This window comes from Typha latifolia, chromosome 9 (genome assembly GCF_019914945.1).
Source record: "Typha latifolia isolate L0001 chromosome 9, TyphaL0001v2, whole genome shotgun sequence".
NCBI lineage: Eukaryota > Viridiplantae > Streptophyta > Magnoliopsida > Poales > Typhaceae > Typha > Typha latifolia.
Window position 1 is genome coordinate 11,170,365 of NC_133094.1, and position 276,804 is coordinate 11,447,168.

The 276,804-nt window shown below is 37.4% G+C and overlaps 37 protein-coding genes, 2 long non-coding RNA genes and 2 other non-coding genes across 69 annotated transcripts; 23 read left to right on the forward strand and 18 right to left on the reverse strand.

The window, feature by feature from the left end:
• Positions 1-10,157: 10,157 nt before the first annotated feature.
• Positions 10,158-12,004, forward strand: LOC140794900 (U-box domain-containing protein 27-like). Its single transcript, XM_073147170.1, has one exon. The coding sequence runs from the start codon at positions 10,600-10,602 to the stop codon at positions 11,842-11,844; it is 1,245 nt and encodes a 414-aa protein (XP_073003271.1). The 5' UTR covers positions 10,158-10,599; the 3' UTR covers positions 11,845-12,004.
• A 4,711-nt stretch (positions 12,005-16,715) lies between these two features.
• LOC140795000 (uncharacterized) lies at positions 16,716-18,583 on the forward strand. The gene has a single exon (XM_073147357.1). The coding sequence runs from the start codon at positions 16,746-16,748 to the stop codon at positions 18,372-18,374; it is 1,629 nt and encodes a 542-aa protein (XP_073003458.1). The 5' UTR covers positions 16,716-16,745; the 3' UTR covers positions 18,375-18,583.
• Positions 18,584-20,334: 1,751 nt separating this feature from the next.
• Positions 20,335-24,891, reverse strand: LOC140795001 (uncharacterized). The gene is made up of 2 exons (XM_073147358.1): positions 23,385-24,891; positions 20,335-20,598 (listed from the first exon to the last, which is right to left on the reverse strand). Exon 1 carries the CDS (start codon positions 24,832-24,834, stop codon positions 23,500-23,502), a length of 1,335 nt encoding a protein of 444 aa, XP_073003459.1. The 5' UTR covers positions 24,835-24,891; the 3' UTR covers positions 20,335-20,598; positions 23,385-23,499.
• An 882-nt stretch (positions 24,892-25,773) lies between these two features.
• Positions 25,774-49,710, reverse strand: LOC140795544 (serine/threonine-protein kinase STY8-like). Of its 3 annotated transcripts, XM_073148179.1 has the most exons (15): positions 49,308-49,710; positions 48,449-48,563; positions 47,325-47,407; positions 44,868-44,940; positions 43,305-43,415; positions 41,622-41,672; positions 39,240-39,373; positions 39,021-39,128; positions 38,752-38,825; positions 31,468-31,643; positions 30,743-30,838; positions 27,577-27,657; positions 27,416-27,466; positions 26,377-26,517; positions 25,774-26,233 (listed from the first exon to the last, which is right to left on the reverse strand). In XM_073148179.1, exons 1-15 carry the CDS (start codon positions 49,505-49,507, stop codon positions 26,192-26,194), a joined length of 1,536 nt encoding a protein of 511 aa, XP_073004280.1. In that variant the 5' UTR covers positions 49,508-49,710; the 3' UTR covers positions 25,774-26,191. The 3 variants fall into 3 exon arrangements, with proteins under 3 accessions (XP_073004280.1, XP_073004281.1, XP_073004282.1); XM_073148181.1 differs by lacking the exon at positions 25,774-26,233 and having other exon boundaries at positions 26,398-26,517; positions 27,341-27,466; XM_073148180.1 differs by lacking the exons at positions 27,416-27,466; positions 27,577-27,657.
• Positions 49,711-53,824: 4,114 nt separating this feature from the next.
• Positions 53,825-56,293, reverse strand: LOC140795569 (transcription factor VIP1-like). The gene is made up of 4 exons (XM_073148234.1): positions 55,681-56,293; positions 55,345-55,477; positions 54,307-54,391; positions 53,825-54,219 (listed from the first exon to the last, which is right to left on the reverse strand). The coding sequence occupies exons 1-4, from the start codon at positions 56,178-56,180 to the stop codon at positions 53,972-53,974; spliced, it is 966 nt and encodes a 321-aa protein (XP_073004335.1). The 5' UTR covers positions 56,181-56,293; the 3' UTR covers positions 53,825-53,971.
• A 6,983-nt stretch (positions 56,294-63,276) lies between these two features.
• On the reverse strand, positions 63,277-67,322 carry LOC140795641 (cytochrome b-c1 complex subunit 6-1, mitochondrial-like). Of its 3 annotated transcripts, XR_012110328.1 has the most exons (7): positions 67,184-67,299; positions 67,069-67,105; positions 66,151-66,235; positions 65,399-65,488; positions 65,185-65,238; positions 64,061-64,194; positions 63,277-63,350 (listed from the first exon to the last, which is right to left on the reverse strand). XR_012110328.1 is itself a non-coding variant. In XM_073148327.1 (6 exons), coding segments are annotated over exons 2-5 (210 nt in total). In that variant the 5' UTR covers positions 67,071-67,105; positions 67,184-67,299; the 3' UTR covers positions 63,875-64,194; positions 65,185-65,205. The 3 variants fall into 3 exon arrangements, 2 of the variants coding, with proteins under 2 accessions (XP_073004428.1, XP_073004427.1); XM_073148327.1 differs by lacking the exon at positions 63,277-63,350 and having other exon boundaries at positions 63,875-64,194; XM_073148326.1 differs by lacking the exons at positions 63,277-63,350; positions 64,061-64,194 and having other exon boundaries at positions 64,857-65,238; positions 67,184-67,322.
• Positions 67,323-67,574: 252 nt separating this feature from the next.
• LOC140795225 (histone H3.2) lies at positions 67,575-68,186 on the forward strand. Its single transcript, XM_073147672.1, has one exon. The coding sequence runs from the start codon at positions 67,662-67,664 to the stop codon at positions 68,070-68,072; it is 411 nt and encodes a 136-aa protein (XP_073003773.1). The 5' UTR covers positions 67,575-67,661; the 3' UTR covers positions 68,073-68,186.
• A 237-nt stretch (positions 68,187-68,423) lies between these two features.
• On the reverse strand, positions 68,424-73,048 carry LOC140795224 (protein FAR1-RELATED SEQUENCE 5-like). 2 transcript variants are annotated; one of them, XM_073147671.1, is made up of 8 exons: positions 72,934-73,048; positions 72,806-72,847; positions 72,488-72,569; positions 69,732-71,944; positions 69,450-69,518; positions 69,280-69,366; positions 69,138-69,194; positions 68,424-68,937 (listed from the first exon to the last, which is right to left on the reverse strand). In XM_073147671.1, the coding sequence occupies exons 3-8, from the start codon at positions 72,492-72,494 to the stop codon at positions 68,932-68,934; spliced, it is 2,439 nt and encodes an 812-aa protein (XP_073003772.1). In that variant the 5' UTR covers positions 72,495-72,569; positions 72,806-72,847; positions 72,934-73,048; the 3' UTR covers positions 68,424-68,931. The 2 variants fall into 2 exon arrangements, with proteins under 2 accessions (XP_073003772.1, XP_073003771.1); XM_073147670.1 differs by having other exon boundaries at positions 68,801-68,937; positions 69,026-69,194.
• Positions 73,049-73,483: 435 nt separating this feature from the next.
• LOC140794613 (fibrillin protein 5 homolog) lies at positions 73,484-75,740 on the forward strand. 2 transcript variants are annotated; one of them, XM_073146714.1, is made up of 7 exons: positions 73,484-73,875; positions 73,972-74,090; positions 74,202-74,324; positions 74,994-75,092; positions 75,180-75,224; positions 75,296-75,369; positions 75,500-75,740. In XM_073146714.1, exons 1-7 carry the CDS (start codon positions 73,614-73,616, stop codon positions 75,582-75,584), a joined length of 807 nt encoding a protein of 268 aa, XP_073002815.1. In that variant the 5' UTR covers positions 73,484-73,613; the 3' UTR covers positions 75,585-75,740. The 2 variants fall into 2 exon arrangements, with proteins under 2 accessions (XP_073002815.1, XP_073002814.1); XM_073146713.1 differs by lacking the exon at positions 75,500-75,740 and having other exon boundaries at positions 75,296-75,493.
• Positions 75,741-78,578: 2,838 nt separating this feature from the next.
• On the forward strand, positions 78,579-80,963 carry LOC140795811 (uncharacterized). Its single transcript, XM_073148599.1, has 2 exons — positions 78,579-78,734; positions 79,290-80,963. The coding sequence occupies exon 2, from the start codon at positions 79,305-79,307 to the stop codon at positions 80,586-80,588; it is 1,284 nt and encodes a 427-aa protein (XP_073004700.1). The 5' UTR covers positions 78,579-78,734; positions 79,290-79,304; the 3' UTR covers positions 80,589-80,963.
• A 5,265-nt stretch (positions 80,964-86,228) lies between these two features.
• Positions 86,229-89,441, forward strand: LOC140795782 (uncharacterized). Its single transcript, XM_073148554.1, has 2 exons — positions 86,229-86,521; positions 88,645-89,441. The coding sequence occupies exons 1-2, from the start codon at positions 86,333-86,335 to the stop codon at positions 89,179-89,181; spliced, it is 726 nt and encodes a 241-aa protein (XP_073004655.1). The 5' UTR covers positions 86,229-86,332; the 3' UTR covers positions 89,182-89,441.
• A 508-nt stretch (positions 89,442-89,949) lies between these two features.
• LOC140795390 (WAT1-related protein At1g68170-like) lies at positions 89,950-92,352 on the forward strand. The gene is made up of 7 exons (XM_073147924.1): positions 89,950-90,286; positions 90,409-90,471; positions 90,785-90,901; positions 91,004-91,262; positions 91,344-91,502; positions 91,790-91,941; positions 92,026-92,352. Exons 1-7 carry the CDS (start codon positions 90,084-90,086, stop codon positions 92,243-92,245), a joined length of 1,173 nt encoding a protein of 390 aa, XP_073004025.1. The 5' UTR covers positions 89,950-90,083; the 3' UTR covers positions 92,246-92,352.
• Positions 92,353-93,864: 1,512 nt separating this feature from the next.
• LOC140794840 (polyadenylate-binding protein-interacting protein 3-like) lies at positions 93,865-102,510 on the forward strand. Of its 2 annotated transcripts, none has more exons than XM_073147091.1 (15): positions 93,865-94,196; positions 95,843-95,994; positions 96,060-96,221; positions 96,415-96,545; positions 96,729-96,916; positions 97,995-98,172; positions 98,252-98,488; positions 99,348-99,475; positions 100,380-100,449; positions 100,575-100,608; positions 100,867-101,159; positions 101,303-101,446; positions 101,757-101,852; positions 102,008-102,070; positions 102,183-102,510. In XM_073147091.1, the coding sequence occupies exons 2-15, from the start codon at positions 95,856-95,858 to the stop codon at positions 102,210-102,212; spliced, it is 1,893 nt and encodes a 630-aa protein (XP_073003192.1). In that variant the 5' UTR covers positions 93,865-94,196; positions 95,843-95,855; the 3' UTR covers positions 102,213-102,510. The 2 variants fall into 2 exon arrangements, with proteins under 2 accessions (XP_073003192.1, XP_073003193.1); XM_073147092.1 differs by having other exon boundaries at positions 93,929-94,196; positions 100,969-101,159.
• Positions 102,511-102,731: 221 nt separating this feature from the next.
• On the reverse strand, positions 102,732-115,254 carry LOC140794839 (uncharacterized). 3 transcript variants are annotated; one of them, XM_073147089.1, is made up of 15 exons: positions 114,703-115,254; positions 114,513-114,598; positions 109,847-110,001; positions 109,699-109,763; positions 109,396-109,590; positions 109,252-109,306; positions 108,075-108,335; positions 107,808-107,941; positions 107,303-107,492; positions 107,084-107,143; positions 106,752-106,997; positions 105,478-105,736; positions 105,179-105,384; positions 104,303-104,350; positions 102,732-103,340 (listed from the first exon to the last, which is right to left on the reverse strand). In XM_073147089.1, exons 1-15 carry the CDS (start codon positions 114,870-114,872, stop codon positions 103,050-103,052), a joined length of 2,421 nt encoding a protein of 806 aa, XP_073003190.1. In that variant the 5' UTR covers positions 114,873-115,254; the 3' UTR covers positions 102,732-103,049. The 3 variants fall into 3 exon arrangements, with proteins under 3 accessions (XP_073003190.1, XP_073003189.1, XP_073003191.1); XM_073147088.1 differs by having other exon boundaries at positions 104,303-104,353; XM_073147090.1 differs by lacking the exons at positions 114,513-114,598; positions 114,703-115,254 and having other exon boundaries at positions 104,303-104,353; positions 109,699-109,768; positions 109,847-109,989.
• Positions 115,255-116,243: 989 nt separating this feature from the next.
• LOC140795658 (uncharacterized) lies at positions 116,244-121,057 on the forward strand. Of its 2 annotated transcripts, none has more exons than XM_073148348.1 (3): positions 116,244-116,698; positions 117,071-118,586; positions 118,993-121,057. In XM_073148348.1, exons 1-3 carry the CDS (start codon positions 116,281-116,283, stop codon positions 120,272-120,274), a joined length of 3,216 nt encoding a protein of 1,071 aa, XP_073004449.1. In that variant the 5' UTR covers positions 116,244-116,280; the 3' UTR covers positions 120,275-121,057. The 2 variants fall into 2 exon arrangements, with proteins under 2 accessions (XP_073004449.1, XP_073004450.1); XM_073148349.1 differs by having other exon boundaries at positions 116,423-116,702.
• Positions 121,058-123,323: 2,266 nt separating this feature from the next.
• Positions 123,324-124,990, reverse strand: LOC140795273 (early nodulin-like protein 13). Its single transcript, XM_073147758.1, has 4 exons — positions 124,746-124,990; positions 124,541-124,656; positions 123,786-124,154; positions 123,324-123,569 (listed from the first exon to the last, which is right to left on the reverse strand). The coding sequence occupies exons 1-4, from the start codon at positions 124,897-124,899 to the stop codon at positions 123,486-123,488; spliced, it is 723 nt and encodes a 240-aa protein (XP_073003859.1). The 5' UTR covers positions 124,900-124,990; the 3' UTR covers positions 123,324-123,485.
• Positions 124,991-130,960: 5,970 nt separating this feature from the next.
• On the forward strand, positions 130,961-133,453 carry LOC140794869 (probable mediator of RNA polymerase II transcription subunit 26c). Of its 3 annotated transcripts, XM_073147134.1 has the most exons (10): positions 131,244-131,384; positions 131,467-131,868; positions 131,953-132,021; positions 132,111-132,188; positions 132,308-132,386; positions 132,507-132,562; positions 132,666-132,699; positions 132,785-132,900; positions 132,986-133,079; positions 133,249-133,453. In XM_073147134.1, exons 2-10 carry the CDS (start codon positions 131,500-131,502, stop codon positions 133,347-133,349), a joined length of 996 nt encoding a protein of 331 aa, XP_073003235.1. In that variant the 5' UTR covers positions 131,244-131,384; positions 131,467-131,499; the 3' UTR covers positions 133,350-133,453. The 3 variants fall into 3 exon arrangements, with proteins under 3 accessions (XP_073003233.1, XP_073003232.1, XP_073003235.1); XM_073147132.1 differs by having other exon boundaries at positions 130,961-131,868; positions 132,111-132,193; positions 132,313-132,386; XM_073147131.1 differs by having other exon boundaries at positions 131,020-131,868.
• Positions 133,454-137,910: 4,457 nt separating this feature from the next.
• Positions 137,911-153,433, reverse strand: LOC140795278 (protein SET DOMAIN GROUP 41). 12 transcript variants are annotated; one of them, XM_073147765.1, is made up of 10 exons: positions 153,314-153,417; positions 152,409-152,524; positions 152,209-152,302; positions 150,554-151,701; positions 150,352-150,385; positions 150,160-150,260; positions 149,342-149,440; positions 140,700-141,696; positions 140,118-140,311; positions 137,911-138,351 (listed from the first exon to the last, which is right to left on the reverse strand). In XM_073147765.1, exons 4-8 carry the CDS (start codon positions 151,364-151,366, stop codon positions 140,758-140,760), a joined length of 1,986 nt encoding a protein of 661 aa, XP_073003866.1. In that variant the 5' UTR covers positions 151,367-151,701; positions 152,209-152,302; positions 152,409-152,524; positions 153,314-153,417; the 3' UTR covers positions 137,911-138,351; positions 140,118-140,311; positions 140,700-140,757. The 12 variants fall into 12 exon arrangements, with proteins under 12 accessions (XP_073003866.1, XP_073003868.1, XP_073003873.1 ...); XM_073147767.1 differs by having other exon boundaries at positions 152,360-152,524; XM_073147772.1 differs by lacking the exons at positions 152,209-152,302; positions 152,409-152,524 and having other exon boundaries at positions 140,700-141,024; positions 141,115-141,696; positions 153,314-153,433.
• Positions 153,434-153,661: 228 nt separating this feature from the next.
• On the forward strand, positions 153,662-154,886 carry LOC140795428 (uncharacterized). Its single transcript, XM_073147972.1, has one exon. It carries the CDS (start codon positions 153,665-153,667, stop codon positions 154,607-154,609), a length of 945 nt encoding a protein of 314 aa, XP_073004073.1. The 5' UTR covers positions 153,662-153,664; the 3' UTR covers positions 154,610-154,886.
• Positions 154,887-155,698: 812 nt separating this feature from the next.
• LOC140795096 (uncharacterized) lies at positions 155,699-159,071 on the forward strand. The gene is made up of 9 exons (XM_073147474.1): positions 155,699-156,106; positions 156,205-156,307; positions 156,751-156,858; positions 156,954-157,063; positions 157,167-157,274; positions 157,362-157,407; positions 157,615-157,746; positions 158,518-158,614; positions 158,762-159,071. Exons 1-8 carry the CDS (start codon positions 155,886-155,888, stop codon positions 158,599-158,601), a joined length of 912 nt encoding a protein of 303 aa, XP_073003575.1. The 5' UTR covers positions 155,699-155,885; the 3' UTR covers positions 158,602-158,614; positions 158,762-159,071.
• Positions 159,072-159,496: 425 nt separating this feature from the next.
• Positions 159,497-162,590, reverse strand: LOC140795097 (COP9 signalosome complex subunit 8). Its single transcript, XM_073147475.1, has 5 exons — positions 162,417-162,590; positions 162,255-162,334; positions 161,976-162,157; positions 160,828-160,935; positions 159,497-159,842 (listed from the first exon to the last, which is right to left on the reverse strand). Exons 1-5 carry the CDS (start codon positions 162,498-162,500, stop codon positions 159,703-159,705), a joined length of 594 nt encoding a protein of 197 aa, XP_073003576.1. The 5' UTR covers positions 162,501-162,590; the 3' UTR covers positions 159,497-159,702.
• A 778-nt stretch (positions 162,591-163,368) lies between these two features.
• On the reverse strand, positions 163,369-169,983 carry LOC140794782 (uncharacterized). Of its 2 annotated transcripts, XM_073146960.1 has the most exons (9): positions 169,810-169,983; positions 169,545-169,667; positions 167,089-167,169; positions 166,876-166,964; positions 166,733-166,807; positions 165,939-165,997; positions 165,786-165,845; positions 163,965-164,198; positions 163,369-163,752 (listed from the first exon to the last, which is right to left on the reverse strand). In XM_073146960.1, exons 2-9 carry the CDS (start codon positions 169,665-169,667, stop codon positions 163,691-163,693), a joined length of 783 nt encoding a protein of 260 aa, XP_073003061.1. In that variant the 5' UTR covers positions 169,810-169,983; the 3' UTR covers positions 163,369-163,690. The 2 variants fall into 2 exon arrangements, with proteins under 2 accessions (XP_073003061.1, XP_073003062.1); XM_073146961.1 differs by lacking the exon at positions 165,786-165,845 and having other exon boundaries at positions 169,810-169,936.
• Positions 169,984-170,773: 790 nt separating this feature from the next.
• LOC140794783 (uncharacterized) lies at positions 170,774-175,108 on the reverse strand. 2 transcript variants are annotated; one of them, XM_073146963.1, is made up of 9 exons: positions 174,953-175,108; positions 173,715-173,843; positions 173,517-173,591; positions 173,372-173,419; positions 173,251-173,297; positions 172,369-172,435; positions 172,242-172,285; positions 171,147-171,204; positions 170,774-171,012 (listed from the first exon to the last, which is right to left on the reverse strand). In XM_073146963.1, the coding sequence occupies exons 3-9, from the start codon at positions 173,583-173,585 to the stop codon at positions 170,962-170,964; spliced, it is 384 nt and encodes a 127-aa protein (XP_073003064.1). In that variant the 5' UTR covers positions 173,586-173,591; positions 173,715-173,843; positions 174,953-175,108; the 3' UTR covers positions 170,774-170,961. The 2 variants fall into 2 exon arrangements, with proteins under 2 accessions (XP_073003064.1, XP_073003063.1); XM_073146962.1 differs by having other exon boundaries at positions 174,957-175,106.
• Positions 175,109-176,971: 1,863 nt separating this feature from the next.
• TRNAS-GCU (transfer RNA serine (anticodon GCU)) lies at positions 176,972-177,053 on the forward strand. The gene has a single exon. It is a non-coding gene; the product is annotated as a tRNA-Ser (tRNA).
• A 252-nt stretch (positions 177,054-177,305) lies between these two features.
• LOC140794870 (histone-lysine N-methyltransferase ASHH1) lies at positions 177,306-185,309 on the forward strand. Of its 2 annotated transcripts, none has more exons than XM_073147135.1 (11): positions 177,306-177,394; positions 178,128-178,191; positions 178,516-178,580; positions 179,516-179,672; positions 180,745-180,831; positions 180,962-181,046; positions 181,118-181,211; positions 181,399-181,597; positions 182,120-182,154; positions 182,981-183,455; positions 184,670-185,309. In XM_073147135.1, exons 2-11 carry the CDS (start codon positions 178,189-178,191, stop codon positions 184,934-184,936), a joined length of 1,467 nt encoding a protein of 488 aa, XP_073003236.1. In that variant the 5' UTR covers positions 177,306-177,394; positions 178,128-178,188; the 3' UTR covers positions 184,937-185,309. The 2 variants fall into 2 exon arrangements, with proteins under 2 accessions (XP_073003236.1, XP_073003237.1); XM_073147136.1 differs by having other exon boundaries at positions 177,358-177,813.
• Positions 185,310-186,894: 1,585 nt separating this feature from the next.
• LOC140794704 (uncharacterized) lies at positions 186,895-191,750 on the reverse strand. Its single transcript, XM_073146838.1, has 4 exons — positions 191,491-191,750; positions 191,254-191,399; positions 188,613-188,731; positions 186,895-187,392 (listed from the first exon to the last, which is right to left on the reverse strand). Exons 1-4 carry the CDS (start codon positions 191,703-191,705, stop codon positions 187,291-187,293), a joined length of 582 nt encoding a protein of 193 aa, XP_073002939.1. The 5' UTR covers positions 191,706-191,750; the 3' UTR covers positions 186,895-187,290.
• Positions 191,751-193,722: 1,972 nt separating this feature from the next.
• On the reverse strand, positions 193,723-195,777 carry LOC140795744 (U-box domain-containing protein 26-like). The gene has a single exon (XM_073148496.1). The coding sequence runs from the start codon at positions 195,453-195,455 to the stop codon at positions 194,223-194,225; it is 1,233 nt and encodes a 410-aa protein (XP_073004597.1). The 5' UTR covers positions 195,456-195,777; the 3' UTR covers positions 193,723-194,222.
• A 6,451-nt stretch (positions 195,778-202,228) lies between these two features.
• On the forward strand, positions 202,229-213,294 carry LOC140795030 (nicotinate phosphoribosyltransferase 2-like). Its single transcript, XM_073147387.1, has 15 exons — positions 202,229-202,525; positions 203,706-203,850; positions 204,846-204,965; positions 205,148-205,282; positions 205,367-205,428; positions 206,402-206,477; positions 206,973-207,074; positions 207,337-207,453; positions 208,665-208,723; positions 210,347-210,521; positions 211,458-211,592; positions 211,674-211,772; positions 212,055-212,163; positions 212,598-212,710; positions 212,802-213,294. Exons 1-15 carry the CDS (start codon positions 202,368-202,370, stop codon positions 212,877-212,879), a joined length of 1,683 nt encoding a protein of 560 aa, XP_073003488.1. The 5' UTR covers positions 202,229-202,367; the 3' UTR covers positions 212,880-213,294.
• A 3,619-nt stretch (positions 213,295-216,913) lies between these two features.
• LOC140795329 (probable serine/threonine-protein kinase At1g01540) lies at positions 216,914-220,705 on the forward strand. The gene is made up of 7 exons (XM_073147830.1): positions 216,914-218,395; positions 218,530-218,634; positions 218,732-218,854; positions 218,946-219,116; positions 219,216-219,345; positions 219,433-219,642; positions 220,299-220,705. Exons 1-7 carry the CDS (start codon positions 217,728-217,730, stop codon positions 220,434-220,436), a joined length of 1,545 nt encoding a protein of 514 aa, XP_073003931.1. The 5' UTR covers positions 216,914-217,727; the 3' UTR covers positions 220,437-220,705.
• A 1,331-nt stretch (positions 220,706-222,036) lies between these two features.
• Positions 222,037-226,591, forward strand: LOC140795151 (small ribosomal subunit protein eS10z). The gene is made up of 5 exons (XM_073147557.1): positions 222,037-222,135; positions 222,214-222,262; positions 222,333-222,615; positions 223,060-223,195; positions 226,350-226,591. The coding sequence occupies exons 1-5, from the start codon at positions 222,133-222,135 to the stop codon at positions 226,425-226,427; spliced, it is 549 nt and encodes a 182-aa protein (XP_073003658.1). The 5' UTR covers positions 222,037-222,132; the 3' UTR covers positions 226,428-226,591.
• Positions 226,592-227,601: 1,010 nt separating this feature from the next.
• LOC140795826 (U2 spliceosomal RNA) lies at positions 227,602-227,800 on the forward strand. Its single transcript, XR_012110359.1, has one exon. It is a non-coding gene; the product is annotated as a U2 spliceosomal RNA (small nuclear RNA).
• A 1,079-nt stretch (positions 227,801-228,879) lies between these two features.
• LOC140795665 (probable receptor-like protein kinase At1g49730) lies at positions 228,880-234,785 on the forward strand. The gene is made up of 9 exons (XM_073148358.1): positions 228,880-229,066; positions 229,743-230,294; positions 231,686-231,979; positions 232,556-232,817; positions 232,903-232,955; positions 233,047-233,114; positions 233,414-233,503; positions 233,575-233,659; positions 234,032-234,785. The coding sequence occupies exons 1-9, from the start codon at positions 228,985-228,987 to the stop codon at positions 234,568-234,570; spliced, it is 2,025 nt and encodes a 674-aa protein (XP_073004459.1). The 5' UTR covers positions 228,880-228,984; the 3' UTR covers positions 234,571-234,785.
• Positions 234,786-236,229: 1,444 nt separating this feature from the next.
• Positions 236,230-238,889, forward strand: LOC140795283 (subtilisin-like protease SBT3). Its single transcript, XM_073147780.1, has one exon. The coding sequence runs from the start codon at positions 236,340-236,342 to the stop codon at positions 238,656-238,658; it is 2,319 nt and encodes a 772-aa protein (XP_073003881.1). The 5' UTR covers positions 236,230-236,339; the 3' UTR covers positions 238,659-238,889.
• Positions 238,890-244,260: 5,371 nt separating this feature from the next.
• On the forward strand, positions 244,261-246,661 carry LOC140795181 (uncharacterized). Its single transcript, XR_012110257.1, has 2 exons — positions 244,261-244,822; positions 244,924-246,661. It is a non-coding gene; the product is annotated as an uncharacterized lncRNA (long non-coding RNA).
• Positions 246,662-248,003: 1,342 nt separating this feature from the next.
• LOC140795293 (uncharacterized) lies at positions 248,004-249,245 on the forward strand. The gene is made up of 2 exons (XR_012110282.1): positions 248,004-248,074; positions 248,269-249,245. It is a non-coding gene; the product is annotated as an uncharacterized lncRNA (long non-coding RNA).
• A 2,507-nt stretch (positions 249,246-251,752) lies between these two features.
• On the reverse strand, positions 251,753-256,933 carry LOC140794596 (putative pentatricopeptide repeat-containing protein At5g37570). 3 transcript variants are annotated; one of them, XM_073146688.1, is made up of 4 exons: positions 254,739-256,933; positions 254,398-254,474; positions 254,243-254,329; positions 252,303-252,887 (listed from the first exon to the last, which is right to left on the reverse strand). In XM_073146688.1, exon 1 carries the CDS (start codon positions 256,713-256,715, stop codon positions 255,066-255,068), a length of 1,650 nt encoding a protein of 549 aa, XP_073002789.1. In that variant the 5' UTR covers positions 256,716-256,933; the 3' UTR covers positions 252,303-252,887; positions 254,243-254,329; positions 254,398-254,474; positions 254,739-255,065. The 3 variants fall into 3 exon arrangements, with proteins under 3 accessions (XP_073002790.1, XP_073002789.1, XP_073002788.1); XM_073146689.1 differs by lacking the exons at positions 252,303-252,887; positions 254,398-254,474 and adding an exon at positions 251,753-252,200; XM_073146687.1 differs by lacking the exon at positions 254,398-254,474.
• Positions 256,869-258,680, forward strand: LOC140794597 (small RNA-binding protein 11, chloroplastic-like). Its single transcript, XM_073146690.1, has 4 exons — positions 256,869-257,087; positions 257,971-258,039; positions 258,124-258,230; positions 258,342-258,680. The coding sequence occupies exons 1-4, from the start codon at positions 256,940-256,942 to the stop codon at positions 258,447-258,449; spliced, it is 432 nt and encodes a 143-aa protein (XP_073002791.1). The 5' UTR covers positions 256,869-256,939; the 3' UTR covers positions 258,450-258,680.
• Positions 258,681-259,966: 1,286 nt separating this feature from the next.
• On the reverse strand, positions 259,967-261,194 carry LOC140795588 (probable F-box protein At2g36090). The gene has a single exon (XM_073148260.1). It carries the CDS (start codon positions 261,135-261,137, stop codon positions 260,217-260,219), a length of 921 nt encoding a protein of 306 aa, XP_073004361.1. The 5' UTR covers positions 261,138-261,194; the 3' UTR covers positions 259,967-260,216.
• A 2,734-nt stretch (positions 261,195-263,928) lies between these two features.
• Positions 263,929-265,553, reverse strand: LOC140795300 (B3 domain-containing protein Os11g0156000-like). The gene is made up of 3 exons (XM_073147798.1): positions 264,949-265,553; positions 264,578-264,713; positions 263,929-264,500 (listed from the first exon to the last, which is right to left on the reverse strand). Exons 1-3 carry the CDS (start codon positions 265,466-265,468, stop codon positions 264,488-264,490), a joined length of 669 nt encoding a protein of 222 aa, XP_073003899.1. The 5' UTR covers positions 265,469-265,553; the 3' UTR covers positions 263,929-264,487.
• A 1,830-nt stretch (positions 265,554-267,383) lies between these two features.
• On the reverse strand, positions 267,384-269,969 carry LOC140795302 (uncharacterized). Its single transcript, XM_073147800.1, has 10 exons — positions 269,585-269,969; positions 269,247-269,430; positions 269,038-269,171; positions 268,835-268,947; positions 268,625-268,742; positions 268,380-268,535; positions 268,039-268,191; positions 267,865-267,944; positions 267,724-267,773; positions 267,384-267,643 (listed from the first exon to the last, which is right to left on the reverse strand). Exons 1-10 carry the CDS (start codon positions 269,963-269,965, stop codon positions 267,537-267,539), a joined length of 1,476 nt encoding a protein of 491 aa, XP_073003901.1. The 5' UTR covers positions 269,966-269,969; the 3' UTR covers positions 267,384-267,536.
• Positions 269,970-270,783: 814 nt separating this feature from the next.
• LOC140795642 (mitochondrial fission protein ELM1) lies at positions 270,784-276,755 on the reverse strand. Its single transcript, XM_073148328.1, has 10 exons — positions 276,251-276,755; positions 275,659-275,897; positions 274,228-274,324; positions 273,989-274,138; positions 273,728-273,854; positions 272,263-272,375; positions 272,119-272,182; positions 271,942-272,035; positions 271,744-271,852; positions 270,784-271,129 (listed from the first exon to the last, which is right to left on the reverse strand). Exons 1-10 carry the CDS (start codon positions 276,428-276,430, stop codon positions 271,028-271,030), a joined length of 1,275 nt encoding a protein of 424 aa, XP_073004429.1. The 5' UTR covers positions 276,431-276,755; the 3' UTR covers positions 270,784-271,027.
• Positions 276,756-276,804: the final 49 nt, after the last annotated feature.

Below are 276,804 nucleotides of genomic sequence, written 5' to 3' on the forward strand. Positions count from 1 at the left end.
TGTGACAATTGACACCCACCGTGGGCCCGCCCTTATAATGTGACCATGCCCAAGAGACAAGAGACCAACCACACGGTTTGAAAACCACGCGTTGGGTCAAACCGGTGGGTACAACATCCGGGCTAATTATAAGATATAGACATAAATAAAAAGTTTGATATTTTATAAAACATACTCTATATTTTACCTATTTTTCACGATTTTATAACTATCTTCTTATTTTTCTCTAGAATTCTCGTTTAACACCTTAACGTTATTTTAACTGACAGATATCAACTAAATTATTAAAATATCATCACCATTATTTTTCTTCCTTTCTGCCCCCTCCTTCAAAGAAAGCATAGATAATTTAAATATATTGTTTAAATTAACAAAAAATATTAAAAGAGAATTATAAGAAAAAAATAAGAACACAAAATAGATAAAATATAAAATATAATTTATAAAATTATCTAAAAAAAAACCAGCTACTCAATACCATCTGATAATTTTAAAACTACTAAACAATAATATTAATAATGAAAACCAAAAAAGAAGAAGCAACAATTATTAAGATGTCTCCAATATAGATCAATAAGGGGGAGGGGGGGGTTAAGAGGGACTTTAAGACATCTTAGAAACCTGAATCTAGTATGACAAGTTACCATCTCACCTAAAAACTCAAACTGATGGTCACAAATTACCGACAATTTCCAATTCTCTATCCCTATATATCCTTTGGAGTTTCCTCCTATTCCTAGAGCTTAGCTCTCTCTTTCATAGAGAAAATGAGAAGAGCTTACTTTCCTCGCAAGAGATTGCTCTCTTTTTCATAGAGAAAATGAGAATCTCATTTCCTCACAAGAGGTCGGCAGTTACTGATCTTTGCTCTTTAACTACCACTGTCCCTCCTCTCACTACATTCTACTGTCTTAATATAATTAGGTTCTACTCTTTCTTCTATGAAAGAAAGTAAAAAATTAAAAAAGAAGGAAGAAGCAAAGTACCAACAATTTATATCTTCAAGAGAAATATTTGAGAAAAATAACATATAATTTATATCTCCAAGAGAAATCAAATTCTACTCCCAAATAATAAAGAGATCTCATACATATATATATATATATATATATGGAATTGACCATATTTTTTGCAAAACAAAAGGATGTGTATGAATTGGTTCTCTTGAAGTAATTTTCTATACTCTTCAGTAGAATAAAGGAAAAAAACAAGAGTAGAGAATGAAATGAATAAGAACAAAATTAATATACAATCTTTTATACTGTAGACTTTGTCAACTTTTTATCTGCGCTACCCCAGAAGTTTGGCAGGTAGTCCTCCTAAGATCAGTCAACTCTCTCTCTCTCTCTCTCTCTCTCTGTGAGTCAGGGAAGACAATCACTTCTCGTGATCAAAGAGGTATCATAAATATTTATATATAATTATATATATATATATATATATATATATATATATATATGATAAAATGATTCCATCACTATAGATTTCAGCAAGAGAAAAAAGAGAGTCATGTAAAAGTCTGCACCAAGTGATCAACAAAAAGAGAAGCAAAAGAGACATCCTACACGAAAAGGAATCTATAATGTACATTGGCCCCTCAATACATTCATCTCTTCAAGGTGAATTGTGACTCTGAAATCCAATGGAATTATGCTGCTTCGAAGGACCAGAAGGTGGTATAGGTGCCCCTCTCGGCAAGAACCCAAAGAAGTAGCCAGAACTCCTCCTCTCAAATGGCTTCTCCTTGAAGGCTTGCGTGCTTCTAGACCCATGGCAAGATGAAACCAATAGAAGAATTAGAAGACACCATATGAGAATTGAGCCCCTTGTGAGGTGACCCATATGGCCTTTTAGCACAAGAAGAAGTTGGCAGGAGTGAGTTGTGAGCTAGAGAAGGTGTGGTGGGGAAGGAGAGTTTAGATTGTAAGCAAATGGCAATGACAAAATATTGAGAGAGTTATGAAATGTTTGCACATAAAGTATATATACATGGATATATTCAATAAACAAGAGAAAAGTATCTTATATAGAGAGAGAGAGGGTCCTTAGGAGTTGCCAAGAGATGGGTGTGGAATTAATGAAATGAAGACATGGGGGTTGGTCTAGCTACTAGCTTGTAGTAGAACTAGTAGTGGTCATGGTGTGAAGTGGTAGGGTTGGGGTGTTTGGAAGAAACAAGTTATATGAATTCTTATAAACTTGAAATCAAGGGACTAATGAAGAAGAGGGAAGAGGAGGCAAAAGGGGAAAGCAAATGTTAATTAAAAAAGTAGGGTTGTGTCGACTGGTTAGGTGGGTGACTGGGGCCACACCAAATTTAATGGCCGACTAAGGAAAATGCAACTGTTCTTTCAACCCCTCCAAACAGGAATTCCTGTCCCTTGGCTTCTGCTCATGTGCACTCTTGATGTGATTGTGCCTCTCTCTCTCTCTCTCTCTCTCTCTTAAAAAGTATGGCATAAAATTTTACATTAATGTCATAAAACTTATGTCCTAGTTAAATTCCTCTATACAAGTACCACCGATATAAGATCACTGTTACTATAGCTCGGTGGTGTTTGAGTTTTACTATTACATAATAGATTTAATTATTCTAATAAACATTAGAGTTAGTATTTAATATATATATATATATATATATATATATATTGAAAAAGACTATTTCTTATAATTAGTCTGAACTCGTGCTTATAAAAAAAAATTCCTAAGATCTTATACAGGTATTACAAGATAATGCATGATGTGTAATCTGCGACTATTGGCATAGTAAAGATGATGAGATTCATGTGTAGGACGGTTGCCACCCATGGGCTACATTACCCTAAGGGGGTCGCCATGGCTCCCACTTCGTCAATTATAAATTTTTTAAACTAATAATACTGTACTATAATTAAATGTAATTTATTTTAACTAATATCACTATTTGGCTCATATCCGTTTTAATAGCTCAAAAGTGTATAAATAAAGTGCACGTTTTAATTAAACTATTACTAAATAATACTATATTGTCTCCTGCCCCCCCCAATTCAGAAATATGACGCAATGGGTCTTTTAATGCTGCAGTGTGATATTCTCTGCATTCCTTTGAATGTAAATGGTGGTATTGAATGGCTTCCGTCTCCATGCCAATTTATAGCATTTGTTTCATGACATGCTTCAGGATGTATGTGTTTTGTTTCAGTAGTGCATTTCACTGTCCTCTACATCAGGTGAGTACTATTTTAGACCCATAATTGATACCCTATTCAAGGAAATAGGCAAATGCAATGGTTAAAAAACAGTAATCTGGGACAAAATGTGACGTGCGGATGTTTTACTTTGAGTACTCTTAAAATTGAAGAGAACCGACTAGTCTACCATGAGCAACCATGGTAGGTAACTCTCCTATTGATGGAGGAGGCCGTAAAGTCAGACTCTAACTCAAATAATTTTATGAACAAAATTACTCAAGATATCTGTTTAATTCGAGACAATAGCTTGATAAAGTTTGCCATGCTAATTGGTCTACAACACTAGGAAGGTCTCATGCATCTTAACACCTAACCCTTAAGATGGTTACGTAATACTGAATTGCTTTTGGATGGCGGCTTCATTTAATTTGATCAACTAACCAACCTAGACTCTTGATAAGCCACTACAATCATGCAAATGTCATTCTTATATTAATTCCGGGCGCAAAGATGCAAGCTCTTGAATGAAGGGCATGCAAACATATCAATCCCATGTGAGCTGGCTTCTACTTTTGAGTTCATGAAGGAAGAATACTTGAAGAGATAAAATGAGTAGATTTGCTTACCTGCCTGGTTTCCAGACCTTTATTTGAGGAAGTAGAACATGCAAGCTGACGAGAGGAACTCCACATTGCTATTATACATTTGCATGCTTGGCCAAATGTTTGGGTCAAAGAAAGGAGAAGATGTTGCTCATGTCTGCTATCATGGTCCATGTTCCCCTGACTCGTGTCATATATAGTTATGAAGCCATGACCCACCACCATAAGCATCTTCCTTGTCCCCGTATAGATGTCTTCAACTCACAGGTGTCAAATTTATTATAACACTCTCATGGTGGGCTCTTCAGTGTCTGCAAGGAAAAGAAGTCCAGAAATACAAAAAGTGTGAGAAAGAAACTTAACCTGGTACTGAATTTTTCCAGCGTAGTGGTGCTTTACAAGGCCCTACATTCTTATAAATACTAGAGCTAATTAGCTTTCATGATGCATGATTGTGTGAAAAGTTATCAGATGTAGCCAATAAGAGATGACCAAGATCATAAAAAAGGTGGTATGTTTAATAGAACTGGACTAGCAATTAGTCCAGAAGAATTCTTGCAACAGAATAGTTTTCAGTCCCATGGTGGCAGCTGTAAAAGCATGACTGTAGTACATGATGCAAACTTGTGCTGCAATTGCGGTCCAACTTGGTATGTCTAATTAAGCTGCATCTATACTTTTTCAAATAATAATTGGAAAGAGAAAAGCAAGCCTGGAATCCTGGAAAAGTCATATCGGTACTCTGTTCCATAAACAATATACATTAAATCTAGAGGATTAAGAAAAGATTTCTATCGTCTAAATACTATTAAACAACAACAAATTTTGCTAAGAGCTTAAGCTGGTATGGTGTATTTACTCCATTACTCCCATCACTCTCCCCGATGTCTGTCTGATGTCAAGACTCAAGACCATTCAATTGGCCCAAAATGCTAAATTTGAATAGGAGTAGATTGTACTTTGTTTTGATTATAGACAAGATGTTGCAGGATTCTACCTCAATTAGGCAAGCTATTTATGTGAAGACTTAGGCTCAGAAAGATTATATGCATAATCTTTTATATCAAATAGCTAACTAGCTTGATATGTGAAAATAGGTGATCCAATGCAAGATATCTATAAACATGATTTGGCATGTTGAGAGATGCACAAATTTTCATTTTCTCAGAGTCATTAAAGGTAGTCCTTAGATGTTCTCATAGGTAGAAAATTAAACATACAGTGTCCCAAGATTTATTTATTTTTTTTGTCAAAAAAGAAAAAGAAAGCAGTTTAATGGGCCGCGGCCCATTCTAAGCCCAAAGGACAATGCCTAGAATGTAATGAACACAGCCCAATAGCTTTCAACTGCACTGCCTAGTGGGTTTTCTTCTAGGGACTAGATGATTGAACACAATCAAGGCAGGACATTAGTCATTAGAATATCTTCAGTTTAGAAAAGTATTGCTATACATCAACTTCTTTAAGACTAAACTTACAAGAGTCATGCATCATGATTTGCAAATACTGCTTGAATAGAGATAAACATGGATTAAGAAAAAAAAAAAAAAAAACCAATGTCTTTTACTACCATTCATGGAGTTGTGTCAACTGTAAAGACCCCGGAAACTACTTTTGTAGGAAAATTAAGCACATCAAAGTTGAATAAAACCACTTGCAAATAACCTAGTTTTGCAAATCATGAGCTCGTTTCAATTGCTAACCATCTGAGAAACAATAGCTATTGCATCTTGTGAATAATACATTTCAACTCATAAATGTTTTAAATTATCTTTAGTGTGAAAAGATCCTAAAATAAGAATCAACCTTAGGATGCTTGTGAAACATCTGCATTTAAAGATGACTAACATGCCAATCCATATAAAACTTTGACAAGTTGGCAAATGGCTTTGACCAACTTTAGAAACATTGAACATCAGAAAGGAAATATCATGTTGGTACCAATGTCGCAAAATGATGGATCACTATTATTCTGTCATTCAACCCTTGCACGTTGCCTTTTTTACTCTTCTATTAAATCTATGTAGATACATAATCTACAAGTAGGATCCAACTGTTACGTTTTAAGCATAACTTTTATGTTGAAAAAGGAAAAAAAGCCACATATACAGTGGCCACCATCTAAAGGAGGAAAAGTACCTTCAAACAATCTTCTCTCGTTCCCCCACTATACCTCCCCTCCAATGAAAAGGTCAAAGGCCATGTGAAGATATCCACACCTAAAATTCTCACCTGAAAAATATTAGAAAACCACAGTTACTTCGATGTGGTAATACTTTTAATAAATTCACACAGATAAAGGTGAAAAAGATATGATTCTTAGAAATGAAGAGTTCTATAATCACGTGGATTCTAATGTATATGTTCTTATGTGTTGGTATCTTTAGCACCACGACGGCACTCTTCTTTAGAAAATCAATCAACCTTCAATGGAAGCTCTTGATTTCTTCATCACGATAAAGTAGGTTCTTCATAGATTGCCATGAAATTTAATGAATATATGCAAATAGAACATATACACATGAAAGAAACAGGCTCTAGGTTTCGAAATGTACAAATGGAATCCATATATCTTAGTAAATAAGTATAATAGTCAATGCTAACTAATGCAAGAAGATACCTTTTCTGAAGCTCCATCCCTTGGATCATGAATCACTTGAAGATCAGGAATGCAATTGCTTGCATCCAGGAATTGAGTTATAGTTAATAAAATGTTAAAAAGGAGACTCCTGGCCTTACAGTACTCTGCCACATGTATCAGATTAAAAGACCTACTCTTATGACATGATGAATCTAACTCCTCATGTGTATGCCAATTGCAGCGCTAGGTTGAATCACAATAATACCAAACGCCTTTGATAATGAAAATGGTACTGCTGCTGGTTTATCATGAACAATCTCAGTCGTAATATGTTTATGTGCAATTCAACATGTATATTTATGTGCATGCCATTTGAAAAATGCTGCTCCAAATCTCTCTCTCTTTTTATGAGAAGAATGAGATAGTATTACATAATGTTCCCAATGGAGAGATATTAAAAGGTATGCATTCACCCACCAAGTGCCTTCTATCTCTCTGAAATCCGACCTTCGGTCAAGTTACTTTCAGAGCATCCAGCTAAGATTGTTGGATTCAATCATAATCGAAAATTTAAGCCAGGGTCATAGATGTTAAGTTTCTCCCAGGTTAAACTGGTAAGTTTATTTGATAGGTATGATTAGTTTAACTAAGTACTAAGGTTTGGTGTGGTCCTATTTCAACATTTTCAAGAAAATGAACTCCAGAATTATAAGCTTAAGTTATTAGATGTGCCTTGTGAAAATGGTAATAGCAATGTGGAATATTTAATGCATGCACGTAAAGCAAAGTGCTTCCCTTATTGGACACCACAACCACCTTGTATAAATATTTCTCTAGTGGAGCCCTAGTCAAAGTCTAGACTTCCGTGTTCTTTGATTGGATACTTTAATGTACTAAAGGCCTAATAGACTCCTCCCTAACCACACGTCTTCCAGCATCAGCCAAACAAAACAATTACATTAGGAAAATATTGTGGGGTCTCTTTTCGCAACCATGCATTACGAATAAATTGTGGGGTCTCTTTTCGCAAAATGGCTATAGTTCTATTCATATCTGACTTGTATTTTGTGGAATGCATTAAAGTAAACCCTTTGGTAATGGCAGTTGGGTTTGGTTCTTTGCCTTGGTTGTCAAATGTCAAGGTTGGCACTAAAACAAATCCTTATGAGCTTGAGCTAGGCTGTCTTCTTTAAAGCAGTTGAACCAAACATGTGGGTATGTGGAGTTCTTCAACCAAAGTGGCTCTCTTTGAATAATAAACTGGTACTTTACACAACTAAATGCTACCTTCCGTCCAAATTGACTTGTTGAATATAGTAGACAAGATTAGGAAAATATTGCATACTAACGTAAGGCTAGAACTAAGCAACGCATTGTTGAAGATTCAACACATTTAATGCTTTATGAGATGAAGAAATAGTCAAAGAAAGGAAGAGTAAAAGTGGCAACTATAGGTGAAAAATATGGATCGGATATCAGATATATTCCATATTTATTTTTTGAATCTATAAGAACTTATGATATGACTGGAATCTATAAACACAATTAATATATTTATGAAAAGTAGATTCACAGTTCATGTAAAACTGTAAAATTGTCTTTTATATCACTTTTTCCGTAACATTTAAAACTATATGCATATAAAGATACATGCATAGACTATCTAGATAGAAAAGTCTTGATTTATATCCAACAAAATTTGGATATAGAACCAGGATCATATTGGATTTTATCTGATCCATTGTCACCCCTAGTTGCAACAGATCGTTCAATAACATAAACAATAGTTAAGTTTTCACAGATACAAATGCAAATATAGAAACGAAATATTTGTATAATAAAGCTATTTCCTGTCTTAGGATGTAGGACCACATTGGATGGTAATAAAATATACAGTGGCATGCTGATGCAAATAGTCCTCTCTAAATAATTAAACACCGACTTCTCTACACGCATCAACACCTAGTCATAACTTGAATCCAACTTCCATTCCAACATAACTAATACCTTAAAGATTCTTCTCAAATTTTAACAGCAACTATATCTAAGTGGTCCAAAGTTCCTGTAACCCGGGATATTGGGATAAATTGAATGGTTGTCTGCTAGGAATGGAGAAACTGGAAGAGCAAGTAAACGGAAGATTTTTTTTTAAAAAAAAAATCCAGTGAATTAATCACGAACAAGACAACCAGTAGTGGAATTGAAAAGACAAACACAAAACGTACAAACCGGGGCAGGAATAGGATTAGAAGATCTACGAGCACTTGACTTTGTTGGTCTTCGAAGTCAATAAGTGTGCTCCGACGCAAAATCGATGGTTCGACCCCGTGGACTTTTCGAGGTCGGAAGAGGGGGCCACTGATTAGCTACTAGTTTAGGTTTGAACAGAATCTTAATTATATTTTTGCATGCTAAGATGGTCAAAGACGTGGGAGGGGAGAACTAGTTGGATTGGACCAATTACTTGGATTCCCCTGGCTTAGTTGTATACGCTCTACCATTAGTAAATTTCCCACTGTAACAAACATTAGGTTAGACTCACGAAAAGAGTGTTTAGCTAATTTAGGTAGGTGTCAAAGTTCATTAACCTAAAATGTGGCTAGCATGACTGCAATTAGCTGGCAGATTAAATTAAGGCCGAAATACTTGACTATAAAATTGTAATGAGAAATATATATATTTTACTCTGCTCATAGTTTGGCTGAAATTTTTTTGAAGTGTCCCCTGACATTTAAAATTAACCCCTGGTAGTTTTAATAGTGATTTTCTATCAAGATTGTCAACATTTTAGTTGAGGATTATTCAATTTATTATTGTAAATCATAAAGTGAATCAAAATAATTTATATTAAAAATATTTGTTCATGCATAAGGATACTTATTAATAGATTATATCTTCTTTGAATATATTTTACAATCAAATATTTACTTATGTAGTATAAGGTAATTATTAATTGTGTATAAAATCTTATCACAAGTGAGAAAGTACGATAAAGTCATATATATATTCTAATTAGCAGAAAATGATCAAAATACTCTCCTCTAAATCTAATTTTTTTTTTTTTTACTTTTAAAATTCTTCTTCCACTAACTTACAGAAATTTAAGAACTTAAAGAATAATTTTCTCTCCATAGCATTATAATTCAACTTTTTACCAGTTCAATGTCATCTACAGATATATCAGGTATAGGTTAAAACGACGCTAGCATTTTGTACCTCAATATCAACTCTATCAAGAAAAAAAATTACAGTCTATAATATATTTTGTGGCATATTAATTAGTGGAAAGGCAGTAATTAATGACTTTAAGCACTGACCAGAACTGCAGGCATTTGGAAGAAGCCCAAGCGTGCGGTGGCCGTTCGAATCCGTGCCAGTGGGCACGTACACGCCACGTGTCAATCCCTACCCTCCGTTGCTTCCGATGGTCCGATCTCCGACCCCACCACCTTCGCATTCATTGCTTTCCACACTCTTCTTCTTTTATCTTTTTTTTTTAAAATTTTAAATAATATTAAAAGTCTTCTTCTTCCTTCTATTCCTCTGCATACGATAAATTAATTTATCATCATTACTACTTAACAAGAAAACTTTAAGAAGCACGCATTTATTCTCACCCAGAGGAGCACCCGGAAGATCGCGGCCACAAGATGGGCGCTTTATGATCTGCGTATCACGATTACTGTGGCTTACCGCGTGTGCAGGATATCCTCCGCTGTTAGCCCACGAAATCTGCTCACCATCCGCACGCACTTTGACCGTCGACCAGAATAAACAACTCTTCCAATCGATTGCGACTGGGGACTGGGGACTGGGGACTGGGGACTGGGGACTGGGGACCGGGGAGGAGACTTCGCATTTAACACCCTGCTTCTTTCTGAAATAACCTTGCATTCTCACTTTGACCGTCGTGCTTCTTTTCGCAAAAGAAAGATTAAATGAAACTATAGGAAGTTAAACGTAATTTTAATTATGCAGGGTGTTATATGTAAATATGGGAAAGCAAAGAAGGGAAAGAAAGCGATCTCTCTCACCCGATCAGACGTCATCCTCTTTCTTTCTTTGACTCCTCCCCAATAAAACCCACTCCCCTCCATACCTTTCCCTTTCCATTCTCACCTCCACCCTCCTCCCTCCTCCCTCCTCCTTCTCCTCTTCCTCCCATCTATACTTCGTGCCGATAGTTTATCCGACGTCAGAAGAATAAGAAGGCGGATAAGAGTTAAGAGTAGGGATAAGTTGTGCCATGATGGGTAGGAAGGAGGATAGGCTATCCCAGCCACTGGAAGTGAAGGTCCCGAGCTTCTTCCGGTGCCCCATCTCACTGGACGTGATGAAGTCGCCTGTGAGCCTATGCACGGGGGTGACGTACGACCGCTCCTCCATCCAGCGCTGGCTCGAATCAGGAAACACCACGTGTCCCGCCACCATGCAGCCCCTCCCTTCCACCGACCTCGTCCCCAACCTCACCCTCCGTAGCCTCATCCACCTCTGGTCTTCCGCGATAACCCTACCCCACCCCTCCTCCGGCGGAGGACCAGACCTCCTAGCCAAGATTCGCGCCGCGGCGGATCCGGCGGATCAGCTGCGCCGTCTCGCCGCGTTCTTCCTCTCTGACGACGTCGACGAGTTTGAGAAGAATAACCTCGTCAATGCCGGCGGCTGCGCCGCCGCGATCGCGCCCCTTCTGAAGAGACCGGATCTGGAGACGGCCGAGGCGACGGTTAGGGTTTTTGTTGCCGTGCTTACCTCCGATTGCATCGAGATTGGCAACAGGAAGATCGCGGCAGCGGCCATCTCGTCCGATCTCGCCTCCTCCGTCTCCGCCCTAGTGCGGATTTTGGAGCACGGGAGCGGGCTGGAGCCGCGGATCGACGCTGCTATTCTGCTCGAAAAGGTGATCTCGATGTCGGATCGGAAGGCGAGGAGCTCGATCGCCGACTCGGCGGAGCTGATCCGCGAAGTGATCCGGCTGGCCGGTGAGACGGATCCGCGCGCGGTCGAGCCAGCGACTGCGATCCTGGCATTGATCTCCGGCGTGCGGCGGGCGCGGGAGGAGATGGTGAAGCTCGGCGTGGTGGCTGCGGCGACGTCGGTGCTCGCCTCCCCGGCGACATCGCCGGCCGCGGCGGAAAAGGCGATGCGAGTGATGGAAGCCGCGGCGGGGTGCGCGGAGGGCCGCGCGGCGATCTGCGAGGAGGAGAAGGCGATCAAGACGGTGGTGAGGAGGATGAACAAGGCCGGGAAGGAGGGGGCCGAGGCGGCGGTGGCGGTGCTCTGGAATGTGTGCCACCGGCACAGGGACAGGAGGGCGGCCGATGCCGCGGCGGCGGCGGAGGGAGGCTTGACGAGGCTGCTCCTCCTGATGCAGAGCGGATGCTCGCCGGCGGCGAGGCAGATGGCGGCGGACTTGTTGAGGATCTTTAAGGTGAACGCCAAGAGCTGCCTTGGTGGGTATGATACCAAAACTACTCATATCATGCCCTTTTGAATTCGAATTTTGATTTCTTTTCCAAAAGAATGAAAGAGGAGGGAAATTGGAGCCTCTTCTTGTAAATGGATAGAGATTTTTGACAGAGGAAGAACAAAAAAAAAAAAAAAAAAAAAAAAAAAAAAAAAAAAATCGAAGTAAAGGAGAAATTGGCATCTAATTTTTGATGTGTTTATAGATTATTGTATGCTTCTGAGTTCTGATTGAAGACCTCGCGGTTTGTTCCCGGCGAAGATATCTTTCTCTGATCCACCGAGATGTGAAATTTAGGAAAATGAGAGCTAAAAAGTTTGAAATCATGATAAATTAAACGAGAGAAGCAACAAAATTCTGGAGATTTTAATCTACGGAGCTATTGATTAAGCGGTGATAAACTACTAGTTAAAACCACTAATCGACGGATTCAAAAGGGTTCATCATGTTTGCCTCTTTCTCTGGCTCCTTTATACAACAATTATATTTGTTTGGCATTGTTGGTTATTTTGTTATCTTGTTAGATTGATTGCTTGTGGTGTTTCAACATTATTGGAGTTGAATCCTTGAACATTTTCCTTAGGCTTTAGTTCTTGTTTGGTTTGAGACTAAATTTCGAACTCGATTTATTTATCTTATTTCTTAGTTTTAATATTTAGTTACTGAGTCTTCGAACTCGATTTATTTATCTCATTTCTTAGTTTTAATATTTAGTTACTGAGTCAGTTTATGAGTTCCTAAATCAAAACCGAGTCTATGAACCTGAATCAAAGTTAGGGCTTGTTTCTAAGATCTGAGATTGTCGCCTTTTCTCGTCTTTCTAGTTCCGGTTAGATTTGAATAAAATTGTTAAAATAATATTATTTTCTCGGTATCAATTTTCAACAAAATAATTCTTGTTCAACGCTTAATAGATTTTAATTCCAACTTGAAATTTTATGACTGTGTAGTGTGAGTGCCAACAAAACACACAAAAACAAAAGTATGTTTGCCCACCATTAATTAATGTAGTAAATGTTGTAGTATTAGTAATTTGATATCCATATCAGCCCAAGAAATTTGCTTGGAACCATCATTCAAAGACTTGACCAAGCGAAAGAAAAGAAGGCCATAATTGCCAATTAGGTTGCCGACCTCTCTTCTCTCATTAAAGAAAATTAAAAATCTCTTAACCTTAAAATCAAGCAAATTAATTAGCGATTTAGGTTTAATAAAGACGGACGTTAGTTGACAAAGACTCAATCATGGCAGTGGGGTTGCAAAGATGAGGAAAGAAAGAAGAAAAAACAAAAGAGTAATAAAGGAGTGGAAGATGATTGTATTCTGTACATGGAATCCAGAAGAGTTGCTTGGCTTTTTTGACCACTACTACTTCAATCCCAATGCCTTTAATAATGGTTATTAAATGGTAGATAGAAATGTGAGCCCAATCTGCAAAGCTTTTTGCATAACTGGGTGGGGGGCAAACTAATAAATGGAAGAAGCGTAGATGCTGGCGGATAAAAAGGAAACAGAGGCATATGATATGATGATGACTCTTTTTGCAAACATGGGATAGATAATAATAGCTTTTTCACTTTAATTTTTCAAATTTAACATATAAAAACTCAGCTTGATAGTTATTTAGCTCATGGTTGATATCTAATTGTAAGCTAAACTCAAACTCCGCTAGAATTAACCTGCATTATTACTAAGTTCAGCTGGGAATGTGCTAATTAAGTGATAGAAAAGACCCAAAGAATAAACTATTTGGATAAATTATTATTTGAGTTAATAATATAGATTTAAATTTTTAACCAGCAAGTAAAAGAATCTTCACGATGGCTATTGTGATTAATAACCCTACCTTTCTCTACCTTATACTTTTTTTTTAATCTCCTTTATTGTTCTTTTTAATGGTCTTAAATCTTTTGACAGAGAACGAAAAAAGAAAAAAGAAAAAAGAAAAAGAAAAAATGCAAAGCAAAAGGGGATTCGTGCCACACAATTTGACTTCTTCTGCTCGATCAAAAGGAGAGAATTATTTTTAGAAGGGAAGGAAGAAAGAAAAGGAGAAAAAGAAAACAAGGTCGTTTTCTAATTCCAACGCGGAGATGATTCACAAGTCAACCATGGTGAAATCGAAGTGACCACGTAAACCGAGAAATCTAGGCTCAAGCGTTGACTAGGGTTGTTTGTTTCAGACCTTGGGATTGGTGATGGATAGAGTTATGCTATCCAGGTAGCGTTGGAGTTTTAAATGAAAAATTTATGATGATGATGATGATATTGAGGGAGTTGGGATTAGGAGTTCATGTGCATGATTTTATATAAAGTCTATGAATTTTGATGATAGAAAGAGAGTGGAGAAGTAGAAAGATGGTGATAAGAGAAAATGGACAAGATGAATACTATTATATTTATGGTGTTAGGAAGAGAAGTATATATATTATATATATTATATATATATATCAAAGAAAGGGAAGGTGATTGAGAAATAATTTACGTTTTGATTTTATTGCCTCAAAAAATGAAGAATATCTCGTACATTCAAACCTAAATTGCCCCTAGTTATTTATCAAAAGTAAGTAGGGCATGTTAATCTATATAGAAGTATTATTGTAATTTAACTCTGTCTATATAGTAATTCTTTGTTAACTAGACTTAACGTTGGGGTTGTTTTGGGACAATAAAAACAAACAAAATTTAGGTGTCAAAAGGTAAATAAAAGACATTAATCTAATGGTTGAGAGGTCATTCTATGGATTCACTTATACTAGAGGGCAAAATTTAGTGATATTTTATTATGGTTTAAAATTGTTGTGCTTATTATTTTTTTTAAATGACTGACTATATTGTCTACACGCTCACTGTATATCAAAAAAAGACTTAATTATATTTTGCGTCTATGTACTTTAACTTAGTATCACTTTAGCTCCTCTTAGACTTTTCAAAACATACAAACCCTTACACACGCCATTAATGGATATCATAAAATTACCTCTCTATTCCTCTATAATTGGAGGGACCACCTCCACCTCCACTCTAAACCCTCCTCCGTGACCATCACCCACCACTAACACCACCTATCCCTCCATCCACCACCTCCAACACCATCACCTAAAAACTGCCGGTCCACTACAACGATCAGGTCCACATAAAAAGGTTACGAGAAATTAAAAGCCGAGGTTTATATATGCAAGTGTAAACTAGAACTAGAAGAATATATATATATATATATATATATATTATAAAAAAAGAAAGCATAATTTTGATCATTTAAATTTTGGGAAAGGATAGTTAGAGTTGGAGTTTTTAACATCATGCCGATATCCGACGTAGAGGTTTCAAGGCAAAAATGAAGCCTAGGATAACCCAATAACCCAACGGCCGATCTCCAGAAGAGGACTAATTCTCCTGAAATTTTGCTCTGGACATTGGCCCATCATTTTGCCCTGCATGTAATTCTTTTCAATGTGTTACACAGCTGCAATATAAAGCATACAATTTCAAGAAGGGAACTCAAATTTATGGAGCAATCTTTTTAAAACAACAAGATTACCCTCATATCATTTGATTTGATGGAGTGAATCTGAAAGATGGAGAATACCTGGCAACAGTAATCCTTGCTTGATATATAATATATCAAAATTTGTACTTATTTAAGAGCTTTAGGAGCGAAAAGGATATCAAATAATAGATTGAACCATTACGCAGAGCCAATATTCCAAGCCATTCAATCAAAAGCCCAAATTATTTCTCCAAGCTAATAGATCAGTTCCCTCAGATGTTCTAAAAGCGTCCTAAAAGGCAATTAACTAAAACAATCAGTGTAATAATATAATCCAATCCATACTATGATCCTCAATTTCTTCAAAGGTGGTGGGTAAGAGATATTCCCTAAGACATGAGGAAAGAAGGAAACATAAATAAACAAATATTACACACTACACAAATTCGTGTAAAAGTGGAGAGGGTGTTTTGAGAGGATGAGGACATCGATAGATTTTCCAACCGTGTGTGAATCTTAGTGAAATGTCGGCCCCACATCCCATAATCGACAGGATTCAACGACGACTTTTTTAACCCCTCCATCACGAGGTGGTTGGTCACGATCCGGTTGAGTGGGTAGAGGGTGGAGCAGATTTAAATTTCTAAAACCTAATAGACAAAATTATCAGGTGGTAATAATCAACATTACTGAAGTAGAATGAGGATTCAAAAAATAATAAAAATAATAATAATAATAATGCCACTAGTACTTATAGATAATGGGATCATGCTCAGTTTGTTAAATGAGCTCATATTGCACTGAGGGTTTCCGACTTTGAATCCCAACGGCACCAACTTAATTGAGACACTATTAAGTTGGCACTTCTCAAAATATATAATAATACCACTAATAATAACAGAAAAGGATAGAAATCAACAGATCATCTTAGGCTAGTTGGTCCAACTATTGTCTTCATGCTTGTGGCATCATTAGTTAAGATTGGAAACCTATAGCATAGTTAAGCCACAGATTGCATGCATCTATCTAGCAAATACCAATTTCAACAAGGATTTGTTTGCAACTGAGGAGAAGATCTGGTCCCTTCTATATAAATCTGTGTACTATTCATTCATTCCAAGCCCGTGAAGTCAGTCCTCCTCACGGATGAGGTAACAATCCACTGATCCTGAATAATGGAACACTTTGCATTTTACCAACAAACATATGGGACCAAATTTATTGGCTATTTGTGGTCTCCAAGAAGTCCAAAACTATACTATGGTACGAAATCTCTGATTGGTCTCACCCAATTCTCTTCTAACTAAATAGAAAATAGAGATGAGGTAATACCCAGGTCTGCTTTCCTTTTCTCCCCCCTACATCTTAGGCCTATATAAAGGGAGAAAAGGATGGCATTTGAGAAAAACCCATCCAAATCTCCTCTTCACCTTATAGAATGGGTGCAAATAGGGGCTTGAGGGCCATTGCCCTATGCTTGGCTTTCATGGCAATGTTCTCATCCTCCTCTTGCACTGCCTCATCACCCTACAACACCTATCCAAAGCCAACCTCATCAACAAACCCTCCAATTGCAGCCCCTCCGCTCCCCATCCACCACCACGGCCACCACCATCACCAACCAAAACACCCCAGTCTCACCATACCGCCAGCCCAACCACCATCCTACCACTCACCACCCCACCAACATATAGCACCTCCATCTTATCACTTGACACCACCACCTCACGGCTACTCTCAGTACCCTCCCCCAGCACATATGTCATCTCCATATCCAGGACAACCATCTCCACCTCACCATGCAAACTCGTCACCTCCCCCCCCTAGTCACAATACATACACTCCACCTCACCGTGCAAACTCATCGCCACCTCCGCCGCCTCCGCCGCCTAGTCACAATAACTACACTCCACCTCACCGTGCAAACTCATCGCCGCCTCCACCGCCTAGTCATAATAACTACACTCCACCTCACCGTGCAAACTCATCGCCGCCTCCGCCGCCTAGTCATAATAACTACACTCCACCTCACCGTGCAAACTCATCACCGCCACCGCCGCCTAGTCATAATAACCACACTCCACCTCACCGTGCAAGCTCGCCGCCTCCGCCGCCTAGTCATAATAACAACACTCCACCTCACCGTGCAAACTCATTGCCGCCTCCGCCGCTTAGTCATAATAACTACACTCCACCTCACCGTGCAAACTCGCCGCCTCCGCCGCCTAGTCATAATAACTACACTCCACCTCACCGTGCAAACTCATCACCGCCACCGCCGCCTAGTCATAATAACCACACTCCACCTCACCGTGCAAGCTCGCCGCCTCCGCCGCCTAGTCATAATAACAACACTCCACCTCACCGTGCAAACTCATTGCCGCCTCCGCCGCCTAGTCATAATAACTACACTCCACCTCACCGTGCAAACTCGCCGCCTCCGCCGCCTAGTCATAATAACTACACTCCACCTCACCGTGCAAACTCATCACCGCCACCGTCGCCTAGTCATAATAACAACACTCCACCTCACCATGCAAACTCATCACCGCCACCGCCGCCTAGTCATAATAACCACACTCCACCTCACCGTGCAAACTCACCGCCTCCGCCACCTAGTCATAATAACAACACTCCACCTCACCATGCAAACTCATCACCGCCACCGCCGCCTAGTCATAATAACCACACTCCACCTCACCATGCAAACTCACCGCCTCCGCCACCTAGTCATAATAACCACACTCCACCTCACCATGCAAACTCGCCGCCGCCACCTAGTCATAATAACTACACTCCACCTCACCCTGCAAATTCATCACCACCACCGCCGCCGTGTCACAATACCTACACACCACCGCCACCAATTCAGCACTCGAAGCATCCACCACCACCTCCTCCGCCAATTAAAAAGCCGCCACCCCCAACCACATACCATAATAAACCTCCCCCACCCCCTCATGACCACAAGGCTTCTCCACCACCACAACCAGTTTATGTAGTGCCGCCAGAAATCCCACACTCTCACTCACCACATCATCTCCTCCCGCCTCCACCCTACAGCTGATGCCCTGCATACAAGAAGAATAGTAGTTTGTAAGTAGAGTCCTTGTTGTTGTCTATTGATGGTTTTACTCTATGAACAAGAATTAGGCCTGAATAGGTGAGTCTTGAATGTGAGAGGTTGAACGCTGTAGCCTTCAAATGAGAGTGTCATTATCCATCACATTGTTATCCTACTTCTGTAATAAAAGACATTTAGTAATTCACCATAAATGATATGTTTATCATTAAACAAATAAGTAGAGGCAATATTTGCATATATTATTAGTAGAGAATTATAGATAACATAGGAAGGAAAATACATGGAAGAAACAATTGAGGATCTCAGATTATATAATAGGGAAAGTAGCTACCATCAAAGCAATCTTTATGTAATAAATATCTTGGTACAAATCTATCTTTGGCAAAACATTATGATAACACCCAAAAAAGGAACCTATTTCCGAGATGGAAGTCTTGTGGACTATCAATTAAAGAAATCAAATACATTAAAGGAAGAGAGATATAGTAGTTTTAAATTAAATTAGATGCCAATGTTGGGAAGTAATCTACCTCAGGTTAAGAGCTAATAGGCACCACACTGTTGTACTTCGGTATTCCACCTTCATACTGCTGTACATATGGTTTAATCAGACACCAGAGCACAAATTGTTACTGATAAAATTGGGAACCCCTTTTCAAATCCTGACTGTTAACTGAGCTCAGTTCAATTGGCTTTTGGTATTAGAAATTTTCCAATCACTTAATCTAACTGTTTGTCAACTGACAACTTTTCCACTGTAAGATAGTGTACAATTGAATACAATCACAAGAAATTTCCAAAACAATCACAGTAGAACATCAAGGGAAAAGATTGAGAAACTCTTACCAGAATATATGGCATGATATTAGCATAACCATTGTATGAAGTTCATCCTCTCCACCGTGCTGAAGTCTAAAATCTCTAGATCATTTGTAGCTTCAAGCAGAAAAACCTATTCTCCTTTTGAATAGTCAGCAAAACTTGGTTAAGTTCTGTTCAAACAGCAACCTTCACTTTTGTCCTGAGCCAGAAAAGTAACAAACAATTTAGAACTGGAATGAGAAAAGAATAAAAGGCAGTTCTGCTTAAGGTTTTACCACTCTCATGACAAGTCTCTTAACTCTCTATCTTGCCATAACTGAAATCCTGGATATGAGAAGGATAAAAACAATAGCGGTAATCTGTTTGGCCTGAAGTGAATTGATTCAAGAGATGGAGAATATGCCCATCCATTTCTGAAGGCAAGAAACTTTTGGTAGAAGATCTTTCAAATGTCATCTAGCTAAATTTGTTGCAGATCAATCCCATCTTTTATTAGAAACAGCATAAGAGTGGACTTTTTCCCAGAATAAGTACAGACATCTTTTCCAATGATTTTTTTTGCCTTACTGATAAAACTGTTGCCAACTCCGGTGCTTAAGGTTGCTCAACTAACACCTCTTTCCTTTATGTGATAAAAGACTAAAAGAAGTTGAGTTATTTCGAGGAAAGAAAATATTATTTTGTATCACAAACTAGCTATCTGATTTCATATCTAGATCCAACACTAGCATCAGTGAAGCATCATCTTACAAGTAAAGTGCAATTTTACTGATAAATCCCTGCTCTTGGAACTAATTAATCTCATTTATAAACAACTTACTGCGAGATAGTCCACAGTACAATTGAGCAAACCAATATATATCTGTTACTTACTCCAAATTCCAAATATAGTGGAGAATTTCGTACATTAATTTCTACGCTTCGCATCCAGTAGGCATAGAAAACTTCCATCAGCATAAAAATAATTCCAATGGTTGGAAGACCAACAGAACAGTGTGAATGACTATCAGATTTTCTCTTGCTATTTGTAAAAGAATTGATGCACCTAGCTCAAACTAAAGTATGCTAAAGTAACATGGCGGTGCCAGAACCAATGATTAAAAAGAAGAAAACGATCAAATGGTGTTCAATACCCAGCAACCTTTCAACCAACTAGTAAAAGTAGAATTGTGGATGTAACATCAAAGTTTAAAAGGACTCTATCATTAAGTAATCACATGTAAGAATTCTCGGTTAAGTCCCCTCATATTTTTCGAGAGCCTCTAGCTCATAAAATAAAACACAGAAGATCCAAACAAGTAATACCACTATTTCTGGATCTGGAACAATCAATCTTGAATCCATTCACTCCTTGCTCTCTGAAAAAATGTTTTTGCCAGACATCCTGCAAAGGAAGAGGAAAGAATAAAATAATAATAATAATAATTATTATTATTATTATAATAAAACTATCAGATTGCGAAGCAAATGAAGATATATTGCCAGAAAAATTTGAACTAAATAAAATAAACAAAGCCAACCTGAATAGACCAGGCACAGTGAATAAAGCCAGAAAATCAAGATAACTAAAGGTTAAAAGAGGAAACAATGCTGCTGTTAAAGAAGAAGAGGATCTTACAAACATCTATAATCTGCAAAAAAACCATAAGTTAATAAGACTGGAAAAACTGTAGCACATGATATTTCGCTATTGGAGGTGTGTGAGTACTTGACAATCAAAATCAACAGAACACTTCTCCTTTTGAAGAACTGCCGGTATATTGAACTCAACCAACTAATGCTGCTATGCTACCAACCTACCAATGAGGCAATGTTTAAAAGATTTTAGTTGACTTTCCACAAATTCTTTTTTGAGGAAGTGGACCACCTCTGAAGAACTTTAAACATCTTTCTAAACAGGAAGATGAATATTAAGTGACTCCAATATCATATCTGTCGAAGTTATATCTGTAAACACTTAGGTATGACATATCTCACTAAGTCATTTAATCCTCAGATACTTGTTCAGCAATGAACATGACCATCAACTCTTTTTTCAGGATGAGAGCGGTATTTGTTTACTTCACTATTAACATCATACCATTAAACAACTTCAGCGTATTATGTGGAAATGATATCCGAGAAGGAGGTGGTGGGCATTATTCAGCAAACAACACAATAATGTCAATTGAAATTGAAGATTCATGACCATCTGCCATTCCCAATCTGAGTGTAAAAAGAGGCGGAGAAAATGCCTAGAAAGGCATCATTTTATTTCGCACCAACGTTTTAACTCAATAAAAATAGTAGGTCATAAAAAGTGTGCAGGATTTGCCAAAAAGGGCATTACAGTGTAATAATGCATGATGACACCACCAAGGTGGAGTCTTGGAAGGAAAAAATGTATGCAACCTTTAGCTTGTTGGAGTTTGTTTTGTTATTTTAACATACATCACAAAGTGCACTGTAAATAGCTCAACATTCTGAACAACAATTTTAGCACAGAGGAGGTCAAAAGTTTGTGTAGTTCATATACAGTATGCAGTACATGTGTAGGTACCAATGTTTTGAAAGGCGGCTACGGATGATGGGCGGTCACCCAACCGCCTAGCGCCAAGGCGGAAGGCGGGCGACAAGGCAGGTGACAAAGTGGTCTAGTATTTTTTATATAAAAAAATTACAAAAATTATATATGGCATATTTATAATTTTTAAAACTAATATAAATCAGTGATTTACAGATCAAAGCATGCTTGCCGTGATTCACAAACTAACACAGAAAATTTACCAGTGATTTACCTATTGCTATTAGTAATTAACACTTAACACTGTTAATTACTAATTAATAATTAGATAAGGAACCTACTGTTACTGTAGCAGTGAAGAAAGCCAACAGTGAAACGGAGAAAGAGAAGGAGAAAACAGGGAGTAACTTACTGTTATGACGGCAACCTTTCACATCGACGGCCAAACCAAGAGGTGGCCACCGAGAGTGAAAAGGAAAGAAATCAAGAAAAGAAAAAAGAAAGTGAAGAAGAGAAGAGTTTGAGGGGTACCTCACTCGCCGCCATCGACTTCTCGCCACCGTCGACTTCTTACCGCCATCGATTTTGCGCTACCGCTTGGAGAAGATCGAGAGAAGGAGACGACCAAGAGGAAGAATTTTTAGGGCTCAGATCGAGAGAGTGAGGGAGAGAACGATTGGGGATTTTTTTTTAAATGATTAATGAGTTATGCGGTTAACGAATAGTGAAGATCTGATCCGAAAAACCGAAACTTACCTCTACTACGGGCTGACCCGCAATCTCATTTAGCAGGCCACTCAACCCGCCACACAACTTGCCAGTCTGCCAAGCGCGCCCTAGTGGCCAGGTCTCCAGGGGTTGGCCGCCTTCCCTATTGGCGGGGCGGCCGGCGTGCTGCCCCGCCATGGCGGCCACCACGAATGCTTTTCAAAACAATGGCAGGTACATATAGATGAACAATTAGGGGAGAGCAAGAAATAGAGGAAAGCATCGCCTATCGGAACTCAATTTAAATATAGGAATATATGAACAAAGAAGAAAGCAAAAGAGCAGTTGCCCAACAATATGCGGGCAAAAAATGCAGCATATCGGAACTCAATTTAAATATAGGAATATATGAACAAAGAAGAAAGCAAAAGAGCAGTTGCCCAACAATATGCTGGCAAAAAATGCAGCATATCCAGAATCTAAATTAATAAAGTGTTATATTATCAAAAATGAAAGAACATGGGAGCAGCAGATGGCTAAGGATAAGTTTTATAAGAATTGGGCAATGAAGAATAAGGTTAATATGACAAAATGCAAAGATTTCCTATTTAAAAAGCAACCGTGCTTAAATGATACTAGTTACAATGGAGATGATCAGATTTCAAGATAGAAGGGAGAATTTCTTCTATCATTTTTCCAACTAAGTTCAATATAATGAACTAATCTGAATGTCTGACATTCCGTTTAATTGACTTATGGTATGACAAAAGGTTCAATTCTCTCCTCTTAATATGAGCAATATTTTCATCTCCAAAATTAGCATAAGAAAAATCATTCTCACTCTCAGATAGTTACAACAACTCAAGTCTGATAGTTTTATATCATATGAAAGCATAGTAACAGGAATCATAGTACTAAATGAGATGCACCATAACAGTACAGATTTCAATCTTCCCTACCTTTCCCTTCCCGATCCGAACCTTGGTAATCTTCTCCCAAATGAAGAATAGAACAAGGAAGCTGTAGTGAAGTGACCAGCATGAAGAGCTTTCAGTGACCCAACATCTCATCTAACTACACAGGACAAGGCATGTTGTCATTTGTATCAACCATTCCTTTTACAGTCGGGTTCCTCTTGCTGTATTTCTTCAAATATCGATCAGGTGGACTGCTCTGTTTATCCAATTTAGAGGCTCGCTGTCTCACATGCCCTACACACTCCAGTGCAAGAACGATTCCATTTGGATCACCAAACTTTTCAGAATTGAACTGAAGTCTCCTCCTTCGCTCCACCTTCGGAGGCGGCATAACCATAGGAGGTCTACCCATCTCCTTCCTCAGCTCATCTTTCTTCCCACTAGAACAAGAATGAGAATACGGATCCTTCCCAAAGTCACTCTCTTCAACGGTGTCAAACGAGGACTTATTCTCAACACAAATCTCAACTTTTTCGCAAACCTTACGAGCTTTTTTATGGTCCCCTGGACCGGGAGAGCCCAAACTCCTCGAAATCCTCTGCGACCCATTCATCGCCAGATGCAACTGAAGCGCCAATTCCTCATCAGCAACCACGGGATCAACCTCTTGACCCCGCTCTGTCGACAAAGCCCCCTCCTCTCCCACAACTACCGCGCCCAGTGCACCCCTCGCCCGCTCAGTTGCAGACCTCGCCACCACCGCCTTCTTCATTGCATTCTCCCTTGCCGTCGCAGCCAACTCTGCCTTCTTCTCTGCGGCGGAGCTCGCCTCCCTCACCAACTCCTCCAGTGAATTGTTCTTAGCCAAGAAATTGGGGATAGGGCAGCAGTCAATGCAGGTGAAGGAATTGGGATCGATCTGCGACGGCAAGAGATAACGCTGCTCGCGGGGGACGCAGCGAAGGTGGACGCGGCGGGAGCAGCGGAGGCAGCGGGCGGAAGAGGCGGTGGGATCGGATTCGAGACAGTAGGAGCAGAGCTTAGCGGATCGAATCTTGGAGAGGCAATCTTTGCAGAGGAGAAGGATGCGCCATAGGGAATTGAGGGCGCGGACTCGATTCTTCTCGGGGCGGAGGCCGCAGCAGTGGCAGATGGAGAGGTCGGGGAGGTCGCGGGTCTTCTTTGTGAGGGGAAGAGATGTGGGAGAGGTGGGGATTCGTTTCCCATGGGATATAATAGGAGGTGGTGGTGGAGGAGGAGGAGGAGAGATTGGGAGTTTGGCTCTCGCTTCTCCTTCCTCCACTACCTTGATCTCTTCCACCATGAAGAGGGATGTGTTGGGATTAGGGTTTGGGTTTGGGTTTTTGTTTTTGAGAAGATTCGTCACCCTTCTCTCCGGAATGGAGAGGGAGAGGAGTCTAGGGTTAGGGTTAGGGTTACAGGAGGACGATCTGAATAAAAGAAGAAAAGTTAATATCTCTTCTTTTTTCATTTTATCCTTCAATAGGGAGTTGGTAAGTTTCAGGGTGGTTGGTTCATCTTGGTATGTAAAATTTGTAGAAACTGCTTTTGATCCTGTCAGTAAATTTTGTGCTGTATTTGTCTGTTTGTTGCCGGTTTTGGAAAGTAAGTCTTGAACCAATAATGATGAAGATTAGTTTCTCTCAAAAAAAAAAGAAAAAAAGATCAAGATTAGAACAAAGAAAGGGGAGTATTTGGAAAACATCTCTAATAAACCATATATTGTCAAACCGTAATTATCATTTAGAAATTTATAAGTTGTAATGCTTGCTATGTTGTCTCCACCTCTAGAGGGCTTGGAGACTTAAGGAGAATGGTGGAATTTACCTAGATTTATTCTTCACAAAAATCAAAAGGACAGAAAGAGGTGTTCCAACTCTATTGAGAGCTTCCATTTATACAAACATGTTGATGAACTCCTTGTGAGAAATTGTCTTGAAACAAACATTTTGAAGAGTAATCCTAGTCAGGATGATTTTTTCAGAAATCTTAGTCATGACATCAAAAGTATTTGTAGAATGTTTGTAAGTTATCTAAGTATTGACATAAAATCAGTTTCATATGGAGTTAAGGCAGCGAATTCATCAGATAAAGCATAGAGAATTCAGGCATCAGATTAACCACAATGTGATAATAAAACAGATCAACAACATTTACAGGCCTTTTGCAGTGCCACCAAATGATGTTCAATGAAACTAGATCAAAACCAGTGTTAACACGATCAGTATATAAATGAAGCATTTACACTTTAGTGATAAAGGAGGGAAAACGCAAGGCGTCAGATTCAGTTCAATTAATATGCGATCTTGCTCTACTTCTGAAAGACAACATCGAATAACACTAGAAAGGAAAATTTCAGCATAACCTGGCAAATTTCCACAAACTCCAGATCAACCTATTAGACTTACAATTGGAAAAGTATTCACGGATATTAAAGTAAATCAATTAGCATATTAGTTTATATACAGTCTATTTGTACAGCAAGCGTGGCTCTTTTGAGAAAAAAGAAAAAGAAAAGAAAGGGTTAAAAAAAATACAATCCCCGACTGATGAGAGATGCAAAGAATATTGGCAGCAGCCACCAGCAAAAGACGGCTTAGGCCCAGTCAAGAACCAGTGGCTAGGCTGAATGTTGATTTCTTCTGTGTTTGAAAAAAAGGGGGAAAAAGCAGAAGGAATTGCATACAAGTACACCAGAAGAGGAAAAATTGGAAGAAACGAGAAGGCACTACAGTAGCATATTCTACCCGCTGGAGGCATCTGACTCAAAACTTTGTTTCTGTATCACAGCAAATGTATACTCACAATAGTCGTTTCTTTAACCCCTTTCACAGGTCGTCCTCTTTCCGTTGGCTTGTTTCCTCAAATCCCTGTAATAAATGACAAAAGGTCACAAACCAGTTCTGAAGAACATCTTTTAGTTCAAAACTTCAGTGATAACTGAATATCAGAATTACAACACAAGTAAATGCTGATTATAGTGGTCCTAAGAAAGATATTATCAGTGTACTACCTGAGCTTGCTTCAAAAGTTCCTCCAGTTCAACTGTTATCTCTGAGAAGGAAGGGCGCATAGCAGGAATTGTATCCCAGCATCTCTGCATCAATTCTAGTAACTTTGGATCTGTATCCTCCGGCAGTTCTGGACGCATTCCCTAGTAAACAGAATTAATAAAAATGAGACATAGTTAAGCACATTCAGACATGTTCCATTTTGTTAGACCTTTTTCTGTGAATGACTAGAACCAAAGACATTCTTTCCATATCGGCATTTTAAAGGAGAAATAAAATTGGCATTATAGTAGGTAGAATGCATGAGTTTTGATACACATTGTCATCTCCTAATCAAATGTGGAAACTGATGTTTTAGATACCATCAACAGATCAAAGGACTCACAGCACATTTAATGTACATGGTAATTCAATAAGCAATTATTGAATGGTTGATGGTTCTGCTGAAATGTTTAAAGCTCAGATAACTGAGAACATATTTAATTGAGGAAGAGCACAAATGAAAGGTTGCAATTATAAGGGCAATAGTAAATGCCAAGAGGTTTAGGAACCAAGATGCCCTAGATTTTTTTCTTCAATGATTGTTCCAAATACTTACCTATGTCTTCACAATAATGATAGAAGTTACAATCAGAATTGGTTTTGTGCCTTTGTAGTTTAATAATTCCAGGTCCCAGTAAAATCACTTTCATGTAGCAGCAAGTAAATCCTAGTGACTACTAAAATCCAGGTTGTTCAAGCATGATGATATCGAACGAAGGCAATGGCAATGGCAATGGCAATGGCAATGGCAATGAAAATGAAAGGGAGAATTCTTTGTATCCCCAAGCTTCTCTGCCTTCTTCTGGAAGAGAGCTTGTGCATACACTCAAATTTAGAGCTCAAAAAGTGGATTTGGAATAGCAAAATTCCATAATTCTAACCAATACTCTGCTTCATTCTTCTTATAAAGACACTGCAACTCACTAGCAGAAAACATTGTCAACTGCTATCCACTCAATTGTAAATGGAAAAGGTTTTCTTTTTATATGATGCAAACACCTGTCTCACTCTATAGGCCGCTTGCAGGGGTGTCATAGTATTATATGGGATCTGCATTACACCAACACGAAGAGTTAATAGTCAAATAATATTACTGCTAAATCATGAGATGTTTTGAATATTTCATCATTATGTTAGACCTCAGCACAGCATAAGAGTACCTTGGCTGTTACAAGCTCCCAAAGTACAATAGCAAAACTGAATACATCGGCCTTATGATCATAAGGTTGATGATTTAGAACCTAAAAGGAAGTAGAAGAATAAGCACATTCACCAGAAGTTTGGCATGGAATAGCAAGAAGTCAGTCAAACTCAATGTTGAATAATGAAAAAGAAATGAAGGCAGAGTACCAATCTCATACTAATTTAAAATTTAACAAGAAATTGCGGCAGGTAAGATATATGTATATAGAGGTGCATTCAAAAGTGTCTTTATAAACAGCAGTTATAATGTCTAATGTCAACCGAGAAGGACTTCTCCAATATAAATGTTGCAAATCTGCAAGTTTTTTTTCCTATTTGCCTCTCTCTGCCTAGATAGAGTCAAGTACTTGAATCACTTGACCAACAAAAGGAAAGAAACACATGAAGTGCTTGACCCAAGAGAAAAGACAGACTAATGCTTTATGCTTAAGCAATCTCCAAAATATTGTCTTGCATGGTGCATCCATTTAAAAAATATAAGAGGTAATTCTGGTCATCATTTTTCACATATATTCTTTGAACTTTTTTTTTGGGTTTAGAGGTCCTATAATTTTTTTTTCTTCAAGGAGATATATGTGGATATTTTTCTTAATTTAATAGATGTATGTAGGTAATAGAAAAGTTCAGAAAATGTATATGAAAAACAATAATAGTTTAGAGGTTTTAAATGGAATTATCTCAAAATATAATGTCTATCACGTAGTTCTGATTAATGTAATGATTTCAATTAAATCCTATCCTTAACTGGAAAACAAAAAGCAATAGGAAAATGGTATTTGCTAGTTACATCCATCAAATAGAAACCAAATTAAGGTGGTTATCAAACAAGATTGAGAGCAACTTGTTGCACCTAAATAGTAATATCAGAACCTTACCAATGTCAAGAGGACATGGCACAGGAAAACACATTTGAGTTTGGATTTGCATATATATAAGTATATGCTCTTCAATGTTAGAGTCTCTATCAGTTAATCATATATACTTTTACCTCTTTCCTACTCCCCCTCTACTGTAAACATATAAAAGATCTATAGTATAGTTCTTGTAGTTACAGATTGTCATGCAAGAGGCAACAAGTGTTGGTCTTGGCTCAACATTGCATGTATCGCGGCATGTGTAATACCAAGCTGGTGTGTTGCTACTTGCTAGCAGCCTATAGCATATTGGATGGCCTCAATATGCCCAAAAACCAATCATTTATACTTTTTGAGGGACTTAGAGAAGGTTTTACAAACTAAATTGAAGCTTTGGCACTGGTGTAATGCAAGCAATTTCTCACAGAAAGTGGTAGATCTGCTTGGATCATAGACTAATTAGTTTCTAATTTTATGACTCACTCCAAAATATTTTGGTGCAAATACTTGGGGAAAACCAAAATTTTCTTTTGATTGCTAAAATCTGAATTATATATAGATCAACGATTAAAAGGCAAAGGATATCAAAAGGGATGAAAGACCCCAAAATCAGGTGTCTTTGAAGTAAGATATACTCAATACTGAATTACTTTGATCGATACGGGTGGGATGAGGGACTATCGAGTTACTCCCTAATATCAGTGTCATCATTGGCATACACATATTGACCCATCTTGACGTTCCGACTAGCAGGATAAAATGCTTGCACTTTCAATTTACACCAAATGGAAAATCTGTGGCATTTATCAATGTCCTGTTTTCTCTCTCTAGTAAAGTGCATAAAATAGTCCACTGGTTCTTACACTTTGAATTTTCCCTACTTCTTAAACCCAATTTTCACCAATCAAAAAATTGGTGCTATATGGCAACATCCAGTTGTGGATATTTGCAACTAAAGTCACTAAACTAACTGTAGGAATTAGAAATTATTCTATCTTATTCATGGTTTGTCATGTTGATTGGCATGACCCATGCAGGTTCAGCACTCAGCATGCTGCCAGCTAGGTAAAGATGGTACAAGGGGGTGCCATCAGCATCCCACTTTTATGCTCTTTAGTGATCCACTTAAGCAGATTGTCCTTTCCGGCAGGGTCAGCTAGGATTTCACTTCTCTTCAACGAGGACGGCCAACCATTCTCAGTTCAGGTGACAAGGAAATCTTTATATTATATGTTGGATATTTGATACGATTAGATCACGATAGTCGAGTCAGTTAGGTTGAGTCTAATTAGTTGATTTCACTTATTGATTTTAAGTTTAAAATAAAGCAGATCATCCACATATGTATGTACAGTAGGTCGAGTTAGATCCGACTTGCTATATCTCTATTCTTATGAATATAAGTGATCATTATTTATTTGAATTATGATAAAATTAGGAAATAATTATTTATTTAGGTTAATTTTGTTATCTCATTTTTTCCTTTAATTTTCTAGGAGTAGATCTAATCTAGAAACTCTAATTCTATCTTTAAACCCTAGCTACCATCTACTTCCACGAGTCACCAACTCATACAACCAATCTCCACTACCTCAGTGTCGTCCACTACCCGTCAACGATCGCCGCGATGTCGTTATTTTTATCTCTGTCCAGTTTCGACCTATCTCCACTGTTTCCTTCATAACTTTTCACCCCGGCCTCAAAATCACTTCACTTCAAAACCGTTAGATCTGAGACTGATGAGGCAAGTACCATAAAAATTTTAAATTTTTTCTACAAACAGATCGGTCCAAATATGGTCTGTAATAATATTGCTCATACAAATAAGAGTGCGACAGAGGAGTTTGCATGCATCAGTGTGAAAAGTATCAATGATTTTGAGTGTGTTAATGTGGGTGGGGGGAAAGGGGGGTGGATAAAAATTGAAAAGAACATGGATACTTTTCCTTGAAAAGAACGAGGATGAGTATAGATTTTGGGAAATATGAGGTATGCCTCAGCACAATATATCAATCCCGTTATGAAGAATATATACCTCAACTCAATATGCCCCATGTGCCAGCGGGACACTAATGTTGTGATGAAATTAATCTATAGTCAAGAGTCATTATGCTACATGGAAGAATGACATAAAGCTAATAAATAAAACGATCTTCATAGGACTATAGACCCTTATTAAATGAGTACAACATGAACTTACTTCTTTTATATAGATTACCTACAGTATCTATGATTGAAAATTTATTAGTAGTATAGTAAGAAGCAACACCTCAGGAGCCATCCATCTGTATGTTCCTGTTTCTGCTGTCATAACTCCTCCTTGATCTTGAAACCGAGCGACACCAAAGTCTGCCACTTTAACAACCTAAAATAGACAAGAAAAGCATAATGCATTTGTCATTTCAAATTTCAATAGGGGGTTGAAACAGAAGGTTCTCGAATAATGCTTTCTTGTATCATCTATCATACATAAAACTATAAGCTCTCAAGAACATGTTTACTGTTTTATCATATGATTGCTTGAAGTATGTGCTAGGATCTCTTTCAATATATCCAATCGCGGAGAAATTGCATGATTGTCTTGAATCCATCAATCCATTTTAAATTGTAGTTTCACAGTAACATTATCATCCTCTAAGCTTCTACTCAACAAAATGGTTGTGAGGAGATATCCTGGATAGTCCGCTAGGTAATAGTTGCCAAATGAGAAAGATTAACAATTTGACAAATGATCCCATCTTCCTCCCAAGGCACAAAAGTGAAAAGTCCCACCTCATATATGACTTTACTCTTTAGTGTCTAATCTTAATGCTCGATGAGCTTGCTCTAAATATTGGTCCCAGATGGTCTCCAAGTCCTGTACCGCAATTATAGATATCTCATGCTACTAAAAAATATCAAGTAAATTTACGCATACTATCATCATGTCAAGATTATATATTTTAGCGTATAGCAGAATTAATCATCCAAGATTCCAAATAGCAATGGACATACATGATCCTCATTCATCAGCAGGTTAGCGGTCTTTAAATCCCTATGGATAATGTTGTTTTGATGCAAATAGTCCATCCCTCTGCTGATATCAAGTGAAAATTTCAGCAAAAGAGGAAGCTCCAACCCATTATGTCTCCTGTGCAAGAAATTGTAGAGGCTTCCTCTAGCCATGTACTCTGCAAGAAATTCCAATAAGTTACCAAGTCAACAGCAGCAATTACTTCACCATAATAACCAGCCATGATCTGATAAAAGCACAGAAAAGCATAGGAAAGCAAAATTTATCATCACAGAAACTTTCCAGGTAATTATCTTGCATGAAAAAAAAAATTCCAACCATGGCTTGTTTCATTTTGGACAGAATCAGCGACAGAAATCTTCTAATACAGGGAAAATGAATTCCCCCCTTAAATAGAGAGAAAAAAGACGAAGAGAAGGAAAATGATGAGAATGAGTTGAGAAGCAATGAAGAAGCATATTATCAGAGCAACACCTTTCTTTCCTCTATGGAGAAACCATGTTAGCTTTCATATGGAAATGAAAATAATTATAATACAAAAAAATTAATTGCATCTACACCCCTTGAACAATACCTAATTTTCACGGGGACACCCCAAAACTTTTTAACGTTACAATGTCCCCCATAAATTTTAGGGCAAAGTGAAACGCCTAAAGCAGTGAAAGAATATCTAATGACAATTATATCCCTAATAAGTAAACGAGCTTATCCATTTAGTTAGCAAAATTAAATGAAATTAGAAAATTATAATTAGACCCCATTGTTCCTCCTCTCGAACCCACTCAAACCAAAACCCCCTTCACACCACCAGAGAAGGCCTATGCCCCAACATGCCGCCGAATTCTGCTAGGTGCCTCCCTGTGGCCTCGAGCCGCTGGTCCAGTCTGTCTTTCCCCATCTTCGGTTCAAGTTCTACCACTTCGACCCGAACCGGGTCTGAGACCTCATCTCTATCTCGATTCAATTGGTTGCCGTGCTTCTTCAATATGGGGGTGATGATGGTGACCATTCGGGTACATCCATTGGATCGAGCGGTGGATGGAGATCCAGAAAGCTGACCATATCTACTAGATAGGCTCACTGCCGCTGTTCCTGCTCGTGTTCCCCGGACATGTGGCACCTATCGAGCATAGGTGGAACTGACATGGCGAAGATGGCCTACGATGCTGCCGCCCTCCGATTCCGCGGCCACCGAGCTAAAACCAACTTCTCTATCTCCCCTTACTTTGTAGTTGCCCTATCACTCGACCTCAAGCTCCGCCACAGGGCGACAAAAGGATATGGCTGCTAGATCGGAGAAGTAGACGGCCGATCACCACCGCCAGCTGGGGATGGATCAGCCTATGAGGTTACCATCATGGCCAGTCCCGTTGGAGCCACACCATCCTCCTTAGCTGCTGCAGACGGAAGCTCCTCCTTAAGGCCGACAAAGGGATCCGCCGCGACTACCCCCTCGAGATCGGCACAACTGTCGATGCTGCTAATGGTGAGGCCAGGAAAGGAGATAGGGAATGTGGGGGAGAAGTTAGTGATAGTGAAGGGGAGGAAATAGTGATGGTGAGCAACGATTGAAGATGATAATAAAAAAATTAAAATGATATTAATATATATAAAGGGTCAAATAAAATTAAAGCTCCCTCCAATGAGGGCATCTAGGTTATTTTGGATTTATTATGTTTGATATCACTGCCACGTAAGCTAACTCACCCAATTTTTTTAACGGCACTTTAACAGAAGAGTGACATTAAAATTTTCTCAAAGTTTAGAGAAAAAGTTTAAGGGGTCCCTATGAAAATCAGGTATAGTTCAGGGGGTGTAGATGTAATTAATCTTAATGAATTGCAAGGTAAGTACTTTAATACTCATTGTCAAGTCCCATGCATCTTCCGATTCAATTTTATATTTAGAATGTATCATACTTTAATTAAAATAACATCCACTTTCACCACCAGACACAACATCCAAAAAAGATGAAAAGCTAACCATTATAATGATGACACAATTAGTCGAGGAGATTTTATCTTTTCTTAGTATATAAAGTCATGTTGCGGTTTGTGATTATGATACAGATTGGACTTGACTAACCTGACCCGAACTAGACCGTTTTTGTTTTTAAAAAATAGACTTCTGGCTGGGGCATTCGAATGCCTTCATAGCGTTCGCACTTATAAAAACACTGTTGGCCATTCAAACAGCTTTGCAAGGCCATTCAAACTCCTGACGGTGGGCCTTGTCAACCAGCCCGGTTTGAAGACGACGACGACGACGACGACGATGATGATGATGATGATGATGATGATGATGATGATGATGACGACGATCCCTAGATTGAGAGAGATGATGAGGATGCTCAAGGAGCCAAAAGAGGACATACGAGGAATCATCTATGGCCAAAGGAGAACCCACCTCCGATTATGGTTGGAGCAAGATTCGACCCCAACTGCGGTACCAACATCCGTGAGTGCACGATTCGGTTAGAGTTTCCTAAATTTCGAGGTGGAGATCCGGTTGATTGACTATATCGTACCAAACAATTCTTCGTCTTCCGAGGCACGGATAAGAACCAAAAGGTTCTCCTCACATCATTTCACCTCGAGGATGCAGCGTTATGGTGGTTTCGGTCAGCTACCACTCAAAGCTTGATCGAAACGTGGGCGGAGTTTCATCATTTGGTCTACAAACGGTTTGGATTGTCAGTCTATGAAGACTTCCATGTCATTTTGATGACAACGGTCCAGAAGACAACGGTGAGCTTATCAAGAGAAATTTGAGCAAGTGTCTAGTCGATGCACACCACCATGGTGAGATATTCAGCTTAAATCCACCTTTATTATCAGCTTGCGGGAGGACATTCAAACCGATTTTCGAGCATAACGACCTATAGATTTGAGGCAAGCCATAGAGGATACTCTACTCATAGAGAATAAATATTGAGCACTTAGAGGGCACTCAAGGCAACCATGGAGCAACAAGACACAACTAAAGCAGACGCATGCACCTGGCGGCTCGAGTTAACCGCCGCGGGCTCATATGGGTGCAGCGGGACAACAACCCCCACTTCGTACTTTCACTGATGTGAAGACAGCTCCTAGGTGGAGCAAAGGGTCAAAGGGTTGTGCTTCAAGTGCGACAAGAAGTTCACCTCGAGGCACCGCTACGTGCAACAAACCGATTCGGTGATATGCTTATCGATGGCGAGGCTGAGGAGGATGTATATGAGGACGAGGTCGATGTTGGTGATGAGCATGAGGATGACTCTAAAGAGACACATAAGCCAGGTATAGCTGATGATTTGGCTCATATCTTACTAGAGTTTTCGGTCCTCTTTGAGGAGCTGAAAGGATTACAACCAGCGCGTCAGGAGGACCACCGCATACAAATCATGACGGGCGCCAGACTAGCGAACGTGAGGCCTTACCACTACCCTCACGTTCAGAAGGAGATCTCTAGAGTGGTGACCGAGATGATGAACCAGGGGATCATATAGCCTAGTCGGAGTACATATTCATCATTTGTGCTGCTGGTGAGGAAAAATGATAGGAGTTGGCGATTCTGTGTGGACTACTGAACGTTGAACCCCATCACTATCAAGGATCGGTACCCCATTTCAGTCATTGAGGAGTTTTGGGCGAGTTGGCGAGCGCCTCCTTCAGCAAACTAGATTTAAGAGTCGGATACCACCAGATCCAAGTGCATCCCAATGACGTACACAAAACGACATTTCAAACTCATGGCGACCACTATGAGTTTTTAATTGTGTCGTATGCACCGACGACGTTTCAAGGCTTGATAAACGATATCTTACGTGCCTTGCTTCGTCGATATATGCTATGATATTCTTATCTATAGCAAATCTTGGGATGATCACTTGCAGCACTTGAGAGAGGTATTGAATTTGCTGAAGAAACTTGAGCTCAAGGTCAAGAAATCAAAGTGTTTATGGGGAGAGAAACAGGTGGAGTATTTGAAACATGTGATTTTAGTAAATGGCATGGCCGCTGACCTCAAGAAGCACTTCCATGATCTCTAGTAGCGGGCTACGAAAGGGTGTTGAGTACTTACAAGTGGCTTTCTTAAAGATATACCTAGATAGGAATGGAGGCGAATGTAAAGCGCTACGTCAAGGAGTGCCAAATCTGCCAACAAACGAAGACGGAGTCTCTCAAGCCAGCTGGACTACTCTATCCATTACCAATTCTGAAGCAGATCTAGTAGGCTGCTCGAGGTATGGGGGTGCTTAGTGGTTTTGGTGGTTGTCCACAAGTTGAGCAAATATGCTCACTTTCAACTCTGATAGGGACCACATTTTCATTAGTGATTTTTGGGCGGGGTTCTTCAAATTGCAAGGGACACGCTTGACACTCAGTTCGGCCTAGCATCCACAAACAAACGACCAAACCGAGGTAGTCAACTGATGCATTGAGCAGTACTTGAGATGCTTCGTGGTAGACCGACCGAGAGAGTGGTCGCAATATTTGCCTTCGGCAAAGTAGTCTTCTAATACCACCTACCACCACAACATTCAGATGACTCCATTTGAGGCAGTATATGATAGACAACCTCTGTGCTACATGCATATGATCGGTTGATAGTTGTAGAGAGGTCGGAGGCAAACTTAGAGCTGATGGATCGAAATAAGACATTGAGACGATTTGGTTTTTATGCAGGTACAACCATATCGCCAAGTGACCTTGCAGTTTGTGCAAAACTAAAAGTTGTCTTATCAGTTCTTCGGCCCATACAAGGTGTTGGAGCATATTAGACCCATAGCTTGTCGCTTAGAGCTACCTGAAGGGACACGAGTATATCCAGTTTCTATGTCTCAGTTCTGAAAGCTCGGATTAGACCCGATCTAGCCATAGGAACCGACTTTCCGCCTACTGAGGAGCATGAGATGGACAAGACAGTACAAGTCCTAGCAAGCAATCACGTTGACATGATAGGCGCTTGGGGACGGAGAGTCTGGTGGAGTGGCAAGGACGACCCACGGATGAGGCGACATAGGAGATGGAGGACTTAATGGACCATTTTTTCCACTTTGCACTTTGAGGACAAGGTGAGGAAAGCATGGTAGGTTGTTGCGGTTCGTGATTATGATACGGATTGGACATGACGAATCCTCCTCGAACTGGACCATTTTTGTTTTTGAAGAATAAGGATTCCTAGTTAGGCATTCGAATGCCAGGAAGGGCCATTCGAACGAGGCGTTCGACTGTCTATATAACGTTCGCAAATATAGAGGCACTGTTTTGCCTGTTCGAACGCCCAATGACTAAGATATTTTGAATTAGGGTTTACTTATTATTTTTCGACATATAGCTAGCCTCTAAATGTGTAGAATGGCAGTCATTTTGGGATTATTGGATATTTAGGTTTTGTTTTGCATCTAGACTTGGGCCAAACTTTTCCCTCCATCTTTCTCTCCCTCAGTACCCACTCGAGATTCCATCCACGACGGAGGTTACAACTCCGTCGCTTCTCTTTCCTCACTCCGCCAACCAATTCGACTTGGAGGCCCTCTTCTCCTCCCTCAACTTGCTCAAGGCACTATCCTATCTACCACAGTCATTTCCACTTCTATAACCTTTACCTTAACCATATCATCATTTTCCATGATCCACGTTCATCTTGCCACCCCTGACCCTTGATCAATATTCTCCCATATCTTTTGGTCTACCCATGCGATCAATGAAATTCCGGCTGGTTGGATTCATGACTTCCAGAGGAACAATATAGCGAAATTCCAGGTCATTTCAACGGTTATATCGATCCCTATTATCTTTTAAAGTTCCATATTCAGTTTTCTTCAAAGCTTCAACTCGGATCGCAATCATCTTCCTCGAAGGCGATTGTAACAGACATGTGGAGCCCATCAATCATCAATTAACTACTAGTCAAGTTGGATCTTATCGACCGATTACTAGTCATCAAGTTAGATTATTTTCACGATCAATTGATCCCTTGGAAGGCTTAGATAAATTGATGATGATGAAGATGAGACATTGCTTCCCTACTACAGAATTATTTCAGAGAGATTATTTTTACGGAGGAGAAAAACTTTACACATGCCATATCCAAGATCAAGGCCATGGGGCCAGACTAAGACAACCAAAAGGCAGAATTTATCAGAGGCTAGGAAAAAGGAAATGGACCATCACAAGCTCAATATGATTATAGCCAGATGAGAGACGGACTTAAGTCTATAAGTAGCAAGATTTCAGGAGAGGTGCGCCCATAGGATAATATGAGTTCATCATCATTACCATCATATCAATCATAACTACTAGTCACAACGTCTTTATTATACTGCATATCCACAATTTGCATATGTTAATGGTGCGCTTGTGCTGATGTCAGTACTAGTCGTTCCCGTGCATATTCAGTATCTAAATCATCTTATAAGATAATTGCAAAATTTCTATTTGTATGAAACTATATTAGACATTAAAACAAGCAATACTATCAGTTAATGAGTTTTAAAGATTATCAATAGGATTTAATACAATCTTCTCATGTTATTCTTGTGCCGATAAATGAAGAATTTGATCCTCCCCGCCATTCTATGTTCAACTAGATATTAGTTTTAATTATTGAACTATCATCAATTAATATTATGTGTTAAATGTTATTATGTGTTTAATTATATTATTGAGTATTTAATCAATAATATTAATTTTAATGAACGCAATTAATTATATTATGTGTTAAATAATATTTACATCTAACTATTGCTCTATCTTTAATAAAATAGGTCATTTACAAAAATAATCTAAAGATAAAGTATTGAAATATAGGTTTTAATATATATTTTTAAACTAAAAGTAAAAGATTGATATACCGAAGATCCAAAAATATCTCTAAATATCCTAATTTATTAAAAATATTATAAATATGTGTGCCACTGGCACACCGGAGCATGTTGTTCTGCATGCCCCGTGCCGACCAGCACATGCTATGCCGATAATGGCACGGCACCATCGTTGCACACAACTTTATAGGACTCCACTCAGAAAATAAAAGAGACAGTGACACACTTATAAAGTGTAAACACTAAATCTCAAACGATGCACAACACTTGTACAAAAAACATTATTATTATTATAAAAAAATAACAATACAGCTGCCAACGTGGCAAATCAATTTTAAGTCAAAACTGTCCTAAACTATTTTAATTCAAAGACATCAATTTTGCTCTGTTGTACACTGATGAAAGCTTCTTTTTTATTTTCCTTTCTTAGCATGAAATTCACTAATAGAAAAGTTACCTGTAACAATGAAAATTTCAGGTGGTTTTGTGCATGCACCAATGAATCGGATAATGTTACTATGGCGAACTTGTCTGAAAAAAAGGGACAGTAGAAATGGTAAGCACTATGAGTAATATAAACTGCATTGTTTGAGTTCTTGCAAGGAAGTAAATAAGCTAGGAAGAAAATAATGTTGTCTAGTGAATCAATAAACAGATCTCCTTGGGATCTATCAGATTAGAAATATGATAAGCTAGGTTGATTGTACCCAATGAAAAGTTAGTTACCTTAATATTCGTACTTCTTGAGCAAATTCTGCACTGAGGTTTTCACTTGGATGCTCAGGTCTGAGAAATTTAATGGCAACATCTTCACCAAGGTAAGTCCCACGGTACCTTTACACAAACATCAGATTGAGACTCAAAGTCAAAGTACAACATAAATCTAAAAATAGAGAATGGCAAGAATAGTCCATAGGGCAAGGTATATCTTAATTATTCACTCACAAATCTCCACAAGATCCAGAAGCAATCTGTTCTCCCATTTCCAATAATCTTTTGTCAATTTCCCACTCATCAACATTTGATTGCATTAGCATTTGCTCTGAGGCTGAAGGATGAGATAAGCCAGTCCACAATCCCTACATTTCTCTCAAGAGAGCATAACTTATCAGTACACAATCTATCAATTCGAACCACCTCATGTCATTGTGCCTCAGCTCTTAGCTTATGAGCATTGACAATAGGACAAAATACAGAAATCACAAGCATGTTAAAATTTACAGCATGTTACTATGTTAGAATCGCATCCAAAGGACTAGCAGTAGGTTTCAGGGTTAGAACTTATAAGCAAGAGGTCAAGACTTCATTCAAAGGACAGGCAAGTAGGTTTCAGCAGATACCAATGCTCTTTGGACTACCAACCAAAATTCAATCGTGTAAACAGTGGATCTAATACTTCATCTATCATTTTCCCTTATGAAGACCATGGCAGGCACTGATAGAATTAATTCCGAAAAACGAGATGTAGAAATGAGCAAAAGATAGTAATGCACATCGTGCCCAGATTTGACAGGTATAATTTGAGGGTTCTCGCATCCTAACAAAGGAATATGACCAAAGAAACTAGTCTAGAAGGACTAGGAGAACATGTCCAACAGCACTCTGAATGAGTCATTTACTTAAATGTTATGATCCGACCATAGGAGTCGAGTCGAGTCGAGTCGAGTCAAATCTAGTTGGTTATATTTATTTATTATCAATAATTTTGAATTAAAGTGGATAAATCCGTATGTGGATCTAATCCGCTATGACTCTACTCCTATAGATATGATTGGTCATGGTTCATTTGAGATTATTGAATGTTGTTAGCCATTTCTTGTATCGTTATTTACCTTTTAATCTTAGATGTTCATTTCCTTAGGAGTAAATCTAATTAGAAAATCCTATTCCACCTTCAAATCCTAGCCATCATTTTCCTCCACGAGCCATCCTACCCTAGGACCGACTTCCACTATCCCATAGCCATCCACCACCCTCCAACGACTGCTATAACATCAGATAACTCGTTCAACCCCGATCATAACCTTTCCTCACTCTTTTCGCCATAACTTCTTGCCTCGAACTCCAAATTCACTCAAACTAGAGCCCAAAAAACCCTAACACGTGACCCAAAGCTAATCAAGAGGCGATTGTAGCCATGGAGGACCAAGAACTTGTCTCCATTCCTATGGAGGTTTTCTTAGTGCCACCAATCACCGATGTTGACGAACCACCTTTGTGGGCGATGACGATACTCGAATTCATGGCAAAATCTACAAGAGCCGCCAAGGAGAACATCGAGAGGCTTGAAAAGGCGATCCAAGCCTTGACGGCAATCCTCCTGACCCAGCACCACCCATCTATGTTGCCATAGCGGAACTGACCCTCCCACAACCATTTTCTTCAACTCACGAGGGAGGGGAAAGGCCGGCTCAAATGACGACCAAAGCACCATCTCCAGGCCTTGGTGGAGTCCTTGCCACCTCTGTAGACCCAGACCGCCGCAGCCGCCAGCAACGATTCCCGACTTGTCTTCCTCAGCCGCGATGAAAGCTAGGCCTTGAAACCTTAGTTTTCCATTGGCGGCAATTCAAGCCCTCTCCCCCCGACGACCCAAGCCGCCAACCCTTGGTTTCCTCGCTGGGACCTCCACACCCAAGCCAACCAGACTGCAGACGCGGGAGATGGCCGGCGGACCACCCGCAACGACCCTCCCAGCTGCAACAAACCTAAGCATCGTGGCCTCAAGGTCGACATTCCAGCGACCACCGTTAGCCTCCACTAGCCGTCGGCGAGCGTCGGATGGCCGGAAGCGATGCCCTTCTTCACTGCAGCCTTTGTCGAGCCTTATCTTGCTAGAACGTCGCCTACTGTCCATCCCACCACCAGAACTCTACAAGCCACCCTACTCCACAACTGACCTCCACCATCCCACAGCTGTCCGCCACCATCCAATGACCGCTACAACGTCAGATAACCCATTTAGCCCCGATCTTAATCTTCCACTCAAATCAAAACCCAAAGAACTCTGACACGTGAGGCTACCACCTCATAAAAAAATTTCTAATTTTCTTACATATAAATCGTTCCAAATCTGGTCCGTAACTTTAAATTAGAACACTCCTCAAGAGGAAAGGGAGATAAACCTATTGTGGAAGGAGTAAATAATAAGAATGTGATATTCTTTGATTTGGTGCAAACCTTTGCAGTAAATAGAGATGAATGGAGGAAAAGGAATCCATTAAGCTTAGCTGAACTCAAACTTGTTCGTGAGAGTTGTCTATATGAATTGTTTTCTTCCAAATAAGTAGAAGGTCTGCACATGTCATAAACTGAGAAGAGAGCTACCTTACTTCTGGCAATTGATGCCTTCAACTTCACATGCAGACCATTAGTATCCTGCAGGTATCAAGTGAAAAGTCAGCAATACTTGGACATGCCAAAAGTACCTGTTATAAAGAAATAGAATCATGTCACCCCTTGACAATACAGAAAGGCTGAAATAGTGGCATTGTTGGTCGTCTTGACCAAATATATTTACTTGGACCATTCGTCTAAAATAAGTAAAAACCTAGCCCTCAAAAGTTGCTGGTACCAACAAAATAAATGATATTACTCACCACTGATCACACAAAACACATTCATGTGCGAACGTTAAAACTTAAAAATTTAATTTTTATAACTACATTCCCCCCACTTCCGTATTTGATTTCCTGTATCTGTAGCATAACAAAATTCGTTTTTAAATTTAAAAGCTACATCTTCTCAAACTTTATATTTCTGTCACATGTTACCAATCAATTTTAGTTAGGCATCATTTTCATTTCAATTTTGTCACTCAAGGCTTTCCCTCTGTTTCCTATGTCTGCACATGTTGAATTCATATTCAATACTTAAAGCTATATCTTCTTGAAGTTCAGAAGTTCTAAACAAGGCCTTGTGAACCAGAGGTAGCCACTATTCAAACAATAGCTACAGTTGCAACTATCTTCTTGTTATAGGTTATAGCTTAAACTATGGTCCTGACTATATTCAATGATGTAGCACGCAGCAGTAGAAATGAGATCACTTATATGGCATGGTATTTAGCTATATTGGTTTGATTTCCTTGGCCATACAACTTTTTTAAGTATGCAAACAAGAATTCAGATTCATTATGCTACCACTGTTTGTTAACATCATTATTATTCCAATAAAGAAAAACATAAATATCTATCCATGATATAACAGCTGCTCCAAACGTGCTTTTTCTGTATATCAATATTTCATGCAAATAACAGAAGAAATCTATAATAGACTAATAATATAAAGAGAAGATACCAATGGATGGCTACAATTGAATGGAGATAAGATGGAGGAATGAAGATCATTCTAGGTGCACTTTAGAATTTGTGATAGCTATAAATGAAAATTTGAATTGACAATTTGTTAGAAATGTTGTCATTTACACTTAGGTTCCTGCATAAATACAGGATATTAGATGACTAGTTCCTACATTGCATATGCTTTACTTTATTTAGTAAACCTGATTAGATGTTTGATGTCAGGTCAACTCTGTGACTTCAAAAGTTATAGCCACAATTTTCTTTAGTATGTGACAATTGGCAACAAAATTTTAACCAAAAGATTAAGAAAAGATTTCTCATTCATACCTCCAGGATTACAAAAGGCACTTCCTCTAGTATTACAAGGAGAATAATTTCTGTAAATTATGATATTAGAATCATCCTATTTCTACCTATCACTCTTACGAAATTTTTGACTTCATTTATAAAAGTTTGTTTGGTGTCAGGGTTAAATCCCTTGACCTCAAAAGTTCTTGCAATAGTATTTCCATTAATGAAGCAATTGGACAAAGAAAATGGAACAAAAAAATAAATTAAAACACCACGCGATCAAAAGATTTTGAATTCATAACCCTAGGATAAGGAAGGGTTCATCATCAATGTTTAAATGCCTCTAGAAACAAAAATAAGACAAATCAGGTGGTGCTTATGAAAGCAATATCATGCACATCAATAATTTAATTACCTCATTGTCCCATCCATCAACGACAAATATATCCAAAGAATAGCCATCTGTTGTTGAAAATACATGAGCTTCCCTGATGTTCAGTCCAATTTCTGATAGCAAAGTTGATAGCTAGGAGAATACATTAAAGTTAGAACACCAAATAACCAGTTCAAACTTCAAACACACTGAACGAATAAGAGTATGCAACTTAGAATTATAAGATCAAATATCATAAAGATATATAACAGTATAGGGAAAAGGAATACATAGAATAGAGTGCAATATTGTCAAAATCAGAATATTCAAGAAATAAATAATTACCACAACATCCACTTCATAGGAAATTCTGAATTGCCAATCAAATTAACGGATAGAAGAATAATGGAGCAAGATTATAACTCCCAGGGACCAAAAGAGTAGAATGAGATGGTTAGAGGTGTATAAGATCAAGAGCTTATCAAGGTCAACAATTTAGAGTGAACTATAAAATATAGAGCTTACAGTTAACAAAGAAATTGTAGTCATTTCCATCTGGACGTCTCATCACATGGCTATTAGTGTAAGCAATAGGAACCTGTCATAAGAAGAGGCTCATCTCCATCAGAACGTTTGAGACTATCTTCAGGAGAAGTTGATCTTGTCATTGTTGGGTCAAACTCTTGGAGATTTAGTAACAAGTTCAGATGAGAGTCCCAACTAATAATCACTTTAGGTTGATAAGTAGGAGGAATTGGAGTTCTTCTTATGAAGTCAAAAAATTAATGATTTACAACCGCTTTTATTAAAACTAATGGGAATAGAATGATACAAAGTCCCTTTGGCATGTACTAACTACATGCACTACAAAATGAAGAATAACCATATATTCATTGAGAAACATGTAGTATAATAACCTAATGAATAGACCTGAACATCAACAGGTATGCCATTTTTAAGAATACAAGAACATATATGTACATTAACAAGATCTGTGTAGGTCATTATGCTATTCCATGCTTCCATAATTTGGACAGAGGCTTTTGAGTGATTTTTCATAGCCAACTTTGCAGCCGACATTCGCTCACTCTTCTCTCTCCTTTGCCAGCACTGCCAGAGATGCCAACCTATGCTGCCGCACACTTAATTAAAATGGAAGCATAAAAAAAAGTTAAATACAATTACAAAGACTTCTATCTACCATCAGTCTAGTATGTAAAATTATGAAGAGGATCCAGACTCAAAACAACATGGGTCAGGATACTTCCAGAAAAGTTGTTGGTCAAAAGCTGGACCAACACGATAACAAGCAACTGCTTCCAATGTATATATGGCGATCAAATAAATTTCATATTCAATGACAAAATCAAAGGCCCTCCATTTTCTAAGTCATGTTTCTTAGGACTATTACTTGTAGAAATATTAGACATCAACATGAATGAAGATGCATACAATAGGTGGCCTACATAAAGAACTGCAATAATGTTTAAAAGCAACAAATACTTGCCCGTCTATCAAAGCATTAAACATGAAAAGAAATGAAGTAGAAATGTCTTATCAAGATTCTATGAATAAATGTACATAAAGAAGTATTATCCTACCAACCTGACTAAGGAGCTTTGGTTTGTCAATAGTTGAAAATATGATCTCATGAACCGGGATGTACGTCACATTACGCCTATGTTTGGACAGGAGGGAAAACAATTTCTCAATCAGTAGTTCAATAAGCCTTCCAAGCATGAGCAAAAGTCATTTAAAATAAATCCACTTTGTTTGACTTTTCTAATCATTTGTCTCCAAATAGCAACTTCTAGAAAGCCACATGCTGGAAAAATATGTTTGAATTTGTTATGCAGAACAGCAGATTGGTTGTTCTCTCAGGATGAGTAGAACTTCACAGAATTAGATATTTCTACTACAACCCGGGAAGACAATGCATTGATCAGTCCACAGTGTGAACAGGTCATAACTCATAACTAACTACAAACAATTGAATTCACGAGAGTTCATGCAAGAGTACAAAATAATAGCTTAGTAGATGGCCGGAATAAAACTTGAAATATTAGCAAGTCAACAATTTGTAACAGAGAGAACAGTTTATATAACAGCTCAGACAAACAGGTCTGGTCCAAATTGTATCAGATCAGAAAAAGCTGTTTCAATTGGAGTTGCAGCCCATAATATAATTGCTGTCGATGCAACTCAATTAGTCTACTGGAATCTATTTCTAAAGAATCATGGAGGAAAGACCTCTGCTCACATCAGCAGCAACCAGATTGCACAGGCATTGCATTTTCAAATTTCAAGGACTCAATGCCTTTTGACTCATTAAACTTTTAATTACTGTCATTAGAAACAAGGTACCATTATTTTGGTTCAAGATGCATAAGTTTATAATCAAACCAAATGTAGCAACCAAGACTGTAGAGATATAACATTTCTCACCCATTTCTCCTTTAGTATTATTTTTGTGGGCATTGCTAAAGGTCGGCACAGATCCATGACTTTGAAGTAGATTTCAATGACATTGAAGGTCCTTTGTATTTTGTAACTTGTTCCTCTTCATTTCTTTGGGTACTAAAAGAAAAATAGAAACATTTGTAACGAACGCTCATCCTCGGGTGAAGCCATTGTTGGGGTTGGCTCACCAAACCACATCCTAACCCCATGATTACTGCGAGTCCAAATCTGAAAGAGGAATTAGATTCCGACTCCCAAGCAAAAAGATAGGGTTACCGTGGATCTCCAAAGTTAAGAGGCAACTCAAGATTAAATGGTTAGATGGTCGAGTGCTTTTGGGTTTGAGATGAATTTGGAATGGAGACCGAATCTATCGGGATAGATCATGGAAAAGGGAACCCAATGAGGCATGGTGGTGATCGACCTAGAGTTATGATAAGGTGGTAAAGATGGTAATGGCAGAAATCGATGTAATTGGTTGAGAAATGACAGAGAAGAAGTAGGGTCGTTCCTTAAGGTCAAGAGGATGCGGCCAGACGAGGAATTAGGCAGCAGTGCTGGCCCAAGGTGATGGCTAGGGCTTCCACGGCTTAGAGGTAATTGAACGAGGAAGAAGACAATCTTGCGAAAATAATTCAATAATCCGAGATGACTAACTAGGTGCACACCATATCTATTTATAGGTGGCTCCCTGACTTGACTAGACTTCGCAACAGGATCAAACATGCTCGAGTCTTATTGCCTAACATAAGCAAAAAAATATTTAATTAAAACACTTAGACTTGGTCTCCTCGCCGTCAGACGTTTGAACGGCCTTGAGAGCGATGGAACGCCTAATCAATCTCTTGTCTCTCAGATAAATACATCCGAACAGCCTTGAGGGCGTTCGAACGCCTAATTAATCTTCTGGCTCTCGGGTAAATGCATTTGAATGTTCGAACACTTGATTAATCTTCTGACTCTCGGATAAATGCGTTCGAACAGCCTCAAGGCCGTTCGAATGCCCCATACGGAGACTTGCTCCTTTGACTAACTGGAACCATTTTTCTTCTACAAGCAACTATTGGCTAGACGTTACAATTTTCTATTCTTTTTTCCCAAGAATTTATCTCTTCTCCTCTTCCTCTCTCTCCCCACATATACTAGCTTTCCAGTATCTGAATATATTTTTATTCAACTTTGTCATTCAGATTCCCTCTTTTGCCATCTACCACTGTTGAATTCTTTGGTTTATTGATCTTTACTACTGAATGGAAGAGTAACTTTACTGATCTAGAAACAGTACAAGCTATCTTACCCATTAATTTTGAGCTCTTCTATTGATGCTTGAAAGTTTAAGAAAATTAGATCTAAAGAAATAGTTGATCCGATATTCTGGATGCCTCTCTGGTGCAGTCTTTCCAACAGAACTGCACTAATACACTTATTGGAAATATTGCAAAACTGAGAACTGATTGCAATAATCTACCATACAGTGATTGTTTTGGTTCAATGAAAATTAGGGAATGAAAATGACACCAAATGGTACTTAAAATTAAAATGTTAGTCAATTGATAGCATGTTTTATGGTTCCCATAGTAATGAAGTCCAAGAATAGAATACCTTGCTGAGAGCGCATCTGCTACCTCGGTCACATCTTCAATTTCCACGGACTTGTCTCTCACATCCAATTTTTTCTCTTCAAGCTTTGGGCAAGGTTCAAAGTCAATCCCACAATCCCGATTCTACTCAAATGAGTACTAAAGAAATAAGCAAGAACAAAGTATGTCATCCATGAACATGTTTAGAGTCTCTTGACTTGCATAAAGCAAAGTCTAACAGTAATTTGGTGTATTAGTGATATCTTAAATTTAAGTGGTCGCCCAAATAGGACATCCGAAGGGAAATGATATATGTTGTACCTGAAGGATGGGGGACGATAAATTAGATTTTCTTTTTTAACTTCATTTTGACAGTAAATTTTAGGATTGATGCAAATCCCTCACAAGACCATGCAGCACCATAACAGAGGACAGTTAATCAAGAATTTGTGTCAGCGATTGTCAGGGCCAAGTAGAAAGAAAAAGTAAATATCTGACACTTTGTCATCATGGGCAGGAAAATCTGCTTTGCGTATACTAATTGGTTAGAGAATCAGATGGGAAAAAAATGTTGACCTGACAACAAAGGAATAAAAGATAGCATTGTAGTGTACAATACAGTGATACACAATTATGTGTCACAAGATCTGCACCCGGCAACCACAAATATGGAAACCTACAACTTTAACCCAATATGAATTATTAATTAGTTCAACAGCAGCAATTGAGCTAATTATGTAGGTGCTGCGAAAGAGGAAAGCTTCATATATATGTAAGACGTATCTTCGTCTTAATGTCCCTTTGAGCTAATTGATGATCAAACTGTTCATATTATTCTACATATGCAAACTAAAACACGTGAATACCAAATCTGATGCCATTTAAAAAGCTACGAAATAAATAAAAGAGACTGTTTTTCCTATTGTAGAAATGCCGTTTGTTCAGTTCTCAAATTAGTCATAACTAAGATGTCTGCTGTTTCCAAAATTTTTGAATCTTGCATGTAATATAGGCACAAGATACAAACATGTAGGAAAGAACGATATAGACTACTGAACATTGATTCGACATAGAAATAATATAATATATATTATTATACCAACAACCAACAGTAAGCAGCGACATAAATCAGTAGTTGAACTGTACCCTCAAGAAATGGACGTGGAAGGCTGGACGCTTCTCAGGATCTCTGGCTTCTGTTAGAACCTTCTGGTGTATTAAAACAACTTCGGCTCTGTCAAAGTTCACATCTACCTGATAACTGCACAAGAAACAACCGAAAATTATTTTATCGTACCAACTAGAATTACGTGTACCACACTCTGGAACAAAAGAAAAGAAAAGTTGGAGCATGAAGGATAAAGGTCAGACAGAGCATGGCAAATTTTTTTCCATAGAAACACAGACATTTCCGAATTAGACACCTAAAAGTTGAACAAACAGAAGGCACAAGAAGCACGGGGTAAACCGAATTCATGACAAAAAATTGCCCCCCTCTGCCGACCTTGCACCATGACAAAAAATTCCAAAAGAAAAATCAATCAAGAAATATCAGAATAGTCAACTGGATAGTGATATCATAATGTAAAAAGGAAGAAGTGAAGAAGAAGAATGAAACAGTACTAACCGATTGTGTGATCATTCACAAAACAGAACGATCAAGATTCGAGAAATCCAAAACAGAGCATATACAAGAAACAAAAGGACAATTCTCCAACTCCAACCCAAAGAAATGGATAACAGAAACGTATACCAAGAAATACTAGTTTCATGCACAATCGAAGGCCAACTCCACCGTGTGACAATAAAACCGAGCAAACAGAAGATCGTGAAACCATCAAGGTTCAAAGAAATCCAATGAAGAACAGAGAGAATCCATAATCAAATGGATAATTCTCAAGCTACTATCAAACTTTCTCCCATTACAAGAACTCAAACCTAGTAGATTCGCTTCAAGAAAAATCAGAACCCGACACATAATCAAGAACGCAAGGCTTGCCGTCACCTCGGCGGCAACCGGGCGAAATGGGCGTCGAGATGCTCCTTGAAGTCGGGATCCGAGACGGCCTCCTCGTTCCCCACACCCAGGAGCCTCTCGAACACATCTCTCTTGATGTCGTTCGATCCCATCCCTCTCAGCGGCGAAGGGCTCTCCCCGACCCCTTCCTCGACGTCCTCGATCGCTTCTACAACTCCTCTTTCCATGTTCCGATCAATCTAACCGCATGAACTCCGAGAGCTAGGTTTCCTTCGAGCTGCAAGAAATGGCGGGCGGGCGCAAGAGAGAGAAGAGAGAAGAGAGAGGAATCTTTTAGCAGTGAGTGAGGAGGGTCTCCGTATCAGAGTCCCGAATATATAAGGACGGTAAATAAGCGGCACTGGCGGGGGCAGAATCGTCTTTCAAAAAGTATGCTCTTGGCATCGTGGAATGTCTCGGAGAGGGGAGGGAGAGCGGCACTGGAAATAAAATAAAATAATATAAAATAAAAGGAATGGAACTTTTCATATAAGACCCTAGTTACTACCTGCAGAGTGCAAACACTGGTCCCCCCGCCTTTTGCTCGTTTCACTGGAAATTTGCAAATCACTTTCTAAGTTTAAGGTTTTAAATGTAAACTTCCTAGGAAAGAGAACTGGATATGGTTTGAACAAAACCGGATTTGTCGGGCTGATCAGATAGTCCCCAGCGTCAGCGGGATGATGTGTATTAGCTCCAGGTGCTGCCACGTGTGTGCTTTTCATGGGTCCTTCGCTTCGGGTTGTACGGGTCTGGATTAGGAACACTCAGTGTGTATATTTGGATAGGTCTACGTTTTACTATTCGGTGATTTTATAATTTATAATTCCGTGACTAAATTATTAAAATACTTTCACTTTTACTTTTTTATAATTTATAAATTATAACTTGATATTTTTTTTGTTAATACTGCTTAGATAACCGAGGTTATTAAATAAAAATTATAAATAAAAAAAGTAGAGGATCGAATTATAAAAATTTTAAAAATAAATATAAATTACAGAATAGATAAAATATAGAGTGCGATTTATAAAATTCTCATCCGGATAAAAGAAGTGGACAGTGGATAATAGCAGAAGTATCAACAAATAATAATCTAATCTGACAATATTATTAACTAATTTAATCTGCTTGATTAGATCATCTGCCATGACATTTCTACGTAGTTCTTAAGAAACAGAAAAAAATACTTGACCACTTGGGACAGACATGCCAACAAACGATGCACAAGGTACCGATGTGAAAAGACCAAAATGCCCTTGAGAAAAATGAGAGGTGCGGGCCTTGGAATCCAATTAAAAAGAAAGGCAAGGATGATTCTTTTGACTTAGATTCTCCAACCAAATATCCCCTCTTTAAAAAGAGAAAATTGACTATTTTAATAATAATATTTTTTAGATATTAAATAAGCAGGAGACTTTTGGACTAAACTAGCCTTATTCTAATTTATTTTTACCGAAGTAGAGCACCCCCTCAACCTTATTATCAAATGGGGTCTAATTTATTATAGCCATAATAAAAATGCTGAACTAATCAGTATTTTATCTCTAAGTAAAAATGTTGATTAGCTAAGTAAAAATGATTAGTATTTTTAAAATATTAGTGCTACAGTAAATTAGGCCTCGTTTGGTAATATGTTTAAGAGATAGTCTATTTCGATAAGAAAAAATTAAAATATATATATATACCAAATTGGTCAAAAACTCTAAGTAGGGCACACCTATCACTTGTATTAGAATAAAGAGTTTAATTAGGCCAAGGCTTGATGATGTTAATAGAACCGTTTGAATGATGCCTCACCCAGAATGAGCCCCTATTTGTTCTACTACCAAGGTGTTTTAGCCATATTCCATTTCAAATTATTTTTTTAACAATTTTTTCTGAAATTAAAACTTTGGATTCGTTAATCTTATAATATTTGGTGTGTGAAATACAATCATTTGTATTATTGTGACATGATTCTTCTTACCCAAAAAAAAATAAAATAAAAATTAGTTTTATTTTTAATATGGTTAACATATATATAGTATTCATAATTTACTCTCTCTTTTTTTTTTTTTTTTTTGCAAAAAAATTCTCAATTAGTGGATCATTTTTACAACAACTGTGATACAATGAGGTGACGCAAATGATGGCGATTATAGAGTCAAACTAATAGGATCCTAATTTATACAAGAAACCATCCTCGTTATGATATAAACCATCATTAAATAAACTTTATAAAGATTATTTAAACACTAATATCTTCTTAGCCAGCTCATCAACAGCAACGCCTAATATAGAAAGACTAAGATTACTGATTAGCCTTTGGATGCCAAATAATTAATAAACAATAAGTGAGGCATCCCAATGCATGGGAAAACTTGGTATATTAATAGAATATTCTCACAGCATAAACTTTTGAAATAAGAGTAATTGCCGAAAGTTATAGCTGAATTTGGTGGCTTTGATCGATGGGAAAATTTGTATATAACATCTTGTCTTTGAATAAAATTATAATTTACGCCCTATATTTTTACTATTTATAAATCGAGTCCTATGATTTAGTAAATATATGCAGAATATACCCTATCGTTAGATTAGTTAGTTAAATTTAACTAAACCTCTGGGTTAAGTTAACTATACTAAAAAAATTATGAAAATAATCTCAACTAAGTCACACTAAGGACATTTTAGTTATTTTAGAAATAAAATATTTATACTTAATGAAATATTTTCGCAGTATTAGTCTAAATCTAGTTCGGAGTATTTTCTACACATATTCACTAAATTATAAAGCTCGATTTGTAAATAGTAAGAATATAGGATGTAAACCGTAGTTATGTTAAAAAAATATAGTATTATATACAAATTTTCCTAAATTATAAGAACTTATTTATTATTGGGCAGGGTTTGGACTTAATTACAACTATAATGATCTGACCCGAGTCAGCATATTTAATAAATTTTGTATTTTTAATATTTATAACTATAATGATTCGATTCAACCTGGCATATTAATAATTAAAGTCATTATAATTTTTTTTTAATGTTGTAGTTGATCGATTCAGTAATTGAATTGGGCTGGGCTAAAGTCATATTGATTTAAGATTCATGATTAAGACTAGATAAGTGGGCTTATTTATCTAAGCTTGTAGAAATTTTAAGAAATCTTGCAAGCACTCCATGGAATAGCATTAAGCCCAACATAATTCTACAACAAATAGTTTTTCTTCTTTCTTGATTAATTTTGCAACAATAGTTGAGATTAGAACTTTGCAATTAAATTCTTAGTACAGATGCTTATCAGATTAATGGCAGGTGGTAATAACAACAACTGAGCATAATACAACATTAAATTTGGATAAAAAATTTAATAATTAAAAAGGCATTCTCTGAGTTTTTTTTTACCAAAGTAGCCCTCTTTTTTATTTTCTTTTACCAAAATAGACTATCTTTTAAATTTATTATCAAATATGGTCTAATTTAATGTAGCCCTAACAAAAATACTAATCAGTTTAATTTTTTTCTTTCACTTCACACTGCTGAAAGATTAAGTTAAAAGAATTTATATATATAAAATACTAAACCAAACAGCGTTTTAAGACAAAACAAAATTACAAAACTAATTAGTGTTTTTACTTAGAAATAAAATACTGATTAGTTCAGTATTTTTATTAGGATTATAATAAATTAAACCCTATTTGGTAACAAGTTTGAGTATAGTTTAGTTCGATAAAAATAAATTGAAATAGGGCTAGTTTGGTAAAAAAACTCGCGTTCTCTTGCACACGTGTTCAAATTCTAAAGAGAAACTATATATATATATATATATATATATATATATATATATCTTGAATTTTGTGGAGTGTTTGTAAGCCTAGGAATAGTAGTACTCTGTCTTATTTATTATTATTTATCACTGACAATGTTTGATAGGGAGGGTGATGTAATTACACTATATAATAAAGTCATGAAAAGATGACTCCCCAGAGATGCCAAAATGAATGAAAAGAGAGATTTAGTGGCGTTTAATATTGTCATTCGGCTAATCATCTCTACCATTAAACTCAATTAATTGTTATTTAACAAGTTAAGCATTTACTCATCTGTCATTTTAGATTAAGAAGGCCATCATGTGGCCAAAGAATTAAGAGATCCACTTGTCCAATTCCCAATCACTTGAATGGATTAGTAGAAGCATTAGGGCCTCTCAATCCTACTAGAGTAGCAAAAGAAAAGAGCACCAGTATCTATAACAGATGACACTTGACCTTCTTCCTTTTTTGGAGTAAGCATAAAGTCTCCTCAATGTAGTCACTGATAGCATTGCAAGGGCCCCAGAGCAAAGACTAAAGAACTCAAAGTTTCTCCAAATTGGACTAGTTGCAAAAAATGCTACCTACTGAAGGGACAAGTGTTACCCTTGGGATGAGCAGTCCAATTCATATCTCAAAGAGGATTAGATAACTCTCTACAATCTCTATGATTAATTACAGATAGGCACATACACATTAAAAAAACAGTTTGTCAAATGTCTTGGGGTACAAAATATTATTATAATTACTGATACAACAAGATAACATCAACTTTTTCCAAGAGGTATGTCACATGCATATGCTATACATGAGCTATCATCTCTACCTAAATTTCCATTTGGTATGCCATGAGAGTTACAGATCCATGGAGTCATTCAGGGACTGACTGCTTACTGGTTGCCCATTTGAAGAGGTCTGTGACTGAGTTGGGTGGATATGCTGAGTCAATTGACCACCAAGATGAGGTAATTGCTGCTGTTGAGAGAAGAAGGATGACATAGGCTGCTGAATTCCTCCACTATAAGAAAGCCCATTCATATTGGGAATTTGTCCGGTAGCGATCTTAAGCCGCTGTACTTCTTCTCTCAAAGCCTCATTCAGAGCTGTAAAATATCAAGAGATCAGCATGATCATCTGGAGTTTAACTAAAATCAGCAAAATGAAATCCCTAAATGCATCAAAACTGATACCGTCACGAAGTTGAGCCTGCTGTTCCATGGCCTGCAATCGCAACTTGAGTTCTCTATTCTCAGAAGTTAAACCAGTAGTGTCTCTCTGTATAAGAGAAATGAGATATTACTTCATTATAGTCAACTATGACGGAATATTAAAAGCAATGTTCCAACATTTAAAATGTCAACTGCTTCGAAGCAACGAAACGAGTTCAATTTTTTCTAGAAGAACCTGACGAACAAAAAGATTGGAGACAATGAGTTGGAAGGTAATAAAAACAAGATCTTGTAAATGGAACTATATGGATTTAAGCTGAATCTAAGATCCTGTAAGTGAAACACATGATCAAGTGAATGTCAGCTGAATCTGCATGCTAATTGGCAATTAGAGCCATTGCAGAATCCCAGTTGGTGAGAAAAAAAGAAAGAAAATAATACACTCCCAAGTCCCAACTGATCAGAACTAATGCGTATGCACTTGATCGCACCACCAAATCCAACTCTATAATCTTAAACTAGTGTCAGAATTATCACTTCGAAGATCCTATTACCAATGCACCTACTAAGCTATTGCAAATAAGCAAATTGGTAGTGGTCTCTGGACAGCAGAAGGAATATGCAGAGCTTTTCATCAATTATCACACAAGATATCAGGTGTTCTTCCTCTGTATATTATAACCATGAAAAAAAAACTTACTAAAAGAGAAGGCAAAATTTTTTACAAAGCTCTGTCGCTAGAGAGGTAGAAGAGATATTTCTCACTTTAGTAGCTCACTTTTAGATCTCAAATTCCCAAACCTTAGTGTGAACAAGGACAGGAAATGTCATGAAATATATGAATATTATAGGCATGATTTCTGTTCCAGGCACCAAGGAAATTAAATTTCGGAAAGGCATCAAAGACACCAAAAAATACTAGATTTACACTAACACAAGAATCTTCCGGACAGCTAAGTCACGCCAATGCTTAGATTGATTGAAACAAACATTCTAGATATCAAATCCCATCAAGTATACGAGAGCAAAAACTGCTTAATCCTAGAATACAATTCCTACCTGCAGAAGTGTAACTTGAGCTGAGAGAGTGGTCGCTTCTGTCTGAAGTGTTTGCACCTTGCGTTCGAGCTCGCTTGTGTACCGAATCTTCCTCTCCTTTGATCGAGCAGCAGATTGCCTATTCGCGAGAATCCTATAGCAACAAAAAGAGGGGAAAAGAACAAGATAAGAAAGGTGTACTTTTTTATAACGAGAAGTGCTACTTTCTTACATTAATTAGAAAGGAATAGAAAACCCAACACAAGGAAAACTAAACGAAACCGAAATCGAGCCCAAAAAAATCAAACTTAGATCGAAAAGGAAACAGAAGCCCAAAAAAGTAGATAAAAGTCACGCCTTTTCGCTCTCTTGGGATCGAGCAAAGCCAACTCGGCGAGCTTCTCGGCGGCCATCGCCTTCTTCGCGTAATCGGGCAACGAATCCCCCTCAAACGACGAGGAGCTCACCCCATCCATCGATCCACTCCTCCTATGATGCGGCTTCTTCTCCACTCCCCCACCGCTATTCCCCTCCTGCAACACCAAGCCCTCGAAGAACGCCGCATCGAAGGAGAGGCTCCTCATGTGCGCCGTCCCACCTCCCCCTCCAGCGCCGCCGCCGGTAGCTTCACCGGCGACGGCGAGGGCGGCGGAGGAGGATGGCGTGGTCTCGTCGGAGAGGGAGGGGAAATCGAGGTCGGAAATGGAGAAGTCGGGGTCGGAGTCGAGCAGGAGGTCGTCGGGGAGGCGGAGGAAGGTCTCGGAGTGGGCACGACGGTGGCCGGCCACGGCGTTGGGCTTGGGGAGCGAAGGGGGTGGGATTTGGGCGGTGGCGAACCGGGCGGTGACGGGATCCATGATTGGATTTGGAAAGAGTGGAGAAGAGAGTGGTGGGAGGTGGTGACTGGTGGTGTAATAATTTGGAACGGAGAAAAAGGAGTTTAGGAGTTGGTGTGGAGATAATTAGTTAATTACACTAATAAAACACTCCTCTACGGATAATTACACTAGAATACTCCTAATGCTATTCTCATTTCTATATAATTTCTTTTTTGTGTGTTAAACCAAAAATGTAATTATTACCGCGATTTGCACTAAAAATTAATATAATTTCTTTTTTACCGCTACTCATTTTAGTTTACTATTACAAATTTACCTTATTTAAAAAAAAAAAAATACTAAGATTACTCTTATACTACAAAAGAAAATATCTCTTAGTACTAAATGCAATATATTTCTTAGAGGCATGAGATAGAAACAAGATGATTAGTCACATCTAAAAATTTTAAATAGCTATCAAGAAGTTAGAAAACATTCTTTTCCTACCCATCTTCTTTATTTTGTTGAAACTACATACTTCTCCTTGTTGAAGGTCTGCTCGAATCAAGAAAATCGTTTGAAAAAGTTGATAATGTTCAAATGGATATTTTTTGTGTGTATATTGCTGGAGTTTTGGTTTTCTGTTTCGGCATTCGAACAATATTACCTCCGTTTGAACGAGATGGAGGTATTCAAATAGCGTTCAGACTATTCGATAAACCGAGATTTGGAAGGGGTCAGTGTTCGAAGTCCGTTCGAACGGGGTTCCAATGGTGCATGGGGGTTTGAACATATCTACTCGTTCGAACAGTTTACGGAATGTGTTTGCAGTGATACATGGGCGTTCAAATGTCGTATGCCCATTCAAACGGTATACGCAATGGGTTTGCAGCGGTGCACAGGCATTTGAACAGTCGTCGACCCGTTCAAACGACTTGCTGATTCTTATTCTCCAAGTCATGCTTATAAATACTTTTGTTAGGTTTTAGGACGAAATAAGAAAAAAAAATATGAGAGAGGATCTATTATATTTGGAAGATATTTGAGGCTTGAAAACTCTTTGTATTTGTATCTCTACTAGATTAAAGGCTTTGAAAATATTTTATTTGTATTTCTACTAGTGAAATGAAGATTTACAGTGCTCGTAGATATAGGCACATAGCCGAACTATGTAAATCTCATCTCTTATTTTTTTCTATTTTGTGGTTTGCATATACTTAAAGTTCTTATTTTTTATTTGCTTGAGTATTTAAAGTTCTCTAAATTTAGCATCTTAATTATAAAATTTTCAGTTGGTCTTGATATTAGCTTTACTAATATTTAATTTACATTAACCTATTATTATTCCTTTTAGATTTATTTGTAGGCATTGAAAATTACTTTCGCTATCTTCCACCCATTTTGCGTTTAGCACATCACTCAACTTCTTGACCTAATTGTCCTCTCCCTCTTTCAAACTTTCGTTTTATCCCATCTCTAGATTATCTCCTCCCTCGTCCTAACTAACATTCTCATTTATTCTCTAGCAATCTATTCACTTCTTTCCTCTAACAATAATAGGTTAATTTACATTAACCTATTATTATTCTTTTTAGATTTATTTGTGGGCATTAGAAATCACTTCTGCTATCTTCCACCCATTCGGCATTTAGCACAACATTGCCTTCTTGACCTAGTTGTCCTCTTCTTCTTTCAAACTTTCATTTTATCCCTTCTCTAAATTATCTCCTCCCTCGTCCTAACAAACATTCTCATTTATGCTCTAACATTCCATTCACTCCTTTCCCTCTATTTAAAAAATTCTCCTCACCTAATTCAAGAATCTCTCAACTTTTGAGTGAGATAATATATATATAATATATATATATATATATATATATATATATATATATATATATATATATATATGAGTAAGAAACAAAATCAACTATTAATGTTACAATAAAGGTGTTGATAATTTTACATTCTAATAAAAAAAGAATCAGGGGGATAAGATCATTTTCATACATAGATGTAAAATCTCAGTCAGTAAATCAAAATATGTGGGTGCAAAAAGAAAAAATATATTACTTTTTTTGCCGCAAATCACCCAATTAGTTTATTCTCTATTTTCTCCTTTTTTTTATTTATAAAATAAGGGTAAACAAATTAAGAGCCTAAAAATTAATTATGTGACACTCAGAAAAAAAAAATCTAGATTTCAAAGATTTTCAATACTTATCTAATAAAATAGAGTAGGAAATGCTTTTGAATTGTGTCTTGGTATGTGATATGGGCTAATAGTATTTGGGCCTAATTTGAGTCTAGCCCAATTATGATCTTAATTGGGCTTTACACTTGGGCCTAGCTTAGACCTGATTAGGACAATATCCAATTTAATTGTGTCACTGAGAACATAATGAATATGGGAAAAATACATTTACCTTCTTGTAATATGGCTAAAATTCAAATGTGTCCCTAACCACTTGATAATTTTAACCTATGTGTTGTTAATTTTCCATCCAAAAAACAATGATGAGGGGATTCTTTATTAAGATCATCAAACTTTTGACAATAAGTCTGTGTAAGCTTTTAATTTCATAAAAAGATCATTTTTTTTTTCAATTTTATTGCCACAGTTGTAAATAGGTCAGTATCACAAGTGTGTTAAGTATCATAAATAAAAGTTCATGAATTTTCCCAAATTATAATGAGGTAAAATATTTAGTCTTGTCCTCTGATAAATGTTATATATTTGGATTCTGATTCCTATTGCATTTGTAGTATGATATCACACGTTTTAGATGATTTTTGTACAAGGGCAAACTGAAACTTTCTCATTATTGATTAATTAAGTTTAAAAATGACATTTAAGTGATGCCGATGGCGATTATGATATTCATAATTGTGATATTTGAAGTGTTTTTAGTTGCAGTTATGTTAAAAAAGAAAGCCTTATTCATTGAATTATTCCTGGAAGAGGTGTTTAACTCAACTCTTCTGCAACAATGAAATCATATAGATAGTAATGTGAAACCATGGGATCCTTAGAGTTCTAAGGTCTGAATGTGGCTGAAAAGAGAGAATTTCACATCTAAAACTCACAGTGGAGATAAAATAATCTTAAATTTTTTATTTATTATTAATCTTAATATGAAAAAAAAAAGATTAGATATATATATATAGAGAGAGACCTTACAATGACAATACAATAAGACCCTAAATAACTATAATAAATAGATTAAAAAAAAAACTCAGGACTAAGTCCTATATGTCTGATGTATATCTTCTGTACCAATGAACTTAGTTGTGCTAAATACTAGTAGATTGCACTGCTCTAAACTTAAGCCAAATTCTCTCTCTCTCTCTCTCTCAAATGATTTCAAAGTATCTAACCTACAAAAGCCTACAAGTATCTTCATCCACCATGATCCACTAGCAAAAAAAGGGCAGCCTACCTGTATAAAAAGGACCCAAAAGTACCACTAAAGATCTAATCATCTCTATCCACACTCAAATATCTACCACCATAATTAAATGGATCAAGGAGGAGGCACAAATTCAGCACCTTAACTCCACATTCCTTTCAGATAATTTTCTTTAAGTCATTCAAAGTGATACCTTTCTGTCTGATGACTAGTACTTGGCTGCTGGTTTTGTGCCTTCAAATCAATTGGCTTCTGACTGCCTCTTGTTTTTTATTTTTATTTTTATTATTTTTAATGCAATTTATGGATGTTTACACTACTAGTTCTTGGAGTATATCCACTCTTTCCCTTTCTAGTCACTGACCACCATGCCAGAATTGGAATCCATTATCCAAGGGATAGAAATTATATACTTGGACTATTAAAGGTATTTCCAACTTAGGCAATCTGCAATATCTGCAATATTCAAAGCATAAGATATGAATCATATGATACCATGGATGAAACTAAGACTAGTAAGTTGAGCTCGGTTTGATTCAGTTTTCTTTCTTTCTTTCCTTTTTTGAACTGAATTTAAACAAAACAGGACATAAAAGTACCTTCAGTATCGCGACCATATCCGGACAGGGTATGTCTATATGGTATAACTAGAAGATCAACAGAGGCAGAGAGAGAGAGAGATTAGATAGATGAGAAACTTTAAGACATTCTAGTTTGACTAACCAGTCGGCAACATGATTAGCTTCTCTTTAATATTAAATATCAGACAAAAATGTAAAGAAGAAAAGAGATTGAAAATATCAGAGAAAAGATACTTAAATTTCCACATAACAACAAACTTGTGGTTAAGATTGTTAATAAGAACTTCACAGTCTGACTCCACAATGAGGTTGAAGAGTCAGTGATCACAATCATACAAGAGGGGTATTTAGTTTGGCAACTTTGGCCCCTAAAATCATGTGAATTTTCTATAATATAATTTTCTACTTCAAACCCTAAATCATGTGTTTAGTATAGCTTAGTGGGGTCTTTACACCCTATACTTTTAATAAAATACCTGATAAAAACACCTGAACCACCTTTCTATTGGTCTAATTTAAAAGAAACCCTGATTAGAGTGAAAAGATAGGTGTAGATTGAAATGAACACATAACATAGGGGTGTGAAATTAAAAAATCCCATGTAAATATCTCAGTTGAGACCTTTATATCTTCACACTGTTTGAGATCTTTTGCTCTTCCTTTTTACTTGTCCTTTTGGGCTAAGATCAAGCTAATATCTTTGCCCTTTTTCTTTTGAAAATGATGGAACTCTAGTTGCCACTTATATATAGGAGATCAAAGGGCCCACATTGTTTAAATTGTTCATAAGATAATATCAATTTGTAACTCTTTATGTTAGTATAAAGAAACACTTATTAATGAGTATGGAATTTGGATAAGGTTCTTAAAATGCCTCACACGTCGATACCTTTCTAATGCTCTGGATAGGATGAAATGAGATGAATTGAATCCAAGTGTTGTTGTATTCGGCCAAGCATGCGAATTTAAAATATATATCATTTTAGCTCATACACTTAATTTCTACGAAAATTCTATTCTCTATAGATAAATTTTATCAGAAAAACATCATATATTATGTCTTTATTATCATTCGCATTCTATAATATCGATATTTATCATTCACGAGCATTCTATTCTCTATAGAATGCCATGAAGGCATCTCTCGGATTGCAGCATTTGAACGAGCTCAAACGAGTTTGAGATCATAATCTTCTGACTACTGTAAACAACTAATTCTATATAAGCAGGTTCAACTTAGCAAAAATCAATATGCCCCTTGAGATGACCCCATTGAGCTCGGATCCCTAATAATTGATGTTAGGTAGAGACTAACTCAAAAAAAATTTAAAGCATCTAAAGTAAAATATAAATTCGATTTCGAACGATAAATATCTATATGGCAGAATACTCACCGTCTTTATAAATATTCAAAAAATAAAAAACAAAAAAAGTTGATCCAATTCAAAATAATATACTTTAAAACCTACGTTGACGGATAAGAATTCAATACATAATTTTACTCATATTAGCATGCTGAGAAATATATTCGAAAAATACACATGGTTTTCACATTGGAGAGAGAGAGAGAGAGAGAGAGAGAGAGAGAGAGAGAGAGAGAGAGAGAGAGAGAGAGAGAGAGAGAGAGATGGAATGACACTTCGGCCAACTTGTTCCATGAGACTGATCTGGAACCTGCCACGTAAGACTTTAACAGCAGTGGGGGCCGCCTAGCAATTCCAGTATGACACGTCAGCAGATGGTGCGCCACGTGGCCATCCTTCCAGCGGTAAATAATGTGCATGAAGGGGAGAAGGAAGAAAAAGGAAAAAGGCAATAGGGACCAGAGAAGATGATGGGCTTGAAGTGGTGGCTATAAAATTATGAGATAATTTTGAGTGCGCTAAGAATATATATATATAGTTATATATAGTTATATATATACGTTATATAGTTTAGAAAAGGTTGATGACTCCTTTGAATATTTTAGGAGGTCGTTATCTCGTGATTACTAGCTTATTCCAAGGTACGTTGTCCCTAAGCTATGTCATTAGACAGACTAATCCTAGACTATAAATTCTAAATCCTAAAAGTAGATTTATTGTAACCTATATAGCACTTCCATCACATTTATACTAGTATAGACCCACCAAAGTAGATTTCAAATTTGGCTTAGTTGCAGCTGAAGGCACAACTTATCCCTAGCAAATAAGCCCACCACTCTATATAAACCCATAACAACCAACACCACCTGGAATTCTGATTCAAACTACTACTCTTACATTCTACAACCATGCCTTCTATTACTTCCACTTTGCACTCCCTGAGTGTGAACTACTACTATAGAAGAGCTCTACTCCACACTCCACTCTATAGGCAACCTTCAGAACCTAGGCAGCCAGCCACCGGAATTCCAGTCTCCGATGCAGATGGCGGTACATCGACTAACGGGTTTGATGCCAACGTCGTCATGATCCTGGCCGTCCTCCTATGTGCCCTAATTTGCGCCCTAGGGCTCAATTCAATAGTCCGGTGCGCCCTGCGGTGCTCGAACCGGATGGTGAATAGACCCGAGCCTAACCATGCGACCCGGTTAGCCCAAACCGGTTTACGAAAGAAGGCCCTGCGAGCCATGCCGGCCCAACCCTATTCCGTAGGTCTAAAGCTGCATGCGACTAACCCGGAATGTGCGATTTGCCTCTCGGATTTTGAACCCGGAGAGCGCGTTCGGGTCCTGCCCAAATGTAACCACGGGTTCCACGTCAGGTGCATCGACCGGTGGCTTCTGGCTCACTCGTCATGCCCGACCTGCCGGCGAGGCATGTTCGGCATGCACCAGAAGAGCTCCGATTGCTCTGCGATGGACCGACCTCGTCCAGACCCGGTTCAAGCAATCCTGGTACCATTAGAACCTGAAGGTTTCAATACTCCTTACAACAATCTTTAGTGCTCATTACAGAGCTCCTTTTGTCAGACTCAAATCTGTACATAGTTCACAATTGATAAAAGTTATGACAAAGAGTGGGTACTTCATGAAATTTTGTAAGAATATCATTATAATACTTAAAGTGTTCTTGGGAAGAATATTTAAGTTGACAAAGGCATGAAGGCCACATTAAGTGGGTGAAGAATCAGTAAAGAATTATACTTACTCTTTACATACCTCAGTGCTGACACCATATTAAACACTTCCAATCACATAACATCTCCACTTGCCAGATGCCACGTGTACTTGAGAAGCTCTATAAACATCAACAGCCAAAAAGGTCAGGATTAGTTGAGGTAGTGGAGGACGATGTCAATGGCATATGAAGCTGAAACCACTATAAAATATATATATATAGTCCTAAGTTAGCACATCTGAAAGATACTTGTGTGAATCTTTTGTAATCAAATATCCATAGATTAAACTACCATTTCACTCGGGAAGCCTCAATGGCTGCCACCTTTGCCGATCCAGTTGAACTTTTTTGGTGGACAGCACTTATTTTTACTTCCTCAAGAGCAATGATGCAAGAAAGCAGAATTTGGAGGATGACAAAGCACCATGTTTCATTCATCATAGACAAATCATATACAAAGCAAAGCAATTCAATCTCTCCATTCAGATTCTGCTAAGAGGGTTACAAGACCTGTTTACCATATACATTCTAACATTTTGCAAACATGACACCCCCAAAATTGGCTAATTGCAGACATGTTTAAATAGTTGATATTTAATATCCTTCCCTAGTGAGAGAATTTATGAGTACATAGGCAAACAAAATTAAAGAAAAATGAGAGAGATTCACAAACTTTGTAGAGATTTCTATAATTAGACAATGACAGGGAATATAAGCGCACATCCTTTCCTCTTCTTTTCTTTTTTTTTTCCTTACAAAAGAGTGGACAATGTTGCACCAGCACTAATTTCACTGATGAAGAGTTAAAGAGAATCAGTATTAACCACTACCAGAGCAAGTGATAAGAAATTTCTGGGAGATCCGAAAATTGCGCCAGAATTTATTCAAGCAACATCAGGCAATCCCTGCCTCATTTCAGCAAAAAGTGACATGCAAGCTAGGCATCAGGACCACATAATCATATCTGCAAAAGATGTTCGATATAAGGCTGGCATGAAATAGAAACGAATCCATTTGGTAAATCAACATATCATGATCATCTAGATTAGCCAGTAATATAGTCTCCACAATCCACATTCCTAAACCCTTTAAGGTACCAAAAAGGACAAGAGCAGCCACACAAAAAAAGGATAAAGTGATAATTTTACAATATTAAACACTGAGCTATCTAATCATCCCTTTTTATATAGATGGCCACGAGGAATCAGCAAAAGTTTCTCCACTCCTTATTTTTCACACAGATTGTGAGGAACATTATTATCTCAGTTTACATTCACGCCTTAATGAGGAAGACGCGCTCCTGGTGCACATTAAAGAGGGGAAGAAAAAAATCTCTTTTGTTGAGGCATCAAAATAAAAGCCTAGCCATTTCACCTTTTCTGAGTCACATAAATAACTTTCTGTAACAATGAGTTTAGGGTATCAGATTATCTTCATCCAGATTCCAGATTTCCTGGAATGCATAAAACACCTATACATTCATAATTCATAGATCGCAAGCTAATCGTGCATGCTCATAGCTAAAACATGGAGGTGCAGATTGTTTCCGCTTAGAACAATGTATCACTACATCCACTCTTTCAAGTTTCAACATGCATAGCTCGATTTGGAGATGGTCTGCAAATGTGGCATCCCAAGCGACCAATATACTGCATAAGCAAAGAGTGCACAGCAATTTTTTTACATGTCTTCAACCACATTCTCACAAAATTGTTCTCTTGAAGAGAATCCAACTAAAGGTGATTGTAAACCTATAACAACTCAAAAGATCCAATATGCCTTAGCTGAGGTATTGGTTACAACTGGGAGTGACATTTAACAATGTAAGAACTGACATCAAATCTTTGGGCCACAGTTGACATTTTTAAACATGTACTAATGCTTATGACAAGCCAACAGATGGACTTATTGAATTCTGATGAGTAAAAATTTACTCATAGAGGACATCTCTCACCAAAAAATGATAGCTGCCTTGTCACTTCAGTTTATCAAAGAGTTTCTCTGCAACCTGTATGTCAAGCAGAAATTCTCAAATAAGAAAGATGATAATAAATTGTGTATGAAGAAATGATTATATTTTTCTATAATGCATAAGTTACCTAAGACTCACTAAAATAAAGTGATAACATTGTCAGGTCAAGTTAAAAATCCACATCTAATATACTCACACAGTTATCAATGCATCTCCAGTAATCGAAGTACTGGCCTGTACAGTGCTTGTGTCCAGTTTCATCATTGTCAATTCTCTTGACACATTCCTGTGTACCATCAAATCAACACGGCTGACTCTAACTTAGATGCATAGTAAAATAGAAATATTAGATAAAAGGTCAATTACAAAGTAAATGCTGAAAACACTGAAGTTGAAAGTATGGGCAACAACTATACGCAAGCCATTGATGATATCACAAACAAGATTATCATCAGAAAAAGGTTATTTGTAGTATCTCTAACAACATCTCTCAATACATCAACCAACACAAGAATTAAATATCTAGAATAGCAAGTTTGTACGGTCGGAAGAATTGGCAGGTAACTTAAGTTCTCACTAGATGTGATGCTCTTGCTCCAATTCTTTTATGGGCTTCCTTATTGCAAATGCCCGCTAAAATATCAAGGTTCAACAATTATCAGCTAGCAGAATTACAACAATTTAAAGACCTTCACAAGCTGACTTACTATAAACATATATCAGACGGCCAGGTATTCCTGTAATAATTTATAAATATTGTAACTGTATTTCTGGTACGCAACTTCTAGGAAAAGTTCAACTAGCTAAATCTTGACTCTTGAGGCTCTCAAACAATGTCAGTGTTTAGTATTATTAATACTTATAGACTAACGAGTATGACATACAGTGTTATGTGTGTGCAAATGATAAGAAGAAAGAACTAATCAACAAGAAAATTCAAATTCTTACCCGATATTGATAAAATTGTTTAACACATTTTGGCTTGTAGCGTTCCTCAAGGTACTTCTTTGGGTCAACTACTTCCTCATCCGCCCTGACATAAAAGATAAATGAAGCAAACATATATTTTAAGAAAAGAGAAAAATAACTCACGGTAATTGGTCTAGTGAACACCAAAAATATCATTAATAGTGAGTTTATTAGTTCTGTGCATATTTGTCACCCTAAAGCACTCGTTCAAATTTGATTCCTCACAATAGATAATTCTGCTCGAAGTAGGGTATTAGGATATGTCAGACATGTTTGTGAATGAGATATTGCACTTGCAGATGCCTCTGGAGAACTTAGGCCGGCAAACATGAGGTAGAAAGTCTGAAAAAATGGAGATCAGGTGGTCAAGGAAACAAAATCACATAATTTCCTCACACTCCTTGATCCTTGCGACAAACTACTATACCACGAGATATGTAAGAGCTCATCATCTTATAAAATTATGTATTAAAGAGTAAAGACATAATACCAAGTTCAACAATTTGCATCCGGAAACAATCTTGCTGTCAAATTGAGAAATTTTTTTATCTCCTCTACCTACCTTATTTTTTCTTAAAAAAACCCAAAGCAACTCAATGAGGAACTGAAATAGAAAATATCATCTGAACGACATTTACTACAATGCACCGAAGCATCTGAACTGAACTCATTAGCACCCAATTCAATTGGAAAAATGGAAACCATATCAGCTGCAAATTATGATCATTATTACCTTTACAGCTTCGTTCCTTAAATTATTTAGAATTTGTAAGTTTGAAAGGAATGCTAGAAGAATCTACTGGCTAAATAATTTGGCAGAAGTAATTCAGAATAAAAAAAAGGATAATTTTAGAAATTAACGAAACAAGCAATCACGAGATGAACTGGAACGCTCACATCGAGATCAAACTCGAAAGCTGGATACTAACTCCTCCTGCAAAGACAGAAGAAAAGCAGGCATCAGATTAAAAAGCTTAAACGCGGGACTTGGTATTGAGATTCAAGTTCGAACCTTTCGCTTCGCTTCGAATTGGGGTTTCCAATGCGAGCGTTGGAGAATACCCTAGAAGAGGCTATTCGATTTTTCTGATTGTGGAATATTTGATGGCTGACGGTCGATCTCGACCAATCCGGATGTGGGTTTGAAACTCGACCTCCTGTGATTGATGTGTTTCGCAATAACTATAAAATGTAGGCGGTTGTTTGTAAAAATCACCATATATATTCTCAAGGTAGGATCGAGATCCGTGTGCTCTCTAATCTATCAATCCTTACCGTCCGTTTCCTCGCCAATCCAACGATCCAAATTTCACCCTCCCTCCCCGAACCGCCAATCCGACCTCCAAATATTTTAAATTTCCCCACTACAAATAGCACCCTCCTCTTCCCCCAAATTCCCATCTCTCCATTGCCCAAATCCAAGCCTTAACCTCTCTCTCTCTCTCTCTCTCTCTCTCTCTCTCTCTCTCTTACACACACACATACACGCAATGGCGAGAACTAAGCAAACTGCGCGTAAGTCTACCGGCGGTAAGGCCCCGAGGAAGCAGCTCGCCACGAAGGCTGCCCGGAAGTCGGCGCCAGCGACCGGCGGCGTGAAGAAGCCCCACCGATTCCGCCCTGGAACCGTCGCCCTCCGTGAGATCCGGAAGTACCAGAAGAGCACGGAGCTGCTCATCCGGAAGCTCCCGTTTCAGCGCCTCGTCCGCGAGATCGCCCAGGACTTCAAGACCGACCTCCGGTTCCAAAGCTCCGCTGTGGCGGCGCTGCAGGAGGCGGCGGAGGCGTACCTAGTTGGGTTGTTCGAGGACACGAACTTGTGCGCCATCCACGCGAAGAGGGTGACGATCATGCCGAAGGATATCCAGCTCGCGCGTAGGATTCGTGGGGAGAGGGCTTAAAATCTTTCTGGGTTACGGAAGGGCGGGTTTCTTGGATTAGTAGTGGGTTTGTTTGTGTATTTAGATTTGGGTTTAGGAACTTCAATATGAATTTGGAATGCAATCCCTTTCTTATGCATGCTTCGCATATGCAGTTATATAATTTTTTTTTGTGTTTACTGGAAGTATAGTAACGAATAGAGGTTAATTTAGGGTTTTTATTCTGTGATTAGCAAGAAATCAGGGGGACTAGTTACAAATAGTTCAATAATAAACATGAGTAGGGTGTGAAATGAAAAGAAAAAAAATGGAGAGGTGCGTCTCTCTTAGTTGAATACAAAATGCACAAGTACAAGCAGAGCATCTTACTCATTGACAAAGATCTATCATTGTTCTTCATATATTGAAATCCTACTACAAACTGAGGTAAGAGAACTATTTTCTTGCTGTACAAGAAAGCCTATCAAAACCATCATACAAGTGCGTATATATTAGGTGAAGCTTCATTGCCCTTACCCAAGAAAAGAGAAGAAAAGGACTAATATGAGCTTACCCAGAACATAAATCTTCCTTTGCAAAGACTTTAACAAGTCATACAGAGATGGAAATCCTTTCTGCGAACAACAGATACATCAGAAAATATATCCGCGTTGATACTTGTTGCCGTCAGATATACAATAAGCTGACACTTTATGCACCCCTAAGCCGAAGGCAATCTGCTAACTGTATAGAATTCATCTGAGTGTCAATCCATATTGTCAACAGGAGAGACCATGGCAGCAAACTCAGTTGTTTCCAACAAAATTTTGTTCACGCCTTGACAAGCCCTCAGGTATATTTGAGTATAACTTCCACAGCTCAACTCCCAAGCTCATCACTATTATTCCTGCAATAACACTTAACAGTTAAAACGCAATAACACTTAACAGTTAACACAGTTGTAAGAACCAGTAATTAGCATCTCCTCATTTCACCTGGTAATGATAAAAGATGCATGTTGGATTAAATTATATCTGAAACTAATTTTCCCATCAACTCCTGTATTATAGACATCAAAATGCAGTATGTTATCCAAATGTCGGGTACCTGAATGTATTGTGTACAATTAGATGCTTGAGAAGTCTGAAATGAAGCAAGAGATTCCTACAAAAACAAGGGATAAGGTAAACAAAAGTGTAATTTACTTAATATATTTATCATATTATGTATCTAGATATTTGATTTGTACTCTTAATATTGGAGTAAAGCTAGAATGTGGACTTGAATGAATTCCTTCACGGTTTGTTGGCCCTGATGGATTAGAAAGATCAATGCCCTAAAAGAAATATATAAGAAACAAGTTAAATCTCAAGATACAATGACCAATTTTATAGAGTAGACAAGAATTCAGAATTATACCTTGTATGTCTTGTATGCTGGAGAAGTTTGACCGCCAATTGACGACATATTAGGAGCCATCTCCAAGCCCTGTGCCATACAGTCTCCAGATGAGGAAAATGTACCTTATAATTAAATCAAAGAAAGAAAGCACAACATTACTGCACAAGATAAAGAAAAGGCATCCAGTCCCAATAATTGGACAAATGGTTCCTGTTACTGGAAACGAGATCCACAGAGCACATTGACAAGCCTCACCATCAAAGAGAATTGCAATTTTCCAAGTCATTGACACAATAATACCTGCAACAAGACATTCCCTGATGGAGTAGAAGCATCTGACAGAGTATACGGCATAGGAGGCTGTTCTGGACAACATTTCTTCTTCTCTTGCAAACCCTTCTCAATGCAACTTCTGAGATGAAACTTACCCTTCTGGCCTTTCTTTTTAAACCCTTTCCCTCTTATACTGTTTGCACTATCCAAGTTCCTTTCTGCTTCATTGCTTTGGCTTGTAGCTGATAAAGATATGTCAACATCAGTATCAGTTAAAGATGCATCGATACTGGTTTGCTTTTGCAGGATTTCTTTGACCTTTTTGCTCAACTCAACTGAATACTGGTCCAACAACCTAAAAGCTTCCTCACATTCCGATGCCCGGGCCACCAACCTAACATATTTAGGACACAAGTACTTGTACCGACTTGAAACTTCTGATGTAGTATCTGCTTGAATAATTCGCCCATGAAGATCTTGTGGAGTTGGATCTCTTGCATTTTTGGTCCATCTTTTCATTATGTATCGATCCGGTATATACTTAATATCCATGGTATCCAGAATTTTCACAGCATGGCTACACAAAAATCCATGTGTCTCAAACTTCCTACAGGAACATGAAACAGTCTGCTCTGAAGGGTTGCCAAAAACTTTATACTGACTGTTCTTACCTAAAACTGCAACCATATATTCACGACATGGGCCAGTTTCATCACGGTGAAGGATGTAAGCTGATTGAAACTCTTCATATTCTTCTTGAAAAAGCTGAAATATCATATTGGTGTACACATCTGCAGCTTGAGTCAGCATAGGAGCTTTAATTTTGAAGTACGGTAACTTCAATCTTGAGTTATATTCAACTTCTAGTTCTTTGTACCGCCTATCATTAACCACCTTTTCGAAATGCCTCAAAAATAGTATTAGATCTATGTCGGACTTCAGGAAGTCCCGAAGATCAGAATGTAAGCTTTCATTCAATTGTGTACTCCTCATTCCTGCTGAGAAGGCCCATTTTACATATGGTTTAGCCCATTTATCTTTTTCTTCAAATAACTTCTGTAACCAAATATTATCACGAAGATTATGCTTGTTAATCATTGCATCCCAAGCAGTAAGAAACTCCATGTCTTCCTCATAATCATTTATGCATGCTTTGAATTCCTGCTTAAAATCGCAGTCGCCCCTGAAGAGATGATTCAAATGCTTCATGGCATTCTCTTTCAAGCGCCAAATACAAATACCATGATATGCTTCTGGCATCACTAAGGAGATAGCATTCGCAATTATGCCATCTTGATCTGTAAATATAGTTTTTGGCTTTTTCCCAGACATAGCATGGAGAAAAGTCTCAAATAGCCACTGAAAGGACTCAAAGGTTTCATCATATAGAAGTGCCGCTCCAAATAAAACTGTCTCACCATGGTGGTTAAAACCAACAAAAGAGGCAAAGGGTCGAAATCCTTTGTTGTTTCTGAATATTATGTCAAAAGATATAACATCACCAAAGTGACTATAATCTATAATCATCTTTGCATCTGCCCAAAAAATGTTACTTATTCTCTCCTCAACATCCAACTGCACTGCATAGTAGAACAAAGGGTTTTCCAGTGATTGGTCCTGAAAGCAATTTAAAAGAATACCTGTTTCACCATACTTCATATCTCGTTGTCGCTTAGTCCGAAGGTGACAATTTTGAACTTGCCTATTATATGATAAATTGTCCCTCACACCATCATGCCTGCTTTCAGGTTCATTGGCATTTTTCGGAATTGTACCAGAGTCATTTGATTGGTCAGCTTCAGAAGACTGAGCGCTAGGCATCTTTCTTTGTGAAGGATTGGCACAAGATTCAATAAACAGAGGATGATTGTGTAGGGATTCAAAACCGTAAATTTCATATTTGCCATTTTCCTTTTTGCGTCTAATAACCATATGCGCAAGACAACCGGTCCTTGTTTCAGGCTGAGGATTTTTTGTATGAGTGCTTCTTTTATCAGGAGCTCGAAACCCTTCTTTAGAGCATGTAAATTTTCTTGAGGTTATTTCACCAGTTTTTCTACTTTTATTAGCATACTCTCTTCGAACATTGAATCCCAATTTCCATCCATATATTCTATAAAATTCATATGCCTCCCTTTCAGAATCAAATTCTAGGCCAACCCTGGGTGTATAGTCAATATCTGTATCTTGACGATTTGAGAAACTTTGGCCTGCTTCACTATCTGCCATATTTATTCCGTCTAGCATTTAATAAATAAAACACATATTAGTAACATGAAAAAATGTCTCACCATGCAATTACTATATTCATTAGCAGAAAGTAGTTTTTCATTTTAAACTCCAGCTTGCATTAAGACTCTATACTAATTCACTTACAAGAAGAGACTAAAATTTAACTCAACTCCTATTCAACAAGAATTCTCATAATCAGCATATATAAAGTTATAAACTAATCCAAGAAGAGTTGGATCCTTGAGGAACAAACCATTTCCTATATATATCAAGATAGGATTTTGCTTCATATAAAGAAAAAAATCAACCCCGAGGCTCCTTGATGATAAGTACATAGATCAGATGGAGCAGGTTATGATTCTTTCAGACGGGACGAAGGCCATTACAAGTCCTAAGGGGGTACATTAGGAGGTATTATACAGATATCATGAGTTCATATTATGCACAGATTTTTTTCATGGCAAGAAATGCTAAGCTTTATAATGGACGGTATTACTAGCATTGGCACTAGCAAAATTTTGAGGATCTCAAACAAAAATTCAAAGTATTACCCGACATTGACACAATCGTTTAACACATCTTGGCTTGCAGCATTCCTCAAAGTACTTCTGCTCAACTACTTCCTCGTTCCCCCTGAAATACAAGATAAATGAATAAGTTTATATTACTAAAATGATATCACAAAGCAGCGAGTTCGTTCATTCTACGCGTACTTGCCAACCTATGGAATTCATTTCAAATTCAATGCCTCATCATAGATAATTCCGCTGGAAGTAGCTAAACAACTTGAACTCAAACATTTGCAGAGATAATTTAACAAAAAAAAAGTTAATGAAAGAGGCAACAATGACATGAACTCAAACACTCACATGGAGATCAAACTTGAGACTCTAGAGCTGGATTGATTCCCCCTGCATAGAAAGAGAAAAATGCGGGACATAAGGTTTTGCAATAATCGACAACAGCTTAAACGAGGGAATTGGGATTGAGATCGAACCTCACGCTTCTCTTCCAATTGGGGTTCGAAATGCGATCTTTGGAGAAGAACCCTAGAAAGGACTATTAGATTTTCTTTCTATTTTTCCCAAACTAAGGAGCAATTGATGGTGGCATTTATCCTGACCGTCGGATCCGTGAGTTGGAAAAGATGTACGGCTGTCTTTTATTCTTAGAGTGGTTCAAAGGAATAAGCTACGCATAAATTTAATTATTTAAAAAATAAATAAAAACACACTTTCTTTCATTTTTATTAAGAATAAATAGTTTCACAAAAAGTAGAATTACTTTTATTTTATAATTTATTCCCCTTCTATTTCACTTCCAATAGGTGGCCAAGAATTTTAAATTTTAAATATATATAAGTATTATATGCACCAACCAAACTCACTCCAAAACTTCTAAAAAATTATTAAAAAAAAAAGTTTCTCACTATTCTATGGGTTCAACTCTAATTTTAAATAGTTCAATTTAGTAGAAGGTCACTGCACGAAGCATGAGAGAGAATATATATATATATATATACACGCCAGAATGTTATCCTCTCAACTAAGGAAGGCCACGTGATTGGCTATAGATTTCTAACCTCCAATACTTTCTGATCTTGGCCAAGAAAGAGAATGGCCATGGATCGCAACCCGAGTGGACCCATTCCTCTCCATCTCTCCTCCCCTTAGCCCAATGGCTGCTTCTCTATTCCTCCAACCACCACTCCCTTGCCATCGCATCGCCTCCTTGAGGACTGGAGATGTCTTCCCGTCGCCCCAAATGGGGGTTAAGAGCTCCACAAGCAGAGAAATCTCCATTCTGAAGAGACCCATTTCAATCCACAGTTCAGCTCCAGCAGCAGCTACTGGAGTAGTGAGTGATTCCAGTGGCAACCAGGGGGGTGACTGTGAGACTTCCGATGAGATCAAAACAGCTCTTTTCGCGGCACTGGAAGGTTAGCTAGTGATGGCAGTTCATGGACTGATGGATTTTTGTTACTTTTTCTATCATGAATACTTTATGACTACTCATTCATGGTAAATTTCTGAAGGCATTAACAGAGGGATATTTGGGATTACTTCTGCAAAGAAATCAGAGATAGAAGGCTTAGTGGAGCTGCTGGAGTTGCGAAATCCGACACAGGAGCCGACCGATAAATTGCGAGATAAGGTATAATTCAGAGTTCATAGTGAAAAGATGACAAGTAGCTGAATTAGTTGATTCATGTATACGATTAGTTCTGTGATGGTTGCTGATGTTAAATTGTTGAGAGGATGAAAGGTGGATGGATGCTGGAAGCTGATCTATAGCACTATATCGATACTGGGCGCCAAGCGAACAAAGCTAGGACTGCGAGGCTTCATCAGTTTAGGGGATTTTTTCCAGATAATTGATGTTCCAAAGGTTAGTTGAGTTTCCATAGTTTGTCATAAAATCCATTGTTTGTGATGTGCTGTTGATCCATCATTTTGAGTATATGTCATTCATTTCTGGGTGAAAGGAATTAGTTTTGTGAATGAAGACGTAAAGAAGCTATTTCAGATCTCAAGAATATTTAGGGTAGGCCCACTGAAGGCAGAAAATTTTAGGTGACTCAGATGTTTGATATCTCTTGTTATAGTTATACCTATTATAAAGATTTGCTATGAAAAAAGATAGTAATTGTGTAGTATTATTCCTAAATAGAAGTAAAGTATATGTTAAACATGTTTGCCACTTCCTAACATGAAGTATAATCATCACAAATTATGCTAGTTAGTAGAGGTTAACTAATAATATATGCCTGCATGCCATCTTTGGCAAACAAAGTAATTGAATTGGCTCAAACTTGTGCTGAAAATTAGATCAAAGACAGCACAAACAAAGTTATGTAGCATCATGTAGTGCAGCTCTAAGATACTTCTCTATCAAGTTCCACATTGGTTTCAAGGTTTGTGCTGCCTAATATAAAGGGAATAATAGAATTATGCCTTTAGTGGCCAAAATGGCCTCTAGAAAAGCAAAAGAAATGTTAATGTTTTGCTATCTCTTTGAAATAATGGAGTTTTAGCATCACCTTCTCTACACCCAAAGGAAAAGGCAGTCAGTGTGATCAAGTTCAGCGCAAGGGGATTTAAGATGTTGTCAGGCCAGCTTACTATCGAGGCATCGTACAAGATCGCAACCAAAACAGTAAGGACCTTTGCGTTCTATCTTAAATATACATGTTCTTAGCCATGAAGTTTACCTCTAAATCTTCTTCATCTGATCTCCTCACAGAGAGTTAACATCAAGCTCGAGAACTCAAGTATCACTCCTGTTCAGGTAAAATCATCTGCAACTATAACATAGAGCAGATTATTCCAGTTGACTGACACCAACATGATGGTGAACAGTTGATGAATCTTTTTGAGAAGAATTATGATATTCTCCTTGGCATATTCAATCCAGAAGGTTGGCTTGAGATAACGTATCCTTCCAGCATTGCAGAGTTACACACTTCAATTTTAAAAATTATCGAGATTTGCATTAATTGGAATGAGCTAAAGAAGACAGAAGAATAGCCTCTAGTCAATGTTGTTTTCACCTAAATATGCTAGATATGTCGACGACACCATGCGTATCGGAAGAGATGACAAAGGAAACATATTTGTATTGGAAAAAACAGAGCAGACTGAATTCTGAAACAGTATGCTCTCTATGATATTATATGTTGATGGCTAGGAGATTGCTATAGCATTCCCCAACTCCGTAAGGAGAATTATCAAAAATCTATTGACATTTTATGAGAGACATATGTAAAGGAAAGATCAATAAGATATACCAGTTTTTGGTCCGCAATGCATCAGTATCTTTTTCACCTTCTTGTTTGTGATTTCTGCTTCTAATTCTATGCTTGAAACACATTCCTCATATGCATGACATATATTTGAACAGATTATGTTACTGTGTAGTTTACAAGTAACAAAAAATGAACAAAGATACAAAAAAAATGGAAATTTATACCATCAAAATAAAAACCCTATAAATTCATAATTCAACGACAAGCAAAAAGACCAATAGCAAAGAGTTTCTGCTCTGATACAGAAATCTGTATCAAAAAATGTAAACTTTCCTTACAGTTAGAATCATAAGCTATTGATAGGTTAATATGTGAGGACTAGACCCACAAAACCAAACATGAGGAAATAAATTTTAAGCTGAATTGAATGCCATAGTTTGAAGATTTTGGATCACTCCATTATGCTTTTATATTGAATTGGATTCAAATAATCATTTCAATTTTTACCTCAGCATATTTTTTTTCCCTTATTCTTAATTTCTTATGAGAATCATTTTACTAAGGGTGTTGTTTGGAGGAACAGAGTGGGCAACCACCTCTTCTATATTTGCATATAAATTCTCTTAGACGTTATATGCATTGCATGTAACCACTCCTTTGGTGATCATGGTATGCCATTCAATCAAATGGTCTTAAAACTATTGCTACTTAGTGACCACTACTATCTAATAAAGAATCATTGATCCTTGCAACACTCCCACTTACAACTTAACACTACCTCCCAGTTTTGGAGTTTGGAAACATCCTATTTATAACCCCAATATGATGGTATTATTCATTATGGAATAGCTTATAATTTGTTTTTCTTTATCTCCACTATTCTCAACCACCCCAATAAGAAAAGGGGAAAAAAAGAAAGAAAGATGCAGTTTTAAAGCTAGATTTGTTGAGAAAGTGCAGTGTATTTGCTCTCTGCCTATCAATTCCAGCTCTGTAAGTTTGACTGTCCATTAGAAAAGGATGAAAAAGATAGGTGGAAATGAAAGTATTGGTTAAGTGATATGCACATCCAGAAGATATTTTCTTATTTAAAACTTTGGCAAACATTAGAGGATGGATATCAAGCAAACTTAATGATTAAAATATGTTAGAATTTTGTAAAACAAATCTTACAGTCTATCAATCTCACCTCTCATATCAATCGCTTCAATTGATCACCATTATTTGATGCCAATGATTGCACTATAAGCATTCTTTTCAATCCCTTTCATTATTTTCTCACCTACAATCTTCCCTCCGAGAGCCAATGTCGTCATATTACAACCCCCATCACAATCACATTTACTTTTTAGTTTTTAAACAAATGATAGGTCCCTTAATAAAATGTTAATTTATTTTATTTTGGGTCTTAATTTAATATCTTGTGAAATGTCCACATCTACTCTTGTGGACCTTAGTTTGATACATACTAAATTATCTACTTAAGCCTCAAGGCCATGTTCCCTTATAAAGGGAATAAAAACAAGAACAACTTTTCTTTTTTCCAGTTAAACTATTCAGTGTATGGATCTGACTTCATTCACAAGATATTAAATCAATCTAATCATGAAATTGTGATGTTATTCATCAAATCAAGTTTTGCCTTGCATACTCTCATATATATATTTCAAAATAAGCACAAATTAAATAACTATGGTTCCCTATTACATAAACATATTTTTGGGTAGATAGTTTCAAATATTTTTTGTCACTTGTTTTTCTAGCCAGTTTGATAATGTCCTAGTTACACCATTGTCACTAAGATTTGAATTTGAGAATACTCACTTAAGCCTTGTTAATTATTCTAACAATTAGGATAAAATATCTTTAAAAATAGGGTTAAATATCTTTTACCGCTGCGTAGTTATTTCTAAATTTTTTTACTTATTTATATTTTAAAAAGTCTTAAATTAGTTTCGTGACACTATTAGTTTTTCTGTCAAATTTAAATAAGTATTATATTTAATTATTTAACAATATTATCTCAAAAGTTCGTGTCTTTTGCCCAACAAACACAAAGGGGTTTAGTCATTTAGCAATAATCAGTTAAGTTTGATAGAAAAATTAACTGTCTTACTTTAATTATAAGTACAATGACTGATTTAAAATTTTTGCACACGTACATTGTAAAATATATTTAACCCTAAAAAATATTCAGGAGACTCTTTAACATCCTAGAAGATGTTGATTAAATTAGAAATATGACTTAATCAATATCAATAATATTTCTTTTAGTACACTCTTACCGTTGATATATAAAATATTCTATTTATCGGCAGTATTATAAATATAATAATGTCAATGGGATGGTGCCAATTTAAATGAAACGTCATTGAATTAGAAAAAAAAAAGTTCATATTATAATACTAGTAGCACTACTCTTTTTTTTTTTTCCCGAAAGAGATTAAAATAATAATATTTCTTCTATATTATTTTTTATAAATTTTTATTATTTATGAGTTTAAAGATTAGATATGTACCGAATAAAGAGTCAAATATCTCTAGATATAGAAGCATTTAATAAGATACACTTCAGGTTATGTGTATTTCTGAATAATTACTTTAAATTAAGACCACATGTTCTAAACCGTCGCGCCACAGGGTTGAGTGAAAGCTATCGAGTAGTCAAATAATTTTCTCTATATTAATTATTTAGGATTAGAAAATAAATTTGGCAAGTGGATGCAATTTTTCAGAGAAGGCCTCTATTTTGTAGCTACCATCAACCCTTTATTAGATCTCACGTCAGTGGGTGGGGGGGTCCAAAAAAATGCCACCATATGTGTGCCGGACACACTGTCACACTATTATTATATAATACCTTGTACTGTTGTACATTGAACCGATCCTACTTATAAAAATTAAAAAAAGATTTAAAGAAGTAAAAACTAAAAACGCTTCCTTTCTTCCGCTCCTAAGCGACGCCAAGGTTGTTGTTTGTCTTCTTCTCTCGGCGATTCCGGACCCATCGCCTCTCCACCGGAATCTTACCCCAAGTAGCGGAATACCAACCTGTGAGTCGCCCCAAATTCGCTGATTTGGTTTGGGTTCCGATTTCGTTTCGTCTTTGGGTTGCGTTTGATTTTGTAGAATTTATTTTATTTTTATTTTTTGTTGGAGTAGCAATCGTTTGTTTTTGAAGGAATCTGTAGTCGAGAGTATAAGCTTTCAAATTGGTTTTCGTGTCTGAGCTAGATGGGAGTGTTGCTGTGGTTGTACGGTGGGTTTTCTATCTAATCTTTGATTAAAGGTTAGGTTTTTCTTTTTATTTTTTGCGAGTTTTATTGTGCTATTTTGGCACATTCGAGGGTTTTAGGCAGCTTGTAAACTTGCAAAAGATCCGAGACTTTGCTGTTTTTTCTTTTTCTTTTTTGCTTTGAGGGTTTTGAGAGCTGTGATCAAATTGATTCGCTTCAGCAGTTCTTGGTTCCTTCTAGGGACCAATCTAATCTGGTAGATTATAAGAAAGAAGGTTGGTAGGATCTTCAGAAAGGTGAAGCCTTTACCTAGTTGCTTTCAATTCCAACTAGTTTGTTTGATCAATTTTTGCAATTATTGAGTCTTCCTAGAAGAAGAGGAAGAACATGGAGGGGAATTTTCCAGCAGGAAGCATGATCCCGGGAGCTTCCTATGGTTTCCTAGACTTGCAAGGCTCCATGCATATGCATCAACAACACTTCCCGCGCCCATCCTTTCACCGCCCCCAGCAACACCCGGATCATTCCCAGAACCTGGTGCATCCACCGATGCACGAAACTTTCCCTCTATCGATCAATCATATGTTGGAGTGCAGTCAACAAGCCGGAGTTGCTGTCATGGATTACAGCAAAGGGGAGCGTGCAAAGAATTCCATGAGCGATGATGATGAACCAAGCGCCACTGAGGATGGAATTGACAGTCATAATGGCAAGGGGAAGAAGAGCTCGCCGTGGCATCGGATGAAGTGGACTGATAGCATGGTCAGGCTTTTGATAACTGCTGTTTCCTACATAGGTGAAGATGTTGCATCTGATTGTAACAGTGGTGGGAAGCGGAAGCATGCGATGTTGCAGAAAAAAGGGAAGTGGAAGTCGATATCAAAAGTCATGGCTGAAAGAGGCTGTTACGTGTCACCTCAACAATGTGAAGACAAGTTCAATGATCTCAACAAAAGATATAAAAGGCTTACAGATATTCTTGGTAGAGGAACATCTTGCAAGGTTGTGGAGAACCCTGCTCTTCTGGATCACATGGAGCACCTCTCTGATAAGTTAAAAGACGATGCCAGGAAGATTTTGAGCTCAAAGCATCTTTTCTATGAGGAGATGTGCTCCTATCATAATGGGAACCGATTGTGTTTACCTGCTGATCCAGCACTCCAGCGTTCGTTGCAGTTGGCTCTTAGAAGTAGAGATGAGCATGACCCTAGAAGGGGTTTGCACGAAGATATGGATGAGGATGATCAAAGTGCAGATACTGATGATGAGGAAGATCATGGTGATACGGGGCGCACATCCTTTCTGAAAAGAATGAAGCATGATATGGACCATGAAGAAGTGAGTTTTGGCTATTCTTCTGGTTCACAGAACTGCAGCAGAATATCTCATCCCCTAGGCATTGTTATGGATATGAACCAAGCTTTTGTTGAAGGGTCTAACACCTCTTTGGAACAGAAGAACATGCTGAATTCTCATTTGCTCCAGCTTGAAGAGCAACACTTGCATATTCAGGCGCAGATGCTGGAGCTAGAAAGGCAACGTGCTAAGTGGCGACGATTTAGTAAGAAGAAAGATAGAGATGTGCAGAAAATGAGGATGGAGAATGAAAGGATGAAGCTTGAGAATGAGCAGTTGGCATTGGAATTAAAGCACAAACAGTTAAGAGTTTGATCTTAAAATGAAGAGAAATCAATAGTGCATGATATATTTTTACGAAAGTTAGAAGTTTCAAGCTTCAGAAAATGGTAAGGGTGATTTGATAAGTTTAGTTTAAGCCTTCAAAGCAAAGCCCTCTGTGTTCTGTCTCATGAGCCAGAGTACCAGTGGCCCTTTGATTGTTTCTGAAAGCATATGTTGCATTATGGAAGCTCCTCTTTTCCATGTGGAGATATGGGAATATCCAGACATCTAGCTATGTTTTTAGTGATGTTGCAATTTGAGTCTGTGAGCTTTTCTCTTATCTTTTTGGGTTTATGTTTCATGAGTTTCTGTTGCTGCTCTTCTTACAGAAATCAGTAAGCTACTGATCTGATAATGTTGGTGCTCTCTGAATCCCATTTATTTTTTCGCAGTTGTCTTTCATATATGTTGAAGCTAGAAAGTTTTGCCTGATATATTTCTTGATTATTATTTAGTGATGTTGGGTTGGCAATTCTCATCAGAATTTAGTATGAAGTTACTCAAAGTTCGTATGATTTAACACTCCTACATACGAATATTTGATCTGCTTCTAGGATACCAATATGTAACTGCCGAAGTAATGACGATGTGATCATTGTAACTGTCTTTTGCATATGGATGCTGAATGAATACTTCAGCAGTTCGTTTCAATTAGCAAGATCCTTTTCAACTTATGCAGCAGAGTGGTCATTTTAGCTAATCCTTAATTCTCTAAGCTGTTGAATTTTACCCATGATCTTCGTTGCTTCTTGCGATCTTTCTAGTAATGCAAGTTGAATGAACTTTCTAGAACCAGTTCAGTATTATTGAAGGTACGCATGAGGTACACCTATGGGCTTAGCTTAGACGAGTTATACAACAGTGATGGCCTTAAGACAACTTATTATCAGAGGCATGCTTGAAGTGTGCTTTTGCGATTATGATTACCTTAAGATGATTTATGTAATAAGAGGTCCATTTGAATTAAGAAGTTAAGAGAACCACTTAAAAGAAGTAGACTTTAATTTTGATAAAAAATTCATTGAGGAAAGGAATTTGGTGTTTTGTGATGGGGGAATCAAAACTAAAGTGAAGGAATTTTTCTTTCCATCTGTGAGGTTAAGTACAGATTCCATAGGTAGGAGAATAACTGATGTTGTTGAGAAATGTCAATAGATGCTATGAGAGATTTGGATTAGGAAATGCATTCAACATAAGGCTGTATCATCTGAGGAATAAGTCGAGCACCAGAGCTTGAGAAGAACTGCATTGTGCATGATCGGTTCAAGTTTACCTAAGTTTGTTAACAGCTAGATTTTTACAAGGTTGTCTCACAAAACCAAGTAAAATCTTTGTTAGTTTAGCAGAACCTTTTTTAAGCTCCTCATGTTGTACAAGGAGCTCTGCATTCAATTCTACTATCTAGCTTGGTTTAGGTTGTTGGAAGTCTGACATATTGGTCTTTATCCTGGAAAAAAGATTGATGCAGGAGTAAATGAGGACCCAGTGATTGTCTGGCTTGTAATTGTGATCGTTCGTGCAATTTTGAACCTTTAAGCTGGTGAGAAGATGGGAGACACATTGACTAGGTTGAGATGGAATGAGATTCACTATTAGATTCAGATTTTTTTTTCACTAATTAGAGGATGTATATACATAGAGAAGGTGCTTAGTACTTCGGAAGAGCTAATGGATAGGGGAAAAAAGATAAAGAATTGATGTCATAGATATCAGGGAAGCAGGATTTAGGGTTTGGCAGCGACAACCGAAAAGGGTCAGTATTGCGAGGGATATGAGTTGAATCATACCTAGTACTAAATTTCTCAGAGATCTGGTGTTACTTGGCAATGTGCTTTTTGTGGTGATATTAATTATGCACTTCTACTAGGCTGAAAGCCAAAATAGCCTATGAATTCAGATTACTCTCAGCAATAAGTTCCCCTAGTTGGCTGATCATATTTTTGGTTGGAACAGAAGTAGCTCCTTGGTTGTCCTTGATACTAGTTCTGTTCCAAATCTGGCAGCTTTCATCAGCCTTGTTGGTGCTAAAATGACAATCTTTTACAAGTTCTTTTGCAGATCCTCTTTCTTTCTGCACTGCAAGTTTGGAGGACAAGGTGGGTGCTCTCTTAAATCTTCTTTGTTGAACGTGAGGCAAAAGACAAATAATTAGTTTTCAAAGGGGTTATCTGTAGACAGTCCTGCATGGTGCATTACCTGACATGAAACCACCTTCTTATCTGAAGACAGTGATAAGAAAAAGTTTAATATAGGTACAGTGTCCCAGTGCTTGAACAGTATTAGAACATGCTTTGCCTCCAGTTTGTAGATAAGAAAAGCACTAATGTGAATGTTTGTTGCATGTCAAATGTTTTGTTGAAGAACTTCATCTTACAAGATATTTTGTTGGTTGTAACAGGGAGATTAGAGTGGAAGCAAGAGATACTGTCTTTGCTGCATATTCTTGCTTCTCTAGGTTTGTTATCTGTCTTGATGTGAACAGAGTAACGAGAAGGTAGTCACTTCAATTGTATTCCTTCTTTCAAACTTGAACATATGAAAACCAATGTCTGCTTGCTCCTTAAGTTCATCATTAATTTGAGGTTCATCTGCTGTGTATTTAACTGACAATTGGTATTAATTATTTGTAATTATTCCTAATGGGATGTCTTGGAGGATAACCACAATCTTATATGGTAAAATAATGAAGAAAAGAAATGTATTCCACTGCAAGGCTCCTGCCAGTGATCATTTGCATGCAACTTGTTTCTATGCTCTAATTATTACTGAGAGGGAAATGTGGACCTACTATATTTCATTATAATTCTCTGTACCTTTCAATGATGCAAGGGATGAGGGCCCCAGAATTTCCTATTTATATCTCCACCAAGATTGGTCCTCTCACTGCCTTGCACTTCAACTGAGCTAATAGTTGTTCATTTTATTGGCATCATATGATTTTGCAGTAGATTTATTAGTATAACTATAATTACATAATAGAGATGGGAGTTGTTATATCTTCATGTTAAACAGAGAAATAGAGTTATAATCACATGAATGATGAGATATAGCCATTGATAAAAGTTCCTTTATAACATCCTTCGAGATGTTGTCAAGATGTAGCATTATCCTATGTGCCAGAGTTAGGAATATAATATGTGATATTGGGCATTGCTGTCATTTTATTAGGAAATCCTAATTTATAGGCAACATTTAATGACCTCTCTGAAGGTATTCAGGGCATTCACCTATTTCGAATAAATAGGTGAATTTTCAAAGTATTTAATAGGTTAAAGAGTTTTCTTTTGGACAAAAAAATTCACACTCAAGGTCGGTGATTTTATACGTGTAGTTGCAATATAATAATGACATATTATATATCTATAACTTCTGACCTTTATACTGAATTTTTTTTTATCTAGTTCTGTAGAAAAAGTTTGGAAAGTTCACCTATTTATTTAATATTTTTTTCCCAAACAAACATATTTCTCCAAAAAGTTTGGCCATTTTTCACCTAATATATCATAGGGCAGGAATCAAGATAATCTCTCTTTTTTTATATATGAGGAATTAATTTTTTTTTCATTCATGAGCCAGCCGAAGGTTATACGTGGAACAGACAAAGCACACTACTAAGTTTTTGATAATATAATAAGTTGATTAGGCTTCAAGCCATGTGCTTGCTAAGAAATTTCTCTGAACTAAACGCTGCTAAACTTTGCTCCAAGCCATCGCATTATCTAGCTGTTTCTCCAAGCCAACTGCATCGCTGAGTCATCAACCAAGTCGAGCTATTGAGCTAAGCCACCGAACCACCAAATAATTTTCTACACAATAATTATTTGGGATTGGAGTCAATCCTATAATTTTCTTGGTAACGGTGAAGAATACCTATCAAGAAGTAACCAAGATAATCTATCCTCTATGAAACCAGAAAAAGAAAAAAGAAAAACAGATTCTGCAGCTCTAATGCAGGAATTTCTTTCATCTTATACTTGGCTGCCATTATTTGGCAGCAAAATCAGTTAGAATATTTTTAACCTGCTAATAATAGGACAGCTAATCAAGGCAGCTATTCCTGCAATCCGATTTGGAGACAAACTGGCCCCTGAATCAAAGACCTACAAGAAAGATAATAATCCTGTTGAATTATTAGAACATATTCTAAAATAACAATAAAGAGACGACCAACAGTATATTTCCAAGAAGATAGAAAAAAAAAATGGTGAGGCATAAAAAGGAGAATAAGGTTACATAAATCTTGGGAATAGGGTCACCAGGACCTAATAAAATACATCTAGGCATTACCTCGTTTAGCTGCCTAATTACCTTTATTGAATACATGTAAAACTTTAACATTAACAAAAGAGCCTAGAGTAGCACCACACTGGCAACTAAATAGCCTAACCTTCAAAGATTGCCCATCTATTTCTTTAGAATTTTCACCAACTCTACCATTACTCATTCCAAGCCTAGCCTATCAGCCTAACCTCTCCATGCAAAGCTGGCTCGCTTGGTATCAGTTCCCATGCAGCCGCCAGCATCCAGTCATCCTCCGCCAGAAGCACCCCCTTGATACTCACTGCAACCCCTAGATGATCCACTTTATCTCTAAATACCATTGCATTTCTCTGCTAGACAAAGACCAACCCTCTCTAGATATAAAGACACTTAGGCTTCGTCGAGTTTTTAGCTGCCTAATTTAGGCTTCAAGTTATATGCGTCGCCGAACAATTATTTCTAACCAAACGCCGCTAAGACCTGCTCTAAGCTGTTTCTCCAAATTAATCATATTTCGAGCTATCAATTGAATCAAGTCAAGCCACCAAATCACGGACCACCAAATAATTTCTTCATAATAATATTATTTAAGATTGGAGTTGAACCCATGACATCCTTGGTCATAGGGAAGGAGGTATTGGTTGGACAGAAGGAAATTTCTTATTATTTTGAGAAAATTTCTTATTATTTTTGTAAACCTCTTTAAAGTTAATATTTCTATGTACAAGAGCCTTGTGCGACTTAATATTTTTTGTAATTTTCAATTGCCAATAACAAGCTCTAGTGTATACCTCTATATAAATTATGTGCATTTAATATTTTATGAAAGTAAACTCTGCATTGACTTCAAAAGAACCTACGCACTCAATATTACTAATGTAATCCTTCGAAACTTTTATTGTTTGCACATATATTCTCCTAATAATTTAATAAAAAAAAAGATAAAAATAACTAAGAGAAAAGTATGGAACTAAATAAATATATCTATCTTTTGTCTATATATTAATATTAAATGAGCACAATTTAAAAGAGTATATATACAACAACTCTAATAATTCTCGTATGCATGCGATGCACACGCGAAAGCCAAACACTTTGCCATTTGGAAAGCGCAACATCATTGGATCCTTTACAAAGAAAACCCCCAAAAATATACCATCATCTCAAATCCAATCTGTGCTCCAGCACAAATGTCGGAAGCAAAATCACCTGCACGTACGGATGCAGCACTTTCCTACGATCCGGGATACTTTTCAGTTTTCACACCGTTACCCAGTCTACGGACATATATAAATAACAATTATTCTTACAACCGGGGTTGGAGGCAATCTATTTCTTCTTCTTATAAACCCACCGGTCTCCCCCCTCGTTTGCCGAGTCGCCTTCCCATTCCATCCCTCCCCTATTCATCTCTCTTCGTTGCTTTCCTTCACCTTTACATTTCTATATAGAAATTTAGAGAGAGAGAGATAGCAATGGGAGGGTGCGCGACGAAGCCCAGAGATCTCAAGGCGGAGGGTGACGCACCGCCGCCGGTGGAGAAGCCTGCGCCGGCGGCGGCGGCGGAGGAGACAAAGAAGGAAGCGTTTCCGGATGAATCAGGAGCGGAAGCCGACCAGGCTGACGAAGGCCGACGTAGATCGCTCGGCGTCTTGTTTAAAGAGGTGGGTTCGTTGATCCCCCTTCGATTTCGTGGATACAAATCTTTCCGTTATTCGTCCTGCTCCTGATTTTGATGGTAAATGATGAAAAGGTCGTATATTGAGGTTCAAATGTTTTGGAATAGTAGATTCTTTTTCTCTGTCTATTTGATCTATCTACTCTTCGTATCTTTGTTGGTAAAAAGGATTGTAAAAATGTGGGTGATAAATTTCGATTGCGTTATTGTAGTTTTGGTACTTGATTTGTTCGATTAGCACGATTTACGGAACGTTGCAGTATAGTCATTGTCTACTAAATCTGTATAAATCTTATCTGAGATGGCCTTGATCTTTAGAGATTTTTTTTTAAAAAAGTGTGTTCTACTGCCATTGTCCGTTTCTCTTTTAGCAGCACTTCCTAGTTCTTCTTCTTTCAGAAGGATAAGACAGCTATTCAGAAAATACCTTTGAAACCATCTTCTTGGTAATCTTTTCTTTATGATGCCCAATTGTATTTTTAGAATATCTATTGTTGTACAATGGGGTTTGACTAATAAGGGCCAAGAATTGAGAAAATATTTACCATAGAAAGTATCGCTTAAGATAGAATTGTCTAATCAGAACTTGAATTAAAAATAGTAGTTCTTTTTTCCCCCAGTGGGCACTCCATTGTTTGAAATTCTAAGCCGAGTGGATGCAGCATTATTGACCGTGCAGGACAAAATTAGACCCCTCTTCCAAATTGCAGTGCCTACCGACCAGGAGACATGGCTTGATTGCGAAAAATATGACACCCTCATTTCTGACCCACCTGCATCTTGTTGAGTTAACAAATTAGCTCTGAATATTAGTGCACTTAATACGCAAGTATGAACCCACCTACGTCAATTATAAGTTGGCATAAGCTTTCAGCGCCAGCTATTTTAGAGATGAGTTAGCGGGCCAGCCTATCTTTGTTGCTCTTTTGGCTTAATATCCATCAGTTCCAATGAGGTAGGTTACTAGTTGAAGAAGATGTTCTGGTGATTAGCAGTTCTTTCATTGTACAGAATGTAGAATGTTTGATTTGTAGCCAGACAATTGCTAATTTTAGTCCTAACACACCCAAAAATGGTGAGTTATTTATCATAATCTGTTCTTGCTCTGATATTAAAATGCTACAGGTGCTTTATGATTTTTTCTTCTGGTCTGAGTTTTGATCCTCTATAATGTAGCCCTAGACGTGAGTCGATATTTTTATATTTTTCTTTATTAATCTATACGTGTGAGGAAGGTCGGTAATTTATTAGAGCCATGTTAGTAGTGATCATGTGATCATGTGATGCAATAAAGAATTGGTCTACTTTAGCTTTAGGGCACCAGATAGCCTTTTCTTTTCATTGTAGTGCCTGCAATCTTCCTTTCCGGTGCAGTGCTTTCTGGAATCGATACATTCTCTCATTATCCAGCTCTTCGCTGTCTTTTTGTTTTCACTTTAGATGAAAAAGCCTGGTCCCCTTTTACCCCACCTGGTTTTTTTGTATAGGCTTTGTTTAAGGCTAGTGCCTTTGAGGCACTTCACTTTTAAGGTAATGGCAGCAAAGCAGCAATCCTTCCTTTTATTTGTAATTTGTTTAAACATAATGATTATTTTTACTATTTGTTTATGCACACAATAGCAGTGCTCACTGGTCACATCTAACTTCACTTTGCTCATTTTCTATTGCTGACTTTGCGCATTCTGTTATAAAGCTATTGCACATTGTATGTCAAAGTGGAAGACTTTACAATGATGTTGCTCATGGAGTTGAAGCAAAATAATATGAAATTGCACGCTATATCTTTTAAATAATGCACCACGGAGATGTCGGTTCAACTTTTTAGGCCATTATAACTGTTAGTGTACGAGGATTTGAATGATCACTCATGCACCCTATTATGCTTTATATTTATCACGGAATGTTTTCTTCCTAAAGAAGTGAGAACTTAATACTGTTCCAGTTATACCGGTGTCGTTAGTATTTGAACATAAAACATTTATTTAACATGAGCCTTTTTTACTATTTAAGCACTATCTCAGTACCAGTTGTCATGCACTATTATCTAGAATTAATGGAAACTATATCTATGGGAAAATCGGAAATCATGTACAAGCTTCTTTTTTGCAGAATGAAGAGAGCACTGGGTCTGTGGAAACTGAAAAGAATGTTATAGAGGAATCTCTCACACCACCTGTGCAGGAAACAGAGGAAGAAGTGCAGCCCAAGAGAGAAGATTCTTCAGTACCACCTGTACAGGAAACAAAGGAAGAAGAAGTGCAGGTACCACCTGTACAGGAGACAAAGGAAGAAGAAGTGCAGGTACCACCTGTACAGGAAACAAAGGAAGAAGAACTTACTTCAGATGAATCAAAACCAAAATCTGTAGTAGAAGAACCTTCTGCAGATGAATCGAAACCGAAAATTGTAGTAGAAGAACATGCTTCAGAAGAAAATAAACCAAAGATCATAGAGGAAGACCCATCAAATTCCACACAAGAAGAATCTGTTCCTTCCGCAGAAGTTTCTGAAGCCACCGTAGCAGAAGAGAAAATTGTGGATTCTGAACCTGCTGCTGAAGTTCATACAATTAAAGAAGAAATGGAGTCCTGTGACGCTGTCCCGCCGGAAGAAGTGGCTGCTGTGGAGAAGAAGAGTGATGCTTAGTCGTCGGATACGTCTTCATCATCCATTGCTCCTCGACAAGATGGGAGTTTGCTCATATCAGAGATGGTGTGTCAGATGAAGTGAACTGCTCTCATTTATTAAGTTCTGGTTCTAAATGTTTATGTAATGATTTTTAGATTTCCGTAGTTCTGTTTGTAATTTATGTCGTGTAATTTGTTGAATTTTACTTCATTTCCAGGTGTGAATTCATGTCATTTTCCCTATTTGAAGTGATTAATTGATTTATTTTTCTTTTTTCACTAAGACGCTCATTTTTCCTTATACTCTCTCTCAAACTTTGTAATAAGTAGAGATGATGCTTGCCCTGGTGGATTTTCCAGCTGCACGAATTTGCTACAGCCGGGACGCGAGGAAGCTACTAATTGGCAGCTAGCACAGAACACGGATGGAGAAAACCCATAGAACCAACGCTGCAGAAGATCTGCAGCCCCAGATATCACTCCTAATACACGTAACAGCAAAACAAGAACTAAACACGTCCACTTGTACCGTGTCCGGCTACACCATCGTGCATGGCCCCCATCTGCAACTTTACAAAATTGCCCCTCCCACGTGGCATAATTGTTTGCGAAGATCAACAGATGCCCTCTCTCTAAGCCCAAACGCCTTAAATTTGCCAACCAATTCCTGCCAAGTACCTCGATGTAGAAACTCCTACATCCAGACTGCAGACCATCCACCTCCTCACCAAGTCCATGCACATTTACTCTGTACCCAAGCCTTCATTCATCACCATTACCAAGCAAAGAGAGAAGAGAGATAGAGATAGAGATAGATAGATAGATAGATAGATAGATAGAGAGAGAGAGAGAGAGAGAGAGAGAGAGAGAGAGAGAGAGAGAGAGAGAGAGAGAGAGAGAGAGAGAGAGAGAGAGAGAGGGATGGGAGGAAGAGATTATTATTTGAAGGTAGTAGAAGGATTGAAACCTCCTGCAGGAATGATGTTGATCCAACTCGTGTTTGCAGGGATAAATATATTATACAAGCTTGCATTAGACGATGGGATGGATGTTAGGATACTCGTTGCCTATCGCTATCTCTTTGCAATGGCGTTCTTATGCCCTCTTGCCTTCTTTCTTGAGAGGTATATACATATATATACATACCATTAATTAGTTTGCTTAATTAGTTATCTATATACATGTTTCTCGATTGCAAAGAAGTTATAATATATAATTAGTTGGTTTCATACGTACATGATTGCAGGAAGAGCAGACCGAGATTGACATGGAGGATTCTGATGCAGTCCTTCTTCTGTGGCTTATTTGGGTGACAGAATTATTCTTCTTTTTTTCAGACTATTACTTTTTTTTTCCTTAGGAAGTGATGGGAATATTTTTAGAGGGATTTTATCAAAAAAAATACCATAAATTTTGTCTTTATTACTCTTTATAATGTTGTCTATGCATAACTAGAATGCATATGAATCAAGGGCAAAAGTATAACATTTAAGAAGGTGGCAGAGTGTAATATATACATGGAATTTAATTATATTGTAGTCCTTTTGGAGAAAGGTTATTGCTTTGACTACAATTAATATTCTTGCTGGTCGCCAGAACTAACACTATTATAACTATTCTAGGGGGACTCTCTCTCAAATGCTCTATATAAACAGCATGAAGCTGACTTCAGCTACCTTTGTCTCAGCAATGACAAACCTAACTCCTCCAATGACATTCATATTGGCAGTCTCTTGCAGGTCTTACTGCTAGAATAATCCTTCAATAAAATTTGCCATATAGTTTTCTATGAGACAAAAGTAATGCATCTAATAAAGTTTAGTTTCCTCTTAATGAGAAAGGCTTGAGAGTTTAGAGATTAAGAAAGCAGGGGGACAAGCCAAAGTAATAGGGACCCTTTTGGGGTTAAGTGGAGCAATGCTTCTTACCTTCTACAAGGAAGCAGAGATCAAGCTTTGGTTGACAAGCATCAACCTTCTCAAGACTGACAAAGCCTGCGATCAACAGTTAAATCTTCACCGCGAGTCTGGTAATCGAGTATTGGGTTCATTTCTAGCAGTTGCCAGTTGTTTCTCTTATGCAATCTGGTTAATTATTCAGGTGGTATTAACGCGACGATGCTAATTCGAAATCATGGAGTACATAATTCTAACTTCAAATTGTTATTGGTTTGAACTACAGGCAAAGATAGCAGAAGTTTATCCATGCCACTATTCAAGTGCAGCACTGACATGTATGATGTGTGCTCTTCAAGCTATCATTTTTGCGGTTTCGACAGAGAGAGATACGAAAGAATGGAAATTAGGCTTCAATATCAGACTGCTATCTGCTGCATATGCTGTAAGAGAGCTCTCCTCTTCCATGATCTAATAATTGTTTCCAATTACTACTGCACGACTGATGTAAGTTTATAACAATTATGAAATTTCTGCACAAGAGTGATACTATCATAAAGTTAGCAGTCTACACTATTATGCACATAGCTATCTTTCTTTCAATACTGTGTAGCATTGGCTATTGCATATCTTTCTTCATGAGCTATTTTATCTTTAACAGCAGATGATATACAATCAATTGTAGCGTATCTTTTTTGGCAAATAATTTTGAATACCATCTTCTGATTTCAGGGAATCGTCGCATCTGGATCGATCTTTCCTCTATTGGCATGGTGTATACAGAAGAGAGGTCCACTGTATGCCTCTATTTTCAACCCTCTGATGCTTCTCTTCGTAGCGATATTAAGCTCGATTTTGCTCAGTGAAACTCTACACATTGGAAGGTTGTCTAATCTCTTATCTATGAATCATAGTTTTAAGCTTAACTTGTATTTTTCTTTTCACCTGTGTAATGTTCTTCTTTGCAGTATACTTGGTGCTGTTTTAATTGTAATTGGATTATACATAGTGTTGTGGGGAAAGGGAAGAGAAGGAGGAGAAGTGCATGAAGAATTACAAGTGCAATCGACTATGGAATCAATTGAGATTGTTGCAATTCCTTCTACAAATCCATCTCCTGGTAATAAGAGCTTTTGTGATGCAGAGCACAAGGGAGATAAATTTGAGGCAGAGGAAGATGGCGCCTGATGTGATCAAAATTTCTCTAGTTCTTTGTGTAATCTATGTCATGTAATTTGTTGAATTTTATTTCACTTCCAGATATGAATTCATTTGTCATTTTATCTCTCTCAGAAGTGATTAATTGAATTTTTTTTTGTCACTAAGACACCCATTTTTCCTATACACGGAATATCAAAATAAAAACCTCAATTAAATCATTACTATAGCTCATTGGTTAAGTTGTACTAACTCATGATATGAATTCATCGGTTTAATTTCCCTGTGAATATTAGAGTTGACATTTAGCATTATGCATGTATAGTTTGAGTTCATAGCGGCTACTTATCCATTTTCGTAAGAGAATTAATTCAGTTATTCAATCTATATATTAAATTAAGCTAACATTTTTATCTAATGGTTTATAGCCTATAAAAAAAAACTAAAAACCAAATGCATCATGAGAGTTTCAATAAATATGCATACAAAAACCAAGCATTTTAGGAAATATACATATAAATGAAGCTTTGGAATGATATACATGTAAATATATGATTTTTTAAAATAAAAAAGATGGTACATGCCAAAAAAAATAATTAATGATAGACCTTCATAATAAATTAACAAAAAAATATATATTAAAAAACAACCAATGTTTTTCTTATTGTATCATTTATACCCTACTTATTAGGAAGGTCTAGGTGCAATTATTCTTTGTATTTAATATGCATTATGGACTGTTACTAATGGGCCAATCCTTCGCCCAAATTTGAAACTGGCCTTAATCACATACATCTCACAAGGGATCCTCTACGTCTAGGAAGTATGAGTTTTCTACATCTGTATACGTGGCAAGCAACTATTAATTTTTGTTAAAAAAATCCATTAAGATTTCTTTTATCCAACTTCACGGCAACTATCCAAACGTCACCACCACCGTCTCGATCAAAATTTTGGCCTCAATTTGCAAAACGGTATTTATCATTTAAAAAAATTATTTATTTATTTCTATACCCCTATGCTTAGTTTTTATATGAATATATATATTGAACTCTTATAGCATATTTAGTTTTTATAATTTTTTCTTTAATAGATCATGAATATATAGTTTAACTATAAAATAAATAAAGGAACTAACACTTCTACGTGTATATATCTAAACAACAACTTAGTTTTTTTTGAAACACTCATTCATTATTCTATCTCCTCTTATTCTATACAACTTCTAAAAATTAATTTAATAATAATTAAAATTACTATTTTATCTCTAAATTAGACAACACTAATCATTGTTACTATTTTATATCAAATCAAAAGTATTTGCGTCAATTAGTTTAAACTATTAATAATTTTCAATACAAATTCACTATTATTTAGAAATTAAATATAATTATTATTTATTGTACTAATTTTCAACTAAACAATTTTTTAGAATTAAACTTATTCGAGAAGTGAAATGTGCTAAAAGTTTTAAGATTCCTCATTTTATATTTCTAACAGCCAAATACCTCATTATCTTATCTCATGTCTCGCTTCCAACAACAACGAAATAATTTTTTTTTTAATTTAAAAAAGAAAAAAGAAAAAAAACGAAGCAAGAACCAAATTAAAATTATCCTAGAAAGGCAAATTTACCGGAATTAACACTCGAATAAGTTCTACGATATCCCAGGATAAAATATAACAACCTCAGGGACAGAGGGATTTTGGTTTATATCCGCCAATTTATTCTTCTCGAGACGCCGGTTAGGGTTTGCCCTTCTCAGTCTCAGATCGACTTCCTCTTAGGCTTCTCGCTCTCTACCCCATCGTCGACCCCATTGCTCTCGATCCCTGTCAGGGTTAGGGTTAGGGTTAGGGTTAGGGTCATCTTCCGTCGGTGGTTTCCTGCGGGAGACTTGGAACCGTGATCTGGGAGGAGGGCGACCTCGGCTTCTTGGTGGTTGTCCGAAGTTGAGAGCTCCAAGTAGCCAGCGATCAGGTAATCTCTAAGCTTTAGGGAAATTTAACTTGATCCCTTCTCCGAGCCTCTAGATCAGTTATCTTCTGCCCCTTTCTTGAATCCTATGGTTTGATCTCCTGCTTGGGTGCTAATTTTACACGCGTTTAAAATTCGAATGCAATTGAAGCTCTTGTCTCTCTCTTTACGGACTGGATAGTTGATTAATTCATATACTGGTCATTCTAAGGAAGAATCTGATGGGGATCTTGACGTTTTTGCGAGTCTTAAAGTCGTAACTGAGTTTTGATCTAATTATGATCGGCTGAGATGGTGCATAAGAATTAAACGATGGGAATTTTAGGAAATGGATTTTTTTTTTGAGCTGTTAATGTGTTAGCTATATTTGTGTTTTAAGTTGTAATTGATAGACCTTGTCTTCTTAGATAGTACTTAATTTACTTGAGTTTAACCTTATTCCTGGTCATTGTTTAAAAGTTGAAGGCTTAAAGCAAGGTAGTTAGAATCAGGATATACGAAGAATAAATCTCTAGGCACAATTACTACTTAGAATCATAGTGTTAGGAGGGAAATATGAAGTGTTGTTGAAATCTTATGGCACATTGTCAAAATGTTTGGGAGTTGAGAGATCAGTAATGCTTGTCAAATTTTGAGGTGTAGTAAGTCTGTTGCTCTAAAACAAGACAGCATTGCACGTTTTAGCTTAACATTTGAATTTTAGTGAATGACTAGAAATGCCTGTGGATAGTTAAAACTTTAAAATCAATCTCCTTTTTCCATTTGTTATAGGAACTTAGGAAGAGTCAAGTAAGGCTAAATACTGGGATGCCTCATATAAGGCTAAATACTAGTCCCAAGGCTTTTTTCACATGACATGCTTCTTTATGCAGTACATGATAGTCACCTTGTGGAGCCCCACCAATGAGCCTCAAAGTTTGGGAAGGACTCACCCTGAGGGTGACCAAAATGTCGTAAAATAATCTTTTTTTAACATTTTATGTACAAATATTTCTTCCTCTAGATTTCACTTTATAGAGTGCTACCCCATTGGCACTAAAGGTGTTATTTTATGGGATACAAATGATGTCAGTCTAGAAGGTGGTCATGCTAATCTAACTGTAGAAATCACACCTTTTACAAGTGATGGGTGATCATAAGTTCTCTTTCTTTTTTTATATATTCATGCATTCAAATGTTACATATTTGTGACTTGTGAGGATAAGTTACTTATGTTGATTGAATGTATATCTCAAGGTCTGATAAAAGCTTAAACTTTTGAACTTATTGCTTTTAGTTAAAAAGTTAAGCCTTAGGATCTATATCCAGGAGGACTTCACCCTATTAAACTTTAAAGGTGTCTCATGTTGTTAACTGGACTCATTTGTTGAAGCATTTGTAAGGCGGACCTTGGAAGCTACCATTGTTTTAATTTACTTTTATCTCTTTGCTGTACATTTAGTTGGACAGCTTGGTAGCATGTTGAACAAGACCATATATCTGAGAAACCTAAAATTATAATGTTCCATAAATTTCTCCCTTTGTTCTTATATATTCCTAGAAGTTTCCCCCCTTTATTGTTCTTATACACCTAGAAATGTTCTGTTTTCTTGGTATCAAATTTGAATGCAAGGATGAAACTACATGCTAATTGATGCATAATTTGACAGAGTAAAGTATAGAATGAATTCACAACAAGCTGTGCCTCCTAGAAGTTCTGCCAATGGATTTAGCCGTCGAAGAGTTGATAGGGAACTTGGGGAAAGAATGGAGAATAAGATGAACTGCACAAAGTCAACATCCAGTGGTTTTGGCAATGCAGGTGAAAATGTGAACTGCTACTCACAGTGATGTTCTAATATTAGTTCTCACAGCATGTTATGACAGGATTGTCGAGTGGAAGCAAAGTAGGAGGATGTACAGGACCTTCACATGATCGACTTATATATGTCATGATGCATCTTATTGGGCATCGTGTGGAAGTACATGTTAAAAATGGATCTGTGATCTCTGGAATCTTTCATGCAGCTGATGTTGACAAAGATTTCGGTATGTTCCCTGCGATATGCATTATGCTTCTATTCTATTTGTTCCTTGATTCAGATATTATTGTTTTGTTGTTCTCTTCACCCAATCTTTGTTTTTTCTATCTGTATTCACTGGGTTGGATGAGAAAACATGACTGATTGTTGGGTCTATTTCTCACTATTATGTGTTTGTTAACTACTTAGTTATGCTGTAGGAATTGTATTGAAAATGGCTCAGGTGACAAAGGATGGTACTGTCAGAGGGCAGAAGCCTTTTCCTGATACTGTTAAAAGGCCCCAGACTGTGATCATACCTGCAAGAGAACTTGTTCAAGTTCTTGCTAAGGTTCCTCTTGTAACTCATGCATTTATTTACACGCCATTTACTCACACTTGTATTGGCTGATATATCTTTCATCCCTTAATCTTAAATTAGCACAATTTGATGCTACGGCTTTAGTTAAGTAATTGTATATGCATTCTTCCTCTCAAAATGTTGGTGATGTTGCATCTTTTAATCAATTATCAGGAAATAAACCTAAGTAGTGATGAGTCTGTAAATGGGCATGCTCGTGACAAGCGCAAAGACTTCATGATAGATTCTGCCATTTCTCATTCTCATCATGTTGAAGAGAGGGAGCTGGAGCGTTGGACTCCAGATGAAGATGATCCAGAATGTCCTGAGCTGGAGGATATATTTGATGGGACACGGAATAGGTAATCTTAGTATTTATCTAGTTTTCTGTACGATACTATTAGTATTTATTTCTGTAATCAGCTGTACCTTCTTTATCATTGTGAGCAAGGTTTTAAGTGTTGTGCAGTACTCTGTGTGCCGCTCAGTACATCTAATGCCAGTAAGGTGCTGGCATGAGTTCTCTCTTTTTGCCTGATATGTCTGTGGCCTCACGGTCCTACAGACTTCTCTGTTTGTGCTCCATATTCACGGTCATTACCATCATTGTCTAACTAAGCTTCATCATTGCCGAAACCGTCCACCACCACAATTGCTGTAGGAGGAATATAAGTTGATGTCGTCCCATTTACCATTGAAGGTTCTAAGTATAAAACCTGAACTGATCAGGTTGAAGGCACTTAAATCGATTCTTTTCCTGGTTTAGAGGACTTAAACCTGAATATGGGATTAAGTCGCACTGAAACTTGATTTGGGCTTAAAACCGGCGAAATTAATGGTTTCAGTACTTTGGAAGGGACCCTCTCAAGATGATTCATATCCTCTTGGTTCTTCTCCCTCCCCCTCTCCACTTGATGGCAGCTTCTATGATGACTATGGCAACGGAGAAGGTGGATGGACTCAATGATGCCTCTTGCCTTTCTTTTGCTCACTTCTCGCTCTCTTTGTACCTCTTTTTCATTCTTTTCTCTGCTACAGATAGGATGCCACCATGAGAAGTAAATCCTTGATAGGTGTCAGTCTGCTAAAACTTTTGAAATTAAGATTTTTTGCCTTCTTCAAGAAGGATAAGCCAAATAGTCATTCACGAATTTTAACATTTTGTAAATTTTTTATGATATGCCACTTGTGAGTTTGTTTTTAGGTTGTCATTTGCTCCCAAGTGAGCATGCTTGTAAATTTTTATTTCCTAAATAGTGTTTCATATTTAATGGCTCCATTCTCATTAACCCTGTAATATTCTTTTTGTATGATTAATTTGAAAATAGTATCCTCATCCATTGCTTTTGTAAACAGTGCATGACTTTCCAACTGCTGCTTTTATTTGGTTAAGAGTAGGTTTATCTTCTAAACTTTATTTTATATTTTTATTATGCCTAGAAATTGGGATCAGTTTGAAACAAATAAAACCCTGTTTGGAGTGAAGAGTACATTTAGTGAGGAACTTTACACCACGAAGCTTGAGAGAGGTCCTCGAATGAGAGAAATTGAAAGAGAGGCTGCAAGAATAGCTAGAGAAATGGAGGGTGAACAAACAGAAGATCTTCATCTAGCTGAGGTGAATTCTGTAATCTCATACTGACCTCTAGATGTTACCTTTTTTGACTTTTTTTGAGACATTTTAGCTACTGTTATAGGAAAGAGGCAATTATTTTGATGGAGATCTTGATCTTGATGAGGAGACAAAATATTCTGCAGTTCGTAGAGAAATTGATATTGGCAGATTTCCAGGAAATGAGAAGTCACATGCAGATGCCCACAGTAGTGGAACTGTTGGAGTTGGCCTTGGTTCTCTGTCTACAAGTACTTATGTTGGTTCTTTTAGCAGGAAAGCTAATAATGAAACTCAGGAATCATCTACCTCTTCATCAGTTGTATGGACTTAATCACTATTTTTTGCCCTCTGTCATTTTCCTTTCCATTTTAAAATATTTGGAGAATTGCTTACTGTTTTACTTGTCTAGTATACACTAGTAGATTATATGATCTTCGGAGCTTTCTGATTTGGGAAATTATTTAATCTGCTTTGTTGGTTCATCCAAGCATTAATCTTGTTGCTAAGTTCAAATTTTAGAGTATTTAATCAGATATGATACTGTATCACTTGGTGCACTTTTGTTGATTTAATTGGTTTGTCTCGGGCATACAGTATACTACAGGATTCCAAGCTATTTTGTTGATGTAATTCATCTATACTGCTTTAGTGTTTGCATTAGACATCTCGTTACAATCTACCTCTCCTTGATCTTAGTCACAGTTTGGCCAATACAACTATTAAATTAGTATAGCAATAACATATAATTATTGGAACTAATAAAATTTTCAGTTGGCTTGTCAATGTGAAAGTAGATTTGACAAACTGGTTCGATGTTCTTTGCTGTTGCATTATTTTAATGTTTTGCTGTATATCCTATTGATGCTTATTTGTATTGAAAGGAGAATGATAGCTCCACATTCACATCAGTGTTAATCTTGTAGTGCCTTGCATGATTTGGCAATGTGGTACCACATCGAACATTTATGAACAGATAGATTATTATTATGTTAAGTTGATGAAACTTTTATTAACTTCATTACTATCTGAATTTTATATCAACTTGATCAGAACCTATGAAGATACTGAAAAGGGATATCAAAGTTATGAACAGGATTTAATGAAGTGTCTTCTCAATTATAAACAGTTGCTGTGTTCAGTCTATCTTTATAAACCTATCGTATTGTTGTGATGTGCAGGAGGACGAATCATCTTCCCAATTATCTGCTGATAGGAATGATTTTCTTATTGGTTCAACTTATCATGCTAGTCAGCAAGAATCTGACTGTATTGCAAAGAAACCGCTATCCATGGATAAGGAGAGCAGGTTTGTAACTCATCTCCTTCTTGGATCTCATACAAGTCATAATTGGATTTGAGAATCAGGGAGGTCCAGCTGCAGTTAATTGGCCCAGGTTCATTGAAGCTTGGTTTTCTTGTCTAAGAATTAGAGTCGAGTTGGTTTGTTTAGTTTCAGCTAGAAATTTATCGGACTTAATTTGGAACCTTGTCAATCATTAGCTAATTTAAATTGCTGACTAGTCTTAAGGTGAGATTAACTAAAATCGAAGTATCTCAAAGCTTATTTGCAGATTGAGTTGAGCTTGAATTTCAGCTCCTTTTTGGTTATTGATATTTGATAAATCAATGTAGTATTGGGATTATCCACTACAGTTAGTAGAGGACTAATGGACATTGGAACTTCTGGTAAAATAATATTTTTAATTAGATATATTTTAACAATTAGATCGAGTTGGGTTCTTTTCAGCCTTTGTTTGCTTTTTGTGGTTTTTTAAAATATAAAATATAAAACTTATCATTTTCTAACAATTTGAGCTTTTAGATTATTTAGTGAACACTATATCAGAGAAAGAGGTTCTGATTTTGAACCTTAGTAGGTCCATCTCTTATTTAGAATATAAGAATCTTCACCCAGTTAAATCAAGTCCACATTTTTAATCTATCAAAGTGTCTCACCCCCTAAGTGAGGAAGAGTGTTATAAAGTATAAAAATCAGCATTTTCTAATAACTTAAGTTTTTAGATTAGTTGGTGAGTTAACAGCTTCATCCAAGCTTGTAAGTCTAAGCTCATACTGTTCATGATGAGCTTATGGTTCTTCTGAGTTATGACAACTATAGTGAGAATATCTTATAGTTGTTACTTTAATTGGGATATTTTAAGCCTTTGATCCATGCAATTCATAGACCTGAGATGCTGAATGTATTTCAGGTTGGATAAGAAGCAGATCAGAGATCATTGTGGGAAAATGTCTATCATGAATCCCAGTGAAGAGACTGCAGTGAGATATTTATCATATTTTGATCAGCGTGACTTTATAAATGCATTTTATCGTTATATCTCTTTTCTTGCATATGTTCTGTATCACTTTTCTTATTTCTGATCAACTTCATTCAACTTATGCAGCATTCAAATGAGGGTAAACCATCAATATGTGAAGGTTAGAAATTCTTTTATGTTAGCTTACATTTCTGCATTTTTCTTACCTGTATGATTTTGTATTCTCCTATTTGGGTGGTGTTGTATAACTTAACGGAAGGATTTCTTTTTCAATTTGTGATTCTTTTTTTCTTTCTTTTCTTTTGGTTCATCGCATGCATATTACCTTTTTAGCTTGTTCTTGCAAAGCTTATCATTTTTAATTAAAAGAAGGATGAAATCATTGCTTCTAATAAGTGTAGTGTTACATATGTTACAGTGGAACTTCCGTTGGCAGATTTGAAGGGATTGCCTTCTAGTTCTGTTGAATATGATTCATCTTCTGGACAAGGAAATAAACTTCCAGTAAATGAATTTTCAGATTCTGCTGCATCTGGCAAATTATCAGTTTCAACTGTTCCAGTAAAGTACTCTCTGCAACCTGGTAGTTGTACACAATCTACTTCTGATTGTGTTGGTGCTACCTCAGTTTTAGGTGGTACTGGTATATCACCAAGCTCTTCAATGGGTTCTTTCTCTTCAGAGAAATCAACATCGAATTCCAGTGCTAAGGTTAGGGGACAGCTAATTATGTTCTTTATATATTGCTTTTGATCTTATGTCTAAATTGATTTTTTGTTTCATGGGCTTTTATCTGTACGTGTCTCATTACTAAGTCTGAATGATTTTTTAACCAATGAGTATTCATGAAGCAGGAGTTCAAGCTGAATCCCAATGCTAAGAGTTTTACCCCATCAGCTTCTTTCAGGCCACCTGCACCAGTATCTGATGGATCTCTTTATTATACTAGTAATATTCCATCTGTCCCGCATATGCCTGGCCTACCTGTGGGTATGGGGGTGAGATCTTGAACTCAAGCTCTTCTTGTTTTGGATATTAATACTGCTTCTAGAGAAAGACGTTTGCGAATCCTTTCTTTTAAAATATTTATGGCTTTCTTTGATTTTCAGCAGAATGGATATTTGGGCTTCAGATTTCTGTTTTTACTCTATAATTTCCAGGCCTATTTTATTTTATTTTTTCTTCGGTTTTTTAGACCATCTTTATATAATGGCTTTTGTAAGTACCTTAAATTTATATAATGGCTTCAGATTTGCCACAAGTTTGCCCCATTAGAAGGTCCTTTGTAACATAGAACTAACTCTGCAGATTGGAGCATCCTTTGGCGGGCACCAACCTGTTTACAATCCTCAGGCAGCACAGATTCCTTCTCCTCAGGGTTATATCCCACCTAATGCACCTATGGTAGGATTTTTTTCTTGCCTATACACAAATTTTCCATGTCTTACATCTGTTTGTTGATACGCATCTTTACGCATCTTTTCTCAAGTGGCCCATTGTTATTTTGTTTAGTCGGAACAGCTTGCACAATGATTCTAATATTGTCATTGTATTTGCAGTTTGGGCAGCAGGTTATTCTTGGACAGCATCGGCCAGTTTATTATATGCCGACCTATCCACAAGTAAGTAAAGTTAAATTTTCTGCCACTTTCTTTCGTTTTATGTGAGAATGTTCAATCTTCATCTATGAGCTTGCGTCTTGTGCTGATACGGAGTTACCAATTTGCTTCACAGATGGCACCATACGGAGGGAGAAATTCTTAGTGAGATAATATGATATCTTCTCCAACAGTAAACATGAACCTCTACTGAATGTGGCGCTAACCTGGAACCTACCATTGGAAGGATCATACGCCCATAGAGATTGACATCTTTATCAGAATGGTACACTGATGATTTAATGCGCCAAAAGATTCCAATAACTTCAGCAATCACCAGGTCTAGCATGAATTGTTTTATATAGTGAAAAGTTTGTAAATTATCACTCACAATGGATCTCTTGATGACCGTGGAGACGAGCGTGAATGTTAATGACCCATAAGATCAGATTGTTACTTTTGCCTGCTTTGCTCTTGGATTCTTTCTTATCTCGGAAAAGTATCACTTTTTTCATTCCAACTGGAACAGGAGCGATTGCGGGTTAGAATACTTAATAAAGTACTAATTCCGAATAGCACAGCAACTGAGGATAATTGCCATCGTTGCAGTGTCCGCAAATCTGTTAATTACTGCCAGAGTATACCTCTTGCATTCAAGCAAGAATCTTGATCGCAATAAATCAGCTGCATGAAATCCTGACCCCATTTAAAACCTAAATTTGCCACATATTTGTTATGTGTGAACATCTCTAGACTAGCAGTAGATCTGCAAGACTTAATTACACTTAACAGAAAAAAGAAAGAAAGGAATGAATGTGTATACAGCTCACTAAACAAAAGAACTGCTGCCAGGAATTTTACATCATGCTACGATGAATATAAGTCTAGTATAGGCTTAACACCCCACTCCAGGGAGACGTGATATTTAACTCTCTGGTCAAGTGAACCCTGTAGATTGATATGGTAATGCAGTAAGCTTCAAGCTGTCAGATTCTAGCAATAGTCAAAGGAATAACTCTGGGAAGGACCACATGATGAACTTGGCAAAAATGTCTGTCTCAAGAAACTCTATGTGAGCTGCTCGGCCAATGATGGTATTCAAGTTCCTGCCCTGAGAAGATGTGTCAAAGTTCACATCACAGCGCATGAATACCCGCCTTTCAGATGAGGGTGCCCGTATCTGATCCAAGCAATTGTTTAACATTTCCATGAAGATCTCTCCCTTCTTTGAGTTATCCCAAGAAGAGGCATGGCATAGTTCGATTCTGGCTGAATGATAGGGGACATAACCATCCTGAAAAGAGAAGCAAATAGTATAATTAGGGGAGCTGAACATTATGAGAAGTCTACTATATTTTTCATTCCAAACAATTAAATTGCATATCTTTATGAAAATGTCAGACCAATCAAGTTGAAACACTACCTCACCGAACATGATAAATGTCAAGATAAGTATCCAAAATGCAAATTTTTTATGGTTTAAAGCCCCCAACATGTGCATCAATCTGGAAATGGCATCAACATAAAAGGCAACTGTGCTAAAACATATGCAGCAGGCAAATAAGAAAGTTGACAAATCATAACCAAAGAACTGCGTATACTATGAAAAAATTGAACATTTCTGATTTGTGAAAGAAAATGCCACCTAAAAAATTGTATTATGACACTGAAACCATTTATTTTCTGTTTGTTTGATGACATGAAGAAGACCTTAAGAACAAATGGTTCTTAAAATTCGCAGAGTAACATAACAGCTAACAAAGATGTCAACAAGTGGCTTAGAACATGTCAACATAGGATCCTTAAAACTACATCTAAAGAATCTTTAATATGTGAGTAGGAGTTTCCATTTCATTTCATTGTTCTTTTCCTAATTTCTGAGAGCTGGGACCATTATTAGTCAAGTGACAAAGGGTTGTTGACAGAGTTTCGTGGTTTTGCTCAAGCAGCTCAACATCTTTAAAACATTAGCAATTATTACACAAAGACCTTCCACTAAACAATACTACTACATTAACAGCATGGATTAGTAAAATTACTTCAACAAAAAAGAAGGGTGCCCAATAAAGAGTAGAGAAAGGAGGCTGTTTGGTCTGAAAGAGCAAACAAACCTCACCAACAACCAACAAACAACAACCAACAACCAACAATCAGATAATCAAGTAATATGCCTCTTGCAGAACAATATCATTTGAGCTCTTCTCGAGAAAGACAAACTTCCAAATTTCAAAAGTGACCTGTGGCACAAAGTAGTACCTGTGGAGATGAAAACAGGATAGTGTTCTTGAAATTCTCCAATGTCTTCTGCTGAAAAAACGATAAGAGAAGAAATCAACATCTTCGTGATGAAGTGGGTGAACTTGCTACCAACTGAATAGGACAAATATGACATTTTTTTATAAGCATCCCATCTTCCCTAATGCGTAAAAGACAATCCAATTATGGATCTCTTCCATTGACAAAAATAGATAGTTCAGAGAGGTTGGGTGCAGGATTCTTTAATCTCAGACAGATATCTACTTGATATTTTGTCACCGATACTAGTAGGATGATTAAATCAGGCTCAACCAATAAAGGGAAATATCCTCTTTAGTCTAGTTCTTTAATGTAAAAGGGAGAATAGACAGTCAATGAGATTGATATGTGAACAAGCTCAAATGACACTCAATAAACTTAGGATTGTGACAATGTCAATATTGCTAACTGGTTCTAATAAATGTCCTTGTAAAAAAGTGGCAACAGGACAATAAAGATTATTATTTGTACTAAGCTTGTATCCAAAATCTATGCTTAAATTACTCAGGACAACAACTAATATCATAATGACCAGTAACAAAAAGATAATGTGGTGGGCCTGGTGGCCTTGTAGGAGTACTTATAATATGTTCCAAATGAAATTATCAACAGAAATATTAAATGATTAAATTCACTAGCTAACTAAAAGATCAAGGGATCCTTGTAAACATAAGAATTGATTATAATATATGCAAATTACTCATGCCGACTCTATAATCACAAGGGTACGGGTGCTGCTGAATCTAAAAAACCTCCAACCTACAAAACTGCTCAACAAGCTAGCTAATATATTTCCTGCATCCATGTAAGTGATTATTTTTAAGGTGGTTGTATTACCTTACACAGCTTGTAAAAGAAGGTATTCTGGAGATCTTGATCATCAGTGAAAGTGAGCTGATGAATGCATTGAGCTCCCTTAAGTTTCTTTAGAAGCCATAACCCAGAGTTGAACAACGAGTTTGAGCTGTACCAAAATCCCAAGTGTGGACCAGATATTGACACATATGTAAATAGGTGCTTCAAGAAAGGTCCCATCATGCTCTCTGTTAAATTGGGAAGAGCTATTAGGGATTATGTCATAAGAGATATATCAGCATTAATGTTCATCAAGGAATCTGGGAAATCTAGATAATAACCAGTTAAAGCACTTCTTATTATGATGTTTCCAATGGAATGCCCAACAAAACTAAGCTTTATATCTTTGCAGCCACCATATCTTGCAAGCTTATCCATTTTCTTTCTAAGGAAAGCTACCACTTCCTCAGCCAACCTGCTACCCATTTCTCTGAAGTCTCCAGATGTTTTTTCTTCATTAGCCCTTGACATGAGACACTCAGCTCCAGGATCTAACAAAAGCCATTGATTCCGAACAAGCCTTAAATCCAGATGGTGTCCCTGTTTTGATGTAGATGGATAAAAATTCAACTGAGCCACATTCTGAATTATAAGTAATGGGTTTACACCACATATCAGAAAGAGATGTATTTGATACTGTAAGTTTTGCATTAGCAACAAACTTTAAGTTGAATCTTACAATATTACCATGCATGTTAAGGTACACATTAAGCCCAAGTTGTTTTACTCATTATAGAAGGAAATCATCAATTTTATCAATAGCTCCCCAGAAGATGGTATTGACAATATTTCATTTTTTTCCTGTCTACATAAAGGAACCATTTGGTCAATTACATTTACACGTCCATCACCTGCACATATGCATACTAGTTTACTTTAATTGTGTTTGAAATCTGCTTGAACATATTTGAGTCCTGAAGCAGAAGTGAAGCTCTAATAAAGCACTTATTTAACACAGTTTATTTGCAACAGCTTGAAGTTGCATTGTCTGGCTAACAGAGAGACTGAACCATGTCTGTTGGCATCGTGCTGACACTTGGCACATCAACATGTTCCCAATATTGTAGCAATTCAGCATTTGCAGCCATATTTCATCTGGTAATGCCAATTTCAATGGCAACCTATGATTCAAGTAATACTACATTCCAAATACTTGGCTTTGGATAGGAAACAATGGCTAGAAAAGAGCTACCAAATTAGCGTAGTGGATGTAATGATTAAAGTTGCTTTATGTGCTTAGATTAAAGTCATCCTAGATGTTATAAAGGCAGCCAACAAGCCAAGAGATTTCAAACTTAAAGGGACAGCAGAGAATACTAATAAGAATGATATAATAACTTGACATTCCGAAAGTTACCTATGCAGACAACTTAATACATCTAGTGGCATGTATAACATAATAGCTGCAACTTGGTTATATTTGTAGAAAGAAAATACATTTAATTAAACACAGCAACACTCGTTCAAGGCATGGCAGAAAACAACCGAAACTATATGATCATTAGACTACAGAAGTATATGGAGAACTTAATACTGTTCAAGGTTGAGAACTTGCCTGAAAACCATGAACAAAGACCACAACTTTCAATATACGACCATTTCTTTTACTGCTGCCAACTTTTGGTAAGATATATTCTCTAGGCCGTCTTGGCATCAAAGTATTTTCAGTCTGGTCCTGTGAGTGCAAATTGTCGCCAGAACCATGTTGTGGAACAGTCATCACATGTTGTTCTATGATAACAATAGGAACATGTGAAGGATCACCAAAGATCTGCAAATCTTGAATAGAACTATTGTTTATCTGCAAAAGATGAACATCTTTTAAAATAAACTGTGGATAAAATATTCTAGCACAACAGATCCATTGAAAACACAACTATAACTGACCTTCATTTGTGCAATGCTTTTCCTATGAAGTTCAGCACGTGAAGATGCATTCTGTGCCGGCTGCACATAAAATTCAACTATTCAATAGTAATATATAACCTTAAAATGTTAGGTGACCAATAATAACAACAGGTATGAGGAAGCAGATTTTTTTTGTCAAGTGAAGCGGGCAATTTTCTTTCAAAAAGATAAAGAACTTTAGTCTTAAGACATAATTACATCCTCAGTGAACTTCCGTGAAACTATGGCTCTTCCCAGTGAGTTTCTGTTGGAAGAGTCATCGGTTCCACTTCTCAAGTAACGATGAGGAATATCGATCTTTGAATGAACTGTCCAAATTGACCATTCTGTTTTCCGATCAGTAGCCCAAACATCATATAAATACTCCAATATCTTTATTCTATTTGTCCTGCAGTGGGTAACACAAATTGGTCACAAAATTTTTGTGAAAATAATAAGCTGCTTAAGGTTTGTTTAGTCAATTTTACTTCAACCTTAGTCCTTAAATGCTATTAGATTTTGTATAATGATGCATTAGAAAATAAGATAACACAGACTATTTATCAAAAGAAATCTGCAAATGATACAATGAAAATTAGAACTGAAACTGACCGAAATGTCTAGTATTTCAACCAACCAAAGTTTTAAATTATGAATTCCATTGCTTTAATATGAAATCCAAGATGCGGACGATTAAGAATCTCAAGAATATAGATCATCATACCTATGGAACATTAAGAATGCATTCCATATAAATAAAAGTTGGCTGCCCACTGTTAGAAACATATCCAACAGCTCTTCCTTAGACAAGGTATAGAGCATGACATCATTATTAAAATCAATCATATCATCTGATTTCTGCACAAGAGAAAAGGAAAAGTAGAGAAAAAAGCATCATCTTTTATTGTTAACAGTTCAAAAGCATAAATGTAAACAAAAAAGAAAAAGAAAGTATAGCTAGGATAAAAAAGATGAATGAAGTTGAATGTACCTCTGCAAAAGTTTGCAAAATACCAGCGAATTGCCCAACACCCATCTTCATCCCAGAACTTCGTGTAGTAGGTAATGCCCCTCTCAAAGAAGAATCAATCAACTCAAATTTACCAAGGTTTAGGTCAGCACTCCGTAGATCATCAATGGTCTGACCAATTGCTTCACTAAGGGTTTTAAGTTCTTCAAGGAGTAATTCCCGAGAAGTTACTAATGACTTGATAATTTCAATAGCTTTTGATCCCCACCCTTGACCCAATATCTGCAAATCAAGTATCAACATTTAGCAAATCTGATGAAGAAATGAAAAGATATCACTATGTGGTAACTTAGAAAGATAAGATCATAAGAATATACCTCAAAGATCAACATGAGTTATAAATAATTAGAATCAAGTAAGATCAACTGTAACTCATTTATAAGCATGATGATACATTTAAGAGGTTGGAATCTTAGAGGCATTCTTGTTTCACCTTGAAGTCACACTTTCATCAAAATCATAATGATGAGTTGACAGTTAGATGGGCAAAAAGTTGATCAGATGTAAATTTAAGCATCACAATAATGCAAAGAGAGCATCCTTGGTCTTTCTCTCTCCAAAACGAGAAAAGACAAATATAGAGATTTTACAGAAACTAATTTAATTAGAGATCATTATTCAGATAAATTGTTAGGAAGAGGGAATTTGATTGCCAAGATGAAGCATGCTCCCCAAGACATGAAATCAACATGTGCTGATGTACAGGTAAAAGTTAGAGCCATAGCTCAGTGATCGAACATCACAAAAGTATTTGAAAGCTTTGAAACCTAGAACCATTATTACTTTATTGAAATAATCCAGTTGCTTGTGCAAGACATGTGATTACATTGTAAGCAGCCAATAGGAGTTAATAAGTGAGGGCTAATTAGGTTGGACATTAAAACCCTGTGCATATTACATGAGTTAACTAGTTAGATGGAACCAAAATTATTGGACCTGGGAACTTATCATGACAGCTTTTGTATTTAGTTTAGTTGTGAAAGGAGTAATGGCATGTCATATGGATAGTTTCTGATTATCCAAAGAAACCATCAGCCATTATGCACATGTGTGCTGATGCATATCCATGTCCTTCCATTGCAAGCATGCAGAAATTAATTTGCATGCAAAGAAGTTCCAAGAGAAAAGGGTAATATACATGCTTCAGTTCTTCTGAATCCGCACCACCAGCAATTTCCACCATGTGAGATACACTGCAATTCCCAAATATTCCCATCAATATTTATAAGGCATCCAAGAGAAAACATTAAAAATGAGCTTTATAACATAATCTTTTACAAACCTGGGTACCTTCAATGAAGAAGTAGTTCTGCCAGCTTTTAGAAAAGCAACGTGAATGGACAGGTCCACAAGCACTGCATGAAAAGCATCAAAATGTACGGGACAATATGCATGCAAACCAAGCAGTGCTCTAGGAGGAACTCTGAATTCATGTACTGCAGCCGGAAATGTATCAAAAGCAGCCGGCATTTCATAACTATGACATGAAGGAGAAAACATTTTCCCAATCATTTAGGAAAACTAAGAGAACAAAAGGTACTGTCTATAATAAAAAATTAGGATATCATAAAGTTTATTCGCTCACCCATTCTCCGGCAATGGAGCATACATAAGCTCGAACTTCAGTATAACAGCAGATGCTAGAGGGTCCTACACTAAAACAAATGGGTCATTAGAAGCACAAATGGAATTAATAATATGAGGATTGAGAAGAAAGTAAAGAGAGGGCCAACCTCATGCTCCGCAATAAGCAAGTTAAAAGAGACCATAACACACAGAAAAATATCCTGTCTAGCATACTTGATTCGGAAGGGCTGGGTGTGGAAACTGTAGTCGGCATCATCTATCCTCCAAATGCCCAATGCATCATCTGAGACAACATCCGGAGCTGCACAACCGACCTAACATGTTATCTATCAGCTAAAATCTAAACATGAAGAAAATTTAAGATAGTAGAACATTCGTCATAGTGTAACATTTTTATTTTTTTTAAAGTCATAGTGGAACATACTAACACTAAACATTCCTTTAAACTGAACAAACAATATTAATCTACTCTCTATCACTTTAAATGACTCAAAATGGACATTGCGAACAATAGAATGTATTAGAGTTATTAGATTATATATTATTTATTTATCTTATTTTACGGTGACCTTGTATAAATAGGGCTTAGCCCCCTCTTTCATCATCAATAAAATACATTCACCAAAATCCTCTCCTCTCCTCTCCTCTCCAAACTCATTTAGGTTTTGGATCTTCTATTGTTACATGATATCAAAGTTATTCAATCTCTAATGATCAGCCTCTAGATCATTTCTCTCCCAATAGTCTCTCCATCTCAACCATTGGATTTCATCTTCTTCAAATTATTTTTCCTCGCAGCCTTCACAAGCCCCGTTGGCATTGCCTTGTCCTCCTCGAGCGTCGCCACTCAAGCTTCTCCGGCAAGGCAGTCGTGTGGAGTCTGGAGCTTTTATCGTCGGAGTTTAGAGAGGCCAAGGAAGTCATTTCTCTGCTCCAATGCACTGTCGATCTCCATTACTGCCAATGAGGCCATCTTCCAGTGGTTGTGTTGCCGATCGTCCCTTGGCTCTAGACTTAAGCTCAGTGAAGGTAACATCCCTTGGCTCTCTTCTTTCATCTTCTTGCTTTAATTCATCTAGGCAGTGAAAACAAGGCAAGCCATTGAATGAAAACTAAAAATTATTTTTCTCACTCACCAAGTGTTCAACGGAAGTTCACTCATCCACAACAGCACTATTCAAAGTTTTCGCTCACTAAATTTTCAACAAAAGTGTCAAGTGCAATAGAATTGTTTTTCAACAATCACCTACATAGTGTTTGATGAAAGTCCACCATGTTGAACCTCAAGTTTTTTGCAGACCTGTCCAAATTTGACGCCTACTTAGTAGCACGTCAAGGTTAGCCGCATTGTTCATTATATGTTTGACGAAAGGCCTGAGTCAGAAAATTTTGAAGCATCCACGAAGTGTTTGACATCTTCTAATGGCATCTTATGTTTTGCTGAAACGTGAGAGCCTTAGCTTTACTAATGCTTCTATTTGTGCCTCTGCTTTCTCTGGTATAACAAAATCTTAGATTTTTATTTTATTTTGGCGCCTCATATCATATGACTGACGACTCTTTCAATTTCATTACTCTCACCCCTACCTCCACCACCCTTTCTCGTGTTCACACTGCTGATGAAACTCATTATCACATCTCTCACATAAGTAGAGCTGGTCGATAAGGCTCGATCAAGCTCGGCTAAAAAATAAGCCAAGTCGAGCTTGATCTTTAAGTTTAGGCTCGAAATTAAATTTGAGCCGAGCTTGATCTCAAGCTGGCTTGATCAAATCTGATTGATATATATATAACATGAGATAATATGAACCATTATATCTTTTGATCTAATGGCTCGGCTTCTCTCTCTTTATAGTTGAATTAGGACTTTATTTCAAGCTTGATTTAAGCCTCAATCAATTCAAGATTACTCATGCTCAAAAATAATTTAAATTGATAAAGTCTGAAATTGCTAATTGAGTAGCTCGTTTAAGCTCGAGTTCACAATTGTCTCGAATTGAAATGATTTCAAATCAAGCTTTATCACAAATCTAGGCTCAAAATTAATTTTAATTCAAGCTTGATCAGAGCAATGCTTAATCAAGCTCGGCTCGTTTACACCCCCTACACATTAGTTACGTCGCCCCAACCACGAATCATACTAGTCGTCTTACTTTATTTGATGTCTGGCTTATTCTCGATCTTACAATAAATCTTATTTTGTTACTTAGCTTTCTGACTCTAGTTACACCGTGTTATTCTCTTCTACTTCTTTTTGCAGAACACGTCAACTGACCAAAGGATTGGGATCGATAGTCGGATTCATGAGCTCTACTATCTGGACCAGCTTCACCTTCCTCCACCAAATCTCAGTGTTTGTCTATCACTCCCCTATCTCCTTCAGACCGATCGCATCGACGTCTAGGTCATATATCGAGTCCATTGTCTCAAGACCTTATTCAAATCTAGATCCTTAAGCAGTACCCATTTTTCCTGTTTGTCTTCTTATACTGGCTATAGGTTTGTAAAACACCAAGCACTTCCTTTTTCTATTACTGAGAGTATCTCTGATCCCCTTTGATCTTGTGCACTCTGACATTTGGAGTCCCGCTCCTTTTTTTCTGGTCTTGGTTTTCTCTATTATGTATAATTTAATGATATTTCACTTGAATTTACCTCATGTGTCAACGCTCCGAGATATATCAAATCTATCATGATTTATCTTTTATAGTTCATACTCAGTTATGTCGATCTATTAAGATCTGACGATGCTCGAGAATACCTTTCCTCTGAGTTTTGTTCTATTCATGCTTCTGCCAGCACCCAATCTTAGCAATCGTATCCTTATACCCCTGCTCAGAATAGTGTTGCTAAACGAAAGCATTATCATCTTCTTGAGACTACTCGTGCTCTTCTCTTTAAAGCTTTTGTTCCTTGTTCTTATTGGGCTTATGCCCTTCTTACTTCTTTCTATCTAATCAATCGAACTCAATCTTCAGTCTTTGATAGTGTGACCCCGTACAAGCGTCTCTATGGTGCTTCACAATCTTATAGTTATCTTCGTGCCTTTGGGTGCACCTGCTTTGTTCATCTTTTTCTAGATAAACGCAATAAGTTGTTCCCTCGAGCAGCTAAATGCGTCTTTCTAAGATATAGTCCAGAATATAAAGGCTATCATTGTTATGACATTTATGCTCGTCGTTTAGGATATTATGCCATATCACTTTTTTGGAAGAGACACCCTTCACATTCGATGCTTTGATTCCCTCAGACTTATCCGTTCTAGATTTCCCTACGCCTATCTTCTCTTCTGCCCGTTCGAATGTCCCTACCTCAGCTCTGCCCCTAACTTGCACTATGATTCTCTACTCATATAGACTCCTTTATTATCACTCTCATCTGCCGCTCTAGATCGCTCTCACTAAGGTTCTAGCTTTTCCAAGTAAGTACCCCTATCTCATGACAACCCTGCCATATTTCTCTCGCAGATCTTGTCCCACTCTTACAACTAAGACTCTCTCTACTGGTAATCTCCCTCCGACTATCTCATATTCTATTGTGATGACTCCTATACTCACTTGTCGTTATCTAGAGCGTGAGTATCACTTTTTCCGACCGTATGATTTTTTTTATCCTTCTTCTATATGTCAATGATATGATTATCACCGGAGATGACTCGGTCGATATCCCCTCTCTTGAGGGGCATCATCAGCATCAGTTTGAGATGAAGGACTTTGATCCTCTTTGGTTGTCTTAGTAGAAGTATATTACAGACATTCTCAGTCGTGCCACCATCACTAATACTCATCCCATTACTACCTCAGTTAAGTTTCATGTAAAGCTTTGTTACAATGATGGTTAGCTTTTTCCAGATCCGACCAGATATCATCAATTGGTCGGGGGACTCGTCTATTTAACTATTACCTGGCCTGATATCTCTCATATAGTTGGTCTTGTCACTCAGTTCATACAGGTTCCTAGATCTGGCCCACTATGCGCTTTTATACATATTCTTTAATACCTTCGCGACATAATCACTCGCCCTCTTTTCATGTCATGAATATCCAACTTGCTCCACTAGCTTATTTCGATGCAGATTATGCTAGTGATAGGTCTGATCGGAAGTCTACTATTAACTTCTGGCACTTTTTAGGAGTATCTATGATTTCTTAGCATAGCAAGAAGTAGAATATGGTCTCTCTTTAGTACTGAGTTAGAGTATCATGCTATGTGCACGGTGACTAACGAGATTGGTTGGTTCCACCTCCTAAGTGATATAAGTGTTACCTTACCCTTCCAACCCCCCCTTCATGTCGACAATAGTGGAGCTAAAAAACTTACTAAAAATCTTATTTTTCATAAGAGGACAAAACATATTGAAATCGATATCCACTAGACTCGCCAAAAGTACTGAGCAAGAATCATTTCGCTCCATCGGCACAACATTAAGGAGCAGATCGTCAACTTCTTCATAAAGTCTCTTCTCCTAATAGGCTAATACCCTTTGAGCATTTAGTTAGCAAACTCTTAGTTTATGATCCACCTTAAGTTTGAGGCGTATTAGAGTTATTAGATTATATATTATTTATCTATCATATTTTATGGTGACCGGCTTAGCCCTCTCCTTCATCATCAATGAAATACATTCACCAAAATCCCATCCTCTCCTCTGTTCTCACTTCTCAGTTTGGATAATCTATTATTACATAATGCTATAATGCTAGTAAATAACGAAGTAATATAGTCATAAAGGCTTTGAGACATACTAGTTGCAATAAGGAACACAAATGTTTCCTAAATTGCATTATTTCTAAACAAGATAAGAAAATATACCTTCGTACTGCACAACTCTCGCTGGAGTTCCACGAGATTCCCGGGTACCGTCCTCCCATCTTGCAGTAATCTTTATCTGATACCATCTGCAGACGCAATCATCACGATTACCACCAAAGAACACAAACGATTGAAACCCGCAGGAAATTCACAACTAAAAAGTTTTTTTTTTTAATCTTCCTAGAATTACCCCTGCTGGAAGAGATCAAGATTATGGAAGCGGTGAATATAAATGGCGATCTCGTGCACGGTCTCCAACATATCCGGCTGCCGGAACAAAGCAGCCCTCGCACCGAGCAATCTCTTCGACGGCGAGCTCTTCGGATTCAAGCCGACGAGGCTTCTCAGCCGCCGAAACATAGGTGATCGCCGACCCGGATCCGCCTCGAGATTTGCATCCCTGCGCCCTGTGCTGACCAGATCGGTCGTACGAGAAGCCTAATTCCACTCAGAACTCCACCATTTCCTCTCGATCTAAGATCTCTGCTCCAAATGGCAGCGAAGGAGACGATGAATCGTTAGAGAGAATGGGAACAGATAGAAATCGGAATGGTTGCTAGGGTTTGTGGTTCAATCCTACGGTGGGGAAATTAGGGTTTTGGAGGTGATCGGAAAGGGGGGAAGGGCAGGAGGAGCTGTTCTTGTCGATCGAGAGAGAGGAGACGAATGGGAGGACTCAAGATCTTAGCCGTACGTGTGTCTTGATCTCTAGTCGGCGGCGATGCCACATATGTAGGCGCCTAAATGCGAGGCGGAACCAACCGCGGTACGGGAAACGGCCATTAGTCGATACAGACGGATTTAGATCGGACGGTGGCCGTTAGATTATTAGAATTTCACAATTAACACCCTTTTAAATATATTATTTGCGTGAAGCCCCCTCTAAAGTTTATACGAGTTAAACATGAAAGTTGCTGTGTGGGTTCGGTAATTGACTAATCTAAATCTATGTACATGTTTCTTTTTCGAGATAAATCACCTATATAATAATATTATTATCCTCTAGGGAGACAACTTTATTGAAGGGTTTTTTTTAATTCAATTTTTTTATTTTTAAAAATAATAAAATATTCACTATTAGGCTTATACTTGGTAAGTTAAATTTAATTCAAAATATTTTAAAATAAAATAGAGCGATCCAATGATATGTACTTGTAGAAAGCAAAAGTATATTGTTATTTATAAATAGATTTTTTTTTGGTGCATATACCATTGAAAAATTTAATCTTATCTCTAAGGCTAATATTTGTATGTATATTATCAAAATATATGTTATTTGGGTATATATCTTTTCAAATATCTCTCAATAAATGTAAGATTAAGTCTCAATAAATTAATAGAAAAAAGAAAAGAAAAATGGTCTTAACTATGAAAACTAAAATAATGATATCTTTGTCTCTTTTTTTTTAATTTTAAATGTAAGTCAACTGTGAAGAGTATCCCGGGTATTAATTACATGGAAAAACTATATATTTTGAGGATTATATATGCAAATATTTAACAATAGAAAGGTGTCCATATAAATAAGAGAATTTTGAAGGGTACACATGTAAAAAAAACTTTATCGTTTTACCTTCTGTTGTATGTCTGGGCCTGACTACTGCCCTTTGGAGTCCAAACCCAATCCATAGGATGGGCTATAAATGGGCCGGGCTCGGTTCGTTAATGCTGTCACGTGGTCCGGAGCTCAACCGAGGGTTTAGGGTTTAAAGCACCCACCTTTCTCCTCCTTCCTCCTCCCTCCTGCGCTCCCACGCAGGCGGAAGCCATGAAAACTCTAAGCCTAATCTCCAAAACTATCTTTAACCATTCCTCATCCCCTCTCTCACCTCGCATCTCTCTCCTCTTCCTCCACTCCGTCGCCGGCGACCGCCGGCCTGAGACCCTAACGCCGCCGTCTTCTTCCCCGATCTCCACCTCCTCGTCCTCCTCTTCGTATCCAAGGAGGCACCACGATGAGGAGAGCAAGAGCGTGAGGGTTGCGGTGTGGTGGGACTTCGAGAACTGCCACATCCCAGGAGGCGTCAATGTGTTCCGCGTCGCGAACCGGATCACCTCCGCCCTCCGGTCGAGTGGGATCAAGGGGCCGGTGGCCATTACGGCGTTTGGGGATGTGGCTCAGCTTTCGAGGAGTACACAGGAGGCCCTTATCTCCACCGGCATCTCCCTCACCCACGTGCCTCACAGTCGGTTATCTCTTGCCATCCTTTTCCTGTTCTTAGTATTGTTGCCATCCTGCTCAGTTCCATGTCTCTGCTTTAAAAATTGCATTTTGGTGTGGGTTCTTGAAACATTGGCGGAAGATAGAATGCAACTTTAGCAGTGATGCTGTCCTCTAATATATGAAACGATACAATTGACAGTAGACGATTCTTATTGCCAATTCATTGGAATGATAAAGAAGATCTCTAGTGCAGATACATGTCTTTATCTGATGATTAGGTTGCCTAATAAGCAAAGTCTGCATGTTGGTTAATTTCTTATTGAAGCTTTTATGTAGAATTTGTTAAATTAGGAGTTTTGCTTCCAAGATTCTTGACATACCTACCTTTTTGTAGGTGGGAAGAACAGTTCAGACAGATCATTTATGGCTGATGTAGTGTATTGGATTGCTCAGAACCCACCGCCTGCACACTTTTTCCTGATATCCGGGGACAAGGACTTCGCAAACATCTTGCATCGCTTGCGGATGAGCAACTACAATGTACTGCTTGCTAGCCCTGACTCTGCTTCTGGCGTCCTATGTAGCGCTGCCACGATTATGTGGCCGTGGGCTGCTTTAGCTAAAGGTGAAGACTTCTCTGGCAAACATTTTAATCATCCTCCTGATGGTTTATACGGTTCTTGGTATGGTCACTACAAGGGGATCCTTGATGATCCCTTTGCTGACTCCGAACAAGTAGTCAATTCACAGCCAGAAGAAAGTATGGAATCAATTTCTGAGGCTAAGCCCCGTGCAATTCCCAAGGCTGTGGTTAATGGGATCCGTCAAGTACTATACTCATATCCTGAAGGGGTAAACCTTTCGGATCTTAGAGCAGAGCTTAAGAGAAACAACATAGTCATGGATAAGGATCTATTTGGGTATAAAAAGTTTTCGCACTTACTTGCCTCTATGCCACATATTTTGAAATTTATACGGCCTCCTCCTGGTGAGGGCCAACCTGTTGTAATTTGTACGCATAAGAGAGCCACCGAACCAGTTGAACCCAGATCTGGCCCTGCAAGAATTGTTGATAGTAATGATGAGAGCAAGGGCAATAACAAAACTCAGAGTGAAAAAACATTGCAAGAGTCTACCCCAACTGTAGTATCAGAGTCTCCTCCCAGTCATGGCGAAGTTCGTATAGAAATTAATCCAGCCGCTTCTTCTTCCCAGGTGGCACAGGAGGCTGCAACTAATGGGGGACCATTTGAAAGGATTTGGAGAGTGTTTACTGACCATCAGCTTTCCAAGTCAGAGCCTTCTAAAGGAGCTAATATGAGGGATACAAATGATGCTTCTGACAGTTCAACCCCTCGGCAAAGAGAAGATGCTGATGTTCGCGAGGGACTTGTTAAGTGGATTTGGAGAACCTTATATCGCCCTATAGGTGGTAATTCAAGTGAGAAGAATGATACCACTTATGAGGTTAGTTATACTAATGCATCACGTATTCCCAGTTGCAAGAACTCTGATAAAGTAAAGGATGAGAAGACAGCTGCATGCCCAAAGAATGATCTGTCCACTCTGCCAATATCCGATTCCAGACCTTCTGATAAAGATACTTCAGTTCCAAATGATGGAACCAAAAAACGAGATGGTGCTCCAGGATTGAATACAGGTTTATTTAGCCGGATAAGAAGGAAATTGAAATGGTGGAGATATGATGAAGATCAGGAGAAAGGTACATCCACATATGTCATAGATAATAAGAAAACTGGTAGAAATGGAGAACCTGTTAAATCTTCCACATGTGCAACTTCCCAGGCAGAAGGTCATGATTTATTTTCAAAATCCTACTTTTGGGGTATTTTAGAGCCTTTTTTGCTCACTTCCAAGGGGTCTGACCTAATCTCAAAATCAAGAACAAGGTAAGACCATTTCTCCTTGATGGTATTTTCCCCCTCTTTTATGGGTGTTTCAAGGTTGATGTTGACTTTAATGGATCCGGCTTTTGTTTCTTATTTGCTGTATGACTTTATATATGTGGAACTGCTAACTCATTCTATGTACTTCCTATCTGATACTTTAAGAACCTAAATATTTTCTTTATTAGCTTACTTATTTACTGCTCTGGTTTTAACAAAAGGAGCATTGATTAGTTGACTAGTCTGCAAAAAAGGAAAAGGGGACTTCTTTTTGTATGTTTCTCTTTTTTCTTTCTGGGCCATGAAGTCATTAAAATCGCATAACATATAGAAATTTGATACTTTATTGATGTCTGTTAGTATATTATGGTTGATCCATAATATATGACATTCTGGTCTTTTTTATCAGGGAAGAGTTGGTGCAAGGTCTTCGGAAGGATGGTCCCTGGCTTCTTAAAGATATGAAAGAAAGCCATCTTTTTTACTTGATAAATTTGTTAATTTTGGATAAGAAATGGGTGGAAGAATCCGCTTCTCAATATTATCCTTTTAGACTTACATTCCCTCCTAAAAGAAAATGTGTTCCATCTCATGGTTCCAATGGTTTAAGTTCTCTATTTGCTGGCAGAACATCAGCCTCTGGTCTGCAGAATCTTCTGGATCAAGAAAAACATGATCAGGACTTCGGGCATCCTGAAACCTCATATGGTGCTAGCTTAGATACTAATGTACCCCGAAATGTTGCAGATTTAAGAGCTTGGCTTCAGAAAACATATAATAGTATCCAGGATATTGAACCAGAGGAATTCCAGAAGCTTTTTGAAAGAAGTTTTGGCAGGAAACTTCTATTTTCTTCATATGGTTATTCAAACATCCATAGTCTGCTTGCAGCATGCTTAGCTGATAGTGGGTATAACAAAGTCAAAAGGAGAAGCCCTCCCAATAGAGAAGAAATATTATCTGATTGCCACAAACTCTTAAAGGAACTTTTGGAGCAGTATCCTGATGGGTTTAATATGAGCATTTTCAGACCAATTTTCATTCAGAAATATGGCTATGTTTTGGATTACCAAATGCTTGGTTATCCAAAACTTCAATCGATGTTACAGATCATGCCAGGGGCAAGAATAGAGTCCTCTTTTGTTCTACCAACCGAAAAGTTCCAATCAGAAGATGAAAAGAGGAAGGTTGTTTCAAGGGAAAATGAAGGGAAAAATAATGGTGAGGACTATGTCTGGGAGGAGTTGGGGCCTGTATCTGATGCAGTTACCATTGAGAACAACAATACTCAAGAAGCAGGCAAAGAATTGAGCTTTGATGAAGCTTCTCTTGCGGATGAGGAATTTTCGGATTCTGAGGATGAATCAGCTTCACAATATGATGGGTCAGATCAACACTTGAGAAGAGGTGAGGAAGACAGCTCCCTCCTGCAGATTCTTGATTCATGGTATAGTAGTAAAGAAGGTGGTGGGAGTGAGCGATCCCAGGGTGTTGATGGACTTGTGGATTGCTCCAGAAGCAACCATGAGAACCCTGTGGATATTAAGTCAACAGACTCAGAAAAGCTAAAGGTGAGGCCCCATAAGCGCTATTCCTTTGTTTCAGAGTCTAGAGATGATGAGAAGGAAAAGTTAGTTGAGAGTATTTTGGGTAGTTTAAAGAAAGCGGGAGAGTCGAGACTGCATAATTGAATCTCAGCTACGCTGCTGCAGTGATGCTGTTCTATAAATTGCCTCGGTTCCAGGTTGACGATGCAAACTCGGTGAGCATATATTCCAAGGAAATCATTTTGTGATTCGTATGTTCAGCAGGGTGCTACAGTAGAACCTGCAGCAAATGCTATGATCTATTCTTGACATCTCATGAAAAGACAATACTATCTCATCAGCAGGAAATAAGAAACCTTGAGGTAAATGCTGAGTTCTTGCGATTTGACGATTTGAGAGCTCGTCTACTTTTAATTCTTCACACGGCACATTCTTCATGACCTGTAGCTGGGAATTAGGAGGAACCTCGGATAGTTTTTCTGCTCCTTTGAACCTTTCATGGTTCTAATCAGCTGCCATCAAGAAGAAGAATTTACAGAAGATGGTATAAAATTGAAAACTGGTGTCTGCAAACGAGTATTGCAATTTGTCTGGATGCTTTCTCTAGTATTTATGGGAGGCATCGGCTTTGCATAGCCTCTCTAGGCTGTAGAGATGGAAACTTTTTTTCCGTATATGCTGCAAGGTACAATTACACAACGTTTCTTTACGCAAGGCAGCATTATAAAAAATTTCTAGGAGGGATAGTTTGTTGGCTTTTGTTGTTCTAATTGAAAGCCTTCTGCATATACCTGCAGCGAGATGCTTGTGGGAAAATGTAGAGGCACATTCTCTTTTTATCGTTGTACAACTATCAGATTCTTTTACTTTTATGATGAGAACTAACCCATACAAACTAATGAAATAGTTTGAATTTTTTAAACTGTATACGTTGCATTGATAGATTTCTGATTCTTTATATCATTTGTATGTCTCTGGCTGTGGGCTGTGGCAGTGACTTCGTCCACTAAACAGTATGATACATCCAAAATTTTGAATCACAATTTACTTAATGCAATTAAGTTATAAAAGGCCCTTTCCAAACAGGGTCATCGTAATTCATCTTCAAACTCAAAATTGCAAAAAAAGGGAAAAGAAAAGGAATGAAAACAAATTTTGCTTTCAAGAGATCACCTTATACTCTTATAGGCTTATATAATCCATGATCACAGTGGTTCCAGAGATAGTCAACCCTGATATGAAGGTTGCCTTAATTGGCTTTCTTGGACTCTGAGAAAATTAGCATCGATAAGTTTCAAACTTCAATAATTTCACTCCCTTGTTCAAGGCAAAATGGTGCATCGCATTGGGGTTGAGACAAGCCTATCATATTTGACTTCAATTTGGAATCGTCTCACATATCTATTTACTGGGAAATTAAACACCTAGAAGACTGGATCTTTCACATTACTCCACTCGGTGCTTCGTGTAAGGGATCAATTAATTTTATCTGCAGCCATAACTCGATTTTTATCTGAATTTGAAGTTGCTTTAGGCAATCAAAGACTGCCAAATGGCGAAATTCGTGCATTCAGGGCCGCAGGTGATTTGATGCTCTACTTTAGTAGTCTAAAAGAGAGTCAACGCCTTGGAATAATGTTGAATTTCAATCAAAAAATAAAAGAATAATTTTGCACTTCTTAAGAAAGAAAGGAATAATCTTTTAATGACAAATTATTTGATTGTTGATGATTTAACGGTTTAACTTAATGCTCGACTCAACTCATTTCAATAGTCAGCAATGTGTTAACTTAGAAAAACAGTTTGATAGTATAAAAACTTAGAGCGATGGTTGCAGCCAGCGCAATAACTTAGAGCGATGATTGCAGCCAGCGCAATAACTTAGAGTTTAAACTAAACGACTTTGTATGGTAGCTAAAAGCTCAATAAAATTTAAATACATTTGTATTAAGAAAGGATTAGCTTTTATCTAACTTATATCTTAGTTACTAGGCTCCTAGATGATAAAATAAAAATAAAAATATTGAACTTAGTCATCGCTGGGTTGAGTTTAGAAATCCAAAGCGGAAAGTAGAATGATTCTTGTCGGAGTCACTGAGAAAAGTGGATTCGAACTTATGTTTAGAATTTAATAAGAGATTAGTTGAGAGTTTAGGAAAAATACTCCACTTTAGTATATACTGGATAATATCTTTTGTGTGTATGATTTTCTAGAAGGTAGGATTTTATTGAAGGATAATTACATTTAAATCCGTTGAATTGTACCTATTTTCATATAGATCTTTGGATTATTTTTTTTAGCACATCTATCTCTTTAAATATGTAAAAAATTTAAAATATTCTTTTTCCCTGGTTATTCTTTTAAAGAATATCACTGTGACATGTTATAAATAATTGAGAGGATTAAAGTATCACAAAATATAAATAAGAAATAAAAAAAATGCATAATATTTAAGGGTTTAGATATAATTACTCTTTTTATTTACTAGTAAAAGTTAAACAACATCAGCTGACATCTCATTTATTACATATTTACCCTTGCTACCGTCTATCAGGCTATCTTTCTGTGTATTATATATACAATTATATTAAAAATCCTAGACATTAATATTACTCCTTGGATTAACACTAATCCAATCTCTTTACCTTTTGGCCATACCCTTTACTTTTTCCTTTTTAGTCTCAAAGTTGATGACATCTCCCTTTATGTTGTTCCAGATTGCTTGATTGGCATAATTCTAAATTCTTGTAAAATGACTACAAACTTTAGAACAAGTTAGTTTTAAAGGTTAATCAACTTTTACTTATTTTTATTAAATTCTCTAGATTTTTTAAAAAAATATTTATATAAGCCGCTCATCTAATTGACTAATAGGGTCGGCGGATTTCAAACACATCTTATCTCATATTTATATTTTAAAATATATTAAACATATAAAAATAAATATTTATAAGGGCTAGTCCGGTGAATAGGATAATAATATTAAACCCTCTGATCCTTCTTGGTTAGGACTTTGGTGTGCCAACCAAAGGCCACCTAAATCTTTTAGTTTCCTTTGCATTAAACTACTACATGCCAACAAAACTCAAGAGAAAGTGAGTATTCTCCTCAAATGCATAGTTCATATCTCTATGAAAGTTAGACTTTTTTAGAATTTTTTTTTCAGAAGATAACAAGACTTAAAAAAACTCGTTTGGCAAAAGGAGATTATATATATATATTACAAGTACTCTCAGTCTCTCACCCTCTGGAATTAAAACTCTAGTAACAGTGCCAGTTCCAGGAACCCACTTGCATGCAACTACACAATAACAATATCTAATCCCTCAAAAAGGAGAAGACGAAGCACAGCTCTCATCCACTAGACCAAAAAGTGAGCACTATCAGAAACACCACCGAAGAAAGTCGTACTCGGCTCCACGACGCCATCCCCACCACCTGCACCAAAATTTAAAAGCACCAAACCCAAAAGAAAAGAGTAGTTAATTTCAACCAAAAGAAAGAGAAAGGAGACCATTTCTTTTCTCTCTCTTTTTTTCTTTTTTTTTTTGGGCAAATAAAATGAGTAGTAATATGCAAAAAGGCCCCTTTTAAAGAGGAAAAGGACTTAAATCAAATATGGAACAATATAGAAGTTCAAATTGGAAAAAGAACCTTGTTCTCATCTCCAGTAGGCAAAGGAAGAATGGTAGCCGTGTCCGTTATCCCGGTCGGAAGTGGCACTGCGGGATTACTACTAATTAACGGAACCCCACTGCTGCTCGGTTCCGTTGCAGGAGCCGGTCCCTCCACCGGCAGTAGTGGGTTAAACGACATGGTGGGCCCCGCCGAGTAGATCGGGGAGCTCGAGAACCAGCCGTTGGATGGAATCGTGGGCAGATCACCACCGGCGATCGGCGGTGGAGCGGCAGCTGGCGAGGCCTCCGTGATCGGGTCCGGAACGACCACCCGTAACGGAACCTTCTCCCCGCTCTCGCAGCTCTTTGTACCCAAGTAGTAGTAACCGGGACGAGCCGGTCGCCACTGAGAAGTATATTACAAAATAGCAAATAAGGCTAATACCTGTTAATATACTAATAAAAAAAAATTAATGCAAATTTTGCATGCAATGCATTTTTGCACCAAAAAACAAAATAGTTTTTATTCCGCAGAATCACCCACTTTCTGTTTTATTTTGCAAAAATAACCAAATCTTGTTATGTGTAGGGATAAAAATGGATTCCTTACTTACTATTTATGGATCACGTAAATAGAGAAATGACTTTGGTTTTGAATAGTTTTTGAAAAGGACAAGCACTTTCCAGTCTTGCAATATATTTCTTTAGAGGGTTTCGGTCCAAAGTCGCAAAAAAAGAAAAAGAAAAAGAATTATTTGGCAAAAATTTCGAAGAATGCACAAAGATTAATACCTTGAAGTGGGTTGAGTCGCCATTGTGGAGAATGGTGGCTTGTGCGAAGTTGCAGGAGTTGAAAGCATTCTTGCTATGGAAGAGGTAAAGGCTATGCAACTCCTCCTTCTTGAACACTAGCAGATAAAATTAATGCAAACTTAGAGAAATATACAAAAGTTGAGTACGTTTTAGGAGTAGTTGATGGTGAAAACTTAGTGCCTACCAATAGAGTCTCCAATTAGTAGAGTTGGGTCTTTCCACTTGGAGAGATGATCACTTGCTACTACCATTTCCAACGCTTGAGAGGAGTGGAAGAATAACAATGGCGAAAGAAGAAGAGGAAGAAGAAGAAGAAGAAGAAGAGGCCATGATTCCATTGCTGTCGACAGTGTAAGCAATGGAGATAAGTGGAGGAGGAGGAGGAGAAGAGAAGGTAACAGTGGAAGGCTGCAGGAAATGTAGGAGGAGAAAGAGGCAAGAGAGAGAGAGAATCTGAAAAGTAAAGGCTACGCGATTTTCGATGCAGCAGGGACGGATATTTTTTCAAAAGATTAGTGCTTTTTCTAAAGCGGTGACTTTTTAGATTAATTGATGATAATAATCTAATTATGGTGGTGCTTAACAATTTTAGTTTTATCATCTTACATTTTATTTTGCTCTTATTATGGATTGTACTCAACCCTTGTATATTATTAATTGTCTCAATAACATCTCTGTGTTATATTAGGTTATAATTTAACCTAATAGCTGCTATTAATTAATGCTTTTGAAATTTTAAAAAAAAAAAACAACACTAGAATACCTAAGTTATATATTGTTTAACCTTAAAATTAGCATCTATTTGCAACTTTATTATTTTTTACTCTCTTTTAATTTAGGGTATTTCAGCTATTAAAAAAATAATTTAAATCAACTTTGAGTGTTAAATTCAATAACGGTTAACTATTGTTTGTCGCTCTGGGCTCACTATCAGATGTACGTCAACACATCGATTATAAGCATCTTAAAGTTTCAATAACTACTGAATATAAAAAATAGAATATTATAGAAAATAAGTATATATAATTAAAATACTGACGCGATGGCGAGTAGAACTTTACTGTGTAGACTCACTCTGGATTTTAATTCCTCTAAATTAGGCAGAAGTAGGGTTTTTTTTTTTAACAATGAAAATAAAAGTACAAGGATAAAACAAAATATGGGGAATATATTAAAAAATTCCACAGAAAAAAAAGAAGAAGATAAATTAATTAAGTTTGCAGCCCATTAATTCTTGGGTCAGACTTTACTATAGAAGACAAGGAGAAGACGACATGGCACAAAGCCTCGTGATGGTCTTTTTTTATTTATTTAAATGTTTGTTTGCATTCACTCACTTTGTTCCGTAATCGGCATCGATTTAGGGCTTTGCCAAGCACTTTTGCCGATAACGAGGAGGTTAATAGTTTCCAATGCCAAAGACCACGTGGCATCCGACACTTCTCTACAAAGAATCATCATGACAAGATGTGATGTATTTTTATACATCGAACGGTCAATGATTGGTTTATATGATTGATCTTCGAATCATTTGACAAAAAGAATACAAAAGGAAGTAAAGCAAAGTAAATCTTAGCATAGTTTATAGAAATGGGTCATAATTAGAACATTATATTAGGTAAAAAGGTTAATGATGAACACATGACAAGAGATTAATTTTGCTATGGGGTTTATTTACCCATGCAAACTCTAACAAAGAAGAACTACTTAGGCTCAAGGCTGACTTCAACCTTTGGAGAAAGCAGAAAGGTCTAAATTATTAATTCTAGAGGAAATTATAATTTAATCATATTTGTTTTAGTCTGATTTTAATTTTATTTTTATATATTTTAAATTTAATTGACTCAACACGAAGATTTATGGATTAGGGAGAGCTTTCTCACTCAACTTTCCTAACTTGAATTGTGGCAATCAATGACGACGGCGATAAATAGGTGAGCTAATGCACCGCTAAGTCACTAGCTCACGTTGTGGTATCTGTGCTCCTCTCTTTCTTACTTGGTCCCCCAATGAGAAGTGGTTGATGCACCCTTTTAGGCTTGCTATAGGTAGATGGTGGAAAACTTTCATCAGTTTCTCAGTGATTTCACTTCTCTCACTCTTTAACTAATGGGTCACAATAGAGTCAGACATATTCTTCATTGTACTTTATTTATACTCTTGCGCTTCATACTTTACTTTTCTTAGTGGTGCTATCTATTATAGCTGAGTATAAGACTTGTGTCAAAAGGTCGTCACTCTATTCCTCTATTATATTATATCAGGCTGTAAGCAACTCATCACTATTATTAAGAATGATGAAACTACTAAGATTTTTTTTTTTTGTGTGCAATAAAAATGAAACTAAGAACTTTTGATAAAAAAAGGAACTCTCAGAATCTGGGATGAGATTCTCCATGAGCTGCAAAACTTTTGAATAGTAGTAGCCCAAAGCAAGATCTAAGACTCTATAGAGATATTTCAAATCTAAAAAGCAAACAGAGAAGAGAAAGAAGAAGAAAAAAAAACTATGCACTGTTCACGATAGATGCGAATTGTTCTAGTGGACATAACATATGGAGTACTACTTGCAACATGATAGAGACTTATTCTCCAGAATAAGTGACAGATGATTAGAGAATAGAAAGGGGATCTTTCTGCATATCACCCATCCTTAATTTTTTTTTTTTTAATTTTCACTTTCTACAGAATCAACTCGCCTCCCTTTTAACAACTAGTTAAGAAGGAATATTTGAATTTAGGGATTTAAGAATCTTTTTTCTTTTCACCAAAGTAATATTCGGATGTTTTTTGGGGTTAATTATATACCTAAACTTCCTAAACTATCGCATGTGTTTATATATACTTTCTTAATTATTCTTTAATGATATTTGATTCTCTCTCTACTATCTAATATCTCGTACTTATTTGATAGTGTTAACAGAAATGTCAAACAATTATCTATCTGTCAATTTTTTAGATCTGATAGGTTCCTAGAGAACTTAGAATTGATCCCCCTAATAATAGTTTACAATAAAAAAAAATCTAAAGATAAATTTGTAGAGATTCTATATAATTATAAGGATTAATGTGTCACAAAAAGTAAAGTATTATGTCAAAATATTTAAAAGAGAACCTAAGCTAACAATGCTACAATCCTACAATGCTATAGGTGGTGTTATGAACAAAAAAAAGAAGGAAATTTTAAAAACATCTTAACTTTTGCTTTTAGTATTATTAACACATTTTCATATGTGTATTTATTTTACTGATGATTACCATAAAGATGAGTTTGATTTATATATATTATAATTACCTTATTGACCCTATGTAATTAAACATTCTTACTTAACTTTGCGATATTATCATTGTCCTCTTAGGTTATGTTTGTTTTTAACTTACGCTAATAATAAAATATTCTCTATTCCATTGACGGTTGTTAGATTATATTTAATTTAGAATAAAATTAGAATGCATGGATCAAATGATAAATATCTGCACGATTGATTATAAGATAAGAAGTAATCTTTAAGCTGAAAAATTAAGGAATGGCTAAGACTTGCAATAAAATTAAGAAGTAAAACTAGAGATGGAGAAAGGAAGAAATATTCTAAGTGTTTAAAGCTTCACATTCACATTAAAGGCTGACATCAAGTGGTTATCAAAGCATCAATAGGATTTAAGAATGAATTAATTAGCTAAATCCAAAGCTAAAGAAGGTCCCTACTACACGTACGATTTCAAATTAATTTTTAGGGTTTTATATCTCAACAAGAATTAGTCCTCAAACATGTGATAATTATCTAGTGATGTCCAAAATTAAGGACTTATTACTTTTTTTTTTTTAAATTTTTGAACCAAAAGCTATATTAAGTTGGACCTATTCCCTTAGGAGGGTTAAGGCATCACTAGCAAGAATGATACATAAATCTGGGGGAATGGGGTCCAACTAGGGGTGAAAACGGATCGGATACGGCTCGGATAGTGCTCGACCCATATCCGGATCCATATTTTTTATCCGGATACGGATTCGGATACGGATATTTGACGGATAGCAAAAATTAAAACCATATCCTAAGAAAACGGATACGGATAATTTTCGGATACGGATCGGATAGTTTTCGGATACGGATCGGATAGTTTCGGATACGGATCGGATAGTGTTCGGATAAATTTTCGGATCTTAAACAAATACGTATCAAATTTTAAACAAATTAATATGAACTTACTACGAATATTAATCAAGTCTAAAACCATTCAAATACAATTTGAACAAAACTTAAAGTATTTGAGAACCGATTCATCGGCAAAAAGATAGTAACGGTGCAAAAAATAAAACAAAAGAAATTATAGACTTTAAACAAACATAATGTGCATAAACTAATGATCTAAACCTTGATCAAAAAATTACAACAACAACAGTAATGAGATTCTAACTTTGTCAACCATAAAAGCAAATATAACATTGTTGCACAAATTCACATTGTCAACCATAAAAGCAAATATAATATCCTAGTACAAGTTCACATTGTCAACCATAAAAGTAAATAAATTATCCTAACACAAGTTCACACTGTCAACCATAAAAGTAAATAAATTATCCTAACACAAGTTCACATTGTCAACCATAAAAGTAAATAAATTATCCTAACACAAGTTAATGCATCAATTACATACATCCAATAGTTTTGAGGAAGGGCCGGCGGAGGGAGGGCCGGTGGAGGAGAGCCGAGGTCCACGAGGGAGGGCCGGTGGAGGAGAGCCGAGGTCGACGAGGGAGGGCCGGTGGAGGTGAGCCGAGGTCGACGAGGGAGGGCCGGTGGAGGTGAGCCGAGGTCGACGAGGGAGGGCCGGTGGAGGTGAGCCGAGGTCGACGAGGGAGGGCCGGTGGAGGTGAGCCGAGGTCGACGAGGGAGGGCCGGTGGAGGAGAGCCGGTGAGGCCGTGAGGGCTAGTATTGAGGGCGGCGCCGCGGGTAGTAGTGCGGTTGATGGAGATTTGGGGGAGGAGATGGTGAGTAGATGAGAGATAGAGGTAGGGTTTAACTTTTGTTGGGTATTTATTAAGCGGGTAAACGGATATCCGTTATCTGAATCCGTATCCGATAAAATCAACTAAACCCGTATCCGTATCCGGATCCGGATTTTTTTCTAAAAGGCTATCCGTATCCGGATCCGGATCCGGATATTTTTGGAAATAGCTACCCGTATCCGTATCCGAATCCGGATCGGATAGCGGGTCGGGTCGGACTTAATCCGACCCGTTTTCACCCCTAGGTCCAAGTCCAACACCCTCAACAAAATAATTTGGGCGCTGAATTTACCCCGTTTGGTCGCCCAGTGACACACACGACTTTCCAAAAAAGAACCGAGTAGAGACGTACACTTGGCAACTAGCTCACCTAGACTCCAAGGACAACCAACTCGTCTTTGCATGATCCAGACCAGTTCAAGAGAGTTTGACTCCATTTCAACCAACTTGTGGCCTGAGTCAATCTTTAGTTAAGGACTTAATTGATTAGGAGAAGAAAAAACTTTGATATCACTATTTGATTAGATCTAATTCTTGAATTCGATATAGACATGAATCCAATCCGATCCACTTGCTAGTCTTGTCCAGATGAGTTAGGGTTTGCAGATAGCCCATTAACTCGACCCACTTATGGGCCCACAATAATAAAACTTTAAACAAAAATATTTAATTAAAAAAAAACACCATATCTTTTACTTTTATTATCTTATATGCCATCATATTAATATTTATCATTCGACTCAACTCATGTATTTTAACTAAAATACCTTAAAAAATATTCTATCATTAGTTTTGAAAATTGTTAGTTACCATGGAGATAAATTTAAGATAACTAAAAGTGTGAAATGACCATAATAACTTTAGATAAGTTTTTTTTTTAGTTAAGACAAAAATGAATGGATAGCTAGAATTTTAAACTCAAATGAGGAGCATTTTAAAATAATGCAATATTTTTTTTATTTCTTTAGGATAAAATTAACAAAAGGTATGTTTAAGGGTATTTTAGATAAAATGTTTTGATAAAATTAAATGTTATATAAGACATTTTACATATATGACTAGATTAATTGATAAAATAATTAGAATTTAAGTATGTTCTTATTTCTTATCATTATAATTATTTTGTTAACTTCTACCAATTTATTATTATTTTTATTTTTTATAAAAAAAATAAATAGCTAAGAGAAAAAAAAATATGACTAATTTATTCTTATAATTTAGAAAAATGATCAATACTTTCGATTAAATAACCAATACTTCTGATTAATTTTCTTTAATATTATTTAATATCAATCGAGAAAAATTAATAGTTTTTAGTGAATCATTTGCCTAAAGAGTATAGGGCTAAAATTTTTATTTTTTAAAATTAAATGGAATATGCCAACTAGATGAGATTAATCAGGAGCAAAGAAGAAGACCACTAAATTCCTTTCTCTCCTCTTTCCCAGAAAGGAAGAGCAAAGAGGAGTCTCTCTCTCTCTCTCTCTCTCTCTCTCTCTCTCTCTCTCTCTCTCTCTCTCTCTCTCTCTCTCTCTCTCTCTCTCTCTCTCTCTCTCTCTCTCTGGAGAGAAGAGAAAAGGTCAGCTCTAAACTCTAGACAAATAAAATAGCAATAAAAATTCCATATTTCTTTCTTTTTCTTTTTTCCATCTATCATTCTGTGACATCTCTGAAACGTTTACTCTTCCTCTCTTCCCCTTCGCTATTTCTCCCTTCCAACCAAAAGAAAAAGAGAAGGAGAAGAGTAGCTAAATTAAATATTAAATCCTGCCCAGATTAGGAAGGCGATTCCTTTGTCCTTTCATCCATCAAAGGTTGCTCCTTTCTTCAAATTTCCATCTTGGGTTTCGATCAAATGGTCCTCTAAAAGATCTATCGGCGAGAAATTTCTCACAGATCTGAGGGGAGGAGTGCGGGAATTGGTAACCGATGGACCCGGAAGATCTGAACCGGATGCTCCGGAGCGCCGGCGTCGATCTCTGGGACCTGATCGAGACGGCGATCGACGTGGCGGCGCGGGACCACGCCGGTGAGCTCCGGATGCGGCGGGACGCCATCGTGGAGCGGCTCTACGCCGCAGAGCGATGCCGCAACTGCGAGCCGAATCGAGCTCTTGGGGATAAAGTTGAGGTGGCCAAGTCTAGGATTGGAGCAGCGCAGAAGGGGAGTAGTAGCGAATCGATGAATAGAGAGGAGGAGGAGGAGGAGGAAGAAGAAGAAGACGAGGAAGAGGAGGTGACTGAATCGGAGCAGAGAAAAATCCTCGCCATCAAAGATTTCTTAGAAGACCCAGATCAGGTCCAAATCCTTCAATAAAACCTCTCAAGATCCAAATTTTATTCCGTTTCTGTAATCAAAATTCGAACTTTTTTGCTCTAATAGCCCGAGGATTCATTGATTAGTCTGCTCCAAAATCTCGCGGACATGGATATCACATTCAAAGCTCTCAAGGTACCAAATTTGACGCAAAAATTCCCCTTTCCTTTAAGTTGGATTTTTTTTCTCATTTTTTGTTTTTCAAAAATCTATCTGGGATTTAGGAGACGGACATAGGAAAGCAAGTCAATTTGCTTCGGAAGAACCCATCCGGAGAAGTGCGGCGATTGGCGAAGCAACTCCTCAGGTGAAGATAAGAGAATTTAATATTTTAAATAAAAGAACCCAAATTATTATTATTTTTATAAAAAAAAAAACAGAAGATTTTATAGCAAAGCATCTGATTCCCCTCGTCTTCTACCTCAGGAAATGGAAAGATCTCGTCGACGAATGGGTGAAATCCAACTCCGCAAGCGACGCCGCCTCTCCAGCCATCATTAGTAACTCTTCCAGCCCCATTAATTTCTTTCCCTTTTCCAACCTAAAAAACTTAATTTTTTAAAGCTTTTGAGATCGAAAAAAGCTACTAAATTTTAATGCGAATGGTGTGGGAATGGCAGCTGATGGGGACTCGCCCCAGCAAATTCCAAGGAGAGACCACAACAATGGCCACCATGTACTTGTCTATTTCATCGTATTTTAATTTTATTTTGATTCATTTTCCATTATCAATGGCTCAAAGTTTTATTCTTACTTAATTATACTTGATGTCATTTTAGGTGCAGGAATTCGCCTACTCCCCCATTCCTCACAGTGAGTGACCAAAAGTTTCTGATACTAATACTATAATTAGTTTACTTAATGTAGTAATTAGTCCTGAGGTGTTGGGTTTAAGCAGAGACCGGCGTCATCTATGAGAGAAATGGGCCGGAATTAGCCAAGCCCGGCCCACAAAGAGAGGGCCCACCAACTAAGCCCAATCCACGTTCCACTCCACCCTCGGCTACTCCAGCTGTACTATTATGCTAATTTTCTTTTATTTTTTATTTTTTGACCAATATTATTAATTTTTTTAATATATATATATATATATTGGCAGAAGGCGAAGGAGCAAAAGGATAATTTACTCGATGCCGAGAGACTCGCTTCGGCTAGGAAACGTCTCCATGAAAATTACCAAGAAGCTCAAAATGGTCCGTGGCTTCTAACTTTCTTTTTCCCCCACAAATAAAATAATATTTTATCTTTTTGTTGGGTCTTTCTGCATATAACCACAATTTTTTTTTAAATTCTAATATTTTGGAAATGGAGTGACTAATTTGCAAAAAAATTTTTAAAATTTTGGTTGAATTTCTAAAATAGCGAAAAAGCAGAGGACCATACAAGTGATGGATATCCACGAGATTCCCAAGGCCAAGAATTCATTCGTTCGCAAGAGTGGGGTCCAGGCGAAGCACTGGTGAAGTTAACCGGCAATGGCCGGTAACCGGCCAGTAACGTGACCGTCTTCGGTGTTGTAATTTTCTCTCAGTCTACGTAAAAGGATGCAGTGCTATTCTTTCTTTTTTCTGATGGATTTATAGTTATATATACTTATATATTACGGGGCGGGGGGGAATTAAAACGTGGAGTGCTCTAGAGCTGTCCACGTGTCCCAATCTCACTTAATTTTACCATAAAACTTTTCTTTGTAACGCTCAACTAATTTATGGTTCTATTCTATTCTATGTATAACCATTAGTTTTTTTTATCAATTTTTTTTATATCAAATGATTAAAAAAAAGTGTTAAGATAAATAATTTGTCTATTAAAAGTAAGTCTGTCAGGTAATTATATATAGATCAATATTATGAGGTATAAAGTATCATAAATAAAACTTGAATTAAAGTTCAATATGACACTTTAAATTGCATGTGGAATATATTTAACATTGATGGATATGTTAGTTAGCTAAGTTAAGTCAATAAGTACCTTTACATTGATGTTATTTGGATGCATGCCGACATATTGATCGCCTATATCCGATAGCTTTTATCAAGTTTGCTCGAATCTTATAAGCCCATATATTTTCTTATATATAGATCAGATGAATCTAAATTGGTGCCATAAAATGTTCTTCAATGGGTTATGAGAAGATGGTTAGAAAATAGTTTAATCTAATTTTTATACACACTCTCTTCCATAATAATATAAAAAAAATTATATAACAAATTCTAAAATCTCCACCCTCTCCAACCAACGAATCCCTTTATATATATAAAAAAAAAAAGATACTCATCTTGAAAATCTAACTGTTATTGCCAACTTAACACCTACTCAGAAAATAATTATAAATTGGTATTTGGTAGCACCTCACAACAGCAACCATGATAGAGAAAAAAGATTCCAATTACTCAATTATAGGCAATGGTCCAGAGAGCATCAGTCTACCCATGACTACAAGACTACAACTTCCCACCTTCCACTTCCAAAAGAAATATTACTTTATGACCTAAAAATAAATACTAATATACCTCAATATCTCTCTCTCTCTCTATATATATATATATATAATGAGAGACTTTGAAGAAGAGAATACTTAGTAGTTATTAAGTAGTAGCAAATAGCTTAAGTTAATGATGGAAATAGCTGAGGAGAAAGGAAGAGGCGGTGGTGAACTGGTGATAGCCGGCGCCTGGATCGCAGGCTTAGCGACGGCATTAGCGCTTAAACGGGTCGGGTTGTGGAGTTTGGTATTGGAGGGCTATTCGGAGCTCCGAAACACAGGTGCCGCCGTCACCCTTCACCCTAAGTTGACCAAGTTAACTTACAAGAGTATTACAGTAAATGTAGTACTTTTAAATAATATAAAAATTACAGCATATGCATTAATGCCTACAGTTTCGTTCAGAGAAAGAGATCTCTACCCACCAAGAGCTAATAATGAGAGTAGTAGTAGATAATCTAGTAAAGGGCTTCCCCACTGACTTCCTAACTGTGGTGGCCCACTCAGACATATCCACCCATACTTGGGCCCCACTCCTGTTCCGGGTCGCATGGGCCATCCTACTGGGCTGGGCCCACCGGGCTGCCGTCACCGTGGTCGGAGACGCCATGCACCCGATGATCCCGACCCGGGGGTCGAGACGGCGGAGGGCAATAGAGAGGACAGGGTTGCTAGGTATGCTGGCGAGAGGTGGCGGCCGGCCGTGTGGCTCATCACTTATCCGGGTTGGCAGAGTTTGCTTGTTTCAATAAATGTTGGGATAATTATATTTAGACCACAGTTTAGAGTAAGATGATTTTTTTTATAGTTTCAAGTTCAAGAGTTAAGTGTAATTAACACATAATAAATTTCAACTCTATGCTTAAAGCATTTGTATATATTTACAACTTAGATAATTGTTAGAAATATTATGTATTTGATATGAATATTTTATTAACTTTGAGCTTAAATTAAAATAAGATTTATATATTATTAATGATAGATTAATAATGAAATTAAAAAAGATCAAAGAGTACTTTAGTAATTATGTATTTATTTCTTTAAATCTATAAAGAGAATTAAATAAAAATTAACTTTAAAGTAAGTATCATGACAATGAAAATTAAATAATAATGAGTTTAAGATTATATTGAGAGATTGAATCAGTGCATCCCTTAGCATCTGAAGTAGTGTCCTAGGAGATCGACGCACACTACTCTAAAAGTAAACGATGGATAGTGAATTAATTTTAAAGAGATAGTGTCCAACACAAAACTCTGTTATGCAAACTATTTTTATTCTATAATCTATAAATTTATTTACTTAATTTTAAATTAAATCTTTATAATTTTTAGAATAAGATCATACCGCCAACAATAACTACATTGAAACTATGGTCTTAGATTCTTTGGTAATGGATGCTAGTGATAGGCATTTGACAGGTGTAGTGATGTGCATAATTAAACTTATGTGCATGTCTATCCAACTACAGTGACATGACTCCATCTCAAATGGTAGAAGGTCAAAGACCCACTTAATTATTGAAGACAAGACCGCTAACGGATAAGTTCATGGTATTTCTTCCCTTGGAATTTTCTTTTTACCATTTTAACTTCAGTAGTCTTTGACCAAATAATAAGTTAATAGTAAAATTATTAAACTATTCAAGATCAAAGTTTGGTTGGTAGAAGAAGATAGAGCGAGTCAAACATCTTGACGACACTAATTTAGAGATTAAAATCTCTAGCTTGAGCATAATGAAGCGGTGATGATGATAAAAAAAAATATAAGAGAAAATAAAAAAGATAGAAAAATACAAATATTCTATAAATTATTTAATATATTATAATTAAGGATATATGTTTTTTATTTGATAAAAATATTAAGATAATATAATTGTCAAAAAATAATATGTAAGATTATATATTAAAAAATAATAATTACCTACTGAACTGGTAATATCTTTCATCCCTATTATTACTTTGAAGATCTTAACTATTAGATCTTTATCAAACTGATTGATAAATAATTAACTCTATGATACGAAAGAAACATTCTATTATAATAAAATATTATTTCATTTAAGTTAATTTAGATTGTTAAATAAAATTAGAAAAAAGTCGTTTTATAAAATTCTCGAGGGATGTGAATCGAAAAATAAGTAAAATATAGTGTGTGACTTATTCGATTTACTACTTCATGAAGCAGTAGAAATTATTTTATCATTTACCTCCTAAATATTAATAGATAATTCAAGTATTCAACAGACCACCGAATCAAGGTAATTTTTTTTTTTTTAAAGTTAGGAATATTTAGCGAAACTGAGTCCATCAAGCTCTCGGTCATCGTCGGTAGTTCGCCGGCACACCCATCACTGTCCCCATCGGCACCGGAGGCGGCGACTCTCCCCTCCGCCGCTGCCGCCTCCTCCTACCTCCTCCGGCGGCGTTGGGGTCGTCGCTGTTGGATGTTAACTTCTTTATCATCCTAACCAGCAATTTGAACATAAACATCATGTTTGATTCTCGATCGATCGAACAAGCTCACTAGCTCAGTTTGATACGTTTTGGGGGAGATTTATAGGAAGTTAGGCGTGTACACAGTACACGTGGACGGCGGTTATCCCCCGATCACGCTATCACTCTACTAATTATTGGGAGAAGAATCGAGTTTTAGACGTCCGATGGTAATTTGACGGCGCTGATGATGAGTCTTTTCTCTATCCAAAATCTCATCGTCCAAAATGTGAAGAGGTTTTAGTGGATATTTATAAAGCAAACACGTTGGGTCGTTTGAACCAAAAACAAAAACAATTTTTAATTTTAAAATTTTAATTTATTTTGATTAAACCTATTTTTAATTTCACTTTGCAAAACTATCAAACCCTTTTTACTATTCTACGAAATCCACAGATAATAGTAAATAAGGAACCTGTACATCCAACAGTAATGATCCGTGAGACCGTAATGCATAACTGGATTGGATTAATTCTGCAAAATAAATGAATAAATAAATCTTGATTTTTTTTGGGGGGTGCAAATTTCACGACCCAACAAATTCAAAATTGTGGTTGTGTTTATTTTATTTTATTTTATTTTTTTTATCCATACTTGTGGAGTAACTAGAATGTGCAATGCATAAAAAGGTTTTAGTTATCAGTAAAGATGCAGTTGTTATATATGAGAAAATAGTGAGTAGTAGTTAAATAATATGCACAATTATAATCCTCCCCACCTAGGACATTTTAATGACATTAAAAAGCTTAGAAAAAAAAACTCAAAAGAGAAACAACCTATTCCCATTAAGTGGAGCATGGTGATTTCATTGTGAAGTTCCTTTAATTAAAAAGAAGAAGAAGAAGAAGAAGAAGAAAGATTCTGATGTTATACGTATATTCTTATTCTCCAAGGCTTACAGCAGCAAGGCATGGAGAGATATTAAGTGAAAAAAAGAAGGAGAAAGCCTAATAGGATCTTGGGCCATGAGGTCCATAGTATCCACATGGAAAAAATAATATAAGCAGGCATAATTTAAAGCTGTGTAAAGCTGGAAGCCACCTGTTGATTAACTGCCAATGGATAAAAAAAAGTGCCGTTAATATCAGAGAGCAAAAAAATGTACAAGAGGATCAGGGAAAGCTCCTGATTTCCTTCCCGAATACAATTGTAATCCATAATCCTATCTGAATTTGCAAGCCAATTTGCAAGACAATTGACTTTTAGAAAAATATAGGAGACAGAGAAGGAAGAGAAGAGAAGGAAAGAAGGAAGAGATGATCCTCGTAGACCAATGTGCATGGTGCACACCCTTCAATGCATCAACGAGCATAGAATCTGACTCAATAGAGAGGGCAGTGAAGCCCAAAAGACGGAGACGGAGGCAGAGGAGGGCATCTCAGGGAGCAAGAGCAGCGGAAAATCTGTCAAAGCGGTTGTCAGCTATAATCAGAGAGCTTTACAGTAATCGCAAGATGAAGCCCGCCCCACCAAGCTTGTTGAGGCCTGAAAATGAGCCATTAGTGTTGAGCTTCAAAATTACTAGCAGTTTGGGTTCCCAGTGGATGAATTCGTAGGTGAGTAAAAGAGTATGTTCACAGATTGGGGATACCGATTTGCAGGAGGTCCTTTTTATTGGATAAAAATTCTCAGGAGTTGTTGAAGGCTAAAGCCAAATGTGCTAAAATGTCACCTCAATAAGAGAATAGAGAAGGCTCTTTGAGGAGGGAAGAGTCCCTCCTCTCTTCAAGAGTCAGTACCTGTTCTCCTAGTTAGGTTGTCCCATGCCTAAGTTCCATGAAGCATGAAGCAGATATATTGGCCCATAATGAGGAGCCGAGATTGCAATCGAAAATTAGGTGCTCCATAGTCTCCTCTTGGAGGCTATAGATAGGGCACGCCAGGCCAGAATACAGTGCAATCGAGCTCAGAGTAGTGCACATAGGGAGGTAATTCCAACAAAGTTCAAAGTACTGAACTTTTGCTATCATTTACACCCTACCTTACAGACATTTATTATTCGATCATTATATTTTACTTAACATACCTACAAAATACCTTATTGTTAATTTTCTTAATAAACAATTACCATATGGACGAATGAAATAACTATAAATGCAAAATAGTCTTAGTATGCTTAAATAAGTTTTTTAGGTTAAGGGTAAATGAGGGGTATTTTAGGTTTTTAAACTTTTAACTTTTAGAAGTAACAAAATATTCTCTATCGTTATGGTAAAACTAACTCAAAAGGTGTTTTTGAGGCAAAAAAAAGAAGTGGTAATCTAATGATATATATCTAGAGTCTTTTTGCAGCTTAATTATATTTTAATGGATATGTAAATTATGTGCACTCTATTATAATAAATATGCATTGAATATAGAAAATAGATAAACTCAATTTTCAGAAGCCTAATCTTATCAATTGAAAAAAAAAACTACAGTTAAATTGCAGAAGCTCCTAAATAATGTGGTAAGGTGTGGATAATAATAAAAGTAAAAAGTTGGGTCTTACCATAAATTCCCAGGAAGAAAAGGGATTCTGATGTGATCCTTGTACACTCTCTAGTGGTATGGATTAGTAGTAAGGAATCCACATAGAAACAGTAATAGGCATGACCTCCTAGGCTTAAAGCAGCAAGAAGTGGGGAGAAAGTGGTGTATAATAAGGATAAAAGAGCCTAATATGATCTAAAGGCCATACAGGTCATACTAACTCCACATGAATCACATGAAAATATAATACTATAGGCAGGTAAAGCTGGAAGCCACCTGCCCAAGTTATCCCTTCCGGGTTGGCAAAAGTTACAATATCATGAGAAGATGGCCCGTACCTAGCAGAAGAGAGGTATTCTTGAAAAAAAAACGGAAGGTCACTTATCTAATTTTACAGTATATGATTTATATTCTTAGATCCACCTTCCTACTTCTCTTCACTGGATATTTAATAATGTGCTTACAAGAAAAAAGAAGAAGAAGAAAAGTTGGTCTTAGTAACTTCAGTAGTGTCTGCTTGCTGTTATATCTTTATGTAACCAATATTAAGCATGAATAGAGGAGGTTTAGGTTAAGTAGCTTAACATCTGCGTAAAACTTTTAGTAAAAAAATGCTATGAAAATATATGCTCAGAATAGAAGTTACTCTGAAGGTTAATGATCATGATATAGTGCTTCCTTTTCTTTTGACAAAATGATCATGATAAAATGCCTAGATACAAATACCAGGTTTTTGAACTGATCGCAAACAGGCAGGAATTTTATATTAACAGACATACCTGGAAATTGTTACCGTCAGTTCAGGGACAATGATTCAGAATATAAATTCCATTGTTTCATGCATCGATGATCAGGTTCAGAAGAACATCATGAGCTCATGCACATGTAGATTTAAAATCTGATTCTGTTTCAAATACTTCACATAATTGCTAACTGTCGTGTTATACCTTGTTCTGAAACTTGATGACATCAGCTGCACATGTTTAATGCAAAGGTCAAGAAAGAGAAACCAATTCATCATAATAAACCCAAAAAATGATATGCTGTTCACCTCTATCCAAAGCAAATTATTAATCATCACAGGTATAGTCATTAGACAGCAGGATTTACCAGCCACATCAAGGCCAAAAGCAACTAGAAGTTAGAAACAATTTAATAGAGTCCCTACTACCAACATGCCGGAAGTCGAAAGTATTAGGCACACATGAACACCAATAGCATCTTTAAAAGAGATGTCCCAACAATTTGGATAAATATATTCCATGAGACTATACCATATATAGAAGGTAAATGTACCACTTGCCTCTACACGCAATCCAACAACATAAATATGAAGTGTTTCTGTTATACTAAAGCCCCACCTTTTGTAGTCAGAAATCCATTCACATTGCTTGAGCTGACAGAAAATTTATCATTCGATCAAACCTCTACCTTAAGCAAATCTCTAGCATGATCCACTAAATAGCTCTGTGGGCCATAGCATATGCTTGCTAGATATCCACCATAGCTCAGTAAATGAATGGCTAGCTGATAAAGGCATTTCATTTTGTCTTGAAGGAAAACATCTGACTGGTAATCACATGCAAAACACTTGCATGTGGAAAAGGTGGTAGTGCCTTCACCATGAGAACACTGAGCTTGAAGCATTGCCATGTCAACCCAACTTAAGTCAAACGGATTCTTGATCTTCTCCAGGTATAAGAAACCTTCTATTAAAAAAGGCCAGCAATATAATAACATAGTAGAGATGCATCCAGCAAACTGCATAGACATTACCTTGAACTCATACCAAGGCAGGGAACCTTTTCTTAAGTTGAACTCGTAACATGAAACTAAGTTGAAGATTGAGTTTGACTCATATCTTTGTCCGCTTGATTGCCATGTTGAGCTTCGAACAAGATTTAATGTAGTTTCCCCAGCACTTACTAAAAAATGAGAGGTGGCTGCTATAAAGGAAGATTCAGACAACAATAAGCAGTGTGTAGCACCTGCTAGCAGCAAAGAATATGCTGCAGCAGCCCTGCTCATCTTGAAGGTTTTGTAATTGTTCTCAATGTGTAGGTCAGTAGAATATAATCCTTGAGCACGCAACCTATAGGCAGATGCCAGTGTCATGTACGCCTTGAGAGAAAGGTAATGAAGGGGGTGCAATATGAATTGTCTTCCTGAAAGCTTATCTTTCTGCAAGTCTTCGTATTGTAAGCTTTGATAAAGCATGCTTTCAAGCTTATCACAACATGCTTTAGGATCATCATCTGATGCGTATTCAGCTATTGCTTGGCTTACAACATCAGCTAGCTCTTCACATAGTACAGCTGCACTATTATTGTTTCCCAAATTCAAGTTCATTTCATCAAACTGGGAAAAGATGCTCAAACTTATTAGTTGTAAAATAATAATTTAATGAGCAAGACTCTAATGAAGACAAGTTCATATTATTGTTGTCTAACCAAGAAGTATAAAGAACATAACTTTTTGAAAAATATTTAAATGCCTAAGATAAAAGCACCAGCTCAGAAATGATGCGAAGAAAAGGTATCAGAAATTTAACGTCTTGGATCAAGTCAGGAGATTACTGGCAAATGTGATATATTTGATATGAGTCATTCTATATTTCTCATGATTTTCAAGTCAAGTCTACTAAGATAATTAGCAGGAACAAAGTACTGAATGAAGACAACAAAGATACATCCATATGATTTATAAGTAATATATTTGATATCAGTCTTTCTAATGTTCATTTGAACTTGAATCAGAGTCTATCCTATTTAATCTAATACTTTATCACATGTTAACTCTTAGGCTTCAAACTCAAGACTAAAGTAATATCAATATATTACTTTATCACGAAATGGACAATAAAAATGTGGAAGAGATGCCCCTAACTTTATATCTTATGTCTTGCTAAATGCATGAATCTCAAAATCCTTTGACTAACTGCAACTTATAGGCCACTATGACACAACTTGTCCAAACAAGTAACTACGTTTTATATTTGCAAATAGCAATATCTCCTCTATCAGAATCTTAAGATGCAAAAGAATAGATGGTAAGTGATGCAGGACAACGTCTTGATTGTAAAGTTGAGAAGAAAAAGTAAGGAGAAATAATCAAACCCGTAGAATCCACCAATCGGGGTGTCGGAATCCACCAATCGGGGTGTCGGAATCCACCGACGTTGGAATCCATCAACAAACACTCAATAGACAAAAACTCTCAAAATATTCATTAACTCATAAAAGATGATTACAAGCTTTTATATAGGCAAAATAAAATAAAAGACAAAAGACGAAAATAGCCCTAGAAGGTGACTAGTTACAACCCTCGTTAAGCCAAAGGGCCACAGGTGCAGCCCTTTTGTGCTTACGAGAATACACGTGACGAAAAGTGGTGTCCCCACCAACTCTCCCGGGGTGGAAGAAACTCGACACAGTCGAGTGGCTCTGATAGTACTCCAAAATGTCAGGGCCAAGCTGCTGTAACTCCTCGTGAGCGATCCACGTACAATCAGACTCGGGTCGCCCGTGCCATCGAACGAGAAAACGGTGAACCCCTCCTTCTGCAGTAGATGTTATTTGATCATCTAAAATAGCGTCTATCTTTTCTTGTGATGTGGATGGGAAATGAGAAGTGATAGGTGGCACAGCAGGGATGTCTGGAAGGGTAGTAGATGTAGCATAGGGTTCGGTAGGGATATGCATAGGTGGATGGTAGGATGCTAGATCCTCAATAATAAAAGTACAACTAATGCCATAATCAGGGGGAATATCAATGACATAAACGTTAGCACCGACACGTTTCAAAACTTGGAAATGTCCTGCACTACGGGAATGCAACTTCCGAATAGCTCCCGAAGGGAATCGTTCGGGTCTGAGATGAATCATAACATGATCTCCAACATCGAACTCCTTGGCACGTTTGTGCAAGTCGGCATGTATTTTATGCTGGTGATTACTCGCCTTAATTCGCTTTGTGATCTCTTGATGCAAAGAATGAACATGATGTGCAAATGCTTCGGCAAACTCAGAGACTCTAGAATGAGATGACATAGGCAATAGATCTAGAGGTTTGCGTTCTTTAAAACCATGAACAACTTCAAATGGACTCATGCCAATAAACCTATTAATGGAGTTATTATATGCAAATTGGGCTATAAGAAGAATGACATCTTAGTTTTTGTTATGATTACCCACGAGACAACGCAAAAGATTCCCAAGACTACGATTAACGACCTCGGTTTGACCATCAGTTTGAGAATGATAGGCAGTAGAAAATTTTAATTTTGTGCCAACCATGTGCCATAAGGTTTTTCAAAAATAGCTCATAAAGCGAGCATCCCGGTCAGAAACAATAGTTTTTGGAAGACCATATAACTTGACAATATGGGCAAAGTACAATTTGGCCATTTATGATGCATCAGAGGTCTTAGTACAAGGAATAAAATGGGCCATCTTAAAGAAGTGATCCACAACCACGAGGATTGAATCATGTTTTCTAAATGTGCAAGGCAATCCCAAGACAAAATCCATACTAACGTCCTGCCACGGGTGATCAGGCACAGATAACGGAGTGTAAAGTCCAGTATTTTATTTTCTGTGCCTTGCTAACTGACAAGTCCTACATTGACCAACTAATTTTGCGACGTCATGTTTGAGATTTGGCTAGTAGAATTGGCGCTCCACTTCCTCAATAGTTTTATCATGTCCAAAATGATCCAGTAGGCCACCGGCACACCGGCATAGATCTCCCAAACAAGGAAGTCACGCACGGACGTACGGGGAACACAAAGCTTGTTAGCCTTAAACAAGTAACCGTCTTGGAGGGAATAACTGTCCAAAGCTAAGTTCGGATCAGTCAGTAAAGTGAGAACGATTTCTCTAAAGTCCAGACAAGTTGTATAATCTTCCTTCATTTTATCAAACCTAGTGACTTTGATGCTAATGGCAGACAGAAGGTTAACCCTTCTGCTAAGCGCATCAGCCACCTTATTCTCAACCCCAGCTCTATGTTTGAGTACAAAAGTGTACTCCTGTAAGAACTCGATCCAACGAGCATGTCTCGAATTTAGTTTCTTCTGAGAATTTAGAAATCGAAGAGCTTCGTGGTCGGAATAAAGCACGAATTCATGCGGAAGTAAATAATGGCGCCAATAGCGTAAAACTTGAATAACCGCATAAAATTTCTTATCGTAAGTGGAGTACTTTTGCTTAGCCTCATTTAGTTTTTCACTGAAATAGGTAACAGGATGGCGTTCCTGGCTAAGGACACTGCTGATCCCAATGATTGAGGCATCACATTCCACCTCGAAAGCTTTAGAAAAGTCAAGAAGACGCATTACAAGCACTATTGTCATTTTCTTCCTAATCTCCTCAAAAGCCTTATTTGCTACCTTACTCCAATGAAAATCTCCTTTCTTCAAGCAAGCAGTGATCGGCGACATGATAGTACTAAACCCTCGAATGAAGCGGCGATAACAAATAGCAAGGCCATGAAAGCTACGCACATCATGAATATTTCGTGGTTCTGGCCAATCAACAATTGCCTTGATCTTCTCAAGATCAGCACAGACTCCTTCTGAAGTAACCACAAATCCTAAGAAGATGACTTGATCGACAAGAAAAGAACACTTCTTCCTATTGCCATAGAGTTGAGCAGCACGAAGCGCTAGACAGACTTGACGCAAATGGTCCAAATAAAGATCTTTTGATCGACTATAAATCAAAATGTCATCAAAATACACCACAAGAAATTTTCCCATGAATGGGCGAAGCACTTGTGTCATAACACGCATGAAAGTGCTTGGGGTATTTGATAAACCGAAAGGCATTACCAACCATTCATACATACCGTCTTTCGTCTTAAAAGCAGTTTTTCATTCATCGCCTAGGCGAATTCGGATTTGGTGATAACCACTTTTAAGATCGATCTTAGAGAAAATTAAAGCTCCCGCCATCATATCAAGCATGTCATCAAGTCGTGGAATAGGAAAATGATATTTGACTATTATTCTATTGATGACTCGACTATCGACACACATATGCCAAGACCCATCCTTCTTTGGCGTGAGCAAAGCAGGCACAGCACAAGGTCTTAGGCTCTCGCGAATGAAACCCTTCATAAGAAGTTCATTTACCTGATGTTGCAGTTCAGCATGTTCTTTGGGGCTCATTCGATAGTGTGGCAAGTTTAGGAGAGACGCTCTAGGGACAAAGTCAATTGCATGTTGGATATCACGTAAAGGAGGCAATTAGTCCGGCAGATCATCCGGGAACACATCTTGAAACTCATTTAGTATAGGAGCAGATTCATCGGATGATGGAGTAAGGGTAGTGCTCCCAACTTCACAAGCCACCAAGGCAAACACAATAGAGCCTTAGTTTGCTTCCTTTTCAAATTCTTTAGAATTTATTATGTGCAAACCCTTTTACTTGGAGCATTTTTCTTGTTATTTTTATTAATTATTTTAGGGCGCATAAGATTTATCTTAATCTTTTTGCCTTCAAAATAGAAAGAGCATGAGTTGGAACGCCCAAAAATAGTTACATCATGATCAAATAACCAAGGGCGGCCTAAAATGATATGTCCTACATTCATCGGCACAATGTCACACCACATATCTTCCTTATAAGAAAGGAAAGTGATAGGAACAAGGCATCTCTCATTTATAGTAATGGAAAAATCATTTACCCAAGATACCTTATAAGGATTCGGATGAAGTGTAGACTTTAACGCCAGACAAGATATAACGTTAGAAGAGACGGCGTTAATACAACTCGCACTGTCGATGGTGACTTTGCAATCTTTAGTCCCACATTTAATGTAAGTGTGGAATATTGCATTCCTTCGCCAATCATCGATCTCCCGAGGTTGCGTCAAAGCGCAACGAACGACACCAACAGTATGGTCTTCATAATCATGATCTTCGTCACTATCTTGAACATCATCAAGGTCAAGTTCATAAACTTGTTCATCGAGCTCATTTTTCCCGATAGTGTCATCCTGTTCCCCAAGATAAAGGGCATTTCGAGGACAGTTTGAGACCACATGACCAACTTGTCTGCATTTGTAACATCGACGGGGGTCATTAATAGGTGTAGTTTCATGGAGAGACCCCTTTTTTTTGTCAGGTTGGGCAGGTGCGACAGGTTGGGTAGTTCTGGTAGGTACCGATGGTGGTGGAGCTTTTACACTAGCAGGTGCGTAACTGGGAAGGGTGCGCCTAATTGGTCGCCTAGGCAATTGTTGCCTATTAACCATCTCGTAGTTCAACGCAAGAGTGTAAGCTTGGTCTAAAAAGGTAACCTCCCGGAAAACTAACTCTCTTCGAATGTCGTCGTTAAGGCCACGCCTAAAACGACTCAGCGTCATCCTCTCATCCTCCACAACATTACACCTCAGCATATATTCCTCAAATTGGGAGACATAATCGCTCACATGCTTATTTTTTATTTAAAATTATTCCATTGATCCAAAAGGTCACTAAGATAAGAATGTGGCAAATATTTTTCTTTTAATTTTTCTTTCATTTCATGCCAATGAATTATGGGAGGTTGGTTTCATCGCACTAAAAATTGTTCTATACTTTGCCAAAACAGTTTGACTCGGCCGACTAGTTTCATTTGGGCAAATCTAACGCGTCGATTTTCTGGTAGATCATATCACTTAAAGTAGTCCATCTCACGGAGCCAGTCAGTAAATACAGCAGGATCTAAGCGACCGTCAAAAGTTAGAACATCCACCTTAATATTTTTTATAATTTGATTGTCATAGTTTTGAGATTCTCTAAAGGCGACATTGTCTTTAAACCCCCTGTTATTATGAAAATCAAATGTATCTTCACGATAATTTTGCCTATGGGATTCTCTCAGGACCTCTCTCATGGTGAGGGTAGTATGGAGCATGTCAATTGGTCTCGACATTAGGAGCGACACGCGTGGCACCCGTGTTGGACGCACCGACGTCACTCCTGGTCTCATGTTGGTCACGACCCATCTCAATAGCCTCAAGACGAGCATTGAAGTCGTCCAATCTGGTTGTAATGGTTTCAATGGACTCTTGTAAAAATCAACGAAAATCTTCTATGTTATTAGGTTCCATAACAGACTGGGATGAAGGGTGAGACTCTCCTACCACTACGAAGGTTCATATAAAGTGTCTCTATCACTAAAGAAATAAATGCAATAAATGAATGATGATATGCAAGCTAAGAGATCACAGCGAACAATAAGGGAGTAATAACCAGAATAACCTACAGCCACTTATAAAGTTTTCAGTAAAAGCCAGTCAACTCAGCAAAAAAATTGCAAACCAGTAGTACAAGCTCCCGAGATCGAGACGGGGACTGCAGATATGTCAAGACTTTCCCTCTAACCCAGCTAGTTCTACCGTTAATATTAATTGTTTTTTTTTGTAATAAACAAAAAGAAGTAGGTAGGCAATATTAGGCTCAAGCGCTTGTTGAAATAAAACAAATGAATTAAGCAATGTAAATAGATAGGCAATAGCAGGCAATAACAGGTTCAATATGGTTATGATCCGCACCAATAGAAAGACAGTTGTTATTTTAAGACTAACAAATAACAGTAAAGAAAGGACGGATGTTACCGAATGTCACACGTCCACTGAGGATGGTCGTGATAACGGTGGCCGGAATCCGACAACAGCTGCGGTGGTAGGGACAGCGGCGGCGGCTACGGTGGCAGGGAGCTGCAAGAATGGCAGCGACGACTGCGACGATGCAGTAGCAGGACCGCGTAGGGGCTGCAGCGACGGCAGCAATGGAGATAGGCTGCGACAGGGGCGATGGAAGATGACGATGGGTTTGGATTGGTTTGCAAGTTTTGGGTTGGTTGGGATTAAGTTAGGAAAGTAGATAAGATTGTGGAAACTAATCCCCAAAATTAGGGAAACTAATTTTCAAAAATTATGAAAACTAATCCCTAAAATTGTGGAAACTAATCCCTAAAATTTTGGAAACTAATCCCCAAAATTATGGAAATTAATCACAAATAATTTCCTAAAATTAAGGAAAGGTAAATAAGAAAAAAAAAATATCTTCTAAATTAATTTCAAAATTTTTGAAATTCAAAATTAAAGATAAAGATGAAACAAATAAACTGAATTTCGGAATTATTTTTTTCTCTTTTTTTTTCAGAGAGCTCTTTCTTCTTTTTTCTTTTCTTTTTTCAGAGAGCTCTTTTTTTTTCTTTTCTTTTGTCTCTCTCTTTTTTTTTAAGAGAGTTTTTTTTTTAATCTAAAACGGGGAAAGAAAATCTATTGAATAAAGCTTACTTGTGATTATCTCCTTGTGTGGAGATTCGATGATGGTAATGATTTATTGTTTTCCTCCTTGAGAGTGATCTCCTCGCGTAACTCGGATTTGGATCCTAATGTTATCGGGCGATGGATCTCGTAGCGATCTGGTGTTCGTGGAGTGATTGATCTGACAAAGAAAAGATGAGGCGCTGCGTAGAATCCAGGCGTTGGAGCGTCCATAAACTAGAAAACGATCTGCTCTGATACCAAAGCTGATGCAGGACAACATCTTGATTGTAAAGTTGAGAAGAAAAAGTAAGGAGAAATAATCAAACCTGTGGAATCCACCAATCGGGGTGTCGAAATCCACCGACGTTGGAATCCACCAATCGGGGTGTCGAAATCCACCGACGTTGGAATCCATCAACAAACACGCAATAGCCAAAAGCTCTCAAAATATTCATTAACCCATAAAAGATGATTACAAGCCTTTATATAGGCAAAATAAAGTAAAAGACAAAAAACGAAAATAACCCTAGAAGGTGACTAGTCACAATCCTCGTTAAGCCAAAGGGCCACGGGTGCAGCTCTTTTGTGCTTACAAGAATACACGTGACGAAAAGTGGTGTCCCCACCAGTAAGCACGTATCCAACCAAAATAGAAACGAAAAACTTAGAACTTAAAGTTCTTGATAAATCCTTATCCATAAGTGGATAGAACACTATGCACGTGAGTTTAGATTCTTACATTCAACATATGATCTATATATATTTCCGGCGACATGGTACAACGTTTACAGCAGCAAATGAATCTATAATTTGACCACAGATCAGACTGCCTTGCTGCCTGAAAGAGTAAACAGTGAGCTTCATGAGGAAACAAGAAGAATGAAAATAAGCATAAGACAACAGATTGTACCATCAAGGACAACTTATTTAGGCCCAAGTCAATGGAACATATATATAATTGGAGATTTCATTGAATTGTCTACAGCATGCTAATGCTAACAGGTAAATACACATAGCGGAAAGAATTTACATATGACTCAATACATTCTTAGGAAGGAGCACACACAAATGATGGTGCAAAGCAAGAAAAGAAAACCTCCCATAAACAAAAAGGCACTAAGGTACTTGGCATACTTTAGCCAAAAATTGATGAATGTAGAAAATTCGTAATATCCATAACCAACTTAAGGTAAAAAATAAAAGATAAAAGGAGTGCAACACCCTAAATAAAAACCTGCTGAGGTAATTAACTTTATTTTGCCATTAAAGCTGATCGATTCGTCAGCTTTATGCAGTGATTATATGTTAGACAGTTGAAACTGCAACAACTTTCCATTCCTTTGTCGTGGAAAAGGCAATGCTTAGCTTTTTTAATCAATTAACTTCTGTCGTAGTCTCGAAAGAGAAATTCCATGTTTCATTTTTCAAATGCCAGATTCTTATGCTAAGGCCTATAACCAGATTCTTATGCTAGCATCAGATTTGTAGTACAAAATAAATAAAAAAGAATTTTAAGGACGCTAATGCATAAGATCTTCAGAGGCACAAAAGCTATACCTTAGGCTGTAGAAGGTCAGTATATGTAATGCAAACCTCCTCCCCTTTCTTGACTTCCTTGATACTGCGTACTACAATTCTCGGGCCATAAGTAGAGAGTCCTAGGTAAGAAGCAAAACTAGTAACTACATTTGAATAATTCTATATAAATGGAAGACAGAAATATGACAGAACAGGAACAGAAACTTTTACCCTGAGAGAGACCAATGTCTTCATAGTTCCATACCTGCCATTGCAACCAATATCAAGCTCCGTAAACCATTCTACAGAACAAATAATATAAAATTAAAATTCTTACTTTTCTTCAGTACTTTATGTGAAAGCATAGCTGACAGATGTACCATTAGAATGAATAACTATATCAGTGGAAGGTATTAGAACATATTCATCTTACCAAAGTTGGTGTCTCTCCTGTACTAGCAGGGGAAACCCAAAAGGAACCCAATTCACAAGGAAGGTGGTCTTTGCACCAGGAAGCTAGCTCGAATCTATAACAAGCATTAGGCAAGCAGCTATGATTGAACCACGAGAAGCAAGGCCCATATACTGCAAGCCCAAGGGCCCACTCCTCATTAATCTGCACTTCCACAGAATTAGTCATCACTGCCCACAATGCCACTTCCTGCACCATCACTGACCTATGATAACTTTGCTTCTCTTCTGCTCGTTTCCTCCTCCTAGCACAAGACATCAGTGATCCTGCTTCCCTTATCCTCTCAGCAACAACTCCTCCTTCTTTTAGAACTTTCTTGAGATCACTCACTAGCAACCCACCTATCCGATTTGGTAGCTCAGTCCAAGGAGGAGAAGGGACAAACCCTTGCACCTCAAAGAAATATAGGAGACGAAGTGCAGCACGGATATCGGCAGTATCATCACCAAGGGAACACGTGGAGGGATACGTGAATTGGAGAAGAAAGTGGCATTCACCGGAAGAGGAGTGGATAACAGAGTCAGAAGCAAAGCAAGCAGCAGAGCAGTAACGAATCGAAGCTTTGCAAGTAGTACAAGAGATAGGGAAGATGGAGTTAAAAGGTTCTTGATGATTGAGGGAATGTGCAGGGAAATGGGAAGGTAGCACTCGAAAACACGAGGAGCAGTGAGAATAGAGGAAAGAATCATGTAGAGCAGCAGCACAGGGACGAATAGATGGGGTGAGGTCTTGAGACATGCTTATGTTCTCACTTGCTCGCATCTCCATCACCATACTACTGTGCTCCTCCAATTCATATAATGTTATATCAACACGGAGGGTTTACAAATCTTAAGTAAGACCAGCAGGTTGCCTCAGGGTGGCCACTTCATGAGTACTGTGGCCTTAGGTGCAATTGTCCACGGGACATGGTGTCATCACAAGTTTCTCATTACCATGCTGAACCTAATCAATAATAAACAATATATCATCATGCTCTAGTTGGAATTTCTGTTGCTTCGCAATTCCGTTTTTCAGATTTCTTTCAAGTCAAAAGGAACTATCATCTCTCATAGCTAAGTATCAAAGTTAAGGTCGTGCCGCATCAAGAAGATTGACATTTCATCACTCTGTGGAATCAATTGAATTGTCAGTTAAAAGCCCTGCAGGCATGAATCGCCGAATAAAGAAATTCAGAAGGCGCCAAAGGACAATAGGAGGTAACATATGAAACTCATAGATCTGAAAAATCAATATTATGTTGGATGCAGTTGCAATGCATCTCTAAAATTATATTGCTCAATTAAAAGGTTATCACAATAACGGATCCAATTAATACAAAGACATTCAACTCTTAATGCCAACTTGTAAAGTATTGTAACTAAATACCTGCTTGATGCAAAATTAGTAAGATATAAGACATAAGATTTTGTTTTTATCTTTGAGAAGACAATTGAAACAAATAATTGGCATCAAGATATTCACAACTGGGAGTGTCACACTATGGAAGCCTTAAATGGTCACAAATGATAAAAGAGCAAGAAAAAAATACTACAGGAACGAACATAAAAACTGTGTAATTCATGTGGAAATGAAAGACTTCCCAAATTAGAATTGTAAAAGAATATCTGTTGGACCTTATCTTTTTCACCATCCTATTGATGAACTTGGGCAAGTGTTTAGTATTCTGATAACGTATTTGTATCAATAGAAACTGTGACCACCTGAAACCTGTTTTGAAATTTTCAGTGCTACTTCAATGATAAGTAATAAGTATAACACAAGTACCTGAAAAATCAAATCTGGATGGACACGAGAAGAATGGAAGAAGACCTACTCAATATATGTTCAGATGATGGATTCTATGTGACATTAAAAGTTACATGAAGTCAGCAACAATCATTCCTGGTGTCACAACTGATTTGTTTATTTGAATAAGACAAGAAGCTTCAACTGGGAAAGTAAGTACAAGTCAAAGATTCAGATATGAAAACAATGTAAGTTGCAGACATAAGTGAAGAAAATAATTTGCTCATTTCCAGAGGTTGCTAACAATTTAAATATGTGGGAACTAATTATGAAGAATGAGACTTTCTCCCAAAATTCATAGAATCAACCACAAATCATATTGTACTAACCTGACAAGCAACCAAAAAACCAATTAAAAAAAATACAACTTTTACAAAGCTCTTACCCTAGTCTCCAGCCCACCTACAAATGAGAAAATAGCTCCTTATTTGGCACCCCCAATCAAATACCCACCCTAAGCCTAACAAAGTTATAAAAATCCAATCACGTATAATTTTGGGTGCCAAAAGTCAAGTTCAGCCAAAGAGCCTAGGGTATCAACTTATCTACTAAATGCATGTCATAAATCCTAAAATCTGTCAAAAATAGACAATAAAATGTCAACTTCATCTCATAAAAAAAAACTCATCAATAAGTGCCCGCCGAAAATTTTGATAAAAAAATTGGATATCGGAAATGTTTGCTTCCTTTCGGCAACACTAGACATGCGCGAATCCAAACGACAAAACTACAAAGAAATTTTCGAGACACATAATTCGCAATCAAAGCAAGAAGAAGAAGAAAAAGAGCTCCCCCGAGATGCTAATAAAAAACTCAATTGAAAAAATTAGGAGCAGAGAGATGAGAAAGCAAAGGTAAGAAATTAAAGTTACAAAAATAATACATAATAATGTAATAAATTGTCATCGACTACCTAGGAGAGAGGATATTTACCCACGGAGACGCGGAGAGAGCGCTCATCGAGAGGAGTCGGCAATGGACGTGGGAGAGGAAAGGTCTTGGCTGTGTGCCTGGGTGAACTAACGTACTAAAGGGGGAAGAAAAGGAATACGGTGCCGTCTCCTTTCATTGCCGTCTTTGTGTTGCAAAAGCTTGCAGACTTCTGCCAAGGCACAGAAAACGGGTCGGATTTAGTTCCATTGCGGACTGAGAAGCCCGTTAAGACGACCGAGAACGCGATCCATTCTTTCCCGCCATCGGTTGAGCAATAACTCCAATATTCAAATCATCGTTCTACCCGTCTATATAAACCCCGACTTCCTCACTCTAATCCCCACCTCTCCAATGGCGAAGCCAAACCCTCTCCTCCTCCTCCTCCTCCTCCTCCTCTCCTTTACCTTCTTCTCCACGACGATGTCCGTCTCCGACCTCGAGCTCTCCGCCGCCATCTCCGCCCTCCGATTGCGCGGCTACACGCTATTCGGAAACGCCATCACCGCCTCAGACGTCCGCTTCGATCTCCTCTCCAGCTCCAACTCCTCCGCCTTCACCCTCTTTGCCCCTACCGATGCTTCCCTCTTCTCCCTCGACATGACCTCCTCCGCCTTCTCTTACGTACGATCCCTTCGCTCCCACGTCGCCCTCGGCCACTTCCCCTTCAACGCTCTCCTCTCTCTTGATTCTCCTCTCCCGACCCTCCTCTCCAACCGTCAGATCTACATCTCGCGGCGATCTGGCATCGGTGGTGGTGGATCCGAGGTCTTGACGGCGAACGGGGTTGAGATCGCCATTCCGGGGGTATATGATGGCCCCGATCTCGCCGTACATGGCCTAGCCGGGATCCTGTCCACCTCTCTCCACCGTCAGATCCCGATTCCACCTACGAGATCTCTGGATATGATCTTTCCTCCGGTCAATCAGCCTGATCTGTGGTCTCCGGCGTCCTCTCCGTATCCGAATTCCCCCGCACCGGAGATGATATCCATATTTCCACCGGTGGCTCCCCCTTCGATAGATCTTGTTCGGTTTCGCCCCGCGGTGCCGCCTAGGATCGGAGCGGAAGAGATCTCTCCGATTGTATCAGAGATTGCGTTTCCGCCAGGCGGGATCTCGCCGAGCTCGCCGGCGCCGAGTCCCGAGGGGATGATGGGGATTTCTTGGAAGGGTGGTGTACGGGTTGAGGAAGAGACGAACGTCTGCGCCGGGGATCAGGACGGGTGCTACCACGTCATCGCGGGACGTAGCGGTTCGAGTCACCGTTCTGTGGCTACGTCGGAAGGCGGGTTCTGATGTACGGACGTCCGTGGGCTTCCGACTCTCGTGGGAAGCCTTCTCTCGTAACTCACACTCATCTTTACTTGCTTCTAGATATCTCTCTATTTTTCTACTAGATAACTGACAATTAGAAGTGGATTTGAATAGTTTAGTTTGGAATTTGGATAGTATAGATGCAACGTATAATAGAGTCGAGGATGAATGCAATTCGTTTCTACCTGTGCTTCGTTGGATAGTTCAAATTCAAAAATTTGAAGCCACTGAATGAAAGAAAACTCTGATTTCTTTTCCCTTTTCCTTTGTCAATTGATCTTTCCTTCTGAGTAGTCTTATACAAACAAATATTGCTATGAAATATTCTATGATTTATATTTATCAAATGTACAGAAAGGATCAATTATTGCTCTGGCAAATAAGGTCTTCCGTAACGACCTTTACAATGTTACGGATGAATAATAGGATGGCTTATAGGAAGAGTTAGTAGATATTTGTAAAGATAAGAATGAAATATATAGGAAGATAATTAGTATGAAATAAGCATCCGAGTGGGCAGTGGGACATCCAAAACATTACTAGCACATTTGGTAAGCCTGAGGGTAATGAACTAATACTCGAGGATAAATAAAAAAAGGTGAGAAATATAATTTACACCCTTGTGAAATTCAGATTGGTTCCCTGAACTTTAGTTAGTGTTAATCTCCTCATAGTTCTAATATATATAATTGTCTAACAGAATAATAATAATAATAAATATTTTTATTTTCTTTTAAATAAAAACTACAAAAAATGTTCTGTAAATATATTTTAGTCTGATGATTTTCATCTCAAGTTTTCTCGATCTTATATTTGCATATCAAAAGTATTTCAAACAGATATGATATAATAAAGAGTAAGATGGTTAAAAGCTTAATAACAGTTTTAACACAATATTACCATTATCACAGTTTATTTTAAATGGAAAACATATAAAAGCTAAGGGATTAAATAACAGAAATAAACATTTGTTGGGACACTTTTTAAGTTTCTGGCGGCTAATTCCTCTCTCTCCTTACAAACCGGCAAAACTCACGAATATAAATAAATAAATACCAAACGAAGAACGACAATCCGAGTGCTGGTCCTTTTGTGAGGTAATTAGTTTACTGGTTGACCATTGTGAGGGGCCTAACAAATCCAACAACAGCCACGGTCTCGAGCTCAAGGTCAGGTCGTGCAAAACTTGCCCTAAGATCCTTTCGAGTGGGGAGGGTTTGATTGGGCCGAAATCAGGGGGCTATATTCTAGGGAGGGAATGATGTCGGCGCCGGGCGGAGGCGATCTGCCGAGGCGGGAGGCGAACGTGCTGAAGGGCCACGAGGGCGCAGTCCTGGCCGTCCGATTCAACAAGGATGGCAACTACTGCCTCAGCTGCGGCAAGGATCGCACCCTCCGCCTTTGGAATCCCCACCGCGGCATCCACATCAAGACCTACAAGTCTCACGGCCGCGAAGTCCGGGACGTCCACGTCACCTCGTACTCTCTCTCTCTCTCTCTCTCTCTCTCTAGATATCTATTTTGTGTAGCTTCTCAAATTTGTTCAGTTTTGATGAGATTATATGCTTAAATTTCAGGGACAATGCGAAGCTGGTGTCATGCGGAGGAGACCGGCAGGTGTTTTATTGGGACGTCACCACGGGCCGTGTCATCCGTAAATTTCGTGGTCATGACAGCGAGGTTTGCCCCCCTTTTCCTTTCCATTGTCTTTCTCAACATTTTTGCCCTTCATTTCCTAAGAACCCAAGTTCTTGATTTCAACTTTTCTCAAGAATCTACTTAGATTCATCTATTCTTTAGTACTAGCTTGTCGGAACAAACTAGTAGATATTGGATTCTAGAGTAGAAGAAGAAGAGGAAATAAATGAGAACAAAGATTCTATTCTTCCCTTATAGTAGTCTTAAAGTGTTCCAGCTCATACAAGGCACCGTTGCAGAAAGTAATAGGTGCTAGTCTTTTATTTATTTTTTATTACGTTGATTATCTATGGAGGCATGGACCTTGAGAATGCTCATTTGATACTGCAGTTACAAACTCATTGTTTGATGTGGCAGAGTTTCTGCGAACAAGAAGGTTTGATGGATTAGCCGAGCTAAATGGTTTATCTGTCTTGTGCTTTTAGGTCAACTCTGTGAAGTTTAATGAGTATTCATCGGTGGTAGTGTCAGCTGGTTATGATCGCTCAGTACGTGCATTTGACTGTAGGTCTCAAAGCACTGAGCCAATTCAGGTAACATTCCATTTCGCACTGTTTTGCCACTTCTTTGGTAGAAATCTTTAGTCTTTCTTGCCAATTGCTTAATATATTTATGTTTGATGTATCAGATCATTGACACATTTCAAGACAGTGTAATGTCTGTGCATCTGACAAAAACTGAAATAATTGCTGGCAGTGTCGATGGTACTGTCCGGACATTTGATATTCGCATTGGTAGGTATGTACCATTAATCTTCCTCCATAAATTCAGTTATATTTTGAATTTAAGATTCTCCTCCATCATATGTTAGTGACTTATTACTATATATATAATATGTTAGAGAACTTTCGGACAACTTGGGGCAGCCTGTGAACTGTATATCTTTGTCAAATGATGGCAACTGCGTTTTAGCTGGTTGCTTAGATTCTACCCTGAGGCTTCTTGATAGGTAATATCTAATACTATTCCCTAAAAGTTTTGAAAATTGAATCACTGCTTGTATTTTAGTTTATTGAGCTTTAATCTCTGTTGGTAGGTCCACAGGGGAACTTTTGCAAGAATACAAGGGGCATACATGCAAGGTACGGTAGTAAAATTATCTGAATTTTATCTTGTTACTTCATCTTTGATTTCTTTACCTGTTTTTTTCCTTCTTGGGTACTACAAAAGACATGCATCGATAAGGGAGTAGAGAAGTACCAATTATCAGACAAAGAGAGAGTAATACTTAGAAGATGCACCAATCTCTCTTTCAGCAGCTGCTGATTATGATTTTCTCTTTTCCGCAGTCTTACAAAATGGATTGCTGCCTCACCAATACTGATGCACATGTTGCTGGTGGATCTGAGGATGGTTCCATCTTCTTTTGGGATTTGGTAGATGGATCAGTGGTATCAAAATTTCGTGCACACAAGTCTGTGGTATGTTCTTCCTTTTTTAAGTATATGGTTTGTAGAGGAAAACCTAAAGTTGAATTAACATTTGTCTCATGAAATTCCTATTTCTTGCAATTTGGATTCTTTAGGACATGAATTAATGAAGTTTTACTATATCCATCCATGAACTATTTTAGTCCTCTTAAAAAAAGATGATCTTAGGGCAAGCCTTTTGAATATTCGATGTAGTGAGAGATCTATTCTTCTCCCTGGTGAAACTTGAAAGATGTGCACATCTAAAGATGAGCTAGTTATTGGACTCCTCTCGGTGAGGAAACTCATGCTCTATTACATTTATTTGTTTTATGTGGCGACATCGAGACTTGGTCTAAACCTTGTTCATGGGGGTTTGTGGACTCTGAGCCATCTGGTCATAGTGTTTAAGATTTACATATGCCTTACTAGTCAGCTTGTTGTGCTAGACCAAAATGTCCGTGTGTTTCGTTATTATTCCATTTCCTGGTATTTGGCTGCATCCAAGTAAAAATGCACTGTGCAAACATTTTGACGTGTTTCTTCTGCATGCATGGCCTCCCATCCTGATACTATAAACATAAAATATAAGTTTTGTTCATAAGCACAATTACAATAGGTTTTTTTTGTTCAATTTTTTGTTGATTATTTCTATAATCATTTCTTTACAATGTTTAATACTTATGTAGCTATACTACCTTGTAATATTTCAATAAGAAATCAGTGGTTCAAAGTCTGTGGCATCCCCAAACTAAAGGCAAGCATCAATGTTTTTCTCGATAGGTGACCAGTGTGAGCTACCACCCGCAAGAAGCCTGTATGTTGACATCCTCGGTGGATGGCACCGTTTGTGTTTGGAGACAATGACAAGCAAACAAAGGTAAAGCGACTGCCATTAGAATCCTTTGATTCAGGTTACGCATCGGCTTCCGTACAGAAGCAAGAAGCCAAAGTGCGGTCAACAAACTCAACATATGCAGCAATTAGTGCTGTGAAGCTTTTGATTGTCTTTGGATTCTTGTATCAGGAAAAGGGCACTAACAACTCTGGGCTGTTTTTATCTGGGTGAGTTACGTGAAATATATCCCACCCTTGATTGAAGAAAAGGCCCTGCATCAGCGTTTTAGGGAGAAAAAAGCTGGTCTATAGAAGTCCTTAATGAAAGGCAGAAGGATGGGCTGCGTTACGCCATTTTATTGCTTTGGATAAAATATCTTTCTTGTTATATTTAGGCGGCTGGGTGTAATAGAACTACCTATTTTATTATGTACTTTGCCTGTACATCCTTGAGCTTGAAGGTGAAGTATTATAAAGCAATCATAGTTTTGGGCTGTAAACAGCCTCCCTTGAGCTCGTTAAGTGAGCTAAATGCAAGCATGATTTGCTTCAGTTTAAATCAAATTGCAAAGAAAAAAAAAGAAGGGCCGATCCAGAGTATTTTGAACAATCCAGCGGACATCAAGTATGCAGCATCTAAACAGGTTCAGAGAATATTTAATCTCGTTTTCAAGCTATTTGCTTTCTGAGAGATAGAAAAACTTAATGGTGTATCAATTAGATCAACATGTGATATTGCGTGCTGAAAACTTTATAGGAGCAATGGCATTAGCAGTTCACAAGTGCGCACAAACTGCAGCTATCCAAAAATAAAAATGCTTGATTCGGGAGTGCTTTTGTCAGTAGATTCAACTTTCAATCGCACACCAAGTGGAAACACAGTATTAGCAGCTTTGGCTGACATCTAACCTGACTCATCTCAATATCTCGTACCAAAAATGGCAATATTTGATCAGAATATAGACAAATGCACAGAGTGATTTAAGCAGAAGACTCGAGAGACTTTTAGAAACATATGTTTACAGGCATATGTTTCTCTCAGCCAAGGTACTAGTGCAGTATGAGGAAATAACATACTACCACTGGTTCATAACAGCAAGAGATTTTCAGTAAAGCAGAAGAAAATTGATGTTAGTGCTCCAGGTGGAAAACAAATTCAGTTAGGCGTTGTAGTTTGCTCGAATCCAATTTCTGCTCGGTCGCAATCTTTGGCTTTATAACAGTAAGCATCTGAGATGATGAGTCCAAACTCCAGCCCTGCTGCAATGCATCTGTAGGTAAAAGCCATAAATGTAAAAGCGAAAGCAAACAGCAACATAGCAAGAAAGGTGCAAAATGGCATGTCATATCACATTAGATGACTAGAATAATGGAGTATCAAATGTAGTACTTGGACCTCACATACTAAAGGTGTGGCCTGTGGGCACAAACTAAAATCCCTTTGTTGGTGTCTGATTACATAAATACAATATTATGGGTTCTCGTTTTTAGCAAGAAATCAACATTAAGTCATTAACTCACAATGGTACATTCATTATTATTCTCTAGTATGTCTATGCATCTATCACTCCCTATGTCAGAGCACTTCTGAAATATGTTGTTTTCTTCTCTCTGCTTGTTTGCTGTAAAATAGACTGCTTGAATTACTTCTTGAAGATATCCTATGAGGTTTAGGTTGCTAACGATTCTTGAATGCGGTGAATGCAACATGATATCTGGTTAAATCAATAGTAATTCACAAATTTTTTGGACGTTCAACAGTAAGATATCTACTGGTCAAGTATATATCCCCAAGATAATATATTTAACTTTAGCAACACATAACATTACAGCCTGTATTTGATATAAACAATTGTTAAAATAATCTTTTCCATGTATTTGCCTAGGAATGGGCAATCTGCCTAAGTCTTAGGGGGTTTGCCATTTGGACTCTTAGGTGTTTTGACAACTTGAATCAGGTCTAGAGAGTGGAAGTAATGAGAAAATAATGAGAAAGTTACATCAGAGAGATGAAAGGAAACTAGTATCAGATCACGCCAACAAAAACGGAACTTTCAAGCGAAAAGGTTATTGATAAGACCGCATATATCATGGAGATATATAGGGCTATGGACAGAGGAGAAAGGCAGACAAGTCTGGATTTGAAGAACTAAAAGATGAACGTAATACTAGCAAACGTACCCTTCAATAGTCCAAGCTGTCAGGTAATAAGACAAATGAAATTAAGTATGTGACGAAAAGAATTTAGAAACATACACTTTGTAGCATCCTCCTCACTCATTCCAATGAAGTGAGCCACATCCACAACACCGATTGTTGAATATGCAGAAGTTAACAGCTGAAACATCCTCTTTGTGTAACTCTCTGCATCGGCAAAACATCCATGGTGAGCATACTACCATTAATAAGATAGCATAGCAACTTGTTTGACTTTAGTAAGTACGAGATCATGATATAAGTAAACTAAGAAAGTACCGCTCACTCAGTTCACTATAGAGATTGGTTTTAGTGTGCTGCTTTTATATTGTTGATGGCATAAAATGCCACAGGTTCGAAATATTCCAGAACCCATAAGATTTGGCTTGTACGAAGGCACACAGGTTCATGACTGTTTATAACCCGTATAGCCAACTGTTGAACTTTCCATCATCACTCTATGGCCATCCTAATTGCCAAACTAACTTAAACTAACAAAATGTGCATCCAGTTATTATAAACTTTGTCTTTATGACTTATCTCAGTCATGACAATCTGGCCATCCCTCTCACATGTACACAACATTCAGTGCCTGTATCAATTCTATCTTGCATGTCCCAGTTTTATAAAGTAGAAAACAGAGCAGATGATATACTGCATTAGATGAGTGAATATTCCAAATGCTTCATAGCACACATCATTCACAAAAGCAATTTCAGTACATCTTTACTGGATATACCTAGAATGGCTTCAACAAATGAAAATCAAGTGTATTTCAACATGCAGAAAGCTTAGTATAAGTACTTGAAAACTCGTGTCATAATAGAAGCATACATCAATCAGTAGTAAGATAAGACTAATACACAACTTTATTGAAATATCCATGTTACTTAGTTTTGAGCACAAGGAAGAAAATCCCATTTCTTCCAACATTTCCAAGCTAAAAAAAAATCAAAAGTATCTCTACTTTCAAAGCTGAATCAACTCCAGAAGAATACCACTACTACAAGAACATAGTCCTTCAATATGTCACCACTCCAGCCTCTTTTTGAGTACTAATACAAGTAACATCATAATTCCAATTCGAAATATGCTGAAAGAAGAAGAAGGAATTTTTTTTTTTTGAAATATTCTATTTCTCCATCCTATGAAAAAATTCGTCATGATCAGGTGTTAGAATAAGAAAAGCATCATCGAATCAAACTCACCCGAGAAGGCCGCGACTAGCCCGGCCACCTCAGGGCTCCAATCGAACCCACGAATCGCACCATAAACCCCAGCGTAATCCCGATTCCAGAGGCACTGGCCGATCCTCCAAGCCGCCACGAGCTCAGGTCGGCTCTCCTTGATCGCCTGGGGCACCGATTTCCACAAGAACCTCGCGCTATTTCTGAAACCCCAACAGCAGACTAAGATCCCTCGATCCAAACATAATTAAACGAGTAAAAGAAGGCGAGAGATCGAACAAGGAGTAGGGTTAAACTCACAGATCGTTCGCGTAGAGGTGGGAAAGGAGATGGATCGTGTAGGGCCACTGCTCCGGGGAGGCGGCGCCCCTCGCATCAACCTGAGAGGAATCGGACTGACTTTAGAATGGTGTAGAAGAGATTGAGGAGGAGAAAACCCTAAGAGTGGGGATGGATTTGCACCTGGAGGAGGAGCTCGTCGCAGATATCGGCGAGCTGCGCGAAGGCCTTGGAAGCGATGGCGTCGTGGATTTGGGAGAGATCCATCTTTGGAATGCGTTCGTAAATCTCTTTTTGAGTCTTCTTCGCTTCTTTGTTACTTACTTGGTAGTTAATAAAAGGTGGGGAGGGAAGCGACGAGCAAAATGAGTCTAGAATGGCCTTAATGCGTTAAAAATAGTAAAATACTTTTTAACTTTATCTGACCATTGATAACAAAATATAAAATATTTTTAAAAATTAAAAAAAAATAGAAAACCTAAAATACACATCATTTGCTTTATAATTTGATTCTTTATTTATTTTTATTTTTACTTTGAAATTTTTATTAAAGGGTACTAAGATATATTTTTAAGATATTGAAAACAAAATATAAAGATTAAATAATAAACAATTATATAGTAGAATGTGAATTACAATAAAGACAAAGCATAAGATGTTTTATCCTTATTTCACAATAATTTTAGACATTAATTTTTTCTAGATCCGGAGGTATAACCTTATAACGATTAAGAGGGTATTAAGCTGCTCCGCAATTTACCTTCTTGTGCGATATCTAGCTAATTTGCATTTTAATTTTTCAGTCTTACCTTTTATTTTCAAGGAAGCTTTTTTTTATTATATATATATATATATTTAGCTGTACTCTGTTAAACGGAAATACTTTGGATGATTCCTTGATGACATCTTTGTTTGGGCATCCCTAATGACATAACTTTTTAACTAAATATCAATTTTTGTTGCAGGATATTTGGTGGGAGATAATTGAAATCAAAAAACAACTGTGATTTCTTGAGGGGATAGGAGAACTTCTGATATCAAAGTTCTGCAGAAGATTTTTAATGCGAAAATAATAAGAATTACACATAAACGGTTAAGTCCTTGAATTAGAAATTACGTTAATCGATCCCACAAATTGTTAACCACAAGTTCATATAACAAGAGAAGATAAAAAGGAGTCGATCATCTGCTACAAGAATAAACGAATGTCCTGCTCTAAAATTCCTGCAAAAGCTACTACTAATTGTACAATTTCACAATTAAAGAACCAAACTTGAGGTAATAGTAAATTGGAAAAATTATCTAAACTACAAAACTACAACCAGCCTAATCCTAAAGGTAGCAGCAGGTCATCAGTAAATTACATGGCACTCAAAGACATCGAAACCAAGGAGGTAAGACATCAGTAGCAACGCACAAAGATAAGTACTAAGAAGCCGAGGGATTATGCATTTCTTCTAGTCCCTGCCACGTCCGCGGCCACGTCCACGACCCCGGGTTCTTCCTCCTCGGCCGCGTCCTACAAAACAATGATATTAGCTGCTAGCATGAAACACACACAGTATTGCAAATGCAAATGAAACATAAGAATGAATGATCTTGGTAAGATTTAAAAAAAAAAAAAAGCATTTGTATAAGATATGATGAGATAAACAGAAGTACTAATTAAGATTAAAAAGGATTGCATACAAGTCATGAAATATTACACATATCAATATTCGAAGAGCTTACCACGTCCTTGGGGAGGAGGTGCATATTGCTCATCATCATCATATCCACCAGATTCTTGTGGCATATCTCTGCCACCATAGCCTTCACCATAGCCCCCACCGTAGCCACCACTGTAGCCCCTTCCACGTCCAAAGGCACCACGCCCTCTTCCACGCCCTCTCCCTCTGCCAACATATCCAGGCTCATCATCCCATCCACCATCCTCTTCATAATCTCGCAGCCCATTGCTAATTCCTGTATATAGCAATGACAAACCAAACAAGAATTAGGCCCCACAGTTTGATACCAAAAGGTTTGCTCCATAACAATAGAGGAACCATAACCAAAAAGGTGAAACCTATGGAGTTTGAAAGAGCATCCTACATATACTCATTAGCTATATCTCTTGATAATCATACATAAGTTAAGCACCACACAAATATAAGAAAGTTGAAAAGAAAAAAGAAAAAAAAGACATTGCTTTCCAAGCAAGCTTCTTATAATTTAACTTAACTCTTTCCTCACATTGGATGACCTAACTTGCCAAATTTTTCGAGCCTGACAACCCATGAGAAAAGGCACCAAATCCCTTTTGACAATGATGACTCGTGTAAAAAAATCACTAAATCATTGTGCTTTTGAAGATATTGGTACATGAACTAAATAAGAACTAGACCAGCATAGGGAACCTGCCATGTATATTTCTACCAGAACAAAAGAGGAGCCCCTTTATATGATTGATCCCTTTTGACCATAAATGACCATGCAAAGATCACTGCATCATTTTACATTGAAACATGCTTGGCACATGAAATAAATTGTTATAAACTAGATCTGAAATGATCTAGACGTAAAAAAATTATGATAATTTTATAAGAGGATGCCTCGATAGTCATGGAACTAATGGCTTTAGTTTCACATAATTCCGATGTCGAAATAAAAAGATATAATTAAAACAGTGAAAGAATGTCAGAATTGGACATATTGAAAATTATCCGACGTTGCGACAGTTGTCGGATGGTGGCTAACAGCCAAGAGTGGTGGTCGATGGCCGTAAAATAAGATGGCTCGTGGAAGAAGATAGTGACTAGAATTTAGAAGCTTGGAAGAGTTCTACGATTAAGATCTACTCCTATAAAGATAAAAATAATTTACCGGCTCCGATAAAACGGTGAATGCGATAATAATAAATTAGTTAAACTCAATAATTTCTCAATGTTTAGATTATTAAATAAAAAAGCTCAACCCCCCAGAAAAATAGAAGTCAAGTATAATAAGTCCTACTAGGACTAGCCTTAAAGCTTACATGACTCGAATTAAGATATTAAAGATTTATATAACTTATTTGGATTTGCTTTATAAGCTTACATGATTTAATTTGACTTGCCTTAGATACTTATTTGACTTAACTAGACTTACCTAAGAACTTACATAAGAAATAAGCATTAATTAATTAAAAAATAAATAGACTCGATCTATCGAGGCCAATATCCTTATAATGCGATCCGATTTGATTCACTTCGCATCATAAATGAAAACTAAGATTATGAGATTTCAAACTAAACGAGCATAAAGAGCCTGTTGTATGTATTTCTACCATAAGCCGAATAAAAAGGAACCTCTCTATATGATTAATATAGCACTACCACCCAGAAGTCACAAAAAATGTTAAAAACTTAAATACATTTTCTTTTCCATCCATTTTTTCTAGAGACAATACAAAAGGATCTACTAACAAAAACTTTGATGGGTATTAACTATTTATGAGCCTAATGTTAGAGCAAAGTGACTCAAATGAGGATGTTCGGAAAGCCTGCTCCCAGATATCAACAAAATACGTACCTCTACTCCTGCCCCTTCCTCGCCCCCCACGACCTCTTCCCCGACTACTTGGTTGGGTGTCTAGATCCACACAACCAGAAAGATATTATGTTGACTAATATGAAAAGAAAAAAAGAATCAACAAGAGCAGCATTTAATTAATTAAACTAGTACCTCCATAGCCAAAGTCGGCCAATGGCTTCACCTGATCATCAGGTATTGGTGGCTGATATCTAAGCACCAAAAAGGATAAAAGATTATATCTCAAGGGATAAAGAACTAAAATACTTCACAAAAATATCATACAATCCTTGTACCTCTCTACGCAACAACCTATAACGGTTAGTTGTACAGAAAGAGTAGACATTGCATGTAGCCACAATTTCGTCCATTTAATAACTTGCTATCTTGGATATGCACATGCAGACTAGAAGCAAACATGCAAAAAGCCAAAACACAGCTACACCAATAGACACATCAACACATAATAACACTAATAAAAGAATTAATGGTGAAATGATGGACATACCAACATATATAACAAAGACTTCGTTGAAGAAGCATAACTAAAGTATAGGTGAAAATTATGTTGATATTACATTATTTACAGGTGTAGAAAAACGTAATCTAAAAAATAAGAAACTTTATTAAGTATAGTAACATGCATTTTAAGTGCTCAATAAAAAACTAAAGTTATTTATAATTTATAATAAAAAATTCCAGAGACGCATGTTCGACGGCAATAAAAGTATAGGGAAGGGAGGCAGTGGCCCACATGGATGACAATGTATCTCTATTATAATTCTTATTTATAGTGAAAGGAAGTCAAACAAATCATTGAACAAGTCTACACTACCAACTCTGACAATAACAATTCCCATAGCTAGCAAAGACCCCCTGCCATGTCAAATTATTTGGAAGGCCAACAGCAATATGCTACAGAAGAAAAAATATATTTTTCTACCTACCCGGGAGAGGTCGTATCAAGCTCCTTCTTCGACAGTGTTATGGATATCACTGACACGTGGCGAGTGGTCTCAAGACTGCACATATAAATGCATCAGCTCACAGACACACCAACTAAAAGTAAAGGGACAATATGGAATCTTACGGGAGAAGGCCTTCTTCCAAAGGCTCCCATGTGTCAATTATGTCAATAGATTCAATCGTGGTGTTTTGATGCAGGCTTGCAACTCTTCTCTGAAAGTATAAAGTAACTCTGTTACTCAGTAGGACATCTCACTCACATGAAAAATAGTGATAAAGCTCATGGCTTGCCAAAGCATTGTCTCAAGCATGTATGGAAATAGAAAACAGATCTGACCTTGATCAATTCCACAATCACGATTGACTTATTTATAGCTCTCCCCATGGCCTTGATTATAATTTCATCTGAACCTTTCTCCTGCAAAAGAGTATGGGGAAGACAGATCAATAAAAACATGCATTCCACACAAAGCAAGATTTCACAATATAAGCAGACTTTTTTTTCTAAAAGCCAATATGTTCCACAGATACAGAGTATCAATGGGAATGATAGAGACCAAAACATGAACTGATTGACAATATTACCCTCTCAAGTGCTTGAAAGACAACACCATAGACAATGAGAGATGTACAAAAATAACATCCTATAGTTCAATGCATGGCATATTTTGTACCGAAATACATTTTTTGTATTGGGGAAAACTCTTAAGAGGGAAAATTCATAATTCTTTCCTTTTAATTTGTCTCCTTCCTCTCTACCTTCTCTAGTGCAACATGCCAAAGAAGCTCAAGTATGGCACCTCTTCCTGAATCTTTTATGTGTTCTTTCTCAAATTCTCATATCACAATCCATTATCCAGAGCCTCAATTTGTCTCTTCCCTCTTCACCTTCTAGCTTTATTAGATTGCTATTCTAGGGTTAGTTTTGCAAACCTCCCTAACAGCAATCATGGATCTCAAAATTGGCTGATCAGACCGGTTACGGTCGTATCAACTGAAAACAAAATATCGGTTGAAATTAATTTTCTTTTTAAATTCATGTTGAATCTAAAATGTATCTCACCTAGAAAATATTAATAATTGATGTCATCAATTGCTTTCTTTTCAAATTTTTAATTTTTACTCTCTATCTCTCACACATACTCTCATCTCACTCTCACACTTCACCGAATTCATTTGGCGGCCGTTCCGGTAAGCCCCTTTGTCTAGTCCACACTTTGGTGAACTCAGATAAGTTTTTTCTTTTTCATTTTTTTTCTTTCTCACCTACTTTTAACTCCTCTTTTCTTACTGCTATAGAACAATAGTGAAGAAAGATCTCTCTTTTCATGTTGTTCTGAAGTAATAATTTACAAGTATAAAAATTTGCCTAATTCAAGACAAAATTTATTATAATTTTGAGTGAGTTTTTTCTTTAATTTTTAAAGTTCATGTGACTAATTTTTATTTCTTATTTTTCTGTTATTTTTTATAATTTTTTAGAAAACTTTCTACATTTTAAATTATATTTAGAATTTTACAATATTAAAAATTTGATACGGGTGGCCGATATGACCGATATGGCAGATACGTATCGTTTTTTCTAATAGTCGATCACAATCCCAATTCTGATACCGAGTTTCGAAACCTTTGATAGCAACACTTTTGATTTTGATCTTCCCTCTCCCTTTCAAGAAGAAATATGAGAATATATCATCAAATGAGAAAAAGAAACCAAAGATGGAAGAAAAGCTTGACCAAGAATTGAAGAAGAAAAGAGGACATCACGGTTGACATGGTGATTTCTCCTTTTAGTGGAAAGGAAAATCTTCCCTCATAAATGTATATGATAAATAATCTCCTCTAATGGTACCCTAGAAATCTATTTATGAGAGTAAAAGGTTAATAGGTCAAGTTCCATCAACGGCATCATGAAACCAAAGTTGAGCGGGGTACTTGTAACAAAAAAATTAGTAAACTGATAGTAAGTGATGCCGCTAGGGGTGTAACCAAATAAGACTCGATCAAATATGTAGAAAGATTGAATCCATATCCATTAAATTTTGTCAGATTTGGACTTGAGTCAGATTTTACATGGAAAGATAGTTGCAATATCCATATCTAGTCCATTGGTTATTGCATTATATCGGACTCAAACTGAATTCAAATTCAATCATGAGTTTAATTATATAACCCCCTACATCTAGGGGTGTAACCTGATCCAAATTATCCAATATGAAGTTCCAATGGATATATAATTTCCTTTTTACTTTTCCCTTTTTCCTTTTTTTTAATTTCGTAGACAATAGATAAATAGTCCAATACTTAAATTATGTAAATAAAAGAATTGGATTATTCTAACTCCTGTATAGCATGAACTATCTCAAGTCTCTCAAAAAATACCCTTTGTACTATTATTATGTTTGTTTAAAATGTTAAGCTTGTCTCACTTTGGGTGAGATGATAGAAGACCGGTGTTCTAATTTTTAGCCATTAAACTAAAATTTAGTGCCAAAAGTTGTAACCATCAAACATTGCATCACACTAGCATGCATGGTCAAAACAAAATTTTTACAAACCTCCTGCTTATACAGATTAAGGACGCACATAAACTAAACATTTTTAGTCTGATAAATATATGGATGTGATATGCATCAAACGTTGCATCACACTAGCGTGTATGGTCAAAACAAAATATTTACAAATCTCCTGCTCATTCGGATTAGGGACGCACATAAACTAAAGAAAACTAACTAGATCGTTCTAATACCCAAAAAAAAAAAAGGGAAAGAAATATACTAGCAGACAAATTACCTGGAGCAAGGTTATCGCGTAGCTAATGTAGTTCCTTATCCTCCCCTGCGCCGTTATCCTAATCTCGTTCTCGTTTATTGCCGTCTCACCTCGCGGCTTCTCCACCCTCTGGTACCGATCCATCTACACATCCAAAAACCATTAGAACACCAAACATCAAGATCTAACCCCCAAAACCCTAAATCACATCCAAATACCAAAAAATTTCTCCGAATAAGAATAGGAGAATCCAATACGACGAGGTCTAATTTCTAGGGTTTCGTACCTCTTTAGCCCCAGGGGAGAGAGAGAGAGACTTCGTATTCGTTCTTCTTTTCCGCTCGATTCCGCTCTGAGAGGAGGCGGTTTTGAGGGCGAGAAGGTACTTATAGTTGGGTGGGAATAGAACCAGGGGGATAGGGTTCGGAGACGAGGCGAGGTCGGACAGATGACGGACGATGGCATCGAGTAGTATTTTGACACGTTGGCTACATAACTACACGGTACTGTAAACGGAGACGTTTCATTTCGTGCTTCTGTCTTTTGACGTCATCTTCATTTGATTAGGATTTTTTAATCTGCGGGCGGAAACTAAGGGCGAAAAGCGGGTCGGATCCATATAGAAATTTAATTGGATATAAATTTAGATTTATCTAATCCGAATCCATACACGTGTTCATACCCGAATCTGGATAGCTTAATCAGGACACTGGTTTAGAATATTATGGTAGTAAAGAAGACTGCAATAAAACTTATATATAAATATTCAATATTTTACGCATTACACATGGATATATCCAATTTTGCTACTATTTAAGAAGAAAAGTTAGCATTTAATAGCTAGAAATTGAATTAATCCACCAAAGTTGCTTGTCCTAGAGGAGCTAATGTCCATATGTATAAGCTTCAAAGTATCAAATTATAGAGACATGAAATGGAAAATAACGTGGTGTTATCAATAGCTGAGAGCTAACTATGAATCTAAGGTGGAAGATGTTGGTTGCCCCGAGCTTCGTTACTATCTAAGAACTGCGTTACACAAACTACAACACTAAATTACTTTTCTCTATAGCTCAGTGGTTGAATCCTACTAATCTATGTTAGGAGATCATGAGTTTAATTCTCCTGTAAACATAAGATTGATATTTGGGAAGGTTAACAAATCGTATAAACAAACTACTTCCATGGTAGACGACGCAATAATAAAATATAGCTGACAAAATAATTTTGGCTCAAGCTTAGTTATATACTTGATATTGAATCATAATATAGGTAAATCAATAGAAATATGAGTCATGAAAAAATTCACAATTCAATAACCTATAATAATTAACCAACATAGGGCAATGTATAATGTACACCGGTGAACGGTGACCAGGTTTACAAGAATTATTCATCGTAGTCAGGTTATATTTGTTGCTCTTTGTAGCAAAGAAATTTACCAAAGGCGATTCTCAAGAACAACAGATATGACGTCTTTTAATGTTCCCTGCAATAAAAGAAGGGTATAAATATCTCATGCTCCCAGTGATTTTCTAAACAGATAGCAAGACTTAATATCCAAGATATTAATCTGTTTGAAGATTTGAACAGGATAATGAATTTCAAAGTTCCAAATTTCACCTGAGAATGGTCCTTCAGGCCAAGAGACAGCACCAAAGACCTGGATGAACCGCAGCTACTACAGACATTAAAAGACAACACTGTTATGATGTTATCTGTCGAATCTAATTCAACAATCTTGACAGACTACTGTTAGGATTAAAAATCCACATAAATATTGACACAGAGATAACATTCTTATTGATCGGTCTTTACATGAACCAAAGGTGGAAATTTTATATCCATGGAACCACCTTTAGCATGACATCTCTTCCAATGAGATGTCAATTGAAAGTAGAACTTACTGACTACAGAAGGATTGTGTCAAATTGTTTTACTTATGAGAAGATAAATCCTTGACTAGCATGAGCCCAAAAAAGATAAAAAGAACACTCAAATAAACTTGAATAGAAATTGAGAAAAAGAAAATTGAGGAAAAGAAAGTTTATTCAGTAAGACAAGATATGATGAAGTTATGTGGTGAGGATTATGTGGTCCTCACAAATGATTACATGATAAGCACCAAGTCAGAAGAGAAACATTGCTAATTTGCATTTTGATAGACCAGCCAGAAATGATCTATAGGAATTTCAGCCATCTACATATGCATCAGAAAGTTGATCCTATATTTCTCCTGTGTACGAAAGTGAGGCAGGAAGATGATAACGAGAAAGAATCTGGCTGCCAATCTGAAATTGATATAGTAAGCTCTACTGCAGAATTCCACTTTACCAGAAGATGCACAATCAAAGTAGATTTTTATATGATAAATGAGCTAAAGTTAATATTGTAATAGCTAATCAGTTGAGAAATCCTCACAAAAGTAGGTACAAATTAAAAAGTGAGAAGAAAAATAAATGAAAATTCAAGCTCCAAATTCTAATATGCATGACATAAAATTGAAGAATGAAAACCGATCGTGCTAAAACAATAGAAAAAAGGACTGAACTGCTAAGGTACATCGATACCCCTCTTGAGTTGCACTTTCTAATTACTTTAAATGCAAGTTTCCAAAATTACTAAAACTGAAAATCATAAAATGATGATTAATTCATCCATATACCCCATCTTTCGAGAAGTAACATCCAAACGCATTATACAGAGAGGATAAAATACCTTATGTGTTCAATCAGCTGGCGTGCACATGCAAGTAGGAATGGCTGCAACCATCACAACTTGGAAGATCAAGTAGCCATTTATTAGGAAAGTCCAAATTAAATTAATGGATATGTCAAAAACTTGCCTCATTCCTTTTTCCAAAAATCACAGAAACATTGAAAGTTGGATCCAATGACACACCTTCATCCTTCCTACCAACATGAGAAAAAGAAGAATCAGTAGGCAACTAGTTAATTAGAAACAAAGGGTAGAACCAGATTATGAGATTACAAATAATAATCTGACAGTTCACAATGTGGCTCCAAAAGATGCAGAATTCCAAATGAATAAATGTTAAAATGGCAAAATAAAGTGTAATCTGAAATTTTATGATGTAAATTGTAGCTGTGATGGAGCTTGAGTATTTGTGTTAAACTAGACCAGTCGAAGGTTAGCTCATTTGACTTCTCCTGCTTCACAATTAATGATTTAATGCCATGAGGAATTTTCAATAGCTCCTTGCAGAAAAGTTAAGTAAATATTTAATAAAAGAGCGAGCTACTGAAACTTAGAAATAGAAAAAAGGAAGACACACTATTCCTTAATGTTGAATTTTCATTAGGATGTGTTACTTATGCAAATGACACCTCAGTTAAGGAGACATGCCCAGAACCCTATTCATATATCCACTTAATAAGTACTGCTCTCCAATGCCACATCTTAATAATTCTATATGAATGAGCATCAAAAACCTAATCAGAGGAAATTCCAACATTCATATTTCCTTTCCTTATAGTATTAGATCATTTTACCAGTCTCAATATTAAGACCAATATGGCGATATCCACCACCATCATTGCCTCCAATGCAGGGAGGCAATCAGAAGAAATGCTTTCCTTTTTTCTTCTCTAAAGAAAATAAATTGATGATTGGGTAATCTTACTTCCAAAAATTGAAGGGACAAAAAGATGTCAGAAGAATTGCATGGAACACGGAATTAAATTATTACAAGCAAAGAGAGGCCAACCTTGCATGCAGTATGGTACCCATGCTTCCTATTTGACTCACCATAACCTGAACACCCATTCTAATATCAGTATCTTTAAAGTGAGTTAATATCAGCAAATATGATATATGATATAACTGACCAGGAATTTATCGTCATACTTGCAAATTATGATGTCTGTCTTACTTCCCTACAATAAAAAAACACATTATGAGGAACATTACTCCAACCGGCATGTATCAACCTACCTAGCATAGATATTGAGTTAGAGAAAAAGAGAGAGAGACCTTGATCTCCATAGATATTGACTTGTGTGTGACAGGAAATTGAGTAGGCATCTGATGATTAGGGTTCATCTCAACCTACATAACAAAAGGCATTCACACGAAGGGGAAAAAAGAAAGAACAGTAAATCAACATAATTCGTATTTTAAGGATCAAAGCTAAAAATATTAAGGAAAAGACTAGAAAAGGGTCGGTAGTACCTGTGCTTCGGAGTGGAGTTGACGGTGACAATGACCGGAGATTGGGGAAGGAAGGAGATGAGGGTTTAAGTTAAGACTAGAAAAAATATTTGTATTCAGATCGAGATCAGACCTCTCTCACTCATATATCTGGATCCAAAAAAAACTCGAGTCAGAGTCAAACGATGACCTTAACTTACAAATCAATAGTCATCAAACAATTAGCTCATAGGATTACATTTTTCCTGTAGATAATGACTTCCAAATATCAGTGCGCGAATCAATTCCTTACACTTGTTTTCCATATGATAATATTCCCGTAAGCTGATTTGGATCAAATCATAATTCAAGTATTCAATTTTTTTATCTTCTACTAACTCATTTAACAAATGTTCTAGTCTAATGTTTTAGTGTGTTCCACTTGAAAGAAGAATATAAGGTAAATAGTAAATCAGATCTTCAAGTAATTAGTCCATGGGTACATTTTTTTTTGACAAAAAGTTCACAGGTACATTGCTTTACTAATAGAACATTCAAGCTGACGATCAATACAAATATTAGAACTATACTCCATCTGGACAAGAGTAATACATCTGTAACAGTAATCATACTCAATCACAAAAAATTATTCCAATTAAATCCTAATAGAATATCGAATCACGCATAATAATCATCTGAATCAAGTGCGCAAACTAGCCGCATTTACCAAACAACAAATTGCTTTTGCTATCATCATCTTCAGTTCTGACCAACGATGGCCGTCTCACTTCTGACGGCCATGGTTTGACAAAAAGAGAGCAAAGCCACTGAATTTCATGCGGCACCCTTTGCTATGGACTCGTACTCCGCCTCGGTTGAAGACGACATGACCATTCTACATGGCCGACGGCCATGGAGATTACCAAAATGGCAACCAGACCACTAGGGCCCCCACAAGACACTCATACAGAGCCGACAAGAGGAGGAAAAACACGACAAAACATAAGAACAGAATCAAGGCCGACGGCGGCGGGCGGATGCGAAGCCAAAAGCCGACGACGGGAGGGTACATGATGTAGCCTCCGCAAGGCTACTAGAAGGCCGGTGATGGTATCACCGGCACGGGAACACCAATAGGAATCTATGGGGTCGGTGCGGGGGGAAACGCGAGGTCTCCAGCCGGCAAATTTCTTCGACGAATTTAAATTACAAAAACAAGGGCGAGGAATAAAATACGCAATAGAACACAAATTAACTGGAAGGGACAGAAGACGGCTCACTGACGGATTGAACGGTGGTGCGTTTTGCTCGACGGTGTTCCCACGACGAACTTGCTGGGACAAACAACTACGGGACGAAGAAGAAAGAAGTGAGGTAAAACTGTAGAAGGTGGTGGCTGAAGCACCGAGAAAAGAGAGAGAAGGGGTCATTAGTGTGAAACGCACGTGGCACGTGCATCTTTTTTATCATTTTCCTTTTCTACTTTTGGGTGCTAAATGTATGCTGAAATTAAAGGTGTAAATTAGCCCAGCCAAAGCAACTCGACTCTGACTCACGATCGGCTCAAAATACATTTCAAATTTTATAATTCTACTCAGGACCGGTTCAATTCAACGAGAACTGGGCCAAACCGAGCTCGAGCCTGAAATGAATCTATTATCAAACCTCATTCCAGCCGAGCCCCGGATTGAATTGAACCGAGCTAGATCGAGCCTAGGCCGAGCCACAACCTATTTAAGCTGGTTGCGGTTGTAGTTGCAGTTGGCTTTGGTCCATCATGTGCAACGCGCGCGCTAGAAGTGAATGTGAGGGACACGGGGTAGGCCAAGTGAGAGTACAAGGCTAAATCAGATGCCTTTCTGAGTCACATCTTCGTAAAACCCAAAACCCAGAGAGAGAGAGATGGTGGGAGCAAGTGAGTCATCACCTCACTTTACCGAGAGGTAAACATACCACTGTGGAGTGCGGAGGCAACGGATGCCATCTCTCGCGCTGCCTCTCAACTGTCGGTGGTGTTTATCTACGACCCCAAGAACAGCAGCAAGTCTACCTTCTCTCGATTTCTTCTCAGTACCTTCTTATGAAGGTCTCCTCCGCCACCACTTATTAATTTAGTATGCCCTAGGGTTTACAAAGCGTTCTTGATGAGATTAAGCATGATGTGAGCTTGTGCACAGGTACAAGAGGCTTGGCGAAAAAGGACAACAACAATGAGGTGGTGGCTTGAGGAGGAAGACGAGCACGGGGCAACAGTTTGAGGAGGATGAGGAGGAATGATGTTGCTGAAGGAGGAGGGGGGTCACAGTGGAAAAGGGCAATGCGAGTTGAGCTAGGGGTTTGAAAGAATTGTCGTCGGGAAGGGAAGTTGGAATTTCAAATTTGGGAACTAGGGTTTTTTGAGAAAGAAACCCTTTTATACAAGCCTATCGAATCGAGTATGAGTGAGCTAGCTCCAACTCAGGCTCAGCTCAAAAAAATTTCGAGCCATCTAACCCAGCTTGGGCTCGACTTAGCTCTAATCCAACAGAGCTCGAGCTAAGCCCAAGTTGCTAGTTTATTTTGCCAACCCTAGCTCAAATAGACTTACACAATGCATGGTATTCACACATATATAATGACTCAGACATTAACATATATATATATATATATATATATATATATATATGAACATTTGGATTTAAATCGATATAAATATATCTTACACATATATCTCGATTTGGATAAACTTAAATTAGAGTCAAAATCACGGGATATCTCACGAGTAGATGAGAATGGTAACAAAAGATATTTCGAATAGAATTCCGAACATAAATATTGATGCACTCATTCCGAGGTTTTGACAAGGGCAATGTCCTCTTGACCTTTGGATTTCTCTCTTAGCTTCAACTTAAGCTTTAGGAATAATTACATTTACCTTAGATGTTTTGATCTAATTACACTTAACCCCAAGTAATCCGAACTAAAATACAATAGTTATTTTCTATTATATTTGGCCATGTCAATCATTGGTCAATTTTCTCCCGTCACAATATCATATTTATACGACAGAAGTACCCCTTCTCTCAAAAGAAAAACAATACCATTATCTCTAAGACAAAGTTGTTGGAGCTCAACTCGATCGTCATATAAAATAATACTTACTAATTTATCTTTTGTTTTAGAAAAAGTCTATAGGTAGAGATTTCATTCATTTATTCATCGTCTAATTTCTCGCAATGGCTTGGTACATGAAATAAAGAGGAAATAGGTGCAGATTTTTAATATTCATGATTTTATTTAAACAAATCTATAAAAGAACAGTCGCTTTGGCCGAGTGGTTAAGGCGTGTGCCTGCTAAGTACATGGGGTTTCCCCGCGAGAGTTCGAATCTCTCAGGCGACGACTAGATTTTATTTTCCTCTTTTTATTAATTGCTCCCTCTTTTATCTTTATATATTCATAATATTCATATAGTTGTTGAGCAGTTGTTAGACTTAATATTTTCTTCTTCTTCTCTTAAGTATTGGAATAATTTCCCTTCGAATGCCATCAACTAGTCTTGTTAATCATTCTGTAATTTAAAAAAAGAGAGTAAAATAATAATTTTATATAACGCTCCTCTATTATAGTTAAAATTATCGGCCATTGGCCAATGAGATTGCTGGGTTGGGCCAATATATGTTAATGCCATTGTTTCATGGGCAAAGGCGGCCATTCGAAACTCCAGCCGGTTCCTTTGCAAGGTACGCTCTCCTCCTCCGCCTTCTCGGCCGTCGAGCTTTTCCACGCAATCCGAAACCCTAACACGATCGTAGGGAGAGAATTTGGCCAATTGTATCGCAAGGATTCGTCATCCACTTCGAGAATTAGACACTCGAAACCCTAATCAAAGATTGGCGAATTGGTGAACGCATACGATCTTTAGTTTTGATGTTAAGACGGATGGTAGTTCTAAGAACTCGTTGCTTCTAAAAACGTGATGATGGCATTATTTTGGCTGTTAAGTCGGGTTATCTTTTTTTTTTTTTCTTTTCCTAACAAATTATCCAGGCTTCTCTCGGAGTAGCTAACGGAATGCTAGCTTTTGAGGTGCTTGTTGAAGTGGTTATACTCGTTATATGACACAATCAGAACTTATGTTACACTAATTTTACTTGTTATGGTACATTTTTCTTCGTTATCCTTTAAGCATATATCTCTTTTGTTTTTAGAAAATTTATTTATTATGGAAGACTAAAATATGATGTTTATTGACTTATCTCAGAAAATTTATTGGTAATCCTCCCCTTTTATCCGAATTCTATCTTGAACTATATAGTTAGAAATTTTCACGAGTAGGTGTACTTTTTCTTAGATTTGCCTTCTAGTATCTTTACATTCCATATGCTTGTTAATTTTAGATAATAAAAACATATGTCAAAAGAAGCTATCTTAATTGACATATTTACTATCTTTTCGTTCATTTTCTTCATGTAGATGGTGGTACTCAGCTCCTGAAAGATCTAGTTACAGGGCTTCATTTCTTTGTAAGATCTAAATGGTACTACTCTATTCTTGTCCCACTGCATTTAATAGTCTTTTCTGAATGAATATGTTGAGAAAGCACTGTGCAGGATACAGATCTCAGCTGATGATTATGTTTATCTTGGCATTTTACTAGGCTTAGAGCATCTCTGAAAATTTGATGTGTTATATCAGTCTGTGGACTTCCTGTCTATAATCTTCCTGAAGTTTCCTTTTACACTTAGAATAGCACTGATTTATACATTTTGCAACTGTGGATTAGTAATTCAAGATGGACAGAATTTTGTTTTATCCATCAAGTATACAGCATATGTGAGTAATGTGAGTCCCTCTTTTGTAGGACCAAGTATGTGAAGCACCACCACATTATAAGCATATTGAGAGAAATGAATTCTCATACCGGAAGTGAGTTTTTGATTTACCTGGACTCATTTATGTTTTATTTTGTTACATCTTATTTACTTTGGAAACTGGAACATTTATATTCTAGTTGCACTTATTCCTTATATAAATATTTCTACTTCAAAAAGGATGGCCTTTTGTTCACAATCAAGAAACTTGTTGTAAGTTGATTCTTATATGTTTCTTGTTTTATCTTACATAGGTCCTCAAATGATAAGTTTGCTAGCCAGCTAGTAAGCTTATGTCCATCTAATTAAGTCAAGTCATTAATTTCTTATACCCTGGCCAGTATCTATTATTCTGTTTATTCTTCAACATTCAAATCATGATTTTCTACATTCGAGCTCCACATATTGTCATCTGACAGCTAAGACTAAAGATAATATATTGCAGGAGTCATTTGGTGTTTTGGATTTTCCATGACAGAAATGATATGGAAGATATAGTTGGAAGCTTTCACTCATATGTCAAGACTAATTACCACAGTTTTGACTTTTGAGCCTTTAGGAAAAGTAGAACTTCTCTATGCGTATTCACAAATTAAACTGCAACATTAGTTTGCGGACAATGTGAACTTCTGTCATCTCAATACGAAAACTTAAAATTATAGATGTTGAGGGACTTGTATGAATCATATTCATCCAAGATAACAGTGATTACATTAATAAAATTGACATGGCTTTGGCAATTAACTTGATTCTTTTGTTATGTTTTTACTTGCTAAGATGTGATGAACTTTTTATAGTTTTGTACAAGGTCAGTATGTTGATCTGTAAATATCTTTTTTGTGTCTCAAGTAATTAGACTGTTGATAGTATGTATTAGTGTATTACCACATCAGAGTTTTACTAGTCATAAGATATAGTTGTATATGAAATGCGGCAAATGCCTTATGCCAATGCGTTGGATTCTAGAATTCGTTTTCCTATGCTTTTCAGGCATAAAAAGCAGAAAGAGGAGGATATTGCTATATGTGTTTGTCGCTATGCCCCTGATGATCCAGATAGTGCATGTGGTGAGCGATGCTTAAATGTATTAACTAGCACAGAGTGCACACCTGGCTATTGTCCATGCGGGGAATATTGTAAAAATCAGGTTACCTCTCTCTCTCTCTCTCTCTCTCTCTCTCCCCCTCCCTCCCTCTCTTGTCTATAAAAATACGTATGTACTTGCATGTACACACAGATGTACAAGCATAAATATAGTTAATCTGGGCTACATCTGAAAAAATTGACAGTACTTCCTACTGGAAATCAAAGATAAGACATTTCAATTGAAGACTTGTAAGTAAAATTAAACAATTATAGAATATGATTTCTTAGGTATGGGCAATGTCTTGATGTGAATTGTTAAAATTATTAAAGAGAATTTCTTACGATTGGTTGATTAAATAGTAAACTGTTCGCCACTTGATCCTAATGTCTGAGAGCTCCAAAATTGTTATTTTGACCTTTAGACATTTCAAACATTGTTTACATGTCTGATGGATCATTAACAAAACTATACTATCTTTGGTTTTATCAGGAAGCAGTAAGGTCTCGGTACTTTCAAGTGTCCCAACTTGATTTTTTCACTCCCCTATATACAGACAGGGAGTTAGTACTTACAGAAGTGATCCGTGTTGTCCAAGAACTAAGATTTTGGTCCTTTGAAGAGCATATGATGCTATGTATATAAAAGGAAGAATATAGTTTGAAGACAAAGACATGATATTTAGCAAATCAAGTTCATTGAAATATTGAACCTTTGCCTATTTTAATGATAGCTAATCACATAACTTTTCCCGATCCATTTGTGCTAGATACACTTATTATGTTTTGTCAGGCCTGTTTTACTTCCCTTTATGCTTCATTTTTCTAATTTGGTATATGATTGCTCCTATACAAGTAATATGGTGTAGATGTCTGATGATGTATCAGATATTGCAGTATCATTGGTATTATTTTCTGTACAGAATCTCTAGATCATGCATGTGTTATAGACTGAAGGATCTACATTTGGTCAACTGTATAACATTTTCTTTCGCTTTTATGAAGATTTGGAACAATATCATATTTTTGCCATTAGTTTACTTTCTTGTGTAAGATTGAAAAAGGTAGTTCTGCTAAAACCTTTGCAGATTGTATTCATACTTGACTCTTAGACAGTAAATCTGTATTGTTGGCAGAGATTTCAAAAATGCGAATATGCTAAGTCAAGATTATGTAAAACTGAAGGTCGCGGATGGGGTCTTTTGGCTGACAAGTTTATCAAGGTGACTGATGTGTTTTATGTGCATTCTGGCTAGACTTTCCTATTTCATTCTTTTTCTTGAACATATTGTATATAACTCTTAGTGCAAAATACAAATACACTCTCACTAAATAAGCATTTATCTTATCCAGGCTGGACAATTTGTTATAGAATATTGTGGAGAGGTAATATCATGGAAGGAAGCAAAAAGGAGGTCTCAAGCTTATGAAGCTGAAGGTAGCTAGCAAGTTTATCATATCAAATCTATAATTTCTATAATCTAAATAATTGTGCCGGTTGTTTCTCAGGTTTGAAAGATGCATATATTATTTATCTCAATGCATATGAATCAATTGATGCCACTATTAAAGGAAGCCTTGCGAGATTCATTAACCATTCATGGTAAGTTACTTTGAGGAAGAATCCTATGGCTTTGGTCTATGTTGAATATTTTGCTCTATGGACCTGGTTCCAATAAACATTCTTCAATTCTTATTTAGCTTTTGTTTGATTATTAAATGTCTCTGTTAAGACCTTATCTTAACTTTTTCATTTCTGATATCTAATAGTTTTCGTTTGAAGAGTGCAGTCAACCAAACTGTGAGACAAGGAAGTGGACTGTACTTGGGGAAGTAAGGGTTGGGATATTTGCAACGCAAGACATTCCCGCTGGAACTGAATTAGCTTATGATTACAATTTTGAGTGGTATGGTGGTGCTAAGGTGCGGTGCCTTTGTGGTGCAGCTAGCTGTTCTGGGTTTCTTGGGGCTAAATCACGTGGTTTCCAGGTGACTTTTTATTAAATAAATGTATAATTTGGCTTGCTGCCTGTGCATTTTAACAAAGAAAATAATTTTTTCTGTTGCAGCTGAATTTTTATTATCAATATATTACTTATTTACGTTCTCCATGCTTCAGTTTTTGTTGCTCTATTTCTTCTGATAAGATCTCATAGAGTTTTGAAAGTAGATCATAATTTTTGTGTTCTTTGTTGTGTGTGCATGTTTTTATTTGGGTTTGTGGTTTGTGTGCATGTGACTTGTTTATATGGCGAGTATATATATATATATATATACACAAACACACATGTGCTCTTCTTTGTGCTTTGTTTTGGGGAAACCATCTACCTGATTGCCTGCTAGAGCAATTCCCTTGTTTGGACAGCTTGACATATTTCTTGTCCACTGATCTACCTGCTTGAGTTTATGTCATATATTTAGCTCCTATAAGACAGCATAGATATCAGATCTTGGTACCTCCCAGCAAAACTAACTTGGTTTTCTTCTCATGATGCAACATGCATATAATAGGAGGCTACCTATCTTTGGGAAGATGATGATGACAGGTGAGTCCCCTGTTAATGCAAAATAGTTCACGTTACATTTAAGTATGTAGTTGTGATTGATTGATTCCTAATTAAATGATTCTTGGCCTGAGAAGTAGTGAATTTGTTTTTCCTTTTTAAGTGACTGATTGGTTGTAAACATCATCTCTATTATTGATTCAACTAACATGATTAGAAAAGGATTTTAGGTGGCAACTCTTATCACTTGTATTACTGATTGGAGCTATTGAAGACCACCTGGCAACAAGAGATACCCTCCTTGCAGTTATACCTATATAGCATGTTTAATTCTGCATTTACTTCTTTACTTGATGTCACCTAGTAGATACTTGATACATCTGTCAAGTCAAGTTGTATATCACATGACAATAGCGGGAGTAAATAAATTATCGGTGGCTCTCATTTTGCCATCAGTAGAAATAAATCGATAATCCTTCCTGTTGGAGGTCTTCAGGATCTCAAAAATCCTGCAATATATCACAGTCCTTCAATTAATATATACAAATATCAATTGGTTTTGATGGTAATTGACTAATTGAGAATGCACTCCTTGGTTCATATTACTGCATACTGAAATAATATCTGTTGATTGGCAATAAATGCAAAGAATCTGTTGACATGAACTTTAAGCATACCATTCTTGTGTAGAAACTAGCAGCAATGTTAGATGCATCTTACACAATGCCAGAAGATGCAAGACATGGGATCATTTAAAGCACCAAACAAGCAGCTTTTGAAAAAACCATTCTGTTGTCCTCTTTGTGCATGTTAGTAAGTTTGACAGCCTTATATTTTCACTGTGCCTAACTAGCTCGTACCATGTCAGGTATTCTGTTGAGAATATCCCCCTCTATGATTCTGAGGATGATGAACCAGCAAAGTTTCTTAAGGCCATCATCCCATCAAAAGATACGATCACTCTTGAAAAAGAAAATGAAAATTTCCTGATGAATTCTGAGATTCTTGAGGCTGATTTGTTTTCTCAGGCTATGCCCATATCAGTAGAACCATTGAATTCTATACCAATGGAGATTGATTATGTGAAGAATGAAGCAGCAGAAGATGATAGCATGTACCAACATGACCTCCAGCAGAACTTCACAAATAAAAATTCAATGATATCGCGTATTCGAAGTAATAGTGCTTGTCGGAATTACCACATAGAGTTGAGTCCATCCAAAAACTCACCACAATTTCCTGGTGGAAAGTCCAAATGCCTTCCAAGGAAGCAACTAAATGTGGTACTTATTTGTGAACGGTTGGCATCAAGTGAAGCCTGTGAGGAAATTTTAATTTGTGAGGTACATATGACTTCCAATTTCCTTTATAATGGGAAATGTTTTTCTTCATCTTTAACAAAAAGATTTATACTTAAAATAAATCAAAATTTCAAGTTAAAAGTAGAATTCATATGATCTCCAGATTTATAACATACTTTTCTTGCATGTTACCTTGTAAAATAGGGTTCTTCCTCTAATCCTATCTGACGTGCTTGATCCTTAATGCAACTCATCTGTGTTTCCTTGTTCATCTTATCAGTTTCACTTTCATCACCAGTTTATATGATTTCCTGTCTTGTTCGGTAAACATCTTTTCTCTTTAAAGTTATAATCTGATATTCATGCAAGTGTTTTTACCAATCATTTTTGTGCAACTTCTACGTATATATGGCTTTGCAATTTATTGAGATTCTTTTCACACAAATCACAGGATGAATCTTCCTTTTGAATAAACTTATACTTGTTTCGTAAAGTAGGATTTTCTTCGTGTCTTCTTATCTTCCAATTTCTTTTAGCTTGCTAGTCCTCTTCCAAGTTCTCATCTAGTATTTGGCATCAGTTTACAATTATTTCTGAAGGCTAAGATCTGCATTTGTTTATATAGCATCAAGATATAGTCTTTGTCAACAAAGTTTTATTGTTCATATTGAACAATTTGCCAATTGTGTTTGAGATAAAATGCTTCTAGAATATGGAGCTGCTGAGATAGTTGCCATCATAATCCATATCATATTGCTGTAGTCCACTATGCGGTTCCACTGCATAATGCTCTAAAATTCTGTCAGGGATGTCACTAGATGCTTTTAGAAGGGTAAGATTGAAACTTGCAAGGCCTATGACTGAGAATTACCAGCTGTTGCCCTCTCCTTCTCTCCAGCTGTTGCCATCCTCTCCAGTGGTTCAAATAGGTGCTTGAATGATCTGTAGAATGAGCTTTTCAAGAAGATAATTTATGCTGTTAATTTCATGTTTCATTGGTACTGGGAATATGGTGCAATTAAGGGGAATATGTGGCGATCATCATAACTCACGTATAAGTTGCTCATAGTGTTTTCCCAAATAATAGGAAATTACATGTTCTGTATGCTTCTCTTCCAGTCCGACCTCTGCTAAAATGGTTTAAATTGGGTGAATTCTTAACTGCAGCATCTCAAGTTAAAATCAAATGGTTCAGTGCCCATTTCATGATACACATAGTCCCTCATGAAGATTCTAACTTGTAATTTATGATATAGGAAGCAAAGAACCAGGCTGCGTCTCAACTTGATTCTTTGTATGATGAGATAAGACCAGCTATTGAAGAGCACGAGAGGGACAGTCAAGATAATGTGCCCACCAGTGTTGCAGAGAAGTGGATCGAAGCCAGCTGCTGCAAATATAAAGCAGATTTTGACTTCTACTCAGCGATAATCAAGAATATTGCTTCCACACCCCGAAGGGCGCGGGAAGATATGGCCACTCAGGGAGAAAGTGGGATGAAGTACTTGGAAAATGGTCCATAAAATTTGGCGAGAAGAAAATAAAAGTATTTTGGAGCCAACCAAACTAATTTCCTTTGGTTCCATGGCAGCTTGCATCAATTGATCTATACAACCAAAGTTTGGTGATTGTGAGGAAGAATACGAATAAAGGCCATAATGCTTGAAAGACACTTCGCCAAGAGAAAATTTAGGCCCTTAAATGACAGAGTTCATATCTCGGGGGCTATTTTGAAGTTGCAAGCAGATGAAAAGCAATAACAGTAATTATTGTTGTATAGGATCGAATGATATCATAAATTTTTGTACTGTCTAAGTCCTTTATTAACTTCTCCGAAAACTTTTATTGCTGAAGATGTGTCTACCCATGAGGGAGATCTTTTTGCTTTTGGGTCAATTTTTGGTGAAAACATTAAAGGTGTTTGATGATGGTTCCATTGTGCTACTACTCTGTAGCCGTATATAAGTAATTAGTTTAGACTAATTAATCAACTTTCATACTATAGTGCTAATTTTGGATTCACTCATACTTCCTCATTGGCTTTCTGGAACTTACTTACCAATGTGAACGTCTGTTTGTTGGCACGTAAGTTGCCTAGTGGCAGACATCATATGGTGCTAAATTAGCATATTATAGTGATTTCTAGGGGTGTCAAAATAAACTAGCACTTAAGGCTCGACTTGGCTCAAGCTCGGCTCAAGCTGAGTTGCGCCTAAGTTTATTTTGAGCTTACATTTCAAGCCGAGCCTAAGCCGAAGTTAGCTTGCTCAGACTCAGCTTGTTTACACCCTAGTATATCAGTACTCCCCACGCAGGCTTTGCTAGCATCGACGTCGATAGCAGACAGATATAAGGATAACATTTATCCATATTCCTTGCCACTTGGACCTTCTCGCTCTCTTCTCTCCATCACTTTAATCAGTCTCCTGTCACTCAGTCATCCCCACCCTCACCAATCTTAAGTAAATCTAACAGTCCAAAACTCTCATCATGATAATTGCTCCTTGGCCCTCGACAAGAATGCCACCTTTATTATCATCCCTTATCCTCCTTTTCTTCCTCCTCCCTCATCAATCGGCTCCTCCAACCTCTTTAGTTGACCTCTTATTTTAGTATTGTCTCCTCTTCCCCCTTCGCCTCATCCTTTGCCTCCTCATCGAGCCTCCTCGTCCTCCATCACCAAGCCGCCACCACCTCCTCTAATCAAGCTTGAGCTTGAGTTGGGCTCGGTTTTAATTTCGAGCCAAGCCTGAGCTGGCTCATTTTCACTAGGGTTTACACCCGTAGTGATTTCCCCATGGAGCTAAAGTAGCAAAGAGTGCAACTATGTTATATATATAGTCTACCCTTCTATTAATAAAAAAAAACTACCATAAGTATAGATTTATTCGTATTATTATTTTAAAACTACTTCAAGATATTTTAGTTATTTGGTATAAAAAATCACTACCAATACAATTATACTATTTTATATTAATTTTATATTAATTTATGTCATATTAATTATAATTATTACATACATATTAACATACAACTTAACACTAAAATAGTTTATATCAATATAGGCTCTATTTTCTAGTATAAAAAATTAAAATAACTATTCTAATATTAGCATTATTCTCCAGGTGAAAGAGTAATAACGCAGATGGCATAGAAACGCCATCTGCATACAACTAGACTGGACAGCATCACGCGGAAAATTTTTATTATAAATCAACCCCCTGTGCCCATAATGATAATATAAACACACGACCTTCATTTATAACAGGACCTCAACCATGTATAATATGTTCAATCTTTAAGACGTTTGCTTTTTCTCAAAAGAGAGAATGAAAAACACATCAAGGCATTTACTCCTGAAGAAAAAGAAACCAAGTTCAATCTTTATCTGATCCCATTAATGAGACTCTTTTCTCTGTTATAAAATGTATGAATCGTACTGTATAAAGTAAGACTAGATTATCCAATATAGCCAACTATATGCCACTGAGAATATCAAATAAGCTTATACATTAATAAACTTGTGAGAGTCCTTTAAAAGGTAATAGCTATAAGGGTCTTAAAACAACTGCTGCCTTACAATAAGTGAGCAATGAAGATACAATACAACGGAAAAGCCTAAGAGGATGTCAGCTAGCTTTCAGTCAGTAATTTTCACTCACTCAAAATGGTTACATCTCACAGAACACTAAGGTTGATACATTTGTATTTCAGATATGCTAGTATGGTCTGCTGCAGGGAGTAAAGAAGGATGTATACCATATTGGCTGACACATCGAGGCATGCTCGGAACTTATCAGGATGTCATACTGATACATGATTTAATTTGAAAAGGGGGCACTGTGCCCAACTGATCTGCAGCCATGCACCCAAGAATCTAATAGAAAGAAATGCTGTATAAGAGCTTTCTCTTGTGTTGCCTCTCAAATGCAGCGACAACGTCATCAATTGCATCCTCCCAGGAATCCACTGCTTCAAGCTGCACCAAAGACGAGTATCCATGAATTAAACATCCCATTTATCAAGTTATGCATGTTATTTTCTTGATTTTGAAACTTGTAGGCATATTTAAAATAATGTGATTATTGACTTGTTAAAGCCAAAATATGCAAATGCGGGTAAAGATTGTATAGACTGAACTTCTTATTTTCTTACACAAATTTGCCAAAGAGATTGATAGTATAACCCAACGATGGTCATGCCACTATTAGCATGGGGTGTGCTGATCGACACACCCTCGCCACACATTTAATATATTTTTAATAAAAAAATTTAGGATATTTAAAAATATTTTATTTTAGTATTTGGCATGCCAATCTTTGATTTTCAGTTTAAACATATGTATTAAAACCTACATTATAGTATTTTATTTTTAAATTATTTTTATAAATAATCTAATTTATTAAAGATAAAGCAATAGTAAATATAAATATTATTCAACACATAGTATGATTGAATACATTCATTAAAACTAATATTAATGATTAAAATATCCTATAATATAATTGAATACTCCATGATATAACTGAATACGTAATAATATTCAGCGCATAATATTAATTGATAATAATTTAATAATTAAAACTAATATCTAGTTAAATGTAGAATAATAGAAAATATTAAGAATTTTATTTTAATGATGATTAACGAAAATAAAAAAGATTAGCATGAAGACCGGCATGCAGCCATGCCTTCATCATCTTGGCATCCTTAATATAACATAATCTTTTAGACTTTAAATGATAAAAGTATCAAATATTCTTGTGGAATCCGTTTGCCCTAAAAAAATTCAAAAGTGGTACATTTTTCCTGTTTTCTGGGCATCAAATATGTTGCAAGGAAAGCCAATCATGAACATGCTAATATTATTCTAGAAATTTTCTATCTGAAAATAGCAACTTTGTATTGATTGTACACTCAAAGAAATGCCTTTCATCTCCAATCTAGGAAAAAGGTTTATATTAGTTCTCCTGATAGCTGGAGTCCTAGCTAGCTCATCACCTAGCTTATCAGATTACTGGTTGTTGAATTACCATCAAACAAGCAATTCAAAGGCTACACCTCAAAGATGTTTAAGAATATGAGATTCAAACCAGAAGAACATGATTCAGCAGAACATTTAAGAAGTTCAATTAACTATGCATTATCAAAAGCTTACTCATCCAAGACAAATAATCGCCAATATAGTTACTAGCATACCTCCTGGCACAAATCTAATGCAAGCTTGGCTCCAATAGCAGCTTCTTCATGGTTATCCTTTACATCCAAATTGATTATCAATACAGTTTTCATCAATGTTTGCTCACGGTTATTTAGATCTGTAGAAATTAAACACAACAGTTACACCATTAATATTCTGCAGTGCATAGGGAGAAGAAAAAAGAAAGAAATTATTAGTAACTAAATAATTTATGTTTTCTTTCATGAACCAAAGAGAATGCATGCAAGTTTTCATATGCAACTCCAAAGGATGATTTACCAAATAATCAGTGGATCAGATTTAGCAACGTGTTCTACCAAAAGAGATGATAATTGCAGCTATATGGTCAACTACATAGAGGCCTGCCATGTTCTGACTGAACTGCAACTAGAAACTTATCTTTTGCTCTTGAAGAAATAGATTTTGTTGTATTAGCTTATCTGCTGGTGCTGGCTAATTGTCATGGCTTATAGAATAACTCAACGATAAGAAACATTAAGAAGGATAAAAACGTATTCAGTCGTGAAGAGCAGTCCCAAATACATCACAGGTAGAGATTCCAACTGGCAATTAAACATTTCAGCATATTTTTGTCCCTCACCATCACAACACATCCGAGATAAACAAGACAACTTTTATGAAAAATTTATCTTTAATTCAGAAATCCCTTCCAAAATATTATAACGAAAACTTCAAGGTAGCAGCCTCTTTCTCATCAGCCTTGAACAAGATAAGGGTATCATCAGCATATTGCTGGTTTATAACCACTTGCCTAATCAAATCAGCACTTAAGCTTGAAATCACCCCTTGCTGTTTAGCCTTATCTAGCATCCTATTTAAACCATCAACAATAACAAAGAGGAAAGAAACCAAAAGGAAAGGAACCTAATGATCACCCTAACTCAGACCCTTATTGCATCTGAAGTTATTACTTAGTTCACCATTGTAGCAGACAACAATAGAGCTAAGAAGAGACAGAGCTCATAACCCAACCAATCCATTTATCATGAACATCCAAATTCTCATTATATCTTCCAAGTAGTTTCATCTGACATTATCATAAGCTTTCAATTGCACAATATTTTATGAGCATTGATCATACAATCCATAATATATTTATTTTTTATAACACTTTGGGCATCACCAATCAGCTTGTGTTAACCTCATCAAGCTTGTTGGTAAGCACCTGCATAAAAATCTTAAAACTACCATTTACTAAACTGATGGGTCTATAATCCCCCACTTTCTCACTACCAAACTTCTTCAGAATTAAATAAACCATAGCATATTTTAGATAATGGATCTTCCCTTATACCAATCTTTGAACATCTATAACAGTTCTTTGATCAACTCCCAAAAGCTGTAATAAAACTTCATAGAAAACCCATTAGGGCCTGGAGTTTTATCAGCACCCATCTGGAATACAACAGTTTTAATCTCCTCTTTATTAAAAGGCTTCTCCAACTCTTCATGCTCCTCCCAAGTTAGATTAGGGACATTGCTCCAAGCATCTCCTTACACCCTCAGCAGCCAAGAATTTACAGTGCCAAACAGCTGCTTATTGAAGGATGTAACATGTCCTTAGTCCTCTGCTAATCATTGACCACTTTCTATCCAATTGTGGGGAAAAGATCACATTCTTCCTTCTCTTGCCATTAGCAATCTTATGAAAGAAGGTAGTGTTCAAATCCCCCTCTTTGAGCCGCTGCATCATTGACCTCTGTCTCCACTTAATTTCTCCTCTTTATAAATTGTCCATCATCATCTAGGTCTCCCATCTAAGTAAAAGCTCATCCTTTGGCAGATCCTTATTCTCAGCAATGATATCAAACTCCTCCCTGTTAGATAGATGTTTTTTCTTCTCCTCCATCTCTTTTGTTTTAAGATTAAGACTCCACCCTTTCAACTTCCTTCTAAGGGTCCTCATTTTATCAATCCAGCATTCCACAGCAAGGAGCCACTACCATACTCCATCCACCACTTTCCAACCAACTCTCGAAATCCTCCTTTTGAAGCCAATAATTTTCAAACTTAGACATAAACTTCTTCACACCATCCTTGTCTAGTGTCCAAAATTAAAGGGACATGATAAGACCCATACCAAGTAAAACATATTCAGATATAAATCTGCTTTCAACTCCTAGATAATTGTTGCAAACATACCTACCAAACCACAGCAGCACAATGAAAGTCCATTTCAGCCATAAGATGTGAACCTGTAAGTAGAGATTAATTTAACATATTTTAAATTTTCAACATGGTAATGGTTGAAAGCACCAAAATTCATGCTTTTCTAACAATTTCACATGGCACATACGTTAAACTTTTTCTCAGACCCAAACTGAAGGAAACCAATATGTGGCATATTTAAAAGAAGTAATTGGAAGTCAGAGCTAATGGGCCTTTCTTTTATGCAGAAAATCCTCGATAATGAAGCTTCTTAGCCAGCATGGTATTATACATTTCTACTAGTTCAAGAATCCTAAACGATCTGGTTTTGCAAAACATTAAATGGAGTCCACATAGTAGAAAGGAGCACATTTCCAGCAAATAACAACTAATTTGACTGTTTGATATTGCCGTCAGCGTGTTCGACAAAATTACGATGAGAAAACCAAAAATGTGAAGAAGACGACCAACCTTCGACGACCATATCGAACACCTTCTCCTCAAATGTGAGCACGACGTCAAAGCATCCATCATCGGCGTTGTCCTGCCACCTCTGAGGTGCATTCTTCACCGTAGAATTCCTCTTCAACATCGGCAAGATCCCATTCCGCTTATACCTACAAATTTCATCACTTTATTAGCAAACCAGCTCAACCAAGACGGGAATTTGAGAGAGAGAGAGAGAGAGAGAGGGAGGAAAGAACTCACAAATCAGAATCTTTGCGCCGGAGGTCGTCGAACATGAACTTGTAAGGCGTGCCGAAGTCGTATACGTTGGGCTCCCTGAGAGATGGGCCAGGGAGCTTGACGTGGGCCCCCGTGCCATAGGAGGCGACGTCGAAGCCATGGCGCTTGAGAAGGGAGTGCGACTCCATGCTCCGGTTCTGGTTCGATGAGCACACCATCGCGTGACGAAGCTTCATCTCCCCCTTCTTCCCCTCTGGGGTTTTGGTTTATTGGAATTCTTGGGGATGGGGTTTGGAGAACACTATAAACGAAGAATAAAATTGGGCCTGATCCCAAGGCCCAGGCCCAACATATAATTACAGAAATAGCCCTGCGCTAACCCAAATATTTCAGGCCCGGTTCGGCCTTACCTTGGCTCTGGAGTTTTATCCCCTTTATATTTGTTTAAGATTTTTCTCCTCTGAAATCTGAATGTGAAAATAGGTTTAATTTTGTGATAATATCCATATTAAAGAATATAGATACTTTGTTTGTTATACATTTATGTCAAGGGTATATCAGTAATTTTACCCAATGTAATTTTAATCCCCATTTCCTCTCAAGAAAAAAAATAGATAATTTTTTATGCTAAGTATAAATAAATTAGACAAAGGAGTAGCCCTCTCCAATCCTTAAAAAAAGAGAGGTTAAAATAGATTTAAATCTGGTGCATATAATACTAGTCATCTTAAAATAAAATATCCATGGGATAATGGGACGATGACTGAATTGGTCAATGGGACCATGAAGTGACCTCATTTAAATAGAGCATTAGGACCATCTTTAATGGCAAAGTTGACATCAAAACTTTTTTATTCCTACTAGAGTAGGAATAAAAGATAAGGTTTAGAGGACAAAGGTGGCTGGCTGGCTGTCTCTCAATTCATGTGATGCCCACTTTGATCCATCCATGTGAATCCCATTCCCATGGGCTCACTCACTCACATATCCATTCCCTCATGTGATGACCACCAACATCCATGACTCATGAACAGCAGCATCTGGTCACTCCTTTCTCTTTCCATCTCCCTCTTTTTGCCACCTGCATTGGTAGCAATCCAAGCTATCATTCCTATGTGGGATTTGGACACTTGCCCAAGAACAATATTGCATTCAAAGAGGGGGGGAGAAGTGGAGAAGCAAGAATGCAGGAGGACCAATCTAACCCACTAATTAACACCTATGAACAAAAGGAGGAATAGAAAAAGAAAGAAAGAAAGAAAGAAAAAAACTGGGGGCATCCTCCTTTTTCTTCATGCATTATTATTGGAATAACCTTATACTAAAGTTCTGATAGGACTCATGGTTCAGGTTAAATATTCCTCCTATCTAATTAGACTCGTCAATTAGCTAATTGCTCTGTTTCTAAGATGCCCTAGATGTAGGAAATTTTTTGAGCTGAAAAGGAGAGGCCTATATCTGGCTGTGACCTAAAATTATCGTCCTTTTCTTTTTTAATTTCGACAGCTCTGATATGCCCCTAAATATTCTACAAATATTTTTGACACAGTATTATTTCGTATCTATTGATAGTGATGATTCTGAGATGATGACGAGAGAAACTATCAATGGATAATATGATGTTATGTTATTTTGTTCGTGGAATGTTTACAAATTGCTTGTGGGTATATCATGAGGGAAGGAGAGACCTTAAGAGCTATGAGTTGCCATAAGTATAAATAACAAATTAGTTGGTCAAACTGATGATTTTTTTTTTCATCAAAGAAAGAAAGAAAAAAAAGATGCCATAGATTATTTGGTGTTTTATTTTTTGTGTGTGCATATTTAGCTTTCAAAAATCTCATGTTTACTTATATATATTTGATAGTTATATATATGTACCATTCAAAACACATAGTTTTTATATATATGCTACTCTTTAAAATTATTATTTTTTGCATGGATACTATCTGGAGTTAACTAACCATTAAATTTGAAAAAAAAATTAAACATAAAAAGATTAAATTATTACTATTAAATTTTTATTATTTAGAAATATTTTTTTATCTATTGTCTATGAAGTAAGTATCTATATAAATACTATATTTTGCAGGATAAATAGGCAAATACGAATTTTTAGATGGGCATATAAGTAAATAAAATATATTTTTAATAAAGTCTATTGTATTTTATTTATTTTTATTTGTTCTACAGAGCAGAGTTAAAAACTCAGTTATTGGTCACACTAAGCACTGGCAAAGTCAGAGGTCAAAATGGCAGTCAATTCCAGAAACATCCATTAACTCTCTCTTTCAAATCTAGAGGAAAGATAACATTCTATTTTGCAGTACAACCCAGGCAAAGTCAATCAGCTTTCTGCTCATGCATATACTTAAAACTCTTAAAATAACCCAAATTCCAAACCAAAGAAAAAGATATTTAATTCTTTTGTTTTCTCCAATTAAGAAGAATTGCTCAAATAGAGAAGAAAAGAACGCAGTTGAAGTCATTTTTTGGTGTTATCTGTCCATCTTTTTTGTTTTTCGAAAATCAAATGGATACATACAAAATCCCCATACATACAACTCACCAAAAAAACTACCATTACCACCATCCAAGCATGCCATCTTCATCTGTCTTTAACTTTAATCTCATCCCTCGGGTCTTCCCATTGATCCAAAGGAATGAGATGCCAAAGAGATGTTTTTTTTTTTTTTTAATATATCTATATTTCGAAGATTAGAAGAAAGAGTGGTGGGGAGGGGTTTACTGGATTAGAATGGCCGGAGGAAGTCAACGGAGTTGATGATGTCGTCGTGCTGCGGCCAAGCCGAACGAAGAATCTTGAGGAGGAGTTGGGCCTTGCGCTTGGCTCGATCCGAGCAGCCACCCTGCACCATGAGAAGCAATTGGTTCATGGCTCCGGCTTTGACGGCTTCTTTTTGGAGAGTCTCCGATGCGCCGACCATGGCGACGAGGGCTCCGGCGGCGTGCTCCGCCGCCTTTCCGGCCATACCCCTCACCAGAGCTGCCACCACGGCTGCCGCGCCGCCGGCGTCCCCGGCGGCGGCCGCCATCACCGCCTCCCTCCCCTCCTCGCTTCGGCATAGTAGCTCCACCGTCGCCATTGCCCGCTCCGACTCGCCGGTGCCCTCCCTCACCCTCTCCACCACCGCCGCCGCCGCCCCAGCGGCAACCGCCAGATGTCGGTTCTCCTTCGCCAGGCACAGCGCGAACAGCGCCCTGATGCCCACGCGCGCGGCACGTGCGTTCCCCTTCTCGGCGATTAGCCTCACCACCCCGTCGACCACCCCATCCGCCGCGCCCATCGCCGTCCTCGCCCCGACTGCCGCTGCGGCCTCGATCACCGCGCCGGCGCTGATCCGCGCCTCAAGCGTCTGCCACGTGGACACCGCGGTACCCAGCCGGCAGATCCGGTCCGGCCTCTCCGCCAGATCCGCCGCCTCCGCCTCCCCCATCCCGACCATTGCCAGCACCGCCATCGCCTCCGCTGCCAGATCCGGATCTGCATCTGCCAGCGCGATCCCCACCATCGCTTCCCTCGTCTCCCTCGTCGCCATCAGCGCTCGGTTCTTGTCGGACTCTTTGGCAAGCGCCCGTAGACGTCGGACCGCTGCGAGCCTGGCGGCAGAGGAGGAGCGCGGCGCGGCCGCCTGGGAGATAAGGAGGCGGAGGAGTGTGGGGTCGGCGGGCTGCTTCGGGGTGGGGATCCGCTCGACGCCGAGCGAGCGGTGGGCGACGCACCATTCCTGGATGAGGCGGCGGAGGGTGTGGTTGGGGATGAGGGTGAAGTCGGCGAGCGGCGCTCGTGTCACCGGGCATGTTGTGTGCCCCGTCGCCACCCAGGATTCAATGCTCGGCCGGTCGTAAGTCTGCCCCGTGCACACCGTCACCGGATCCCGCATCAGCTCTAGCGAGATCGGGCACCGGAAGTGGTACGGGATCTGTACTCCCGTCATATCCAAAGGCGCCACACTCCCCGGCATCCCTCTCTTCTTCCTCGAATCAATCTTCTTCTTCTTCTTCTTCTCTCTCTCTCTCTCTCTCTCTCTCTCTCTCTCTCTCTCTCTCTCTCAGAATCCTTCGACTCGACGTTTTGGATGTCGAACGAGGAAAGAAGAAGCGAGCTGGGCTAGGGACTTATGAGAGCCCTCACACGTGCGGGTAAAGGAACGTAGAATTCCCAAACTACCCTCGTTTATACGCTGAGGACTCGGGTCACATGGCCCTTGTTTTCTACCGGGTTTCCGAATTTTGGTTTTGTGCACGTACATTGCTCGTCCGTATAAGTTCTCTTTTACATAGAGGACCCTCACATTTTATTTTTCTGCGTTTTAACTTTTAACGCCCTCTCAAGTTATCTAACGCGATTTCCGAGGACCATACGTTAATGCCGGCGTGCGATTTCGTGCAGCTGCGGGTGCGTTCAGATGTCGGCAGCTCGACCGCATCTGAACCGTCGGGCGACCGCAGGCGCACGCATCTCGGGACCTCGGACGGTCAAGATTGGCAGGTCAAAGAGGGAATCGGGAGGTGGCCAGTCAAACGCATCCGGGTTAGCGGATTAGGATGGTGGGGCCCATGGCAGCCAATTGGGCCCCTTTATTCGGGCGCAGTGAAGGGATCCGCTTCACCCTGGCCCCCTGGCCTCTGGGGCCTCGGGTACAAATATTCTGTGAAGACCACGCCACTCCCCCTAACTCCAACCGCGACTTGGACCGCCTTTTGCTAACCCACCCATCACAATATTACAGCCAATCCAAACAATAAGCTCTCGACACGTAACCTGCATTTAACAAACTCTTAATATCTATTCCACGAGCCACAGTGACGTGTCACACGTATATGCGCTCGTGGTGTAGGCTGGCACACGCGTGCGGGTTAATGGTTTTATTATCGGGGAAAGGGGTTTGGGGACCACACGGATCCGGGTCCTACCCTGTCCCCAGTCAACCCGACAAGATCGACGGGTCGGGCCCGGCGCGGGCCTCCCGCTCCCCTCGCCCGCACGTGTTTCACAGCTGTCGCGCGCTGCCCGACCCTTTGGACCGCTCCAGGGTACGGAATTCCCACGTAGTGAATGACCGAAATGCTCCCCACTGTTCGATCTTTTCTTTAGGAGCCGGTCGATCCGACGGCTGGGAGGTGAGTGATCTGATCTCTGGTTACTCCTCGGTGCACGTGAGGCGGAGGTGGGTAATGTTTGTTGTATATTTGTTCTCAGAGAGGAAGGTTCCTCACAAAGCCCTTGTACTTGCCTGTTAAAAAGATTAAAATCTTTTTTTATTTATTTGCATGATCTAAAAATTTTGGTAGTATTCTCTCTGTGTCTCTCGTGAAATTTAAGAGGAAGCAACAATGCCATGGATAACCTAGCTATCATCATACCTATGGGTCTATCATAGAGGATTTAGAAGACTTCTACTAGGGACTAGCCAACTAGGTTCTTATTTTGCTTCATGTTGTTGAATATGTATTAATATATCGATCGCATACATTAGATGGTCCTCTCATCGTGTAAATAAGCTGAGTTTTAATTAATTTTGAATTGAAATTAATTTTGAGTATGTATATAAGATTAAGTTTGAATTGATTATTCAATTTTGAGTTAATTTTAAGTTCGAACTTAAGAGAGAGAGAGAGAGAGATTGGTCAAGATTTGGTCTATTATCACTATCTCCACATTGTGTGCTTGCTTTACAAGACTCATCATTAGTATGTCAATGGATCATTTGAACATTAGAGGCCCTTAGAATGGCTATTATCCAGTGATTTAGTGTGAATTTGATGGAGAACCCACCTCCCTTCATAATGGATTCAAATTAAGGATAAATTATAGTTATGCCTGGTTTACCTCAATTTTAATTTCCTTTTTTATTTTAAATTTAAAAGAAATTTGCATATAATACTCTATTTTTTTAATAAAATTATAATTTACACCCTATATTTTTATTATTTATAAATCGAACCCTATGATTTAACGAGTATATGCAGAAAATACTTTGGATTAGATTTGAACTAAAACCGTGAGTATATTCAGTTAAGTAGATATTTTTTTTAAATGACTAAAATATATATTTTTCTAAAATAGCTAAAATGCCTTTAGTTTGATTTAGTTAAGAGTATTTTCATAATTCTCTTAGTATAATTAGTTTAACCCAGAAGTTTTGTTAAGTTTAATTAATAGATATAACTACAAGGTATTTTCTATATATATTTATTAAATTATAAGGCTCAATTCCTAAATAATAAAAATATAGAATATAAACCATAATTTCGCCAAACGACAATGTGTTATACGCAAATTTCTCTAATTTAAAGTATTTAATTCTGTTGCGGTCCAAATTAAATTGTAACGGTTATATTTTTCTTTCAAAACTAATAGTGTTTTATGTGCATCAGAATTTCTCACCATGAATAAATAGCAATTAGACTTTATTTTGATGAGATTATTAAGTCCTTTCATATTTTTAGCAATTAGATTTTATTTTGATGAGATTATTAAATCCTTTTGTGTCTTAATTAATCACCGACAAAAATAGTTATAACTTAGGCAGGATTAAGTGCTTAAATTAAAAATACTCGTGACCGAATTACAATCGAGTCACACCACTGAAAAATAAATTGTAATTTCTTCTATAATAAATTATGGCCAATTTTTGACCTAAAGGACAGGAAAAAGTAATTAGTGTTAAAATGAACTTTTCTCTCCTTTCTTCCCCCTCAACTAAAATACCCTTAAAAAATTCTAATATTGACCCACTATTCTTAAACTACATCTCATCCTAGTCCACCTCATCAAATTAAAATTCTACTCCACTTTTATTTTCACCTTAATCTTAAAATATTTCCGAGGTTATTTTGCATCTAGAATCAATTTAATTCATCTATGCAATAGCTATGATAAAAGAAAACCTAACATTAGGTATTTTTGAGACATTAAACATGAGACTTAATGATAATAAAAACAAAATACTATATATTTTTGATAAATATACATGGATTCCTTTTCCTAGTACTAACAATGCTTATTGTTAAAATATTAGTTAAGAAGTATTTAATTATAGAAATGGAAACTATTTGTGTAAAAAAATTCTTAAATTTTGGTAATAGTAAGTTTGAGCTTTTGAAACTGAGTAGAGGTGCATATTTTTTTTAATAACAAAATATAAATAATTTATATACAAAATATACACACGAGAACTTATTTCTATTATTCTAATAATTAAAAAAATATTTTTATGCAAATGCGCCTAGAAACGGTTTGCGTTGGATCATATGTGAAACAAATAGGGATTGAAATAATAAAAAGAAATTCTGTATTACCACTAATTTCTATAATATTTAGGTAAATTTTGAGGTCCTAATTTGAACTTAATTTAATCTTAATTTAAGCTTTAATCAAGTCAGGTGGACTCAAGTTTTTATGCTTTAACTGTTTAAGATGATTAGGATAAAAATAATAAATTAATCCAATTCTAAGAATATGGAACCCTACCAAGTTAAGCCTCAACGAGCTGGCTTTGTGCTCAAATTGAGCCTATATATGCTTGGCTCTTTTAATTTTAAGCCGAGATTGAATCAAGCCTAAGCCCACCTGGGCTACAAGTTGCTCCGTTATTTTATGAGCAACTAATATGGAGCTGCTCCTATTAATTGGTACTCATGAAAGAAAACTCAATGGTCCACCATTGCTCCTTTTTGCCCCTTTAAACGGGTCAATGACCTATTCATTGAGAAGGAACAAGGTTACACTGGAATTTAGGAGGAGGGTCAAGCCACTCCTTACAAACACGGTTTGCTAAAATGAACCTGGCTAGGTTGTTAGCCACATAGTTGTTTTGTCTGCTAGTGTAGCAAATATTGATAGAAGTGGAGTCTGATATCCATTTAAGACAATCTTTGATATTAGGTTCTATTGCCCAATCTGGTTGGAGCTTCCCCCTACGGTTAAGCATGTTTACTAAGTTAAGGCAATTGCTAAACAACCAGATATTTCTCCCATTAGTCCGAGAGAGAGCTTCCTTTATCATCAAACATAGTGCTTGTGCTTCACTACGCAAAGCGTTGTGACTCTGAAAGAATAAACCTAACACCATCTTCGCTCCTCCCTTACCATGATGCATCGGACCATCCCATAGTATCACTAGGTTGAATCTCAGCACTGTTAGAGATAGGAGGATTGGGGGAGGATGTTTGAATCAACGAGAGCTTAGGGGGCGATTGTGATGAAGTCTCTGACCAAAAAATATTAGCTAAAGCAATAAGTTTCCGTGGGCAAGGTTTTTCCTCATTGAATATGAAATTGTTTCTTGCCTTCCAGATACTTCAGAGGACGGTGAAGCAGTAGGTTGTTTCTTTGTAATCCTTCAAAGCCGAAGTAGTAGAGACAAGCCAGTTACTAAACTTTGTAGTAGTTGGGTTTGCCTATAACCCTAATCTGCTAGCACCACTGCTCTTGCAAAGGAGCATCGAAGAAGAACATGATCGATGGATTACAACTCATTGGTACAAAATAGGCAGGAAGGATCTATTTCAATCCTTCGCATGTGAAGAACGATTCTTATCGGGAGAGCTCCCACCGAGCATTTCCAGATGAACAACTTGACTCTCGGAGTGGAAGCTTTGTTTGTCCATATAAGATTCCATGGACTGCTGGCTTGAGTCGACGAGGAGCTAAGCCAATCACCATTCGTGAGAGAGCAGTACGTTGATTTAGAGGTAAAGTTAGTTTTTGCTAGAGGCTTCCAAGTGAGACGGTCTTGCTTGTCCGAAGTAGTGCAATTAGGAGTGATCCTACAAATAAGGGTAACTTCCTCCGGCAAGAAGAGAGAGTTAATAAGGTTCAAATTTCACTCACCATCGAAGTTCAGATCCTTAATAGTGAGACTAGCTTGGATAGAGGGATGGAGCTGAGAGACAGAGAGAGAGAGAGAGAGAGAGAGAGTGAGTGAGGGAGCCATGGGTCACGACAAGGATGAATGGAGTCTCTGTTCCCCACCTTTCATATAACGTTTTTTTATTTTGAACTAAGTCCTAAGACTGAGAATGGTAGACTAGGCCCGGGACGAGCATTGCGATTTCTTGGCCTCCCAAAAGGACCTGTTTGAATAATATCTTGCCCACATACAGGTTGATTATGTGAGTAGCCATTGCTCTCTCTCTCTCTCTCTCTCTCTCTCTCTCTCTCTCTCTCTCTCTCTCTATATATATATATATATATATATATATATATATATATCCAGTGACAACACTCTTCTCTATGCAATGTGGAAGTTTGGTGGTGAGGCTAATCACCACTCTTTTAATGGTTAAAGGATTTTTTTTCTTTTTGGAAAAGAAAAGTTCTTAGACAGAATATTCAACCAAATCTTAAAGCACAGTCCAAATCAAAAGATGGTTGTTAGTGGTTGAGAACGACGAGGGTTATAAGAGGCCATGGTTGCTTACTTTTGAAATTTCCTTCTATGATTAATTTTGTTACTCAGTTGGTATTATCCACCGGGGAAAGTTCAAAGTCTTTGATTTCCTTATCAAACTGAGCTATCCAAACCATTAATGCCCTTTTATTATCATATTCCACCAATCCAACATTATCTAATTAATAATCCAATTTCTTCACCAAACTATATCTCCTCAATTTACTCAAACTAGTCTAACCCTAAACTTAATAACTAAATGGGTATATTTTAGACACGTCAATTATTATTATCTCATAGACGTTGATCTAGTAAACACATCAAATATTGATATCAAACGATGATCTACATTATTAATTGGTTAAATACTATTAGCAATTCCCAAGTTCAAGAACTAGGAAGAGGGTCAGAGTTCGATTCCCAACAAAATGAGCAGGATCTGGACCTCCCAATACAATGCAGCCAAAAGAGACGGAGGCAATCAAAGTTAATAGCTAGGAGGGGGAGTAGAGACCAAAACTATCTATCTTATATAAATAATTGCAACTTTAGGAAGCGTTGAAGTCCAAATTGTGCCTTGGCCATCACTCACAAGTAGACCATAGAGATATCATTGTCCAAACCTTTCCACTGGAAAGTAGTATTAAATGCATTTTATTACTATACACTTTGAACCACAGCTATTTTAATATTGTATCCTCGAAAACTTCATTTTATATCGCCATGTCTCTCTTAAACTAAATTACAAATAGAAGAGTCAATAAATAAAAAGGGACAAATTGACTTAAATTGCATCGTTTTTGTTTAAAAAAATATATATTCAAAGAGAAAGTTTGGTTTAGTGATACAAAGAGATTAAGTTTTTTTTATAAAATTTTATAAATTAATCTTAAATTTTATTTATTTTGTGATTCACACACTTCGTCTATAAAATTTATTTATCACTTTAAAATTATTTTAACTAACTGACATTAACTAAATTAATAAAATTATTTATTTTGACTATCCACTGAAGGTCGGACAAGCTCTAAAAATCATGCTCTAATCCAATTTGGAGTTGGAGTCGATTCCCTCCTCTAGTATCATAATCAATGAGTTGCTGGTTGTATAAAATTTGAGCAGTCGAGCCTGTAGACGATCCGATTCCCTAAGACTTACCTTTCTTGACCCGGCACCTCAGGTGGTTCAGTTTGATCTCGAGACTGGAATCATCCCTCTCTCTCTCTCTCGCACCAGCCTATTATCCAAAAAAGCCTACTACTGTGTTCCAACCAATCGGTGTCGCGTGTACAAATCCAAAGTAAGAAGGCTCATGGCAAGTGCGATATAAAGGAGGAAACGACCTATAAAATTCCAACGGCCTCTCGTCCACTTCTCGTTTCGTCGGTTCCAATTCGCGAGGAGGGTTTCCATCTCTCATCCTCCTCTAGCTCTCGATCGAAACCCTGAGGGAGCGGGAAGGAGAAGAAGAGTAGATCTATGGCGGCCGCGGCGGCGACGGGGAATGGATCTGCGATGGTGGAGAAGGAGATCGGAGGGCCGACGAATCCGATGGTGACGCCGTTGCTGACGGATTTGTATCAGTTCACGATGGCCTACGCGTACTGGAAGGCCGGGAAGCATCTCGATCGAGCCGTGTGAGTGAGATCTCTATTGGTTTCTCCTCTTTCCTTCCACTACGGACTAGGATCGGTTCTTAATTGCCTTTTACGGTTGATGAATTGGTCCTAGATTTCTTTTGCATTGGATTTTTCTTTTCTCATTTTGCGTTGAAAGATAGACTTTATGGCTTGTTTTTTGTTTCGTTTTTGTGCGAGTTGGATGTTGCAGGTGTTTGTATAATTTTAAATCCTGATACAAACAAATAGATGGGACAAAAAATGTCAGATATCTTATGGATTTTTTTATTTTAGAGATATATAGACTATTTTTTTAGGACCAATAAGTCTTTGTATTGTGATGTTGTTTATGTGGGTTCAGGGTATGAAAACAGAGGGGGTGAAATATCTTAATGTTGTTCTGAAATTTGATGTCGTGTAATAGGTGATTGAAGCCAGCTGGTCAAATTGTGAGTTAAAATGAAATTTTATAGAGAAAAGTGTAGCGATGAATAGCATTAGACATTTGTGCCCTTCTTTGTGACGGATGGAGATTGAGCCTTGGAAACTATGTCGGAATTTAACTCTTGAAGAGTAAAAATATGCTAAGGTGTCTAATGGGAATCAAAGTTTATTTAATAATGTGATAGATCAAGATTAATTTCTTCTTTTGTCGTAGTATATATTGTGAGGAAAATTTCTGATAGAAAAGTTAATGATTTATTTTTTGGATTTAATTAATTCAAATAAGCTTTGCTATCATAAAGCCAATTGCAAAATGGTGTGGACAAAGAGAGGCATTCCCATGGATATTACTGCTCTATTAATGGGGAATCTTATGGTATATATTAACATTATTTAATCAACCAGCTCACCAGAAGTTGCTGTTTTAACATTGTAGATGAATGGGTGTAGCTTTACAAAATTTAATTGGCTTCCATTGGATAAATATCTGCTAAATTCCATCTATTATTCTGGTTACGATGTTACAATGCAGCATATACATGTAAGAACTAAACTTACAAGAACATTATAATTCTTTATTTTTCAATACTTCTTATGTGGTTCAGTTTACGTCTGCAAGATTCTCAAACTTATCTATATTTATCTGTGGAAACACATTTGAGTTTAATGTTCTAGGCATTATTTTAACTTCGGAGTTAAGCACTTAGTCTGCCTCCTGAAATTGCTTTTTATCCTAAACTTTAGCATTTTGCAGGTTTGATCTGTACTTCAGAAAGAACCCCTTTGGTGGTGAATACACTGTTTTTGCTGGCCTTGAAGAATGCATTCGTTTTATTGCCAATTTTAGATTCAACGAGGAAGATATTTCTTTTCTGCAGTCAGCAATGCCAACATGTGAGGTACGTTGTGTTAGTCATGCAGCCATGTCCTTAATCTTTTTTTTCTCCTTCTCTACTTGCAGGATTTGTGGTTCTTATTTAGATAAAGTTCGTGCCCTGCACTCTCGAAATTAATTTTATGCATCTCCCAACTCAATTGATGGGTTATTATCGACCATCGCATGGTTCTTATTTTTGTTATCCTTGTGCCTCTAACTTGGTTGTGAGTTCTGTTAAAATAGGTGTAAGTTCTATCATTGTTACCTTTGCTTTTTGTTGTTCGGTTGCAGTTCTTTTCCAGAAAGACAGTATATGCCTAATGAGCTAAAAGGATAGTTTTCTTGCAATTATACTGATATATGACTCGATTTGTAAGAACGTAAAAATAAGCAGTCTTTTGTAACAAGGTTAATACTTATTAGATGGTTATTTGGAAAACACTGTTTCTTTTTTTGTCTTATTCATCAAGATATAGTTTTGATGACCTTTGGATTGATCTTGTCTTCTTAAAACATTGGTCTCAGTGCAAGGTACTTCTCTGATGTATAAATAAGAAAAGAGAGGTTCGTATGTACTTAATATTTGTCTTTTTCTTGTATCTATATATAATTGTCTCGCCTTACTCAGTCTTCATTATGTCTTAAATTATAAGTGAGCTTAGTTGACTTCTTCTTTTCTTATAATCTGGATACCTTAAAATAAAAGCTTCTTTGTCTTATTTTGCTATTTGGCATATGTTGTTAGTCATGATGTTTTGGTAAATTAGTTACTGTGTCATATGGCACTGTTTCTGTTCTTGTCAGATTATGCTTCTTTGTTGATTTATGGTTTTCTTTGAAATTGTTACATGGATAACCACAGTTCGACAGCTTTTTTTATGCATTATTAATTAATTAATTAATGACCTTTGTTCTGGAAGCTTCTAAGTACGGCATCTTGTTTGGTTTTTATAAACTAATGCGGCTCAGATATTTTCTTTTTCCCTGTTTGCTGTCCTCTTTTTCCTGTCCATCTAGGATGGATTCTTTGACTATCTCAGAGAAATTGACTGTTCTGATGTGGAGGTTTATGCCATTTCTGAGGGTTCTGTTGTTTTTCCAAAGGTGCCCCTGATAAGAGTTGAAGGACCAGTTGCTGTGAGTATAAACAGAAATTCTTTAGTTGCCGTATTCTGTGAAATCTTTGACAAGAACCTTTGGTTCTTAACTTCTTATATTTCTTCCCTTATTTTTATTAACTTTGTTCACCTGATACCTAGTCTGCCTTGTTATTATAGTTCTTTCCATTTCATGAGTGTTTTTTAATATATGCTCACTAGGTGGTTCAACTTCTTGAGACCCCATTTGTAAATCTAGTTAATTATGCCTCATTGGTGACTACAAATGCTGCACGACACCGATTTGTTGCAGGAAAGTCAAAAGTTCTACTTGAATTTGGACTTAGACGAGCGCAGGTGATCTTCATTTACCTCCTTTCTCACTTTTTCTGAGTTATTGTCTTCTTATGAGGAAGTTCTAATTTTGCAAGTTGGTTGTAGGGGCCTGATGGTGGAATAAGTGCTTCAAAATATTGTTATGTTGGAGGTTTTGATGCAACAAGGTCTGTTATGTTTTATTGGTATTGCTTTCTAGTGGTTCTATATTCTGACTGTTCTGGACGGAATGGGTGTTATACTTGTAATGCAAATTCTGCCAGAAATACTAAGAAAATGCATAATGAAGTTTGTTATGAATGCGACATATTTTTAAGTTATATTTATAAGATGGCTGTTGGATAAAATAGCTGCCACTAAAACCGTAGGGAGGAGGCATTGAAAATTTAGAATGTCATGTTCTCCAACTCACTGAGCTAGTATTTTATTATGTGTCTACTTGTAGAGACCATATTTAATTACATACACGTAGAGCTGTCAAAATAAATGAGCAGCTCGGGCTCTGGTCAACTTCAATATAAATGAGTCGAGCCAAAGTAGGCAATCAACAAATTCCACTCCTCACCTTTACACGAGGCCCTATGGTCTTCTTGATCTCTTCCACTACCATTACTTGTTTCTTGTTGAGAAAAGAGAGAAGAGAGAGGGGAGATAAAGAGTGGGGTTGAAGCAGATTGAGATCAAGATAAATCAACGCATGATATTTGCGAAGCAGAGGAATGTGTACGAGCTCTGCATGCTCTGCGATGTGATGTGGAGGTGGGACTCATTGTCTTCTCCAACCATGAATCGCTCTATAAATTCTGCAACAGCTTTATGTGATAAGTTATTACGCAAGCTCATTCGAGCGGAACCTGGACAAAATTCTAGGCTCAAAATGAATTTCGAACTGAGCTTGGGCAAAAGCCTTTCGCTCAGGCTTGGCTCACTATAATTTGTATATACACACGTTATATCTCGATATCTAGGTTATTCTTCTGGAAAAATATAATAATTTATTTTAGCTAATATTTCTTAAATAATCTATGCCCCTACTTTGTTGTCGATCTTGTCCTTCTACAGTTGAAACCTCATTGTGCAGATTTACATTGTATTGATTTTGCATTGTTCATAACTGATGTTTTCTCACACCATGTACAGCAATGTAGCGGCTGGAAATTTGTTTGGCATACCACTTCGAGGAACACATTCTCATGCCTTTGTTAGCTCATTTATGGTTGGTAAATTCGCTTCTTGTTACGAACTGTACTTTTATTTTGTCTCAATTTTGAAATGTAGATATGATGGCACAGATCTTCACATTTTATCCCAATAATCTCATTTTCTAATCTCATTTCCTTTGACCATACTTAATTTTCTGGAATTTCTGCACCAGGAGATAATTCCAACCCACTGTTTGATTGCATAAAGTAGCTGCATCCCTTTCATCTGCATGAGTTAGGCCATAACTTTGCCTACATTTTTATTGGTAGGTATATGTTGTTGGACAGAGTTCTGTTGATAGGAGTATTTTTCCCAATCATTTTACTTGCATATACACTTTATATAACCTTTGCTTAGAACTTTTAGTTGCAAACTGGAAATTGTACTGGGCATTTTCAGCGGAAATTAGCAGATCGTACATGTTAAAAATTCTGTTATTTATTTGTTTCTGCACACTGGGGTATAAGTATAACTTATCTTCTGATATTCTTATCAAATTGTTTTCCAGAGCCCTGATGATATCATTGACAAAGCACTTAAGAGTCAAGATGGCTCAAGAACTTGCGAGGACTTTGTTAGTCTTGTGCAGACCTGGCTCAGCAAAATTCAGGTACTAATTTCTGTGCTCTAAAATTTTGTAGCTTTTCCTTTCACAGTTTTTTTTTTTTTTTAAACTTACAATTTCATACTCTTTTCACTTGTTTGAGTTTACTTCTATTTGAAAAATATTGTAATCATCTCTCAGTTGAAAAGAATATTATATATCGCAGCTTGTTAAGTAATCGTGTCTTGCTGTCATGGGCCTTATGGCCAATGTAATGTACAACTTATTTTAGACACTAATCTCATGGTCAATTTTTGTGCATCTTAAGCTAGCAGATGCATTGCGTGGCGTTTTTGGTGAAACAAATCAAAGTGAGCTTGCAGCCTTCATGTCATATGCTTTGGCGTTCCCAAATAACTTTCTAGCACTTGTAGATACCTATGATGTGAGTTATCATTTCTTGATTATCTTTATCCTTATAATTTCTCTTATTTTATTCGCCAAATAACTTCCGAGCAATTGTAGATGTAATTACATGCATACATGCAATACACCTAGCTGACATTTACATGCAATATTTAAATATTAATATAGCTTTATGGGAAGTTTTAGTTAAATCCATGGATGGCCGTGCCGGCGGCGTACCGGCACGTGGCACGAGGGGTGTCGCACGACACTCCTAATAGCTTCGGCATCAACCTCGTCGTCGAGCTCGCTGTCGCCACTCGCCCGAGCTCGCTGTCGCCACTCGCCCGAGCTCGCGTCGGGTGCCCTAGCCGAGGGAGGGGAAGAAAGAGATCGAGAGAGAGAGAGAGAGGGTTGCCGATCCGAATCCGCAACTTATGTTTTAACCGATAAGCCCCCCCTCTCTCTCTCTCTCTCTCTCTCTTTCTCTCTCTCTTTCTCTCTTTCTCTCTCGATCTCTTTCTTCCCCTCCCTTGGCTAGGGCACCCGATGCGAGCTCGGGCGAGCGGCGACGACAACCGGGAGTGGCGATGGCGACCGGGAGCGGCGACGACGACCGAGACTGGTGACGGCCAAGGTGGTACATTTTTCTCTCCTTTTCTTACGGCACGGCCGGCAAGTGCCGCGGCACGTGCCGTGCATGCCGGCGATCGGCACGGGCCGTGCCTGTGGCACGACCATCATTGGTTAAATCTTTGTTAAAAGATTAGCACTTCTCATCTCAGGGTAAGGACATTTCAGATTGAGGCAGACCTTTGTCTAAAAAGTGTTAAATACTTTACCTAACATGAATATGTTAATGTAATGCTTTTCCCTCCCTTTCGTTGCATTATCCTTATCTTTCCTCTCAGTCTAAGATCTAGTAATGGAGTAACTTAATGTTGTGTATTCCATGTTACCTTTCCTTTTAATTGTTCTACAAGCATTATTTTTTTTATGCATGTAGAGTAATTCCGTGTGACTTACTTTCATGAGCATTGTTTGGCTAATGCCTGTAAAGGTAGTTTCAGCTCATCATTCTGTTTATTCATGCTTTAAGATATGACAATATTTAGCTGAACGAGTCATTAACTTATTATATGTAATATTGTTCTATGGATAGACTTCGGACTGCATGATTTCATCGTCTGAGTAGATTATCGTTGTTGTATTGATGGTTCAGCATCTTTTTACAAATTCTTTATTCACCAGGTTATGCGAAGTGGAATTCCTAACTTCTGTGCAGTAGCTCTAGCACTTGATAGTTTAGGGTAAGTTTTTGCTCCTGAATAATTTTGAGGTTTCTTTAATTATGTACCTATTGTATCTAAGACTGATTCAACTGTTGACTCAAAACACCGCCAAGATTTCATTTATATTGATTTAATATGAAGGTCCTGGACTTCTGTCATTAGGTAGTATCTGACCATGAGTATACTAATTTTTGTAAAAAATCCTCTTGAAAGGTTTTAGAAATTGATACAAATAGAAGCACAAACGAAGAAGATGACGATCGATATGTCTTGGGAAATCTATAATAGATCATTGTCCTTTTTTTAATGCTATACATTATCAAGTTTATGATAAGGATTTCATGCTAGTCACCTAGCGGCAACAGGAATTAATTGTGCCGATGGTATAGCCCGTGCCAAGCTAGTATCCTCCAATACGGGTATAGTATCAGATGACACTCATTATGTGCCACCGGATACCTATTAACTATTAAATTAAGCAACATACTTAAAATGATATAGCTTAATTTTGCTAAATCTATTATTTGTAAGTGTGATCCTACATTAATCTAGTATTTTGGTGCTAGATTTATCAAAAATATTCTTTAAAATGTAGGAATGAAAGAGGAAATTTGAATTCCCTTATATTTTGCCCCAAATTTTAAGAAATCCAAAATTAAAATCTCAAATTCATTTAAATTAGGTGAAAATAGATGTAGAAGCATGTTAGGTTAACTCCATATGTGTTTGTTTGAACCCAAATTTTACAACTTTGAGCTTAAATTTTAGCACAATTAGAAATTATTTGATTATATTACTTTTCCCTGAATTACTGAAAAATTGTCAAATTAATGAATGTGTTAAATTATATTATATATTGAATCATATTTTTACTTGACTGTTGCTATATCTTTAGTAAAATAGATCATTTACAGAGATAAAAGACTCTAATGTAGGCTTTAATACCTATATTAGAACTTAAAATATGTAGAAAAACCTAAAAAATTTATTAGAGACATGCTAGTGCACATTGGGGCATGCACAACTAGAGTGGGTTGTGCTGACAAGGAATTGGCATGGCACATGCCATTACATGGCAATCCTTGGTTTATATTTAGATGAAAGAAATGTGAATAGCCAATGTATTATAGTAAAAGAATAGTATCATGATCAGGACTTATACATCAGTTGTTCTTGCAAGAAGTGTAGAACCTCCCTTACCAAAAAGGAAGAAGTTAACATTTAACAACTATTGAAACAATGATTACAATCTCTATGTTTTTCGGATCTTAATGGCACATGATTCTTTGCAGTCCATGTTCATGGTTCACTTAGCCAGTATGGTGAACTTGAAACTTTGCAAATCCACCTACGTTTCTATTACATTCATGACTCAGTCAAGGAGAGGACTCCTTGAAACTTTTATAACTTTGTGACTTTACAATTGATTCTGTAGCAATTCACTTCTAGCACCAAAGGGAAAATAATGTCCCTTTGCTTTACTATTGTGAAGGTTGATGTGGTTCTTATATGCAAATATTTTATACTTTAGGATTTCATACTCCTATTGGTCATCTATTTGCATATTTCTTTTCTACTTTAGTCTTCTGGATCTTAAATTTCTTTGTTTTGTTGACCTGAATTTTGAATATCTTGATGCAGATATAAAGCATCTGGAATTAGGTTGGATTCTGGTGATCTCGCATATTTATCTATTGAAGCTCGAAAGTTCTTTCATGTAATAGAAAAAGAATTTGGCATATCTGATTTTGGTAACACCGCGATCGCAGCTAGTAATGACCTGAATGAGGAAACTATTGATGCTTTGAACAAGCAGGTAATTTAAATCAGTTGAACCATATATCATTTGATGTTCTCTAGAATATTTTGAATTGAATAATCAGTTGCTATAAGCAATTGATGCAATTAAGAATTTTATGTAGTGATAAATTTATGCTAGAGTGAAAAGGTACATCTTCTAGACAAATGGTGGTAACCATTAAGATGGTCTTTTTCAATCCATATTAGAAAGCCATATCTTTGCTTGTGTTCATCTTTTCTTCCACCAAGAAGAAAATATTAACATCCAAATTCTACATTCTAAGGTCATTGTAGCTATGTGTAAGTGCGTGCACATTTTTGTTTAGATTTCAACCAACGTCACCAATTCCATAAAAGAAATATTCTTTGATTAAATTGATTGAACCTAGAGTGTTTGTTAATATTAGCTGCTACATTTTTCATGTACCAAATGATATGAACTTTCTCAACAATTTCTACCCAGGTCTTCCCTGTGCATATTATTAGTTTATTTTCACATGAATTTATTTGCTACTAAACCACAAAAGTTGGAAACTTGGTATCTTTTTTGGACAAATAAATGAATTTCTGATCTGATAATTTTATTATTCTGTATATTAAGCAGTCATGATCAAGAATTAGCCAAATTTTAGACTATTCTATTATTATGACATCGAGTATCATGAAATAAAAATTTGGGCTACTAAAATGACTAGTTAAAGCAGTTGAAGTGTTCTATCTTTTGGTATTGACTGTTTCCCATGCCAGTGCACTTTTCACAAAGATTGAAGATTCAGTATAAAAAAGGTAACTGATTGCTGATATGTGGCATAATGACCATAGGATAAAAATTATCGTAAAGAATCATGTAGATAGTAGATTTGGCACTAAAACCTTTGTATGCTTAAACTTGAGCAGAGCTCTTTCAATTTCTGTGAATTGGATGTTTGATGATAATCTAATTTTTCTGCAGGGACATGAGGTAGATGCCTTTGGGATTGGTACTTATCTTGTGACATGTTATGCTCAGGCAGCTCTTGGTTGTGTCTTTAAGCTAGTTGAGATAAATAATCAACCTCGCATAAAACTTTCTGAGGATGTAACAAAGGTCAGTATCATATCTGAAGGTAACATGCAACTATATTTCTGTTACTCTGGAAGAATTACATACATTACCTTCATGTTCCAGGTATCTATACCATGTAAAAAGCGATGCTTCAGATTGTTTGGTAGAGAAGGCTACCCATTGGTAGATATAATTTGTGGGGAAAGTGAACCACCCCCCAAGGTAAATGATGATGTTATGCTATCTAGGTCTTAAAGCCTATCATTTGAAAATCAGTTACTAATCATTTTCAATTATAATTTAAAACAAAATAATTGAAGTGGAATCAAAGTTCACTTAAAAACAGCTTGCTATACTACTTAGCTTGCGTAGTGTTAGAAATGACATTATAAAATTTCTAGATCAAGTTCAGTACTTATTTTAGTTGCGGTGAGTAATCTATATTTTCCAGGTTTAAAATCCAAATATGTACATCAAGCACTCACTTCTCTCTTAACATTATAGGCAGGAGAGCGCATTCTTTGTCGCCATCCTTTCAATGAATCTAAGAGAGCATATGTTGTTCCACAGCGTGTGGAGGAGCTTCTGAAGTGTTACTGGTCTGGAGGATCCCGTAAGTACCTTCAAATATTCATTTTCTTTGTTGACAGGCCTAGCTACAGAGTGCTAACTGCTTTTCTTCCATGCTTATATGGCTCTTGGTTCATTCATTTAAATCATTTATATAAAAGTTACAATATGAAAATATTTTTAAGGCACACAAGAGTGTCAAGAAAGATAATATGTTTTTTTTTGTTCCTCATAAGGAACAAGTCAATACCTCCAATTGGAGGACATGCAAATTGCTCTATCTAATAAAGTATAGCTTTTAGATTCGGAAACCCCATTAGATAATGATGCAAAATCTTAATTTGGAAAATTTATCTAGAAGTTCGTCACTAATACCTGTTGATACGATTCACCCTTAACCTTTTAGATTTTAGCATCACGGAACTCAGATCAAAATCTAATGATTTATCTGTTTCCCTTTCTTCTGGTTTGCTGCAGATAAACCAAGAGAAGAACTGCCTCCACTCAAGAAGATCAGAACTCGTTGCGTGCAGCAGCTGGAACAGATGCGACCTGATCATATGAGGCGATTAAACCCCACGCCTTACAAGGTTGATCGACCTTTTCTTCTCTTTTCTCGACATAATGTATGCACCATCCATTCATCCAAAGTAGATTAACCCATGCTTTAATACTAACCAGGTTAGCGTGAGTGCCAAGTTGTATGACTTCATCCATTTCCTATGGCTCAACGAGGCACCAGTGGGTGAGCTGCAGTGAATCATTGAATCTGATAGTTATTTCAGCAAATGGGAATGCGATGATCTCAAAAAAAAAAAAAAAACGAGGGAGCGTAATCTTAGCAGTCGAAGAATCAAAAGTTTCATCTTTACTCTATTTGTACATCGACTTCTTTTCCTATTCTTTCCCATCGTTATTTAAGATCTTCACATGCTGCCTAGCAGTCAACGTAGAAGAATAGCAGTTAACGTGCCTTAGTGGGTGTATTAGTGTATATTGTATGTGCTCTAATATTTATTCATCCATATATTATTACTTTATTAGGTGGTCGATTGAAAAAAATTGTACCCTTAGAAGTGCATATATGCACAAAACATTTTAAACCAATTAAGTTGTACTTCTAATGGGGTGCGACTTACGAGTGCTGGTTGGTAAGCGTGGTCCATTTTGCTAACCACTGCCTTATGCTGTGTGACTATGAGCTGGGTTTCAGGTATAATATGCTTGCTCTAAACTAATAATTCCAATTAATAATTCTATGATGGAAGTTGAGAGGAATAAAGCTTATATTTTATTTAGAATGTCTTAACTAATGATTAACTCATTTGATAGATTCCAAACAGCATTATAAAAAATTACCCTCTTTTGGTTGGATAAGATTTAGTGAACAGTTTGGCAATTGGAATAGAGAAAATTGCAAATAACACCTTATATTTTTTGACTATATTATAAATAAAGCCCTCTCTATTTATTATTTATAAATAAAGCCTTTTATTTGCTTAAGAACATTGAGTAACATCTTGAGTTAAGTTTAATTTAATAAGCAAAGTAAACGGGGCTTATGAAACGGAATAAAAAATAAAATATTTTGATATTTTCTAAGTTATTCTTATCTCACTTCTCCAATGTGAGTTTAGTATTTTAGAAGTTTGATTTGATCATATTTTGTTTAGAAATAAGTGCTTTGGTTTATCTATAATTTATTTTAGGGTTTAATCTAGTTCTATTATTGGGTTAAGCTGATGGTCGAATTAAATTATATCGATTTATCAAATGGTAGGAATAAAAACTAGAATATATCTTCCATTGCAAAATGATATTTTGATACGTGTTATTCTTATCTCACTCCTCTAATATGACCTTAGTATTTTAGAAGTTTAATTTGAGCATAATTTTATTAGAAATCAGTATTTTATTTTGTCTCCAAGTTATTTCAAGGGTTTGTTCTTGTTTTATAATTAAGTTGATATTTTTTTTAGCAAATAAAAGGCTCCTGTAAATAATAAAAGAGAGAGAGAGAGAGTTTTATTTATAATATAGTCAAAATAAAGGGCGTTATTTATAATTTTTTGTTAATATATATATAGTAAAATCTTAAGAGGAGAATTTGTATGAAATGCAATTATGCAAGGATTAGTTGCAGGAGAGTTCTCTGTTTTCATGTGGTATGGGGACAATCATCTGAGATCATACAGTGTATTTATATTAGGTTTGACAATATCAATATCAATATCAATATTAATCATTAGAATATTTCATAGTATCTAATTTATCCATATGTTCTTCAAATGTGTTTCAGATGATTGTCAATACTGACACTAGAAGGACATTGAATATTTATCCATATAAAACATTTGGGTACTTAAGGGGTACTATTATTTATCTAAGGAAGAGAGCTCAGGAGTCGATAGCTTATAGAAGATCTTGGAAGCTATATTTGGATACCTTGCTATATTTGAATATGTGATACTAAAATAAAGAAAGTTTATCAAAAAAAAATTAACAAATTATATTTTGTTTTACTATCATTCACACTCTACTATATATATATATGGTTATTTATTGTTTGACTTTTGTATTTTTTTTTTTAATACCTCAGAAACACTGAGATGTTAGTTTTCTTTATATAATATATATATATATATATATATTATAGATGAGTTAAATTAACTATAGAAATGGAATGGTATTAGCACTATTGAGTAAGTTTTTCAAGATAAAATAATGGGTATTTTAGATATGTTACATTTTTATTTTCAAAGTATCAGAATATTTTATATTTCATCAATTGTCATTAGGTGAAAATTATCCCACGATATTTTTGAGACATTAAAAATAAAATATAACGGTTGAATGGTATATATATATATATATATATATATATATATATTATATTGTCATGGCTTATCAATTAGAAGGGTTGTTTTTTAATCTATATATCAAAGTATTTAGTCTATAATTATTCCACGAGGCTTATGATGATGTACAAAAGCTATATTTCACTCATTTAAAAGCTTTTATCTAGAACTAGTGTATTCCAACACATTGCTTATATACTCCTTCTCCCTTATCCTTATTATAATCAATTGAGAGTTAAATAGAAGTTTGTGCTTAAGTTGGGGGTATGAAAGGAAGACTTGCACTGTTCTTTGTGCCAGCCTCCTCCGAGAAGGAGACATTTGCCCAGATTAGAAGTGATCTTCCCCTATACTCTTTGACAAGGACCATTGGAGAGAGGACACCAAATATAAGCTAATGGGTGCCCACAACCCCCCCACCATTTCATTCAAAAAGGAAAAGAAAAGAAAAGAAAAATCTCAACATTTGTATCTTCTTTGATTAGTCCTCCAAATCTCTATGGTTGTTCATCTTTCACTACCAAGGCCCCCCAAAAAAAAAGAAAAAAAATTCTAGCCCTAGTTTTGATTCTACATGAGGAGTGAGGAAGAAGGTAGTAGTAGTGCTACCAACTTCCAAGGTTAATTTAATTTTGAGAGTGGACTCAGCACCATACATTTAAGAGAGAGGAGGAAAGGTGATGGAGCCATTTCAACAGCCAACTTCTGTTCATACTTTCATTTCTACAGCAGCACTTTTTTATACACCTTTGCATGGTGTCATTGTCTCTGTCTGGGTAAAAGTTTGGGCATTTTTTTTTCTTCTTTCATTTCATGTACCTTATATTATATGTGGTTATTTAGGTTTTACTCTCCTATTTTTCATTAGATTTTTACTATTAAATTATAGAAAAACATCATATATTAGCACTTTTTTTCCCAAAAATATGAAGGCACATATAAGGGCGATTAAAAATCCCTTAAAATGTAAAGTCTTGAGAGATAAGAGTAAAAACTTTATAGTATTCAATTAAACTGATACCGATACCGCTAGAATTTAAATATACCAGAACCAACATAAAATAGACCTTTTTAAATATTTATTGGATTTAGGGGATGGATTCTTTGCATTAGACTGCATAAATTGCTTTAGGAAAAGAAAAAAGAAAAAAAAAGAAAGTAAAAAGGACTGCATGAGTTACTTGCAGTTATGCACTTCAAAGTCCTTGATTAAGTGGTCAGATCATGTGCAGCTATTTAAAAGTAAAAGGTCAAAATTTGTAACTATCTTAAATTCTATCATATGCTGCAAAAATTTCACACAGCTTGGCATTTATTCATCCACTTCTTCTATGCTATAGAGTATAGACAATGTATGCCTTTAATCTATGAGGTTTTGCTTGCAAAGAAGTGCATAGAAACTTGCCAGCCATACTGTATTCCTGGCTAAATATCTTGTCCTGGCCACATGGTTATACACAAAAAAGCTGGTCAAAAGGCTGAACTCCCACTCAGCCAAGTGCCCACAAAAGCAATTGCAGCATGGGGAATAAAAAGAAGTAAAACTTGAGGCTAAGAGAGCTCAATGTAATGCAAAAAGCCAAGTATTCTTTGTCTTGTTGCCAACTGTTTGTTGAATTGCCTCTATGAACCCCCTTTTAAATTTTTTAGAAGCCATTGGGTGGTATTTGGTAGTAGTTCATATTTGAGAACACTTTGAAAAAGATCCAAATAATTGTACTAGGCTACATTAATAAAACTAATCCAGGGTGCAACTAAACCTCCATTAAGGATTATTAAGCTTCTAATTATTCAAGCAAGTCCTATCATGCCAGCTGCAACCTCTTCATCTCTCTCATCTTTTACCTCTTTCAAACTTCTGACTCTATGCCACTGTTTGCCCCCTTCCAAGTGAACTTGATTCTATCTCAAATATGACAGTCTTCTTCACCAACTATTGTAGTCTTCTCTTTCTGGAAGGGGGGGTCTCCATTACTACCCTTATTCACTTCATCACCAGCCCTTGAGGCCCCACTCACTGAGACAAATTACTTCTCCCCCACCTCCTCAATACTGGCCACCTCTCTTCTTTCTACCTCTCACCTCCTCTGTTATTCCTTTCTCCTGCAATACAAACACTAAGATCTCCCTCTCTCTCTCTCCCTCTATTACACAAAACTTTCCATCTTAGTTCAAGAGTGCAAGTAAGAGAAGCACACAGCCACCAGCAACACTAAATTTCTTGCCAAAATCCAATCCAAGATCCAATTTTTATTGCAATAGCCAACTCTCCCCTAGGTGTCTCTCTCCCTCTCTCTCTCTGTTATACACAAAACATTCCATTTTAGTTCAAGAATCCAAGTAAGAGAAGCTCACCCGCCACCTTCACCACCGAATTGCTTGCCTAAATCCAGACCAAGATCCCATTTTTTATTACAGTAGTTAACTCTCTCTCTCCCTCTCTCTCTCTCTCTCAGACACAAAACGCTTGATCTTTTAACCTCAACTACCCGAGTGTCATAGTCCACAACCTCACCAGTTGCCACCACCGTCATTTCTTTTGCCAAATTCAATCCAAGATCCTTTTTTTTTAATTTATTTTTCCTTAGCACCCACATCTCCTTCAAGAAAGTACGCAATATTCCATCTCTTACCACAATAATCCGAGTATTAGAATATTACTCAATCACCCACTACTCGCTTTTCTTGCGAAAATCCAGCCCAAGATCCCATTTTTATCACGTCACCGCTCCCGAGAGATCAAGCTCTAATGTCGGATTACGACCTCTCCAAGCGCACGGTAATCTTCGGCCTCCGCCTCTGGGTCGTCGTCGGCATCTGCGTCGGCGCCGCCTTCGTCCTCCTCCTCTTCCTCTTCTCCCTCTGGTTCACCTCCAAGCGCAACTCCACGACCCCCGTCCACCAACTCCCGAAGCCTTCTCGGAAACCCAATTCGCCAAAATCCCCCAAAGACATCCAACAACTACGCATAGATCCTTCCCTCTCCTCCGACGCGAAGCCCCTCGCCCATATCCTCCAATACCCGCAGTCCGAATCTGGCCGCTCTGCTCTGACCGCAAAGGACCAGGGGCAACCAATCCTTCCATTGCAGGAGGAGAGCCCAATTGGGTTGCAAAGGATTCAGGTTGACACCGGCAAGGAGCACCGGATCACCTACCCGGAGTACCGGAGCGGCGGGGGAGGAGGTGGGTCATCGCATGGTAGCGGTGAGAGCCGGTCGGTGGACAATGCTCTGGCGACGGTGCCGGAAGTGTCCCACTTGGGATGGGGGCATTGGTTCATTCTTAAGGAGCTTGAGGTGGCTACTAATATGTTCTCGGACGAGAATGTGATCGGCGAAGGCGGGTACGGTATCGTATATCATGGCATTCTCGAAGATAAGACTCAGATTGCTGTGAAGAATTTATTGAATAACAGGTACTAATCTACTCCATTTGCTTACTTTTCTGGTAGATCTATAATTGGTTACAATATTATTTAGTAATACTACTGCAGATTGAAACAGTATCTTTTATGTGTTAATCATATGGTAAATGAGGTTCCTTTTATAGAGGACAAGCAGAGAAGGAATTCAAAGTTGAAGTGGAAGCTATTGGCCGAGTTCGGCACAAGAACTTAGTCAGATTGCTAGGATATTGTGCTGAGGGTAATCAGAGGTACTAAACTTTTTACTGGATAAAGTTAACTAGAATTAATGCCGAGCTTGTACACTCGAAACATTGTTCATCTAATCCATAATGCCGTACTTCTTAGGATGCTTGTCTATGAGTATGTTGATAATGGGAACTTGGAACAATGGCTTCATGGGGATGTAGGACCCTGTAGTCCTCTTACATGGGATATCCGAATGAATATTATACTCGGGACGGCAAAAGGGTATGGTTCAAGTCTTCATGTACTGCTTATCATAGGATGCTTGAGTTTTGTACTCCTTCAAATGCCTTAGCTTTATGAATTTATGATGTAGGTTGATGTACTTACATGAGGGACTTGAACCAAAGGTGGTTCACCGTGATGTTAAATCCAGCAACATCTTGCTTGATAGGCATTGGAATCCTAAGCTTTCAGATTTTGGACTTGCTAAGCTTTTGGGACCAGAGAGGAGCTATGTCACCACACGCGTGATGGGAACCTTCGGGTTTGTCTTCATATGTTGTTCTTTATTAAGTTGTTAATACTGTAAAAAATATTGCAGTAACAGACCCAAATGATTATTATTAATTCATTCTTTTGATAGATATGTTGCACCAGAATATGCGGGCACTGGTATGCTCAATGAAACAAGTGATATCTACAGTTTTGGAATTCTTATTATGGAGATAATATCTGGTCGGATACCCGTTGATTATAACAGACCTCCAGGAGAGGCAAGTAATGGAAGCATTTGCCTATATTGGTTTGTAGTCTTTGAGTTTATTGTGGTGTATTTATCAAATCTGCATAGGGTTTTGCAGGTTAATTTGATTGACTGGCTAAAAATAATGGTCAGTAATCGAAATTCTGAAGGTGTTTTGGATCCAAAAATGTCTGAGAAACCTTCTTCAAGGGCATTGAAGAAAACTCTATTAGTGGCTCTTCGATGTGTGGATCCCGACTCAAGAAAGAGGCCAAAGATTGGAAATGTGATTCACATGCTTGAAGTTGAGGATTTTCCCTACCGAGATGTAAGTTGAAGAGCATATCATCATTGTTTATATCATGTGATGATTGCATTCTTTCCATTGCAAGACAAATAAGAAGCCCTCTAAATGTGTAGATTTATCTATTTGTTTATGCATCTACTGTTGTCTATTTTCCTCTGATTGGATGTAAGATTTATGCTACTAAAACTTAAAAGAGAGCCTGAGGCAGGTATTGCATATACTTTTCTTTAGAAATGTCTTATCAGTTCAACATCTATCAACACCAAGATTCCATTTGATATTTGTTATTTTCCTCTGCACTGATAAAATTATCTTTTCTTGGGTTAGATTGTGATACCTAGAGATTGGTGCAGTTTATATTGACTGCTGATGATTTTAACAAAAGCAAAGAGCAGTAAAATGGTTTGATTACCTTCTTTCGCCAAATTTTGAGTTAGATGTTGTCGCTAAAAGTACTCTCTTGTGTTCTTATTGAACTATTCTGTTTGACATCCGTGATTTTAATTCTTATTAAAGTTCTTTTAGCAATTAAGCAAAAATATTAATGCATCAACATCATTCTGAGGTATTATTCTGGTCTCTTTTGTTTATTGGCAAGTGTTAGAATCTACCTGTGAACATAGTCACTTACAAATCTTATTGTTCTCTGATAAGTTCTATGTAATATGTATCATCAGGATCGTCGAGTTGGTCGAGTTCCGGGACAAGCAAGATTGCCGGAAAAGCCAGTAGGTGAACAAGGTGATAGTAGTGGGAACGAGGGCAGTGCACAGGCGAGTCCTCTAGCTCACGACAAGCGGCACAGCTACAGATGAAGATTCATCCCGATGAGCTTTCAGAGGTCTGACCGCCAGAACTTCGCTATCAAAGTAATCGGAAATCCATTTTCTCTGTCATATCCTCATCCCTCCAAAACTTGGCTCTGCAGAGATCAATCCTTGTTTGCAAATGTAATTCTATGTTACCTTATTGTAAAGTTCTTTTTTTTTCGAGTTCGACTCTGATATATTTATTATCTTCCTGCTTCATCTTTGTGTAAGAGATATTTTTGTACTAATATTATTTGAAATAATTATTATATTTATATCGCTAGTTGTTTTGATTGTTAACATTTTTTTATATAAAAAAAAAATCTATGAGAAAGAAAAGATCATCTCTATTTCAGGTGTTACTGATCATTGAGATGTGTCAAAAAAAGTATAGCCCATGTTTACTTTCTTAATCTTTCAGTTCTGTGTCAAAGCACTTGTGGGGCTAATTCTTGCAAGTACTTCTCATCAAGGTTAATGTTAGAACTTTTTAAAGTGGATGAGGGGCAATTACTTTTAATAGATTACTTAAAATCCTTGATTTAGCCCTATTCAAGAATCAAAAATCTTATTAAACAAGCCACTCTTCTTTGGTGAGTTTTTTTTTTCTTTTTGACCAAACTAGCACCAGAAAACCCTTTTTTTTTATACAAAATGAGTCACATAATAATAAATTTAATATTAAAATTCGCATTTTTTTTAACTCTTAGGTTTTTTTTTAAATGTGTTGACTTATCATAATAAAAATACTAATATGATCAGTGATTTAATATGTAAGTAAAACGCTAAACTCATTAATGGCTTTAATACTAAGTTTAAGATGAGATATAGTTAGGCATATAAAGTTTGAAAAGGGCTAGGCTAGTCTGGTCAAAAATTCCTTTTGTTGCCTGTGTAATAATGGATTATCCTTTTCCTTTTTATCTCAATACAAAGAGAATGAAATAAATTTGTTTAATTAAAGTATCCAAGACTAATGAAAGATTATCCCTACCTCAAGTGCATGCTGTAAGACTTTTACACTGCTGATGTACAATAACAAAAAGTACAATAATTCTAAGCCAACCCCAATGGATGGGACACCAATCAATTAATCGACATTAAATTCAACTAAATCCAAATATTAGTTGCAGAATTGTACACTTCATAGAGAGACATCCACTATGGATTGTGGCACTGCTCTGCCAACTGCTTGGTATGCATGATCATATAGAGGATGAACTATAATACTAAATGCACATTTAATTAAAAAAATATGTATATTGATATTTTAAATTTGTTAATTAAACTATCTATATATATATATATATATATATAATTGAATGTTGACGTGCGTCGGTGTGAATCTAATAAAGACTCTAATAGAGCTGGACGATGTATATTTAAATAAGCCAAAGTCGTGTAACGGCTCTAAACTCTACGTAGAATTTATGAGATACAACTGGAGCAATTAGATATGCACAATTAATGCTCGCATCCTTTACTCTATTTGGGCTATATTAGATCACTGGAGGCCCAATAGGAGGCCCAATAGGCCAATAGCTCAAGAGCCCAAGAGTCATCACGGTATCCGAAATCGCATATATAAAATCTCATACGTAACGACCCCAATTCTGGAGTTAGGGTTTCTATCTCTTCCCTCCTCTGTCATCTCTCTCGATCTCCTCCTCCGGCGGCGGCGGCGGTTATCCGTTCTCTCACCATGGTAAGTGCAAATCTAGGGGTTCGTCATCTCAATTCACTCCAATTCCCATTCTCATTTCTTTCTTCCTCTCTCTTTCAGATCATTCCGAAGAAGAATCGCCATGAGATCTGCAAGTACCTCTTCCAAGGTCCGTTTTCTTCCCCTCCACCTCCTAAAGGTATAGGGCTAGGTTTTCTGATATATTGCTGTGATTGCAGAGGGGGTACTCTACGCAAAGAAGGACTACAACCTCGCGAAGCATCCTCAGATCGATGTGCCGAATCTCCAGGTGATAAAGCTCATGCAGAGCTTCAAGTCGAAGGAGTACGTGAGGGAGACGTTCGCGTGGCAGTACTACTACTGGTATCTCACCAATGATGGGATCGAGCATCTCCGCACTTACCTTAACCTCCCGTCTGAGATCGTTCCTGCAACACTCAAGAAGTCTGCAAAGCCGCCGTCTCGGCCTTTTGGGTCTGGGCCGCCTGGCGATCGCCCAAGGTAGCATTGTTTTCCTTCATCTTTTGGCTCCTTCTTTTCTGGTGTTTTGATTTGTCCTTTGGGTTTTTTTCTAGTTTTTTTTTTAATTGTAAATTTTTGTAACATTCAAGTTGAGCATGTTTTCGTCTCGCAAGTGGCGATTTTTTGTCAAATAACTGGTGAAGGGTTGGTTTCGATATTCATTCGATAGAAGTCAGTTTTAATTCTGATCGAGTTGTACTAAGGGTATGTTTGGCTTAAGGTAACAATTCTTTTATTTCAGTATAAATTTTGTCTGTTGATTTAGGTATAATGTAGAGGAGGCGTCTTATCTATGTATGTAGTAAGTAAATAATGCAGGTGTAAGATAGAAAATTTCACATTTCTTATTCTCTGTTTGTTGTTCTATGGTTGTGTTGATTATTTTTAGTTGTGAATTTGATGAATCATTGGAAATTTGTGCAGGGGTCCTCCTCGCTTTGAAGGGGATAGGCCAAGGTTCGGAGATAGGGATGGCTATCGTGGAGGTCCTCGGGGGGCCCCGGGTGATTTTGGTGGTGACAAGAGTGGTGCTCCTGCTGAATTTCAGCCATCATTTCGGGTAATTAATCTTGTTCTTTACATGTAGTCGATATTTTAGTAGAACTTTTTGTAGTTAGTGATTGTTGTTTTGAATTGCCAATTTATCAAATCAATAGCCATTTAGATGTTGATTGTTGACTAATCGTTCTACTTTGTAATGACAAACCTGTATTTAGATGACATCATATTATTCTTAGTATTGTTCTATTCTTATTCTGTTGACTATAATTAGTTGTACTGTTCCTTTTCTCCATTACACTAACACATTTCCTATTTCTATTTTCTTGCATAAGAATCTTTTTACTCTTTACTCGACAAGTGGCTATGTCCTACTAAATCTACAAAAGAAACACACTTGGCAACAATTTACTCAATATTCTTTATAAATGTTTTTGCTTAATGTTTGACATTTGTATTAGTATTATCATCAATTCATTATATTAATATCATAAAAGTATTTCAGAAAGAACAAAATGACTGTCTATGCCACTCCCTGTAATGCAACACTTGTGATTTTCTTTCCATATCGTTGTGTTTATGAATTTCCTTTTATTTTTGATACCAGTGTGTGTATTTATAATTGTTCTCTTAAATTTTTGAACTGGTTTAATTAAAATGTAGATGATGTTCCCACGTTATCAAATACCTATGAGTCGTATAAGTGAAATTAAAACTGTAAAACTTGCTGAATTTCTGTTCTTGAAAGTCGCATAATTTGAGACATATAAGGCTGTCAATGGATAATGTTTAACATTTCTAATTTGACAAATTGGTTTAATTAAATTTTGAATCATCTTACCAGCTGTTGAAAAAACATGCTTCGACAGCTGTCAATCCACATATTTCATCACTTTTGACCCTCATTATTCTCTAAGCCTCCATTCACTTCTAGAATAGGAATAGTCTTATTCTATAATAAGTATTCTTATTCCAGTGTAGTAACTAAACAATAATTTACTTTATTCCGGTATAGTAATTCTTCATCTTCTCTCATCTTATTTTATACAATTAAAAAAATAATTTCATAATAACTCGCAATCATTATTTTTCTCTTAGACTAGATAATGCTTAATTACACATCGTCTCAGCTACAATTGAGATTTTCTCTCTTTTGATCTTTTAAGAAGAGAGGAAATCTCAACTGTAGCTAAGACGATGTGTAAGTAAGCGTTGTCTAATCTAAGAGCAAAATAATAATATTTTCTTTTAGATATCGGTCATCTCAGCTAAATTGAAATTTTCTCTCCTTTTTTTTTCTAAAATATTAGCCATCTCACCTACTGTTGAGATTCCATCTCTTTTATCTTAGGCTATAATATTTTATAAAATAAAAAATAATTAAGCCCGCACTCTTTCAAAATAACTCGATAGTGTATAGTTATTTTCTCATAATATTTAGAAATGTTATATTGCAGTAGAAGGTTATTTTTCCGCAGTGCATGCTTATAACATCACATTGGTTTAAAATTACCTCGTAGTGCATGGTTATTTTTTTATAATATTCAAAAATATTATTGTAGTGCTGGGTTATTTTTCGTAGTGTGGTCTTATAACAACGTCGTGTGGGGTTCTCTGCACTAATCCAAAATTAAAATTACCTTATAGTGCATAGTTATTTTTCCACGATACGGGCTTATAATCTCGCACCAATTTAAAATTACCCTACATTGCATGGTTATTTTTTTGTAATGTTCAAAAATATTATTACAGTGAGGGGATATTATCCTATAGTGTGGGCTTGTAATCACATAGTGTAGGCTTATAACTCTGCACTAGTATAAAATTATTCCACAGTGCATGCTTATTTTTGCACTGCATGATTATTCTCACAGTGCAGATATATGAAGTATTTTAAGTGCGTAATTGTAATAATAAATATTATAATTTACATAAATATTATTAATACTACCTTACATCCAATCAATGGTATTTTTGTCATTTGATACAAAATATAAATTTATAATACAAATTCATTATTTTTTAATACTTTAATATCAACTATATAATTATTATCCCTTATATTAGTATTAAAGTAAACATCACAATAGCTTAGACTGGTATTAGCTATCTTTTTATGATATTATAAATTAGAGTACTTATTCTAAAATAGGCCTTATTCCACGAGTTAACAATGCCTAATATTTTGCAGAAAGATAGGTCTAATGAAGAGCCTGTTCTTGGAATTTAATCATGCATTAATCTAGGTATGCAGCAGATGAGTCCTATTTGAATGAATATATTGGACCATCTTGTCTAGATAGAATTGTTTATTCATTAGCCGACTAGTGAAGACAATGGAACTTCCTTAGTTCCCATAACTATGTAGTAGTGTTTTGCATTTTAAATGCCTTATCTGATTTTCTTGGATCCCGATGAGCAGCTCATGGTGCAAAATCTGCCTGTGCACCATTGATGTACTGTTTGTATAAACATGGTTGGGAATCCAGTGGTACCCTGTTTTGTTTTGTTTGCTTCCCTAGAACCACTGTATATTGGTTGATGTTTGACAACAAATAACCAATATTCCCATAAATATGTTGTAGTGTTTTGGGTCTTAAAATGCCTAATCTTATTTTCTTGGATTCCAATGGACAGCTCATTATTGCAATTTGTCCCGTGGTGCAAAATCTGGCTGTGCACCATTGATGTACTGTTTGTACTAAACATGGTTGGGATTCCGGTGGCACCCTGTTTTGTTGTGTTTGCATCTCTTGGACCACTGTATTATTGGTTGATGTTTGCCAACTTGGCTATAGTTTCATTTTTCTTTTTCTTATTTATTCTTGCTCTACATTGATATGCTTTCCACATCATTTACTTTTGCATTTGTTTTGTTTTAAGATTGCAAACAAAAATTTTAGCTTACTATGCTAATCCTTCACGAAATATATAATTTAACATGTCAATATTACTGCCATATATCATTTGAATGGGGGTCTGATCCCCATTTCTTCTCCCTAAACAAAAAGAAAAAAGAAAAAAGAAAATTTATCTCCATATATCTCTGGACAAATGTCTTCTACTGCAAATTTAAAAATACCATGCTGTGATCATCTTTATCATGATTACTGTGATATCATTGATGAATGCTAGCCTATGATCAAACTAGTGAGATAGGGAGTGGTATAGTTTTATTTTGATGAGTTGCTCATCTCATCTCTGGAATCTTGCAGGGTACTGGTGGTAGGCCTGGCTTCGGGCGCGGCGGTGGTAGTGGCTTTGGGGCAGGTCCAACATCCTCTACGGAGTAAATACTGCTTCACTGCTGCTCCATATGCTAATGAAAACTTTTCAGAAATTTTGTAGTTGAAGTTTTTTATTTGATGAGCTTTTGTTTTCAAGGACTAGTTATTATGTGGGCAGGAGGATGTATGAAATTTTACAATTATGGAAATGACCTGACAATTTGGTAGCATCAAGGTACTTATATTTTTGTGGATTTCATAAATGAATATGTGGGAACTGAGTAAGCAGTTATCTACAATTATATATATGAACGATGTGGAGGGGAACTAATGGTATACAAGATGCCGCCACACTATTGGAGTTATCACATATTAGACCAATTTATTTATTTATATATTTATTTTTGGAGTGGGATTTAATTGATTCGATCTAGATACTATAGTAGTTGGGATGAGTTTACTTTCCTCGAACTTTGGTAGCTGATGGATGTTTGGCTGATGATTTATTGATGTATAGGAACTTTGGCATGCCAAAGAAAAAGAAAAAATTATACCTAAATTCGCTTAACTATAACTTGGTTTTACATTATGGTTTTTTTTAATTATCTAACATATCTCACCTTATTAAGGTGTTAATGGAAATATCAACCTCTCTTTGTTCCTTTTACTAAACTAAGTTAAATAAATTTTAGAGGGTCTAAAACGCATATTTCTACATACCTAAGAGTCAAATATTGACATCAGTTTTAGTAACCAAATATTTGGGAAACGAAAATGTTACATGTTCATTGTCGAGAAATGATTTTAAATTTTTTATTATTTTAATCCTGTTGTTCAACTAACTAAAGTGTGTTAGATAATGGGAGACTGGTAAAATAATAAAGTTTTTGTTTTGCACATATATATATCCCTTCAAAAATTATTCCTATATAAAATTAATATTTATTTATATACCTTTTAAAACACATATATAATCTTTTCGTGTATATCTTAAAATTTTTTATTTTTTAAATGATTTACTCTTGAAATTAACTAACGGTTCAAAATTTCAAGCATTTTTTGTTAATTATTCAATTTTCTATTAAATTATTTAGACTTTACTTAAAAGTAATTAGAAATATATCTATGTATAGTATAAAAACAAGACCCAAAATTCGTGTTTAGTCCCACATCGGCCAGCGAGAAATAGCGGCAGCGAAGACTCTCTTATAAATAGAGAAGCGCCTCAACTGAAGAATTCATACCTTTCTCGGCCTTTTGGCTAAGATCAAGTGTAGTATCTGTTCTTATCAGTTTAATATCTGATACGTGGGCCATCGGCCCACCACGATATTAAATTAATTTCTTGTGTGGGAGGGTCCGCCCAACGGTAGCTTGCTACTGGGGCCCTCGAGCGTCGCTGTTGCGTTGCACTACTGCAATGGCCTGGCGCACCACTACCAACTCTAAATCTCAAATGCTTTTTAAATCAAGTATTTCTAATGAAAATTTTATTGTGATTATTTTTAATATTTAATATGTTTGTATTCTTTTAGTTTAAAAGGGGAATTAGATAGATACTAAGGTATTCTAAATTCATCTTAATTATTTTGTAAGTGTTTTTAATACTTTAGCAAAAAATAAATTGTATCTTAGAATAAGAAAAATAATTAACTAAACTCTGAAAAAGGTCCATTTTGATTGGAGTCAGCTGACTAAACTCTGAAAAATAATCTGTGACATATCATACTCTCATCTTTAACTTGGTACTGGGATGCAATTCCACAATTAATGAAACCAAAGTTGAATTGTTATAAGTTATGAGGATCCGAACTATAGATATAAATCATATAAACTCAATATAGATTTGCTAATTTAATCTACTGTCTGCCTCGTAAAATAACACAGTAGAAGTAGAAGTGTAAAAAAGAAATAAAAGGGGTAGTTTGGAGAAAAACTATCCACGTCAATGTTCCTATAAACATTTGAGTACGTTTGCATTGGGAAAAAGGAACACAACTCCTCGTTCTCATTCTGTGTACTACTAAGCCTTCTCACGTGATGACAAAAGTGCACAGACTGTAGTGTACTCCAGAATGTGAACTGTCTTGATGCTCAACCTTTTGCTTATCTAGAGGGAAACCGAATTGAAAATTATTAATATCATGACTAATAACGTGGAATTTATTTATTTATTTATATGTAATAATAAAAAATAATACTCTCAAATTCACCTTTACGGCAGAAGAAATATGAAAATTTATTTGAATGATATAATTTAAATTCGGATTTAAAAAGGTAGGAATAAGAAGATTTATGGGCACGTCTATGCATGGGTCCATATCCCACGTGGCCTTAACGCACGTCAAATTTCGTTCTTAAATTATCTCCACCTACGAATCACGATAAGCGGGACCCAGCCCACTACTCCCAAAGGAACGGAGCGGAACTTGACGGAACGTGAACGGAGCCGTTTCTTCTGAGAAGGAACAAAAGTAACAATTAAAAATTAAAGCTGGCGGTGAGTCTACCGCCTCTCTCTCTCTCTCTCTCTCTCTCTCTCTCTCTCTCTCATCGCCCCCACATTGCTCTCGAGCATCCCACTCCCCTTCCTTCCACATCTCTCTCTCTCTCTCTCACTCTAATGCTGGGGGCCGTTTTGGGTTTCGTGGTGGTGGTGGCGGCGGGGCTACTGGAATCGTCTATTCTCTCGGTGATCGCAGGAGGTTGGTTGGTTTCTTGCTCATTTCGCAAGCAATAGCGAGATCTCTTTGGTACTTGCCGTGGCGTATGGTTTGTTTAGTTGAGTAGATTTATATCTGGATGTCGGGATTTTGGGATGTGGTTTTGGTCGGAAGCAGGAATCTTCTACCCTAAGCGACGAACTGAATTGTTGTCATCCCGTTTGAAGGATAATTATTAGGGAGGTGATGGTGATAGTTGCGAGAAGGATGTAAAGAGGCGATATTTGAGGGTTTCAGCTGCTCGTGCAGACTTGCCTGACTTGGATTTTGGATAGTGACTCCCTATTCTATTGTAAATGCTGTTGATTTAGCTATTTGTATGTCTCCAAATAACATAATTTTTCTCTGAATGAAGTAAATTTATAAACTAGTAACGAGGTAGAAGAAGCTAGGTATTCAGGTTAGAAACATTTCCTTCCAAATATACCATTCCAGTACTGCCTGAAGTATCTCTTGTTACATTTTTCTTTATTCAGTTTATTTATTCTCTTCCAGTATTTGTACTGTTATTAATGAGTAGTGAGAACAGACATTTTTATAAACCTGTCACACCCTTCATGGGTAATTTTCTATTGGTTCCATTGCTTGGTCTTCCTTAGCATGAAAATCTTACAATAATGTTATACTTTTGTGATTAAGGAAATTAATTATTATGCAGACTGTCCGCTTGATTTGAGTTGGTTGAATTATACTCTGGTAGCTTCTGCATGTTCAGATCAAAATGAACGAGCAAAGTGTTGCCGATATATCAATGCCCTTGTTGCAGTTTCAGTTTCTAAGTATGCAAATACGACCGGCATGCTTGGGGTTCCGCCAGAATTCTCTGATGCCTGTCTTAGTAATGTCTCGGACACCTTAATATCAAACGGGATACCTTCTAATGCCATTTTGTCTTGTGGACTGGGAGTAAAAGTTCAAGTTTTCTACCAATGTGAGGGGAGAAATACTGTCCTGGAAATGTTGCAGTCTCCTAACTTTGACGATGTCACTAGAAGCTGCAACTTGCCACTTTCAATCGCCAGTAGTTGCAAGAAATGTTTAAACTCTGGGCTATCATACCTTCGTCATCTAATAGGAGCACAAGACAATATCACGTTAAATACCTGCAGGGATGCAGCTTTTGTTGCACTTGCCAACCAAGGGAATAACTTATCAGCTGTTGAGCTCACAAGTTGTTTCTTTAGCGTCCAAGGGCTTAGCATTATCAAAGGTTTGATTATTGACAAAAATTAATTAGTTATCATCTAGACAAAGCGTAAGACAGTGGCATGATCAAGCACTGGTTTTATATTTCTTTTAACATGCATAGCTTATGCAATATATGCCACCTATACTTATTCATAATTACTCTTTGATGTTTTATTAATCATATGTCGTAGATAATTAAGATGCCCGAAATTTACTTGTGAATGTCATCTGTGATCTACGTAAGATTTACTTGGTTCTCAAATACTCCCAACATTGGTATTTGTAGGGCCACCACTGTACCAATGGAAGATCTGTATGTCTTTTTCCCCTTTCATTGTTTACATGTTGGAAGAATATATTTACCTCAAAACCCACTTCACCACTGCAACACTACTGTCCCATGCTAAGTCTTTTGTAAATGTAATGATATCTTTCTTCTGGTATGTTCCTATACATACATAAATACATGCATACAAAGAGGTTTATATAGTCGCATACTTATTTGTAGACGTGTAAGATGATGACATTCCTTATAGATACAAAGAAAAATATTCTCATGAAACCTCCATATTTTGTGGTGCATTCCAATCTCAGAGTTCTGTTCATGAGTTCATAAATTAAATGAAAATGCGGTCATCAAATTGTTGTTGGTGGAAATTCTAGTGGATCTATATGATCAATCATTTTCTTGATGCACTGTATAAGTATAGAATAATGTGCTTATGTAGCTTGTTTAGAGGATGACATTCTTTGATTTCAAAAAATATCCTTGATTCAAATGTTGGCTACAATTTATAGTTGAATAGAACTAAGTCATGGGATCTTGAAAAGTTGTTCTGAACGGATATTGTAGGTGGCATATAGGGGATAACATCTAGTACTAGTAAATGCCTATGCTGATGCTCAAAAATCACGGTGGCTCAGAAAATAATAAATAAAAGCCAAAATGTATTAACATACGAGGCAAAAGTTGAAACTGGGATGAAAAGCCAACGAAAGAAAATTTAGACCAAGGACATAGTAGGATAATATCTGCAAGCCTGCCTGATAACACCTACAATTCTTATGCTGAAGCAGAGCCTTGGCACATTCACTGAAAGTGGATGCTTATGCTATGAGCTTTTCTGAATGTAAGCTTTACAGCCTTTACTTCCATATTATCTAACTAGATGTGACGAAATGCAATATCTATTAGTTATTCTATTTCGTTTTTAGCATCCATAGATTTGATCTTCTTTGATATTGATTTTTTTTTCTATCCGGAATATACTTCTGTGTAAGTGTGCATCTTAACTTTTGTCTTCAATATAAAACTTTATAATGTAGCTTGCTATTTTCAATATGTTGTTTGCTGCACAATAAAAGTTTTCTCGATGTTGTCTCTACAAGATAGTAATGAAGTCTGCATTTCAGTCAATTCTTCAGAACCATCTTCCTTTCACCTTGCTCCAGCAAGTTCTCCAAGTCCATATTTTGTACAAGCTCCTGCAGAGAACCTAACTGCGATACCCCTGAAGGGTCACCATAGCTACCGATTGACATTGATTCCAGGAATTGGAATTATGGTTACTGGACTAGCAGTTCTACTTCTGATAATCTTGATGCTACTTATCCGTAGAAAAAATAGAGAACTAGAGACAAAAGGAACGCATGCTGAGGACTCATGGAATACCTCCTCTTCTTTGCATGACCAGGAAGGTCAGGAAGGTAATTGTGTTTTTCCCCATTCATTTATATTGGAACCTTACGAACTTAGTAATGCATGCTTAGTTGATCACTCAAAGACCTTGATTCTTTAAGGAAATGTATAAGTCACATGTATACAGTATATACCTACTCTGTATGCTATAAGAATATTGGGTGAAGATGTTTCTGATCCGCTCAAAATGGAAGAACATTCTATTACATCCCTCTTTTCTGGTGATGTCTAAAGACTGTCAACTTAATTACCTTCTGTCCAGGCTTCTTTGATTGATGAAATGCATGGACAGTAGCAAAGTTGAAATCAGTGTCTTTCTTTCTGTGATTCATTCTCTGGGGGATCTGTTCAGAACTTACATATCAATTAGTAGAATAGTTGGATGCTAAATCTAAATATTTCTTGTGATAGTTAGGGGCCTTAGGGCTAATATTATTACTTGTATGCACTAATACTTCCTACGGAATTTGGCTCAAGTAATCTGAATGCTTGATTTAGAATTACTTCAGGGAAGTTTAAACTACCTTCAAGACTCCCTTAGGATTTGTAATTTGTGGCTCCAGTCTAACATAAAAGTTTTGCAGGTAAGACTGCTTTCTTTAACAGGTTCAGTTTCAAGGAAATGAAGAAGGCCACAGGCAACTTTAGCACTATCTTTGGAAGAGGTGGGAATAGTATCATATACAAAGGTCAGTTTGATGACAGTTCCATTGTTGCTGTAAAACGCATAGACAACTTACTGAAACAAGGGAAGGGAGATTTTTGCCGAGAGATGGAGTTTCTTGGAAGGCTGCATCATCGCCATCTTGTTGCACTGAGAGGCTTTTGTTTTACAAAATATGAGAGGTAAAATTTCTATTTAAAAGGATTCCACTCCTTGCTGCATTTCTATGAGCCCTTAGTTCTCCCATAATTTTCCCATACTTTTCAGGTTCCTGGTATATGAATACATGGAAAATGGAAGCCTAAAGGATCATCTTCACTGTAATGCTTACTGTCCTCTCTTCTTCCTTCTTGTGTATCAGTCTCACTCGGTTAATAATTAGGGAGAAATTTCCTGTTTCCTTCTTTGTAGCATCCGACAGACCTCCATTGACATGGAAGGCTAGAATCCATATTGCCATAGACGTCGCAAATGCTCTGGTATGTTGAACAATAACTACTGGATTTGAATCTTGGAGCAACATTGCCCGAAGTTTGAGAATTACATTCCCCTCCAGCTTCAAATTTTCCATAACTTTGCTTCCCCTCCAGCTTCAAATTTTCAATAACTTTACTTCCCCTCCAGCTTCAAATTTTCAATAACTTTACTTCCTGCTCTTTTTTATTTCTAGAACAGAGCAATAACCTGCAATTGCCGACTGAGAGTGACAACACAAAATGATTCTAGCTTTTGAACTAATTGTCCTCATTCGTTGAACTCCAATCAACTTCGCATGCAGGAGTACCTTCATTTTTACTGTGATCCATCTATTTTTCATGGAGACATAAAGCCCAGCAATATTCTTTTGGACAAGAATTTCCTCGCAAAGGTACGTGATTGGAGAAGTTGTTATGATAAATTTATGATGTTCCCTCAGTTTAATTGAATTTCCTCTTATAGGTTGCTGATTTTGGTCTTGCACGTTTTTCAAGAAGTGGTAATATGCACTTGCTTCCAGTGGATACAAAGATCCAGGGAACTCCAGGTGAGGTCTTTCATACTTAAAGTAACACTTGTATGGTTGTGATCAATGTGATTTATCCTACAACTGAGGGCTAGGTTAAGTTCTGAAATAGCATCTCATTGTAGTATGTATGAAACTAGAATTACCATAAGGTATTAAAGGTATTTAACAGTAAAAAAATTTATTCATTGATAATGTGTTGAGAAAAGATTTAACATGTCAGTAAACAATGAGAAAGGGATTAGACTTTTTTTTTCTTCTTTTGATCATTAAAGAAATTAGGCTTTTGGGAAGGATTTCCAACATCTTTTGGAAACATAAGTTAGGACTTAAAGGTTATGTATTGGAACAGATTTCCAAAAACTTTTGGTCACTTAAGGTTAGCGCTTACAGGTTACATTGATCCTGAATATGTGGCAACTCAGGAACTGACTGCAAAAAGCGATGTATACAGCTATGGTATATTGTTGTTAGAACTTCTGACAGGAAAGCCTGCAATATATGAGGGAAAAACTCTAGTTGAGTGGTCTCAGGATCTCATAGCAACAGAATCTCCACTAGAAGAATTGGTTGACCCGGCAATTACAGAGTCATTCAATTTGGAAGAGCTGCACGTGTTGGTTGATGTCATACATTGGTGCACTCAGAAGGAAGGCAGAACAAGGCCATCAATGAAGCAAGTACTTAGGATGCTCTATGAGAGATTGGACCCAACACACAGTTGCTTTGCACAGGCAATCGAGGATGAAGAAGGCTATTGTGGTGGGCAAAGGACAAGTAAAGGGAAGGCGCAGCAGAGCGAGGTCATCCCTTTCAGTGGTGATGCAAGATGCCTTCAATCATCTTCAAGCACATCGAGATCTTATTGCAGTCGAAGTGTTCTGCTTGAGAGCAACTCGCCAGAATCTCCCCATGGCATTTTCTCCGTATGAGCCATTGTAGTGCTCTTGGTACGTGGATTTATCTTTCAAGCTGTTGGATTTGCAGCACGAAACACCGACATTCCGATGTAAGTAAGAAGAGCATTACATTTTTTTTCTCTTTTCTTCTCAATTTTTTTTTGTCATTGTTATTTATGTACAAGTTTAAGGAGCCACTTCTGTATCATTTGCTGGTCCATCTTGAAATCGAATGAATTGTCATACAACTACAGTGAGAAATTAGATGCATTGTTCAATTGGTCCTAGAAAGCTATGCGAGGCTGTTTGGCTTCATCTATTTGGAAAATCTACATCTGTACATACAAAGAGTAATAAGAAAAGTAGCTTTTAGCTTATGAATCTTATGAAATACTTTTTCCGAAGGCTAATATAAGAAAAATGTTTGCCTTTAATATCTATTATATTTGATGATCTCATAAGAAATCATTCTTCAAATTCTATCCTAGATTACGTATCTCCTTTTGTCCCCCTAAATCAACTGATTGCTCCAGATTCCTCTATTTGTAGCCCAAGGAATAAATCATGCACAGCTTTGCTCATGGAAAGATATGAAAGTGACAAAAGATACCAAAACAATCCGGGACCATGCAGTTCATTGATGTGCCAATGATGATAATGCACTTCCGCATGTTTGCATCTCCCTTCTCATGATCAAAAGAACAATGTCTGCTTTGTGGTTTAGATTTATTCTTAAACCAGCTTAGTGAGCACTAAATTAGTTTATTATTGAGATATCAATTTAAGGCGAAATGAGTTTAAGATTGTTCTTCTCTTCTATCTAATATTTTATATTTACTAATAAAATTTAATTAGAAAATAACATCTATTATTTCAATCATTCTCACTCTTCCTCTCGTCCATCCAACTAAAAAAAAGAATTTCATCAGTTTTTCAACGTCATATAAAAAATAATCATAACACAACTGAAGCATTTTGTAATTAAATACTACATTTTTCTAAAACCTATTTAAGTAACATTATTTAAAAATTTAAAGGCAAAACTACATGCAAGCCCACCTAAAATTTCTCATCAAGGTCCCTATCCTAGGTGGGCATATCTGACAATCTGAGGCAACGCTTTCACAATTTGGATTTAAGTTTGTCACATCTAACTGTTGATTTGTGAACTGAACCATGTTTCACTAGTAATGCTTCAAGATGTATCCTCATTTAGCCATCATTCCTACTCAGAGAAATATCAGATGCATCCAATTATCCTAAGCATTTCATGCTTCATTTCAGCTTGCAATGTTTCAGAAGGAGAAGATGCCTAACATGCACACGCTTCTTCTTCCACAAACGCAATTATTTGCCTGTAAGAATTTTACAAAAGTAGCAGCCACTGAATTCAAACAGAATTAAATGATTATGACTTTCAGGTTGCACAACTAAGTTCCTCTCCCCAAATTAAACATTCTTTCTTTTTCGCAGATGGTGACACCCACAAGGCTATTCCTTACTCTTTTATGAATTATGAGATGCCTCTCTTCTTTTCTTCAACCTCTTTGGAATCCAATATCCCTGCTCCAAGCCAATGAAACTTCTGCCCATTTTATTTGCCAGTCAGTGGTTGGCTCGTTGGGCACTGGGTGTTTGCAGATGATCAGCTGCCGACAATGATATTACACCAGTTGAGTCCACGCAAATTGACTAGAAAAGTGGTCTTAGTCATTGTTAACTGTCATTGTTAACTGCAGAGACCACAAACACTTAGTTACATATAGTCCCTCAAATCTCAATACTTCACTGCGACATTAAGCATGGATCGTACCTTTACTCTTAGCCTGCTAGTCCTAATCTTCCTCCTCTCATCCAAGCAGATCAATTCGTCAGAATCTGATGAAGGTCGCCGACCGTACATCATCCACATGGATGTGTCGGCTATGCCAGCTCCCTTTGCTACTCATGGTAGTTGGTACTCCACAATTCTCTCCTCCCTGTCTGCCGATTATCAACCAACTCACCTGTACACATACACTCATGTAATGCATGGGTTTAGTGCAATTCTATCACAATTGCAGCTTCAGCAGCTGCAGCAAATACCTGGTCACCTCGCAGCATTCCCCGACGCATATGCTGAGCTCCACACAACGCACACCCCGGTGTTCCTCAGGCTAAGCAGTGGCGGTGGTGGTCTCTGGCCCGCATCAAATTTCGGCGAAGGAGTGATCATAGGAATCATCGACACTGGCATCTGGCCAGAGAGTGATAGCTTTCGTGACGAGGGCATGCCGCCTGCGCCTGAAAGATGGAACGGGAAGTGCGAGAACAGCAGTAGCTTCAACTCCTCCCTCTGTAACCAAAAGCTCATCGGAGCTCGGTCTTTTAGCAGGGCCCTGAAGCACGCTGACCTCAATATATCAAGCACTTATGACTATGATTCACCGAGGGACTACTACGGCCATGGGACTCACACGTCATCCACTGCAGCCGGCAGCCGTGCACCGAACGCAAGTTACTTCGGCTATGCTGGGGGTACTGCAACCGGGATTGCGCCGATGGCATGGGTGGCCATGTACAAGGCTATATTCTCCAGTGACATCGAAAAGACTGCTGCCACCGATGTGTTGGCTGCCATGGATCAGGCAATTGCCGATGGCGTTGACGTCATGTCCTTATCACTTGGATTTCCTGAAACTGATTACTATTCCAATGTGATTGCACTCGGGGCCTTTGCAGCCATAGAGAAGGGGATCTTCGTGGCATGCTCAGCAGGAAACAGCGGCTCTGATGGGTACACAGTCTCAAATGGTGCTCCCTGGATCACAACAGTTGGTGCAGGGACTATAGACAGAGACTACCCTGCAACAATAACTCTTGGAAATGACTCAAAAAGCATTCAAGGTAGATCACTCTACTTACAGAGCAAATTGATCTCTGATGCTTTGCTCTACTACAGCTATCATGACAAGGACGAGGAGTCTTGCACCTACCATGCTCTCAAACGCAAAGCTGTGGCTGGAAAGATTGTATTCTGCTCTGCCTCCGGTGATATAATGACCCAAATGAGTGAAGTGTACAGAAGCAGAGCTCTCGGAGCAATCTTTGCAACCAAGATAAAATACTACTACCTTGATCCACACGACTTCTACATGCCATTTGTGATAGTAAATCTGCAAGATGGAGAAGTAATTAAAAAGCACATAACAGCTGCCAATAAACCAACAGTTAGTATCCAATTCATATCAACAGAGTTGGGGCTAAAACCTGCCCCTCTTGTGGCTGATTTCTCCTCACGAGGGCCGAGCTCATTAAGCCCTGGAATTCTGAAGCCGGACATACTTGCTCCTGGTGTCAACGTCTTGGCTTCCTGGGTGCCGAACAACCCAGTCCTACAGATCGACAACGATACTTTCTCCACAGACTACATGCTACTCTCCGGTACCTCCATGTCCTCACCGCATGTCGTTGGTGTAGCTGCCTTGCTGCGTGCACTGCACAAAGATTGGACTCCGGCAGCCATCCGGTCTGCCATGATGACAACTGCTGACCTCATCGACAATTCTGGTAAGGTCATCATAGATATGGTTTCAAGCTTAGCTGCAAGTCCTCTGGATTTTGGAGGGGGGCATGTAAACCCCAACCAGGCCATGGATCCAGGCCTGGTGTATGATATAGTGGTAGAAGACTACATTGATTTCCTATGTGGTCTCAACTACACAAACTATCAAATAAGCCTCATCACTAGGAACCATAAAATTACCTGTTCTTCCAGGGCTAACCTTGACCTCAACTACCCATCCTTCATAGTAATCCTCAATAACACTGAGACAGCCACTCAAACATTTAAGAGGATTTTGACAAACGTCGGTGATTCTCCGACCAGCTATCGTGCAGTCGTGGATGCACCATCGGGGATGAAGGTGGCGGTGATGCCTCAGATGTTGTCTTTTGAAAACAAGTACAGCAAACAAGAGTTCTCAGTAACAGTTGAAATCAACCTAGAAGGAAAGGCCAGGGTGCATGGTGATTACATTGGGAATTATGGGTTTCTAAGGTGGTATGAGGATGGAGGCAAGCATGTGGTAAGAAGTCCAATCGTCTCAGCATATTTAGCTCAAGATCTGAACAAATCTTAAGTGCATCACCTAGCATATATTTACTATGACAATGAGGGCCCCTTATCTTGATCCTATAGCAGATCAAATACTGTGAACTAAACCAGCAAGAAATTGTAATAGCTGTAAGTCTTTCATCCTTAGGTCCATGAGCACATCTTATCCCTGGCCGAGGCCAGGAGAGAACACCCATGGAACACTAGACTATCATGTTTTTGAGCCCTCTCTATGTGAAAAATATCTCTTTAATAACTAGCATAGAATTACATACAAGGTATAAGTTTAAAATGTGAATGCTATGCAGTTCACATTTCTCTACCTAAGGTAAGTAATCATAAGTGAATGGTAGAGAGTTATGCCCTAGGAGACAAAGCAAAACAGTTTCTCTCACAAAAGCTCTATGCAGAATGAAACACGAGGCTCCAATGTATACACAAGAAAAACTTTTCTCTCTACATGGAGAAATAAGAAACAATAACCTTATACCACAAACTTAATCATCCAAGTGAGAACACTATACTTTTTGTATCCAATCACCAATTTATTTGGATGTCCTGAGTGCAGTCATTAGCTGATTGGAAACCCATTTAAGTTTAACTGGCAAAGTGATCAGAGAAGGTATAGCTAGATATCAATTAGCATACCTCTTGGCATGAATGATGAAATGAAGCAGTACCAGACTTTGGTTGACTAAAGAAAAGCCCCATACTTTTTTACTTTACCCTGTATACCATTTATCTACCTTTCTTTAAAGGTAGATCTTGCAAATCTTTCCTTTTCCAAGAGCATATCGATTTCTACTGCAGGCCCACTAAAAAAAAAATCAAGATTCCATAACAAGAGTCATGTTCCCATTGTCATGTATCAAGTAGCCCAATCCACTACCATAAGACACTGGGCCACTATGGATCATGCCATGCTTGCATATTTCAATCAATACTCATAGTATTCCTACTGATGAACATGATATACGCAGATCTACTGCAAAAGTATACCTTGAAGGGTTGATCTATGCCAACAGCAATTTCAAAATCTTTCGTCAATCAAGATATACAACATGAATGGAATATTAGCTACTCCTAATCATAGGCTAGCTATAAAGTGGCAGATTGTAGCATTCTTCCCTGCATTGGCCCAATCAGTTTGCCTTAATAAGAGCTCATCATCCTAACAATTCATTTGTACCAGATTAAACAATGAAAGCGCTTTCAAACATAATTAAAAAGAGCACTCCAATTCAACATAAAGGATAAATAATTAAACCAAAACATATAAAAAAAAACGACATCAATAAGAAAACATCAGAAAAAGGAAACTGTGACCAAGAATTAAACTGCATCATTCTTTAATCCACATGTCCGACCATTCTACCAACAAGCAGACAGTCAAGGCTAAAATATATCCAGATCATGGATTACTACTTTAAAGTACCAAAGATTAATTATTTAGAAGTTGACATAGACTAGGAGTCAAAAGTGCGATCTTTGATTGAAATTATAAAACAGAGCATCAATAATAAAGCCTACTAATTCTAGAAACAACACACACCAACACACACACACACACACACACACACACACACACACACACACATATATATATATATAATCCATAGCAAACAAAAGCTTTTGACCCCTTAAACTCTCAATAACAGCAGAAAGAGACACAGAACCAGAACCGGAGTACCATTGAATCACCTCCTGCAACGGGTAATAGAAGAGCAACCTCTCGAATAAGGATGAACTGGTCCTCTGGCTCTGTAGCAATTGTGGGTATAGTACGACCGACCCGAACGAGGAGGACAAGGGATTCGATTAGCCGAGAGGGCGCTGTAGGAGATGTAGTAGTGAACCCGTCGCCAAAAGAGGGACCTTCTGCCGTTCTTCGCCTCGTCTCCAAGACCATAGTCGTCAATCTCGTCTTCTCCGTCGGATTCGGGAGCAAATGGGTAAGAGTAGATGGCAGAGGTGGTGGGCCATTGCTCCATGGAGTTGGGGATTAGCTCGAAGGTGGTTTCTTCTGCTACATTGTGGGTGGAAGAGAGGAGGAAGAGGAGGAGTAGGAGGAGAAGGAGAGAGGAGAAGTTTGGTAGCGCCATTGATGGGCTTGGAGGTGGAGTTCAGACTTCAGAGTGGTAATGGAGGAGGAGAGAGAGAGAGAGAGTTAAAATGTACACAGTTTACGGTTCACATGTTCGTAGCGTGTGGATTTTGTTGGTGAGTTATCGACATGTAGACACCCGAGTTACTTACCAAACAACTACCCAACTCATACTATAAGAAATACCTATTTTCAGAGAAAATTATTACAAATAAAAAAAAATTAGAGATGCCTAATTGTCTATTTAGATTTCGAACTCTCACATAAATATCGGGTTAAATATATTAAGACTAGAGCTTATCCTTAGTTGTTTAATTTAATTATTCTGAAATAATCTATCTATTTAGCTTATAGACTCTTAAATTATTAAAAAAAAAACTAATATATGATAAAACATTAAATAATCTTTTGATATTTAGTACGAATCTCGATTAATCAGAACAATATAGTAATCAAACTTTCAAGTGATTTTGTATCCAAAAGCTAAATAAAAGGGCTTGGTGTTCTTAAATAATTTTTGGATGAATATTAAAGGCAAAGAATATTTAACTCTATATATTACCTAATTTGGGTAGTTTTCTTGTTACCTCTTGATTCTCTTTCAACTTTGGAGAGACAGACCGACAGCTAGCTAGTCTGCAGGTGATTATGGATCAGCTGTTTCGTACGGTTCATAGTTCCCCAATGTGATCGATGGCGTGTCTCCTTACGGTTGGTTTCTCCGTGTAGTTTGCTGTTTGAGGCTACGCACTTGATCTGCGAAGAGTATTTTGGGTACGGGATAGTGCGATAACCTGACCTGTGACTCGGCGCAGTGAATGCGATCGATCGATCATAAATCATAATTCATATAGCGTGTAGATCCCGGAACTTGAAAAGATAAACAAATTTAGACAGAAATAAAATAACGGAGAGAATTAAATTCATGTGCGCTTTTTTTTGTTGCAACGAGCGTCTCAATGTTAGATATGCGCTGAAAAAAGAGTCAATCATCCCTAGATATAGAGGCACTTAGGTTTCACCAAGCTTTTTAGCTGCCTAGTCTAGCCTTCAAGTCACCAAATAATTGTTTCAAACCATTCGCCGCTGTCTGCTTTTCTAAACCAACCGCACTGTCGAGTCATCAACCAAATCAAACCAAACTACTAAAACTATCAAACAATTTCTTCATAATATTATTTGGAATTGGAGTCGAGATTATGTTCTCCAAGCTAACCGCACTGTCGAGTTATCAATTTAATCAAACCAAGCCACTAAAACTATCAAATAATTTTTCCATAATATTATTTGGAGTTGGAATCAAACTCATAATCTTATTGGTCATAAGAAAGATACTTAACAACTCTACTAGAGTTGGTTTGTAATCTATTTGCTCCTTACCGGCTTCTCTTTGTACTAAATACTTCTTATTTGTGGCCTTAGTTAAATACATCAACTAACCTCTTTAAAACTTTAGACAAAGTTATTTTAGTTGCTGATGCCGGACTTAGATTAGAAATCATATTTCAGAATGCAAGATTTGCTCCTTAGTCTGCTAAGCATTTTAACAAACACCATTCAGTTAATTAAATTAGATTTAGTAGGAACCAACCAGTTAGTCTTTGACTTTCTCTACTTTAATAACCCAGATAAATTGGTATTAGTGTTGACTATTAATTCTGAGGTAAAACTAGACCAGATAAAAGAACATTAATACCTCTGCACAAGGTACTCGAGAAGAGATAAATATAGATGGAAAACGATGAACAACTAATCACCAAGATTTCATCGATTTAAGACAAAAACTATCAGACGACAATATGCTTATCTACAGATTGAATACAAGCAAACATGGATTGGATTGGATTGGATTGGATTGGATCACGGTGAACTAGTTGACTTGTAAACCAAAGATTACACCAGCATGCGCGTCAACACCTCCAATGGCGAAGTACATCGACCTCAGCTTTGTGAACACCTGATTGGAGAGGAGGCGTCGGAACCCGCCTGGTGAGACAGCCCGGCCACCCGTCGGACGTTTAATAAAAGCTCGCCATCTTCTCGAGCCCGCCGTGCAACCCGTCGCAGCGCCTCATCACGTGCTTCATGTCGTAGATGTCCGGCGCTCCGAAGTAGAAGTCGACGTGGTTCATGAAACTTCCGATGTCGTCGGGGAGATACCCGTGCCCTCCGATCAAAATCTTGATGAGATAGGCGAAGTCGTAGGTGCTGTGGAAGGTCACCCATTTGACAGAGGTGTTGCAGAGCAGCCCCGACTTCATCAACATCTGGCCGAACTTTACCGAGTTCATCTAGCCGCAGCTCAAAATCGATCACTTGGTACCGCAATAGTCCGATCGACTCCGGGTTGTGGGTGTGGTACCGGAGATCGAAGCCCCCGATGTTGATTTCCCACACGTACCGCTCGGCTCCGCCGGTGCCGAGGTCAGGGAGCGGCCCTGGGCGTCGGTGAGGGTGATGCCCACTTGGAGGAGTCGGAGTTCGTCGACGTTGGCCTTGATGAGGGTGTACCGCTCCTCCGCGTGGACGACCGAGCGGATCAGATGAACTCTATTTGCTCTGTGGATTGTGCATTAATTTGAATCCGACTCGGAATCTAACTCGAAGTCAGAGAAGTCATAGTCGGCTTCAACGAAACTGCTGTTAGTAAATTAATATTTCACTCCCATTATATACTCGAGAAGTAAAATTTAAGAATATCAGAAGTACATACTTGTGCACGCATACATGGTACTCTTGATTACCAAGTCCAAATACTCAAATAATTATATGACAATATAGACTGAAAATAAAATATAACACTATAACTAGACTATACTGATGATAACACAGACATCTTCAGAAATAAACATACAGAGTCAACTAAGATAACACTAACTAGACTCTAACTAAAGATTTAATTTCTAGTACACTTGCACTCCATAGAGTCCACCAAAATGCTGGTCAAGCGATTTATGTCTGGTAAAAAAAAATTTCTCTCAGACCTATAATCTTCTCAAGATGTACTAATCCACCGTGGATTCTATCGCAATATTGAATAATATCCTTCACATCGTAAATCCGATAGCTTAGCCGAAGAAGAAGACCAACTGCATGAAATTCGACGAATTTATCAGGAAGTTTGCCATTATCCAAAAGTCATAAACGCTATGGAAGGTGATCCAGCGAATAGATTCCGTAGTAATGGAGTTGTTCGAGGTTGATGCCTTGCGACGCCAATAAATACGAATGTCGGGTTTAATGGAGTTGGCAGCGAATATCGAACTCGCGGAGGTTGAACTCCCAGACGTAGTGCATGGCACCACCTGTCCCAAGGCCCGGAAGGTTGCCGCCATTCACGTCGGAGGGGGCGATGCCGACTTGGATGAGCTGAAGCTAGCGCGTCTACGTTCTTCTTAGTAAGAGCGTAGCGTAGCGTTCGTCGACAGTAAGACGAGAAGGATGCTGACGAGAGACATAAATGAGACCATGAATATGAATGAGATGCATCTCATAATCAACATTCATCACCCAAACAGAACGCACTTAGCTTGAACATTATTAGCGGTCCTCATTCTATCTCTCTATTTCTATTGAGTAATTAAATATATCTTTATTTGTACTGACCCTCTCCTTTATATTTATAGTTCAGCCCACCAATCCTAATCCTACTTTTTCTCAGTTTTTTAATCTTTAAACATTAGTCTTTGACTTAAAAGTGGCTGCTAGTTTGTATTTAGAAGAGCACCGCCGCGAACTCTCTAAATCCGACTCCTCCACCTCCCTCTTCCTCCTCGAATCCAAATACTAACATCTCTAAGACCCCGACCTCGAAGAAACCCCCTGAGATCCTCTCCGACGAGCAGACATCGATGACCTCGTCCAAACCCGGCACGAGGCCATCCGCCGGTTCCCCTTCTCAAGTAGCTCACCACCCTCTCCGGGGAGGATGAAGCCCCCCCCGCCTCGACCGCCTCAAGATCATCCTCAAGTCCGGGGTCATTGAGGTTGCCGGTTCCTCTTCTTCGACGTTCCTCAGGGCCGGCGAGAGGGATGACGGCGACAAGAGTTTGAGCGGTGACTTGAAGCAGACGAATTTTTTTATCGTAAGATTTCATGTTTTAGATCGAATTTTTTTTTATTTGTTTATCACGTAATTAAATCCGGTATCGAGGGGAAGAGGTTTTATTTCTTCTTTTCTTGGCAGTGTTAATTGAAGATTTGGCGATGCCTCCTCTGGAATCGGATAATGGTCGTAAGAATGATTCTTTCTTGGTTCTAAACTTGCGGGATAATACGGTTGGGGTGGGTAATCCTTGCACCCTTGTGATGCCTTCAGAATTTTCTCATAATAGACGAACTGATATCCCGTCAATGTCTCGAATTCGGAAAGTAGGATGAGTAAAAGGTTACTGAAGGAATCGGATGATCCAGATTGGATGCCAGAAAAGAGTGTTAATTTGACAGGCAAAGCAGAGAAATCGAAGGCAGGGGCACCAATTAGCAACGATTATTCTTCGCCGTCAGCAACTACTATCTACTGCAGTGCAGCTCCATTTTCTTTGGGACACCCACCGCAGTATCTAGTGAGACTTTTGAATTTATTTGGTTGGAATGTGGATATTCAACCTGGGTCTCATGATCATGTCCATCTCCTGCTGGTGTTGCTTACTACTCACTTCCGAGAGCAATTTGAGACCTTTCTACATGATGCCTCCAAGCACAAGGGAAGTCCCTGGATTGTATCTGAATTGCCAGAATCTAAGGTTGTTACTCTTAGTTCTAATCAAGAGAACCCCATTAGCAGAAGAAATAATGTAGATGTCGCCATGATAAGAACTTCTGCAGTGGCAGAGATTGCGTGACCTTCTCCGCCATTTGGAAAATCTCATAAAACAAAGCAGGATAACACTAATGGGGAGCAGTTGTCGCAGAAGGCAGGCGAAGCGTCCGAGCCAGGGACGAATCAAGCTGTCGCACCATTGAACATGGTTACAAAAGCAAAAACCAGGCAGATGGTTTCAAGCAGCCATTTGATTACAGACAAAGGCCAACCTTCAACTGGCACAAAACATGATCAGAGTTTTTCTGAAGTCAGGAGGTCTTTGCGAATTAATGGGAGGCAGAGTGCTGTACAGAATGCAATGAAATACTGTATTCAGGTGACCGACACGAATAGATGGAAAGCACAATCCTATAGATGATGAATTAGTTTTGGAAATGGTGACTGATGATGACACTCTAGATCTATTGAACATGCAAGAAGTAGGATGATAAAGAAGGATAAGCAAAATTTAGCAACTTCTGCTGCAGTTGACAAAATGGGAAGGAGCACTCCTCTATCAGATGAAATGCAATAGAAGAAAGCTAACACTAAGCAATCAAAGTGCCAAAAGTTGAATGCACACAAACAGCCAGCAAGTGAATATGTTGAGAAAAGCCAAACAAACAAGAACCCAAGATCTGAATTGTCCTCTATAGGAGAAAATGCTGCTGACATGGAAAAGTCTGTTGCTGAAAAATTCCATTAACAACTAAATGGAAGCAAGCTGGTTGTAGAGTTTTAAATAAAGAAAAGAAGAAAAAAAGAAAACATGGATGCAGTCTCATTGTCCATCAGAAAGAGAAAATTGGCCACCACAAAGTTATATCATTAGAAGCAAAATATACTATATTATCCTGGCTAATAGATGCTGACACCTTATCTGAAAATGATAAGGTCATGTATGTAGAGAGCAGCACAAGTAGTATTTCAAGTGGCTTTGTGAGACGAAAGGGTATCATGTGTAATTGCTGTATGTATGTTGTGGCATTGTTAAACGAATGACATGCTTGAGACAAGAAGTTACAACTTATAGAATGAAAACTGAAAAGAAAATTCATATATGATGATGAAATAATTTTTTCCCACTTTCAGTGATGTAAGCTTTTGTAAAGCTTATTCATATTGCATGTTTTTATGATTAGCCAATTAGATGCTGGTGATTCATGTTATATGCTGTACAACTGCAAACAATCTTTGGCATTTTCCCCTGCAAGGAGCTCCTTTGATTTGTGTTATGGGCTTTTAATCTTTAACATACTATGGGACTAAGTTTAGGTGATTAACAATGTGCACATGTTTGTAGGCGCAAAATTTGATAATTATCATGTATGTCTCATCAAAAGTATGAAGATTTTTCCTTATACCTTCTTGCTCTACTAGGTTAGAACAGCCACGGGGATATTTTAGCTGTATCTTCTGTCAATAGATAGGCACCTTGAGATTGCTTGCTGATTGACATGTCATGTAGAGGCTTTTTGTGATGACTTTTGAGGACTGATGAGCTTGATCAGCTACACTTTTCAAGATATCATATTTTAATTCTTATTATCGTCGTAACTAGTTTATCAAGATCTGTGCATGTCAAATAACTTCCAATTTGTTGTGGATAAGATGTCGAGAAATTCAAAAAGATGACCTCAAAGTGCACGTATTTGGAACATAGTCTATTTGGTGTTTCTGTTTATTGAATGCTTAAAACACACTCTAAATTCTGCTGAGACAATTGTTGCGATCTTCTGCTGTCATGCATCATCTTCTTTTATGGTCTTATCTGAAACATTTGCCATTTAATTTGATCATCATTCAATATATCTGAGGAAAAGAGTAATATATAGGAAGCTCTTTCAACTTTCATTACTCACCCTTGGGTAAGTAGTTCTTCTGTTACACCTGTATTCTGTAAACTTTCAATCTATGTATTGCTCAATAGATTCGTATGCTCTTTGTTTGGTAAGCAAACAAGTACTGAAACAAAGTGGCTAGTGAAATTGGCAGAGGAAGCTGAGAACTGGGCAGAGAACTTGGATGATTGGGGACCAATGATGCCCCAAAGACAGAGCAACATGCCATAATCTTAGAGCGTGAGGTACAACAGAAAAAGCTCTTATTTAACTTGCATATTTATATATTATGCTTACTGCACTAATAGTACTACTAATGGGGCCCTGAGTTGTAACATTCTGAGTCCTAACATTTATTTGACAACCTATACTGATAAAGACTTTGATGTAAAGTGAGATAGAGGCTATTTAATGAAAAGCTTAAATGGAGCAATGGCGGTATTGAGTGGCCTGGCAAGAAGTAATTTCATTATTGTTGCATCATATGATCTCGAAGGCAAAGTACAGAGAGGTCAATAAATGGGTATTTATCATGTGACGCAATGCTGCCATTATTCTCAACTGTCTCAATTACTCACGCATTGAATTGATTTGTTTATTTCTACTTCAATTCTACAAGTCATTCCCTCTCTCAATATCCCTAACTTAATTCTCCTGCCCTACATCTATCTATCATGCTCCCATACCAGGAAGTATAATAGAAACCCTTATCAGAATTATGCATGATGTTTCTTTCATTTCTTGAACTGAAAAGGATGCCCTTCACCATGATCATTGGAGGAATACTTAGCTCTTGAATGTTAAACTAGAGTTGCCTTCTTGGAATTTTGATATAAATATTATTACTCTTTATCTGACTACATCTATTCTGAAACCAAAATTTCAGAGCTTGATCATGATGGTGAGAAACAGCTCAGGGTTGAATATTTCCATTGCCTTGAGGAAAAAAGAGCCGGAGCTACAACTGGAGAGAGAGAGAGAGAGAGAGAGAAGGGAAAACAAGCTACAAAGTAGAAGAAAAGAAAAGAAAAGAGATCAAAACCTTGAATCGATTGAAACTAGAACTACTAATTATCCTATGATATGAAAAGGAAGCAGGTGAGTGCTGACACTAGCAGGCAAACTATATGTATATGTATGTAATTCTAGCTCTTCCTGTTCTTCTTGCTGCCGTTGTTGTTGTTGTTATGAAGGAAGTCGAGGAGGACGGTGCTCTTGCACTTGGGGCATCTGGGATCCTCCTCAGGGAGCATGACATACATGAGGCATCGCGGGCAGCCGGCGAGGACCATCGACGTTGCCTCAGGGCTGTTGGAGCACCGTAGACCGTGCTCATTCTCCGATGACAAGCATGAGCTCGGTGACGATGAGAAAGACCCAGTCGGGGATGAATCGTCGCCGTAAAACATCCTTCTTGTTGAGTCTCCCCTCGTCGGCGGAGAGAGGTTGAGCCTGAGGTCCAGCTTCGGAAACCTTCTGTTGTTGCGGCTCATTCTGCTACCTTAATATTCTTTTGGAACAAAAATACTACTCAAATGAGCAACATATCAAATGCTTTGATATATATATATATATACACACACATTTGAATTGAAGAGAAGATGAATTACCTTGAGGTGGAGATGAAGATGGAGAAGGAAAAGCTAAAGCTTTAGAACATTCAGGGTAGCCACAGATGCTCAGCTCCAACAAAAGAAAACAAATTGTAATAAAAGTGCTAGTGTTGTAATGCAAACATGCATGTAGCTATTGCTGGTGGGTGATGAGATGGTGAAGCTCCAATGCTATTATATATAGAGAGTATTGGAGAGAGACAAAGAGGTCAATAAGTTTTCTTTAATACAACACAACAATTACTTTAAATTCTTCTCTCTCTTCTCTCTGTCATATTTTGCTATTCTTATCTTCAAATTTTGGCTTATAGTAGTAGTAGAAGTAGAAGAAGGGAGAGAGTTGCTTATGGGTGGAAGAGGAGTGCTAATTAAGACCTTTAGAGATTATTAATACAATTATCTTGAAGGGAAAATTGAGAGAAGCGTGCAGTAACTTGGCATTATCTTCGTATATCTACCTTTTGATACAGTCCATCATTTGACCACTTCTCAATTAATTTCACCACTTTTAATGTTCCTCCCTTCAATGGAAGTTATTGTTACAGTAGCTTCAAAGGCATCGTAGCTAACAAAGTAAATGGAATTGAATGTAGTAGTAGCTCTGGCTTATCTTAATGAATGGCTCTTAAAAGATTCATTACTTCAAGTAAAATGGCTCTTTAATGTAAGCCGTAACCATACATCAATGCCACTTGTTTGATTGCAATCTCAACATTAAAAAAAAATTGTAAATAATAAAAAGAGATTACTTTATCTCTAATATACTCAAAATATAGGGTGTTATACATTTATAACTTTTTCTTCGTATATTAGAGACAGTGGATAAATAAATTAACAAGAAAAGCAGAGGCCAGTGTTGTCATTTAAGAATGGAGTACCATTTTGGTTACATTTAAGGGGGCATTAATAACCCCCCCCTTATATAATGGAAGCTATAAGGATTCCTGAGTCAATGTTATTGCACTAGAGGCCTAGATGGTTTACCTACTTTAAAAAAAAATTGAATTTCTTCCATCATCCACCATGATCCCTTATATATAACATTACATGCAGACATGGATCAAGGCTTGAGCTCGACTACATATACAAGTACATTTGACTCTGGACTAGCTGTCCTCATTACTTAAGCACTAGGTAAACTTAATTGCAGGATATGGTTAAATAGTGGACTATTTATAATTGTAATTAGTTGGTATTGGGAGCCATGCCCATGTGACCAATCTTTATGTTTTGGCAGGCTAATGGAGAGATCTTGGGAGATTAATTTAATATTTTTTTTAAAAAGAAGAAAGTGATTTGAAAGAAAGGTTAATGGCATTGATTAGAATAATTTGCTAATTATAAAAGTTTGTATGTTAGGTTAATGGTTGTAGTCTAGTTACCATATCCTACTATTTTATGACATGGCTCATTGGTTTGATTCTCTTGTGTAGATGTTAGGTCATTGGAGTGCTATATACTCGCGCGTATAATTTGGGCTTTAAATAAAAAAAGAAAAGAAAAGTTTGTGTATTAGGTTAAACAATGACAGAACTCATTAGTTCGATTGGTCACTGGAGCGATGTATATACACATTTTGAGCATAAGTTTACCTAATTGTTTAACTCATATATGGAAGAAGATTAATAATTCTATTAAAAAAAAGAAGAAAAAGACTTCTTCTTGTGAAATATTAATAAACTCTTTGCATGCTAATTTATAACTTTATAACTGCCAAAGTTTGTCGTTGCGTTTAGGTAACGACAAGTAAATATTGACATGAAAGAGATGGGATATTCTAACAGAAGTAAAACCACCCTTTAGTGGTAGCATATGCATAGAAATCAGATACCTTATGTTGGTTTCTTCTGCTACTAAGGTAGTGGATTCATGGTGGAAACATTAAGATAAACTCATAGAGTCAAAGGGTCTAAGAGTCCAACATGTGTACTTCAAAACTCTTCATCTTTCTTTCTTTTGTAGGTTTTAATTCTACCTTGAATTTTTTTGCTTATTCTCTTTCTTTCCTTTTTTTTTTTTTTTTTTTTTTTTTTTTTTTGAGGGGGTGTGTGTCACACGTACCATAGGCAGTAGATTACAGTGGTATGATTTAATTAGAGCTGCAATTAGAGCATTAATAAAAGATTTAGAGTACATGATTAGCAAAGACTTTTTTTCATCAACAAGTAGCAGGACATGACTGAATGATGCTTGAAACATTATATAATTTATTTCCTTTCATGGGAGAAGGTATTATAAAAATGAATTGGTTCGTGCTACATTAAGTTTTATGTTAAAAGACATGGAGGGGCATGCAACATGCACGTGTGTGCATGACTACATGGCACAGAAGCCAAGGAGCAGCTCACTAATTAACAAGTCTTAATTATTGTCAACCCCAAGCCCACTCTAATTAATGACAGTAAAGATTGTCTCACCTTTTTTTTCAATTGTTCCTGCAAATAATTTAATCATCTAGAATTAGGCATTAAGAAGCTGTCAGATTAAATAATACCTTTGAGCATGGTATGGAGAAAGTTATCACCACTTTTTCTCTCTCAACAGTCTGAATAAAGTAATATCTAACCTGTTTGGATAACCTTAATGCAGATGAAATGGAGATATGCAAACATCGTCCACCTTCTAGGTGTGCTTCCAATCCCAATCTGCATCACTATTCAATTCATCATAGAATAAAAACAAAATCCTTGCATTGAAACGAGACTACAAACGAATATGATAACATTTAGCTTGAAGAGGTGCCAGCTGAGAAGGAAATAAAGAACATTTACTGTATTAATTCTATTGACTCACAGTCCAATGCAATGCACATAATATGCATTCTTGCTGTTCTACATATAATAAAAAGAAGAAAAGAAACAGAACACTTCCCAATATTGGCACAGTAGTTTCTTTAGAAGAATCTAAACACTTCAGTAACCATCTCTGGCTGAATCATGTTGTCATGGGCTACTCTTGTAAGGCTCAGAAGCCTTCAAGGCATGTATAAAGTCAAAATTGAGACAGACAGGAAGAAACAGATTGCGCACGGTCAAGAACACAAGAACCTTTATATGCAGTGAAATTGATTTTCTCACCTACTATTCAATTTCTTGAAAGGAAGGTGAACTCTAAGGCCATCATACCAAAAGGCTACAAATAAAGCACAGTTTCTGGAGAGACTTGAGTAACTATCGCAAAGCTGAATTATCCAGCAAACTTTGTCCTGAAAAAGAAAAAAAATATTGAGACCATAAAGGAAATCAACAAGGAAATAACATGCTGACACAACCATGCTTAATTTCTGCGAAAAATTGAAAAACGATCATTGCACAAAAACATCATTCCCTTTTATTCAGGTTCCCCTTTGGAGTACAACATAAAGAATTTTGATTACATCATGTTCACCTGGTGTAAGCCACTAAAATAGTTGGGATAACAGCTTGTTTTTGTTATTGCAAGTTTACCTTGCACACATTCCAAGTATGACTGCAGACAAGCAAGTTATTACTTGGAGACTGCCCAGATAAAACAACAGCAACTGATGCAGTCTTTGCATACAGAGTTAGAACACGATGGAAAGGTACAGAGTGTGAAGCCTACACGTTGAGAGAGATCTATAGCAGTGACATTCACTAACTATTATAGATTTTGGCTAATCAGTTCCATGTGAAGAAGAAACCTCATCTCAAAACAAATGAATCAGCTAACCATGAAGCCAATCATTTGAAATTTAAAGGTACATGCTGCCTATCAAATGAGTGTAATTCCTGTTGACTGGAAATCCAGGAGGCAAAACAAATGAGTCAGCTATCCATGTATTCGATATGTACATGATGCCTATCCAGTGAGCATAATTTCCAGTTGAACGGAAAATTCCAGAGGTGCATAAATGAGTCCAGACCGCTCTCTTCTGTTATGAGAAGAACAATGTGAAGATGGATAAAAGTACTAATAAATGCAAATAAATAAATAAATAATGGTAGAAATCTGATTGTTCAGCTATTACATCAGGCCTTATGATGTAGTGATAAAGCTTTAGAAAACTAGGTTACTGGATTTAACAAGGTTCACAACTATTCTATCCAATAATTTTAAGACGAGAAAAAAAAAATCTAGCAACTCCAAGAGCGACCACAGAATGTCATAATCAAACACCAATAAAAGTCTCACCTCAAACAGAGTTCTAATGGACTGCAAATAAAATTTCAACTTTAACTCCCACAGTTACTATCTAGCTGGAGATACTGGGTAAGTATTATCATTTCAAAAGAAAGTACAGCCAAACTGACCCAAAAAAGTGTGATCTTCATGTTGACAGTGTTAGAATACATTAAAGAAACATAAGCAGATTACTTTTGTTTGCTTTTCCTCTTGTTCTTTTGGTTATTTGTGTGCTTGGTATTTCACCGATATCTGGGTAGTGTTAATCTTTAATCTACAAAATGTATTAGTTGCCATCGACAGATGCTATCAACTTCATTTAATCCACTACCTATCATGTTTCCTTTTAAACCATTTGAGATGATAATATGGTCTGCTTTCCACAGAAAAGATGGAAAAAAGGAAGTAAGCAAGCAACCTACTACAGATACATTATTCAAAAGATAATATGTGAAAGCAGATAGATCATACTTTTTTAGATTAGATAAGCTGTAAAGATTCCTTAATAGGTATATGGCAAAGAAACTTCTCTTTTCCAGCAGAAACAACATAGAGATTCTGAAGAGTTTTACAACACGTGTAATAGTGTCATTATTACCATTTTCACAGCCTAGATCTCCAGAGTGGGTTTAGCATCAGACAAGCATTATTTCTAGTATCAAATGCTGCATCCCTCAAATGACCAGACAAGTAGACACCATGCAAGTTATCCACAAAATGAGAGAATACATGCACATGCAATGCACCTTATGCACATGGATTTGCAGAGAGAGAGAATTTAAAAATCAAATATGGTATAGTAATAAAAGTATAGTATACAAAAGCATGTGCTTCAATTCTTAAAGCCTTAAACTACAGAAAGGGGCGATACCAAGAAACTTACTGCACACTTTTGCAGCTTTTATAGTTTTTTCATGGCCTGAAAGCTATACCAACAAATATCGAGATCCAAACATGAATGAACTGAAAGCTATAACAACTTATAATTTTTGCGGAATATAACTGCACTCAGCCCACTTTTCTTAATAAAAAATTATATTTTTTGCAGGTCTTAAATCAAGAGGATTTTAATCACATGTTCTGTAAATAAATAAAAAATACTACCTCATTATTTCCTCTTGTTTTGCAGAAGAAATTTCGCTATAATTAATCTTGAAAGGTTGATCATTGTATTGTCAGAAAATATTTATCCTGAAAAAAAAAAGATTGTTAGAATTTGGGCTCTGATCCTTTCATGACAATTGGAATAATATCAGAACTGTAAGGTGCCAGATTAGTGAGCTTTAGATATTCTGGAAATATTGATTTATTTGCTCTTCCAAGATTTGACAACTATCTGAAAGAAAAACAAGGAAATCTAAATTAAGAAATAAGAATATATTAGTTGGAACGGAAACTAAAACAAGAACGTTGAAGCACTCAGATAGATCATATTCCCAATGGCCTTCCACAAACATGAGATGACTAATATTTTTTTGCCTGCTAGTTGTTAGAAGTTCTTGTAAGCAGGCATCTAAAACTTGGAGAATCTTACAGTAAGACAAGAAATAAAATTCTGTCACAAAATACTGATAAGTGATAAGGCATTAATAAAAGGTACCTGAGCATAAATCTTGATTTTATGTGCTTATCAAACGATGGAATCGAGAACGTGGCAGGATGTTGCAAGCAATATAGTTAACTACTGGACCATCAGAGTATGTTCATTTCCAAGGAAATACAGGTCGTTTAGTTACTATTTGAGCTTATGAAATGTGGAAGCACCGAAGCAAATTTTGCACCTTCTGCTCCAACATCAGATACGGATGGTAAACCTCTTTCTTTCTTTGAAACTTACATATCTAACACTTTCAAATTTGAGCAATCGAAAGGTTTTAAGGAAGCTGCTCTTCATGTCTATCTGGATCGTACCAAGAATACTCTTTTTTTAAGGCAAAATCCGAGTACAACCAGGTATCTTCCTGACTCCACTTTCTCTCATCATAGTCCTCAGCTCTGACACAGCTGCCCATCTATTGGCAACTGCATAAATATTTGATAAAGAGACATAGTTACCTGCATTCTGTGGTTCTATTTGGAAGAGCTTATTTGCTACAACATTTCCAAGATCAATGTCACAATACAGCCTGCATGCACCTAATAATGCACCCCAAGCTCCAGCATGAGGCTCAACAGGCATTAACTTTACAAGCTCATATGCCTCATTTAACCTCCCTGACCGACCAAGAAGATCCACCATGCATGCATAATGGTCTGCAGATGGAACAATTAAATACTCATTCCTCATCAAATCAAAGTACTTCTTCCCTTCTTCAACTAGGCCAGCATGGCTACATGCTGTGAGAACCACTGTGAATGCAACATTATCGGGTGAAAGCCCATCTTGCAGCATCCGCGAGAAAAGGTCAACGGCCTTAGCTCCCAACCCATGAAGACAATACCCTTGCATCATGGAACAGTATGAAATGACATCCTTATCTGGCATCGACTCAAACAAACTTGCAGCCCTTTCAATGTTGCCACACTTTGCATTCATATCTATAAGACCAGCCAAAATGCGGGCATTCTTCACATCAATCAAACTCTGGGCAACATAAGAATCAGCCCATTTAGCCATTTCAAGACTACCCAACTGCGAGGAAGCCGACATCAATCCCACCACAATATACTCATCAGGTTGTATACCCTGCTCATATAACTCAAAGAACATCCTCAAGGCCTCACCAGGTCGACCATTCTGCACATAACCTGAGATCATCACTGACCAAATGAACAAATCTCTCTCCTCCAATTCCTCAAACAATGATCTTGCAGACACCATATCTCCAGCCTTTACAAACCCATCAATCAACGTCGTAAATGAAACCTCATCCCTGTTAGGCATTTCAGCAAACAACCTCTGAGCACTTATCAAATCCCTAAATTTCACATAACCAGCGATCATAACGTTCCAAGTTACCGCATTTTTGGTTGGCATTTCATCAAACAGGTACTTTGCAGACGCCAAATCGCCAAAGGTCAAGTACCCACTTATAATCGCAGTCCAAGTCACCTCATTTCTGACCTCCATCGAGTCAAAGAGAGCCCGGGCGGCAGATATTTTTCCGCACTTGGAGTAGAAGTCGACAAGGGCGGTGCGGACGAACAGATCGTTATCGAGGCCGTAGCAGAGGGCAACGGCATGGGCGGACGCACCGGTGCCAAAGGCGGAAGCTTTAGAGCAAGCAGAGAGGAGGGAAGGGAAAGAAAAGGCGTCCGGAGGCAGAGGAGAGCGGCGCCGAAGGAGGTTGAAGTGGGCGACGGCAGAGAAGAGAGTGGAGTGGCGGGAGAGGGCGGAGAGGACGGCGTTGAAGAGGAGGAGGGATGGGGAGGATACGACAGCGAAGGCGGCGGCGGCGTAGGAAGGGGAGGAGAAGGAATCGCAGAGGGAGACGAAGCGGGCGAGGAGGTGATGATGTTGGTCGAGACCTTTGCGGATGATGACGGCGTGGATCTGGGTCAGATCGCGAAGGCTGCGGCAGGAAGCGAGGAGACCAGCGACGGAGGGAGAAGACTGACGGCGAAGGAGGTGGGTCATAGAAGGGCGGAGAGGAGGGAAAAGGCATTGGCGGGAGCAGCAGATGTGCCCAGTTTGGTTTTGCTATTTTACTAAAATTTCAGGGTTTGAATTAAAAATAATGAAATGACAGGGAGTGAAACGCAATAAAGATTTAATGTGGGTTGTGGAATGACAAAATCACTTCAAAAAATTTAATCGAAATCACTACAGACAGTCTACAGAGCATAGTCGAGAGCTTACCTATGGCGGTTCTCCGAGTAGTGTCGCGCTTCTTCACGGAAAGAAGCAACCACTTCTCCCTTCTCCCACGACCTCCATTGAACCCTAGGTTTCTTCTTCCCTCTCAGCTCGTCTCCTCCAGAGGGGTCGCGCACAAGCTCTTCATCGGAGGTGCAAACGCTCTTCTGGTTGTTTTCTAGTTATCGTACTATTTGGTATTTGAAGTGGTAATTATGTATTTGATTGTCTTATTCACTTCAATCTATCGAAGAAATGGAGTAAAAACTCTCCTTTTGGTTCTGATGAATTTGTTGGTTTTGGATTGAAATGGTGCAGTCGTGGTGTTCGACAGTTTGCTGATGTTAACTAAAGTCAGAAATATGATTAGTTTGATAGAAATTGGAAATTGAAAATAAATCTATATCTCTCAACGTGGCTTTAGGTAATGACTAACTTGTTGGGTATAAAACAGCAACAAATGCTAGTGTCAACTACTTTGGTCGGTTATTTGGATCTTTTTCTGGTATTCATTATCTTTATTAAATTAGATACTATCATGTCTTCTGTCAATCCTTGAAACTTTCAGATGAAATCCCTTACACTGAGCAACCACAGAAGAGGAAAACGCCTTCTAGTTAGACTTAAATCCACAATTTAGATAATTTATCTTTCAGTTTTCCTCTCCAATTGCCTCCCCTCTGTTGAGATGCAATGCTTTGATCACACAAATGTAATCCTTTATGGATGAGGTTTCTTGTCTTCGACACATCCTAATCAATGGATAAGCAAGTGACATGCCATGTGTTATTTTTATTTTGGACTTTCTAATATTTATAGGCCTTCCTATTGTAGAATTCCTTGAGAACTTATGAAGCTCAATGCATTTGAATTTTGAAGCACAAGGTAGAACGTCATTGTGTCTTTTCTCATTGGAACTAAAATGCATGATGAGGATTGTCCAAGAGGCTTTTACTAGCCATATACCTACTTTTGTTTTGGAAGCTAGATAGTTAGCACCTTGGTTTATACCTTCTCTATGTCAAACCAAATGCAGGGCTTTCATTCTACACAACAGAGGAGGCCTTATCTGAAGCCTTCTCACAGTTTGGCCAAGTGATTGAAGGTATTCATCTTTGTTCCAAAAATTGATTGTTATTCCTTCCTGTTGTTGGATAAAGGTAATTATACAAGCATGATTTATCTTCAGCGAAAATTATCATGGATAAAGTCTCTGTTAGATCAAAAGGATTTGGATTTGTAACATTTGCCTCAGAAGATGAAGCCCACAAAGCCCTCACGGAAATGAATGGCAAGGTAAGAAGACTTCTCCGTCGCATGTTAGATTGTGTCCATCTTTGGATTGGTTTCAATTTGTCCTCTAATCAAGCTTTAAATAGGCGTATCTAATTTAATTTTTTTCTGCAGATCTTAAATGGAAGAGTAGTTTATGTTGATAATGCAAAAGCCAAGCCACGTTTTGATGATTCTCATCCAATTGCTAGAGGGCCACCCGAGCCAGCTGATGGTAACTGATATTTTTGTTGATACTATTTTCCTGTATAATCCAAGAACTAAGCCTACTTAGAACTAGGTAAAAAAAAATCAAAAACTTTCCATAGCATACTTTTAGTCCAAAATTTCTTTCTAAACTTTGATGTTCCGGAATTATAAATGAACTCCTTTTTATCTCTCTCAGTTGATGTAATTCAAAGTTACCCCTCATATATGCAAGTCTTGCTGCTGCTGCTCTTTGTTAAAAGAAAATTACTGCATTTGCTTTTATGATTCTAGAATAAAGAGGTTGTCGGTGTCAGGCTATATTTGTTCGTCTGTGTAGTTCACCGTCGTGATCAATGACAAGTACAAGTGATCTTACTGAAGCAATTAGCAGTGTCTGCTTCTGCACATAATCGTAACTAGTACCTCCTCTCTCTTTTTTATGTGTGTTTTTTTACCTTCATTTGCTAGGATTTCTCTTTCAAACATGCTCTGTGCTATTAAAAATGTGCTCTTTTTTTCCTCTTGAACTGTAGTAGGATTCCCCTATCAGCTTAACATTTTCAAACACTAGAAAGCAAAGTTAGGTATAGATGATGATTTTTTAAGTGGAGAATTTTCTACACGGCTCTCAACTCACATCATAAACGACAACGAGTGATAGTAAATGATGTGCGCTGACATGAAATGGTTGAAGTATTCAACACTCTCAGGCGGATTCAGCTGAAACAGATTGGCTGGTCAGCAGTCACAGAGGTAGGAGACAATACAAGCTGACTCAGTCAGTGGTCTTCTTAATGGCTTTGCTGAACCCCCTTACAGTGGGTGGCAGTTGTATCTATATTCTATACTATTAGCCAGCATGGAAGAATTTTCTTTCTTGCTTTTTGTTGTGCATGTAGGGTTGTAGGTGCTAACAATTCTAACTCTTTGATATCTTCATATTGAAACATTCTTTCCACTACTTTCATTTCTAGATATTATAATCACTTCTATGTGACTTTTAAACATAGAAATATATATATATATATAGAGAGAGAGAGAGAGAGAGAGAGAGAGAGAGAGAGAATAAGAAAGAGCATGATAGTATATGTATTTATTTAGGGGTAAAATACATATTACTCTATGTAGTTAAACCAAATTCTAAAGTGTTTTCCTTAATTTTTATTTATGTCATTATTTACCGTTGTAGTTTTTCCGTCAAAACTAATAGTGAAAGTTATTTTCTATTAAAATTGTTCAACTTTTGGCCCTTTTTTTACAACCTCTGATCATTTTATCTTTTGTATTATCTCTTTGTTAAAAGGTTGCAATGTTGAAAAATATGAAAGTGAGAAAATTAAGATGAAAGAAACAAAAGACAGAAAAAAAAATCATTTAAATTTTAATTTTTAAATTAATTGATGTAAAATAAAAATATATTCTGGTTAATTTGTATTAAAATTAATGTTTGTTAAGTAGTTATATATATATATATATGTGTGTGTGTGTGTGTGTTAGAACTATAAAGAGATTAAGGGACACAAACAAAATTTCTAAAGGAATACTCAAAATTTTGGCCCACCAAGGGTGTAAATTATATTTCATTCATTCATCTAATTACAAATATTGTTTTATGAAGATTTATTAAGATATGCATATATAAATATAATGAAAAGGAAAAAAAAAAAAAAAAAAGGTCATTGCAGACTTGTCAGCAATCCATACATCCAATTAGAAAACCTTTCCGCAGTAAATTACCATATTGCCCTGTAGTAGTTAGCCATTATTTTCAACTTTACCCCTCCTCCCGGTCCAAAGATGTCACCTGAACGCCACCATCAGTACGAAGGCCACGAATGCGGCGGCGCCGACCGCCGTGCAGCAAAAGTCCACCAAAAACTCCCCCCTCGCCTTCTTCTCCCTCCTCCACCTCTTCCCCTTTACGAATTCTTCGTACTCCCTCTTCACCTCCTCTTCTTCCCCCCTCCTTCGCCTCCGGCCTTCCATCGCCGCCGCTAAGATTACCAAACTGTCCCTCCCGCTCGCCGTAATCCCGTCGGCGTCCTCCACCCCCAGGCTGATCTCGCTCACGTGCCCCGCCTCCTCCCCGCACGTTACCACCGCCTCGAACGCGAATCCCGAGATGGCCGTCGCGAACCGGACCAGCGTCTCGCCCGTGTACCAGTGCCGCTCCACGGCGACCGGGCTCCGGCTCGAGATGTTGACTGCGCGCCGCCGCGCGGGGTCGATCACGATCCAGCTCAGGCTCAGCTCCGCCGGGGAGGTCACCGGCGCCGGCGGCGGATCCTTCCGGTCGAGGGCGTCGACCCGGAAGGGGGAGCCGAGGAACCACGGCGAGGAGGCGTCGGTCTCGACGACGCGGGAGAAGACGGGCTTGCCCCCGTGGTAGAGGTCGACCGCGGAGATGAGCTGGAGGGGGACCGGGACCCCGGAGTCCAACGTGGCGGACTCGGATTGGGGGAAGGAGTGCGCGTCGGCGAAGAGGGCGCGGTGGGAGAGGGAGAGGAGACGTGGATGGCCAAGAGAGGGCCACGTGGACAGGCATATTTCGCGCCAAAGGGCGGGGTCGGTGGCCAGCGACCGGAGGTGGGAAGTGGCGCAGCCGGCAGCCGCGAGGGCCGGCCCGTCCAGTAGCCTCAGAGCACGCCTCAAAACGTCGGGGTGGATGTCCTCTATGGTGGTGCTCATCGATGAAGTGGCGGCGCCGCTGCCGTGCGCCATCGGAGCTCGGGGAAAGGCTAGGCTAGGAAGAAAATTTTCGAATGGTGAGAGGAGAAGAGAGGGGTAAAGGTGAGGCTTTATAGAACGTTTGGAGTTACATTAACGCCCACGTCTATGGGTTTTATTTACTGAAAATGCCACTGCGCCTAGATTAGATGGGATATGATTACAAACGTTTAGTACGTGCTGATATTGCGCTGGAATTAGCCGGAGATTGATTTGGATTTAGATTTGGATTTGGACATTTGGTCAAATTTCAGCAGCAATTTGGACATTTGGTCAAATTTGGTACGAGAGAAACCAGTTAGTGGAATAGTTGCCGTAGAATTTAAAGAAAAGTAGCAAGCCCAACATGATGTTTGAGCTCAAAACGTTGAATCGAGTAGGGAATGGAATGCTGCATAGCCATTAATGCACAGAGCTAAGATTGACCAAACGGAAGTACAACCTCGCCTTTATTCCAACTTTATCTTTGGTCCCATTATGCCATTTCTCAGTCTCAATCTCTAACGGGTTCGATATCCGATTTGAATCTCGGATGCACTGGGAATGAGATCCATCATATTAGAAGAAAAGAAGGTCTGTCAGTTTTTTTTTTATTTTTTAATTATGGAATAAAGACAATAATATTGGCCCACAAATTGTCCTTTACTACCCTAATTCTAGAACTTAATAATTAGGGGTCATACTCATACCCGAAGTCATATATATATATATATATATATATATAAACAAGTAAAGTGTATACATATGAGTCATATATAAATCTAGCTTTCTTCTCCTCAAGTGGACTTTAATTATGGATTTTGACCACATAAATTAATATAAGGTAGCCGGATGCATGTCAACTTCGCCAGTTGGTGCCAATAAGTTTGTAATTAATATTAAAAATTGCATGATGAACTTGGATAGTTAGCTAGTCTCTTTCAGTGGTTAGATGTACAGAGGACCAAGCCATCTGCCAGATTAAGGCCCAAAAAGATAAGAACACATGATAGATATATATATATATATATATATATATATATATATATCTTCTTTAACTAGGACAATATCCTCTTAGTGTCCCTCTTTTTTCAGCTTGTTACCTGAAAAAAGCTTTGAGATTTTGAGGGTGTCTGAATAAATCGATACTACTGTAGGGATTCGAATCCAAAAATACGCATATATTATGAACCGTTTAACTTAATTGCTATCAATAATATCTTGACATGGATATATATTGGTTGATCTTGGATTGAAAGCTTCATCCATTCAGCTATGCAATGCATTCAATACAAACAAGTAGGTATTCAGATCTTTTTCCCACTTGTAATCCCACACGGACATACAATTATACAAGTATACATCAAAACGTGCCAATATATATGTATCTTGGATTAATGTGTATATCCTGTGTAGGCCTGCCTATCTGCAGGAATCTCCATGATTGACTCATAACATAATTATAATATTTTGGATATTTTGGGTTATTTAAATATAGTCCAACTCTCTTCTTGGATTGGACTTTTAATCTTGTTAAGAGCTAGACCTAAGTATGAACTGGGTTGGGCCTAGATTTGAGCCCAAAATCTTCGGCACAGCTCGAATCTGACCCCAAGTAAGAAGTGAATGTATGCTTCTCAAAATTTGATATTTGTATGTATATCCATTAAAACACTTGCTTTTTCATATAGATACGTCTTGAAAATGATTAGCTATTAAAATACCAACAACATTCAATTATAAAAAAGATAGATATACTTGTTTTCTTATTTGCATATATTCCTTTCAATTAAAAGTATTTTATGTACTTTTGTATGTGTTAAACTTGTTTTAATATGTGTATTAGTCTTAATTGTTTCTCGTCTCTCTAGAATGATATTTGATGCATTCCTCCTTTGAAACCTTAGTTTCTACTCAAACTTATGAATCATTAATGGTAAAATGGTGTACTAAATATAAGATTAAGGCCTTTTCTCAATAAATAAATAAATTTTTTTATTACTACCGAGTAAAAATAATAAGGGGGCATCGAGGCTAAAAATAAGAACCATACAAGAGTTGGATGCAAAATTTTGTGATGTTATCATTATCATATATGATAGAGGAGGAATTCTTGAGCATGATGGATGATCTCCGGTTAGTTTTCAAGAACATTTTACTATTGCAATTGGGAAAAAGTCCCCCTTCACATGATTCATTGTCTTGTTAGCAGACAGGAGATCTTTCTCTTGATGTGCTCACTAATCCTCACTGCAAGTGTAGTTTTCGCATAGCTTAGGAGTAATGATATGCTCTTTTTAGGTGCATGGCTTAATTGTATTATTAACCGTTGCTTTATTGCCACTAGTCTCTGTCACTTTACACATCAGGCTGAGCAAGCTTTTAAATCTAGGTAGGCATTTCAGTAGCTCATGCTTCTGTTTCAATTCTTTCTTTCTCTAATTTTCTTCTACTTTGAGTTTCAAATTATATCTATACTAATGGGTATTCAAATTATTCTCTCTGCATATGGTTTTCTAATTTTTGTAGTGGTAATAGCAAGATACTATAATAATATCAGTAGAGTGTTAATTGAATGCTTTTGTTTGAGTGTTAAGAGCAATAAGATAGCAGACAAGTGTGTCTCTAAAAAGCTTTGCCTCTGAACTAGTGGGAATCTAGGCACTGTCTCCAAAACAATTACCCTCAATAACCTATGCTTATATCCTATTTAAGCTTTATCAAAACACTTGATGCTAATTAAATTAGGGACCTCTGTTTCCAAAAGAACAAAAGGGATTGAGGCCAACCATAAATACATAGCAAGTAAAAGCAAAGGAGATGGAAATCCCCAGGTGGTCATTTCATTCATTCCTACCCTAATAATTCTTTCATGTCATTGGTCTCTCCACTGTACTCACTCAACCACTCATCAGAAGAGACACAGAGAGACAGAGAGAATGGCAATAAGGACTGAGGAGAAGAGAAAAACTGTTGATTGAAAAGATTACATAAGTTGGGTCCCACCATATCAACTCCTTTTCAATCAACCTGAGGGTTCCTGAAACACTCACCCATCCATCCATCCATCAGAGAAGCCCATATCCCAATTCTGACACAGTCCTTGCAGTGGAAATTTCAAAAGGACATTGAGGAAATTTGCACACAAGATTATAATAGATATCTCTTCTGTTTTTCTTTTTTAAAGGTTTTCTTTTTTTTTTCTTTTTCTAATACTTTTCTCTTCTAGTATTAGTTGCTTACGATAGTCAACCAGAACTGTGAGATGGGAATGGACAAGACTGGTTGGTAGGATATGAGATCTGGGAACAACGTCCCTCAGATCTCCTTTGCCTTTCAAATCCTCCACCACCAACTACTACTCTCTAAGAGCTCCTCCTGTTACAATACAAGTAAAAGAATTAACAATGACTACTATTAAGTGATAAAAGAGACTCTGTATTCCATTTACTAACCAATAATTTGCAACTGAAGGCAATGGTGGACATGGCTCCTCCAAGTCCACATTCACACCAAACAACCTCAGCCTCTTCGAGCTCGCCGGCGCCGGGGCTGTCGTCGTGCTCTCTGCCGATTCATCCTTCTGATCTCCTATACAAGAAATTCACATAGTTCATAAATTCTTGATACTATCTCAGAAGATATATGCCAAAATTTCTAACAAAATACCCCCTTGTATTCGTATTAGGACATGATCATAGCCTTCGGATGCACGCAACTTATGCATTCTCGCTTTGTGTTGGAATGAGATAAAGTTGGTGTCATAATGTACTGTAAATGAATATTTTATCAATCATTTAAGGGTTAGGCACGAATGAAAATGTACCTGGACGAAGAAGATCATCTTGTCGCCGTGAGTTGAGACCCAAGAGGGAAGTACCCCATGGGCCCGCCGCAATCGGCACGTTATCATTGGCGCCTCGACGGCGGCACCCGATGAAGAGGCGGCCGCCGCCGACGCGAACGCGCTCGAAGAGCACAACGTCACCTGCATCAAGTCTCTTCTCCTTGACGTAGCGGCTCCACCCCTTGGTAAGAACATAGCTCTGGCTGCTCGTCCAGTAGGAGTACCGAAACCGCCATGGCTTACCAGACTCATCCTCAAAGCTCAGGAGGAGACCCTTCTCACTTGAATCCCTCTCAAGCGGGAAGTGCTTCTCCGCGTGCTGCTTTGGTATCACAAGCCTATTAAGCTTCCCTACGTCACTTGGCGTCAATGGCTTCTCAAACATGCGCTCCCTCTCGTACCCATGGGATATCTCTTCATGGTACTGCAAGTAACGGTGGTAAGAATTCATAGCTACTGGCTCCCAAGGCCAAGCTTGTGGCATTGAGTTTGTTGTCATGGTAGTAAAGAAGGCTTGGGAAAGAAAAAAGGGAGAAAGGTGGAGAGGTTGAGAAGCATGTACACATTATTGCTTGCTATGGCATTAATTTATAAGTCCATGAGAGCAGCCAATAAAAAAATATTGCAAAATAATTAACTCAGTCGATGTAGATATGCTTTAAAAGTTGGACAGAAAGAATCAAAGAAGGGGGGGGAGTTTAAAGTTCCTAAACATAGTCTATTTTAGTGAGGAGTGCCACTGTGGCCATATCAGAGCCACCCATTGGAGGAGAGGTCTGGGCATCCAATTGACACTTCATGTGGGTTGTTGGGGCTTGTCAATCTCCTGCCCATTGGTACAAATCTGACTCACAACTAGTGTCAGGTTTCTTCTCTCTCTCTCTCTCTCTCTCTCTCTCTCTCTCTCTCTCTCTCTCTCTCTCTGTGTCTTGGCTTTAAGGTGTGTGCTCAGGGTCTCAGTTATGCATCTTAGAAATCTATTTGCAGACTCTTATCTAGTGGTGTACTAGATATCCTTCTCTGATTTCAATGCTTAGACAAGTCATGGTCAATCAACTCCATTGTTAAATTCAGCACCTGTTCTGAGTACAAGTAAAATATTTTAGATATATTTATTGGACAGGGTTGTAGACTGCCCCAAGTTCCAAAGTAATCAAGTATTTTAAAGAAGATTGAAGAAGAAGAAGAAGAAGAAGAAGATGGGATTAGATTGGGCCTGAAGAGATCCTCTACCCCCTCACCATTCTCCAACAGGGCTTCTTGATAAGATAAGATTTGTCCAATTCCTTTCCCCCTCATAACTCATCATCATGCAACCCACCACCTCCTCCCCTTCCTTTTGATTTTGTCAATCCATGTTATATACAACACCTGTAGACCCCCCCTGAGTGCATACCACTTGAATGGTATATTCTGAAACTTTGAGTATCCCATGGTTTTTAATTAAGATTGTCTACGTATCTCCAGAGGGATTCATACAAGTATGAGGCATCCCTTTGTCTTCTTTTGAGGAGTTTCTTAGAATCCTCAGAGATAGAGAGAGGTTTTAGATGCATGAACTGGAGCACATCCTTGATGCATTCATTATTTTTTTTTCTAGTACTCTCATTGCCCACACTGATGGAGAACTGGAAGACAAGTGTCCTGTACTACATTGTGGCACAGAATTCCATATCTTTGCATTTTATTTTAGACTATATGGTTATAGTGAGGACCAGTTGGAAGTCCTTGGTCATTTTAAATTTACAATTAAATATAAAAATCAAACAACATACTTGGGAATAGAAAGATAAATTATTTTACTCTCGCCAATGTTTGAGGCTGAGTGTTACATCACCAGATGATACTAGCAGTGGAACATGTGAGAGTAATTTGTCAGGTCGCATGCTCTGGATCTGGACATTACTACCTGTCCTTGGCCATTTGAGACGTATGACCCAAGCCTGACATTGATAAAAGTCAATTTGCAAATGACCTCACAGGGTACTGGTGCGTAGGCAAAGGTGAAGAAGATAGAGGAGGTCCGAAAGGAGATGCAATTATATTACATCACTACATTCCATATCTAAGTTTAGACCATATCAACATAGATAGTACATAGATTACAAGAAATTGCATTGTTAAATAATGCTATAGCGATATGACATCTCAATGGGGCATTTCATCGAACAGCTTAAGATTATTAAATTATAATGGTTTTGATTCATGTTTTGATAAATGTCGCAGGGTTGTTGTCCCTCTGCCTCATTTTTGGTCAGATTGGTTTCAAGGGAAGGACTGAGGATTACTTCTGAAAGGCTTGAAATCTTAATATGTAACAATATTCTCTAGAACATAATGCTGCTGAATGAACTTGGTCTTTTTATTTGGATCAGCCAAAATATGAAGCCCTCCTGCTTGTTGGTTTGATCAAATTGAAGAACTAGTACGATTTCCATAGAAAGTGAGAAAAGATATTCAAATATATCAGAAAAAGGATTAGTAATGGCAGCTCCTTTGCCAATGAAATAAAGAAGATTAAACTTGGATATAGCTAAGATATGTCCTCATGCAAGATCATCGTAATACTACTCTCTAAGCCACTTGGATATGATTTGAATCTCTCTTTCCCTCACTTCTTTAAGCCATTGAGGGTCCTCCTTTGTTGAGAATCTTAGATCTACATGGTGAGCCCCTGCATTAAATTTGAAAGAAGGAAGTGAATGAGCTAATCCATGCAGTAGCTTCTTCAGAAAGAAATGGAGGTTAAATAACCTTTAGGTGCAACTATTGCAATCAAACTCTTGGAAAGAGACTTCAATACCCTGTCAACACAAACATATACAAGAAAAAGTTGATGACAAGGAGTAATTCTATGGAAAATCCACCATATATTAAATTGAATCAAATTGTTACCCTCCACCACTCCATGGATCCCTTAGACCATTGAAGAAGATGATGTTACTCGCAAAATGCTTCAACGCGCGCTTTATGCCCTGTTCGTCGAGAGGATTCGCAATGAGAAGTAGAACAAAAAGAATTAGTTTGTTAATGTGCACTGGCATGATTCATTCATCTAGGTAGACTCACAAAGCCACCAAATTCTGTGCTCATCCAATGCCGCCGCGGTGGCACACCATAAGCATGCTGGCAAGACAAGGCTCTATCTGTAACATTGTATGGGTATGAAGGAAACATGCTGTGATTGCTGACTCCATATGAAAGTAATATTTCTGTGCATGCCTAAATCAATCTCAAAAAAATTAAGATCATCATCAGTTACAGAGATGAAATAATACATTCAGAGTTCAGGTCTATGGCAATACAACAGTAGAGTTCAGTTTAGGATGCCAATTTGACAGACACATATTGGGCCTTGTCAGCGCAAAAGAGAGTGAATATTGAATAGGTAACGATCATATGATATAGACCTGCCAATTCCATCCTTCATTCATTCCATAAGTATCGTTCGCGTATGCAGTGAGGCACTTGAGATCTCCAGTATAGTTGTAGTAGATGTTCATTGCGCCATATAATCTAGCAAATGCATCAGTTCCTGTCATTGGATTGTCGATGGCCTCACACATCTTCAATCATAAAAATAAAATTAAAGATTATTGACACTTAACTATTGCATCTAATTAACCCCTAAAATTCATCTATGAATGTTATGTACCTTTTTTACAGGATTTGCTGGAAGAGGAGTAAGAAAGTTTGAAACTGTTGGATAGTCGGTCATGGCAGCATAGACTAGCGCATTTTCAACCATACCTTCTACACCATATTCGTCGTCTCTGTAGAAAGAACACCAAAGAAAGAAAAAGAAATTTAGGCATATAGCTTGAATTATTTGTCTAGAGGTATGGCTCAGATCAGTGTCCCTTACGCGCACATCTTGAATTCTTTCTCGAGCTTCTCTGGACCGCCTTTTTCATACAAGGCCTTCTCCATCTTCTCCCATGAATTCTTGATCACTTCGTAACAATTCTCGCTTTCGCTCTGTTACATTCAATAAATCATACAATTCTTGCAATGTTAGGTGCTTGCAATATTAATTGCAAAGAATAAATCTGCATGTATGTCTGAAACCTTGTAGTCATTTGACACTATGTCGTAGAAGAAGTTTGGAGAAGCAATGTCATCAAATCCAAGGATTGGAGCAGATGATGCCAAGGCTCCAACGGCTATATGTGGATACTTGAGCCTAAACCAAGCAGCCAGCACTGTAGATAAACGTAACAAATTAATATACATTTACATAGTCTTCATCTATACATAGAGAGAATATATATACTTACTTCCACCATAAGAACCACCAAAGACAACAACATGGCCTTCTGAGCTCAAATTCTTCTTCAAATCAACGATGAGCGTCGCATAGTCAGCAATTGCTTGCGTGGAGGTTAAGTACCCAAGAGTGCTTGCATTGCTATAAGCCTCATTTCTCCCACCAAATGGAATTGACTCCCCATAGTATCTATGCTGCAATTACAGCAATTATAATTTCTTGTGAATTATATAACCAGTGTTGTCATACAAACGATATAGTTCTACATATATTACTTACTTTATTATTAACAAAATTTGATATCATATAGATAATATTTTAAATGTATTGTGCTATCTGAGAGCTCACCTCAATGAAGACTAGCATGGCCTGAAATTGAGGAGCAATCTCCCACATGAATCCGGTGTTCTCTGCAAACAATTCGATGTCGCCCTCATTTCCGGTATACACAAAAATCGGCGCAGACTTTCCGCCCCAATACGTATCGTTGACGAGATATTTCTGCTGGAATGTCACAAAACTCTGTGGGTTGAAGTTGAAGTGGTCCAACTCCTGCGTGAAGTACTCCTTCCGGAACGTCACTCTTGGTGAATTCGGCAGCGGGTTACTACGTCTCGCTCGAAGAAAGCTCGAGAAAGCTCCAATCTTTGCCGAGTTACATAGAGAGAAGAAGAAGAAGAAGAAGAAGAAGAAGAAGAAGAAGAAGATGACAAGTTTAGAGCTGCCCATGGAGATGGGGGGGAGTGGAGAGTTGATCAACGGCTTTAAGGAGAGAGGTTGGTGTGGTTGGCTAGATGTTTTATGAGCGTAATTGGAGGTGTTGTGGACGGTCGGATGGGGGATCGAACGGTTGCATGGATTTAATTTGGAGCGAGCGATGCAGTTGTGAGGTTGTTACGAAAGTTTGGAATTTTTCCGGCCGTTTCGTTGAGATGTTGGATTATTACGGAAGACTTAGAGTATAATAAATGAATAATGACGTATCTAGCAAATGAAGTGAAACATATCCTAATTGTTAGTCTTTTTCTGGGCGTTTGTTTGGAAGATGATGGAAGAGTAATGCTATGCTTATAAACACTACACACAAACTCCACAAATAAAATAATATTGAAGTTCTTAAAGAGTGCATATTTTCTTCTACCAATTTTTAGTAACTAAACATTCCCTAAATGGCTATATGTAACTGTACTAATTGAATTCCATTTAAATCAGATATTAAATTGATAGAGTTCTAAATCAATTGCATTTCCTAAATTTGAGATTTCCAAACCGGGTATTGAGAAATTGGGGATAAGCTATCTTCCAAAATAAGGGGCTACAAATGCATCAAAGAGTACTAAGAGAGAATATATTTCACCCTTGGTGTTATGTTCTAACACTTTAGGAAAGGCACAAACAAATGAGAACTTGGACGAGTCAAGCTTAAAATACATTAAGCATGTACATTTTACCACTTGACAAACTTTTTGCAGGAATACTCACTGCAAGAAGGGTGGATAATTTCAACATTCAAATGTACAGCTGGATAGAAAGATATGACCCTATAATTTCAAGTGGAAGGCATATAGTCACTCAAAATTTGGATAAATAGGTACAGACTGTTACATCTTTACAAGCCGCAGGTGCTGCCAATATTATTTCGCAATTCTGAAATAATAGAGGATGAATACAAATTGGAAGGTTGTTGCCAGTAACTCGGTATAGATTTCAATTCTTGCCAGAATAAAAGAAAAAAAGGAATTCTCTCTCTCTCTCTCAGTTTTTTTTTATTTTCTTTTCTGTTTTCATCTTCTAACGCCCCACCGTCCATCCTCGTTCAGCAAGCACTTCACGTACCCGCACAGCTGCTTCAACAGCGTCATTCAAGGGAGGATAGCTCCAGCTATTTGAAATCTATGATGAAAAGGAAAGGACATCAAAATTTTAGTTGCTCCAATGGTTATTGATTTAATAAAATCCAGAGACCATGGGGATAGATGCATTTGAACAAGTTTGATAACCAAACTGGAATCCAGGAAAATTTTTAATCACAAAGTAAATTGGGTTTTATCTGCTGTTTAGAATTCGAACTGATACACCAGCAAGCCAGTATTGAGCATGCTAATAAGTAGCACTATAAGGAATCCGATATTAGGATTAACGTAGGATTTCATGCAGCCAAAAACAAGACAATGTAAATATGACAAAGCAGTCTACAGTTCCAGCACTGCCACATCAGGATGTAAGGAAACTGTAGTGGGCCCATGTAGCCTGATGGAGAATGGCATCCTAAATAGGCCCCTAATTACCAGCTTAGCGAAGGCCACCCCTCGTGTGGTGCACATTGCACAGTAACATTATGAGCATGAGGGTTTACCCGTACTGAGCTTAGTGAAACTGATGCAGCCATTAAATATCTTACCTTACCAAATTATCTGATTTGCTGATCAAAACTTGGTGATGGCTTCCAAACAATTATCAAAACTTGGAGAATTTTAGTTTTCATGAAAAGGGAAAAGGAGACTTACATCCTCCAATCCGGTGAATGGCCGGACCACCCCTCGCTCACGAAGAGTCTTGTGAAATGCCAAGAATTTCCATTTACAATGCTCAGCTCCAATAACATAAACAGGTTTCCTGCAAGATAAATAAATGGATGATTAATCTTGACAATCTCCAAATACAATTCCTACCATTTCTCTGAAAGAAGCAACTTTCCACCATACCCTGTGCTGCAAGACTCGCTCAACATACTGATTGAATCTGCTGTTACAATGAAGGCATCAGCCCATGCAAGATGCCCCATATGAGGGTTGGGATCTGCAAAAACAACAAAGATCCATTTTAAATTTTCATTTTTTTTTTCTAATTCTGAGAAATTTCCAACCATTATAAGCATTTACCTTCACCATCCCAAATATAAATCTTTGGGTGGCCACCAAGTTCTTTTGATACAATATCAGATATCTGTCAATGTAATATATGCACAAATGTTAGATAATAGCCATATAAAACAAGCAGTTAGTGAACCACTGTGTTCTCCAAACCTTTTTCGGAGTCCTCCTAGAGAATGAAATTCTCACACTTCCACAGCTTGTTAGCACATTATGTAATGCACTCACCAACTGTTTTGCAAGGTCCGCACCATATCTACAATTTCCTGAGGCAAAAACAAGGGTTCAAATCATCTCTCAAATATTAGGTGCTTAAGAATAGCCATGTGAACTGAATACTTCTAATCTCCAAAACCCTGTGATGAATGAGAAAACAAGTCATAATTCCAAGACGGGCAGATCGTTACATTAAGAAAATAAGATGATAAAGCCAGCATTCCCATGTCTTTCTGTGTATATATTGACATACTAGAAACCAACAGACTGGTCATGTTAGACTGCCTAATCATCAATTCTACAATCAATAATCCTCCTGAAATTTTCAATTAAAGTATAGCTCATTTCCCACTCTTTCATATAATAACAGTTTATGCCTGAATAAAGGAAGATTCCTAATCACCAAACAACGTAATAATCGTCACGTACCTTAGATTACCTTAGGATCCAAACAACATAACAATTCCAAATTTGCCACATTAGATTACCTTAGGATCCAAAATCCTCCTATCAGTGCCAGTAAAAGTGCAGTATATGCCTATTCTTTCTTGTAATAAATAATAATAGTTCATACCAAAAACATTAAACATTGATATTGTGTCAGAGAGATGCATATCACCAGATACCACTAATGGATGTCATGTATCTATTCCTTTGTAACAAATTAACTGAACTTCATCCTCAAGATGAGTTCCAGATTTTTGTGTAGAAAAAAATGATGCATCACCAGTACCAATAGAAAGGTGAGACATGATGAAAACATAAAAAAGTTCATTCCAATAACCAAATAACAAAAGAGACCATAGACCATAATTACTTCTTATCGTCTCTTATGAATCACATCAGTGAGACATCTATAAGTTCTAGTGTAACATACACAAGTAGGTGATTTAATACAGGATGAATGTCATTACCTAGTACCTTTTGATGAATCCATTTACATTGTCTAAGTAATTATGACCTGCACCATATAAGGAAAACAAATGACCTACTAAAGGTACTACCGTAATGACATACGTGCACACACATGTTTGTCTCTTTTTAAACTGGAAGAAGGAAAGTCATTTACTGAGACACTCCTTAAAATTGTGCAGCAACTGCATTAACCAAGTAACAATCAGTGACAACAAACAACTTAATACAAGATAGGGAAGTACGCTATGTCGCTATCATAAGCTTTAAGGCTTACTTACCAACTCTTTCTAGTTTCATAATAGTGCTTACATTAATATGGACCACATTGTACAAGCTAATTATCTTATTGTCAGACACAAAGCATAGTAGCTTTGATAAAAGTAACTTCAGAATTGGCTCGTTGAGAAAGTTAAAACGTATCTAATTAGAGTTGAGTAAATACAGAAAGTAAAAAAATTGAGCCAAGAACTGCAAAAGAGAAAATTACTTGTAGGTCCTCCTATGTTTATTACAAGCAATGGCTTTGGTAGAGGGGCCAACTCATCATGCCAGGCTGTAGCAGCAATACGAAGTGCAGTAGAATCAGCTTGATGTAATGCTCCTACTGTAAGGACCTGCAATTTAGAAATTTGACAATGTGAATAAATGAGAGAATTAATTATTCAGCAGCATCACTCAAAACGCAAAAACCTCTCCAATACAGATTTTGTCTAGTAAAGACTTGTTCTGCTTAAAGAAAAGAGCATACCACATTACTCCCAGGCGGTTCTCTTGGAGTTACCCATCGTCGGAAAATGCGAGGAATCTCTTGCTGTCCACTAGCAGTTAGAGCATAGTAATCATGACGAGGAGTCACCACCAAGTCGAACCTATCAAGGTGTGATCTTGGATGTTGTATCTGAAATATCAGTGAAGATGGTATGAAATTAAAAACTAAAAGTAACATCTATTCAGTACGTGATACATCACATCATCCCACTCAAGTACCTGAATAACAAAGACATTCTGAGGAGCTAAACGTCTTATGGAACTCGCTAATGAGATGGTATCCCTACCACAAGCAACTACTAAGGTAGGCCCTTCCCTGAAAGAAGTGACAATCATTATTTCATTCATTACTCAACAGCATTCAACAATAGAGGAAGCAAAGCAGGAACCAAATCCATTAGATTGTAAAAGAACAAAAGTGTATTGAAAAGCAGAAAAAGCAGGAGCTGCCTTGATGGGGCAGTGCACCGGCTGCCCTGCAAATAGTAAAGGCGGCCGGGAATATGCGGTTGGGCCACCTTAATGGGATTGCAGGTCAGGCGGCCAGGAATATTACGGACGGTGGTAATGGAGCCCAAGTTTTTATGACCTTAATTGCTTCTCTCTCTCTCACACACACACACACAAAATAGAGTTACTAAGTATTCATTTCCACTATAAGTTACCCAAAATAGTTATTTATTGTAATTAGAATTAAGAAATAAAATGGTCATGCACTAATCATTATGGTTTCATTTAGTGCTTGTAGCTTTATAGTGATTAGTTAATTACATATGGTTGTTAAAGTGTTATTTGTTTACCTCATTTATACATTAATTAGTTTGTTACTAATAATAATATTATATATATATATATATATTAAAATCGTTAGGCTGCATATGCCCTGCATATACACCTACATACCGCTTAGGCACTATGCAATAGAGCCATCGGCATACTGTGGGGGTGCCTTTCAAAAGCTTAATGCAGTTAGAAGCCAATGGTTGAAGATTACAAGGTGGCATACTGGCATGTGATCATAAGATCCATGTTCATCATAGAGGTACTTGCTTACTTGGTATAACAAATTGAAGAGTAAATACAGCCCATCTAGATGAGTTTACTACAAAAATTAAATAAGTACAAAGGGATTTACTATAGATACCAGGGGACGAAGTATTTCCTAAAGCTACACGTCTACAATCTTAGCTAAGTTGGAAAAGTAAGATTTTACATAATTTATATGATAAAGCTACACGTTTACTGGTCTGCGAGCTTTAATGTTGATCTCGCCAACTAGCTCCTTTTTCTGGTTGCCTGTAACCATCATGTTGGAACTTGAAAATTGAAATTTAATTTATCCATGAGTGATGCACTTATTCTTATTTGACTTCAGATTAAAGGCTTAAGGTTCTTAAATAGATCATCCATTAGTCATTATTGCTTAAGCACATCTGCAATCAGTACTCTCTACTTCTAGCAGTCCAAATTCCAAGATACAATCATGAATGCCTAATTCAAAACTCAATGCTTCAATCAGCATGATTTAAAGAAGAAAACAATCATTCCATGTGAAAATTCTGCATTCAAATGAACAAAAAAAAAAAAACCTAAAAGATTAACAAAGGCAAGATATCAGGAAATATTCATAGAGGGAGACAATCTCCTTACTTCTCAAAAGTGTCACGAGCAATGGCTGCAATCTTTCTGGAATCCGCTTCTAAGACGGATAATAATCCAAGACCTCCACCATTATGGACAGGAAATGGCACCATCTTTTTCCTTTCGAACACCACCGAAAATCTAGAATTGCCAAACATCTGTCTGATTACATGGACTATTATCTTGTGGAAAGAGATAGGGAGCCAGTGAAGCCACTCATTAATCCCTCCTCTAGGTCTAGTGACACGCTGCAGCCTCACGAAGAATTAGTCTATCAAATTTTTAGTCATTACACTAACATAAAAGGATGACTAACCAGTATAACTAAATTTAAAACAATCACAGTATCATATAGGCCAAGGAGAAAGAAGCAAATAGAAGGGGGAAAAAGAAATATTGAAACTGTTCCTCGTATGATAGCTCATATCTAACTAATGCATTGCCCCAAATGCAACCAACAGTACCATCAATTCTCAAAGCAATACAATAGAACTTAAAACTAATCCTTTCCATGAGATCATGCATCAATGAGACAGCATACTAATTATTAGAGGATGCATACTAATCAAGAAAATAAGAAGATATGATGGAGATAACTCACGTATATAGTTTGCCTATCAGCGAGCCCCAGCGCACGAACCAATCCCAGGCTCTGGTTCTCGGCACCGGCGAATCCATTTCCGATCACAATCGCTCGTCTAATGACATTAACGCCGCCGTCAAAGATCTCCGGCATCCCAAAAGCGCCGCTAGGCGGCTCCGGAAGCCTTATGGGCCTCATCTGAGATCGAAGCCAACTAGAATCAATCCTCGAATCAAAAACAGAGCATGGATTAGGGTTGCCTCCCTCCGCGTCTTCTCCTCCTCCTTTTCCTCTGTGCGGATTAGGGTTTCCAAATTCTATCAGATGCTTAGTTTATCTGGGAGAGTTCGTAAATGCACGGAATTCGACAGATATCGAGGGGTCTTCGTTTGAGATTTCTTCGATTTGTACTCCTTTCTCTTGCCTGCTACGTCTCGACTCTTCTCCTCAGGATTTCTTTTCTTTTTTCTTTTCTTTTCTTTTCTTTTTATGAAATAGGTTTCGGCTTCTTCGAGGGGGCCATTTGCGAGTTAATTCCGCTTTATAATCGTATTAAATAGTCGTATTGCTCG

Bases quoted from the DNA above. Each gene is read 5' to 3' on its own strand.
- LOC140794900 (XM_073147170.1), top strand. From the start codon at position 10,600: ATGATGGGTAGGAAGGAGGATAGGCTATCCCAGCCACTGGAAGTGAAG.
- LOC140795000 (XM_073147357.1), top strand. From the start codon at position 16,746: ATGGGTGCAAATAGGGGCTTGAGGGCCATTGCCCTATGCTTGGCTTTC.
- LOC140795001 (XM_073147358.1), bottom strand. From the start codon at position 24,834: ATGAAAAAAGAAGAGATATTAACTTTTCTTCTTTTATTCAGATCGTCC.
- LOC140795544 (XM_073148179.1), bottom strand. From the start codon at position 49,507: ATGGAAAGAGGAGTTGTAGAAGCGATCGAGGACGTCGAGGAAGGGGTC. The intron at 30,839-31,467 runs GTATGTCCATTG...TGTCTATTTTAG, and splicing joins TGCTGATGAATGAGGATCAT to GTTGTTAAAGTGGCAGACTT. The intron at 26,234-26,376 runs GTAGTACACTGA...CATTTATTACAG, and splicing joins AACTTTTGAAGCAAGCTCAG to GGATTTGAGGAAACAAGCCA.
- LOC140795569 (XM_073148234.1), bottom strand. From the start codon at position 56,180: ATGGATCCCGTCACCGCCCGGTTCGCCACCGCCCAAATCCCACCCCCT. The intron at 54,392-55,344 runs GTAGGAATTGTA...TCTCTTATACAG, and splicing joins CTCAAGTTACACTTCTGCAG to AGAGACACTACTGGTTTAAC. The intron at 54,220-54,306 runs GTATCAGTTTTG...GATATTTTACAG, and splicing joins GCAGGCTCAACTTCGTGACG to CTCTGAATGAGGCTTTGAGA.
- LOC140795641 (XM_073148327.1), bottom strand. The intron at 65,489-66,150 runs GTAAGAATTTGA...GATGGTACACAG, and splicing joins AACAATTTTATCAATATCGG to GAATGTGTCAAGAGAATTGA. The intron at 65,239-65,398 runs GTGAGTATATTA...CTTGACATACAG, and splicing joins GGAGATGCATTGATAACTGT to GTTGCAGAGAAACTCTTTGA.
- LOC140795225 (XM_073147672.1), top strand. From the start codon at position 67,662: ATGGCGAGAACTAAGCAAACTGCGCGTAAGTCTACCGGCGGTAAGGCC.
- LOC140795224 (XM_073147670.1), bottom strand. The intron at 69,519-69,731 runs GTATTATTGTGT...TGTATGGCACAG, and splicing joins CAGGGAATGTCTTGTTGCAG to GGCTTGGAGATGGCTCCTAA. The intron at 69,195-69,279 runs GTACAAATCAAA...TTGTTTTTGTAG, and splicing joins GCTTTACTCCAATATTAAGA to GAATCTCTTGCTTCATTTCA.
- LOC140794613 (XM_073146713.1), top strand. From the start codon at position 73,614: ATGGCTGCTTCTCTATTCCTCCAACCACCACTCCCTTGCCATCGCATC. The intron at 74,091-74,201 runs GTATAATTCAGA...AGAGGATGAAAG, and splicing joins CCGATAAATTGCGAGATAAG to GTGGATGGATGCTGGAAGCT. The intron at 75,225-75,295 runs GTAAAATCATCT...GATGGTGAACAG, and splicing joins CAAGTATCACTCCTGTTCAG to TTGATGAATCTTTTTGAGAA.
- LOC140795811 (XM_073148599.1), top strand. From the start codon at position 79,305: ATGGAGGGGAATTTTCCAGCAGGAAGCATGATCCCGGGAGCTTCCTAT.
- LOC140795782 (XM_073148554.1), top strand. From the start codon at position 86,333: ATGGGAGGGTGCGCGACGAAGCCCAGAGATCTCAAGGCGGAGGGTGAC. The intron at 86,522-88,644 runs GTGGGTTCGTTG...TCTTTTTTGCAG, and splicing joins TCGGCGTCTTGTTTAAAGAG to AATGAAGAGAGCACTGGGTC.
- LOC140795390 (XM_073147924.1), top strand. From the start codon at position 90,084: ATGGGAGGAAGAGATTATTATTTGAAGGTAGTAGAAGGATTGAAACCT. The intron at 91,263-91,343 runs GTGGTATTAACG...TTTGAACTACAG, and splicing joins CAATCTGGTTAATTATTCAG to GCAAAGATAGCAGAAGTTTA. The intron at 91,503-91,789 runs GTAAGAGAGCTC...TTCTGATTTCAG, and splicing joins TGCTATCTGCTGCATATGCT to GGAATCGTCGCATCTGGATC.
- LOC140794840 (XM_073147091.1), top strand. From the start codon at position 95,856: ATGAATTCACAACAAGCTGTGCCTCCTAGAAGTTCTGCCAATGGATTT. The intron at 95,995-96,059 runs GTGAAAATGTGA...ATGTTATGACAG, and splicing joins CAGTGGTTTTGGCAATGCAG to GATTGTCGAGTGGAAGCAAA. The intron at 101,853-102,007 runs GTAGGATTTTTT...TTGTATTTGCAG, and splicing joins TCCCACCTAATGCACCTATG to TTTGGGCAGCAGGTTATTCT.
- LOC140794839 (XM_073147088.1), bottom strand. From the start codon at position 114,872: ATGTTTCGGCGGCTGAGAAGCCTCGTCGGCTTGAATCCGAAGAGCTCG. The intron at 109,764-109,846 runs GTTGGCCCTCTC...GTTTTAGTGTAG, and splicing joins TGCTTATTGCGGAGCATGAG to GACCCTCTAGCATCTGCTGT. The intron at 106,998-107,083 runs GTCAGTTATAGT...CATCTTTTGCAG, and splicing joins AAAGCATTGCACAAATGAAG to ATAAACAATAGTTCTATTCA.
- LOC140795658 (XM_073148348.1), top strand. From the start codon at position 116,281: ATGAAAACTCTAAGCCTAATCTCCAAAACTATCTTTAACCATTCCTCA. The intron at 116,699-117,070 runs GTCGGTTATCTC...ACCTTTTTGTAG, and splicing joins CCTCACCCACGTGCCTCACA to GTGGGAAGAACAGTTCAGAC. The intron at 118,587-118,992 runs GTAAGACCATTT...CTTTTTTATCAG, and splicing joins ATCTCAAAATCAAGAACAAG to GGAAGAGTTGGTGCAAGGTC.
- LOC140795273 (XM_073147758.1), bottom strand. From the start codon at position 124,899: ATGGAATCATGGCCTCTTCTTCTTCTTCTTCTTCTTCCTCTTCTTCTT. The intron at 124,657-124,745 runs GTAGGCACTAAG...TTTATCTGCTAG, and splicing joins ACTAATTGGAGACTCTATTG to TGTTCAAGAAGGAGGAGTTG. The intron at 124,155-124,540 runs GTATTAATCTTT...TATACTTCTCAG, and splicing joins GCGACTCAACCCACTTCAAG to TGGCGACCGGCTCGTCCCGG.
- LOC140794869 (XM_073147132.1), top strand. From the start codon at position 131,500: ATGGACCCGGAAGATCTGAACCGGATGCTCCGGAGCGCCGGCGTCGAT. The intron at 132,387-132,506 runs GTAACTCTTCCA...TGGGAATGGCAG, and splicing joins CGCCTCTCCAGCCATCATTA to CTGATGGGGACTCGCCCCAG. The intron at 132,901-132,985 runs GTACTATTATGC...ATATATTGGCAG, and splicing joins CACCCTCGGCTACTCCAGCT to AAGGCGAAGGAGCAAAAGGA.
- LOC140795278 (XM_073147764.1), bottom strand. From the start codon at position 151,366: ATGGTGATGGAGATGCGAGCAAGTGAGAACATAAGCATGTCTCAAGAC. The intron at 150,386-150,553 runs GTAAGATGAATA...TTGCAATGGCAG, and splicing joins CAGGAGAGACACCAACTTTG to GTATGGAACTATGAAGACAT. The intron at 150,261-150,351 runs GTAAAAGTTTCT...CTTCTTACCTAG, and splicing joins AGACATTGGTCTCTCTCAGG to GACTCTCTACTTATGGCCCG.
- LOC140795428 (XM_073147972.1), top strand. From the start codon at position 153,665: ATGGCGAAGCCAAACCCTCTCCTCCTCCTCCTCCTCCTCCTCCTCTCC.
- LOC140795096 (XM_073147474.1), top strand. From the start codon at position 155,886: ATGATGTCGGCGCCGGGCGGAGGCGATCTGCCGAGGCGGGAGGCGAAC. The intron at 156,308-156,750 runs GTTTGCCCCCCT...TTGTGCTTTTAG, and splicing joins TTCGTGGTCATGACAGCGAG to GTCAACTCTGTGAAGTTTAA. The intron at 157,064-157,166 runs GTATGTACCATT...ATAATATGTTAG, and splicing joins TTTGATATTCGCATTGGTAG to AGAACTTTCGGACAACTTGG.
- LOC140795097 (XM_073147475.1), bottom strand. From the start codon at position 162,500: ATGGATCTCTCCCAAATCCACGACGCCATCGCTTCCAAGGCCTTCGCG. The intron at 160,936-161,975 runs GTGAGTTTGATT...TTGCCGATGCAG, and splicing joins GCTAGTCGCGGCCTTCTCGG to AGAGTTACACAAAGAGGATG. The intron at 159,843-160,827 runs GTATGTTTCTAA...TTTTACCTACAG, and splicing joins TGAGGAGGATGCTACAAAGT to ATGCATTGCAGCAGGGCTGG.
- LOC140794782 (XM_073146960.1), bottom strand. From the start codon at position 169,667: ATGGATCGGTACCAGAGGGTGGAGAAGCCGCGAGGTGAGACGGCAATA. The intron at 166,808-166,875 runs GTAAGATTCCAT...TTATATGTGCAG, and splicing joins TTGGAAGAAGGCCTTCTCCC to TCTTGAGACCACTCGCCACG. The intron at 163,753-163,964 runs GTAAGCTCTTCG...ATTGTTTTGTAG, and splicing joins ACCTCCTCCCCAAGGACGTG to GACGCGGCCGAGGAGGAAGA.
- LOC140794783 (XM_073146963.1), bottom strand. From the start codon at position 173,585: ATGAACCCTAATCATCAGATGCCTACTCAATTTCCTGTCACACACAAG. The intron at 173,420-173,516 runs GTCTCTCTCTCT...TTTTTATTGTAG, and splicing joins CAATATCTATGGAGATCAAG to GGAAGTAAGACAGACATCAT. The intron at 171,205-172,241 runs GTATTTTATCCT...TAATGTCTGTAG, and splicing joins CAGCTGATTGAACACATAAG to TAGCTGCGGTTCATCCAGGT.
- LOC140794870 (XM_073147135.1), top strand. The intron at 180,832-180,961 runs GTGACTGATGTG...TATCTTATCCAG, and splicing joins TGGCTGACAAGTTTATCAAG to GCTGGACAATTTGTTATAGA. The intron at 181,598-182,119 runs GTGACTTTTTAT...TGCATATAATAG, and splicing joins CTAAATCACGTGGTTTCCAG to GAGGCTACCTATCTTTGGGA.
- LOC140794704 (XM_073146838.1), bottom strand. From the start codon at position 191,705: ATGAAGCTTCGTCACGCGATGGTGTGCTCATCGAACCAGAACCGGAGC. The intron at 188,732-191,253 runs GTTGGTCGTCTT...TAATTTCTACAG, and splicing joins GTTCGATATGGTCGTCGAAG to ATCTAAATAACCGTGAGCAA. The intron at 187,393-188,612 runs GTATGCTAGTAA...TCTTTGGTGCAG, and splicing joins CATTAGATTTGTGCCAGGAG to CTTGAAGCAGTGGATTCCTG.
- LOC140795744 (XM_073148496.1), bottom strand. From the start codon at position 195,455: ATGCCGGGGAGTGTGGCGCCTTTGGATATGACGGGAGTACAGATCCCG.
- LOC140795030 (XM_073147387.1), top strand. From the start codon at position 202,368: ATGGCGGCCGCGGCGGCGACGGGGAATGGATCTGCGATGGTGGAGAAG. The intron at 210,522-211,457 runs GTAATTTAAATC...ATTTTTCTGCAG, and splicing joins TTGATGCTTTGAACAAGCAG to GGACATGAGGTAGATGCCTT. The intron at 211,593-211,673 runs GTCAGTATCATA...TTCATGTTCCAG, and splicing joins TTTCTGAGGATGTAACAAAG to GTATCTATACCATGTAAAAA.
- LOC140795329 (XM_073147830.1), top strand. From the start codon at position 217,728: ATGTCGGATTACGACCTCTCCAAGCGCACGGTAATCTTCGGCCTCCGC. The intron at 219,346-219,432 runs GCAAGTAATGGA...AGGGTTTTGCAG, and splicing joins ATAACAGACCTCCAGGAGAG to GTTAATTTGATTGACTGGCT. The intron at 219,643-220,298 runs GTAAGTTGAAGA...ATGTATCATCAG, and splicing joins AGGATTTTCCCTACCGAGAT to GATCGTCGAGTTGGTCGAGT.
- LOC140795151 (XM_073147557.1), top strand. The intron at 222,263-222,332 runs GTCCGTTTTCTT...CTGTGATTGCAG, and splicing joins CTGCAAGTACCTCTTCCAAG to AGGGGGTACTCTACGCAAAG. The intron at 222,616-223,059 runs GTAGCATTGTTT...AAATTTGTGCAG, and splicing joins CCGCCTGGCGATCGCCCAAG to GGGTCCTCCTCGCTTTGAAG.
- LOC140795665 (XM_073148358.1), top strand. From the start codon at position 228,985: ATGCTGGGGGCCGTTTTGGGTTTCGTGGTGGTGGTGGCGGCGGGGCTA. The intron at 230,295-231,685 runs GTTTGATTATTG...TCTGCATTTCAG, and splicing joins AGGGCTTAGCATTATCAAAG to TCAATTCTTCAGAACCATCT. The intron at 233,660-234,031 runs GTGAGGTCTTTC...TAGCGCTTACAG, and splicing joins AAAGATCCAGGGAACTCCAG to GTTACATTGATCCTGAATAT.
- LOC140795283 (XM_073147780.1), top strand. From the start codon at position 236,340: ATGGATCGTACCTTTACTCTTAGCCTGCTAGTCCTAATCTTCCTCCTC.
- LOC140794596 (XM_073146689.1), bottom strand. From the start codon at position 256,715: ATGACCCACCTCCTTCGCCGTCAGTCTTCTCCCTCCGTCGCTGGTCTC.
- LOC140794597 (XM_073146690.1), top strand. From the start codon at position 256,940: ATGGCGGTTCTCCGAGTAGTGTCGCGCTTCTTCACGGAAAGAAGCAAC. The intron at 258,040-258,123 runs GTATTCATCTTT...ATTTATCTTCAG, and splicing joins GTTTGGCCAAGTGATTGAAG to CGAAAATTATCATGGATAAA. The intron at 258,231-258,341 runs GTAAGAAGACTT...TTTTTTCTGCAG, and splicing joins TCACGGAAATGAATGGCAAG to ATCTTAAATGGAAGAGTAGT.
- LOC140795588 (XM_073148260.1), bottom strand. From the start codon at position 261,137: ATGGCGCACGGCAGCGGCGCCGCCACTTCATCGATGAGCACCACCATA.
- LOC140795300 (XM_073147798.1), bottom strand. From the start codon at position 265,468: ATGACAACAAACTCAATGCCACAAGCTTGGCCTTGGGAGCCAGTAGCT. The intron at 264,714-264,948 runs GTACATTTTCAT...TTTCTTGTATAG, and splicing joins AGATGATCTTCTTCGTCCAG to GAGATCAGAAGGATGAATCG.
- LOC140795302 (XM_073147800.1), bottom strand. From the start codon at position 269,965: ATGGGCAGCTCTAAACTTGTCATCTTCTTCTTCTTCTTCTTCTTCTTC. The intron at 268,948-269,037 runs GTTTCAGACATA...TGAATGTAACAG, and splicing joins TAGTGTCAAATGACTACAAG to AGCGAAAGCGAGAATTGTTA. The intron at 267,945-268,038 runs GTGAGTCTACCT...CTCGACGAACAG, and splicing joins GCACAGAATTTGGTGGCTTT to GGCATAAAGCGCGCGTTGAA.
- LOC140795642 (XM_073148328.1), bottom strand. From the start codon at position 276,430: ATGAGGCCCATAAGGCTTCCGGAGCCGCCTAGCGGCGCTTTTGGGATG. The intron at 274,325-275,658 runs GTAAGGAGATTG...CACTTCTTTCAG, and splicing joins GCTCGTGACACTTTTGAGAA to GGAAGGGCCTACCTTAGTAG. The intron at 274,139-274,227 runs GTACTTGAGTGG...CTGATATTTCAG, and splicing joins AGAATGTCTTTGTTATTCAG to ATACAACATCCAAGATCACA.